General features: G+C 38.8%; 1 protein-coding gene across 1 annotated transcript; it reads right to left on the bottom strand.

Annotated features, from left to right (window-relative positions):
- Positions 1-9880: 9880 nt before the first annotated feature.
- GADL1 (glutamate decarboxylase like 1) lies at positions 9881-176419 on the bottom strand. The gene is made up of 15 exons (XM_033212882.1): positions 175989-176419; positions 142788-142960; positions 138241-138367; positions 135934-136024; positions 132077-132183; positions 131231-131346; positions 125718-125797; positions 125545-125599; positions 121844-121960; positions 116692-116756; positions 116318-116399; positions 84451-84650; positions 68226-68277; positions 60009-60098; positions 9881-10275 (listed from the first exon to the last, which is right to left on the bottom strand). The coding sequence occupies exons 1-15, from the start codon at positions 176023-176025 to the stop codon at positions 10102-10104; spliced, it is 1566 nt and encodes a 521-aa protein (XP_033068773.1). The 5' UTR covers positions 176026-176419; the 3' UTR covers positions 9881-10101.
- Between the last annotated feature and the right edge of the window lie 111939 nt (positions 176420-288358).

Consider the following 288358-nt stretch of genomic DNA (forward strand, 5'->3'; position numbering starts at 1 on the left):
GAATAGTGTGATACACACATCGTGTATATTAAACTGCTGACTTGTGAAGGGGAAGCTTAAACATTGGCTAGTGTTCAGGTCAATGACCTTGGTACCAATTTGATCTCTTTTAGAAGTTAGGTATTTGTAGTTCTACCAGGTTCTGTTAACTCTGCCTTACTCGCCATTTTTGGAAATTGGATTTTATTGTTTAGGCTTGGCCTATGCAGTATTCAATCTGCTCTTTTCCCAAGGTGTAAAGTGTAGTGGTGGTCACTGCATTTCAGTTAAAAATCTTGTACTTCATTTTTGGCTTTAGAGAACCCAGACCTGCTGCCAGCACTTGGCCAACATCCTGACCAAGTCAGCCTCATCCCTAAAAGTACCATACCTTCAACCTATAATCCAGTCTCCAACCTGTAACTACATACACACACCATAGGCCAGGAGTAGAGCTATTGTGTGAAACCTGTATCTATTAAGATGTTTCCATGATATTAAAACTCAGACCAATAGAGATTGGAAGACACTATGCTTCCAATGAGAGCATAAATATGCAGGATTAGTCACGTGACTGTTATTTCAGTGGTTTAGTTAGCTATAGCAGGGGTGGAACAGGCCTAGGTGCCACACAATTAGTTTATTCACAAACTCTAGGATCTGTTCTTCACTCTTGTTTGTTCACATTAGGAGAAGAGATGCAGAAATTCGCACCTATACCTTACTCAGCTACAAGTACATATGGATATCCTGAGCTTGCAGAGAGTAAAGATTTTTAAAAATTCCTCACAATTTGCATACCAGATTAGGGAGATATGTGACTTCTTGACTGGTAAACCAGAAAGTCACTATAACATGAATGTAAAAGCTCCTTAGAAGTCATTCAGGTTGGATTGTATAGCTCTGCCCTCAAAGATGTGAGAAATACCAAAATTGATTCACAGGCTCCAGACAGCAGAGAGTAAACACTTGAGTTGGGGATATTCATCCCAGAGTGAGAAAATTATCTCCTATAGATCCAAATTAGAGGCCTTAGAGGGTTTTTGAACACTTGACCTAGTCATTCAACTAAAAATTCAACACACGTTAACTTAGATATGAGATGAAAGACATTTTTAAGAACCCATGCTAAATATAAAAATTAGTCCTAAAAGAAGGGAGTTGAGGAGGTAATGACATTTGCTCAAGCATCCATTGCTCATCCTCTTCTGTACCCAGCCCATTAGCAGAAAGGAACCACCCCTGCAGAGAGAACAGCTGTGTTTCCATTACGGTTTAACAAACTTCTCATCCCTTCATTTCTGGCAGAGCATGACTTACCCAGAGAAACTTCAAAGCTTTCAAATAACAGAATAAAAATTGTTTAGGACTCACCATCCACATGAACCATAGTTTGAACTATTTGTCTATTACATTGTTATCAGTTAGAATTTCAAATTCCAGAATATTTCAAATGTGAGTCTATATGGTGTCTTGCGAAGTCTTAAGATGGATGAACTCTTGTCATACTCTATCGTGAGGAAATATTTACAACTCAAAATCATGCTTAAGAAGAAAAATTTTCTGAGATAAATCAAGTCTAGCTGGACGCAGTGGCTCACACCTGTAATCCCAGCACTTTGGGAGCCCAAGGTGGGCGGATCATGATGTCAGGGGATCGAGACCATCCCGGCTAACATGGTGAAGCCCCGTCTATACTAATTAAACTACAAAAAAAATTAGCCTGGAGTGATGGCGGGCCTGTAGTCCCAGCTATTCAGGAGGCTGAGGCAGAAGAATGCTGTGAACCCGGGAGGCGAAGCTTGCAGTGAGCCGAGATCATGCCACTGCACTCCAGTCTAGGTGACAGAGCAAGACTCCATCTCAAAAAAAAAAAAAAGAAACATTTTCTGAGATAAGTCTAAATTTATTTTTAAGAAGAAACTTTTCTCTTTTCCTGTAGGGGCACATTTACTGACCAAAACACATTATGTCTCAATTTGTAACATGTGTTTTAAACTTAGAGGTGACTTTAGCACTTTCTCTAAGGCAATTGGTTAGTTGTTTTACATTTATGATATGCCCCTGAAATTAAAAAGTCATCTCCAAATACAAAAGCCCCCATCTGCCAATCTTCCTTACTCCCCTAATTATATATTGAGCAATTAATTACTATATGTGAAGCCCTCTATAAATATTATAGTCTAATTTTTTAAAATGCACAGAGATATGTAATTACAAATAGTTGCACCTATAGTTTAGGGAAAGTACAGCAGCTTATGTTGGTGCAGACGCCACTTGGGTGGGTAGAGAATAGGCAGAGAAGCCATTCTTAAAGAACTGAGAATCAAGCTGAGATCTGAACTGTAAGCACAAATTTAGGTTGGTGTAGAGAGAGAAGAAGGAAATCACACTTGAGAAAAAGGGAGTACATGCAACATTCAAAGGTTTTGACATTCAGGGGAAAGGACAGGGGTGGCTGAAAGAAGACTGAATTTTCTGGAGCCCCGCATGAGAGAGGCTGCAAAACATAAAGCTGAAACTTCATGAAACCTGGAGGCATGCAGAGCTTTGGCAACCACTTGCAGAATTTGATCCTTATGAGAATTCAAATGACTTCCTTCCATATAGCTTAACTATCAGGACTAAGAATGAAGATCACTTACACCAACAAGATTTAATTCTTTATTCTTAACTGTAGATTCTTGCTCAGAAAGTTAAGGTTGTAAATCAATGAACAACTTTGTTTACTTTAGGAAATTCCTGCTACCTGATTTATCCAAATAAACACTTGACTCATCTCTCACATCAGGACAAAAGAATGCTCACTTGCAGAAACAGCTTGCTTATCAAACAGCAGTTTGTTTATCAAGACTCACATCAAGACTTTCACTTTGCTGTGCTCTCACTGGTGCTAAACGATTACATGATAAATTGTATTCGAGTCAGTTTGTCTTCTAAGCCACTTGTGTCCAGAACCAAAGCCTATAAATATCCTCCTCTTCCCCCTTTCTGGGACACCTCTAAAACTTATTCAAGGCCATAGGATAAATGGACTTAGCTTTTCTTCACTTAACAGGTTTTCTGGTAGTCTTTGGCAGGGTTGGTAGTTGTCAATCCTGGGAGCAAACAAAAAGCTATTGAAGATTTTTAAGAAAGTAAAAGATAGGACCAGCATTTTAATTTGGTTGCAGTTTGGTGAGTAGATTGGACAAAGCACAGAATCAATGTATGGATGTGGCGGGGAAAGGTGACAGAAGCTTGGAATTTGAACATGACAATTGAGATAGGATAAATGGATGGATTAGAGATGTGTTTTGAAAGTAGATCCAACAAGGCAGTGGAGGAGAGGGGGAGTTAGAGGTGTTAAGTATTAATTTATGAATTTTTGCTTTGCAAACTAGATAGAAAATGCTGGCAGATATTGAGATGGAAAACAGAAAAGGAACGGGTTTGGAGAGAAATGTGAGGGTTGTGGGTGGGAAATCATGAGTCAGTTTTGGACATGCTGAGTTTGAGGTGTCTTTGAGATACTCAAGTGGCACTGTCAAGTAAGCATTTGGACATGTGATCATGGAGATCAGAAAAGGTCTGAGAAACAAAGCAATGGCCAAATCCTCAGAAAATAACTATTTCATCTCCACTGTGGTTCCCGTTTAAATTTCTTAGTATGTGCACCCAAAGGGCCCTTTATACTGCTATCCTCCAACTTTAGTGGCAAAAAGCAGAAAGGAAAATTCTTGTATTCAGGCTTGAGAAAGATGGCAGGGTGGTATGATGTAATTATTGCCTTCTAAGACCAACTTGGTTCTTAATGGCCTTTCCTTTCCATATAGCTGTGCTAACAAGAAGAAGTTAAGAGTCTGGTCTCTGGGGTGAGGTGGACTTAGATTTGACTCTTGAATCTATAACTTACTAGATCAATAATCTTAAGAAATTTTCTTAAACTGAGCCTCAGGTCCCTCAATTATAAGTTGAGGATAATAACAACTACCATCTCATAGAGGATTATGAGAAGTAATTAAGTCCATGTAGTGTGGCTGGTATAGTACTTGGTGTGTGGTATGGACTCGATAAATGTTACTTGTTGCTATAATCATCCTTGGATTACTGCATTAGAGGATTCTCAAGCTTGTAGAATTTTGGCCATAAGAAGTGCCATGCCTGCAAAATTAGAGAGTTCAGGAAACAGAAAACCTATACTATTTTTCTAATGTATTTCAGGCCCACACCCAAACTCACTGCCAACCCCATGGAACTATAAGGGTCTAAATATGCAGTGCTTCATTTGACTAAACTCATGCCCGTTGAGAAGTGGAAAATAGAATGAAGACTGAGAGCTCTCATTTTTCTCCCCTTGTGACTTACATTTAACTTTGGGTTGTTTTTGTATCATTAGATGAATTTTCCCTTAAAAACTTGTCAAGAGTCCCTTTATTGCAATGTTGCTACTGAACTGTGTTCCCTAAAGCCAAGAGATTCATGAAAAGGAAACTTCTTTCTGAATCCAGTTGGATTGAACAATTTAATCCATATTTTCTTTTCTTTTCTTTTTTTTTTTTTGGTTCATTTTGTTCATGGACTGTCAAAAAGAGAGTAATCCATATTTTCTTGAGTTAAATTGTATAAAATAAATCCTATACAAATTTGAACAAATCATGCAAGTTCTACTTAGTTGAAATAAATTTGCCCAAGATCAAACTAGCTCAAATAGAATGTGATCAAAACAGAGAGACATAAAATTACATCAAACTGCAATCAGGCCAGTTCAAATTATATTAGGCTACTTCAGACCAGTTAAAAGGAATCAAACTGGTCCTGAAGAGCTTAAGTTGAGTCAAATTTTTTTTCCAGTTCAAAATTGGCTCTAATTGAGTCAAGGGGATTAAGACATTTCAAGTTGTATCAATGCATTTCCAGTTGGATTAGATAAGCATGAACCATGCAAGCTGGCTCTGATCAGCTACAATGAGACAAATTGAATGCTAAACAGTTTAATTGGATTCAAGCTTTATCAATCTAGGTTAATTTCTGTGCTGTCTGGAAAAACAAAATATTGCTTTAAGAACTGGTGTCACTCCATGCTTGAGTCATGGTGGCAAAAACGATGAGTTGCTTGTCAGTGTCCATTCTCGTAGTTTTCTTCATTACTAGTGGAACTTATATGGTTGTGATCATCAATGTATCTAGCTAAAACAAAGCAAAAAACAAACAAAAGACTACATCTTCTAGTCTCTCCTGAAGAGAAATATGGCAAATGGAGTGGGCATTGAAAAGTGAGTTCTTTTCTATTTCTTGCGCCTGAATTGTGGAAAATGTCTGGAACCACAGAGTTGCAACCATGGATAAAACATGGTGACTTAATTCATCTCTAAGGATGTCAGAATAAAAATATATAAGGATCCTGGGTCCCTGATAACATGGTGAAGGTACCATCCCCTGTTTCCAAAGTGGTCAATGCTCCTTCCAAATCTCCTAGGCACTCACCAGTCCTGCTGAAGACTTTAGCTTCAAGCATCTGTACTCTGTCTAAAAGATTTCTCGGGCCATGGGAGCATGGTGGGGGACTGTCGGGTTGCTAATGCCCCTGGAATCAGTTACAACTAACTTATCAACCAATAGATTAACAGTTCTTCCCCAGCCCTCAGATGGAACATCTCCAAGGTATATTCTATACCCTTTCCCAGATGTCATGTGTAGGATTAAGCCTCAGTTGCTCAGAGCACTAATTTTCTCACTGATATCACTACTGATTCTCTCCCATTTCCTGTCTCAATGTACCACTCTCTAAACAGTGTTTCCTGGCGTCACCAAATGAATAGGCTACTTGCTCTCAAATCCTTGTCTCATACCTGCCTATGAGGTAACCAAATGTAAGACCATCTCTGGACTGTCTATCTTGGAACTTCTTTTGAATAAAGAAACAAGCCTCTTTAATTAAATCACAATTATTTGAGTATTCTCTTATATGCTGCTAAACCTCATCCGATCCAATTAGCAATGTAATAATTTCTTTTTTTTGTTTTCTTTTTTGAGGCGGAGTCTCTCTATGTCCCCCAGGCTGGAGTGCAGTGGCCGGATCTCAGTTCACTGCAAACTCCGCCTCCCGAGTTTACACCATTCTCCTGCCTCAGCCTCCGGACTAGCTGGGGCTACAGGCATCCGCCACCTCGCCCGGCTGGTTTTTTTGTATTTTTTAGTAGAGACGGGGTTTCAACGTGTTAGCTAGGATGGTCTCGATCTCCTGACCTCATGATCCGCCCATCTCGGCCTCCCAAAGTGCTGGGATTACAGGCTTGAGCCACCGCGCCTGGCCAATAATTTCTTAAGCTTAAATCACTTTATTATTACTAGACCTTTTTCCAATGAAGAACAGCTATTAAAAACCAAATACCAGAAGAAGAATTTAAAAGCCTTTTTATTTAATAAAGTCTGATGCCTACTAAAATATTGAAAATTATATTCTAAATGTTTACTTTTAGCAAATACAATTTCAACAAGTAAATGGCTTCTACATTGCCAACTAGTAAATTTCAGTTTTTACTTGATTCATCCATAGCTTTTGATAGAGTTGGTCCTTTCCTCCTTTCTGAAAAATGTTTCTCTAATTGGTCTGTAGGCAACCACCCTCTCTTGGCTTTCCTTCTGCCTCATTGGCTGCTGCTTTCCAGTCTCCCTTGCTGGTTTCCCCTCATCTCAAGCTGGTATTCCCAGGCTCAATCCTTGGCCAGTCTCTCCTCTTTATCAAAAAGCATGTTCCACATGATATCATTCGATCCCATAATTTGAAATAGTATCCCTAGGTTGATGGATCTTAAATTTACGTCTTCAACCCCAATTTCTCCCCTGAAGTTGAGACTCATAACTAACTACTTATATACCATCTGTGGTTGACTGGCTTTTAGACAGCTCAATTTTCACATGGCTGAAGCCAGGCAAAACCACTCTTCCTGCAATCTTCAACACAGTAAATGGCAACTCCTTTATAATGGTTGCCCAGGCCAAAAGCATATGAAACTAGCCACAATTCCTCATTTCTCTTTCAACACTCCACTCCAGTAGCCAACCCTATCAACTCTACCTTTAAATACTTCTAGAATCTGACCCCTTTTAACCATACCTCCATTAAAATGCTAGTATAAACCACCATAATTTCTTGCTTGAACTCTTTCAATTGCTTCCTATTTTAGTTCTCTGAGTCTACTCTTGCCCCCTCCCCACACCCAGTTCTCTAAGCAGTAATCAGTGTGATCTTGATTCAAATGTAAGTTGAATTACATCAGTACCCTGTTCAAATTTTCCAGTGTATATCCATCTAACTCTAAGTCTTCACCTACAGAACCCAGTGTAGCTGACTCCCAGACACTTTTTTACTTCATCATTTACCACTCACTCTGTCATTCACTTGGTTTCAGCCAGACAAACCTCCATGTTGATCCTTGGACACATACCATGAATGAAACTCCTCAGGCCTCTGACTTATCATACCCTCTATCTAGAAGATCTTCTCACCAGCTATCCTTGTGCCTCTCTCCCTCACTTCCTAGAAGTCTCCACTCAAGAGGCCATGACTAACCAACTTTTCTACCATAGCACGGCCCACCACACTCTCCCTTCCACGTTCTGTCCCTCTACTCTGTTTTTCTTCAGAATATTTATCACCACCTGACTTGTTACATATTTATGTGTCGTCTGTCTCCATTAGGATGAAAATGTTAGAAAGGACTTTCTATTTTATTCACTGAATATCTCTAATACCTAGATAATTGCCTAGAACATAGCAGGCATACTATAAATGTTTTAATGAAAGAATAAATGCATTATAATAATACTTCTCTCAAAAAATTATTTTTGACCACTTAGATACCTGATTGAGTGTGGTATGTTTGAATATTTCAAGAAAAAATAATGAAATTTTCAAAATTTCTGGCAGCAGTTGTTTTTTACATTGATCAAGGAGCTGCCCTCTCATAAAAAGGCACAGCAGGAGTTGAGCTGTGGCTGAGCTACCCATGGCTTACCTAGTAATTGAGAAAGACTAAACAAGAGAGTCCACTCTTTGCTATAACTGCTTTTTTCCATTTTATTCAAGGTGTTAACTAAAATACAGAGAGCTTTCAACCTACTTTTTCAGTCATTAAGCTAAAATGCCAACCAAGTCCAGTTCACTTCTAAAACGTGTTGGTACAATCCAGTAAGGAGGAGATGACAGGAAGAAAAGTCAACAACACTAAGTATAGTAATGTTCCTTTTTGTTTCATGAAACCCGAATTGTTACAAACATCAATTTTAGAAATATTTTATGTAGACATTAAAACAAAAAGGCAACAAGAAATGCAAAATAAATACACACACACACAAATAGGTTTCACCTGAGAATTTGAAGTAATTCAGAGAAAGATTTAATATTCTTTGACCAATAGAGATACCGAGAAACTGCACACTAAAATGAAAATAAGCAATAAAAGCAAATAGTACTCAAAATTTAAATGACATTAGTTAATAATGGAGTGTGAAAAGGTTACTGAATATGCTAAGTCTAATACTTTAACACTCTTCAATCATTCACCTTTTAATGCAGAGCTTTATTATATTCATAATCTTACCTTGTTGAACTCTACACCCACACCTATGAATTCCATCAATTTCTTAAATAAAACTTTCCTAGAAATCTAGGACCACTGTCAGAGATATAGTTAAAATCACCCACTATCAGGGTAAATGGAGGAAGTAATTCCACTGAAAGGCTGCTGATTCCCAGATTCTCTAATATAAACCACTTAATAATCTATGCTGACATTTCAAATCTTAGGAAAGGGAATGTTGTACAACCGTGGACTTCCTTGTGTTTATTCCCTATGAGGCACAGAGCAAGATAAGAAACAAGCCCCTCAAACTAAAAGAGGAACACAGAAACATATATGTATATATATCCACACACATATGTATGTGTATATATATGTATATATATCACAGAAACATATATATATATCCCAAATTTGTTCCCAAATTTTTCTTAAAAAGCACCCCAGTTCAGGTATCTTGAATAAAGAAAATTAGTCATAGATGAAAAAAAAAAAAGAAAACCTTCCAGTTGTCTACTAAGAAAAAACTAATATGAATATTATGTGCATTTCTATTTTGAAGACTAACAGTTTATTTATTAATAGAACCTGTATTTTTCTATCAATTGTGCTTTCAATTATTGTGCTTTGAATATATATATATGAATATATATATAGTCCATCCCTGGCTAATGACACAAATGATTTTGGGAAGTGAGTTAGGACTATTGCTCATTGATTGAAAGGGCCATACTACAAAGTGTTTACCTTTTATTCTAATTTCTAACTGAGAAAAAACAGAATGGATAATTTTAACTTTTGAGATAAACGTTCAGCCTGCATAAAACATACATCTCTATGAAGTAAACATGTTACACAGTTTCTCTCTTTAAAAACAGCTTTGACATGCTTCTGATGTCTTTAAATATTTGTGCTACAGATGCCATAGTTGTATTATTTCAAAGAGTGGCTCAGAGGCTTCTGAAACATTAGCTATCCCTTTGCTGGCAAAACATCAGAGTGAGTATTCGATCATTACAAGGTTTTTCTTAAACCAGTGTTTCTCAGATTTTACTGTGCATCAGAATTCCCTGAAGAGCTTGTTAAAACCCAGAATACTGGGCCTTACCACCAGAGCTTCTGATCCAGTTGGTCTGGGGAAAGCCTGAGAATCTGCATTTTTAACAAGTTCCCAGGTGATGCTTTGATGCTGATAGTCCAGAGACCACACTTTGAGAACCACTGCTTTAAACTGTTAGTTTATAAGTTCTTTAAAGAGCAATGTAAGCTTCGAATCCAGAACCTACATGGTACTTACTATCAGAGCTGTGTTCCAGGGGCATTCCTTGAGAAAATCATTTTTTTTTTTTTAACTTTCTTGTTTTAGCAACAGTAATGCCCAGGCAGCTAGATAGTCCTTAATATTCATTGCTTAGCATTTTGGTTTTGTTGGGCCTGGACTTGGGAGTATTTCCTATTCCTCATCAGAAGGGCTGCAATCTACTATGTATCCCCAAGATGTTCTGAATCTAAACTCTCCCAGGACAGCATTTATGCCTCTGGGGGACCAAAGCCACAGCTACATGTCTTTACCCAGTAAGTCTATCTCATCCAGGAGGAAGTCCATGTCCTCCCGGCTCACTTGAGGGCTGATCACCACCTGGCGGAAGAAGTTGACCTTTCCCCGGTGCGGCTGGTAGCCCAGCATCAAGCTTCCCTTCTTCATCATCCTCTCCTTAATGGCTGGGGCCACCTGTGTGGGGAGAAAAGGGGAGGGATGTGAAAGACTAGAACACCAAGGCATTTCAATGGCATTTTCACCAGCATTTGACATTTACTGGGCATCCACTGGTTTGGATCCCATTCTCATGCACACAAGGTTGACACTAGTAACAATAATAATGTATGGAGGACTGATGACATATGAATACTGATTCAAGTGCTTTAGACATACTAATCTTCACAATAACCATGAGGAAGATGCTACTAATATGCCCATTTGTGTTCGAGAAAACAGGTACATGGAGACTAAATCAGTATCTCAAGGTCCCAGGCATTTTCTCCCTAAGCCCATACTCTTAAGTATAAATCATTATGCAATGCTGCCTCGTTAAAAACAGATCAGGTGTCCACAGGGATTACAGTCTCATTCTCAAATTTGTCTTAACTAATAAACACCCGAGTTCAGGTATCTTGAATAAACAAAAGTAGTCATAGATGCAAAAGAAAGAAAACCTTCCAGTTGTCTACCAAGAAAAAACAAACATGGATGTTATGTGCAGTTCTATTTTGAAGCCTAACAGTTTATTAATTTATTAATAGAACCTGTATTTTTCATTAATTATTGTGCTTTGAAAATGTATGGCTGCCATTCGTAGAAAAAAATGAAAGTTAGATATATTCTCACATAGGAAATATAAACACTCTGTCTCTTATTAAGAGATGTAAATGTGGTAATAAAATTAGGAAGCACATATTTTAAAGATCTATAGCTGGCATGAGAAGTACAGGCCCTGATAATCCAGATACACAGATTTTTCTAAAAGTTTAATGTTTGAAGAAACTATACTAATTTAAGAACCACTTGGGAAAATCACTCCATTTTCTAATCAGTAGTATGGCCACCAAAGAGCTAGGTTGTAAACTTTTAAAATAGTGAAGTTCATTTTTGATACACCGAATTAAAATATTAAGAATACACTTTTACTGTCTTGGAAATCCAAGCGAAGTTTTTCCATTTGAATTTTATTTTAACTTTTTATTGAGTGTGTCCTATGCAAATATGTGGAAAGGGAATATAATGAGTTTCTATCCTTGCCTTCTCAGGAAGATGATACTTACTCCTCCAGAAGGGAAGAATACATATAGAAAGAACACCAGGCAGAGTGTGGTTTTGAACTCCTTAGGGACATGAATCTTGGTTCCCATGAGTCTCTCATAGTGTGACAATCCCATATCACTCCAGTTTTGAACATACCCACATTTTGTCAGCAAGTCAAATGACTTCATCTGACACTCAGCACAATCTTGATCTGTTCCAAAGCTGATGGAAAAATTGGGTGTTTTAGACCTCTGAAGATATTATGTGTTGAACTTAACCACAGAGCCTTCTCAAGGGATGTTCAAGGGTAATTTTAACTCAACAGTTTTTTTCCATATGTGCTAATTTTAGATAAGTCTTGCAAAACATAGACTACACAGTGCTTACAATAACAAAACAAACACCTATTCAGCAAAATCACATTGCCATTCTAGCAAAGGACTGGAAGTTTCTTACATTATAACAAGATACAAAAGGAAAATATACGCATGTAAAAGAAAAAATGTAGAAAAGGTGATGTTAGAGGTCAAGTTAGTGAAAAAAGCATGGGCCATCAGGTTCTACAAATTTCTAAATATATGTGACACATTTTATTCTGAGCTTTCTAGAGATTAGAAAAATGTGATTAAACAACAGCCTCCATTCACTTGAAAAGAGTGACAGATGTCCAGTTGATGCTGGAAGCTGGAAGCTAGGAAGTAACTCTCCACTATGCTTATACGTATCTGCTTGAAACCCATGAATTTGTATGCATTGGTTGAGTTTTCTTCCAAATCCATTTATGCAAGTAGTAATTATAAAATCAAGTAAAATAATATGTAAGACAAAGACAGGTGAGTGCCAAAAAAAGTGATTTTTATAAAAACTAAGTTGAGTCCGTTGGAAAGACTGGATAAAGGGGGATGGCTAAACATCATTGCGATCACACTAGGTAAGAGAACTGTAAAAGCTTATGAGAATCCAGACTGATTGTGCATTGCGATCACTACACAGGTGCCTGAGTATTTCACTTGAAGAAACCGGAGCTGCATAAGACAAGATGATTCTTGAAGAACACGGTTTATACAAGAACCGTGGAGGGCCCTCTCATCATCAGACCTCTACTTAAAAGATTCACTTGTTTTTAAAAAGCATTTGGAAATCTTCACTAGGTGGAAAAAACCTTTCCATCAAAAGATGGTAACATAAATGTACATTGATGTACAAATATAACATTAAAAATTTAAATATAAATATACAAATATTAAATGGGAAAATGTTCACATTATGTATGCATCACATTATTTTCTAAGATTATTTGCTTTATCTGACTAATCCTCCTCACCTTAGGTAGGAGGGCTTCTCATGCATTTGTGGATATAAATGGGTGTGCATGCATAAGCATGTGTGTGCCTGTGTATATGCACATGTGTATGTACACACACAGTGTATTTACACACACACATATAATTTAAACCTCTGACCCACCATATTGTACCGCTGTTTAAAACCTCTCTGGCCACAGGGCAATGGAGAACTATGCTTTGACTTAGGTTCATGATAAAAGTACATTTGTTTTTAATTCAAAGAACGAGTGGCCTTCTGAATGTAAACTGTGAGAAAAAGACAACAGTACTGCCAGTGCTAAATCAAGATTAGGAAGACCTAATTTGGTCCATTACATGGACCAAATGTCTGGCCAGAAGAGCCACAGGCTATCAGTTTTAGAACTTACAGCTTGCGGTTCTGTGGTTCTTGTTTTTGAAATTAAAATTCTCTTCATATTCCTCTCCGTTGTCCTCCAGGTACCCAGGGTATAACTGGCTCTGGCTTGTAGCCAATTTTAAATTTAAAACAGGCATGTTCTTGGCTCAGACCTAATTTGCATAGTCTATTCCTGTTTACTTTTCAATACTTCTATTTTTTCTCCCAAAATGGTATTTTATGCCTTATCTTTGGAGAGTATTAGAATTTTGATTCCAGCATATAATATGTCTGAGGCTCACAGGAGGCAATTATCAAAATGAATCTGTCACATTTGTATTTCTTGTGAGGAAGCCAGAAATACTTTCTAACGTGAACAAGAAAGGTAAAGGAAGAGGGTACCGCGGATGTTTTAATATAAAGATACTTTGGATGTTTAAATTCTTGCTCTCGTGTAAAGCACATGAATGTACTTCCATGGGCAAAACACAGGGAATAAAAGCCAAACTTCTAGGACAAATTTTGTTACTGATTTTCTGAGATTATAAAGACATAACTAAATATATGACTCAGAGAACTAGCTAAGCAAGGGTTTGACAGTACAACACACTTTTATTTATGAGTCTATGAACTGTAAGATTAATACCTAGAGGCAGTTACTAGGTAAAAAAGGAAGGTCTCCCTTGTCTATGAATACTTCAAGGGAAAGAAAGTAATAAACAACATCAAAGCTGATATTCATCAAATCTCTGTCACAACCTATTCTGCTGGTAGTAGTAATTGTTGTTTTTAACACATATTTTACCAGTTCTTTACAATTGACAATGTCCTTTCACTGTCTGATTCCCATAAATTGAAATTAAAGCTTGCTTGAAAGGAATTCATGTTTTGGTAATTTAGGGACCACGCATGTTCTTACTAACAGTCTTTTTTAAAGCTTTTATAAGTGTATCACCTTTGCACTTAAAAAAAAAAATCAACCATTTTTTTATTTGTAAAGCTCCAGTCATAATCCAATGCTAGGTAATTTGGATATTCCTTTTTGTTGATCACAGCAGAGAAACAGTCCTGATCTGACAGGATGGCATGTCACAGGGGAAGGAAAATATGCATGAACTAAATGTAGGCATCCAGATATCACCCCTAAATGGGGTGTGCATAGAGGGAAGCAATTTGGCAGGAGTGAGATTGCTTTCCAGCTCTCAATTATTTTACTGCTGTTTTTCCTTCAAATTGTAAATCAAATTCTTTTCTTGTGCCTCAGTGCACTGGTTCCTGCATCTTAAGAGGAAGAAGATCCTGACATTTCTATCTGGATACACAGTGACTTAATCTACATATTTCTATAGAATTTCTGTCTCTCCCCACCCTTAAGTTATGTTCCATCAGTGAGTTAGTCATTTAAGTAGAGTTTTGTTGTCACATCGCTGTTGCACAAAATAGGATTTGATATTTAAAAGTTGCTTAAATCCAAGGAAAAATAAAATAAAATGACTTTCTTTCTGACCAAGTGGGGCAATTTGATAAAAAGCTACTGACCAGGCATCATTATTGCCTTTGATTAAAATAAAATGATAATTTCCATAAAATGACATTTCTTTTTAAGAATTTGTTACATACTCAGTGTTAACAACAGTCTTTTAAAATGCAAAGTGTTTTTCAGGGTTGGGTGCGGTTGCTCACGCCTGTAATCTCGGCACTTTGGGAGGCCGAGGCGGGAGGATCACTTGAGGCCAGGAGTTTGAGACCAGCCTGAGCAACATGGTGAAACCCTGTCTCTACTAAAAGTACAAAAATTAGCTAGGCGTGGTGCTGTTTGTTTGTAATCCCAACTACTCGTGAGGCTGTGGCACGGGACGCGGTGGTTGCAGTGAGCCAAGATCAGTCCACTGCACTCCAGCCTGGGTGATGGAGTGAGGCTCTGTCTTAAAAAAATGTAATAAAATACAAAGTGTTTTTCAAACTATCTGTGGGGAAGGATCAGTTTTATATTTTTCAATGCATTATAGACTAGCACTTTTGTAAAATACAATAAAAATCAATTACTAGCAAAATGAAATAAAAATACAAGCCCAATTTTGTTTATTTTTAAGTTCAATAGTAAAGTTAATCTGTTAAGGTTGCTATAAAAATTTCTAAATGGAAACTGTGGATTTCCATAAATTTCTTATTGCAGACTGGTAACACAGATGGGTTGGGATTGCTGCTGTGGCTTTCTTCCAGTATAGTTTTTCTGGAACAATCACAAAAACTAATTTGCTTTATACTTTCCTCCCACGTAATCTGGGTTCCCAATGTGTCCCACTTTTCTATGTCAGCTTGAGGAGGGTTCTGCTGAGTGGGATATTGAAATCTAGTTCATGGAAAACGTTGGCATGAAATGTTCATACTTTGTATCTGGCACTCAAAACTATCACTGAGACTTATATATCTCCTTCCCCTGTAAAGTCATTTCTTTTCTCTTTTTCCTTCCTCCCTCCCTCCCTCTTTCCCTCCCTCCCTCCCTCCTTCTCTCCCTCTCTCCCTTGCTTGCTTGCTTTCTCTTCTTTCTTTCTTTTTTGTAGTTTGGGGTCATCTTAGATTTTCTGAAGCCACCATGGATCAAGGCAGGGGCCAGAATTCAGGGTATGAACAGCATCAAGTGTAGAACTTAAGCGGAAGGATTTCAGTTCAAGAGAAGTATTACCATGTCAAGACAATTCAGATTTTGATGGCTTTCCACGTGCCTCCCCCTTCTGAGAGGGTGCACCAATGCAGTGGCAATCTAGAAGGTAGGGTTTTTCCTGCCTCACTGGACTCAGGAGAAAGTAGCCACAGTCCTCAAAAGCTGAAGGCTGATTACCCATCTGAGAAAAGCCAACGTAGAGAATACTGAATGCCAACTTCTGCAGATGTGAAAAGTTAGACATGTGAGAAAGCATGAAATTCTTTTATTTGCTTATTAATTTTTCTGGTATTTATCTCCATAACTAAAGCATTATAGTTGGCAGTGAATTTAAGGTCATCAGAACCATGTTAGATCACAAAGTCTCATATAGATTTACATGTCTGTTTGCCTTTTAGTTTCAATTTTTGTTTAAGTATATTCTTCAGTGGAAAAGTGGATTTCATCTGTTTCTGATGATGAAAGAGCTCAACAATATGTCTCATACAAGTACTTCTTAAAACCTAGTGAACATTCTTATTTCTGAACTACATATCTGACCATAAATATGAACCGAATTATTCTGCCTGTAAATATGAACTGAATTTTCCTTTACACGTGCAACTCACAACATGTAAAGTTGAAATGGGTTTTGGATTCAGCTAAATATATATCCTCTAGTGTGTCACCTCCATGTTAGCCAGGCAGGTTGTTACTAAATGAACATCTGTTGACAGAAAGCATTTCCTTATGGTCTAAACATATGATAGTGTAAAAAAGAAAGTGATTGTTTTAGTCTTATATAAAAAGTTTTTTTGTGTTAATGGTTAGCTTTACATCTTTAAAATGTATTAAATGGAATGTCTCACCAAATACAAAAAAAAAAAAGAAAAAAAAGGCTAACCCACAATATAGACGCTTTTCTATTTCCAAATATGTCTGAGTAATTTGTCTCTTGTCCCAAGTGAGACATCCTACATACCACTACATACCAGACATTTGCCCTCCCAACACAGCTTGCTTTTGTCCATAGCCATAAACTGCAGAAATTTTGATTATCCTTCATCGTATAGTCAATTTCAGTCCTCACTAAGAAAGAAACCAGTATTTGCCAGAACAAGTACTTTATCATCTTCATGTTTCTTAGAGCATCTGACAATTTAAAGAGGGGAAAATAATAGTTTTCTTAGTCTGTGTTCAGGTACCATCTAAATCTCTCTACTTTGTTGTTGTTTTTTCTACCTGATTTAGTCTTAGGTAAAATGATCTTATTTCTCTGTTGTTTCATCAAGTTACACATTTTCCTTTTGGAATAGAAAAATAGCAAGAGCACTGCCCTTTGTTGAAAGCTACTTGATCTATGCAGTAAAGAAAACTAAATCTCCCACTGCATTGTGTAGAAGCGGTCACACTACACAATTTAACCTTCTAGGGCAATTGTTTGTTAATAAAAAATTTAGAACATTTTTCTTAAAAATGCCAAATCAAATGAAATTATTCACCTCATTTTTTTCTTCTTTACGTTGGTGTTTTGGCTGTATAGTCTTAAAAAAAAGAAATGTGAATGTTTACAGTAACTTATTCAAAGCAACACAAATGTACTTCAAGTACAGAATGGATAAACTGTAGGATACCTATACAATGAAATACTACTCAGCAATTAAAGGGAATAAACTACCAACAACACAACATAGATGAATCTCCAATAGACTATGCTAACAGAAAGAAGCCAGACTCAAAGGCTACCTTCTATATGTTTCCATTTATGTGGCATTCTGGAAATGGCAAAATCAAATGGCTAGAGAAGAGATGAATGGTTGCCAGGACTTGGGCTGAGGGGAAGGGTTGACTACAAAGAATCAGTCCTAGGGAATTTTGGTGAGTGATGAACACCGTGGTACTGTCATGGTGGTGGGTATATAAACACCAATGGACAATAAATTCTGTTCAAAGCTGGGCCTTTCACTCTTGGGTGCACAGGAAGAAGGCATTTTGAACACGGTAGAACTTGAAGCTTTTCTTCTTGGTGGGCTGAGTGGAATAATGGGAACTGCATGGCTCAAGGATTTTGGGGGACTCTACCACACATCAGACTGAACATATTTAAATGTACCCAACATACTTATTAAATATAATTCATATGGAATTATAGAAGATTTCAGTTGAATTGTGATTGACTCAGTTAACATAGTCTTGTGTTTGTTTTTTAATTTTCCTTTTACATTTTGGATCCATTTTTAAAACTAGCAAATATTTTAATGTGGCCCTATTGAATTCTATGCTCTTCATGTTTATTTTGCCTGATGATTAAATAAACAAACTCTGTTCACACTAGTGTGATCAAATATCTGGTTTGCTCAGGAGAGACCCATTTTATACATGTTTTCCTATAATTATCAATAACACCCCTTTTCATGGCCGTAACTGTCCCAGTTCAGATGATAAACTTTATGGATTACATTGACCAACAGACTAGCTTAGACTGACTTGTGACCCAATTCCTGAAATTCTCTGTGACTTTGGGCCAATATTTAACTCCTCTGGGAATCATATTTCTCTTCCATTCAGAGCCGATAATCCTTTGCAGGGTCCTTATGTGGACTAAGTGAAATAATGAGAACACAATAAGCATAGTGCTTGGCACGTTAGGCACTCAGTAATGGAACTAATATTATTTATTTCTTAAAATAAATTTGTATTTAATCAATTTACACTTACATTTGGACTTTTATTACGTTATTTCATTATCTCTTGAGACATGAACATTTCCAAGTGCTATGAAAAACATGACATAATTTATTTTCTCCCCAAAGTGTCTAAACTGTATTTAAATATTTATGAGAGAGGCTGCAAGTTTGAAGTTTCAGAAATTAAATATTGCACCCATGTATGCCATTAATCTTCCATTTAAGTTGCAGGATTTTTTCAAACGTTGATAAAGTCAACTTACATTTTTCCTTCACAAAGTAACACAGTCATTGATAATCTTGGCAGATATTTTGGAGGGAAGTTTTCCACTAAAATTTATTGTGGGTAGGGATGAGTTTTTATTCTAGAAATTTCTATCTGTTGCATAAGTTGTTAAAATACAAAAGCATTTTGAAAGTAAAAAAAGTTACTTTTTCTTGGACCCATGAAAAGGCCACGTACTTAAAATTCATAAGCTTGTTTCCAGCATTGTGCAGTCTCCTTGTGCTTTCTTGTCATTTATGTCTTTATCAAAGAAAGGTTGAAGAATACTATTTGGTATGTCCCAAATGTACATGAAAATACAAATCACCTAGATTCAGGCCCCGATCAGTTCAGCTGAATTTGAATTTCATCCGAATAAGCCTAGTGGTCTGTATATTTACCAGGCCACCCAAATGCTTTTTTTCATTATGTTAATTTGGTGAATGATGATCTCTTATTTAGGACTTTGGGAGAGGCAAAGGTGAGGTTGGAGGTAAGAGGAGTTTAGGAAAGGAAAAGCAATTTTGACAGAAGAGGGGAGAGGAAATTGAGAATTTCCTCTTGTTGCATTGCTTATGTCGATTTTGTAATAAAACAAACCAGTGACCTTCAAAGAAGTTGTTAGCCAACTTTTTTGTTAATCATAAAACCTAATAAAGTATTTAAAACACTTAACCATGGCCCAGGAAACAATGAGCCTCTTAGTTTTGATTGCTCAAAGAATCAATTTTTGTCTTCTAATATATTTTCTGCCATTTTTAAACTATCTAATTCTTCTCTTACTCCTTTATAAAACCCTTACTCATTTCCCCCGATACCCCCGCTAATCCATGATTTAGAGGTAAAATGCATTAGTGTAAGTCTCTCAAGTTAAAATTATGTAAAACTGGTGGTCTATAGCCCATGAAATCATATGCATCTAAGGGATCATTTTAGCTTGGCAGAACATGAAGAAAAAAAGCCATACTTTGATTGAACATACGTTTTTCAAATATGAACTTTTACCCTTATTTTCCTCCTGAGTATATCTGAAAATCAGACATGCACAAAATAAAAGAACTGCCTCATTCATGTTCTTTCCAATATAGATGAGCAAAGCCACAGAAACAAAGAGTTTAGAAACCCCCAAAGCCAGAAGAACACAGTGAGCTTCACACTTGGTGTTTACAACGTAGTGACGACGATGACAGCCCTTCCAATAAACCTAATGTCAGTCATATATTCAAGGCAGCTGAAATGAACAGTCATAAAAACAAACCAAACTGAACTGAAAGCTTTAGCTGAAGAATGGACACAATAAACATTTTATACACTCTATAAAGCAAAAGCTTAATACCCAATTGTGTCTCAGCAGCCACCTGAGCTAATGGCTCCTGAGTGACTGTTGTGGGCCAACTCCCAAATTTCTGCCTATGTAGGGACATCCCCGTACTGCTTCCTAAATGCAGTTATTCAGTAGGTCTCTACTAGAGGTGGTACCAACTCCCTTGGGGCATTTGGAATCATGAGAAAGCATTTTGGATGGTTGCAATGACTGTGGAGTGCTACTTGCAGTTAGTGTCCCATGGTTAAGGGTGCCAGACACCTCACAATGCTGAAAATAAATCTGCCCAAGGAAGAATCATGTCATCCAAAATGCCAGTAGTACCTTTGTTGAGAAACACTTTTCAGGAGCCCCATAATCCCCATCGACATCTCTACACTTTTTCTTGACACACCTGAGACCTTTAAGTCTCTCTGAGGAGTCATTAACCTTGCTTTGGCCAAGAGCAAAGTAAATGGGATAATAAGTGCCTAAAGGTATGTTCATGTTGTTTTCCAAAGATTCTTAACATACTCAGTGAGTATCACTCCATCTGAGAGGAGAGAATGAGTACAATCCCAGGTTCCTCTTTAGGTCCTATGGGTAGTGGTCCAATATTTCCGAATATTGTGTCTGACCATTTTAGCAGGGATACAATGCTTTAGTTTCAGCACTACTGCCTGTTACAATAAGTGGGTCATATTCATGAGTTTTTAGCCACACAGATGTCACATTCACACCTTACCCACACACTTGGTGAGATGAGGAGCACCTGAAATACACTCTATAGCAGACGAAAATTATGATTCATTTTCTCACGGGTTTTCTCAGGGCAACTTTCCTTGAGAATCCTATTACTTTTCAATATTTGACATTGGGAAATTAGCAGCTAAAATTTTCTCTTTTGATTTCTTCCACTCTAGCAAGCCACTAACAGCCAACGAGGCTCTTCTGGGCATAAATGCAAAACTCCTACCTAGCGGCACAGGCACAGATGTGGGAAGCGGCCCCAGTGTTGGCACAGCAATAATTTGACATTGTAGAACCTGCATATTAGGCTTGGGAGGCTTAGCTTCCTGAATTACAGAATTGCTGGTTTTTTAGTAGATTCAGGGGCCTGACAAGGCAGGGGGTGAAAAAAGAAGGGAGTCCATGGTGTTACGCTGCTTTGACCTAAGGGACATCTTGTTCTGCACAGGCTGCCAAGACATTCCAATTATGCCTTGGTGCGATTCCTGTATCCACCAGCCCGCACCCTCCTTCCTGTGCCTGTCCTGTCCTCCTGTGTGACTGTCTACCTGCCCCCACCTACCTGTGCCCACCACCTGCACCCATGCACCTGTATCTTATCTTGTTTATAGGTTTTTTCCACTGATTATTTGCTTCAGGAGTAAACTGAAGTCTAAATTGTCTTGTTGACCTTTTTTGTTTGTTTGTTTGAATACAGGTGTTGACTATCCACACAGTTAGCTGCACACACACAGGATGTGTTCTCAGCTCTCCCTATACCTTCTCTTTGCATCTCTATTTATGTCATTTTCATACATTTTACTGCACTTCTTTATTCAGCGATAGTGCATCCTAAAACACCTTGGTGTTTCAACCTCAGAGGCAAAATCTGAACTTTTAAAGTCCCACGTGTTATGTACCTTACTTTACTTCTGTCACTGAATCAAAGAAAGCTACCATGAGGATATTTTAAAATAATTATTCTTCTTGTATTACTCATAAAAATACTGAGAAAATGTTAAGCATGAGGTGTTTGTTCCTCCTTGAAATCTTTATAAATACTAATAAAGAGTCCTTATCATTAATGCTATAAATATTAACCAGCAGTTTTTAAAAGCAATCCAGACCATTTACTTAATGAAATGCTTTTGATTTGCACATCTTGAGAAAATTAATGGAAGCAAGTTACACATTATTTTTTATGGAGCTTGCTCAACACTCCTGGTGTTTAAGTTTGGAAATTACTCTTTCCTCTAAGTCATAATGTTTCTATTGTGTCCAGGGGACTACAGGCTATGGAAGGATAGAAGGCTCCCACAAGGGGCAAGAAGAAAGCAAAGCAGGCAGGACCCAGCTCTGCCTAAACTAAGCTCTGCTTTACCTGCTTCATATGTCAGAGTTCTACTAAGAGTTTGCTTGGCAAAAAGGACTCTGGTATTTAAAAAGACAGAGTTCGAATTCGATTGGTAATGTATTTTTGTTATTATTCAAGATCTTTATTTGGCAATAACTGCAAAATAGCCCTCAAGATGTTACCTAGGGGAATTCCTACATGCCATGTCTAAGGGGAGAAAGTTGCTCTTGGAGTCTGGCATTCTTTCCCAAGTTGGGGAAGTTGTGAGAAAGGTCCTAGAGAAACATGTTGCTCTGCTAAAACCAAGTTTGTTTTGCTTAAGAGTTTAGGGTAGGTGATACACTGTCAAGTTATGTTCAAGTCGAGTAATGATAATAATAAACTACTATTTCACATAATTGAACCTCTAAGTCCGTCCTAAAGCAGTTACATAACAAAGCACTATCACCTTCCCACCAAAGGTCTCTTTTGCTTCTTCCAGGTAATCACTTTTCAACTCCTGCTTTCTTACTCTCCCATATATGCCCCTAGGGTTTCAAGTTATCTACTAGCCATTTGAATGTCTTCTTTTTGTTAAATGCCTATTCATGTTCTTTGCATATTTTTGTTTCGGGTGATGATCATCTTTTTCTTACAAATTTAGAAAAACCCATTGTTATTAAGAACATTAATTCTGACTTTATGTGTTGCAAGTTATCTGCTTTTAACTTTGTTTTTAGCTATTTCCTGAGCAATTTTTATGTTTATACAAACATAAATATATATATATACATATCTCAAATATATAAATGTTTGTATAAATATATAGAGGTGTTTGTATTATATATATATTCCTGTTTTATATATATGTGAGATAGGTGGTTTGTTTGTATAAATATTATATATATTATGTAATTATATGTGTGTGTGTGTGTGTGTATATTCCAAAACGTGGTGTTATACTTAAGCTCTCTCTGCCCACACCAAGAATACAAAAATGTGTGTTATTTTCTGATTTGATTATGACACTTAAACTTTTAATCCATTTAAACATTCAATTTTTTACCTTGCATAGAGATACACTCCTATATCCCCACATTTAACCAGTAGTCTCAACACTGCTGATAGAACAAGCCTGCCTTTCCCCAGTAGGTATTGGAAACATGGTTGATTCCTATAAATACTTGGGCCTAAGCCTTCTATTCTGTAAGACTTACCTGTCTATTCTCAGAATAATCCAAGTTGTTTTATTTATATAATTCTATAATATGTTCAGTTCCTAGAGAAATCCCTTCTCAAAATGTTCTTACCTGTTGCTACCAACTTATTCTTCTGGACGACATCTAGAAGTGTTTTTGATGAGTTTAAAAAATCATTTAAATATTATGATTAGAATTATATTAAGCCCATGTATAAATTAGGGAAAAATTAATCTTCTCAACTAAAATTATGGTGGTGTTTTTCAGTTTCAAAATGAGGTAATTTAAAAAATATGACTGCAATTTTTTTTGACACTTCCCTCAAAGAGATTTCTTGAATGAGAGAGGGCTTGTGGCACACTAATCACCGGTGGGATGCAGTGGAAGAGACCCTGTGTGGCCTCCAAGGCAAGGTCAGCAGAGGTGGATTATTGTCCAACTTATTCTTAGGTACACTGACTCTTCCAAGTTCAACTCTCCTGAGCCCACCATGAGGAATCGCAGGCCACATGGAGAGGCTTTCCTGTAGGTGCTCTGATTGACAGCTCCAAATGAGGTCCTAGCTAAGGGCCAGCATTAACCACCAAACCTGTGAGTAAAGACGCTCCCAGAATAATTCGGCCCAGACAGTAAATCACCTTCAGCTATTTCAGTCTTCCCAGATGAGATCCAGACATCATATTCCCTCTGTGCTGTGTCAGAATTCCTGACCCACAAAATCCATGAGCATAATAAAATACGGCTTAATGCTCCTACATTCAGAGTGATTTGTAAAACAGAAATTGTTACTGGAACATTAAGTGGTTTTTTTTTTTTTTTGCCTTAAACTTTTATAGTTTTCTTCCATAGATATTACACTTTATTTAAGTTAACTCTTACTTAATATACTTTTGCTATTATGGTGATAAAATTATTCTGACTAAAAAGCTACCTTCTGATGTAATTTTTCATTTTCTAGCTCCCAGTTTCTTACCTTTTGTGCAGTTTTTCAACTTTGTACATCTACTATAGTAAATTTCTAGAAGTATTTTATTTAAAATTCTTAGGTTTTATAGATACACAATCACACAATTCAAAATGAACATATTTGGATCTTCGCCATTAAAACAGGTTTTTTTCTGGTCATTATATTGGCTAGTACTCCTAGAACATCGTTAACTCACAGTGGTCCAGCCAGACGTTCCTAATTTGTTACTGAGTTTAAGGGGAAGGCATTTCATGTTTAATATATATAGGTCTAAACATCATACAAGAAAACAATATAATCAGAAGATAACCTCTAAGCCTTACTATTAGTTTTGAAGGTCATATATTTTAGCATATTTCAAGTAATTTTTTTTTTTTTTTTTTTTTTGCTTCATTTAAGTGGGAGAAGTAATTCTGGATTACTTTTTTGATTTACTTATTCAGAGATAGGAAGAAAATTATGAAATTGCTTTTTAAAGTCTGCTTTTGCTTAGCTTTAGAAATAATGACATTCTGCTGAATGGAGCAATAAAAACAGAACCTGCGTGTGATCTTGTACGCTACACTGGCTGACTAATCCATCTCTTCAGATGGTTTTTCAGAGTCCAAAAATGCTACATCAATTTTTTTCAACCTGTGTGAGTGGATTATTGTGTGGCTTCCTGAAATAATCCTCTCATCTTTTAACACAGTTCTGACCCAGTTAGAGTATCTTTAATATCTTGCTCTACTTCACTGACCTCAAGGCAGAATAGCCAGAAATATATACATTTAACAGGCAACTTTCATCTTCAAGCTCACAAAAGGGTTGGCTTTCTTTAAAAAGGAAATTGAAACTTATATCACCAGGCAATTTTTTAGATAATTTTACTTTCTAGTTTATAACTCCAGCAAATAGGAAGCAGAGATGTGGAATGACTGAAGGAGAGATATGGAGTGACTGAGGTGTCTCAGAATAGCGCATAACAATTGATGGAAGCAAACAAAAGCTGTCACAGGGTCTGCTTTTACCTCACCATTGATTATTCATCAGGTCAAAGGCATTCATCCCAGAAAGAAAAACAGAAACACATGTATGGAAGACGAGGAAAGTGGGTTGCTAGAACAAAACACAGAACAATAGCCCATCCAGAGGAGTGGGCTAGTGAGGTACTTACAGAACACAATCACTCTAAGAATTCACAACACACCCTGATTCCCCGAGTGGATGGTTAGGAGCATGGGTGTTTTCTAGTTGGTAAATGGGAGACTATTTGTTCTTCATTATTTAAATGTCCTTCTTACTTTTACCTCATAACCCACACACAGGGCCTGCTGTAGGAGAGGTACATATCTCTGTTCCATTGCTAAGTGACCACTTCTGAGCTGAAACTCTAAGAGTCATTGTATGTTTCTGCCAGGCTTTCTCTTTTCCCTTTGCCACAAGAATAGCATTTCCCAGACAGCGGCTCCTCCTTCAGTCTGGATGCTAGGGGAAGGACCATGGAGCAGAGCACAGCTGTGACTGACCCCCCCCCAGGGCGTGAAGCATGATCAAGAAATACACCTTTGTAATATAAACCATTGAGATTTGGCTGGGAAAGGTGGGTGGGGGTAGGGAGGCTTATTTGTTGCTGCAGTGTAACTAAGTGAAACCTAATTCACATAACTCAAACAAGGTATATTTGGTTAGATCTAGGTGAGTTCTACCTTAGAGGAAATCCTGGTAACTGTTGTTTCTTTGTAAGTTATGGCTCTAATTAATAATCCCTGGATTCAAAGTCCCCAAACCCTGCATTTAGATACTATGCATTTAGACTTCCTTAGGCAAAGTCAAGGCAGCAAGCTGATGATTCCAAGCTATTATTCAAGGAGTATCTGCCATTATAAAAGTGGTTTAGTCATATAGATAATATCAATCTATAATACAGGAGATGGCAAAATTTTTGTAAAGAGCCAGATAGTAGCTGAGTATGGTGGCCCCTAATCTTAGCACTTTGGGAGGCCGAGGGGAGAGGGTTATTTAAGACCAGGAGTTCAAGACCAGCCTGGGCAATATAAAAAAACTCCGTCTCTATAAAAAACTTTAAAAAATTAGCCAAGTGTGGTGACTGATGCCTGTAGTCCCAGCTACTCAGGATACTGAAGTGGGAGGATTGCTTGAACCCACATGTTTGAGGCTGCAGTGAGCCATGATCACACCACTGCACTCCAGCCTATGCAATAGAGTGGGACACTGTCTCCAAAAAGAAAAGAAAAAGCTAGATAGTAAGTATTTTAGACTGTGCAGGTCATACAGTTTCTGTGGCAACCACTCAGGTTGTAAGTGAAAGCAGCCATAAATAAAACAAATGATAGTGGCCATGTTCCAATACAACTTTATTTACAAAAAAATGGCAATGGGATGTATTTTGCCTGTAGGCTGACCCTTGCTGTAGAATAAGAAACATGAACAGCGGTGAACAAACTCTAAATAACAAGCCTAATGAAGAATGTTCTACAACTATGTTTGTATGATTTTAAAATTAAAAGCTACCCAGGAGCCACTGAAGAACATTGTTAAGTTCTTGATTTTCTTATATGTAAAACAGAGACAGTAAAAGCTATTTCACAAGATTTTTGTAGGAATTAATTAAGATGAAATACAAAGTGTGCATGAGTGAGCAAGTGCTCAACGAAATTTCAGCTTCTTTAATCTTTCTGTGTGCTACTATTCAGGACTCAAAGTAGATTATCAGTGAAGGTCTATTTAATTCATGCCAAGTTAATGAATGATGTCAAACAGTAATAAGGTGAAGCAGAGAATCCTTTAAGTCAACATTTGCTGAGCAATTCAAACTTACAGTAATGAAGAATAAACATTAATATATATCATGATTTACATGTCTATTAATTAGATCCCTAATTATATTGATTTGACATGGAAATTCTTTATTTTTATTGCAGGGGTACATTTGGAATGATAGAAAATAATTATCTGTGTTCCACACCCAAATCATGAAATTCTGTCCTGCATGGACAAGGGATAGAAAATAAAACCCTATTGCTATCTGCTATATTAAGAAGCTGCTCAATTAAGCAGAAGTCAATTTTGTTATTCATTAAACCAGACTGAGACATCAGATTTTCTTTCAAAAGCAATGGATCTCAATATGTTGCTCTATGTTCTGTTAAATACCTTCTATCATGAATAATTAGTGTCAAATATGCTCAGAAGCTCATGGCCAATATTCATCATCTTTGGTGCATGGGCCATAATGACAATTGTTGAGATACCTGAACTATCTTTTTCTTTTTGTAAATCTAAATGACACGAGAGAAAAGTTTATTTGTTTTTCCAATACATTCTCTGGCTAACTTAACATTTAAAATTTATTTTCCTAGGCCTCCACTTGGAGTTCATCTTGTTCCAAAATATTAAAATTCTCTTCCCTTATTCTTTCCATTTCTTCTTCTTCTTTGTTTTTTGGTTTTTGGTTTTTGTTTTGTTTTGTTTTGTTTTTCTTTTTTTGTACTCCAGCTCTGATGCCCAGGCTGGAGTGCAGTGGTGGGGTCTTGGCTCACTACAGCCTTCGCTTCCTGGGTTCAAGCAATTCTCCTGTCTCAGCCTCCCGGGTAGCTGGGATTGCAGGCGTGTGCCACCATGCCTGGCTAATTTTTGTAGTTTTAGTAGAGACAGGGTTTCACCATGTTCGCCAGGCTGGTTCGAGACCTCAAGTGACCTCAAGTGATCTGCCGGCCACAGCCTCCCAAAGTGCTGAAATTACAGGCATGAGCCGCTGCACCCGGCCTCCATTTCTTCTAATGGCTATGTAATGACTAATATTTTTAACAACCTCAGGATGTCTGGTCTATCCACAACATGGATAATATGATATACATCAAGATACACAATTACTTCTCAAGACATCAGGCTGGGTGTGAATACTTCCCCTCCTTAACTGGTGTAAAAAAAAAAAAAATAAATATTTTTCTGTAAAACCTGGGCATATGCTTAAGTAGATAGAGTTCCACCTTATTCACAGAGTAGAAGAGATGTTTAAGGTGAGTAAAAGTTCTCTGAGGAGACAGCACTGTTGTGTGCTTGAATAAATGCGGGGAAAGGAGTACGCAACTGGGAAATGACTTAATATCCATTGAATCCAGATGCTAATATAATTGACACATAGCAGCAGGGAAGATAACAGCATCTGTGCCAGTCCTGCATTCATCATGGAAAATTTGCCTTGGCATCACCTGGACATGTTTGTTAAAATTACACACTTTAAGGTAGCACTCATTGCAGACCTACTGAGCCTCCAGTCTCTAAGAAGTTGTTTCTAGAAATACAATGTTTACCAAATTTTCCCATAATTCTAATGTGAAGCCAAGTATGGGGCCCTCCTTATTAAAGGAACATGAAGAACACGAGAGATGCCAATAGTCATCACCATCAGTATTTTCACAGGGGCATAAAAAACAGCACCAGGGCTGTGATAAAGGTAATAAGGTGACAGGTGCACCAGGTGGGACAGGTGATGGTGTGATAAGGTGACAGGTGGGCCAACATTTGTTAGGAGGAGTTTTCTTCTCTTTTTACTTCGTACCTTTCCTTTAGCTGAGAACAGTATCTAATCCCGGGCCATCAGATTTCGTACACACAGAAATGCCAACACATAAAAGTGACATATAAGTTGGAGATGGAAGAAAACAATGGACATTAAGATAATTGACAATAAAAATTTCCATTAAAATAATTGACAAAAGTGAACCAGATCTATCATATCTACAAAATTATTATCTATAAATTCAATGTTGTATTTTGGTGTTCCTGATGGCCAGCAGTGCAGAGGAGTGAAAATGAGATATGTGAGTTTAAGCATTGAAGGGCAGAAGGAGACTGAGAAATCCCTCCGTGAAACAAACCAATTTAGGCCAGGAATTTTCCACTCTTTATCCTCACAGGCCCTTTTTGGTACCTTGTATAATTATAGCAGACATATAGGGATGTCTCTGCAACATGGTGCCTGTCAGGTTCCTGCGTTTTTCTTTTTGCCTCTCAGATGATTTTTACTATCACAGGCCTGGAGTAAGTGATTTGCACATGAAGCATATTAGCAGGCCAATCAATTAGAATCAGCCTTTTTCTGTTTATGTTGATAGCTAAATGATCACAAGAATACCCAGGCCATTGTTCCCTCCCAGGGATTTAGCATCCAGCACCTTGGGTTGTCTGAAAGTTCTTTCCAGGGAGCTGCTTCCAGACCTTAAACACACCATGAAAAAAATGTCTCCCTGGCTACTGACAATAATGAATCAACTGCATAAATATATCTGTCAAAATGATGGTGCATTTGTCTATCTGAGTACTAGAGAAGGAAGGGTAGGAGAGAGTGAGAAAGGGTGGAATTGAGTAGAGTCTGACACCTCACAAACTTAGCAATTCTGGTAAAGGATAAATTCACATCTATCTGTACATTTCTTTGGACATCTGTGCAGAATTCTCAAATCCAATTTCTTTTGAAAAGACAGTGTCTAATATATTTTCTGAATCAAATGGATTTTTAGTTTGTTTTTAAAGTTAATCTATAATTTCCTTTGAAATTAAAACTCTAGACATGGCCATATCTAAGAGAATATGAACCAAACATTTAAATAGGAGCATTCATGGTCAATCCACTTCCTTGGTTTATCCTATTCTGTAAATATTTTCAATCTACTACCCATCTGTCCACTCCATTCTCCTAACCTGATTCCAGCTCTTGTCAGGGTTGTGGCCTGCGGTTTAACTGACTGCCTTTGCCAGAGAGTTCAAATGAGTCTGTTCTGATTCACAGTACCAGCTAGATCACTAGGGCCACTAATGATGAGTTTAGCAAACCTCCCTGCCAAGAACATAAAACCATTCGATGGCTGAAAAATGCTTCCTGTCCGAACTAATCCCCCAATTATTTACAAGTATAGCCCAGAAAAAAATTCAACAGCATGCAAACCTAATTACTTATTAAATAGTGATGAAAAGTCCAGCCATTGCTGAAGCCAGAGAAACGAAGTTAGGTGAGTTAGAAAGGGATGGTTTGGTGTTTTCTCACCTTCCTCCTGGACCAAATCAATGGCATAGACACTATGGATTGATTTGGAACACCATCTAGTGAAGGATGTGAGGAAGTGCATGGACATAGAAAAATCCCACATCAACTCCTGATTCAATTCATTTAACATTTCCTTTCAGGCTATTTTAAATGGTTCTGAAATGAATAATGATGTAATTTTTTTTAAGTTATGAAAAAAGCAAAACAGAACGACCAGTGTGCACTCCAGCACCAACCAGATTCAGCTAATGAGTCCACCTGCCTCTTTCTCTCTTAGCACTTTCCCACTGACTACAGTAAGGATGTAAGAAACCACCCCTATAGAGTTGGTACAATCAATAGTTTCCTTCTGCCAGAATGTCAGCATCTGGAATGGCACCAAAGGATTTGAGAAGAATGATGCCAGGGTACCAGATTTTCCAACAAGCATCTATCAGCCATGGTATTTTTCAGTTAACCAATATATGTGTAAGAGGCTTTAGCTATCAAAAAATTAAAAAATTTTCTGGAACTCAATAGCTTTTATCGCCAGAAAATCGGTACCAACAGCACCTATTTCACACTGTGCCACACACAAAAAGCATTCAATAAATATAATATTGTTCAGTAACTAGAGGTGGCAGCTAGAATTTTTAACTTGGGAAGAAAGCTGAATATAATTCAACCATTACATTTTGAATTCTTCTAGATAAAAGTGTGTCCTCAATTATTTATCTATTTTTTGAACTTCTCAACTCCACATTTCGATGTCTTACCCCTTGGGACATTGATCCATGTGCTGTTAGCCCTGAATAAATATTATATGACTGCCTCTAAACTTCCCACAGAGGGAAAAAAACAAAGCAAAACAACAATACAACTTCCCACATTCAATATTGTGGTTCTTTCACTATAATTATCAATTCCCTAATCAATCTTGCCTTCATTTACCTTACTCTGACTTTCAGGAAACCTCACTGCACCATTCCTGATTGGAATCCTGCTTTGTGTTTTCTAGCTGTTGCTCTGAAGTCACATGGTCAGCCTGCCATTTGGGGTATCATAGTTTCTGAGTAATTGATTCTAGCCAGTCTTAAATGGAAATAAATGCTATGTTTGTGTTGCTCAACATGTTAAACTTTCCTTTTAGGTGAAGCAGAAAAGGTTACATAAGGTCTGAAAGCCTCAAGTATAGGCCACTAGGAAGATAGTGATCTCCCATTACACTCTGGGTCTTCTCTCTATAACAGGAAGAAAAGAAGACTGGCCAGAATGCTGGAATGTCTCTCACTTTCTCCTTTCAACTCTTTTATTGTTTGAACAATGACTAATTAGCTGTCACTATCTTTAATCCAGCAATGTACTGACTAACTCATGCCTATTTTTAGCAACAGGTGAATCTTGGGGCATTTCTTCAAGAAGCCAACACTTTAGACCAATGGGACCTACTTTGATCTTAGAGAATAGAACAGTTTTCAAACATTCCAACTGTGCTTCCCTGATTGTGTGTGTTTGTGGTCCTGGACATAATAGAGAAGGAAGGCTTTTACCTAGCAACACATTTTCAATCTGCTAGGCAACACCTGAGAAGCACCTGCAGGCAGGCAGAAGTCCTCTACTGAGTGGTTTCATTCGCCCCAGCTGAGCACCTGCCACAAGCTCCTGAGGCAGTCTAACGAGGATAATTAGACATAGCATGTCACTACTCAGGGAGCGGCAATAAAACATGAAAACAGCTATGATATAAAGTGAAATGGGTTAGCTGTCATAACTGAAGAATTAACTGTGATGGAGAGTTACATCAGGGTATTCTACAGCCAACAATCAGGGTCAATGGAAAAGAGTGCTTTGGGGAGGAGGTTTTATACTTTAGACAAAGGTCAGGAGATTTTGCTGTCATTCAATCAGTTGTGTGTTGTGTAGGCAACTTATTCAGGTTACAGTACAAGAATTTGTTGTTGTTCTGGTGTGATTATTGATAGTATCCTTTCACTTTCAAAAATGTCCTGAGTTGGGCAATTCATCCTCTGGTCAACAGACACGCACCAACAGTCTATATTACGAGAGCTGTAACAGCACATGGAGTGGCACAAGAGGGCATGATGCATCGTCGACATCCACTGACACCACCGGCACTGTCGGTCTCCCTCTGCTTAGGCTTCCAAAGCACCAGGTCTACCGAGATGCCCAAACAACATTGCAAAGGCAAGGTTATGTGAAATGCCACACTAGTTGTGGAAAGAGTGCCAGTGATGTTTTCAATGGAATGAAATGATGGAAAAGCCCAGTGGATAAAAATTTCTGTATATCCCTTCTCTCCCCTTACAGCCACTATGTTTTTTAACACATCGCTACAGCTAATTGTCAATATTAGCAACATACACACACACAAAATATACACATACGTATATGTAATGTGTGCTGTGGTTTCATATGGATTTAAATTCTTATCTTCAAACTAACTTATTTTCAGCTTGACTAAAAAGTTGCTAATTCATTTGCCTTACCTCATTTTTTTATTTTCAATGAACATTAGGCTCTGGTAGATCCTGTAACAAATAAAGCACTATATATTTTAAATATTTTTGAAAGACACAGGACATTATCTGAACCACAAGGTAATAAATATAAAAGAAGTGTGCTTTGAGAGAAAGAAGTAAAGAACTACTGAGACAGGGGAATAGGAATTAGGGAAGATGGCCGAATAGGAACAGCTCCAGTCTCCAGCTCCCAGCGCGAGTGACACAGAAGACAGGTGATTTCTACATTTTCAACTGAGGAATGCAGCTCATCGCCAGCAGCGGATCAAAGCTGGACGGAGAACGACTTTGACGAGATGAGAGAAGAAGGCTTCAGACCATCAAACTTCTCAGAGCTAAAGGAGGAATTACGTACCCAGTGCAAAGAAACTAAAAATCTTGAAAAAAGAGTGGAAGAATTGATAACCAGAATAATTAATGCAGAGAAGGCCATAAATGAGGAATTAGGGTAACCGGGGTTAAGTCATAAACAAAAGAACAGTAGGTGCAGCCAATTCGCATAAGCAAAAGCACAGCAGGTGCAGCCAGTTCTAGGCAGGATTGGGCAGCCTACGGGCCATAGTCTCGCGCCGTGGTCGCAAGACAGGAGTTTCCAGTTCAGCCTCTGATTAACTGCGTGTCAAGCCTTTACTTCGGCCTCTGATTGGTCGCAGGGAAATCCTTCAAAGGGTGTAACAAATTGGAGGCCTCTAAAGGACACCTGGTGGGTGGTGCCAAGTTCTTTTGGGTTTATAAAACCCTGGGAACTTTTTCGGTAAAGAGGCTCTTGAGTCGCTTGTTGGAGTTTGTTTCTGCTTTGTGTCTACTTTGTGAATTTGTCTTCACTCAATCTGCTTTTTCTTTCCTTATTCTGTTGCTTTGTCTTTCGTTGCTTTGTGCCTTTTGCTCGACACTCCGAGAACCTAGACAGCTAGATCTTTTAACACTTTCATAGGCAAACTGGAAATATCTTTTTTTTTCTAGTCTACTGAGTAGGAAGGTAAAAGCTCTCTCGAGTTTGAGTGGAGGTATGTGTAGTTAGATAAGCTGACGTGAAAACTGAAAGAAAAACGGCTTGAGGAATTATCTCCCCAGAAACCCACCCCTCCATCTAGTCTTAACTACTAACTGTGTCCCATGGACACGAAGATCTATGCACTGAGAAACTGAATTAGATTCCTGCTGCGCTGGTGCCCCCAATGGCTTTACCATTTCACGGCTCACAGTTTTTAGAGGAAAGTCCCTTGGAAAGTTTGCCTTTGTCTCTGGCTAGACGCAGAAGTAGGATTAAATGGTAGGGCTAAATCTAGCTTCCCTCTTCATCCCCAACCAGTTTTGTTCCTCGCTCTCTTCCCGACATCCCACTGAATGGCAAAGGGTAACGAAGCCGAAGATGAAAACAGACTTGCTGATAGCTCTCTGAATAAGATAGGACGAGATTCTGAAATTAAACCCAGCAGGCAGAGTGCTTCCAAAGGCAGCCCAGGCCCATGTGCTGAAACCCATTTCGTTAAAGCGCTGTTGTTTCTTATTCCACACACAAAGTGGCACCTGACTGAGGACTTAACTGAGAACTTTGAGCAGAAGATGCGGCTCGGATGTAGTGCTGTTCATCAGGCTTTCTCGGATAATTTCAGGGCTGTTACCAACAGCTTTTTCTTTGAAACGTAAGGGAGGCCAGATCCACAAACCGAGCACGAGCACAGGCTGGGACGAAACAAAGCTTAACTTTCACTTCAGGCACTGTAGGGCCTGCCTGTGTCTTTCTGCAGTTACGGGTGCAGTTTAAGCACAATCTAAGTGGTGCACTTTGCATGGAGGTGCAGAAATGTATAAGAGGATAGTAACAATGGAGTCTGTGCCGCAGCCAATCTCCACTTTTAGATAATGTCCTGTATCTAATTACTACAAATTTGTGATAGCCCTGGGGATGAGGATGCTGGGGGACGCTGCGTCTTTAAATCACCGTAACCACTCATAAACCTAGTCTCGAAGAGTTAAGTCTTTCTCTGTCGTTTCTCTCAACCTGTTCCCCTTAAATATCTGATAGTTACAAGAAAACGTCCATTGGAGCATACTTGATGTCACCATGACAGCAGCAGAAGGGAGAAAAGTGACTGTTTCGAAAGGAACTTGCCCCAGCTCTTAGTTTCTTTGTGAGTATTTAGAAAGTGTTGGAGTTCAAAGATTTGTTAGCATTTGAGCGATGTTAATGGCAGGTTAAAACAATCCAGGCTGCTGGAAGATTCGAGTGTTTGTTAATAGGATAATTTCTCGAGTTCTCAAATAACTGAAAGTGAATGGAAGTCAAACCAGTATAAGATGGCAAGCTGGTAGTGCTTCTGAATTCAGTTGAGAACACAATCTTCATTTTCACCAACCTAAATTGGTTTTGAACACTTCATCAGCAATACTTAAATACTAAATTTTTAAAATATTCAGATTCCTAAAGGAGAATCATAATGGACAACTTCTTAAACCAGCTTCTCTTTAAAATCAAATGCTGTCACTGCTGATAAACAAATGCAATGTTTTTTCTTATCGGTGAGTCGGTTATTTAGTCTCACTGTAATTTCAATCTAAGTAACTTGGTGAAATATTAACCACGCTCCACAGGCCTCACACCTGACAGCCCCACCCTGACTGCAGGCAAGCAGAAATTCCCTTCAGATTGTGTAAATGGAGACAGTTCCAATCTACATTACATGCTCTTTATACACAATAGTATGTTTTCTGACATTTATTCCTTTGATTCAGACATCCTTCCTCATAAACAATGTATTTTGAATCCTAATTTCAAGTACATCTTTGAAAATGGCAAGTTTTTGCACAACTTGCATTTTGCTTATTTACCTTGGTTAATTGATGAATCAGAAAGAGGGAAGCAATTGCCTAAAATGACATCACTACTGTTAGGAGCACACTAAAAGCCATGGCCACCTGCAGATTTTCCCGAGGACTGAGGTGAGGGCTACTTGGATTACCAATTGTAGTCTATATTTTCCACCTGCAAATAGCAAACTCAATTAGTAACACACAGGCTTTCCTGAAAAAGCATCTGATTGCTAATGTCTCCAGATGAGTAAAAACCCTTTTTTAAAAGACAAGGTTGTGTATTGGCTTACTTTTGAAGTATGGCTTCATCCTTTTTTGCTTTCCCCATGGGTTTACAAGTTCAATGCAATGTTGAGGGGCAGAAAGCCTGACTTTTTTTTTTTTTCCCCCAAGATGTGTAAAGGAGAACCATATGCAAGCCTTTTGGGGAACAAACTAGAATTCTGTTAAGCTTGATGAAATAAGTAATCAAGTAATATCTTTTAGCTTCCTTCAGAAAATATGTTGGGACTACATTTTGAATAGGATATTCAACCGTGATAAGCCTTTAAAAGCATGAATCCTAAAGGGATATGGAAAAAAGCCTCACAGCAATGCCAGTGATGGACGCTTGAATCGTCAGGAGTTCTGGGAGCATCAAGAATATGGAATCCAAATTCTACCGCTGAGCTTGATAGATGACAAAGAGTGTATTACCCCAATGACTAAATATTTAAGCTTCATGGAGTGGAAGATACTAGACTGTAAATGAGCCAAGAATACAGAATTAAAAAACTGCCTGTGAAATTATACTGCAGACATAAAATCTCTCAACTGCCTAAGAGCTCCAGTTCTTTTAAAAACCGTGGCTGACAGAGCAAATTAAGCAGTGAGATGTTTACTATGTTTAACAGATAAACTGGCAAATGTAGAAGATGTAATTACCCAGCATGTTTTCTCTAAGAATGAATTTTAACTGTTCTATGAGGGGGCAACAACTGCAGGGCACTGATTTATTTTTTTTTTTCCTTCCTTTCTGAAAATCTCGTGCTTGGGAGGAATTTTTAAAATTATTCAGTAATTGATAATGGTCAAATATTGAAAAACCAAGAGACTTTCACGGAGAAAGCGGACCAAAAGGGGAGCACTTCAGCATTTCAGCATCTCTGAAAAGGATTCTGGTTGAAGAATACCATTTGATCTAGCAGGATATCCAGAGGATTAGCCAGCCAGGGACAAAGCAGTGCTTCACACAGAAATTTAGTCAGTTAAAGCTGACTTGAGACCCTGTATATGAATGTCATATATACAGATGACCTCCCACAAGAACCAACCTGTACTTTACTGGAAATTATATCAATTATTTGTCTTGCATGCAATAGGAGATAATTACTGGCTTTAAAATATATGCAAAGATGTTTACATGGTGAAACATCAGCTTGATTTACTAAAGAACCTGGACACTTTCTTATTAAATCGCAACAATAAATGAGAGTTCCAAGACAGCTCTTGGAAGAAGATACTATTACTAAAAAATCTAGAATATCTACACAGAAAAACTTTTAATAAGCTAAAAACTTCTCTAAGCCAGCACTGGAATAAATACAAAGGTGATTGCTCACACATTTAAAAATATTACAGTAACCTGAAGGAACTCCTCCCCCTAAGGAATTTCTGGGCCTGTCCTAGGAGGGCTATTTCCTTTGCAATATTGTTATGACAGGATAATCGTCCATTTTTGAGTGACAGTTGTAGAAAAGATACTAGCCTGGTAGTTATAGTGTTAACGTTAAATGTCTGAATCTCCTGTTAGACTAAAAATTCATGCAGGTCTGGGAGTCCTCCTAGAATAGTGCCTGACACATTGGAAATGCTCAGTAAATAGTTAAACGAATGAGTGAAGGAAATAAAAGGCAAATGTCTAAATACCTATGTTGTGATAAAGATTTAAACAAATGCCAAAGGTACTTTTTCCCCTTAAGAGGTCATCATTTGTATACACAACATGCATACAGTTCCAAGTTGGCTTTAAATGGCTGGTTCCTCTGAGCCACTATGTCACTGATGGTAGACTTCCACAAGCCGCCTTCTATATGCAGATTAGAGACCTCAGCTTGTTGATCGTCCATACAGTCACCTCACCCTAGGCCTCACAGGAAAACCTGGGACTTGTACAGGAGGAGTTTCACAAAATGTTTTGGCAGCAGGTGAACCAGCAGCAGCAGAGATGAAATGACTTGCCACTCTTTGGGCACAGGATCTAGCTATGTCAAGCATTTTCACTTCATTTTGATAAAATGTTTTTATGGATCATGACATGAACATGGACCTTGGTAACAAGAGAAGTCCTGAAACTGAGCTACTCAACTGATCTGGCCTCAATTTCCTCATACATACGATGAGAATGAGAAGAAGGAAATGGACCATCTAGGATTCGTAGCCAAGTCAAGTGAGATTGTGGATGTGTAAAGGCTTAGTCAAGCCATAAAACACTCTAATGCATGAAGTGTTAAAGGCGTCTTTGTGGTAGAATGATAGAAATATGGTACCAATTATCCTTTTACCACTTTGCACTGTGCCTTTTGAAGTTCCTCCCATCAACAGGTGAAGTCTATTCCTCCACCTCATCTCTAGTCTGGTCTTGCAATTTGCTCTGGTTCATAGAAAACAGCAGAAGTAATGGTATGCTAATTCTGACCCAAGGCCTCAAGGTACTTTCTTCTGAAAACATCTTTGCTCTCTCAGAACCCTACCACTGGCAGAAGAACAAACCTGGATTAGCCTGATTAGCAAGTAGAGATCATGTAGAGGAGAGTATTTGTCCCAGATGAGGCCATCCTTGTCCACCCTTCAGCAACAAACACAGCCAAGATCAGCAGAGCTGCTCCCTACCTGACTCATAGCTGATGGCAAGTGTGAGACAAGCCATGACCAGTAGATCCATCCAGATCTGTAGATTCATGAGGAAAGATAAAGGCTGATTGTGTTTAAACCACTGTTTGGGGGTAGTTTTTGTAGCAATAACTGAGCATTGTAGCCTCTAACCAGAGTCCCTGGGGACATGTCAAAGGCGGGTTAATGGAGGCAAAATGTGTGGGTCTTGATAATGACAACTGTTTCAGCATTACCCCTCAGCTTCCTCCATTTTCAGGGTGGTGGTAGTCACAGCTTCTGGCTTACCTCAAGACTAAGTCTGAGAACTTCTGATGTCAGCAGAAAGACTGCTCTTAATTCAGAGTGCTATGTGAACCACTATACCTCTGCTTCCAAACTGATTTATAAAAAAAAAAAAAATGGCCTGCTGGACCCTATCAAATTAAGTATGCTGTCTCAATCAAGAGTCAAATACTCAGATCTCCTTTAAAATATAGCCTCTGAAATCAACCTACCCAGCCTGACACTTAAAAATCAGCTGATACAGAAAGGCAGGAAGGGATTAGTTAGCAAAAGTGGGAAAATGAATAGATCCAGAGACTAGATCATCAGAAGCCTATAAACATAAATGCTTAGGACAGAAACGCTTAGGACAGTTCACACGGAAAGTGAAAAGGGAATTAAAAGACATGAAAGGGAAACCAGTTCATCTTTATGAGCAAAGTATATCCTTGCTCAGAGAACTCTGTACAGCCAAAGCTAATGTAATGCCATCAGTAGTAAATATTTGGAGGGTAATTACAGGCCGATAGATTAGTGGATTTCTACTTTAAGGTTGCCTTTTGTTGTTTCCCAGGGCATAACCCCTCCCACAGAGAATGAGTAAACACAGAAGGACCTAGATTTCAATCATCCAAATAGTTATTGTGATTAGATCAGATTCACAAAATTACAAGAATTTGAAGGAGTTCAACTCCTACAAGTGTAGTCCCACCCCTGTTTAAATGGTTCTTTTTACTGTCTTCTGGATCCCAAGACTTCCCTCTTCTCTAATCAGAATACTCCAGTAGCAAAGCTGCTCAGATTATCAGCAGTTCAGCAAAATTCAAAAGGAATATCTGAGCTTAAGATGGAAGGGTCAGGTACCCAGTACCAATAAATGCAGATAACACTTATTGAGCATGTTACTTATGTGCTGAGTAGTACCATGGTGTTTTCTTCGTTATCTCAAATTTGTTTTCTCAATTCCACGAGTTAGGTATTAACCAATTTTATAGATGAAACTTCTCAAGATGCAATAGCTTGCCCCAAAAGTTTCCATAGCTTTGTTTCCTGCACAGCCCAGAGCAAAACCAAATCTGGATGATGCCAAACTCTCCAACCATCCAAACGTCATGTCTTGGCTTTACTGAACGTTCTTTGCCTTTGGTACTACACATTCCTATCTGCCGAGTTACTAGCGCATACACAGTTGCATGAACCAAGTGTGTACTCTTAGTGAACACCTTCCTTTGACAGAGCTTGGTGGAGCACTCCACTCTAAAGGAGCCCCTCCTTAGCTGATGAGTTTTCTCTGGGCTATTCTTTACAGCCTCCCTCCAGCTCTTCCTTCTGTCAGATCTCCATTTTCTCCACTTTGCTCCATATTGCCTTTTTTTTTTTTTTTTTCCTGTCTTCCCCTCTCTGGAAGAACCACAGTGACTGCTTGAGGACTTTAGGATCAGATTGGCTCTGCCAGTAACTGATTGACAAAAAAAGCCTATGAGATGGTAACTAACAATAAGATAACATAAATGCTCAAACGTAAATGTGGGACTTCTATGAATATATCGACTTGGTGGAAGAGAGTAAAAACTATTCCTGGATTCTCACCACTGATAGTCTTTTTCATGGTGACTCCAAGAGGACTCCATTGTATTTCCGTAAAGCAATTATTTTTTATTTGCCTCATAATGAAGTACTTTCATAAACAGAATCCTGTGCCATCCTTGCCATTAAGCAGCACTTTGTAAAAGCTGGTGCAAGTGTCACCCTTTTGATAGTCTTCCCTGAGCTTCCAGTAGAAGATATTAGGGGACTGATTCAACATTTATTCAATCTCCTTCTAAAGTCCCTATATTGCAGAGGCTTACACATTTCCAAAACTCTCTGGCAGTTAGTCTGATGCAATTTAAAGTAAGCCAGCCAGATGTACCTGCACAAAAGCTATAATTTCAAACTCTAGAGTTAAGTGGGAGAGGAGTCATAATGATAAAAATCCATGTTCCCCCCCCCCACCGTCCCCCCATCTAGTGCAGATCACGATGGAGGTGGTTGGATTTAGTGCTGGCGTTTCTTAAGGCAAATTCACAATTCCACAGCCCTCTGCAGATTGGAGCAGAAGCAGGAGCTCCCTGGGCACCCCAGTTTTGGGGTAGAACTTAGACATCTGTCTCTTTAGCTCTCCCAATGATTATATAAATCTTTAATTCTCTATAAATCTTTTTCTTCCAAAATTAGCCAGAATATATTCTACTCTCTGCACTTGATTTCTAAACAATAGCTAAGAGGAGCTCTTGCTCTTTTTCTGTACCTCCAGGACTTGTTCTTGCTCATAATTCTTGTTACACTGGACGTTTTATTACAGTAACTTAGACACATTCATATTTTTCTCAAGTTGAAAGCTTGATGGAAGATGCTATGTCATTTTCACCTTTGATATTTCCCATAGTGCTTGGCACAAAGCATTTGCTCAATTGAGCTGAGACAGGTTCCCACAGTAACACTATGGTAAGCTAAAGCCTAATTTTGAATTGTCACTAGGTTTTATTCCATATTCTGTACATTGCTAAATTATGCCTAAACTTTTAAAAGTGACCTTCTTTATTTGTGGTAGATTAGGTTCTTCAGAAATACTAATGTATCCTCACTACTTCACTTCTTTGAAAGTAATATTTCCCTGCTTCACTGACACTGGATTTGTGCATATGGCTGGATTTGGCTAACTGCAGAGGAGTATCATCTCCAATATCTTTTAAGGTTGGGCTCAGTTACGCGATTCACTATGGCCGAGCTGATGTCAGCGGATATAAGACTCACAAAATGCTCTTATGCAGCTGGGCTTGTGCTGTGTGCCTGTCACTATCATATGAACATTCCTCAGTCCAGTTGTTCAAGAAAGGGTAAGAGATTCATGGAGCACAGTCACCCCCAGCCAAGTTCAGCCTAAATTAGCTACCTAATATATCTCCCTTTTACCTGCAGATGCATGAGCGATAAATGCTTATTGTCTTGTCACTAAAGTTTTGTGATTGTTTCACACGATTGTCAGTCATGTTTCTAGAGAATTTTCAAAGAAAACTGGATGTACCAGAAAGAGAAGGCACACACTGGTATGAAGGTATGAAGTTTAATACTTCCCTCTAGGACACTTCCTTCCTGCACAACCCTCTGCCTCCTTGAGGCTCATCTCCTTCATTTCCATAGCAATACACATTACTCGTGCCCCAGTTACTGACTTGACCTTACATCTCTTTTTGCATTATCAATAGATGGTACTCAAAAATTTTGCTTCTCTTCATTAAGCTTTCGTCTTTTAAATCATTTTCAGGGACTTGTATCTCTCTCTATGGAAAACTAAATTCTGTCCAACCCTGAACTTAAGTCATAGCCACCAAGTTCTAGCTACCAACAGACTCTCTAGCTGGCATTCCTCCTAACATCTTATATAAAACTTCTCCAAACCATATCCAGCAATGTTTCCTTAAAGAGGAAACAGAAGAGTGAGTTTTCTTACCATCTTCCAGGCCATCTATAACAATCTGTTATCGCTACGTTCCTCTCACCATACCAAACGCCAAATTTAATAATTGCCACATATCTTAAGTGTCCTGACAGACATTCCAAAGGAGTTACTTATTAGGTTAGTGGAGCTTCTAATTTGAAGGAATACTATTTGAAATCATTTTTTGTAAAGCAAAGAGCAATTTTGATTATGTGACTTGGCCCTGAATTGGTTCTCTAATTTTGGGACTTCTGCTCCATGTGTTTTTCTTCAGCTGGGGGCAGGGTGATGATGGGCAGCATGTGGAGCATCATATATACTGATAAAGATTTCAGGTAGTCATTTGGCAGAAGGGAAAGGGCATAGGGAAAACTTGATCATTCCTGCTTCAACTAGCAAAATTAAAGGCTGATGTCCTGTGCTGTTCTAAAAAATCAATGGCTAATAAACATAAAAGCAATATTTACCTAGACTGGCAAAACAAGGATTAAAATTTACCATGCAGAACACAACCCACAAAACATTTTGCAACTAGATACCTTTTTTTATTCAAAAAATGTAACACTATCAGGTTTCATACAGGCATTTAATGAAGGATCGCTGAAGAGATCCTGGATGTAAATCTTATAATGTATGCTTTATTAACTTTAATAAAATTCTAGCTTTCCTCTAAATCGGGCTATATTTCTATCACATACATTGCTGTCCATGATAGAACATCTCTCAATGAAAAGCCTGAGTCTCGAGGGTAGAAGATGGCTAGAGCCTTTCAAAACTCAACAAGCTTAAGCTAAAAATGGACTCTATTTATTTGGTGAATTCTAGGCATAAACAACTAAGTTAACCAAATATTGTAAGGTTTATTGACAAATACAAGTAGCCAAGTCTTCCAGGCACCCAGTGTCGGTGGCACACACATTTTCACAGTCAATTAACTGCAGAACCTGAGGATAGATGTTTATTTTTACTGCGTGGTATATTTTAGCTCCTATACTACCCAAGTTTTTAGTGCAAAGGGTTATTGAGTAAGCTTACTTCCCTGACTCTGAAGCTGACATTTGTTTTGCACCTGGAAAGTTTTTGAGTCTAAAACTTGATCCAATTGAAACTGTCAATCCTCAGCATGCTGCAGTAATAATTTAAAAATTTTTAGAAGTATCCATTTGCAAGTGAGGCAAGTGGACAGAGAAAAGTAACATTAGACCAGTAAGGAAAAAATCTGGAACACTTTTTCTACCTTGTAATCACAATAGAGTATCCCCTCCACTCACTACCTCTACCAATTAGATTCAAACCTATGGTCAATATTTTTAATGGCAATCTTGAAAAGAGCACAACACATAAAAATGCTGCACTTCACAGGATACATAATACGAAGTTTATATGCATGTGTATATGTATTATATGTATATAATATCTGGGGCCGTGGGAGGAGTGGGAGTCTAATAGAGTATCTGGAACTAAGGCACAAAAGAGAACCGAGACATTGAGTACTAGACCTTGCAACGTGACCTCAGCAGGTAAGAGGGTTTGGATGCAGGAGACAGTCTACATCACCAAATACCTTGACTACCCTGCTTAGGAACTCATGCTTTATAGAGAAGGCAGCAGGAAAGTCTTCACATAGTGGAATGGAAGGAGTCAATGGCTGTTTATACAAGGCCTCTAACGATGAAGAGAGGAGGAGGGGCTTGGGGTGGTGACAATGCTAGGAGTAAGCGAATTATGTTGAGAAGGTTCATGGTAGTAACAAACTATAGAAATGATCCCTGAAAGTAAGGCGCAGCTACTCGGGAGGCTGAGGCAGGAGAATGGCGTAAACCCGGGAGGCGGAGCTTGCAGCGAGCTGAGATTCGGCCACTGCACTCCAGCCTGGGCGACAGAGCCAGACTCTGTCTCAAAAAAAAAAAAAAAAAAAAAATTCATGGTAGTAATCTAAGTGAGGAAAAAAGCAAGGACATACGCTTTAAAAGGCTTCCTTTTCTACCTGGTAATTCAATATAAGGTCCTTCAGAAGACTAAAGTTTTCATGCGACTTTTCTGAATGGTCACCACATGAAAAAATGCACAAAGCATATCTGAACTCATGTACTTCAACTTCAAAGTCGAATTAGAAACTTATTTTTATAAAACTTAATTTTTGTGGGCACTTAGTAGGTGTATATAATTTTGGGGGTACATGAGATGTTTTGATGCAGGCATGCAATGTCAAATAAGCACATCATGGAAAATTGAGGTATCCATTCCCTCAAGCATTTATCCATTGAGTTGCAAATGTCCCAACTAAAGTTATTTAAAATTGTACAGTTATTGACTAGTCGCTCTTGTGCAATCAAATAGTAGGTTCCCTTCATTCTTTATATTTTGGGCCCATTAACCATGCCTACCTCCCAGACCCCCACTACCCTTCCCATTCTATGGTAACCATCTTTCTAATCTCTTCAATTGTTTTGATTTTTAGATCCCACAAATAACTGAAAACATGATGTTTGTCTTTCTGTACCTTGCTTATTTCACTTCACATTACAATCTCCAGTTCTGTCCATGTTTCAGATAACTGGGTCTCATTCTTTTCTATGGCTGAATAAGACTCCATTGTGTATGTACGGTACTTTATTCATCTGTAGATGGACACTTAGGTTGCTTTCAAACCTTAGCTATTGTAAACAGTGCTACAACAAACATAGGAGTGCAGTTTTCTCTTCCATATACTGATTTCCTTTTAGGTTGACAATTAAAACACTATATAGGACCATAAATAGTTACAATCATGTGTCAATTAAAAGTGAAACTCTGTATAAAGGTACACACATACAAATCACACGTGTGTGTATTTATACATATACATACTCCTCAACTTACAGTGGGGTTATATACCTATGATCCCATCATAAATTGAAAGTATTGGCCAGGTGCGATGGCTCACACCTGTAATCCCAGCACTTTGGGAAGCTGAGGTGGGCAGATCACAAGGTCAGGAGATTGAGACCATCCTGGCTAACACAGTGAAACCCCGTCGCTACCTAAAAATACCAAAAAAAAAAAAAAAAAAAAAAAACTGGGTGTAGTGGCCAGCGCCTATAGTCCCCGGCTACTCGAGGCTGAGGCAGGAGAATGGCGTGAACCTGGAAGGCGGAGCCGAGATCGTACCACTGCACTCCAGCCTGGGCGACAGAGGGAGACTCCGTCTCAGGAAAAAATATATGGTAAGTCAAAACTGTATTTATTACACCTAACCTACCAAATATCACAAGTTAGCCCAATCTACTTTAAATATACTCAGACACTTAATCATCTAACAGGAAGCCTATTTTATAATAGTGTTGCATATCTCATAGACTTTATTGAATACTGTACATTACATCAAAGTTGCAAGTTTCTCACATTGGAAAGGTGAAAAATCCTTAGATCTAAGCATTGTGTTAGTCTTAAAGACCATATCTTTATATATCTGTCTCCATCTATAGAGATACATAGATATACATAATCTTCAAGTCAGCTTTTGACCAGAAAATTCTAAATGAAGAAATGTGAATAGATCAGAAAAGATCACCTTAAAATGATATAACTTGGTTATCTATATTTAAAAAATGACTAAATTCTCTTTAATACAAAGGGAAACAAATCTTTGACTTTTTCCTAACAAAGAAAAAAAAATTATAGAATATTCCTATTAAACTAATATCAAATCTCTAAATGAGGATACAGGATTTAAAATATTCCATAATTTGGTCAGAATAGCATAGAAAGTTTTTAACATTCACAAAAATTCAAATGCATATTTAGATGTATTAAGTATATTAACATTTATCTTGAAGTGATTTTATATTTAAACTTCATACAAAACAAAAATTAAGATTTTTAAGTTTTTCAAAATTTATTTTTCATGTCCTCAGTTATCTAGTTTTAAGAACAGATTTTTAGATCTGAGTCACTGTCCCTACTCAAATTGTAAGAAGATACACAGTATAAATAATTTCTAAGACATGATAGGATAGATTCTGGTGTGTAGACTCGAAGAGAAACCCTGCAAAATTTGTTAGATTACACTTAAAACGTAAAAGAAATATAACTCATAAGAAAAGTAAAACTACAGGACCAGTGCATTAAAGCTGTTTGATTTTCAGTTTACTTCCATTTTTATGGAAAAATAGAGCCAAGTGGAGTTACATTTTCTTTCCGACTTTCATACTACTTGGTCCTTCTTTATAATTTTTCTAAGCCCCTTGCTGAGTATTTAATTAGAGAAATCACTCGAAGGATACGTCCCAAGCATCAAGAACAGTGGAACAAAATAGATGTTCAATAAATATATTGTTTAATAAATAGGTAAGTTCTTATGTGAATTCTATTTCTGATCATCTTCCTACACTTGTTAACTCACGTGATAGACATGATTAGTACCAAACTAAACTGCCACAGTATTCTAGTCTACCTGAGTACACTCCAGTGTGTCAGCTCACCCCAGGTTGTACTGACAATCTCCTTTCAGAATTAGGCAGGTGATACAATTGATTAAAGCAAGCTCTGTTGTGGTATTGCCAGAATTTGAACTATTCCTATCCTTAAAACAGTGAGGCACTACCATTTCTAGAACATCCTGTAAGGCGGGACACTTTCATAAGAAAGCATAATCCAAGGACAGACTGTAGGAAAAGTCTGACAATGGAGGTTTAGCCATCTGTAGTCACAACAGTAAATTGACTTTTATTTCATTCTGAACTGATTTGGCCAGCAGAACCAAAACTAGATAGCAACTTACAACCCTAACTCTGCTAGATTGATGCAAGACAGAGGAGGTAGTTCCCTCAAAGGCAACATTAGGAGAGCCATCAAAATGTTCATCTCCCCTAACATGTCTTCCTTATTAAGCTGTCCTTATCCTGAGAATTCCCCACACAGATCACTCATCAGAAGTGGTGGCTCTCGGCTCTTCCTGCACATCAAAAGCCAGATAAAAAGATCCTAGGTTTTTACTGCAGACCAACTCAATCATACTTTCAGGATGAGTAGTCATATTCTGTAAAACTACAAGTGGGATAATGGACAAAGTATAAGAACAAAGATGTCTTCAGGAAGCCACCATAAGCATATAAGTTGTCCAAATTAAGTTCATGCCTTAATTCATTCAGCAAAATATTATGCATTTACTATGTGATAGCAACATCGTGAAAACATACAAGAACAATCAACCCCATTATTTAACATTCAGTACCAGGGCTTGCTTCATGGGTGTGCAACCTCTGCAGCTGAACAAGGCCCTGCCCTCAGAAGGGGTATGCTTGGTTTAATGCTCAGCTGTCAGCATCTTAAGACTCTAGGTAATTTTGGAACAAGGAGCCCCACATTTTTATTTTGCATGAGTTTTTGTAGTAGCCAGGCTTGGAAGGTTGAAACTCAAATATGACCCTAGTGTGACACATTGTCCCCACCTTCTTCATCTCCCCTGCAATCTACTGTATCATAGGGAAATCGTAATGCATCATCCCTGTGCTAAAATTCATCAGCTATTTTCTCCTATGCATTGTGTAATTTCTCAGTTTCTCTCGCCTCTAGCTTGACATAATCTTTTCCAACCGCCCCCCCTCCTCCACAATATTGCTTTACTATTGTAACTGCCGAGACAGGGGAAGAAAAGGTGTCATAAAAGTATCTGAAAAGGGTACTCATGCTCAAGTGCCAGGAAATAAGTCCTGGGAAAGCTGAGAGGCTGACCTTCTAATTTTAAATTGGAGTCAGACATAAAAATTTGACTGTATTGGTTAGATGATATTGGTTAAAAGCTGTAAATGGCTTACAAAAGATTACATCATTCCCCATTCAGAGGAGGAAACAAAAATATCTGGGGCCTCCAGGAGGAAATTGAACATGGGGCACCAAGAATGAAGAGGTGGTAGAATATAGGCACAAGACACCAGGGACAAAGAAAATACGAGGAGGTGGGAATGCTCAATTCACTCATATTATTAACCTTGAGCACCAGGGATGTCAAGATGTGCAACCAGCACAGTCACACAAGCTCCTGAGCAGACAAGGGCCTCATGCTTGGTAATGCTCCACTGTTGCCATCTTGAAAGTTAGTAGTTTCTGGAAAAGGAACCCCACATTTTTACTTTACACCAGGCTCTGCAGATTATGTAGCCTGTCCTACTTAGCACTATGTAAAGTGGTTAACATGTATTTGTCTAAATACATGTTAATACATGACTAAATATATGTATTTAGTCCCTGAAAATCCACAACATATTACTGCGATTTTTTTTTTTTTTGGCATGAGGAAACGGGCATGGAGTGGTAATGTACTTTGCCAAAAAGCACACCACGAAGAAGTGATGAAGCCGGAACTCGCATCCGGGTTTTTCTGACTGCCAAGCCAGTATGGTTTTTAATGACAGTGATAGGCTGGCTTTCCAAGTAAAGACAGGAGCAGGTGGCTCAGTCGGCTAGACTGCAGGGGACGTAAACAGGATTAGCTAGAGGACAAGGTAAGAAGGTTGAGTAAATGAGATCACTGTAGTCCCTGAATGATTATAGACGCTTTCCTATGGGACAAGGGAGAAACATGAAAGTGACATATTTGAGAGTTGGACTTTAGGAATTCTATTGTGATAGTGTTAAGGTATTTTGTTGAGCAAACAAAGGCATGGAGAAGAATATCTGGGGCTCACGTAGTCCTTCAAAAATATGAGGTAACAGGATGAATAATAATGAAAGCTAATGTTTATCAAGTGTTTACTCAGTGCCGGGCACAATGCTAAGCACTTTACAGTATTTAAGCATTATACCAGTCAATCCCCATCAAAGTTCTGTGAGGTAGGTAGTTTTTAACATATCCTTGTGTCATTGATGGAAAAAATAAAAGGAAAAGCAAGTTTCAGTAATTTGTTCATGGTCATGCAGCCACTGAGTGGCAGAGGCATTATTTACTTCAGAATCAGTCATTTAATCTTCAATAAGAATATTTAAAAGATGCCATTTTTAACTTAAAGCATTCTAAAATATATAAAAACTAAAAATGTTATTAAAGAATGCCATTTTACAAAGGATCCAGGAGGAGAGAGTTCTAGCAGATTTGAGAACCTATTGTAAAGGAAAACCATTTAAATCCTTTGGTTCTTGGCACAAAGAGACGCAGATCAATAGAACAGATTGGAAAACTGAAATAGTTTTTAAAACTGTAACACATAAGTACCCCAAAATAGTATTAGGAGGAATTAATTAGAAAAACTGGATAATACTTTGAGGGAAATGATCAGGTTAGATTCATACTTTGCATGGTGCACTAAAATAACTCCTACATGGATTAAGGAGTTAAATACTAAAAATTGAATGACAGTAAAGCCAGCAGGAGATGGAATTAGAATATCAGATTTGTAAGAAAACAGTAACTTCAGCTTTGAAGCACTGGAATAAATTATGCAGGAAAAGATTGACAGATTTGAATACATAAAATTTAAAACTTCTGTACAGTGAAAAAACAGCAAGACTAAATACAAAGGACATTACACTGAAGGCAATATTTGATTTCCATGTTACAAAGACAGCTTTAAAACCCAAATCATGTTACCCTTATTCAAATTTACAAGGAAAACATCAGATCTCAAATATACTTAAAATATGGAAAAATGGATACACTGATAATCATGAAGAAAAATTGTTCAGCCTACCAACAATTAATAAATACATATATGTGTAAAATAAACTTTAGAAAGGTAAAATATCCTATCTCAATAACTCCCCATACTCTCCTTATCCCTACAACACCCAATGTTGTCAGTTAGATTGAACCTGGTGTATGCATTCCTTACTGCTGGCATTGTAAATGTATGCAGACTTCTTAAAAAATCGTAATACAAAGCTAATCAGGCTCAAAGTCGCATGAGTGTTTTTCATAGTCAGCAATTACATTTTGAGAATTTTATCTCCTGGAAATAATAGCAAAAGTAGATGTGAGCAAAAAAATGATGTTTATCTGTTATTGTTTACAATGGCAAAATCCTGGAAACCTAAATGCCCCAAATTATGGGAATGGTTTTATAAATTATGAGAGGGACTACTTGTTATAGAGGGGCAAGCCATTTGAAGGTTTTTATTTTCAGGAGTTTGGTCCAAAGGGATGAGGAAAGAGACAGTGAAGTTAGCTTGAGGGGAAAACAATATTATGTCATTTTTCATTGACGCCTGGACATGTTTATCAATTGGGAACAAGATATTAGAGGAAATAAGAATGAAATTTTGAGAAGGAGAGAGGGGGAGAGAGAAGAAAGGATGGGAAGGGGGCGGGGAGAAAGAGTGGCGAGACTGCAGGTGCAGTGACCTCTGAGGCACAAGCCTCAAAGGCAAACGTGGAAAAGTTTGCTTTGGAGACAAGGGATGTGACTTCCTATGAGAGAAAGTGGAAGAAAGAAACGTATTTGAAGTGAAGGAACAATTTGATCCTCAGAATTTCTGACTTGAGTCTTTCTTGGTCTGGCAGAATCGGATTCCCTTGGCACCTGTGATGCTGTAATTCTGTAACATTTCACAGTTGTTCACTCAGCATTTAGTGTGTCATTTTCCAGCTATGACCAAAAACGTGAGCAAAAGTGCCACCAGGGGGCAGGCTGGGCACTGGCAAAGGACTTCAAAGAGACCATGGAAAAAAGTCTTTTGCTTTCAGCCCAGGGGTCCATTCTTTATTTTTGCAACAACAAATACTGCATCAAGTCCAGAGCAATTTCCTTAATGGTTGTGTTGTGGATATGGATTTTGCTCCATAAACTCAAGTGTGCAAGAAATGTCACAGTACTATATTTTCTCTAAATTAAATCCAACTGCAAGCCACCATCCTAGGCAAGGCTGCTGAAAGTCACTCAGTCGTTATTACAGCTCCCACGGCCCCAAAGGATTCTGTAGAGGTAATGAGGATCTTATTCAGTGCTCATGTTTGTCATTGGTCCATCCAGTGAAATACTTATGACCTGAACCAACATGATATCTTGGTACACTGTGACAGTGCTGTATCCTTATCTGTTAGGATATGGGCGGAAGTTCCAATGTCTGGAACACACGCAGACACACACACACACCCCCCCAGATAACGCCTTAGGTTACACAAAGCAGGGAAGCTGAGGATGATTCCTATCTGTAGAAATTGTCTCCTGCACCCTCCTCTGGCTTGAGGGAAATTTCTCCTCCTTCCTCCTGTGCCTGCCTCTTTGTTGCCTCTATGGTCTCATCATGGGCCAGCTTAGGCTACCAGAACATCTAGGAAGATGGACATCTTCAGAATGCACAAACCTCAGGAGAGGCATGAAGCCCAGAGGCCCTGTCTAATTCTCGGAATCTGGAAAGGAGAAAACACAAGACTAAAACGCAGCCACACCTATATGTCTAAATTGTGTTGCCACATTGGCCACAAGGTTACAGTCCTTAAAACACCCACTTGACAGTCTGACAGCATGAGACAGTTTTCCGGTCGATGACAGAGCTCAAGCATCCCTCAAAGTCGATAGTGGGCCAACCCCGGAATTGTTGCCATGGAGGAACAAAGATGAAGAGACAAACGCTCATCTCAAGGAGCTGCTAGTAACACACAGGTAATCAAGGACTGATGAACTTAGGTAGGAATTGCAAGCTAAAAGCCTGAAGACCAGATCCCACTGACAAATGTGTATCACACATTTCTAAATTATTTGCCAATATTGGAAACATTGAAAACAGTTCATATAAGCATCTGTATATTATCTACCTTCTCTTAATAAGACTTGGCAACCCCGACCTGCATTCCTGCATGGCAATCATGATGAGGAGCTTGAGTAGAGGTTGTTCCCTGTATTAGCTGGGGCCAATATACTTCAGTGTATCACAGTCCCCATCACTCCCTACTGTGTTATGCTCGGGCTCCTCTCATTTATGCTATTTGTCGAGCTTCTATATGTATTTGGGTTTGCAACTCGACTGAGTAAACCAAATAAAATCATAGAGACACAGCGGTAAGTGGCCCACAAGCGTTAATTAAGCTTCTGCCTTTCCTCGATGTTCACCCTGATATATTTGGAAATTCAGAATTATTTCACTTAGACCTTACATGAACAGACACTAAAAGACTTAAGTGATAAACTTGGCTCATGTGCAAATGTTACATGGAAAGCCATTGGCACTCCAGTACAGAGAATAGTATCCTTTTGCCTCATGTATGTGTGCAGAACAATAGACCTGATGTACAAAAACACGTTCGTGCAATGCAGCTTTAGCTGTTCCTTGGCCTCATTTCCCATGACTGTCATTTGAAGGTACCCAGTGGATCAGTGGGTCACAAGTGAACAAGTGTTTACTGTTGTTAGCTGTGGGTGGCCACTCCCATGAAAATTCCTCTGATAACTGGTCTCATCCTGGCCTTAGGCCCCTGAGGTCGGCCTCAGTCTGCAGTAAATGCCAGCTTCATTCTTCTCTATTTTAATTTTCAAGAGATAGGCCAAACTCAGAACGTATGCCACAATAAATTAGAACAGTCCAACAGAAACAAGGGAGGCTGTTAAACTCAAAGAAATTTATCATGAGGACATCTGTACCTTATCTGGCTTTTCTGGAGAGTTCGAGTTACTATCCATAAAACTTATGAATGTTTAAAGACCACAAAACATATTAATTAGCAAATAAGCAAAGTAATAAATTATTCATTGAAACATGCTATTAAATACAAAGGAAAATTCATCATGAACTTCCCCTTAAACATGCACGTACAACAAGAATTGTATTGGTACTTTTGGTTGAAATTGTATAAATCCAGTGGAGTAAATTTAGAAAGAACAATTAACAACTGGAAAAGAGATGAGCATAAAAGCAAGAAAAGCACTGAGTATTCCCTGCCCTTCAGCTGAAGGAACACTCCAGCTTCAGCTGATTGCTGAAGCTGGCCATAATTATATCAGAAGTACCTAAGTGGCTTCTTGACCCTTAGTTGCAGAAAGGCGTAAGAACAAAACTGATTACCATTGGAATGCATGACATAGTACATAATATCTCTACCTGACAGAATACTTAAAATAACATTTTTATATTAGCTTTTAATAGTTCAGGGAAAGAGCATATGATGTCTATAAAACACAGAATATTCATTAGCTAAGCATTCTTGATATCTACATCCCAGCCACTAACCAAATAAGGGGAGCCTCTTAAGTAATATTTAGAACTATTTTCTTTAAAAGGCACTTTAAAGAGTCTAATATCAAACATAAATTTTAAAGAAACTACAACTTGAAAGTGATACCTACTAGGAAACAGGATTTTTTGAAGGATATACTATAAATTCTGTAGCATAAGGTTTAAAAAAGAATCTAATCTTTGAACATTTTTTAAAGTGCTGCACCTTTGAAGACCCAAGTACTTTTAGTGCACAATCCAAAATTGAGTGATTGAATATACTAATGTCAAAGACTGACAAAAGAATCAGAATTCTGAAAAATACACAAGCTTTCAATTGTTGTGAACTTGTGCACATGTGTATGCATATCTACGAGTCCCTAAGATCAGAAGACATTAGATACAGAATTGCTGTTGGAGTGGCTAGAAATAAGTCCAGATACTAGACATGCAAAAACATTCAGAAAATGGGTAAGAGATGCTAAAACCCTCCCTAAAATCCAAAGCAGCAGCCTGTGTGGATGTCTTCACTGTGAGGTTTCCACAGTGACATTTCCACATCACCCTACCAAGATCATGCAGTCTCATCTTCAAGTGCTATTAATCAGAAACCTGCCAGGGAGAAGACTAAATTCTTAAGATATCTGGGATATCATCAAGTTTTATTACCAAACAATAAAACACATCAAGTAGATTTTTAAGATTTATTTCCCCTCTACGATTGAGAAAGGAGCCTGTTATAAATAACATTAGTCACAAATCTGCAGGTCAGCAAATGAAAAAAAAAAACAAAACAAATAACCATACGTGAATATGAAAAGACAGCTTGTTAATTTTAAGAATGTAAATTTTGTTGGCATAATGTAGATTTATGAAATATTGACAAAAGAAGAAATCTTCTACATCAGAGTACCGAGTAATGACAGGACAAAACAAATGAGTGGATTTTTCAATGACATTCTCTGGGTCTGACATTTCCCATCTTATCTTTGCATTCTATCCTCAACTTCCTCGTTCTCAATATCTGATCACTATCGGGCAGCTTCAGAAGAAGCAAACATACAAACTTATTTCGGGAAGTTACTTTAGAAAGCAAAGTATAGGGCTGGGTGCGGTGGCTCACGCCTGTAATCTCGGCACTTTGGGGAGGCCAAGGTTGGGTGAATCGTGGGGTCAGGAGTTGGAGACCAGCCTGGCCAACAGGGGTAAAACACCATCTCAACTAAAAATATGAAAAATTAGCTGTGTGTAGTGGTGAGCAGCTGTAATCCCAGCAACTCGGGAGGCTGAGGCAGGAGAGTCAGTTGAACCCAGGAGGCGGAGGTTGCAGTGAGCCAAGATTGTGTCACTGCACTCCAGCCTGGGTGACAGAGTGAGACTCCATCTTAAAAAAGCAAAACAAAAAAAAGTATAACTCGACCACAGTGCTGGAAGCTTTCAGGGAAACCTTAGGAAGCCTATTGAAGATCACTATGAACCACCACTAGCAATGCCTCTAAAACTTAAGACCAATGCAGATACTGGGTGTATTTTAGCAAGGAGGGAGAGATGGGAAGGGATGACATATTGAACACAATACCTGGGAACATGTCATAAGAGAAAATAGTTTGCAAACTAATTGATTGAATATTGTATAATGATCCTTAATGGTACAAGAAGATTAAAATATATTTTAATATTTAAAACTTTAAAATTCTTCCTTACAAAAATTTTGTGTTAAATCTACATACTATATTTCTCAAGTAATACATGTGGATAATTTTAAAATGGTGAAAACGTACCCATATTGGGATTAATGCTTAATTTTTCTGGCTCTTGGGAAATACCTGGTTGAAACCTGGATAACTTCTGTCTAGATAAAGCACTCGGGGAAATTTGTGGCTTCACTGGATCAATTACTCCACTAAAGTGTATCATTTTAATATTGTTATTTTCACAAACATACACTAATTATAGAAAATTTTCAAACTGAAGATAAATATAAAATCACCTACAATTTTAAAATATTTTGGCACCTCTTTACCCTTAAAGCATACACAGTATATGTACTTAAGTATGTACATTTAAGCATAAAATTTCGATTAGTATACTAGAGTGGCTGTTTTAAACCCCTTTTTAATATGAATTATTTTGAAACAATTTTGTCTGTACACTACAAATTTGTTTATAAGTTATGTACTAAAATTTAACCAGTTCTCTATAGTTGAATATTTAGTTTCTTCTGAAATATTTGCTATTTTAAAATGCCTATGAATGTCTTAGTAGCTTCCCCCCAATATTTCTATAACTATTTTTAAATAATACATTTTTAGAAAAGGAATTTGCTGAAAGACAAATGAAATTAAGATATTTGATATGTTTTATAAAGTTGCTTTTCAGAAACAATGATACAAAATTTACCCAAGAACAGCTTACAGGAGTCTCCTGACGCTCACCAACAGTAGATATCAACATTGAAAACACAGTGATTTGTCAATCTGATTAGTGAAAGATATCCATTACCCAGTTTCCAGTGTTTCCTAACTCCTCTGGCCCAATTTACTCAGTACAATAAATCACATAGGTTGAGTTAGAAAAGTGCCTTAGGATCAGACATGGAGGGCTTTGGATGTCAAAGAGACAAGATTCAATTGATAAGATATATGCTAAGATTTTATTCTGTGGGACAGTGGTTCTCAAGGAAATGCTATTACATGTCTAGGGAATATCTAGGAAATTTGGGCAAATGCTTTGAATTTTCGTGATCTTAAGGGGGTTGCTTACTGGCATTTAGTAGGTGGAGACCAGAGGTGTCAGCTGCCCTGCACTGTGTAGAGTAATCTTGAGTGACATTGAACTGTCCCATGTTTTACACAACTTTTCAAATGTCCTAGTAGAAATGCATGAGGTCAGAAGCCTGATTATAATTATTCAAGCACAGAACCTAACTGTTTTATGTACCAATGACAAATATTTTGTGGCCATTTTTAATAAAGTTTTCTACCATGTAAAGCAAGGGAAAAATGATTTCTGCAGAGTATTCGCAAAAGTTGTTCATCATTTTTGAAAAGTTATATCACTAATACCATACTGTTGCTGTTATTTTCATCACCATCACCTACTTATAATAGTGTGCATTCATAAATAGCCTACATTCATTGTGTTTCTAAGAGTATAAGTAAGAATCTTATCACTTCCTCGTGTCTTCCAGTACTGTCATGCTTAAGTATTTATATAATAAAATTTTTATTATAAACTTTCACATTGTATTATAAAGTCTTATGTTGCCCTTTACAAAACTGCCTATAGGGAGGTCATGTATTCCATTGGTTTCATCTTAGAAGAGTAAAGGGTATATCCTCCTAAATATTGTATTTTACTATAAATAGTGGTCATTGACTCTGACAGGGTTGAGACCTGTTGCTATATGGGACTAGGGGACGGGAAGCAAGTCAGACTTCCAGCCAGAAGAGTGACATGATGAAGCAGAGATGGAGGTAAAGAGGGGCTGACAGTAAAAAAAAAAAAAACTGGAAAAGGAGATGGCAGGAGGCAAAGAGACCAGAAAATGAGACAAATACAATCTAGGGAAGTAATGAAGACGTAAGATATCATTGAGTGAGTCAGAAAGAGGAGCATCTTATGGAGGGCATCTTGAAAAGAGAAGTCATTGGAACTCAGTGATCCAGTATCACACAGTGTCATTGTATTGTTAGGCCACAGACTAAACTGTGTTCTCAAATATTCTCACGTTTGTGCACATACTTGCAAGCGCACATATACGCTTATACCCTCTAACTCTCCAGGTTCATTACCAAATAATCCCTCTCCCCTTCTGCCGCCAAATGGAAGATTTTATCACACCAGTGATTCTGAAATCTGACGGCTCAAACTGACATTAGTCTGCATCAGAGGGGCAAAGCCTTATTTGTGATTCTTTATTCAAGATAAACCCTAAAATAAATTTCAAGTGTGCTTTAAGTACACTACAGGTTATAAATCATACACTTGCATTCTCATTCTACAGTAAGCATAAAACCACATAAACAACGTGTGTGTATATATATACACACACACACACATGTCTCCCTTCCCCCTTGCCAAATTCATGCAGACACCTCGACTTGCAGGAGGAGAATGATAGGGAAATTAAGAAACTCAGGATCAGTGATAATTTGCAGCAGGCATTTTTTTCTATTCAGTAGCAACTATAACAAATGAAGTTGTTACTAGATCAGGCAATGGTTGTAAATGGCAGAAAAGCATTTCCAAAATTAAGGGATGGAGAGTCCAAGATGGACAGTAAAGAAAATAAACTGGATATTTACTGTATGATCCACTTTGGCAAATATTAGGGATAAAAGAGAATGTCCCAATTCCTGTTCAATTTCCAATTAAGATAAAAAGTGCATTACACGCCGGGTGCAGTAGCTTACGCCTGTAATCCCAGCACTTTGGGAGGCTGAGGCGGGTGGATCACCTGAGGGTCAAAGCCTGGCCAATATGGTGAAACCTCATCTCGACAAAAATACAAAAACTCGGCTAGGCATGATGGCGGGTGCCTGTGATCCCAGCTACTCGGGAGACTCAGGTGGGAATCACTTGAACCTGGGAGGTGGAGGTTGCAGTGAGCAGAGAACGCGCCATTGCACCCCAGCCTGGGTGACAGAGCAAGACTCCATCTTGGGAAAAATGCATTATATTCTGTATTATATCCATACTCAATTTCAATTTTTTAAGAAATTGAAAGTAAACCAAGAGTAAAAAGTCCCCAAACATGAGTATCTTGTTATTCTAATTCCTATCAGTCCAACAGTACTGAGATAGTGAAACACATCACATTCTTCATGGGTTTTCTTAATGAAAAAACAATTTCTAGCTTAGAACAATGGTGACCATATCTTAACTTGTAATTTCTTTCCCTACCCTACCAAAAAATGTCAGCCGCATTCCATCAAAGTGAAAAAATGTTCCTTTAAATTCCCACATTGTCCAGTTCCTGCTTCTCTTTGAGTTACTTAACATCTGATACGTATTAAGCACGTTGCTATTTTGCATGTGACAAAAATTTGTTAAGACAAATCCCAAGGTCTATGCTAACTGCCTGAAATAGGTAAGGGCACAGATAACACCATCCATCTCTCCCCATCTTTGCTACCTGATAATGTTTGATAAGAGGTAGAAGACTTCTGTATTGGTCATCTATTATGTTACAGGTTAGGAGGTTTGAACCATGAATAAACAGACAATGACCTGAAGCTCAAAGGACATGCTGCCAAGTGAGGCAATCAGTGACCATGACTTAAAGGCTCTGCCCTCTTCCTTCTAATTAGACTGGGGCAAAAATCCCAAGCTCTTTGCCATGGGAGACAAGGCTCCATGACCCTCCCTCTGCCTGTTAACTCTTCTCACCTCCCATCACTGCTTCTTTGCACCCCTGTGGTCGTGGAACCACATTCTCCTCTTGAGCCTGAGTCCTCATGCTGTGATTCTTCCTGGAATCCACTTTACAATTGTCCCCTGACTGGCATCTGCTTATTGTTCAAAACTCAGCTCTAGTATCACATTGGGGTAGATGCCCTTTCTACTTTCACTGGCACAGTTAATCTCCATTCAGGCACTTCTTGGTTACTTTGTGATTGTCTCTTGTTGTCTCTGGGAATATTGAGTTTCTCAAGGGTGGAGACTCATCCTTTTGATGTTTGTATTTCCAGTGTAGAGTATAGTGGACATCAGCAAATGTTTGTCGCTATCTGAGCAGGGAGTTTTTTGTTGTTTTGTCTTCTAAAGGCTATGGACCACAAAAATGGCTTAAAAAAAATCCTTTTCCCCTGACGGTAAGGAGGGGTTTGCAAGTCAGAGCTTTTACTAACCAGGGTCATAAAGTCAGCTGTGCTGACTTGATCTCACTCAAGAGGGTAGGGAATTGCCTGATTTTGATGGTGCTAGCCCGTGAGAATTTACACTCCACATGTCAAGACCACGTAATCCCCAGTGGAACTCCCATGGGTTCACTTTCAATATGCATTATGTTCATACATCTGGAAAGTGGGATCAAATAGTGTTACTCGTGAGACTCCATAGTTCTTGGAAATCTGAATTAGAGGCAGGATTATAACTGGCAAGGCCATGCTAGGCGGGGAGTAGATGAGACACAAGCAGTCCCTAGAGCCTGGGGCCTCTTCTTACACTGTATGATCAGCCCCGACAGCTGTGTGTGAAGACACTTCCAAGCACATTTTGTTCGATGTTCAACTGAAACCCATTGCTAGCATCTGTCGTCTCTTCTATGTAATCCCCTTGGGTGTAAGACATAGGGCCTTTGTTGAAGACAGAAGGTCTCACGCTCACAAAAAGTATCAGATTTAGACTTTTAACATTATTTCCAAGTAAGGGGATACAACAGCCCAGATGCAGTAGCAGAGTTGAAATAAGTAGTCATTCATCACACAACTCTAACCTTGTGTCCCATGACCAGATGGCACTTCCTGAAGTACACTGTGAGCCAGAACTTCCAACGAATTCCATAATTATCTTACAAACAACCAATTGTTTTGAGTGTGTGTCAACCATGTGAATTTGTTAAATGTAAACAACGTCTACAACTGTTTGGCCTGTCATTACTTTTTAACGAACTAGAAGACACTTCTCTAGATGAGGGCCTAGCAAGCACAGAATTATTTATAGGATCAACAGATAATGTGTACTGAATCAACTTCATCAAAAAGAAAAATACCGTTTACTTATTACTTACCAAATTAAGTTTTGCCCAGAACTCAGGCCCTTCTTCCATCTCTCTGAGGCTCGGTGGAATGTACCAAAAGCAAATATTGGCATATTCAGGCTGAGAATTAGAAAAAATTTAAAATTGTTATCCTAAGATTTATCTTAGATTGCAATTAAATACTTTGAAAACTGTTTCTTTAAGAGTTACCATGTGTATAAAACTTGAACATATCACAATCTTAGAGTAACAATCCCTTCTGCCTTCTGATAACATCCTATTTAAAAATTTCTTCTCCACAGTGTGCACCTAGCGGGCTCTTTCATCTTAATGTGAAAAGATCAGGAAAAATAAGTTTGAAGCTGACTCAACCCAGGTTTGATTGTCAGTGCCTGCTTACATATATGCTCAGAGATGCCCTGGATCCTTTCTCTCCAACACTGATCCTTAAGTTATTTGCTATATCATCAGAGGCTTCCAATAATTATTTTTCTTAAGGCAGCCAAAGTTGGCCCCTACACCTGACAAATGCAAAAGCTTTGATTACCTGTGAGTTAATAGCACACTATGCTTGGACTTCACTAACCAGCACTACTATGATTCTAGCCAATACTGCTTTTGAAAAAAGAGCATCACCTTGACTCCCGGCTCTCAAATATCAGTAAAAGTGTGAATTAGCTAGGAGACCTATTCAAAATGTAGATTCTGAGTTCCTATGTTCAAAATGTCCATTGTCTAAGTCCATCCCAGAAAAGTTTTATGGCAGTTTATGAAGCATGTCAAGTGATTCTGAAGTGGGCAGTGTATGTTCTATGAGAAACTCTCATCTACGCTAAGTAACCATAACCCAGTCATCTTCCCTGCTGGTCTGTTTTTCTATGACATGATTTGCTTAAATGTGGGACTGTATTCTAACAGGCTTTAGCCCAGCCTTTGTCATGCAGACAAGGCTTTGTCCTCACTGGACAAAAACATAGGAAGTGCCACGACCAAAAGACTTTGTACTCAAGACGAGGAGATTTGGGACATTATGTTGGGGGTTCACAAATTAGACATACAGAATTGTATTCAGGAAAGATTGAGTCATACACATATTCCTCATTGTCAGTTTCACAATGACAATATTTGAACTGATTTTCATTTTCTGCCATAAACAGTTTTGTAATAACCAATGTTATAACAGTTCTCTAACCATCAGAATTATGCTCTAGTATAGAAAGTTTCAAAGCATTTCATAAAGAGGAAAGACCTATCATCTCATATCTCAAACTCAAGACTGGTGAGAGAGAGAAAATATATATTATATATGTAATATAAATATATAATGTATGTATTATATATATAATGTTTTGAGTTTAGTGGATTTTAAATCATAAGTGAATGCCCAGAAACATTCCCAGTTCAACAAGGTAAGTTCTTGATCTTATCCTTTCATTTCTGAAATTGTTCATATTCTTATTGGACTTGACAAGAAAAGAGCTATAAGTCTTCAAAATAGTTAAAAGTGAAACACTGTAATTCAACTCAATTTTTGCAAACATTTATGAGACTACAATCATTCTTACAAATTACACAATTTATACATGGATTTCTGATGTTTTGAAAGGAATGGCAAAAACTGCAATTACTTTTGCAGCACTGTCACTAGATTGTGTTATGTCAGTTATCGATTTATTGCCTTAGCTACAAATCTACCCTTTTTGAGGGTCCTAAAATAATGTAGGTGGACTCTGCAGATATTTCTCCCTTGACATCTGGTCCAATCTTAGACTTTGTCAGCAGAGGGTGCTGGAGAGACACTGGAGAAGGAAGGACGAATGCCTTTCTGGTGTGCTCACTTCATGGGTCTCCTACAGAATCTGTGGTTCTTTTCAGCAGCACTGGTAACCAGAAACCAAAGCACATCCCCACCCATCGACCTCAGCAGCTTCCCCCAGTACACCCCTTTCAGGTGGCATCAGGTGGCATCACAGCTGACAGGCAGCAAGTGAAGGGCCCATAAATGGCTTTTCCTGGCATACTCCCCTTAGGTGGTTTCATGAGATGCCAGCTAGGCACCTTGCCTTGGATGACTTCTTTGGCACTCCTGGGTAGCTCGCAGTGATTTCCAAGTTGTGGCATGGCCCCTGTGGATGGCTTTCCTCAGCTCAGCAATCCAGACTAGATTTCTAGTGAGTACCACCAATGTAACACCTCAGTAAATTTGTTATCCCATGAGCCAAGGTCATACTATCTCTGAAGAGGTCTAGACCTCAGTCCTGCGAAGGGATGGCCTTTCTCTTGGGTGCTCTATCTCAGTTCCAGGAGTGGTGGCTGCTCTCTATATCTGCTACTCCTGTTCATTTTTAGGTTTTTCATTCTCTTAGGAAGCAATCCTCCATTACTCCAATCCCTTGTTAATAATTCTTGATACTACATTTCCCACTTTACCATGGAGTTCTTGTCTTCTGAATGGACTCTAATATGTGTCACCAAATTTGTTATTCCCTTTCATTTGCATAGGAACATTAGAAAACAGTTGACGATGTTTTATCTGCTGTTATAGGTTCTATATTTTACAAGATAGGACTTAGATCTTTTACATTTTTTAGTAAGTTTGTTGAGCGATAGATCTGATTCTTTTGCCCAAACACTTTTAGAACGGAATGGCTTCAGTGCTTACAACATTTGAAAGCTTTATAAAGTCCTTCTGACAGTTCATTTCATTGGAAGACATTGGATGCTTCATTTGGAGTATCTTTGCTTTGGTAATTTCCCAAATTATTGAGTTGAAAAACATACTTTTGAATTTCTGCAAAAATATTTTTTCCTGTCTCTGCCTACCTGTAGCTTGTATTTTACATAATTTTTAAGAGACTTCTAGGCACTGAGGATTTTCAGAGTAAAAACAATTATACACCACTTCATTCTAATTGCTTACATATATGAAAGTCTGACTTCTTGGGTGTCCTGAGAACACATTTAGACTATGTTCTAAAATCCACAAAAGTAAGAAGGTATTACAGGAGTCCACGTGTCTAGTGAAGGGTACAAAAACTCCGTAGCAGCAAGTGCATTATCATAATCTTTAAAAATTCACAACAAAAGAGTAATGTGCCATTAAAGAAGAGTTTGAATACATTTTATACTGGTTTTCAAATAAAAAATATAAACGTTCTTTATCGATTTCAGGAAGAATTATCAAATTTTGAGACCATTTGGGAAAGAAATTAGTGGTCACTAAGAGGTAGCAGCAGCTCACATTCTGAGTCATATCAAAAGAAATTAATCTCCTTCGCTTATGTCATTAGATCAGAATAATAAAAACAAAGCTAGCACTGTTTTGTTTTAATATATATGCAGAATCCAGCACACAGATTCAGACAATCATGCAAATATAGACTGAAGGAAAAGCTGGAATGGTGAATTTTAATTGACTTCAAGCTTATTAGGTGTTAAGGCTTTTTGTGCTATCCAGTGCTGCCTTTGAAATTTTTCAGTAGTCTAATCTTAAGTTTTGGAGTTGGAAGGATGTGGCTTTGAATTTCAACTTCATCAGATCTTTGCTGGAATGAGTATCAAACTTTCTCAGTTTCTGCTTCTTAAACTATAAAATGTAGATGATGATGTCTGCTCCACAGGGTTGGTTTGATGATGAAAGAAAAAATGTTTTCAAAATTTAGTGCCATATCTGGCACACAGCAAGCACTGTAGTCAGTGACTATTATTTGGGGCCATAATGGTAAGAAGAGATGTCTTTTAAAGTGAATGAGTAGCTCCATTAAAATGTATACTAGTGAGGTACATCACTATGTTAATTTCTTGCTAATATATTTGAAGGGAAACATTAATGTCCAACAAGGGATAACCAAGCTGTCCAACTTAATAAGCAAAACTTTCTGTGTTATAGATATTGACTAGGCATCAGGACAAGAAAATGACTAACACTTTCTGAACTTGGAATGAATAGAGAACAGAGTGTACTGAAGAGAGGTGAAGCTAGAACTGAAGATGGGAGTTATGCCATGAAGGACTTCTTATATGATATGCTTGGAAGCTTGGGCTTGATTCTAGAGGAAGATGGAGTCACTGGAGAGTTTCACTACTCTAGGAAATAGATCTCATTTTCAAAAAGCTGCTCTAGCAGCAGTGTGGAGGTGTTAGGCTGGAGGGATCTGAGACTGGAAATGGGACACAAGTTAGGAGATAGTACCAACCTGAAGAGTGATGAGATCTTGAACTAAGGCAGTGGTTTTGGGAGTGGAGAAGACTAAGCATTCAAGATGTATTTAGCGGGGCGGAAAAGGAGATAGTAAGAACAACATCAAGACTTTTGCTTGGGTGGATCATAGCTCTAATGACCAAAAGAAGAAAGTAGAATTTTGGTAAGGAAAATACTACACTAAGGCTTTAGAAATGTTGAATTTGAGGTGTCTGTGGCACCTAGGAGAAAATTTCAGGATATATTCATATACAAAGGCCTAGAGTTTAGGAGCTAAGTTGAGGATGAGGAAGATATAAAGAGGCTATTGATAACAAAGTTCTGGATGTGAAGAAATTTCAGGGAGACTGTGTGGCCAAAGATGACAGAGTGTAGAAGAATATTTAAGGGGGTGCACTGATGAAAAGACCCTTAATGTGGAGACTGAAAACAAGTCACATGGAATGAGAGACTGGGAAAGGAAATCAAAGAAACTAAGACAGGGGAGACTATCCAAGAGATGGAGTAAATGGATAACACGATGCTACAGAATTTCAGCAAGATGAAGATTAAAATATGCATTGGATTTAGCAATTAGGAGGTAGTTGTAATCTAATTAACAAGATAACAATGTAAGAAAAATCACAATTGCTTGATACATATTAGTAGGTTCACTATTAGAACATGAATAATTAGAGCTATCTGGAAGAGGAATGAACTAGTGAATTCTCTGCAAATAGGAAGTATTCAATCAGAGGTTGACCACTTGTTAACAGATACTGTTAAGATAACTTCCTGCACAATGCAGGAAAGCTGACTATATGTCCTCGAAGATCTTCTGTAGCTCAAAGTTGATGAAACATTAATAACTCCTCCTAGTGTAGACCTTGAGAAAAGAAAAAAAATTGAATAATTAGGGCTCTCCCAAGAGATAAAAATAAAATATGTGAATGATAGTATAAGAATGAATATACCTCTAGGAAACGTCTATTAGATCTTAGATCCAACACAGAAAAAGAGATGATTTTCAGAAGCCTATGAATAATTCAGAATTGAAATAATAACTTTCAGTCATCTTCAGGAAATGTATTTTTGTTCTTTACAGGAAAAAAATTCAAGTACTGGGTATTGTCCTGTTATGTTCATCTACAATTTCCAATGTTCCACTTAACTTTCTCCTTGCTGTTAGACAACAGTTGACACATGTACTCTCACTCTCAAATACACATGTACATATACATATAGAAACATACGAATGCATATATAAGCAAAAAGACTATCAACTTAATACTTACATGTGACATTCAAGGTCTAATTCTGCTTTATTTCTTGGGTGTAATGAAAAGTGGCAAATGCAGATCACATACAAAAATTCTCACAGCAGGAATTCTGGAAAACCATTTAGAAAATCACCTTCACTGCTTATAGGCCAGCTGGCTCCCACAGATGAAAAATCCAGGGGCAGAAGGCTGACTAATAATTAAATCCTACCTTAGCTTTCATTGCAAGGACTTGAGTGTTTGCAGTTTCCTTAATGATAATGGTAAGTGGTTCCTCTCTTTACTAAACCTTTAGGAAGAATATATAAACAACTTTTTCATCGGCCCATCTTTATTCTCACTTTCAGCTCTATCAAAAAACTGTACAGTTCTAATGTGTACAGGACTTTTCATAAGCGCTATAGCTCCCATCACCAGAGAAAATAACTCAAATTTGAGAAAATAGGAAACTCAGACCTGAGAAAATATAAAGTAATCAAACTCAATTCAAGTAAAATAACTGCTTTTTCTCCCATACAAGCTTAGGTATGCACCTCTAAAAACTATAGACATTTTCTTACATAGTTATAATGCCATTATGCTTCACAAAATTGACAATTCCTTGACACCATCTAATCTCTCCAATTGTTACAAAAATTACTTTTTACAATTGGCTTGTTCAAACTGGGATTTCAACAAGGTCTATATGCTTTATTTGGTGGTTATGCCTCTTTCATCTCTTTGAACCTAAAGAGATGATCACTACTTCCTCCTTTTTTTCCTCACGTCACTAGCCTATTGAAGAAACCAGGTTGTCTGTTCTGTAGAAGTTTTCATGCTCTAAATTTGTCTTTCTAGTACTACCAGAAAGTTGTTTAACTATTAATTATTTTGGAGTGCATGCAAGATCTTCCGTATCTCTAGCTTTCTGAAACTTTGGAAGCTTAGAACTTTCTAATCTGGTGCTTCCTTTGTAGATAGTAGTGGAATCCATGGTCTAGATTCTCTGGAAAGTATTTCCCAAACTTCCCTGAGGGCTATTGTCATATTGCACTTTGGCTACTAAAAAGTTTCCAAGTTTGTCTTCCTTATTTTTATCTTGTCCTCTCTTCACTATTGCTTTTTCAACATTCCTCTCTTCTCATGACATCAAGCATAATCTTATAAAATGTAAGTTAAACCCCTGTCTTCTTAAAACATCTCCAGTGACTACATTTGGAATACAGGCAAAAGGCCTTACCTTGACCTACCTGACCACCACCTGATCTGGTCTCTACCCACCTCTCCAATTCCATCACCTGCTGCACACTCCCCTTCATTCAATACAACTTTTTTTGGCTGCTCAAAGATAGAACTCTCTTCAGCTTTAAGCCTTGCGTTGTTTACCAATTCTGCCAGAATGTCTTTCCCCCAAATATCTGCATGGTTTGCTGTTTATCTTTATTCAGGTCTCAGCTCAAAGATAACCTTAAAATCCCCTACCTAGATTACCCAAACCAAATAAGCCATCCCCATTTCAGCATTTTACCCTCTTCCCCCCAATACATCTATAACCTTGTCTAATTATATACTAGATTATCTCATGAACATGTTTTATTGTTTTAAGACTCTTACTACCTGATTTCGCGATTAATTAATTTGCTTATTTAGTGCGTTTCACTTTCCAGTCAAATGTAAGCATCATGAAATCGGGGACCCTTTTTTGTTTATCTCCTGTGCCTAGAACCATCCCTGACACATAGTAAATTGTTCAATGCATCTTATTGAATAAATACCAAAAAAACAGCTAGCTTTCTTTTTCTTTTTACTTTACTTTACTTTTTTTTTTTTTTTTTTTTTTCTTCTTTGAGACAGTTTCACTCTTGTTGCTCAGGCTGGAGTGCAGTGGCGCGATCTTAACTCACTGCAACCTCCACCTCCCAGCTTTTAGCAATTCTCCTGCCTCAGCCTCCCAAGTAGCTGGGATTACAAGCATGAGCCACCATGCCTGACTAACTTTTGTATTTTTAGTAGAGACAGGGTTTCGCTATGTTAGGCTGGTCTCAAACTCCTGACCTTGTGATCTGCCTGCTTTGGCCACACAAAGTACTGGGATCATAGGCATGAGCCACCAATGCCCAGCCAGCTAGATTTCTTATATACAGCACAGGCTCCAAGACTAGAATCTCTAGGTTATATTTTTACATTGTTAAAAACTGCTATAATACATATACTATAACAAAATCTAAGATAACCTTGCAATTTATATTTCTTAAAAACCAGAATTACACATTAAATATTTATTTTAAATTTTCTAAACATGTTTTAGAAAAAAATATATTCTCTACCTTTGTAACCACCTCATTTCTTACACACAGCAAACAATACAACATCAACAAAATGACTTTTCCCATTGCTCCAAAACAAATATGCTCCCATTATTTTATAAAGAGTAAACTGTATGTAGTATTGTACATTCACTTAATTGATTTTCACATGCAGGCACCACTACATCACAGATGAATATTTGCAGTACAATCATTATGCAATTTATATATCAAGATAGAGGTTATAATTTATTCAATATTACCCTTGGTAATTGAGCATTTTAATTTTCAATACTTAAAGGCAAGTATATTCTGTGAATCCAACAAAGGAAAAGTACTCACTAATAGAGTAAATTAACATAATAGACTCTATGAATTAAACTAATGACTTGTTTTTAAGTCTGCAACACAAAAACCAATGAAATATATAACAGATTAGAAAATTACCACCTTCATCATTGTTAACTGACAAAATCACAAGCACAATTATGCAATCACTTACTTCCAGCAGTAACTTGAATCCTTCTCTTTTCTTGATTTCGTCTACTAGGTACCTAAAATTAAAAGTCACAATGTTTATAATCTACCATGTAAAAATGTCATGAACATGAATGATGTATGACAAAACTGATTCAGAGACAGGGCTTGGAGATAAGATACAGATAAACGTCAAGGTATAGGCAGAGCTATCGATAGATAAATACTCCAGACCTACTGTTATTTCCTTGACCTGAGTAAAAAGATGCATCTTTTTGATAATGATCTATCTCACATGTTAGCATCAAGCTTTAACCCTGGTGTGAAAAGCTAGATAAAGCAGGTTGGATATGTATCTCTGAACATGTGGGTCTTACTTTCATATCCTAAATCGGGGATTTAACATAGGCACTTATATTAAATGGCTGGCTTGGAGGAAAGAGGTTTTTTTGGTGTGTAATCCTGCTTTGTAAGTTCATTTAAAATCAAGGAAGATCAACATAATCTTAGTCCAGCACAGAGGGAAGGAGGACTGATAATCAGTATCATGTTAAAAGTAAGTGGGCTGATTATCCTTAGCAAACTAACACAGGAACAGAAAACCAGACACTGCATGTTCTCGCTTATAAGTGGGAGCTGAACAACGAGAACACATGGACACAGGGAGGGGAGCAACATAACTAGGGCCTGTCGGGGAGGATGAGGGGAGAATATTAGGGAAAAGAGCTAATGCATGTGGGGCTTAATACCTAGGTGGTGAGTTGATAAGTGCAGCAAACTGTGTGGTTCACGTTTATCTAGGTAACCTGCACACGTACCCCAAAACTTAAGAAAAAATAAATTACCTGAATATGAAGGGGAAAAAAGAGGGCTGTAGCCATTGATAGAATATCTATAAAGTCATTGTAGATGTTGGGGGAAAGAGAATTATCACACCTAAGTAAAAGGCATGGATGAAATATGGAATATGAGTGAGAAAAGACTAAAATAGCATTGAGAACATGGTACTCTATATAATAACATTGACTCCTCTCTTTTAGGCTTGGCTTTTGTCTATACCAAAAGAAAAGTCTGAAATGGCCTTGAAAACTAGCGATTCATGAGCCTTTAAATGTTCACAACACTTGACCCAGTATTTCAAATATAAGAATCAAATCTAAGGAAATAATAGAGACACTGACGGAAATGTTTGTCAGAGCATTTGTTGTGATTTAAAAAAAAAAAATCACACAGAACATAAGGAATGCCTTTGAAAACTAGCTCCCAGTAATGGAATTATGATCTTATGATCCTGTCACTAAATCATAAATATTCAACTAATATTTAAAGACACAATGATTCTCCTCTTGGGCCTCAAGTCTCTTACCTGTAAAACTGGACTAATAAAATCTTTTCAAATTTGAAATGGTTTTTGTAAAAATTAAAATCATAAACATGAAAAAATGCAGACTAAAAACTGGAAAGAAGGGACTATTACATCATTTTAGGAAGGCCATTCTATAATGTGAATATGGAATACAGTAGTTTTTAAGATGAAGTTCCTTTTTCCAAATGTATACAGCTTTTTGTAATAGGTTAAATATTGATGTTTGCATATAGATACTATCTTTGCAATAGACAATATCTTATTTTAAATTGTCAATATTAACTAGTAATATGGGAATCTTTGAGCAATAATGTTAGCACACACACGGGCACACATGCTCACAAAGTACTAGATGTTCTATGTACGCCATTCTCTGAACACTTTTTCAGAAGACGTATGTAGCTATAAAGTTTTTAAACCTTTTATCACACTGACTAGCTTTCATAAACAGCAATTTCATTGCTCAATACATACCAGAAAAGGTATTCAAAATCAGTAATAATCAAAGAAGTACAAATTAAAACAATAATACAGGCATCCCTTGGGGGTATTGTAGGTTTGGTTCCAGAACACTACAATAAAGTGAATGCTGCAGGAAAGGGTCACAACTTTGGAGGTTCCTCAGTGTATATAAAGGTTACATTTACAGTATACTGTAGTCTGAGTATACAATGGCATCATGTCTAAAACACAATGCACATGTTATGATTAAAAATACCTTATTGCTAAAAAGTGGTAAGGATTATCTGAGACTTCAGTGAGTTGTAATCTTTTTGCTCCTGGAGGGTCTTGCCTTGATGTTGATGGTTGCTGATTGATCAAAGGTCTGAAGGTTGGGGGTAACTGTGACAATTTCTTACAATAAGACAACAATGAAGTTTGCCACACTGCCTGACTCTTCTTTCACAAAAGATTTCTCTGTAGTAGGCAATGCTGTTTGAACACATCTTACCCACAACAGAACTTCTTTCAAAATTGAAGTCGGCCCTTTCAAACCTTGCTGCTGCTTTGCCAACTAAGTTTATGTAATATTCTATATCCTTTGTTATCCTTTTAACAAGATTCACAACATGATCACTGAGTAGATTTCTTCTCACAAAACCACTTTCTTTGCTCATCCATAGGAAGAGGCTCCTCATCCATTGAAGTTTTATCATGAGACTGCAGCAATTCAGTCACATCTTCAGGCTTCACTTGTCATTCTAGTTCTCTTGCTGTTTTCACATCTTTAGTGACTTCCTTCCCTGAAGTCTTACACCCCTAAAGGTCAACCACGAGAGTCTGAATTAACTTCTTCCATATCCCCATTATTAGTATTTTGACCTCCTCCTATAAGTCATCAGTGTTTTTAATGGTGTATAAAAGAGTAAACCCGTAAAATTTTCCATTCACTTTGCCCAGATCCATCAGAGGAATCACTTATATATTTTGTAAGGCTATAGCTGTGATATTTCTTAAATAAGACTTGAAAGTCTAATCCTTGATCCATGAGCTGTAAAATGAATGTTGTGTTAGCAAGCATGGAAATATTAATCTCCTTGTACATCTCCATCAGAGTTCTTGGGTGACTAGGTGCATTGTCAATGAGCAGTAATATTTTGAAAAGAATCTTTTTCTGAGCAGTAAGTCTCATGTCTCAACAGTGGGCTTCAAATATTCAGTAAACCATGCTATACAGAGATATGCTGTCACAGGCTTTGTTCCATTTACGGAGTACAGGCAGAGTAAGTTGAGCACAAATCTGAAGAGTCTTCGAATTTTCAGAATGGTAAATGAGCATTGACTTCAACCTAGTCACCAGCTGCATTAGCTCCTAAAAATAGATTCAGCCTGTCTTTGAAGCTTTGAAGACAGGCATTGACTTCCCTCTGGTCATGAAACTTCTAGGTGGCAGCTTATTCCAATATAAGACTGATTTGCCTACATCGAAAGCCTGTTTAATGTAGCCACATTCTTCAATGATCTTAGCTAGATCTTCGGGATAACTTGCTGCAGTTTCTCCATCATTTGCCACTTCACCTTGCACTTTTATGTTACGGAGACAGCTTCTGTGCTCAAACCTCATGAACCAACCTCCGCTAGCTTCTAACTTTCCTTCTGCATCTTCCCCACCCCTCTCAGCCTTCGCAGAATTGGAGAAAGTTAGAGTGTTGCTCCGAATCAGGCTTTGGCTTAAGGCAATGTCATGCCTGGTTTGATCTATTCAGAACTCTAAAACCTTTGTATCAGCAAATAAGGTTGTTTTGCTTTCTTATTCATGTATTCACTGAAGTAGAACCTCTAATTTCCTTCCAGAACTTTTCCTTTGCTTTCATAAATTGGCTATTTGGCACAAGGGGCCTAACTTTGTCTGTCTTGGCTTTTGGCATGCCATCCTCACTAAGCCTAACCATTTCTAGTTTATTTGTGACAGACATATGACTCTTCATTTGAACACTCAGAGGCCATTGTAGCATTATTTGTTGGCCTAGTTTTGATATTGTTGTCTAAGGAAATTGGAAAGCCTGAAGAGAATGAGAGAGATGGGAGGAATGGCCACTTGGACAGTAGTCAGAACACACACAATATTAAGTTTTCTAGCTTCTATGGGTGCATTCTATGGGGAGTCCCAGAATAATTACAACAGTAACATCAAAGAGAACTGATGACTCAAACATTTTTATTATGAGAATTACCAAAACCTAACGGAGACATGAAGTGAGCACATGCTGTTGGGAAGATGGCACTGATGGACTTGCTCAATGCAAGACTACCACAAACCCTCAATTTGTAAAGCAAAACCCCCCAAAACACAATATCTGGAAAATAAGGTTAAGCACGTGAAATGAAGGATTCCTGTATTAACCATATTTCCCAATGGTACCGGAAACTTTAGAGTGGCAACTTCCAGTGGTGGTGAGAATATGATAGAAAGCTGCTACAAACCTTTTAATAATACTCATATCTTCTTATCAAGCAAACCAGTTTTGAAATGCTGGTCTACCAAGAAAAAAGTTATCAATATCAAGGATAGATGGTACATATAAATATGTGCACATATATGCTGTTATATCTAAATCTCTGTACTGTGGGTGTATAAGTATATTCCATACAAAATAACTAGAAACAAGATTAATATTCAGAAATTAATAGTGAATTAAAACGTACTATAACAACATAATGTAATATGCAGCTATTAAAATGAATTATCTACTTCAATTAAAGCACAGGATGATCAGGATAAATTAGTAAAAGATAAAAGTGAGGTTCTGAGAAATGGGGATGATTTGATTCAATTTTTAAACATTTTTTAAAAAAACTTTATCCACATGTATATACAAACAAAATATGGAAGGGATATGTCATAAATTTAGTTTACCTGAGGGAGGGGGAAAGAAGATGCAATGGGGGTGGGGGGTTTTCCATTCGCTTTTTATATCTTTTCAAAGTTTCATACATGTGGTTACTTGTATAGTTTTTGAAAAGAACTTAAAGAAAAAATATAAAACAAATAGGAAGTATATATGTCTACCTATGGGAGAAAAGCTTTGTGAACCATCCTTTTTCTCACCTTTTCAGGCACAAATGTACTGGCAATCTGTTAACTCAAAAGCTTATGCTATGATTTCATCCTGAACTGAGGCTATGAAGAAAGCTTTCTCCAGAAATCTTGGGAATAACTTTATAAGATTCTAATTGTGCAGCTAAATAACTTTGAACCTGGGCAAATTCCTAAGTCTTCCTGAGCCTGCCTCCATTTCCTCGTGCATGTAAAGACATGCAACAAAATTGGTAAAATCCTTCCCTAACAAGTTATGGCTACACAAAACTTACATGTATTAACCATAGTATCATTTTAAAATGCTTCTGTCAAACTGGCTAAAGGTGCTCCTGGGAGAAAGGCATCCTAAAACAGAGCTGAATTATTTCGGTTAAAACTCTTTTTGCTAACCGTGTAGATCTGGGCTTTGCATTGGGGATAATGTGCCTATGGCAGTCACTCTCAGAGCCTGTAAAGCCCAGTGATACGGTTTGGCTGTGCCCTCACCCAAACGTCATCTTGAATTGTAGCTCCCATAATCCCCATGGGTCATGGGAGGGACCTGGTAGGAGGTAACTGAATTATAGGGGTGGGTTTTCTCATGCTGTTTTCATGACAGTGAATAAGTCTCTTACCTGCTGCCATGTAAGACGTGCCTTTTCTCCTCCTTCACCTTCCACCATGATTGTGAGGCCTCCCCAGCCACGTGGAACTGTGAGCCCATTAACCTCTTGTTCTTTATAAATTGCCCAGTCTCAGGTGTGTCTTTATTAGCAGCATGAGAATGGACTGATACACCCAGTGTAACACTCCAGCTGAGTTGAAAATAGAGGTGATTTGGGGCAAGAGGAGATGCAGCTATTACTATAACAAAGGTCTTACACCAGAGTTTTCAAACTATGCTCCATGGTATACCATCTTAATAGGTTTTCCACATAAAAAGTCCTACTATCAAATATGTTTGAACATTGCTAGGCATATCAGTTAGACTGATTTTTGTCTACACTTAGAAGTACACTTGGCAAGGCATGGTGGCTTATGCCTATAATCCTAGCACTTCGGGATGCTGAGGTGGGCAGATTGTTTAAGACCAGCCTGGGCAACATGGTGAAACCCCATCTCTACAAAGAATACAAAAATTAGCCGGGTGTGGAGATATACATCTGTGGTCCCAGCTACGCAGGAGCCTGAGGTGGGAGGATCACTTGAGCCCTGGGAGGTGGAGGTTGCAGTGAGCCATAATTGGACCACTGCACTCCAGTCTAGGTGACAGAATAAGCCCTTCTCAAACAAAAAGGTATACTTGGCTTAATTCATAAGGCCATTTGTCAAGCTGGTTGGATTGTTCAATAATATCAGGAACCAGTTATTTACTATAATTTCAGCTAGCCATGTTCAGTGTTAGGGAGGTTTCCTCTCATGTTCACAAGACAGCTGCTATAACTCCATATGTCCTATCCTTATACAGCAGTGTCCCAAGAGTGGAGGGGGCTATAGCAAAAGCACTTAAGTTCTCTTTATTTAGCTAAGAATATTTTCCACAGAAGTCTTCACAGTATCTTACACAGTGACATCTTCACCATATCTTGTTGATTGAGCCACATACCCTCCCCTAAACTAATAGTTGGGGAAGGTGGTTTGCTAAACCAAGTTCCCAGCTTGAACACTGCTATGTGAACAAAATCAAGTTTCTACAGGCAAGACAGAATGGTCCTTGGTGAGCAATCAACAGGGTCTGCATATTTATTAAAGTTAAAAATACTTCTATAAAATCAATATTGTGAAAATGGTCATACTGCCCAAGGTAATTTATAGATTTGATGCCATCCCCATCAAGCTACCAATGACTTTCTTCACAGAATTGGAAAAAACTACTTTAAAGTTCATATGGAACTGAAAAAGAGCCTGCATTGCGAAGATGATCCTAAGCCAAAAGAACAAAGCTGGAGGCATCATGATACCTGACTTCAAACTATACTACAAGGCTACAGTAACCAAAACAGCATGGTACTGGTACCAAAACAGATATAAACTAATGGAACAGAACAGAGCCCTCGGAAATAACACCACACATTTACAACCATCTGATCTTTGACAAACCTGACAAAAACAAGAAATGGGGAAAGGATTCCCTATTTAATAAATGGTGCTGGGAAAACTGGCTAACCATAGGTAGAAAGCTGAAACTGGATCCCTTCCTTATAGCTTATACAAAACTTAATTCAAGATAGATGCAAGCCTTAAATATTAGACCTAAAACCATAAAAACCCTAGAAGAAAACCTAGGCAATACCATTCAGGCCATAGGCATGGGCAAGGGCTTCATGACTAAAACACCAAAAGCAATGGCAACAAAAGCCAAAATTGGCAAATGGGATCTAATTAAAGAGCTTCTGCACAGCAAAAAGAAACTACCATCAGAGTGAACAGGCAACCTATAGAATGGGAGAAAATTTTTTCAATCTACCCATCTGACAAAGGGCTAATATCCAGAATCTACAAAGAACTTAAACAAATTTACAAGAAAATAATCCCCATCAAAAAGTGGGCAAAGGATATGAACCAGATACTTCTCAAAAGGAGACATGCAGCCAACAGACACATGAAAAAAATGCTCATCATCACTGGTCATCAGATAAATGCAAATCAAAACTACAATGAGATACCATCTCACACCAGTTAGAATGGCAATCATTAAAAAGTCAGGAAACAACAGGTGCTGGAGAGGATGTGGAGAAATAGGAACACTTTTACACTGTTGGTGGGACTATAAACTAGTTCAGCCATTGTGGAAGACAGTGTGGTGATCCTCAAGGATCTAGAACTAGAAATATCATTTGACCCAGCCATCCCATTACTGGGCATATACCCAAAGGATTATAAATCATGCTGCTATAAAGACACATGCACATGTATGTTTATTTGTGGCACTATTCACAATAGCAAAGACTTGGAACCAACCCAAACGTCCACCAATGATAGACTGGATTAAGAAAATGTGGCACATATACACCATGGAATACTATGCAGCCATAAAGTATGAGTTCATGCCCTTTGTAGGGACATGGATGAAGCTGGAAACCATCATTCTGAGCCAAACTATCGCAAGGACAGAAAACCAAACACTGCATGTTCTCACTCATAGGTGGGAATTGAATAATGAGAACACTTGGACACAGGGTACGGAACACCACACACTGGGGCCTGTCGTGGGATAGGGGGAAGGGGTGGGAGGGGAGGGGGAGGGGAGGGGAGGGGGAAGAGGTGGGAGGGGAGGGGGAAGGGGTGGGAGGGGAGGGGAGGGGAGGGGAGGGGGAAGAGGTGGGAGGGGAGGGGGAAGAGGTGGGAGGGGAGGGGGAGGGGAGGGGGAAGAGGTGGGAGGGGAGGGGGAGGGATAGCATTAGGAGATACATCTAATGTAAATGACGAGTTAATGGGTGCAGCACACCAACGTGGCACATGTGTACATATGTAACAAACCTGCACGTTGTGTACATGTACCCTAGAACTTAAAGTATAATTTTTTAAAAAATGCTTCTATATTACAGGCCCTCTCAAAGTTTTAAATGTCCTAATGAGTACTTAGAATTTCTAAGAGAGGAATAATATAGCAGTTAGTATCTCCCAAACTTATTTAACCATGGAACCATTTTTTGAGAGATCATCTATTAAGATCTCTTGGAAGTCTACTGGCCACAGCGTACTTGCATAAATGCTGGTTTAGAAGTGTTTCTACTAAAAAGTACCCTATCCTCTTCTTAAATAAATGCTAAAATGAAATGAGTTGTTGGGAGGAAAGCCAAAATGTTTGAAGTCACTTCTGCCTGTTTCTAGGGACGATTTATTCCTCACAACTCTTGTTTTCAATATATGAAAACCTAAAGACAAAATACATTTAATAAACTAATCTTATATGGTGGAAGCCAGAAAACAAGGTATGTTCAGTTTGGGGACATAATACCGAAACCATAAACTACTATCAAAAGGCATTCAAGTAAGTGGACTCGAAAAGCAATAATAACTTCATAAAACTCTTTGTCCCTTCCACTAACCTTGGCATAGAAGAGAGAAAAAAAAAAATTAGCAAGAGGTTTCACCAATCCTACTGTGTGTGGTAATAACATATTAATATTCTGGCTTGATCTTGGCATATGCATTAATGATAAACTTGCTACAAAACAATTTTCCTCTACTTTACAACTATGCTTCTAACATTAGAGAATCTCAGTTCTCAGATTGGTTATATAAGTCCCCCACTTTTTGTTTTTATTTCTCTTGTCCTTTTGCAAGACATTCTTTTCTCTCTGAAAATAGCCTTTCCAGTCCCTTTCTTTAGCAGCCACTTAGCGCCTCCCTGGACCACTTTGGACCAAGTTTCTCTCCTAGTCTCATCTTCTCATTTGAAATTTCTTCTGATGCACTGAGTCTCACAGAACTCCTGAAATTTTTCCATCTGCTTTCCGTATGCTCTGCATGTATCAGCACATATCACATGGCTTGTGGAATTCATCACAGACACCCACGTGCTCTATTCTACTGTAATTGTAACTTTTAAAAAGATCACCAATATAAAGATTAAAAATAAAAACAAAGACTGTTCCCTAGTTTTCTAGACTCTGTACCTCCCATCACCTAGAGAAATACACTGGCACAAAAGCATCATTGTGTAACTGCTCACCTTTTCCATACTGATAACGATAAACCCCTCGGTATCCATGCAAGTCTATGAAATGATTTCCATCTGAGAGATTGCAGAGATTGTGTGTCAAGGGAATAGATAAATGATACTCTGGAGACCAAACAAAGTAGCAGAGTGGGAGTTCCTGAGCTGTTTGTTGTTGTTGAAAAGACTTAGACATGACTCTTCTAGGCCTGCTTGAAAAATTATCCTTTAGTGGATATCCATTTAACCTGAATGCCATCACAAAGGCCTAGAAGGTACCCTCAGCAACAGGTAAGCTTGTAGAGTAAAACATTTTTTACTTTCCTAGGCAGATATCAGAAATATACAGTCACTGGTTTTGTGCCATAGTGGTGGTTTTAAACCTGAGCCCCCTGAGTTTCAATCATGCTCAATAATCACATGTTGCTTTAGGCTCTCAGTGTCACTGATTTTCAAACCAAAGAACAAAAGCATTTTAGCCATTAATATTTTCTGGGAGAAATGTTCTCTCTTCAATTGGGTTGACATGGTCAAATGGAAATTAGGAAAAGCCTTAGAGGTCTCCTAGGCACTAATTTTTTCATTCTTGTTAAATTTCTGACAACCCATGAAATGGGAATCATTGTCCTCTTGAAAGTGTCTGCTCTTACTTTCCCAGGCGAAGACAAAGAAGGCTATCTTATCAGTTCAAGTGATCACTGGCCTATCAAAATATCGTACTTAAATCTTAGTCAATATAAAAACTTCCAAGTTAAGCTCCATTTAGATTCAGGAATATAGAAACATTAATCTATGGAATTCAAAGGAAAAGAGTTGCACAGCTTTTCCAGTATTTTGGAGACCTGACCTAGGGCCTAGGGAAGTGGATATTTTAGCTATAAGAGCCTGCCAATAAGGTGCTTCTCAAATACTAAACACAATCATCACATGCAGCTTTACTTTGCTAGAGTTATCTACTGAAAGAAGTTACACCTCTTGGAAACAAAACAATGTTACTGTGACTTAGAAATTATTCCAGGTGGAGCCTTCCAACCACAGGTGAAATGCTTTTGACGTGGTAAACTCGGAAGCAAGCTGCCCAGGCATCAGTGAGCTTCATGGGAAATATCTTGACCCTGTGACTTTTTGAATTGATTATGCTACTTCACATTATGCACGTGGTTAGAAGACTGGAAGAGTTAAGATTATGGCTCACAGAACCAGTGGTGTTCTAGAGATAGTGTGTAGCGGTTAGGAGTCCACTGTTAAATATTCAGGAAAGTCATAAACTACAACCATTGGTATCTTGCAATTTGCTATGACAGAAATATTTACACCATGGAAATTGGAAGACACAAATGGGGCTTTCTTTTCCTTCTGAGAGCCAATTTACGGCCACAGCACTGCATATAGGCTTAAGCGCAAACATAAGAGACCCTAGAATTGAGAGAATATTCTGTCTTTCCTAAAAAGCAGAACTTCAAATGAATCAGTAATTTGAAAAGAAATCATGAAAATAAAGCCCTTCTGTTGCTAATTTACTACAAATCTTACTCTAGAGAAATTCTCTCCAAGTTTATAATTTCACATTCATACCAAATTACATGCTTCAAAGTACTCTGCCCTTTTCCTTGGCATTGGAGACAGACTTTTGCCCACCCCAGGAATAGACTGTTGGATATCAAGACTGTGGGAAGTTAAGGCCAAAAAAACTATTGTAAATAACAGCAGGAAAGAGGAGGGATTATTTTTCAAATATTTAAATATAGGTCACAGAGTCTGCAGCAATGCTCACTAAATGTTAATTCAATTCAACTTGACAAACATTTACAAACAATAAGTGTTTGTTGAATTGAAATGTTAACATTTATCCTTCTGTGATATTTCTCTGCAAAAATTAGAAAGTATTCTTAGACTGTAAACTAAATTCCACCCTGAGATGAATGTTGACTTTATAATAAATACAATCATAAAATATTTATATCTAACCTTATTTCAAGACACCTCCCAATGAATTATTTCAAAGCTTAGACAAAATAATGCAGAGATTCTTCCCCATTTAAATAGTGCAAGAAAATCCACAAAAAGGGAACAGAGTTTCCTGGACTTCTAATTTAGTGAGCAGCTATAAATAATTTATGGTAGACCATAGACCGTCTTGTTTTCTCACCACTGGGTTATCTCCCCACTTCTAATAGAAGCACTTTAACCCTATCTCTAACAAAGGTGCCTTCATCATCTAGGCTCAGTACACATTCTATAGAAGGAATCGACACTCTCCCCAGTGCCAAGAGAGAGCAGGTGAGTCATCATTACTACTGAGAGCATCACATTGCCCTGGAAACCATGACTGATTCAGAGATGGATGTTTACCTCACTCTCAAATAATTAAACTTTCCTCGGATTGTTGAGAGAGGAGTACTTTATCTTTTGATCTTGAACCCGGAAGAACATAGATCTGACACTTTTTGCAGCCACCTTCCTCTATAGGAATAAACCCAACCTGAAGGAAAGCAGAACTGAAAGATGCAGAGAGACTGAAGACTGCTGATATTGTTTAAGCACCTAGACCAAGCCTTCCGAAAGTCATCACTACACTAGTCCTAACAGCCTTAAATTACCTTTGTTTATAATACCTTGCAGTTAATGTTTCCATCTCTTACTACCAAGAGTCCTCATATAACATTCACAGGTTTTTCAAACTACTTCATACCCATAGTCACCAGAATTACTGACTTCAAAACGTCTTCTGAAAATGCCAAAGCCATTTCTTTACCTGTCTTTATATCCAAGCCCTTTGCCACGTAACTTCGCTATTCTCCCTGCTAAAAGCCAGAGGGTACTTCCCACCTCTTCACATTGGGCTTAGCCATATGGTTTTCTTTGACCAAGGGAGTATAATGCAATCAGGAGTCTAAAGTGGGCTTACATGATTGGTTTGCCTTCTTGGTCTTCTGTCATGGCCATCTCAAGAATATGTGCTGGCTAGTATGCTGATCAAGGAATATGAAAGACGTGTGGAGAGTAGACTCAAACACCCCAGCCACTATGGTATGCTGTAAAGTCATGCCAACATTTAGACCTCTAGGGGGAAAACAATTGTTTTAAGACATTAGGTTTCAGACAGCTTGTTGCTCAGAATACTCATACCCACTATAGAAAGAAGAAATTGCTCTAAATCTCTAAGAAGGTCCTTCATGATTTTCCAAGTGAAATGTTAACAGGGAGTAAAGAAGGAAAGACTATCCAAACCAGAGTTCAAAGCCTAATGTCTATACTGGCCAAGCAGTTAAGTAATAACTAAGACTTAAATAGCATGTAGGACATCGCAGGCATTGATCTAAGTGTTCTATATGTATCCATTTCTTTAACCTTTACAGTAACTGTTTGAGATATGTGCTATTATCATTTTCTTGGGACAAAACTGAGGTGCAGAGAGATTAAGAAACTTGCCCCAGTCACATAAGACTTAGGTCTTGAATCCAGGTTGTCTGTACCTCTATGCTATTAGGCTAGATTTATGTTGTTGTTGTTAACCATAAGAAGTGATAGGGACTGTTTCTCCAGAGTCGGGCATCATCATATTCAGCTAATTGTTACCATGTGGGATTGAGAACATTCTAAACTTTGAGAAAAACAAAAAATCCAGGTTTTTGAGAAATCTATTTTTTAAAAAAAGCATTTTAAATATTTAAATGTTTGAATGTCTAACATCATGGAAGTTAACCCTAAGCAGTATAAGCCCAACAAAACACGTGTAAAACTAAATTTGGCTATGGCCTGTCCACCACTGATCTAAGTTTAGCAGTTCAGTCCTATTCAAGTAGCAATGTCTGGCACCTATCTCTTGAGCTTTTCTAATGTTCTCACAAGTGTGATAACAGCTTTATTTCTAATGTTACTATGAGGCAAGTAAATATGGTGCTTCCACACTGCCTTTGCCTCTAAGACTTAAGCTGCCACCAAAACTCACAGATCTGCTTTTCAAGTCCTTAATGTCACATCCAGACTTTTGCATCACCTCACATCCAGAGATTTGGGCCTGCTGCTCCTTCCACCCAGGTCATTCTTCTCACTTTCTGTTTTAGTCCGTTTTCATGCTACTGATAGACATACCCGAAATTGGGAAGAAAAAGATTTAATTGAACTTACAGTTCCACATGGCTGGTGAGGCCTCAGAATCATGGTGGGAGGCAAAAGGCACTTCTTACATGGCAGTGGCAAGAGAGAAAAGGGTGATGCAAAAGTGGAAACCCCTGATAAAGAGCTTGTGAGACGTATGTACTACCACGACAGCAGTGTGGGGAAACTGCCTCCATGATTCAAATAATCTCCCACTGGGTCCCTCCCACAACACCTGGGAATTATGGGAGTAGAATTCAGGAAGAGATTTGGGTGGGGACACAGAGCCAAACCATGTCATTCTGCCCCTGGCCCCTCCAAATCTCATGTGCTCACATTTCAAAACCAGTCATGCCTTCCCACCAGTCCCCTAAAGTCTTAACTCATTCCAGCATTAACTCAAAAGTCCACAGTCCAAAGTTTCATCGGAGACATGGCAAGTCCCTTCTGCCTATGAACCTGTAAAGTCAAGCAAGCTAGTAACTTCCCAGATACAATGAGGATACAGGTATCAGGTAAATACAGCCATTCCAAATGGAAGAAATTGGCCAAAACAAAGGGGTTACAGGGCCCATGCAAGTCTCTGAATTCCAGCGGGGCAGTCAAATTCTAAAGTTCCAAAATGATCTTTGACTCCATGTCTCATATCCAGGTCATGCTTATGCAAGAGGTAGGTTCCCATAGTCTTTGGCAGCTCCACACCTGTGGTTTTGCAGGGTATAGCAACCCTCATAGCTGCTTTCACATACTGGCATTGAGTGTTTGTGGCTTTTCCAGGCGCACAGTGTAAGCTGTCAGTGGATCTACCATTCTGGTGTCTAGAGGACAGTGGCCTTTGTCTCACAGTTCCACTGGGCAATACCCCAGTAGGGACTCTGTGTGGGGGCTCGGACCCCACATTTCTAGCAGAGGTTCTCCATGAGGGCCTCCTCCCCTGCAGTAAACTTTTGCCTGGGCATCCAGGCATTTCCATACCTCTTCTGAAATCTAGGTGGAGGTTCCCAGACCTCAATTCTTGACTTCTGTGTGCCCACAGGCTCAACACCACATGGAAGCTGCTAAGGTTTGGTGCTTGCACTCTCTGAAACCATGGGCTGAGCTGTATTTTGGTCCCTTTTAGCAACGGCTGGAGCAGCTGGGATGCAGGGCACCAAGTCTGCAGGCTGCACACAGCATGGGGACCCTGGGCCCAGCCCACGAAACCAGTTATTCTTCCTAGGCTTCTGGGTCTGTGATAGGAGGGGCTGCCATGAAAGAACTATGACATGCCTTGGGGACATTTTCCCCCATTGTCTTGAGGACTATCGTTCAGCTCCTAGTTACTTATGCAAATTTCTGCAGCTAGCTTGAATTTCTCTCAAAAAACGGGTTTTTTTCTTACTGCATCGTCAGGCTGAAAATTTTTTGAACTTTTATGCTGTCTCCTTTTTAAAATGAAATGCTTTTAATAGCACCCAAGTCACCTCTTGAATGCTTTGCTGCTTAAAAATTTCTTCCATCCGATACTGTAAATCATCTCTCAAGTTCAAAGTTCCACAAATCTCTAGGACAGGGGCAAAATGCCACCAGTCTCCTTGCTAAAATGTAACAAAAGTCAATTTTGCTCCAGTTCCCAACAAGTTCCTCATCTCCATCTGAGACCACCTCAGCCTGGACCTTATTATTCATATCACTATCAGCATTTTTGTCAAAGCCATTCAACAAGTCTCTAGGAAGTTCCAAATTTTCCTATCTTCTTCTGAGCCCTCCAAACTGTTCCAACCTCTGCCTGTTACCCAGTTCCAAAGTCACTTCCACATTTTTGGGTATCTTTTCAGCAGCACCCCATTCTACTGGTACTAATTTGCTGTATTAGTCCGTTTTCACGCTGCTGATAAATATGTACCCGAGACTGGGAAGAAAAAGGTTTAATTGGACTTACAGTTCCACATGGCTGGGGAGGCCTCAGAATCATGGTGGAAGCCAAAAGACACTTCTTGCATGGTGGCAGCAAGAGAAAATGAGGAAGAATGCAAAAATAGAAACCCCTGATAAAATCATCAGATATTGTGAGGCCTATTCACTATCACAGTGCAGTATGGGGAAAACAGACCCCATAATTCAAATTATTTCCCACCAGGTCCCTCCCACAACCCCTGGGAATTATGGAAGTACAATTCAAGATGAGATTTGGGTGGGGACACAGAGCCAAACGATATCACCTTCTCTTCATTAGATCTCAGTTGAAAGTCACTTCCTCCAAGGAGCCTCTGCCAGTGCTCCTCAAGAACATACTAGAGAGCCCTCCTGATTGGCATTGGAGACTCTATACCTCACCTTGCTAGAAAGGAAGGGCCATTTGTATCTCTCAGTAGGCTAGGATCTTGGAAAGAGGTGGTAGGACTGCTCTGTTCATAAATCCTAACACGTAGTAGGTACTGAGAAAACGTGTATTGGATGAAATAAAGAATGCACAAATGAAAATATGCACTTGCAACACATTTCAAGTATTACTTTCCTTAGGTCTTTACAGACAGTCACGGATACACACACACACACACACACACACACACACACAGAGAGAGAGAGAGAGAGAGAGAGAGAGAGAGAGAGACTAGTACCTAGATAAAGCAAGAGCACGATTAACTCTTTCTTCAAGGCCTGATGTACCCAGGGCCTTCCAGGTCATCCAGAACTTGAATGCATCTGGTCTTCTGCTACATTGGATAGACTTGTCTCCTGTGTCATAGCTCACATCATAGAATTTATCCTGCTGGAAGAGGTAAGATGCCTTGGCACAGTAGCATTTTTTAAGAAGATCCTTTGAAAAAGAAAGAAAGATTACAAGACCGTTCAACTTTAGAATACAACTTGATTTTGAAAGCAAACACACACATGTACACAATGTGTATATTCTACCTATGCCAAATGTACATCTCACTTTATGATTGCCTTGCGTCAGACACAATCAATGTACATTGACTTTGAGATACACGTTACCCACAGTGTTACCAAACAAAACCTCAGAGTTGACAATGCTAAAATCCATCTTCACAATTTTACTGAGCATTGAGAGGCTGAGAAGACCATGTCATTATAGCTATGACATCAAGGTGGGCCAGTTTTTCAGTATGAATAAAACTGTCTGTAACTCACTTAAAGCTCTCCATTGGCAAACAAAAAAAACATTTACACGTGTTATACAATTTCATAAGCAAAATAAACTAGGTTTAAAGACCTTCTTTATCATATTCATTTGAAAAGGCTAGACCCGACGTAACTCAGGGAAAAAGCCCAGGGATAAAAACCCAGTGAAAGAGCTATGGAAGAGGTAAACAAGAGCCAACAAGTTTTCACTACCACAAAATGTCAGCTATAATTCCACAGGGCCTTTCTTGTTTGTCTCATGCCGGTTTTATTTGCAACCAAATTCCATCTGCATTTACTAACTTGTTATCATTAGGAAGTGGGTGATAATTTACTGTTCATCACCATTATAGGGCCTTTGCCTCAACCTCAAACCATTAAAGTTGAAGCCATGTTGGCTTCAATGTCATCTAGTGTCTGCAAAAGCCAGGATTTCCTAATCAATCATTTACAGCCCTGACAACTCCCCTAAAATATTTTAGATCCATGTGCCTCCTCAGTGGAGCCAATGTACTCAATGTCCCTGAACCACTTCATCATGTTTCTTCTATGTCTTATACCATTTGCTTGCATCTAACTCTCTATTTTATTATGATACTTGACACTTTCAACAGAATATATGCAGTCTATTTATAAGCTGTGAAGTTGACTGACACTAAACATAGCCTGCCTTCTTTCTCAGGCCTGCCCTTCCATCAGGTCCCATCTCAACTTTTTCTTCCCCTTCAGCTTCATCTGCCCATCTCGTTGGACTCAAAGGAATAACTGGTATTTGGCTGCATTTGTTGGCCTTCGTTCTGTACTTTCCCCATGCAGTGAGCAGTCACTACCTATATTCTCTCCTTGTGTGGTCAAGCAGGTTCTTGGGAGCAGGAATCATTTCTTATCCATCGTTACATCCATGTAGCTTAACACTGCTGGGCACAGAGCACTCTCATTAAGCTATCAAGACAATGATTCCTCTCTCAATGCCCTGACATGTAGTATGAGTAGAATAAACACAGATAGATGAACTTCTCATTTGGTGCATTTTCCAAACTTGAACAATTCAAAACTACTAGTGCTGTACCGGAAGCTACAAAAAATCTCAGTAGACATGGGGGTCCTAGAAAATGTTTCCTTCTGATCAGAGAATGTATTAAATGTGCTTCATTTGACTGATCAGCTTGTGCTAATTAGTTGAATGAAAAGGAAATTTTGAGGTATCACATTTCAAATGAAAGCGTAAGTTTGCTGACTTAAGCAACACTGTCTTGTGTACATACTAGTCTGGATCTACATATGTTCCGTTATCAAAAAGTATGATTTTATACTACATAAAAATTATATACCAAACATAACCAAGAATTACAATATGCCCCTCATCCAGTATCCACAATAAACTGAAGATAAAACAATGATAAGTCTGGGCACTGTGACTCACGCCAGTAATCCCAATGCTTTGGGAGGGCCAAGGTAAGAAAATCACTTGAGGCCAGCAGTTTGCTACAAGCCTGGGCAACACAGTGAGCTCCCATCTCTATAAACATAAAAATTAGTTGGGCATAGTGACACATGCCTGTGGTTGTGGCATGTGCCTGAAGTGGGAGGATCACTTGAGCCCATGAGGTCGAGGCTGCAGTGGGCTGTGAGCACACCACGGCTTGCCAGCCTGTACAACAGCGAGACCCTGTCTCTAGAATAATAATAATAATAATAAACATTAGTATGCCTTCAGCCTGGTTCTGATGGGTATTCTTGAGAGATACAGGGAAAGAGTAGATTGCTCTGACCTGAACACTAAAGTAGAAAAATCCCTTAGTCTTAGATTTTATCATCAATATCTCTACTCTGATTACAGTTGCCACTGCTGCATCTCCCTGCCCTCAAAAGTCGGGACACTTGATTATTGTTTCCATAGCAACTACAGTCTGACCATATATTATAACACTAAAAGGCCACTGCATGTATTTTAGAGACAAATCATGCACACACATTCATAACACAGGCACACACACACTTGCATTACGATTATAAATTTACTGTCACCAACCATGAAAGATTAAAAATTCCCAAAGCAAATGAACTTTGGACATTTATTGAGCAAGTTTTAGGGGCCTATGGTAGTGATTGAAAGGGAGAGGAGGCTCATCCATTATCAGAAGACAAATTGTGTAATCATAAGCAAGTGGAGAACAAGAGAGCCAAGAAAGCAAATAGCAGAAGAAACAATTGTCCTGCAGTAGTGACAGTTAATTTCATGGCACTAAAAATTCTGCCTTGGGAAGGTTTCCTAAAGAACACCTGGCAGCTTGGGATTTACTTTATCAAAAATAAACTTTCCTCTCATATTTCACTTTGCATTTTAGTTTATGTCCTTGTATTAAAGTGGATGAGATGTCCTTTAGTTTTAAGACATCAACTAAGAGAAGATGCTCAGATCTTCGGAGAAAACATTTTAGAAATAAGTATAGTAAAATTTAAGATTGTTGAAAATAGTTATTGTGCTATCAAAGAGAAGCACCATATTTATCTTGCTCATCTTCATATACTCTTAATCCTAACAGGACAATAAATACTAGTAATATGGCTTTCAGAGACAAGTATCCAATGAAAATTCAAATTGCTTTATATTGTGATATTCAAACTCTTCTCGGGGATTAGAAGACATTTGTATTACGACTTGTACAGTGGCAAGTGGAAGAAGCTTAAGCAAAAGGGAGTCTTTATAGGCTTGTATATTTAAAAATCTAGTCGTATATATAATCTTCAGGCACAGTTGAATCTGGTACTAAATAATACCGATTATCAGGAATATATCCTTTCGTCTTGTTCTATTGTAGCCTGTATTGGCCTCACTCCCTACATGGAAAGCTGGTAGGAAGACTGAAAATTGAAGCTTCCAAGTGAGATCTGTGAGCATGGAGAAAGGCTCTGTTTGGAGACAGGAAGTGATGAAGAGACAACTTCTGCTGGTGGTGCTACTTAACAAACATTCTCTTTTTGACTAACATTTAGTTAGTCTAAATCCTCTAGGTCTCCACCTTAACATTCATCTTTCTATAAATGCATCACCCTCTTGTAGCAAGAATCTTGCTAGTCAGTTTGGAAAGAATCCCCCATCCCAATATATCCCTTTATCTGACCAAGTTCTTCATCCTTCATACTTGTTATCTGATTATTCTAGCCTGCCTTCAGCAAGAATCTTGTCAGATGTCTAACCTGTATCCTTTTATTCCTAATGTTTTCTCAGTCATTTTCTACCCACTGACTCCCAACCTGCCCCTTGGCTATGAATCCCTACTTGTCCATGCTGTATTCAGAAGTGAGTCGGGTTATACTGTGGTCTCTTTCTCACTGTAGTAGTTCCTGAACAAAGTCTCTTTTTACTACTTTACTGTCTGCTTCTAGTTTTCTTTAACATTACCCATGTAGAGAGAGACTCTTGGCCTCCCAACCTCACTATCTTATATGAACCTCTTTGTGACCAAACCTAGCAGGAAGCCAATTGGCAAAAGAGCCTGGAAAATATGGCTTTTAGGTGTCTGGCCCTTTTGCAGAGCAAAGCAGAGGAAAGTAAAGAATGGATTGGATTATACAGTAAAGAAAAGCCAATGACAAGCACAGAAACCACAACTTTTACTTTCCCTCTTTGCCTTCACAACACTAACCTAGCACATAATAATGACCAGAGCTAACATTTATTGAACTCTTACTATTTTCCAGACAATTCATATATAATAACTCACTTAAATCTCACAACCCAGTGAGATAAATTCTATTTTTGTCAACTCCATTGTACAATTTGCAACACAGCAAGTTAATTACCTAAGCTCATGTAGCTACTAGGTGATAGGGCTAGGTTTCAAACCAAAACTGCTTAGATTCAGGGCCTGAACTCTAACCTATTATACTTTATTGCATCGACAGTGGGCACTTAAATACATGTGGAAGAGGATGCTCCATTTGGAGAGGCTGGTAAAAAGGAAAATGGCAGAAGAGAGAACACTGAGCCAGAGGTCAAAATAACTAAGATCCTGTTTCAAACTCTTATTTTTTTCCTATAAACATGACTTCTGGTCTTACCACCAGTAATATCCTGTTTATGAAGCATTTTGAGATCTTGATGAATACTTGTGAATCTGGAAGTATTATCCAAAATATTCACTCATTATGTGAATGAATGAATCTGTTGTAGGTTGCATATTCTCCTGACCAAGATTAGCCAAGCCATCTTTGATTTCTATAGGCCAGATCAGATTCTGTGGTCTCTTTTTGGTCAGTGATCATGTGGGTCTACTAAGTCGGGATTCTGTACACCAGCAGTCCCAGCTATTTTTTCGGCACCAGGGACCAGTGCTCATGGGAGACAATTTTTCCACAGATGTGGGGTGTGGTGTTGGGGAGATGGTTTCAGGAAGAAACTGTTCTACCTCAAATCAGGCATTAGAGTCTCATAAGCAGCACATGACCTAGATCCCTCTTATGCACAGTTCACAATCGAGTTTGCATTCCTATGAGACTCTAAGGCCAAGGCCGATCTTACGGGAGTCAGAGCTCAGGTGGTAATGCTTGCTCACTTACCACTCACCACTCACCTCCTGATGTGTGGCCCGATTCCTAACAGGCCATCAACTGGTACAGGTCTGTGGCCTGGGTGGGGGGGATCCTTGCTGTACACAACAAAAATCTTTGTATTTCCTCCTTGCAATCATGTTTTTCAGCTCATCACAGAAAAGCTACCAAAAGCTCTTCCCATATGGGCCTTCCTATATTCTGTCCTATGTCACCATAAAAAGGTCTAAACTAAATGACTTAGAAAATAGGAATATTAATCATCTTTTAATAATTCATCTAAAAATTATGTATTGAGGACCTATTACATAACAAGCACTATCATGGCACGAGCCTGGGTACACAAGCCCATGAAGGTGCTAAGTATCTGGGTTAATATTTGTTGGTGTAATGTACAAAATCAAATTTAGGTCGCAAATAGAAGACTTGGTTGTAATCATAAAAGTGAACTTTTAAAATGATTATGCCATCTGATACTGGCTTTATTTAGCAAACATTTGGGTACATTAATATAGGCTGAAAGCTGTGCTAGGCACTGGAGATGTAATAAGAAAGTCACCATCCTTAAGACATTGCAGGTGGGAATAGGAGTAGAGAAAAAATAGGCCACTACTGTCCAGTGATGGAATAGGAAAAAGCACAAGGCGCGACAGAGCACAAAGGAGGGTCATATTCACCACCTTAGAGGTGTGAGAGATGACTTTCCAGAAGAAGCTGAGAGCTGAAAAGTGAGGGGCAGCTGGACCAATGAGAGGACAGAATTAATTGAGTATAACTGGAGCTAATTAAGGAAGTGGGCCATAGCTGGAGAGTTCAGGCTAGAAATCTAGAGTAGCCAAGTCACCAAGCATCTTAAATGCCACAATAAGAATGACTAGTGATGGAATCTTCCCAGGCTCCTGTAGATCTTACAGCTTAAACTTCATTACTAATCTGGCAGAATAAAGTAAGAATCAGCAGATGTGAATTCTGCTTTTGATTTAGTTACTTAGTGTCAGAGCTCAAAGCCTATCACTTAACATCTTGGGCTTCATTTTTCTCATTGGCCTAATGAAAAGGCTGTTATTTGTTTTACCCATCATACATAAGTATTATGGAAATCTAAGGAACTAATGTTAACTGGGAATACTCTTTAGTCTTAAATCAAAAATATTACCCACCACTCCTCCTCTTCTGCACATTCCAGTATCCCCTGACCCCTCCCAGCTGTCACTGCCTGTTCCTCCTTTGGTTTACTTTATTTCCCCCAGGCAAGCTGCAGGACAGAACATCAGCTCTCGACTTCCTCACTGTTTATGAAATGAACATATTACAACCCTCATCCACCTTCCTTTTTAATGGAATGTATTTGCTAGTTATACAGTTATAGGAGTAGGCCGAGCTGACAGAACATATTACAAAAATCTTGAAGCAATAAAGAGTTATCAATGCTCTACATCCTTCAAATGGAGCGGATCCTGACTTAATTAAGCTCCCATACTTGAAGTCCTTTGTAGATGCTGTGGGTCTTTACAAGTCTCAGTGTAGTTTAAATGGAAGACCCTAAAGGCATCACATAAAATTAGAATGACCCGGGGCATACGCCGGGTGGACTGAGCTAAGGGAGCCATCAATTGGCCAGGTGTAACTTGTTGAGTTTTCTCCAGTTTCCTTAAGCAAAGAGGGAAAAATGGTTATGTTAACTTCTGCATAGTTGGTGTGGGGTGGAAGGAAGAGAGTAAGCAGAGGACACTAGAGGATGTGCGGCCGGGCGCAGTGGCTTACGCCTATAATCCCGGCACTTTGGGAGGCTGAGTTGGGCGGATCACTTGAGGTCAGGAGTTTGAGAGCAGCCTGGCCAACATGGCGAAACCCCATCTCTACTAAAAATACAAAACTCAATCAGGTATGGTGGCACATGCCTGTAGTCCCAGCTACTCGGGAGGCTGAGGCAGAAGAATCGTTTGAACCTGGGAGGTGGAGATTGCAGTGAACCGAGATTGTGCCACTACACTCCAGCCTGGGTGACAGAGGGAGACTCTATCGGGGTGGGGGAATAAAACAATGTTTTTCCCAAAAGGAAGCAAATCAGACTGAACCATGTAAAATGTCAGTGTATTAGGTTGGGCCATGAATAGTCTGACAAGGAAGAAAAGAAAGGAGGGAGGGAAAGAGCGAGGGAAGGACAGGGCAGAGAGGTGGAAAAAGGAAGAAACAAAGGATGAACAGGCCAGTCTGGTGGCCCACGCCTGTAATCCCAGCACTTTGGGAGGCCAAGGTGGGCAGATCACTTGAGGTCAGGAGTTGGAGACCAGCCTGACCAACATGGCGAAACCCCATCTCGACTAAAAATACAAAAATTAACTGGGCGTGGTGGCACATGCCTGTAATCCCAGCTACTCGGGAGGCTGAGGCAGGAGAATTGCTTGAACCTGGGAGGCGGAGGTTGCAGTGAGCTGAGATAGCGTTACTGCACTCTGGCCTGGGCGACAGAGCAGGACTCCATCTCAATAACAAAAACAAAACCAAAACAAAATGAACAATATGAGGATATCATTGAAAGGTGAGATTTCAAGTGCTAAAGTATAGGTCAGTACAAGGCACCTGTGTAAATGGATGCATTTTGAGCTTGTGGAAACCAACAGACTATCTGGATGCCATCTAATACACAGATTCTTACATTAGCATACCACTTTTATCAATCTTTTGCCTTTTTTGTCTAAAATGCTGATGTATAAAGTTAGTAAGTGGGAAAATAACCCTCTCTTCATTTCTCTAAATGCAAGTCCACCCACTACTTTTGTCTTTCTCTGTCCTCCCCCCCCCCCCGTTATAAATGTTCCTTCTTTCTGATTTTCAAATGTATATAACACGTTACAAGTCCTGTGGTAAGAATGAGAGCAGGTCATCAGAATCATTTGAAACAATATTTGCACTTAACCTTCACCCTCCTGTGTCCTTCTGTGTAACCTCTGCTTTCCTAGTCTCATGCACAGTGAATGAAGGATGGTGGCGTTCTACTGTAAGAACTATTCACTTATAACTGGGAATTTGCCTTCAACTTTAACCAGCGAGGACTCATTGCCTGAGTCTCTACTCACAATCTTTCTGCATTTTGCTCTATTTATGTTCACCTATAATCCAAAGCAGGTATTCTTTCATTTCTGTCATCTTTAAATAGACATCTTTCATTTTTTTTCCTATGGCATGTCTTTAATTCATTTCTTTACTTGGATTTATTTAGTTCATTTTTCTGCTGTAGATTTTTCATTCTCTGTCAGAATAGAAAATACTTAAAATCATCGGGTGTGCATACAGCTTGGAGAGAGAACTTACTTTTTATAAAGGGGAACAATTATTTTTTGAATTTGCCACCAAATCTGAATTCCTGTTTGCCTTTTCATCTGCAATTTGAGAGACTAATTGCAGACACATTGTGCTCCATTGGATGTTTCAATGTAGGAGGTTCAAATCATGATATAAAGGCTTGCTTCTATTACCAGTTCCGAATCATTTTTTGATATTGACTCAGCTATCTTGCCCATTCCAGTCATGCATTTTCCAGTCACTGGTATCGCCTATAGATCAATCTCTGCTCAAATCCTCAATGAGTTCTCCAATTCTCACTTCCTTCTCACGATCTCTTGTACTTCCTGGAAGATGTTGTGTACAGAAGTTTGCTGATACTTTTTTGTTTGTTTTTTAATAATTCATTTTCAGAGGGATTGTAGAGAACTTTAAGTTTATATTTTTATATTACTTGGATTTACTACAAGTATATATTAAGAAAGAGATTTTTACACACACCTTTTCCTCCAAAAAAATCATTGCATAAAATTCATACTATAAGAAGAATCTCTCTGCATATTCTTTGGGGAGATATACATATTTTTTGTCTTATTCCAATTTAAGGAGCATGAGGCTACAAGGAGACAACAACCTTGCTCTAATATTTTCTCAGAAATATTCTGAAGTGTATCAGATACATAATGAAGTTTGCTGATACATAAGGTGCTTGTGATTGAATTTCTGTTCCGGTGAACAGTCTGCCCTGTATTCTTCTGCCATATAGTGACATATTTGAGCTTGTACTGCCATTTTGACATCTCCTTTCCTCGAGTTTATTTTGATCTCCAGTTTCTCAAAAACTGCTGTCAGCCCTCCTCACACACTGGTTCAATGGTCTGCCTGGTTCAAGCCGTTTCCAGAAAGTTTCTGGGTGCTGTGTGCTAGGTTTCAACAAAATGTGACTTCATCTCTTGTTTCAGTTAATTGACATAATGCTTTTAACTTCACAGCTATCTGTGAAAATATATTCTTTGAGAAAACATCAGCATTTCAATTCATGATACTATGAAAGAAAAGTTTTACATGATATATATATAGACAGACAGGTAAATGCAGAGATATACACAGAGAGATCTGTGTGTATTTTCCACCTTTGACCCTTTGGTTGATATGATCTTGAAAATCATAAGTTGCTTTACAAAGCTGAGGTCAGTTGCTTCTTTCCTTAATACATTTGACATTTTTGTGGTGGTTCAAAATCCTCACTTTCCCACTGTGTATATTGCTTTATGTAATAAGTTATCAAAGAGATCCTACAGCTCTGTCCAGCTCAAGGCAGCAGAGCAGGAAAGGGCGTGTTTGTGCAGTGGGCACTACTCCCCAGGTTCCTCCCGTGAGCCCCCAGTCGTCTTCTGGCCGCACCCTCCTCTGGCTCGCCTTTCTTCTCGTTTGTCATCTTTGCTACTCTCTCTCCCAGTCACCCACAGTAGTCTCACAGCAAAATGGGCAAAGGAAATAGCAGCCTTCCACGCAAAATGAAAGTAGGGAGGGAGAGGGAGGGGGAGGGAGGGGGTAGGGACTTCCCTCCCCATCATGCTACAAGGGCGGGGCTGGAAACAGCAGCCTTCTTGCTAGTGGTTTACACATTACCAGCTATGAACTGCTAAGAGGTCACAGGCACTGGATCAGTTTGACATCATCTGTAAAAACCACTGACTTCTGGAATATTCTGAGCACTTAGTGTTGAGATCAAAACTCCCCTTCCAATTCCAGAAAGCCTCTTGAAAGATTCCAGAAAGCTTTAAGTTTCAGGGCTGCAGACCTGTTAGGGATTTTCAGAGAACTGCTAGCATACTTTAGTGCAAGATCTGAGATATTTTCTCCCAGAGTGTAAATCTTCCTTAAATACCCCTAACTAAGGGTTAGAATGAGCTGCTTAGAAAATGAGGAGACTGAACTAAAAGGTATTTTTAGAAATGCAACTTAATAATTTTAAACCATAACGCTGCCTACAAGAGGGGAAAGTTGGACTCAGTTTCTTAGAGAATGTGTAAGTGCCTCTATAAATAGGTAAGAAACATTTGATAGTGCAGAGATCACTTGGCAATACCTCTGCATGTCCTACAAGCATTTAAAAATAGCACAATCGGGCTTCTCTCTTGGGACAGATGGAGATTTTTTTGATTTTCCCTAGGCAACAATCAACATACCTTCTCTATTAAAGATAATCTAAAACAATGTTTATCAAACTCTGACTACAACTCACAGTAAGAAATTATTTTTAAATAGTGACACAGTATCCACCTTACTACACATGAAACTGAAAGAAAAATTTCATGGAATAGTACACATTACCACATGGAGTGCGTACTGATTTTTTTCTATTTCAGTCTGTTCATTAAAAGGAATAAAAAAAAAAAGCTGGCATGACTTACAATTGACTGTGTAACTCAAGAACAATTAGTACAGTAATTGTTAACCCTGGATAACATTAGAATGATCTGTTGTTGTTTTTTCCCCCCAAAAAATAACATCGCAGGGTTCCTACTCCAGGCCACAGAACCAGAATTTTCTGTGTGAAGTAAGGGCAATGTTACTGTTTAAAATGTTTCCCAGGCGATGCTAAGGTGCAGCCAGGATTGGAAACCACTGCTCTGATGGGTCTTGATCTCACGTTGAAAAATCCTGATCTAGAAGTTTCAGTGAATATTACATTCATGTTGGGACTGGAGAAGTCTGAAGTGTTGAGTTTTTCTGATAACATATAAACTAGGGTGATTATCTAACTTATCTTTTGCTACTAGTGCTCATTATAAGAGTTTTATTTGTGTGTGAATACAAGTGAAGAATGGCTTTATTCCATGTAACCCAAAGAGAATATGGGTTGCGTACCGTCCATGCTGAAGTCTTAATCAGTGGGAGAAAAAAAGAAGCTCCAAACTATAAAACCTATGTCCATGGGCTATATATAGCATGGATGAAATGTGCAAAAAAACCAAGAACCTTAACCTAGTCAACCTTTTGCTTTGCCATGTATATTAGTCTGTTTTCATGCTGCTGATAGATATATCAGAGACTGGACAATTTACAATGGAAGTTTAATGAACTTATAGTTCCACGTGGCTGGGGAGGCCTTACAATCATGGTGGAAGGTGAAAGGCACATCTCACATGGCAACACACGAGAACTTGTGCAGAGAAACTCCCTTTTCTAAAATCATCAGATCTTGAGAGACTATTATGAGAATAGCACGGGAAAGACCTGCCCCCATGATTCAGCTGCTTCCCACTGGGTCCCTCCCACAACAAAAACGAACTGCGGGAGCTACAACTAAAAATGAGATCCGGGTGGGGACACAGGCAAACCATATCACTATGTTATTGTGATATGGAAGAAAAACCATTTATTTTCAGAAGCTAGTATCAACGGATAGGAGAACTTGGCTCACTTGGCTCTGATAGGAAGAACTGCGATCCTTCCTCTTCCTATATTACTGCTAACTCTGAGTTTCTGGGATCCATTTGAGACCCTACTTTGTTGCAAAAGGGATTTAAGGTAGCCTACAATATGGTGGGATTGGGAGAGGACAGGAGGAAGGGAGAGATAAGAGATAGGAGAAGTGAGGGAGGTAGGGTAGATGGGGGAAGAAGAGAAGGAGGGGGAAAATAATAGGGGGAGAATGTGGAACAGGAGAATAAATGAGGTTCAAAGCCAAGAGAAAATGCAATGAGGAAGCCTGGCATGTCTGCGCACACAAGGCACATGAGAAGGGAGACAAAAGACGAGAGATTACAGAATTTGGCAAATGTTTGGCATATCTAGTTAACTGGCGCATAGCGTAGCAAAGGCATTCAGTAGTCATTTGCTGCTTCTGAACTTTGGGTATTTACTGTGTAACTGTCACAACTACATCACCTTGCTTCATCATATAACATTTTCATTTCTCTGCAAATTGAGGATAATATTGCCCTGCAGCCCACCACCTTGGAGATATTTGGATTATTTGTGGAATGATGTGTAAGTAAATGCCTGAAAAAATATATTAACACAGGACGTTTTTCTTCAGTCTAGATGGATTAATTGCATCTCTCTAAAATAGGTAGACAGATGTCTAGTAATGTTCTCTTTCAAGTTGGACAAAACAGTGAGTGTGCTGCTTTGGACTGAGGCTAGAAGAGCAATTCTTCACCAAGAGCATAATACTTAACAAAATCAATCTATGTCCCCAGCTTATTGTGATGCTGTCAACAAAGGCACGGTTCCTTCTCAAATGGAATTTTACATTTGAATTTTACCTTTAGCAGTAAGGCCTGTGGCCTACATTTCTTGGAGTTCGAGCATTCTTGAGAGTTCTGTCCTCTGAGGCCTGAAGTACAGGTAGGAGATTGATATCACAGAAAGGAAATGCTATGCAGGAAGGCGAGTTCTGAAACATAAGTTTCCCGTTCTTTATACAAATCCCATTGAAAATTTGTGGGACATTACTGACATTACCATCACCATGAGCAGTCCTATTTAAAACTATCCTTAAATGCCAGTTAAAAATTTAGGAAGTATTTGGTAGAACCTTTTGGATACAACAAAAGATGTAGTGGACAATAGCATTTTCTTAAAGGACTTATAAACTACAGAAATGTGCTAAAATGACAAATGTTTCCACTATACTAATGGATATTTGTTCATACAGAAGAGCCTGTGCATTTGCATGTGGCTTACTCAACATAGACATAACAAGGAAAAACGAAATTATTTGCTGTGTGCTTACTACCTGGTTAACAATGCATTGCACATGTTTGAACATTATTTAATGTTATAGTAGTTTTTCAAAACAGAAGGTGTCTTCATTATACAGATAAAAGCATCAAGGTTCAGAAAAGTTAAATGACTTCTCAAAGTCACACAAGGCAGTCCCAAGCAGAGGAATAATTTGAATACAAATCTGGCTGGGTATTCAAGGTCCATATGTTACCCACCGAGAAATATTTAATCCCAGAATTTCCCAGTTCAAACTATAGCCTTGGAGACTGGGTAAAGCAAACCCGCATAGCTGGATGTTCTAAAACAAGGATCAGCAAGTTATTCCATCTTACACATCCTATATAGGAATAGATAGAATCTTTTTTTTTTTTTTTTTTTTGAGACGGAGTCTTGCTCTTTCGTCTGGGCTGGAGTGCAGTGGCCGGATCTCAGCTCACTGCAAGCTCCGCCTCCCGGGTTTACGCCATTCTCCTGCCTCAGCCTCCGGAGTAGCTGGGACTACAGGCGCCCACCACCTCGCCCGGCTAGTTTTTTGTATTTTTAGTAGAGACGGGGTTTCATCGTGTTAGCCAGGATGGTCTCAATCTCCTGACCTCGTGATCCGCCCATCTCGGCCTCCCAAAGTGCTGGGATTACAGGCTTGAGCCACCGCGCCCGGCCAGAATCTTATCTGTATAGGGCCAGGTAGTAAATACTTTCAGGTTTGCAAGCCACATGATCTCTATCACAACCACTCAACTCTATGGTAGTAGCATGAAAACAGCCATAGAGAATATTTAAATGAGCATGACTGACTGTACTCTAATAAAACTTCATAAGAACAGGTGACAGGTCAGGTTTAACCCAAGGGCCATAATTTTTAGACCCCTGCTTTAAGATATTCTAGTGAAGAGACACTCCTTAAGTCATTTCCAAATTTGTAGAAGCAGAAAAAGTTAAACATTTACATGAAAGCTGCAAAACCAGAGAAATTTTTCTTGTTTAAAAAAAAGGAATAAGAGTTTGAGACCAGCCTGGCCAACACAGTGAGACCCTGTCTCTACTAAAATTAGCTGGGCATGGTAGCGGGCACCTGTAATCCCAGCTGCTTGGAAGACGGAGGCAGGAGAATCGCTTGAACCTGGGAGACCAAAGGTTGCAGTGAGCCAAGATTGTGCACTCCAACCTGGGCAACAAAGCCAGACTCTCTCTCAAAAAAAAAAAAAAAAAAAAAAAAAAAAAATTTCATTAAGACAAATTTTTAATCCCTTTTACACAGTATTTAGCCACTAAAAGAGATACTTAAACTGGGAAATAAAATGGCCATGGTTTATTTTCCTTTCTGGATTTGAGAAACATTCTACACAATTCCCATAGAGAATGACATTTGAAAATCAAGACCCATACTGGCTTACAATTTCTAATTTTCATTGTTCCCCCAATACCCCAAGAAAAAAAAATACTCTGTGATGAAACAGGTTAAATTTGGGTTCATTTTCAGTTTTACTGCAAATAGTAAGTGGAAGCTACCAGTAAAGGAGCAAAAAAGGAGGCAGAGAGGGAAAGTAGACAGGTCTCTCTGGTCGGTTAAAAGGGATATGTGATGACGTTTACGATTCTCTGGCGCAATCCTAGGTCTCTAGGTATGAGAATTATAGTTTCCAAACCAAACAAGAAAACTGTTGTCTGACAAATTGCACGTGTCCCGAAGGGAAAAAAGAGAACTAGATGTATTTAGAACAACCATGACTGCAAATCCAGGGGAGAGAGTGACTATATCTACACAATTTCTGTACAACCTTGGCTGAAAGAGGGAAAGTGTAATGAGAAAAACCTACAGGCAAGAGTCTGGGGACCGAATTGAGTTAGGTGGAGATTCATAGGTCAGTTTAATCAGACTGGCTGTGGAAATGAGTTAGAATTAGCAAAATCATCAGCATTACTACTTCATTTTGTATAGGTTCCAAAGGGGATTAGACAAGCAGGTTTTGTCTTTCTAGATCAACATTTTCTATTTCTGTACATTAGTATGGCTTTAAAATTCAGTTTTAGGCAGGAAATAGGGTTGATCCATTACCTGCCATCTTGTTTTAGGCACACATAAGCTATGTGGTTAAAAGCATGGATTGTGGACTCAGCGTGACTGACTGAATCCCACTTCCATCCTTGATGAGCTTCATGGAAGGCTGTGAGCATGTTATGCTTTCTGTACTCAGGTTCCTCATCTGTACAGTGGGAGGGGAAATAGTCCCTACCTCATGGGATTGATATGTGGATTTGATGGGTTACTATATTTATCCACTTGTTTTAACTGTTTATAGAACTTGTCAGGCCTGTACTGGACATGAGGAACAGGCAGGGAGCCTCTATTTCAATATAGATGAGAGGCTAATGGGTCCACCATTAGAGGAATTTGCGATATGTACTGAACAAATGCTTGGCTAGAGAGGAGGCCCCTAAAGCATCCTGGAAAGCAGAAAGACCGCCTAGAAGAGTTGAGGCTTGAGCTGTGTTTCATGGGAGAAACAGTAGGACTCAAGTAGGCAAAGAAGAGAGTATCTGGTTTTCCACAGAGGGAACAAATTGCCTGTAGGAAAATAAATGCATTCTAAACATGATGTTTAAATCCCTCCATATGTTATCTGAAATTGCTTCCAAGCCTCATCTCCCAGTCCCAGATACCCACATGTCATTGTCCAGATCTGACTTTGCTCTCCCCAAGACCACAGACAGATTAATCTGTTTTTTTTCCTTCCTTTTCTTGTTTCTTTTTTTTTTTTTTTTTTTTTTTTTTTTTTTTTTTTGAGACAGTCTTACTCTGTCACCCAGGCTGGAGTGCAGTGATGTGATCTTGGCTCAATGCAACCTCCGCCTCCCGCGTTCAAGTGATTCTCCTGCCTCAGCCTCCCGAGTAGCTGGGACTACAGGTACATGCCACCATCCCTGGCTACTTTTTGTATTTTTGGTAGAGACAGGATTTCACCATGTTGGCCAGGCTGGTCTTGAACTCCTGACCTCATGTAATCCGCCCGCCTCAGCCTTTCAAAGTGCTGGGATTATAGGCATGAGCTACCACGCCCGGCCCACATATTCTTAATTTGACAGTTCAGTGCTTGTCAGAAATCGGGGATAACTGTATTTACAGCATCTTAGGGTGAAGGGTACCACACCCTATTCCTATCCCATATCCAATCACTGATGTAGTCCCCACGCCTATTACTGCTCAGCATACCCTCTAAAAAGTCACCATGGGCTGACATACAGTGCCCACACCCCAGTGACCTAAAATGAACCATAGATGCTTTCCTTCTCCCCTGCCTTACAAAATCTGTGAACCCATTACAATGATGAGTGACAGTATATCTTCTCTCTCGTCTCATGTAGCCTGGCATTGCATGTCTGCTTTTGGTTCTAAATAATTATAAATGTCTTGAATGTAAGTGACAACCTTTCTCAAAATTGTCTAAAGCTATAGAGGCATTGAGAAAAATCTCCATCAGGGAGAGTTAAACTCCATGAGTTCATACTAATTTATTGTTGTATTGTAAATCCAATATCAGATTCTAGAATATACTTAAGATTCCAGCTCCGTGAAATTAACCTTGCCACTAATCATGGGTGAGTCATTTCCTCAATCACAAGCTTTTTAAACAAAGACATCTGAAGAACTCTACTTCTCTAGAGATTTTCCTTTTAGATTTCAACTGAACCTTTTACATGAAGGGGCCCTATATCTTTTGAAATTGGGAGATGAAATCTATTAGAGCGGCTAACCCTCTAACGCTTGATGTTGCTACCTCACAGGCAGAAAACAATCTTTTCCTTATTACATGTAAATTTCTGGTTCACACTAGATCTGAAAACAGCTATGTATTTCATCGCATTTCATTCCCCCTCTGGCAAGTTGGATATTGAAATGGCACAAAGATTCTGACAGTGCTCTAAATGAATGCACCAGTATTTCTATAACTGGATGTCAAGGGTTTAATCTACACTTTGGTGCTAAGACTGAAAATAAAACAGAAGAATACTATTTCAAGGTAAGACCAAAAGAACATATAATAGCCACATGTGCTACTCCATGACAAGGGCATAATGAAATGTACTGGGAAGAGAGTAGCCTTATAAAGGAGAAGTGGTAAACTTCTTTCTGATAACTGCTATGGAACTGGAGATGGGGAAGATACAATTCTTGGTTTGGTTTGTTTGTTTGTTTTTTTTTTTAGTTTCTGGACTACTTTTAAAAATCAGCAATCCACTAGTAAATTGTCACAGCAAGGCATAGAAGATGTTCATTGTAGACACAATTTAGCCTCCTTGCCCAGTTCACACTGACCCCTTACTTCCCCTCTCATCTATAGAGATGGGCATAATGAACCCTCGCTCCATCCCGCTGCCCCACCAATTGGACCAGAGGCTAAGAAGACTAGAAATGTGGAGTTAACACTGAGATATTCTAATTTAGCTTTGCTGGTCTCTTGGGCAGAGATGTAAACATTACACTGTGGAGGTGCCATATTTTTCCTGTTATGAGAACTTAAAAGCAAATATAATTGTTAGAAGTTTTAAAATTCTTTTTTTTTTCATTTTGGTATTATATATCTACAATAATAAATTATGTACCTACATTCAAAAAAATTTTTTTAAATTATATCACTTCAGATGTATACAAAGGGAACTTTATTTTTCTTGAAAACATTTCTGATTTGGAGCCACCATTACTTCTAATGCATAATATTTAGTCTGGTTACTTCCAGAAAAACTCAAATTGACCAGTCAGACCATTCAGAAATAAGATATAGTTGATCAAGAATTTTTTTTCTGAGGGTAATTTCTTCCTCCTCTTGTTCTCTATTTCGTGTTGTTGTGAATTTCTCAAATGCTGTTGAGAAGAGTTGCTAGTTAAAATACAAGATACCCCCATTAAATTTGAATTTCAAACACATTATAAATTTACAAAAACCATTAATATAAGTATGTCCTATGTCACATTTGGGATATACTTACACTAAAATATTGTTTAATGAAAATCAAATTTAACTGAGCCTCCTGTGTTTTTATTTACTGAATGTGGCAACCCTATACTGAGGTGTGAAATCTGCTTGTCCAGTTTGGTCACTGCAGTCGTGTGTTGAGCTCCGCCCTTAGCTCATCCCAAGATGGTCTTCCCACCTTCCTGCTTATGTATGCCTGAAGATCTGCCATGGCCTCTGACTGTCAGATCACTTGAGGCCTGCTTCTTGCTTCATGCTCCTATTTCCAGGCATCTTTCTGTCTTGTTCATGTTCAGTCACTTTTGGATGATCCTCCATACCAGCCACTCCGAAGCCTGCAGGAACACAGGGGGCTACCCCAGGCACTCTAATGCCTAGATAAAGGGCCATCTCTAGTTTCTGCTTGACCATATTGACATGGGAGATGGAGGGGGAGGCTTCCCGCATTGAGTTTCATGTAGAATTTGAGCTGACAGGAAAGAACCTATTATCCTTTCATTTACAGGGAGGTTCTATTCTTTCTTGGTGCCCTGGATTTACACTTATACATAAGAATTGCTTTCTCTTCAGAGAGGCGTCTTCCCTCCCCAACTCTGAAGCCTGTTTATCTACTTGGGAAAGAGGGCGTGAATTAAAAATGGTTTTTTGTATAAGATATCCTTCCAAGAATAAGTATGGAGTGTAAAAGGTAAAAATTTGTCACTCTTTATCTCTGGTTTCATTCTGATCATTATCTGAGTACAATAAAAACCAGAATTTCATAACACATCTTAAGCACTTGGGAGATTAAAATCACTATTATAAATCAGTCTTTGCTCAGAGTAAACTAACATGGTTATTATAGATTAATTGGAAAATAATTTAGAGGAGAACACTCCAAAATGGAACTTAAAGAGCTGAGCCAAAACTGCCCTCAAATGTAAAACAGCATTCTTACAGAACAAAAACATAAATCAGGAGAAATGGAATATTAATTACACAAATTTAATAAGGACATGAAAAATGCAAAAAGTGATTCCTCATAGAAAATAAGATAAGTAATCAGGGAAAATTTTTTAATTAAAAATTAAGATTTCAGGCAGGAATACAAGACAAAAATGAGATAAAAATAAAGACATGGCATAAATTATGCTAAGATCTTTGAAAATCTTAGCAAAATATATTTGAGAAAATATTGAACTCAACTACAGCAGAAAATTATTAATAGTTCAATGAAAATTTAAAAACTGAACACACAATTATCCACCCCAAAACTTCTGAGCAAGAGTTTTATTACATTTCCTGAACATTTCTAAAAACCGATGTCTGTTATTGAAATTTTTTTAACAAAAGACATTTTAAAACTGTACTCAAAATACTATCCAACCAAGATAAAACACAAAGAATAGATTGATCACATGTACATGGAGGCAAAAATCATCCACTATATTAAAATAATTTAATGTAATAAAATGAGGTGAAGCAGTAATATAGAAAATCTATTAACATAAATTTAATTTTTAAGGAGTAAATTGATAGAATTGCCTTATTTGATAATAGAAAGATATATGGTAAAACTCAATACTAGATAATTTCTCAATATTAAGCATATATAAGTTAAGGCAACTTCAATAAAATTACAAAGACAAGAATGTCTTCTGTTTACTATTACTGAACATATTTTTGAAAATTCTATCAGTGCATTATAATTGTAACCAATATGAAGCTTAGATATTAGAATAAAAAATGACAATTTATACTGATATTCTTGCATTTCTAAGAATATGATTATAACTTAATCTCTCAATCAATTAGCGATCTGGTAAAGTAGTTAAATATAAGTAAATATTTCAAAAGTTTTTCTTACATCAGCCTTAGTTAGAAGGTTTAAAAAACAAAATATATAATAATATAAAATGTATAAATAATCCTAGCAAAACATATGCAGGGTCCTCTATTAGAAAAGCCATTACAACTGAAATACTTACAGGTAAACTGATAATGTGTGTCTTTTTTTTTCTTTTTATACACAGGCAAGAGGGGGAAGTAGATATGAAACTTCTCATGAATTGATCCTTGCTAAAAACCATGTGATGGGTTCATGGAAGTTCATCTGTACTTTTGTACATATTTGAAATTTATAACAAAATGTTAAAAAGAACCTTTGTGTGAAATAAATGAGGTGTGAATAAATATTACTAGGTTGGAAGGCTAAAATCATACAAAGATGTTAAGTCTTCTGAAATTAACGTGTAGGTTTAATATAAACCTTAGAAAAACTCGCCAGTGGAAGTTTTTTAAACTTAAGTTTTTGAAAACTGTTTGGAAGAATAAATAGATGATGATAAGTCATTTTGTAAAAGAGTGAATATAGACTTACTCTACTAGATGAAATATATTCTGAAGCTATAATGATTACAGCAAGATGGACTTGCAAAATAAACAGCCATTTGATCCAATGAATGGGATTATTTCAGAAATGTAATATCAAGTTATATTCATGCCTTACCCAGTCTTCTGACCCTTAATTAAAATTCCTCTACTTTCCTCCAGTTTATGCACTAATGCTATGTTTTTTACAAATGATTTTCATTTTAGACTATTTCACATTTCCTCTAGTTGATATGCAGGTTTTGTACAATATTGGGTTTCATTTGGTACATATAATGGGATAATTTGCTCATACGAAAATCTGGTATCACTTGGAGACTTTCTCTATAGATGAATAGTTAACGTGTTTCGCAAAAAGATGACAAAATTCCACAAGAAAAATTAGATGGCTGGATGATATTTCCAAATACCAATATCTCCTAATTGAACAAGCCAGGTTTAGCTTCCCATGTTTCTGACAGTCACTGATTACCCCAGTAACTACAGTTGTAAGAAGTATCTGGATGGGGGAGGAGGTGTTGCAAATTTTGTAATAGGAAGAAAGCTTCTAAAAACATATGCGGACTTTCATGTAATGCACACCGCTGAACTTGGCAGAAGGTGCTGAATTAGCTGCTTTCGTGGTAATGATGGCTGTGAATAAAGAAATATTCTCAAGCTTCTTTAAACCCAAGAAGACTTTTTTTAGATCATAAGAAGGGGTAGAAGTGGATAAAGAAAGCAAGATGCTGGTTATATAAGCAAAATATATTAATTTATACTTAGCATAGACATATATTAACATGCATTTCAAGAAAATTTTACATTATTTAATATTGGCTGGTGTTTTACAAGTAATTTTTGTGTTCTTAATTATGCTTGACTCTGTTTGATAGTGTGATCATATATTACTTTTAAAATATGGAAATAAAATACCAATACCTGATATTTTAAGTCACCTCTACTGCAACAGTTTCAGCCTTTTCAGCAGTGTTCTCTTATTTTATCTACATTCTCCAACTCCTTTTTAATCATTACATAACTAAAGAATAGTATATGTTAATTGTTTGCTTAAAATGTTTTTCTTATTAACCCTTGAGTTAACTTAGGGTAGGGAGCATGTCTTATTCACTGAACACATAGTAGTCTCGACATATTTTCAGGTTGAATGAAAGACTGAATAAACAAATGCTTATTTCCAGTGGTAGTACTGAACAGCTGCTAATTACTAAAAATCCAAAATGTGGTACATATCAATTCTAATAAAGGAATAGATGAATTGGAGTCCCTCCCACTGAAGACAGCCAGGAATCCTGGAACAAAATATAAAAACTGCATCTAATGAAAAGCCTAGCAGACCTCCACAAGACAGGGATAAACTGCTGGAGGTACAAAGATGGAAAGGGAACTCAAGGAGGTAAGCTAGAGACGTTCCTACTCCAGGACATTTTCAGAGTTGGGGAGGACAGTCAAGACAAGAACCAGAATGGTGAGAAGGGAGGGAACAAAGATTGAGGTCCTATGTCCACCAAGTTTGGAGACCTGGAGTGTTATCAATTCTCACCACCAGATATCCTAAAGGGTTCAGAAAACAAAATTCAAAAGTGTTCATTGTCATTAAGGCCAAGAAAATCCCTTTTCTTGTTTGGGACCCAAAGATCTCCACCATGAAATGGAGGTGCAGGCTATACCTCAAAGATCCAGAAAAAATGTCAAACATTGGTCCTAAACGGCCAGTTCCCTCAGATGCTCATAAAAATGAAAATAGAGGTTCCATTTTTATAAAGAAAGATCACTTCAGGTCTCAAATTATTCCTAAGGGTAACTTTTCAAATAAAATATTAAGTAAGCCACCAAGGATTATAAGGTAGCTCTCTAGACAATATGAGAGCCAGGAATCACAGACACAAGAAATAATGGTAATAACACCAAAGGGAAACTAGATATTGAAGTTAACAAAAGAGATGGGAAATATGCTTACAGTGTTCAAGCAGATAAAAACTAATCTTAGAAACATCAAGAACCTAGAGAAGATAGTATATAGGTAAAAAACAATCCATTAGAAATTATAAAGCTAGAAAGACAATATCAAAATAACTCAGACAGGCCGGGCGTGGTGGCTCAAGCCTGTAATCCCAGCACTTTGGGAGGTCGAGACGGGCGGATCACGAGGTCAGGAGATCGAGACCATCCTGGCTAACACAGTGAAACCCCGTCTCTACTAAAAAATACAAAAAACTAGCCGGGCGAGATGGCGGGCGCCTGTAGTCCCAGCTACTCGGGAGGCTGAGGCAGGAGAATGGCGTAAACCCGGGAGGCAGAGCTTGCAGTGAGCTGAGATCCGGCCACTGCACTCCAGCCTGGGCGACAGAGCGAGACTCCGTCTCCAAAAAAAAAAAAAAAAAAAAACAAAATAACTCAGACAGCTTTAGTAGCAGATTAGCTAAATTAGAGAATTTCAAGATAGGTCAGAAGAAACTACACAATGAAACATGGAAAGACAATTATGGAACATCTAAAATAGAAAAAAAAAAGGAACAGGCTTAATATATATTTAATTGATGTGCCAGAAAAAGAGAAATGGAAGCAAAATTTGATTCCCTGAAATATTTTGACCATGAAACAACAAAGCTAGAAAGCCTAATTAGAATTATCAGGTATGTTTTAAGATATCTTCCTTGGAAACAACCAATATGACCACTAAAATTGTACAAAGAAAAACAAACAGAATATCTTATCAGAGTTGTGGTAAAAGAGAAGGCCTTAACTAGCACAGGAACAGAAAACCAAACACCACAAGTTTTCACTCATAAGTGGGAGAGAAACAATGAGAATACATGGACACAGGGAGGGGAACATCACACACCAGGGCCTGTCTCTGGGTGGGGTACAAGCGAAGGGAGAGCATTACAACAAATACCTAATGCATGCGAGGCTTAAAACCTAGATGACGGGTTGACAGGTGCAGCAAGCCACCATGGCACATGTGTACCTATTTAACAAACCTGTCCGCTTAGCACACATATCCCAGAACTTAAAAAAAGAAGGCCTTGTTGCCATGAGTTAATAGTAAAATGCAAAAAGGCAGATACTTGCAATCCTTTAAAAATAGTGAAACCAAATTTTAGCCTACCCGAGGCAGGTGTAGCGTCCTTAGTACGGCATGAATTTTTCTTATTACGTTCATTCCAGGCTTCCTTTTATTCCCTTAATCTTATGTTTCTTCCTTTCTTAGATTTTAGTTTATATAATCTTTCTGTGCTGTGGGACCCTAATCAGTTTTGTTTCAAGCTGAGAAGGAAAAAAATTAGCGTGTAAATAGAATCCTCTCTCTGGGATATTTTTCAACTGCTGGTCTTTTATCAAATGAAAAGACACAAAGGCAGAATTTCATATTTTTCTTTCTGGTCATTTTTTAGCAAATCTGAAGTGCTCTGTGATGACTGGCAGAGAAGCAAAGATTGGAGTTCCACACTGAAACAGGCTGACTGCCAAGATGAGTGAATTCGTTACCTGGAAGGGCGTTAGATTCCTACACCCTCAGGGTTCTGCAGAAACAGGCAGAAAATATAAAATCCAATAATGGGCAAAACCCCAACTCATCTAAGCCAAACTGACAAAATAAATGTAGCTTAATCAGTAAGACCAGGTGGCAGTCACCCAAGAGTTTTTGAAGGAACTCAAGGATGAAATTGGGAGACCGTTGGCCAAGATGCTGCATCCAACATTACAGACAGCCATTTGCAGCAAACTGGAAGATTGTGAATGTCATTCTGTTCATTAGAAGGGGTCAAGAGAGGACCCAGGGAGCCTTAGAAAAGCAAGTGTCTCTTCTACTTGTCCAGTCTCCAATAAAAGACAGCATCATTAGATACTAAAACAAAAATAACTTCCTAGGGGAAAGACAATATGGTATCTGAAAAAGGAAACCATGAGTCACTGGTTTATTATTGGTCTCTAAGGCATGTAGGTAAAAGGCCAAATGTTGGCACAACCCAGAGTCAAGATTTTTAAAGTGCCAACATGGGATGGGATGAGAGGGAGGTAGTGGCTACATCAAGCCATGTGGATGAGATAAATGATTTCCATACCCCTTCAAAAATTTCCTATATATTAGCGAGAAAGGGACATGCTTTGAGACTTGAAAGATCAGGATGCATGATAAAGGACATATTACTCCACACTGTGGGTAAAAAACTTAAAACACATTGCCATTTGGTGGTATTGGAAATAGATACAGACTTAGTCACTTCAGGAAACATTTTTTGAGAATTAGCTGAGGCTTGGGTTTTATACTCAGTAGTGGAGCAATAGTGGTGAGTGAGACCCATTCTGTCCTCAAGTAGCTCTCAGTGTACTACACAGATGATTCTAAGAACTGTGGTGCCCCGTTCAAGCCCTGCATTAGGACCGGTACACATTTATGACTACATGGTAACTGATGATTGAGATCAGGTAGTACAATCACAATTACATAATAACATATCTCTTGGGGCCACAGTCAGCAATAGAAGCAATATACTGAGCTGTACGGGTCAAGGATCTAAACAAAATGCAAATTCTCTTGTTAAAACGAACGGCAATGGTAATACCAACAAATAAATCCTAAAAATGTTATTGGTTTGGTGGAGAAATAGATAATGGATTCTTAACACAGGAGGTTCTAACATTATCCCTTCACCTTTTAGAGAAGGAAGCAGAAATGACAGGTGTTTGTGATCACTGATGAAATCATGTTTTTAAATGTGATGCACCTGCAAAACTTCATGGAAAGAAAATTACCTGTTGCTTATTATAAGTTTTAAAATACAGGAATTAAAAAGGGTATTTACCAATCAGGAAATCAATGAGTTCTCTTGTGTTTGATTCTCAACCTTGCCGAAAGGTCTGGGAAGAATTTTCTGAGCTCAAGCAAGAACAGCCCAGACACAGAGAATGATTATGGCAGCAATGAAGCACAAGAGATTGATATCTCCCCTCCAAGTCAAATGTTTCTCTTTTCTAATCAGTTTTAAACACCTACCTTCCCCTTTTACTGCTGCGTTAGCTGGTAGGCTGTCATCCTAAATAAATTTACAATGTACCTGTACAGAAAAAGTGTGAGTGTTCTCTGGCAGGAGAGAAAAAAATTTCTTTGATCAGATTGTTCAGTATTTTCAAACCATCTAATGGCATTTCCATAGGAATTCTGTGAAGAAAAGCAAGAGCTAGGAAAGAAATCCCCACAAAACCAGATTCAGTTTGTTCTAGTTTCTCTGATTTAAAAGAAAAATGTATTTTCTTTCTTTACTTGCACACTTTTGAATGGGCATGTAATAATTGTCATTTGTAATAGCAATCATTCAGAACAGAAATGAAAATGGGGCTAAGTAACCTGCTTCTCAGTTATATTTTCCAGCAAAAATTCTGTCTTTTCCTGGCAACCACACTGGGAAATGACATTAGTCTCCTTTTTTTCTTTACATTGCAGTGTGTGGCTCAGCACATCCTCAATAACTATGTGTTGAATGACTATCCCACTCTTCTTTTTTTTGCTACTCCTTCTCCAAAAATAAAAGTGGGGGGGCGGGGAGGGTCTATATTCTGAGCCTCCTCTAGAATGAAGATGAAAGGAAAGGAAAAGCCTTGCAAGCTTATCTCCAAGGCCTCACATTTAAAACCTAGGTAATTTACAATTGCGTGTCAATACACTGAGCCAAAGAAGATCCCTGAGAAGGAGGTATAAAATGTCAATAGATAAAATTAGAAGGAAAATGTTTGCATCTGTGTCAGTAACTGTACAAATGTCTGCCTATCAAATTGACAAAACTATGCCTGTGATGTCAAAGGTTAGAACAAAAACATGCACACACATGCATATATATATGTGTGTGTGTGTGTATACACACACACACACACACACACACACACACATTCTGGTAATGAGAATGTAAATGCTTTTGAAGAAAGATTAGGAAACCTGTATTTAAAAAGCATTATGAAAGCTAGATACTGCTCTTCCACTTCTAGGGATTTATGCTAAAGTAAGACTAAAGTTTGTGCAAAAATATTTAGTCTCAAAGATGGTAACCAAATTTGTAATAGACAAAAATTGAAATCATCTGATTGGTCAGCAATAAGAGGTTGGCCAAGTTAATTATGATACATCAAAATGATAGGATTTTCTGCAGCTATTAAAATTGTAATAGCATCCACATTGACATGAAACAGTTTTCATAATTTTGTTAAATAGAAAATGTATGCTAAAAGCAAGATATACTGCAAATTTTTTAGATGAAGGATGGTGTGCACACATTTAAATGTAGGTATACATTGGGAAATACATAAAGGCATCTTCACATATCAGTATTCTGTGTTGCTTTTCATTCAACTTTCTTTTTATATGAATTTTCAGACTCATTGGATGATGAACATGAATTACTTCTGAAATAAAAATATTAAAAATGAACATGATTTTTAAAAACCCATACTGTCAACATAGTCTTTCTAAAAAAGTAAAAAATTCGCTTGAGTTTTCTGTAGCAGCTAGGTTCAACAGAAAGGCATTGTGAGTTCAAATGGAATGAAAATGGTAGGTAGAAATAAAGAGGAATCATTTATACTTAAAATGCTATCTGATTAGCATGTTTCATGTTCTCATACCTGCTGGGCTTTTTTTTTTTTTTGAACTAAAAAATCTGTCTCATAAACACTAAAAATCAAAAAGCTGATACTGAGATTTTTCTCCATCTATGTAACTGATTCTTAGAATATATTGCCTTTTATTTTAGATCAAAGCATGAAAACTGTCTTTGATCCAAAACAGCCACGCAAATCCCACATTTACCTCTGAAGTCAACCTATTTATAATCAGATTTTTTAAAAATCCCTGATTTTCTTTTTATCCCCGTGATTCAAAGGGGGTTAGTGATAGTACAACTTTGAGAGCAACAGCTGTGCTTTGTTCCTGACGCAGTCCTATTTACTAACACAGGAAATCAAGAATGCAAAAGCTACCAGTCAACCAGGAAAACAGCATTGTGGTTGTCAGGGCTTTGTAGGTACAAATTAGGGAATTAGTTTTTGCCTGAACAGCAGTATATTTACTAAGTAATTTACTGTCTTTTAAGCTAGAGTTATGCTCTTACATCAACAGAAGAAGTACCAATTAAAATCACTATTCATCAATTATTGTCCTAACACAAGCCTTGTGTTAGGACCTAAGCAATAGAGCTCATCAACTATAATTTTAATCATTGTATCTTGGAGTTTTCAAAAGGAATAATTTGGGGTGAGGGAAAAATTCAAATTCTTAGTTACTGCTGACATGAAGGCAGATATTTCTGAGGATGATTAATGTATTTAATTAACCATTCAGTTTTTAAAGAGATACTAGATTTTTTTCCCTTTTCAGTGAATACTTGCTAGGCACTGACAACAAAGTGGTGAATATGATGATAGTCTTTCTCCTCATGCAGCTTACCTTCTAGTGGGAGAGAATGATATTACATGAGAAGTCATAATTACAAATAGTAATTATACACACTATTATGCATATAGTAACTATAAGCACTTTAAAGGAGGGAAACAGAGTCTGAGAAACAACACTGAGGAGGTGTCAGTTTATCTTGGTAAGTCTGGGGACTCTTCAAAGAAGAGGGTGACAATAAGCTGTCACATGAAGGATGAAAGTCATTCACATGCCTCACATTTTGTATGGCTCAGAACACAGTTATCCAAAACATGGCACCTTGGAGGTCACTCGCTGACTCTCTCACCTCTTCCCTGAAACATGATCATAAATAATTATTTGACCTATCTCCCCTAAAAGGAGGCTGTTAAGACCCTCATTCTGGAGGGGTCCTACCCTATGCCTGGAGGCCAAGAAGCCTGGACAAACAGGCCCTGCAAAGTCCCTCCTGCCAGTATATGACCATACTTCTGTATGATTGTCCAGAAAAATAGTTTTACCTTGGGCCTTTGGATCTTCATCTCTGAAGGTTCTTGTTTCACATTAAATGTTGGTTAAATAAGCTTGTTATGCTTTTCTTTTGTCAATGTCTTTGTTATAGGAAAGTCAGCCATGAACCTCGCAATGGGTAAGGCAAAGAGATGACTTTTTCTCTCGTACATATTCTTCTCTGGTTAGCATTACTCTTTTGTGGTCTTCCCACCATCTCCCTGGCCATTCTGACTCAGCCTTCATGGAGAAACCTTCCTCCTCTATCTAATCTCTAAATACTAAAGTTTTTCAGGGCTAAGTTCTAGACCTTATCTTCTTCTAATTCCAAGGATCCTCCCAAGGCATCTAACCCATTCCTATGACTTCACATGTCATCTATGTGTCAACAATTCTGTAATAGACTTTATCATACAGACTTCTTAGATTTGGGTCCGTATGTCAACCTCCTATGTGACTTCCTCACTTGAATACCTCAGAAGAACTTCACGTTTAGTATGAGCAACACTGAAAGGTGTTTCACTCTCAACTCTTCTCCTCAGTGATCTTCATCTCCCTAAATAGAATCATTCATTCAGTTGCTGTATCCTGGTTCCTGATACAGCAACTGAATGAATGATTCTGTTTGGGGAGATGGACATGACGCCTGTTTCTCTCTCATCTCCCATAATAATTGATGATGAATTGATAATAGTTGATATTTCAGCCCTGTCTAAATTGACAGCTAAAATGTATACTAAATTTCGCATTTTCCCATCTCTCTTGCCATCAACTCTGGCATAGGATATTACAAGCCTTTTTTTTAGTCTTCTATCTATTCTTGTTCCCTCCAATTCATTGTCCTAAATGAAAATCTTTTCCAATAACTTAGTTCTTCTATTGTTCTAAAGATCAAGTCTAAAATCATCACAATAGTCTCTAAGACCCTTCATGATCTACCCACTGCTTGATCCTTTAGTCTCATGTCAATCTTCACATTATTCTCTATGCCTCATCCAAAATAGGCTTTGTCAGTTTTTTAATTTTTTAAAAAAGGACATTCTTAAAGAATTTTTACATGATGTTCCTTCCACCTGGAACATCATAGATCTCCCTACTGTGTATTACTGAAGTAACATACTCTTCTCTTATCAGACAAGGGTGCATTTGGCTGCATCTAACAGATTACCCAATGGAGATGGTTTCAGTAGTAAGAACATTTAATTTTAACCACTGATATCACAAAGTCTGAAAGGAGTCACGTTTTGGGGGTGCAACATTTCAAAATTACCCCAATCCAAGACTTTCCCTTTGTTTCTGTCATTCTGTGCATATTAATTTTTTTAATTTAGGGTAATTGCCTTATGGCAACAAGCCATATATCAAGTCGGATGCAACTGCATTCAAGGTAGAAAAATCTGAGAGGAATGCTTTCGTATACAATTCTTCTCAAGGTCCTCATCACATTTTCCTACTTCACATTAGACATTTCTACGTCATATGGAAACTGCAGGGGAGGCTAGTTAGGTGAATATTGGGAGATGGGCAAGAAGAGGAGGAGGCTGGAATGCCTGTTGATTTTTACAATCAAGAGTCTGACATTTGTTGGTGAACTTATCAAAATAGCAGTTAAAAAATTAAATATCTGCATTTTGTTCATTGTCTTCTCTGTGAGATTATAAGCTCTTTGTCTCTGGGGAATATGTCTGATTCAAGGCTATAAGAGCCTAGAATCGCACAGTGTCTAGCCTACACAAATCATTTATGCTGCTTGATGGAATGAATTAATGATATGGAAGAGAGAATAACAGGCAGAAACCAGGTACAAAAGAGATAGAAAACTACCAACACAAAGCTTAAACTGATTGCCGTATCTCATATCTCATGGTTCAGCTTTCTATTCCATTTAAATTGGAAACAGTCTTTTCATTTAAAAAAAAAAAAATCAGGTAACTTTTTGGAAGTGCTCAGTTCTTTGCACAGTGAATAGAATTCCCCTAACCTCTTAATTCATGCCATGAAAATAGACATGGTTATTATTGTCACTAAGATCCAGGAATGAATTCTTTTTTTAAAAAAAAAAACAAAACCCTGTTAAGGAGTGATATGATCCAGAAAAATTTAAATGGCCTCAAGTACATAAATGTAATTCAGTTGTTGGCTAAATTAATTAAATATTTAACAAGAAAAGTGTATGAAAGCTAGAAAGTTATTTAAGAGTAGTCATAAAATTTTTAGTCTAAGTTCCCCACTCCTTAGTGTATCACACCAACAGATAAGTTTGTCATTCATATTGTCTGATTTAGGTAGAAAGCACATGTAAAATACCTCACTCATTAAGGATGCTTTTGATATATTTTTGTTCTTATACCTAGACCAAAAGAAAACTTGGGTAAATTCCTATCTCTGTACCATCCTAAATGTGTACCTATGGGCAAGTTGATTACGTTCTTTGGTTCACAATCAATATAGTAATCTTAAACTACCTTTCAGTTACAAATACAGTCACACCACAATTTTGGAACTGATTCATATTTCTGGTTTCTATTTCTATAGAAGCAAAACCTGTTCCTAGTTTCTGATGGACATTCTGTTTGATCATGTCAAAATGCACAGGGCACTAGCATATAAATATCACAATTTCTTTACAAAGTTGTAAATAGCTACACATGCAAGACTAGGTTTCAAGTTTTAAAAATAGTTTTCATTTGAAATAAAATTCCTTAAAAACAGAAAATGACTTTACCATTGGCAAAGGGAGTCCCCTAAGAAAAAAATGTAAACAGATGGCTGAGAAAGATCACCCACATGCTGAACACAGATCTTGAGGAGGCATTTCTAAGAATGAAGAAGCACTTCCCAGCCTGGGCCACTTCCCACAAGGATCCTTATTTAACCCATGAAAAACACCGAGTTTCTACCTCCGGCCAACAGGAGCTTCAACTTGTTTGCCACTTGCCTCACAGTTACCCACACAAGTTCCGAACTCTCCCTAGCATTCCAAAAGAAGCTAAGTACCAACTATTTGGGATGAGCAATCCCCTAATAAATCAGTGTTCGATGATCAGCCCTGAACAAATGTCTTCCCATATAAACGGGCTGTTCAGCCCTAGCTAAGCGTATTAAGTATTCAATTTAATGTATGACACACATCTGTTCCACTTTCTCAGCGAGCAGAAGTTTCAAGATAACTTAAATCCCAGACTTAATCAAGGAGAAAAAAATCTTGGCAATGTCAAAAACTGAGTTTTAAAATAGAATCCAAATGCGGGTGAGAGAGACCATTTTGCTGTAACTAATGAGATTATATAATACCTAAATCAAATCCACACAATTACCTGAGCAGAATCACTAAATATTTTATCTAGGCTTCTTTGTCTTTCATTTAGAGACCATCAACAATTCCCAAAGACCTTCAATTTACACCTTGCCCAAGTCACCAAAAGCTGAGCAAAAATGAAGCCCTTGGCAAACAGCGACTTAACCCCCTTGAAGCCCAAAGAACACAAGAGGAAAACTTACAGATTTGTCTTTCACAAGGAGAGCACAGCACTGGATCCCAGCCATCAGCATCTTGTGTGGGTTCCAGGCCACAGAGTCAGCCCTATTTTTTAAACAAAGGGACAGAAGGGAGAGGACTCAATTAGTTTCCACAGGCAATGGAATACTATCATTATCAGTATCTACATTCAGTACTCATACAGTTTACTGTTCTACAGAACCCCTTGTCTGAGTGGTTTAAGGAATTTGTTTTTTTTGTTTTTTTGGGTTTTTTTTTTTTGGTTTATTTAAGGAAAACAATTACTTTGTTTTTTCCTATTTTCAAAATATCACTTAGTCCAAAGAGATCCCTTTGCCTGATAAAAGTTGGCTGTACACCAGGAAACTACATTTACCTGTGGATGCCATGCAGAAGCTTGCGGTGCTTCCTCGACATCAAAGCTGAGCCACCCCAAGAAGCCTGTTGAGATATTTACAGTACCAAAACAATGTTATTTCAATGTTATTTGTTTACCAGTGGATTGTCATAGAAAACCCTCAGTGATGACCTCAATCCACGTTATTCGATATTTCGTTTTATGTCATGTTAACCGATTTGTACCCCAGGAAATTCTGATCACTGGTTCTACTCAGGCAACCAGAACCTCATCACAACAGATGGGCCCTCACTGACCCTTAGAATTATAACTTCACACATCATATATTAGTATATTAACCAACTGAGTTATGTGTGGATGAAGAGGTTCAAAGTCTATGCCCTCTTGTAGCTTAGACTCTAACATAGACAACATCTTCACGATGCTAACATTTTGCCATTCAGTGTTTGATGAGACATGGGCTAAGGACTAGCATTATACATAATGAACAAGGCATATTATTGACACGGTAGATAGAAGACCAACTAGAATGATCTAGGTGGAAATATCTGTTAAAGAAAAATTAGATAATTTTAGCTAAATGGCTTTCAGAAATATCTGCAAATGAAACAAGGACAAATGAGAGAGAGAGCAAGCTTGGGACATAAGGAAGTTATCCGCGGAAGAAATAAATTTTGTGAGCAAAGGAGAGGGGAGCTCAGATAAAATCCCATAGTCAACAGGTCTGGAGCAAAGGGAGAAAAATTGATGTAAGAAATACAAAAGTTAATATGTTTCTTGAAAATGGAGCAGACATAAATTTTAATTTGTAGGACATTAAAGGATAACTCTATTGAAAATTTGAGGGGACTAGCTTGGGCTGTATTGAATGCTTTCCATGTTTATTTAAACCTTACAGCATTCCATTAAGAATGGAGTTATGATCACTTCCACTTCTTATAAAGTTCAGAGGTGTTCAGGTAAATTGTCCAAGGTCTTGCCAATGACAATCAGATCTGAGATTCAAAGCCTATTCTCTTACCATGTTAACATCATTACTTAAGGAAGGTGACAATTTGGCCAAAGTGGGGAGTAGTATAGCATGTGCAATGAGGGTGACAGAGATGCTTCAGGCAATAGGTAAGTTCAGGAGTTGCTTAGGATGTAGCAACTTCTGTTTTTGGCTATGGAATTTAAAGGCATAGATAGACCTTAATATGTAGAAGGAAGTGGCAAGGTTGTATGCACCACAGATATGGAAGATAAAGAAAATGAAGTATCTCCATGATCCTCAGAGTATTACAAAAGCTGGCCGGGCGCGGTGGCTCAAGCCTGTAATCCCAGCACTTTAGGAGGCCGAGACGGGCGGATCACGAGGTCAGGAGATCGAGACCATCCTGGCTAACATGGCGAAATCCCGTCTCTACTAAAAAAAAAATACAAAAAACTAGCCGGGCGAGGTGGCGGCCGCCTGTAGTCCCAGCTACTCGGGAGGCTGAGGCAGGAGAATGGCGTAAACCCCGGAGGCAGAGCTTGCAGTGAGCTGAGATCCGGCCACTGCACTCCAGCCTGGGCGGCAGAGTGAGACTCCGCCTCAGAGGGAAAAAAAAAAAAAAAAAAGCTGGGCCCATTGGTAGCCAATAATGAGAAAGTACAGCACAAGCAACTTTGTGGCCTTAAATCCCACTTAAAAATAACTTTCATTGACAGCTGAGACTAGGGTAAAGTGAATGAGTCAGTAGGGTGCATAATTCAAGGAGGAACTCGATCTCAGAGCTGAACTCTTGCAAGGCCCTAAGAGTGAATCCTTCTTAAAATTTGAGCCCTGCGAATCCCACTGGCCTCATATTAGCACCAGCCTTGATCCCATGGGCTAGAGTCTCCAACAAATCAATGGTGTCCCCAGAGGCCTGTGAGGTCTGATGTGTTTCAAGGATGTTGTGTGTTCAAATCCCAAAGGTTCCCAGGTAAAGGATTGGTAACTTAGTATTGTCAGTCAAGTTCCCTTCCTGTTGCATTTTCTCCCTTACTTGGATTCACAATGGACCATGTACGACTAAGGCTGAGCCACAAAGGCAAATGTCCTCAGCATCTAGGAAAATTTTATCCCAGCCTACACCTGAGGATCTCCAGATCTGGATTTTGAGAACTTGGTCCTTGCAAATATTAAGATGAGTTACATATCACATTTTTCTTGACTTTCATTACATATCCTAAATCCTAAATTACCTACTTTTCTCACTTCTCTTATTGCCCAACCTCTCCGAGAACCTTTCAGTGACAACTACAGGAAGGATTAATTAGTCTACTCAGTTACACCTGTTTACTCGCTAACCCTTTCCACCTGCCTCATACTCTACACTTCTACTCCTTCATGCTCCCTGAGCTAGCCTCTGCCTCCACTCCTTCTCCAGAAAGGTAAATAATCATCTCCCAATTCTAGTGAACTAGATTTAAGTTTTGAAATCACAAGAACTCTTTCAAGGTATTAGTTCACCAGTTTACAAAGTACTTGGCAGGATTAGGAACAGCTCATCCATAAATTTATTTTAAAAATAAATAAATAAAACACCCCTGATGTAAATGTCGTACTTTAATTTGCTTTACTCTAATTCCTAACGCCAGAACCTGTGAAATTATCAAACCAATCACCTAAATGATGAAGGAATTTGGCTTTCCATCTCAATAAAGATTGTCATTTATTAAGCTCTTACTATATGTGAGGCACCACAGTATATCATTTTTTATATATTTGTCTTTAATTGGTTAATAAATTAATAGTAGAACCAATCCTGAAAGGGAAGTGAAGGAAGGAATGGAATTGAGATTTGGCAGCCTCTAAAGCCCAGGATTTTAAATATGTTTGCTGCCTTCTATGGGACTTGGAACGAAGAATGGGTGAAAGAATAGGAAGCTTTGCTGGGAATGAGGGTTCCAGCAGCTACAACCTCTGATTTAAAGAAGAGCTAGACCAGTCCGACATTTTGCTCTCAGACAGAAGCTAGCATAACAATTGCCCTCATGAAGGAAGAACTGTACTGGAGGTGAAAGAGTCTAATAAAACTAGTTTTTCTTATTCGGTTGCTTAAAAATGCATTATATTACTAAATTGAAGACACTATCAAATGTAAGCATCCCCATTTTTTGTGTACTACTAATAAAAATTGACATCAAAATACCAATTTCAGAGATGTTAAAGTTTTTTCAAAGAAGTGCATCTTAGAATTAATAAAACGTGGTATGTATACAGAGCAGCATTGTTTTACCGAAAACCCAGAAGAAAAAGTAAATGTCTTTTCATTTTTAAAAAGAGATAAATGTCCGTTTTTAATATTTTAAAAAAACTTTAAAATGCCATTTAGAAGATTTCCAACAGGTCCAAGCAATTATTGCAATGTGTTAATATTTTCTCTTTAAAATTAATAAAGCACCTATGGCATATGAAGTTTCTTCAGCATAAGCTACATGTTCCTGTAATAACATTTTATTGATTTGACACCCACAATACTAAAGGATGGTTAAACACTATCCTTAATAAGCCAGATAGGCTTGTGTCAAATTTAATCTAATACTATAGGCATTTGTCAGATGAGCATACTATGCACAAATAGGATAATTTGGTGTGGTTTACATTCCCTTATAAAGATATTTTCTTCAAAGACTCAACCTTGAATTTTTAGAAAACCGAAAGAGTTTTTCATTCATACTTATAAATCACAATTTTCTCTAAGCCCCATAAATCTCTTAATGTCACTCCCAATTTAAAAGCTGCTGTGGTTACTGTTTTACATAAACTATTTACTTTTCTCCGTTTTATAAAAACTACATGAACTATATAATCCATATGTGATGTTTCTTTTATGAGAGCATAATATTTAGGTATAACTGCTGATGTATTTGATTTTTTCCCCTTATTTCCACAGTTAAAAAATGCTCACTTCATATTATCTTTTAGGATATAATGTATTGTTATGCTTCTAAGTCTATAAAAATCAATAAGATATAAGTTGAAATATGAACAGATGCAAATGCTAAAATCCCATTAAGAAGTCACAAATCTACCTGAAGTATTACCATTGGCATACTAATAGAAGCAATGACTCGAGTGAACTTTATACTACTGTTGCTCTTACCAAATGTTAGTATATAGTTAATGTAAACTTTGAATCATATCACAGACACTGTACTACATGATATGATTTGATTGAAAAAAACACTTTGAAAGCATAAAATCATCTAAACTACAAAATTATGTGTGGATATATCCCCCAAATGCTGTTTTCTTTTGCTCAGCAAGTCAAAGAATACTGCTTCTGATAAGGAGGATCTGAAACTATCACCGAGGAAAGGTCCCAAAATACCACGTGCATTTGTCTCTTTGGTTAGAATCAAACTAATTAACTCCTGGTTTCACAAAAAAAAAAATTTAATTTTAAAAAAGAAAATTAAAAAGCTCAACAAGTGTTCATAGTTGGCTGAATTCAGCATTCTAACCCTGGAGAAGTAGAATTTTTAAAGTTGCCTTTGATTTAAGGAAATATGTATTTTGAATAACCACAGGACTTAAAAAAATTTTTTAAAAAGCCAATGCTTTGTTAGAAAACAGTGAAGAGTATATTATCTCAACCTCCCTCAAATAATTACTTGATAGATCCAGAGAAAACTTGCTTTAGTTGGAGCTTGCAATTATGTCATGTAGGTAGCATGCAATTGTGTCATGTAGCTTTTTGCATTTTCCAGCTGTTTGGAATCATAATTTTAGAGCAAAAAGATCCTTTACAGCCCACATCCACGATCCCCCCTCTTTACAAATGAAGAAATTGAAATCCAAAAGGCTAAGATCACAATGAAGAAGAGGTAGATGAGAGTCTCAAACCAAAGTCTCTCAGCTCCCTAATCCCAGATGTGTCCCTTACACCAGGCTGCTTCAATGACAGTAGATTTGAGAACCAAAGATGGCTCATGGGAGTGAAAGAAGCAAAATGGAATCCAGAAAACTAAAAAATTTATGAAGCCTTGGAATCTTCTCATTTATACTTCGCTGAAAGCGGCACACTTCTTTTCCCCAATGTGAAACACAAATAAAAGCGTTGGGGACTCCACATCTAGTTTCTGAGACTAAGAAAAATTTCATACCAAGGCTACAAAAAGACAAAAGGTTAAACAGATATGTACACATAGATGAACTTACATCTACATGAAGCCAGAGGCCGTGCCTCTCACAGATGTCTGCTATTTCATCCAGAGGGTCAAAAGCTCCCAACACAGTTGTACCAGAAGTGGCACAGACAAGAAATGGTGCTGCCCCCTGTAAGAAGGATCCAAAACACAGAATTGTCACCGTCATCACTAAGCTTGTCCTTTAATAGCTGGAAAATATAAACGGTTATGCATCCAGAGAGTTACATGGTTTTTTTGGAGATAGTCATTAATTCAGTGGGTGTTTTTAGATATTATCAATATGTGGTCTCTTGGCATTATAAACAGATCAAGTGTGCATCTTCAGTATTCTCAGTATTCAGTATTCTCATGTTCTTTTTGTAATGTTTTGTTCTGTAAATTGTCCAGATAGAAATTTAATAACTTCAGCTGCAACAGCAAACTGACATTTTGTATGACTCCTAATTTCTTCCTGAAAAAATACATTTAGCCTCCATTGTGCCATCACTATCACTTTCTCAAAAAAAAAAAAAAGAATACGAACAGAGGTCCAGGAGTAAACCATGCAGGCCTGTTTGCTTCTCTCCTTGTAAAGTAAGTACAGTTATAAGACAAAGAATGTCGAATTATACTCAGGTACAAATTCAGTATCAGGACATAAGGCAACCTCACTGAGACGCCTTCTCCAAAACAGGTGCTGCAACAGAGAAATCCATTGTCATGTGCTGGAAAAGAAAATCTGTATCACTTCTATCATGGTTATTCCTTCTCACATAGCTGATGACTGCATCTCGTGGAGTGAACAGGTGCTGGTGGGAAATAGAGAAGAAAAGGGAGAATGTGGGTGCACACACACAGTGAATGGTTAACTTGGTCAAGCTAGTCACACGCTTTGTCCCCATTAAAGGACTCGATGCCAACCAGATAGAGGAAGAGTACATGAGGTTGTTTCCAAATGGATTGCTCCAGGATGGTGGCAGAGACGTGTTGCTCGCTGTGTAGGTGCCGTGCAAGAAAACTTGCAGACAAATGTGGGGGTGAGGGGAGCAACTAGAATATTAAGATTTGAGAGCACCTGAGAAATAGTGACAAGAATGTTGACTGCCTCTAAAAGTTGTTTACTGCCTCTAAAAATTATTTTTTTCTCCATTTAGCATGGAGCCACTTTTTCCCCTCAGTTTTATAAAGTGCATGCTCGTTGCAATACATTTTTATGTCCTTTTCTGCCAGGGATTATTGTGTTTGAACCAAACTCTTTCCAATTTAACTGACTTTTGACAGAAAGATGTTATTTCTCAATGGAAAGTGGGGCAGAGCAAGAATATATGGTTTGCATCTCTAAATGGAGACTCATACAGATCAAAGTGATGGTATATAACAAATCCATTTGCAATCTTGGGAGACAGCTGTGGCAAATAGAATCAATTCCATCTACCCAAAACTTGTAGAGCCAAGTCAGTAGGTGACAGAGCCCTGGAGAAACCAAAGGTTTTGAAAATTCTTCCCTGTGTTCAAACTACTGACAACTATGGCTTTATCATACCACTGACCGAAAGGAAATAAGACCAGCTTTACATCAATCATTAAAATAATTAAAAGCAATAGAAACAGTAATTTACTAAAACCATTTAAGGTGTCTTTAATGGTTGGGCTTTTCCTCATAAACTATATGACATCCTGACAGTCATGAGAAAATACCTTTGCAAGCTATTATAGTCTATTAATGAGTTTTCCTCACCTTTTAAAAAAGATCTCACTATAAATACGAGCCCAGAGGTTAAACTTTTGCAATCTGGATTTAACCTTCTAGATTTTCTTCCCCATATCTCATGCTGTTAATGAGAAAATTCAGTAGAAACAGTATTGATTGCATGCTGCCAGTGAGCTGTATTGCCTAAGAAAATTTGTCATTTCTAACACTCATAACTCTAACAAAATGTCTCTAAACATTCAGTGTTCATCCTAGTTTGAGCCTGTCAGCAAGCCCTTTAGAACCTATGATGCTTTGTGGTTTTCACCATCTGTGTAATGACATCAAGACAAGGTCACTGTGCAACGGTTTTTCAATGGATTGTCATAGGCCAGGGAGTTGAATCCCGGCAGAAAAAATAGTTGATGTACTACTATTCCTTATATCTGAAACAACACAAGTTAAAAGCTTGAAACAAAACAACTAGGTTGAAGCTACTGAGAAAAATGAACCAGCCATCATGTATTATCTCAGAATGGATGCAAGGTTTGTCCTTGGTGAATCCAGGCTCAAGTATTAGCTGACTTGAAAGAAAACTGAGGAGACATACCAACTCTAACCCCATTGCCCTACTTTTAAATGTGCCTAAAGCAATTTTTACTTTTCAAAAACTTACTTTTTTGAGTTCTCAACTTTAGTATTATGTCCGTTTCATGTACTTTCACTGTCAAAACAAACAAAAATTTGAGCGACGAAAATGATAATGACTGTGGTGGAATAAAACCCTCTATGCTAAGAAATATGAATTCTTAATGACACGAAAAAAATAAGGATTATCTTTAGGGGATGCTAGGCAACAAACTCACTATTTTAAAAATTGATAAATAAGGGGAAAGAATAAGACGTCTTTCCTGTTTTGCTGTGCAGTGTTTCCTTAGGGAAACAAAAGGAGGAGGAATATTTTTCTTTATAGCAGAATGCCTGTCAATAAGGAAGGAGAGAAGGAATTAGGACATCGCTTAATGAAATAATGGGTCTAGACAATGATCATCAATGGCAGCAAAATCCAAGTGAGAAGCTGATGGGGGGAGGGTATTGTGATGGAGAGACTGACGATACCAGACCCCACCAATCAATGTTATACAAAAAAGAGACACAGGATGTCTCCTGATGGCAGGACCCATGAAGCCTCCCTGGTTTTGAAAAAACAAAAATACAGCTTTTTTTTTTTTTTTTTTTTTTTTAAAGGAGGTGAGCACTTAGGGTCTCAAATTCTTGATGTAATCCACAAAAATCTATAACTTGGAAAGCGCTACAGGACAAAGGACATGACCTTTTCAACAAATCAATGGTAGTGGGGGAAAGTGTTGGAATTACAGGTGTGAGCCACTGCACCCGGCCTAATGACATCCCTTTTTAAAATGCAGGTGTTTAAATTTGGCTGGAGCATAGCAGGTGCACAGAGCCATGCCTTGCTTTCTCCAATATTTCAGTTTTAATATGTTCTAGCAGCTAAGGAAGAAAGGACGTTCTGCCACTGAACTACTAGATACAGACCCAACAGGGAGTGATAGTAATAGATGGGTTTTGGGTTGGAAGCAACCTGGGAGAATAGGTTGGCCAAGAAATCCGGAATCACCCTGAATGCAGCCCAGAGAAAATCGGTTTGTCCTGCAGATTCCTCAGAGGGAGGAGTTATAAGGAGAGGAGATGCTGGGGCCCTGCTGGAGAGACTGGGTTCATCCTTAGAGCTTCTTCTAGCCAAGAATCCTGAATACGGGTGATTTCATTGTTTTAATAGACTCCAGCTACCTGGGAACAAGAATATCCGGGAAACTCCACAGAACATGGAGAGCCAAGCACTTGGAAATAGAACATCTGTAAATGAGTTTTCCTATTTTAATTCCAACATGCTCTCTTCTCTCTCCCACACACAGAAATGGTTTTGGCTGTTTGCATTCTCTCCTTGCTATTCTGTCTCTCTCATAAGCGCGCACGCACACACACACATTATCTCTCCCTCTTGCTTTCTCCCCTCTCACCTCTTTTCTGGCCTGCCAGACTTGCTTCTCCAGTTCCTCCGGTATCATTTTACCTCTAAGGGACAAAGATTTGAGACTTTCGGTTATGTTTTGTAGTTAACAATGATACTGCTTTATAAACCGTATGAATTTTTCCCTCCACCCACCAGGCTTCCGGATCCTGTCCCCATTACCTTCCATCTGTTTCCACAAAGCAAACATTCTCAGTGCCAATCCCAAGAAAAGAGGCTGCCTTCTTCATGGAGTAATGACACTGAATTAAAAGGGACAGTGGGGAACGGAGAGACATGAATACATGGCACAAAAAAAGCATTGCTTATTATCAGAGACAGATGAAAATCAGTATGGCTGAGCATAGTCTTTGGGACATCATTGCATAAAAAAGTAATTTAATTCAGTGCCTTAGCATAGTGGTTGAGAACATTCACTTTGGGGTCAGAGAAACCAAGATTTAATGTCAAGTATTCCAGTTACAGCTATGGAATCTTCAACAGATAATATACACTCCCCAAGCCTCAATTTCCTAATATTTAAAGGGATCATGCCAATAATGCCTACTCCATCTGCTTGTGCTAAAGTGGGTTAATAATATATGTAAAGGGCTTAGCACAGAGCCTGGCACATGGAACAAAGCAGGACACTGGAGGCTGTTGTTTTCCATCCCATTGAGAAAAGTAAAGTTTCTCCCGATGCTACTCCTAAGACTTAGTATTAATGGAAATTTAGAATCTAGTCCACTGTTGACTTGAAACCCTCTAAGGAGAGGGCATGACTCTATCTCAAAGATTGCAATCACAGGCTACAGAGGAATTTAATTATTTCTTAGAGCAAACAATGAGTTATAGGTGCTGATCAGACACTTGACCAATCTGGTTTAATACTGAACACAAAACTGAAATTAAACACACAAGAATGTGGCTAAAATCATAAGAACGAAAGTAATAATAGACAAACCTACTCAGCTATGGCATGAGTGAGGCTAATAGGTGAATATGGAATTAAGTCTAGTCTATTTCATGTTGATAAATAGTGTGTGCTTTACATTACTGGGTCTTCTCTATACTACATGAAGCCCATAAAATAATTAGCATGCAAACAATATGTCACTTTTCATACATTAGTGTTGACAGGTGGTCAATTAATTCTTTTTCATCCCAGAAAAATGAGGGTGCTAAAGGACATAATTGTACCAAAGAAAATCTTAGTAATTTGTAGGTATGAATACATTAAAAGAGTAGTCATGCCTTCACACTTCACTTGATATATTCCCTCAAATGTGGTAATTTTTTTCCTTCTTTTGTCAAGAGAGTTTTCTTGGGAGCTCTTTTTTTAACTCTGTAAAAATAAATGCAGAAGTAACATCAGGAACAATGAAACCGTTCTAAATAATTAATTTCCAAATATCAAATAGGACATGTCCAAAATGCCTATAGGATGCTTTTATTTCAGGTTGTTACAAGACCATATGCCTATTGAAGAGTAATAATGTACATGAAAGTGTAATTAATTCTCTATTTGCTCCACCGGTGGTAACCTGCCTGCCATAGCTAAGGTGACATAGCTCGGGTGAGTTATTTCTCACCAGAGAGTTGGGCTCTGGCAACCAAACAGCTATTGATTTCATAATGATAAATGCTAGCCTACCCCACTGACATCTACCTATAAGGAAAATCACAATGCTCTCCCCCTGAGAAATAGCAAAACATCTCCAACCAATGAATCTGCTGGATAAAAAACTTGTAATCAGAATTAGAATGGTGGAGCTCTCTTTAAGTACCTCAGGGCAAAATACAACCCAATGTCAATCTGAGATAGATCAAAAAACTCTGCAAAACTGAAGTTTAAACATCTGAAAGTTCAGAGAAGGAAGAGTCCTGGAAGGGGAACAAAAGAAGGTGATGCTTCAGACATGCTGAGTAGTTTCAAGGAAAGGAAAAACCTAGAAAGCTGGAATTCAAAAGTAACAACTGCATTTAGAAACAAACAGTGGCTGTTTCTATCACTGGCAAAAGATAAGTCAGTTGTTCTAAGACCAAACCTCCCCATAGGTTTCATAAATCTACAGAAGACGAAAAAACTCTCAGTGGGTGTTCCTTTCTATAAAGATAAAATGGCAAGTGCCTACATGAAAGACAGCATTGAGCTGGAGTTTTACTTTCTGGCTCCCACAAGGATTTTTTTTCTATGACCTTGAGCTGCTCAATGAACTGCTGCTTTCTCCTCAGTATACACTGTGCCCTGGACACCTGGACTCCAGTGCTGACTAACTTGATTCTCAAGTTAGCTGGTAGAGAGAACGGGGTATATAAATGTTACATTTTAGAGAATGAAGAAAGAGTTTCCAGGAGATGTCTCTAAGAACACACAGCTGGTTTAATTCCCAAAGAGGCCAGAACCAGAAGCCAGATAGACTGAACCCAGCCTCATGCTCTGCAAGATGTCCTATGAAGCACCTGCTTGCCCGTGGAGACCTGCAATCACATCCCATCGCAACTCAACCTCAGCTCTCACTCAGCGATCAGGAGGAAGTGAAGGAGGCACCTTAGGGTGCAAAATTTAGAGGCATGACCCTGAGACATACCCTAGATACCTACCTCACTTGCCTCTCCCAGCCCAAGCCCTGCTAGAAAGGAGCTAGGCCATTGATTACTGGCCTGGGAGGTAAGAGTTTCTTTTTCACCCTAGCTTTTTAGTGGCAAATCATGATCACTACTTTATGCTAATTCCAGAAGTGATCTGAAATATACAGGAACTTTACAAACCTGGGATTTCTATACACCCATGGAATTTATATCAAAGTGCAAACCAAGTCATAGATTTATTACTTTTATTTCTCCGAAAGTTCCCTTCTCTTAGATTCCCATTTAGCACTAAAGAGGCAACTTTGGATATACTGACAGTGCAGAGGTTTTTGTCGTGATCTTGCAGGTCTCTATCAATAGTAGAATTACAATAAAAGCCTAACGCATGCAAAAACACCTTCAGTGGTGGGTACATATATTCTGCACTTGACAGTGCAAGATAGAGATGGAGTACTTTGGGGAAGCACAAAAACTGAAAGAGACCATCTAATAGAACAGTGCTGGGCCATAGACCAAACCCCTAAAAGGAAATAAGGCAGATATAGCAAAAAGACTAACGCAGAGTTTAAGACTGTTTAGTAAACACAAACTTCTTTAATTCTTTAATGAAACAGATTGGTTTGTTGTAATAAGTAGTAAAGGTAGTCAATCAAATATGAATTAAAATAGTGCAAATGCTATAACCTGACTCTTCGAGAGAGCAGGGAAAGGAATGAGCTGCAAAGTAGTGTTTCAACCAATGGAGTGAAAATATAAATTAAAGGCTACAGTGTGCTCGAAGTGATGTAATTTTTCTGTGGAATTCACACCTAGTTCTTGGTTTTTCTGGTTCTAACTTCTGCCGGCATGTTAGCCAAGGCATATATTTTGCCTCTATTTGGAAAATTTTTAAAAACCACTTAGTTCTAGTTTCACAACTATGTAACGTTTCACTTTCTTTTCACTCCCAATTCACAAGCCCCCACCTGTTACTGATCTTTCCCAGGCATCCTCTTTATTCTAGGCTTCCATATAATATCTTTCCCTTTTCCATGGTAATTATTCCAGAAGAACTCCAGCAAGTGTTAAACCAAATGAAGAATGAAAAAGGCAAAAGTAAAAAACCTGAGCTGATAACCAGGGTGCTATTTAATCAGCTTTCCCATGCTTGGAAATAGCAGTTTGAATGCAGAAGAGACTCTGCATTTATGATCCACTGAGGTCCCTCACATTGAAATATCCAGGGCTGAAGCATGGAGAAGGAAACTCTGTTCCATAATAATCCCAAATAATCAAGTACTTTTTTCCAGCTGTCCACATTACCAAACATTCTTCTCTTGGTACAGAATGTCTCATGAACAAGAGCCTCGAATTGCTGAGTTAAGAATCTCAGGCTAGATGATTCCTCCCAGTTGCCTCCCATCACTCAACTCCCACTTTGCACTTAGTGCTGAAAGAACCAGAGCAAAAGTCAGGGCAAGAGGAAAACATGAGAGTGGTCATATTTTCTCCTACTGAGGAGAAATTAGTGCACAATTGGTCCTTTTGCAATAATAAACTAACTTTTGTATTTAGAAGAAAATGATAGATACAGGAGAGCCCAGCTGGAAATAACAAACTCTCAGTTTTTTATTTTGCCCACTTGATGTTAGTGGCAGGATACCTGGTGTTATCTCAGAAGGTAAGAAGCTAAACTCATTCTGCCAAGAACCTGGGTGATGAAGCAGTGGTAGAATAGACAGAGGCATCCACTGCAGTCACACAAGAACAAGAAAGGGAAAAAGTCTCTTCCATATAAAGGATGCACTTAAGCTGTGCCATCTACTTCTGCCCACCTTGTTGTAGCTGGATCATTCTCCTAGTAACAATTATATTGAATATTTAAAAAAAATCTATTATGTCCCAGATGCTACTTTACATGCAATTACTCATTTAACATTTGCCAAAACTCGCTAATCAGCAACTGCTGCGTGGTTGCTGGATTGTTCTAATGGTTCCAGTGGTACTCTGTTCCATGTATGCAAATCCTCTGCCTGGTGACTTTACGGCCAGTCTCCCCATGAGGTGGGGTCTTTCTTCCCACATCTTGGATCTGGGCTCACAGACGGGACTTGGCTGAGAAAATTAGCAGAAGTAACAATGGCCAGTTCTGAGGCTAAGACTCAAGAGGCCTGATGTGTTGCCATGCCCTTTATACCTGCACCATTGCCATGAGGACACACCTAGACTGACCTGGAGAATGAGAGACATATGGAGCAGAGAGGCACCACTGGAATCATCCAGGCTGAGCCACTCATAGATGGGCCATCAGCCAGACAACCCCTAGACGTGGAAGGGGGCCCAGCGAAAAGCAGCAAATTTGCCCAGCTATCTTGAGACTTACAAGTGATAATATACAGTTATGGAATGATAACTGTATATTTGGGATGATTTGTTGGTTATAAGAGCTAAACGATAAACTTATTTTTACAAATTTAGGAAACTGAGGCACAGAGAAATTAACTCACTCAAGGTTACTCAGATAGTAAGTGGCAGAGGCAGGGACTGAATCCAGGCAGCCTAACTCAAAGCCAATGCACTTATCCACCATCTGACCTCCTACTTGAGTAGAGAGTAAAATATAAGAGATTGAGAACTGTGGCAAAATCTCTCTCTCTCTCTCCTCTCTCTCTCTCTCTCTCTCTCTCTTTCTTTCTCTCTCTGTTTTCGTTGTTACTGTATATCTTCCTTTTCCCTGGAAAAGTAAGATACACATCCCTTATATTACCCAATCAAAGCAATCATTTTACAAGGAAATGTGAGTAGAAGACATAGCTGAAATCCATAGTGTTCATCTAAATACTGACGAATAAGACACTCAAAAGAGATTGAGATAGCACTTTCAAATTAAATATTCTTAATGTTTTTACAGACTATATACTTTAAATAAAGGTAATTACACAAAATTGGACCAAGCGTTACAACATCAAACTCCTTAGAATTTACTTTCTAATGAAATACTATGTTATACTGTAGCATATCAGTCACATGGGTATAGGACAAAATCACATCAGGAGTCCTCAAACAAGCCCTCTTAAATATACATTCTCAGAAAATCTATATTCAACACAAAAAATAATTTTTACCTCTGCAGATGTGAAAAGGATTAATCTTGGTGAACCAGACAGCCCCTTTTCCTTAATATCAGGACAATATTTGTATCTAGCTAAATTCATTGCATACATATTGGACACTGAGCCACCTGCAAAAACAAAATTAAAATGACATTTGTAGCACGAAGTTGTAGCTCACAAAATGCTGAATACAGTGGAAAGCATGGATGGCCATGGCTGCCCTAGTCTAATGAAAAATCACTGTGAAAAACACATGAGCAGCGACCTCCCTGCTCCCATTACTCTGAAGATTTTATTGCATACCCTAATCTCTAATTCCAGAACTTTCATTCTTAGAAAAAAAGATAAATTTTGGTTTATTCTCATGACAGGGTTTTTTTCAAACCAAAAGTCTCAATCTGTCGGCTCTGGACTTAGGGTCAGTACCTAGGTCTCCATAGTTAATATTCTTTCTGTCACCTAATCAATAAAATTGAAATAATATTTGTTGGTCTCTGGCTCCAAAAACGGACTACAGGATAAACAAATGTAATTCAGAAATCCTCTCAAGTAAAATTTGATTTTAAAATTTAGAGGACTTATAGCCTTTCCAAACTTCCAGAAGTAGATTGATTCGTTTGTGTTAGATATGAATCCTAAATTGTAGGCATTTCATTCATGAAGTATGTATGTCACTTATTTAGCATTAATACAAAATGTGATCACTCTGGAGAAAGGCATAAGCTAGATTCTTAGCAAGTAGAATTATTAATATCCAACTTTTGGTCATGTATAAATCTGCAAGGAGTTGTTCCTCATATAGGTAAATTTTTATGTGTTTGTATTGGAAGATTGATATCAATAACTAATTGTACTCACCTGGGTTAAATATTCCATCCCCTTCTTTCCAGCCAATAAATTCAATCATTTTCTTCAGAACCGCTTCTTCCACTAACAGAAACACTGGGGACACCTCATACGTATAACTAGATGGATATAAAAAACACTTCACTTCTATGACTAGAGTCAAAACATTCCTTTGGTGTCCCAAGAAATGCACACAGAGTTGTATTAAACCAAGTGGCTGCTGAAGTGTAAGCAGTCTTTGGAAATTTATCCATTGAAAATAGAGAATTACTCCCTTAGTGACAGCACTAGTCATGGTTAAATGCCAATAGCTTGTGGCCTTAGGGATCTGCAAGCTGCTGCAGCAGTCTTACTTTCTAGAAAAACCTCAATTCCATGAGGAGAGATAAAGGCAAGGCAATGCATTTGCATCCTATGTATTAGCCATGGGCAGTGGCCATTTCACTCTTTGGATGCTTGGAATACTGCCTTGGATGCTGTTGATAGTCAAAGAAAATTCATGGTCATAGTAACCAGGTTTTATCAGATTACTACCGTGGGTATGCTAACAGTCCCCTCAAGGTATTCTAAGTGGAGACTACTCCACCTGAACCAGGGTTTCCTCTACACTCTCTATCTGTATAAATGAGGAGTGTTCTGTGAGACAGCTCTTATGTGATAATTTTACTGCAAAGCACTACCCAAATCCCTTGTCAGTGAAGGATTTGTTGCTCCGGGCTGGAACGCTGTTGTCTCAGAGCATTGCTGTTTTAGCCCCTTTAGAGATTGCCTCAGCTGCAGGGAGCTACCTCCTCCAGGGTAACACCCCTTCTTGTGATGGTCTACACCTGATGACTGCTGAGATGTAAAGGCCTGGCTGTCTGGGCCCAACTGCAGACCACTCTTGAAGGGCCACTGTAGTTCCAGAGATCTCCGAGCATCAGCCAAGATTGCCATGGAGGCTGCATGGCAACTTGCCTCCTATCCCTGCCCTTTCTTGCATCCTCCTCCTCCTCCCCAGGTCACTCATGTTGATCCCAAGGGTACTCCTTAATAAACATCCCACTCACTAAACACCATCTAGAGCAGCATTCCTGGGAACCCACATTGCAACAGTCACCATGCCTTGTGTGGCAATGTTTGAGTATTTTCTCTCTCCAGACAACTTGAGGGTGACTACATATCTATGATCTCCTTCTCAATTAAAGGATTACATTAAATTGTATCTGAATAAATGTGTACTCTAAATGTGTAAGCAGACACATTTAGATTTATAGTCACATAATTTAATGCAATTATTTTAACATCTGGAAAGGAAAACTTTGGGATTGAGGCATAAAAGTTGGTCATCTATGTATCACCTACTATTTATCACCTACGTATGTGTGAAGAACTCTACAGATATTATGCCATCTTACAAATACAGATTCGGCCAGGTGAGGTGGCTCACACCTGTAATCACAGCACTTTGGGAGTCCGAGGTGGGTGGATCATGAGGTCAGGAGTTCAAGACCAGCCTGGTCAAGATGGTGAAACCCCATCTCTACTAAAACTACAAAAATTAGCCACACATGGTGGCGGGGGCCTGTAATCCCAGCTACTCAGGAGACTGAGGCAGATAATCATTTGAACCTGGGAGGCAGAGGTTGTAGTAAGCCAAGATCGTGCCACTGCACTCCAGTCTGCAACAGAGCAAGACTGTCTCAAAAAAAAAAAAAAAAAAAAATTGTTTTTCAACCATGTTATGAAACCAGTGTACATACACCAAAAGTATGAAAAAATATATTTATGTGAACCTACAAATATATATAAAATAGTTATTCACTTGTTCATAATAAAAGTATTAAGCCTGTCTTTGAAAACTGGCTCAATTATAAACCTAGGAATCAGCCTGGAGGTGGAGGGGAGGACAAGATAGAACACACTTGTGGGCTGGCATATTTTGAGTGGATGGTTTAGCTTAGCAGCAATTTAACACTTCTTTAATCTGAAATATTTAGAGATTTTTGAACTTAGATGAAGAGTTGGAAAACCTGGCATATACAAGAAAAGATTGAGAAAAGTATGTAATTTTACTGTAGTCTTCTGACTTACCCTCACTGTAACTGATTGTAACCTGGTATCTGCTCTCATCACTGCAACAAAACAACCCTAAAGTTGCCAGAGGCGTCCATGTAGCTAATCCGGTGGACGCTGTTTAGGCTCTTAGTTGAATATTCAACAACATGTGACACTAAGTACACTCTCCTCATGGCTGCCACAGCTAGCCTTTTGGTTTTTTGTTTCTATTCTTACCATTATAAGCTGACCCTGTTCTTCCTAACCATTAAATGTTAGATGTCCTCAATGCCCAGTCTTGAGCCCTCTTCTCGCCCCACTCTATACTCTGTCCCCTGGGCAGTGGTTCTTTATCTTGGCTTCTCATTGAAATCATTTGTTGAACTTTGTAAATATATCAACGCATGAGGCACAGCCACAGAAATTCAGATTTAATTGGCCTGGGTTGGCACCCAGGTATCAATACATTTTTATAAAATTCTCAAGTGATTCTCATGAATAGTCAGGGTGTTGAATCACTGACATAGGAAATCTCATCCATGTCCACCATTTCAATTACCATCATTTCACTGATAATTCTTAAATTTATACCTTTCATATCAACATCAGAATTCCAGGCCCATATATTTGTCAGCTTAGTTCCCATGTATTCTTGGGTGTTTTAAAGTCACTGCAAACTCAAATGCCCACAACTGAAAATGGATTGCTTGCTCTTGCCTCCTTCACCATATACTTGAAAACCAGTTCCCTCTCCCAGTGCTTCTTATTTCTTTGAATGATATGACCATGTACTCAGCTACAAAAGTCAGAAACCCAGCTATGAAAGCCAGGCATTGTCCCAGAAACCTTCTCTGTCTTACCATTATTTCCAAGATGTGTCTCCCGTCCTTTCTGTTTTATTTTCTGAACTCATTCTTTCCCGCTCTATTCCTACCTCTTCTCTTCAAGTCCAAGCTACTTCCCTCTCTCACTTAAGTAATGCCCTCCTAACGGGTCCTCTCCAGCCTATTTATACTTTTAGAGATTTTTTTCAATAAGCAAATGGCACCTAGTGATTTAGAAACCCTCAATGGCTTTTTGTTACATTTAGAATGACTCATAAACATGGTCACCTCTGCCCTGTATGTCTGGCTCCTATCTTTCTCTCTCTTTCTCTAGTCTTATTCTCCACTACAGTCCTTGTAACTCTCTCAGCTATACCCACACTGACCTTCCAGTTCATAGAGAATGGCATGCTGTGACCTGCCACAGAGCCTTTATACACGTCATTCTGTCTATTTAGAACTCATCCCTCACCGTATTACCTAATAACACTTATTCTTCAGTGCCGACTGTCACCTCTGCAGAGCACACTTTCCTGAGCTTCCAACCAGGAAGAATTGTCCCATTCGTATTAATACTTAGAACACTTTGTGCTTTTCCTTCAGATGAGAGTTTGGATTTTACATGAATTTTTGTGGACCACTTCGATTAGCATTTTTATACCAGATATTATGCTCCATGAGGGCAGAGTCAAGGTTTATTTGTTCAATATGTCTCTCCATCACTTAGCACAGAAAATGGCTTTTCATGCAGGAACAAATAAAAAATTGCCCAATCAATTTTCTCATCAGTTAAGTGGAGATAAAGGCAGTTATTAGCCTTTTCCATCTCATGGTATCTCTATTTAAATCAAACAGCTATTTGAATCTGATAAGTATCGTAAAACTATTCCATTATTTGCGATGGCACTATGCAAAAGAAACCATTAAATAGAAAATTTTGAAATAAAATTTCATCTAAAAAGTCTCTAATCCACATTTGGTGTGAAATTTCTATAGCATGGCACTTACACACTTGGATTCAATGCTTCAGTCATAAATCGGGCCACCAAGGAGTAGTAATCAAGTCCAGCATACAATTGGTTGAAAAATCTTGGGTGGTCTGCAAATTTAAAATGGAGTATTCATCTATGCAGCAATAAAAACAAAAACTGATACAGCATTAACATAAATGGATCTTTCAGAAAATGAAAGCAAACACACGCAGAAGAATTACATATAACGTAATTCCATTTATATGGCATTCAAAATCAACAAAGCTAAGGAGATGGTGGTTAGAATTCTAGGTACTTTGTGGAAAGAATTATGGATTGGGAGGGGACTTCAGAGAGCCTCTGGAGTGCTAGAATTGGTCTATATCTAGATCCAGGTGATGGCTCCATATGCACAGCTATGTACAAATTCATCATGCCAAGCAATTATGATTCGTGCATTTTACTGAATATAAATTATACCCTATTCTAAAAAAAATCCAAAACAGGATCATGTACAAGGAAGAACATGTTGAAGACTCATCTCAGAGCTCTTTCTCCTGATCAATGTTTCTAAGTAAAATATGAGTAGTCTTTTAAGAGCTTTGATTTACTTGCTCCTCTTTTTTACAACCCAAACCCAAACCAGAACCCTTTAAATAATTATTTGAACACTGTTTGTCCAAGGATCACAGGGTACTGCCTTTTTTCTGAAAATGTCAATATTAACTTCTCACTTCATATACATTTCACTTACAACAGAATTCACCCCAGGCTATGGCACTGAGCAGCCTTTTCATTTTTCAGATTGTACCCATGCGACTGGCAGTATGTAGATGGAGTAAGATGTGACTCACTATGCGGCTTATGTACACTTCTGATTCAATTTGCTTCAAATGCAATTGCCTTTAAGAGACAAACAATGTCTTGTTCCAGTTTTAATTTTTTCCCCTCCTATAAAAGGTCTCATAAAGGTTCTTGGCTTTACACCATGTGAATAATCACACCATACACCCGGCTGACTGGCTTGACATTCTCAATCACAGGAAGCTCAGCATGACAACAAAGAGGGAGGAGGTCTATTTCTACATTTGAGTATTCGGGAATCATTTAATTTGGTGACCTCTCATTATAACTTAGAGCATCTGGCTTTAATTTACTTTAGTATTTTTTTTTTCTCTTTAAACTAGGGGTTCAATAAAAAACAAGTCTCAAAAGAAAATGTCTTTTCAGCTTAAACATGGAAAACTTCCTCTGATCTCGCAAAAAAAAAAAAAAAAAAAAACAGGCACTGCTATAAGTAATTTTAATAGGTTTTAGTTCTGTGTTAATTTATGATTGATTTCCATGGTAACATGGAAAATATCCAGTAAACTGAAAAATCTACTGCATTAAATGTCATTCTACACTTTTGACATGCACTGTAATAATAAGATACATATTTCTGCTTTTGAAATGCTAACTGGGTTTTTGATACATACACTAGACTTTCCCAAGGGAATATACTCCAATTATTTTTAGCCAGAATTTTATTACGTTCTTTCCACTAAATTTAGTCCAGTGTCAGAATTTACAAAGTAATGCCTGTATGGTCTTAAGCACTGGATTACCTTTACATTACACTGAGAAATATTTTGAAAGATTATTCTCCCATTTTTGAAACTTGTTCACTGGGTGAACAGGATATTAACAGGTAAGTTGGAATGGTGCCTCAGTGTAAGACTGACATCCTATCACTGCATGTAGAAAGTTCACAGTTATGACATCACTGTGAAATAATCTCATCACAAACTTGGAATGTATTCATTTGTCTTATATCCATCTAAGAACTTTTATTTTTTATTTTTATTTTTTGATACTGCCAGATTTGATCAAATAGTTTGGCAGTTACCAACTGCCAAGAGTTAATCAGTGTCTTCCCAATCTATTTCTGTTTATATTAAAGATACCTTTTGAACACTTTTTTTTGCATACTCTGGGCCATCAAGACTTAAAATCCCTTAACGAAATACTATTTGCCACTTTGGTCTAATATAAGAAATAAGTAACAGTGATAATATATGATCTCAATTACAAATAGTATGTGGGGGTTGGCAAGGAGAAGAGCATGTTTACATACAAACACTAACGCCAACAGTTTTCCTATCAACTTACCTTTGGCCTTGGCAATGAATCTGGATTAGGGACTAAAGGGACCATTGCAAAAACATCAGAACCACTAATTTTTTAATCCAGATTTCTCATTCCATAAATATCACTATACTCAGCTTTGAGAGGTAAATAAATGTTTTACAAACATAAGAACTTGTCAGAGGTACAGATCAAGGAAGTAAATTAAAGTTCTTACTAGTTTTGACGCTGTAGCGTATGACATCCCGACAGAGTTCCAATAGTCTATGGGGTGGCTCGCCTGAGTCTCTCATCTCCAAATCAAGAAGCTGTTTTAGTTGTTCAGGAGGCCTCCATTCACACACCTGGAGATTCAACCACAACCCAAACTGAGTATCCACCATAGCCAGGTATTGAGAGGATGTTAGAAACATGGACTCTACCATTACAAAACGTCTGGGTACTGGGAGATTTAAACATGCAACTATAGTTCAGACGAAAGGAACTATGACAGTAATGTAGATGTTGATGGTACTGATGAGGGGTACCATCTTAGATTTGCAAGGTTAAGGCTGATTTCTTAGAGACACTGATATCTAACTTGTTACATAGAATAAGAGTAGAGTGAACCAAGTATAAAGTTTAGGGAGGTTCTAGATGGAAGTGACAGAAGTAATAAAGATCAAAAGTAAAATAAAAGATAAAAAATTCGGATCCTATGGCACATCTGAAAAATCAAGTACATTTGGTATGGTTAGAACATGGATTTTTGAGAAACGGAGTGGAAATAAATAAAACGAATGCTGAGGTAGTTTTCTCTCTGCGTGTACCCTTCCCTATACAGTCTGCTATCAACCTTGCAGTCAGAATGATCCTCCTAAACTTAAGCCATGGCCATTCCTCTACTCAAATACATCTGATGTCTCCCTGCTTCTTTCAAAGTAAAACCTGAGGTCCTTACGAAGACATACAATGATCCTTTTTGATCTGCTTCTCCTGGTTTCATTTTCCTCTAGTCTCATCTGGGAGTACTTTCCTTCTGGCCGACTCTGCTCCTGCCACCCTGGCCTCCTTGCTGTTCTTAACTACATGAGGGATGTTCCCATACTGGGGTCTCTGCACTGTCTGTGCCCTCTGCCTAGAACGTTTTTCAAAATATCCTCATAACTGAATCCCTCACTTATTTCAAAGCTTAGATCAGAAGTCACTTTCTCAACAACAGCAATCCTGACTCCCTTACCCAAAATTAAAATCTAACCATTACTTCTATCAATCCCCTTTAACCTTTCCTACTCTTCCTTTTTACAAAGCACTTATCATCCTCTAATATACAGTTATTTACTGTATCCTACATAATCTCCATACAAGTAGATCTGTTTTTTTGCTCACTGATCCCAAGTGACTGCCACAGAGTCTGCATAATACTGCTCAATAAAGATGTGTTGAATAAATGAATGAATATACAGAGATAAGGCTCAGATCATAATGGACTTTATGTGACATATTTACAGAGTTTGGACTTGGCTCTAAGGAAGCCATTTAAATGTGTAGGACAGGGGAATGAAAGAACCATATTTGTGTTTGGGGCAATAGCTTTAGTTGTTATGTAAAGATTCCAAATAAAATTTGAAATAAGAGTTTGCTGTAATAAACCCAGGCAAGAGAAGGTGATGATCTGGATGAGGGTCAATGCTGTATTAAGTATGTAGTTTTTAGAGATATTTAAAACGCAGAATCACTAGCACTTGGAAATCAGTTAGATTTTGAGGGTGAGATGCATGAGCCAAGGATCATTCTGACGTTTCCAGCTTGGACACAAGATTGGATGGCAGCAATGGGGCTAGCAGGAGAAGGATCTGGTTGGGGTGGTGTGGGGATGATGAGGTGTAAGCATGTTTAGGACAAGGCACCTTTTAGAATATCCAAAAGTTGTATAGCAGTTGATCTGAGGCTCTTGCGAAAGATCGAGGACAGAGTTCAGGGATACACTACGATAATATGACAGTAGATGATGTGGCACAGAGAGAACCTACAGCAGAGAAGAGAGGAGCGGAATCTTTCCGGGCATCACCAACACTTAGGAATGGACACAGGAAGAGGAGCTTGCCTGTACTATGGAGGACATGCTAGAGGGGTAGGGAGACTCCTAAGAGTTTAGTGCTACCATAACCAAGAAGAAAGAATGTTTAGGAAGGAGATGTTCACCACTGTCAAACACTGCTAAGAAGCCGAATTAGATAAAGACTGAAGTGCTCATGGAATTTATCAACAAGGAGGTGTTCTTGGCAAGAGCAGCTTGACTTAGAGAGGTGGGGGCGGAGGCCAGATTGCTTTGAAGTGAGGATGTAGGAGGTGAAGAAATAGAAGGGAGGGACAGAGTATAGATAATCTCTAAAAATTTTGGCTGTGAGGGGAGGAGAGAGATAGGGAAGTAGCCAGGGAGTGAAAAGACTGGAAGGTTGGGGGAAGCAGAAGGAAATACCAAGTTGTGCAAGTAGTATGAAATTGAACTCTGATGCTATAACCATGACAGGCCAAAGGTAAATTGGAAATGCCTGAGACAATCAAAAGTAATGACTACTGGTGCATTCAACAACATGGATGAATCTCAAATGCATTTTGTTGAGGGTGAACAGCAAGATTCAAAGACTGCTACAATACAATTCCATCAATATGACATTCTAGAAAAGGCAAGTATCATAGAGAAAATCAGTGGTTTCAGGGGCTAGAGGAAAGCAGAGAATTGATTAAAGAAGGGCACAGAATAGTTACATAACTATTCTAATAAAGATATAGAATAGTTCCATCATATCGTAGTAATAGTTATGACTTCTGAAACTCATAGAACCACACGCCAAAGGGGTAAATTTTACTGAATGTAAATTACAATTCTCTTTTAAAAACTGAAGAATTTTCTACTAATGAAACTAGCAGTGATCATTGCATCAAGCTTGAGTATATGTCTGCAGGCTACTTTTTAATGGTGCTCTGTTGGATCTCAAACAAGATAGGTTAAGTTAGTGGTATCAAAACTTCACCTCCTTCCCTGAACCCTAGCATAGCTTTCAATCCAACTTCCTGTGGTAGCCTGCACATCTATTACATTGTGGTTGACTTGTGGTTCCTTCATTGACAACTTAGGATCTTAAGATCTTCCATTTCTCATCTTATTAGTCCCCTGTGTGAGCCCATTTTTCCAGGCAAAAAAAATGGTCCCCCTTGCTGTGTTAAATACATCTTGTCCTTTGGCAATGCTCTTTCCCTTATTGACCTTCCTGCTTTCTTCCTCTAGAAATGAGTACCCTAAACCCAACCTTTCTTCTTCCCCTGCCACTTCCCCTTCACATTCCACATCTGTGCTCAAAGTACCCACTCCTGAGTGAAATCCCAAAAATCTGCTCCAGTCTCAAAGAATTTCTCACATCCTCACTGGAACTCCCACTGCCTTTTCTAATGAAAACATATCCTTCCAATTAGATTATAAATTCTGTTCAGAGCGGGGCCTTTCTATTGTTTTTCTTTGTATTCTCTAGGGCTGAATATAAAACCTTATTCATAGCTAATATTCGGTTAATATTTAATGACTGAATAAAGGCCAATAAAAAAAAAAAACAACCCTGCCAGAGGAACAGTGTACTCCAAAGTAAAGCAGGTCCAAAGTATTTCACAAGTACAGAGAAGACCAGAAATTATGTAATTATACATATGCTCTCTAGGCAAATACCAAACACCATCAGGATTTTGCCTTGAACATAACTTCCAAATTCATGCATCAATCTATTTTCCTATTAGTTTTCCCAAAGGCATGTGATCAAAAATTCAGAATAAATATCACCTCACATGTAAAATCTTTTAAAAATATTTATTTCTAACTAATATAACTAGAATAAAAATCTCTTCCTTACAACATTTGGTGATAATCTACCTCCAACATGAAAACCAATGTGATAAAGGATAATTCGGTAATTTTAAGAGGCATAGGGAGTAGTTAAGAGTGCAGATTGTAAAGTGAGACTGCCTGGATTTTAGTCCCAGCTCTGATACTTGCGTATAATCTTGGGCAAGGTATTTCTTTTTTTGCCTTTCTTTCCCAGCTCTAAAATGGGGGTAGTAAATAGTATCTGCCTTTTAGTGCTTTTGAAAGGATTAAATACATAAGGAGTAGTCCTTAGAACATAGTAAGTACTCTTAAGAGTAGATGCCATTAGCAGTGGTTCTAGTATCAATTTGAATTGAATTTCAGCCTGAATTTGAAATCTACAATCAATAATTGGTACCAGAAAGGAGTCAGGCTTAACCACCTAAGATTTCTAGGCTAAATTCAGACAAGCTCTTGGTAAGGACCTTAAGATAAATTTAAAATATTTTCACATCCTTTTCCATCTTTTGCTTGATTTTCATGAGCAACATGAAGAGCATGCACTAGAAAATAGGGAGCAAAGAACATTAGAGTTGCATAAGTCAGATTAGCAGGTTACTTATCTATGTTATTATCTAGGGCAGAGAGTTTCGTCTCTGTGCTTCATGGCCTTATGTGATTAAGCTCTAGAGTCTCAGTCAATTTTTCCACGAATGATGACTGGCAGAGGAAGGAGTCAACCCCACAAGGAAAGCAGGAATTGTCTGAAGGACAGCGTACACTTTTATATCTGGACATCCTTTTGAGACAAAGGCATAGAAGAAATAAAAACTTGGCCTTCCCATTTCCCTTATATTCAGCCATACTGATTTGGGGAACATCTATCTTTCCCATTTCTGCAATTTCTTACAGGTTTTAATTTTTACCTTCTCATTGACATCTGTAGCTTTCAAAACCACCTCTTCCATTATTAGCCTACAGGCCTCTTCAACAAATTTTTCTCCAGCTTTTGCATCTGTTGTAGGGCCATTCAGCACAACCCCATCCACAAGAACAGCATTCTTCTTATTTGGAATCATCTCTTGGTGATCAGTAGCTCCTGGAAGCACGCAAACAAATTGTGTTTGAGATATAATCTAATACATCACATAACGAAGCACAGGGGAAAAAATGCATCACTATCCCAGCTTCAAACGGCACATCGTTTAATACATGAAGGCATCATTTGAGGTGTTGAGCTGACGATTTCTTATGACACACAATGGTATGATAGAGTTAAGGAAAATTTTACAAAGAAAGCTCACAATTTATGGATTAAGTAAATCTACCTTATTATATATGTTACTCTGTACTGGGCTGAGTTAGTTATGGAGTATATGACCCCTCATTCAGTATAATTTCAGGTCTGATGAGGAAAGGTACCATTCACATACACCAATTCCCATGCTAGATGGTGTCTGAAGTTGGGGGAAAAAAATGTTTTCCGTAATTAGAGTTGGTTCACAAAGCAACTATACCCCTAAAAAAGAGTAAATATTCATTGGCATTCCTACACATGCATGAATGACTAAGTGATTTCCCTAATCCTTTCCTCAGAGACAGCCATCACTCTACCACAGGAGAGTTTAAGACGGAGGAAGAGGAGTTAAGCATTTGAAGAAAAGGATGAGGAAAAATCACTTCAGATTTTATCTAGAATTAACACCTCCTCTATGCTGTCAGTATCCCCTTAAAATATAAATAATACAATATAATACAATAGTTGTTTTCACTTTCAGAATCTGGTATCCTATAATTAAGGTAGCAAGCTTTTAGCTTCATTTCCTTGTTCAAAGTCCTTTAGAATTTCTGAGCCCTAGAATGAAGCTTTGGGCACAGATAAAGAAAATAGCACCTGTCCTTACACAATTTGTTTTCTTTAAGGAAGAGATAATGCATTTCCAGACTGAAATAACAAATTGAACTTTCTAAAGATCCATCGTGTATTTGATGTATCTGAATTATGGAAGCATCTAAGAGAGATCACCGGGTCACCTTCAGCAAAGTGAATATTGAAATCTTCAAAGGCAAAGAGCTAGCTGCTTTCTTCTTGAACTGGCACACATGAATATGTTTCTCCAAATGTATATTCCCTCTTTAGGTGTATGTAGCTGTTAGCCAATTTCTCTATGAACTAGATTACAAAGTTTACACAGAAAGTTCTATTTTCCATTCTCGCAGCATCTTGTTTAGCATCAGGGAGTGTGGAGGAGCCGAAGAAATGTAAATGCAACTCATTTTACTCATTCTTGCAGTCACCTTTCAAACACATGTACAAAAAGATCTTCGTAAACATAAGCCCACGTCTGTTTCATGCACACAGACACATACACACAGATGCACACACACACTCTTTCTCTTGTAATTTGTTAGGGATACCATATTTTCCCTTTTAAATCATTCCTTAAAAAGCAGCAATATAAACATGTCACTAATCTTAATTGTATGTTTTAATTTTATGTTTAAATATTCCTCTATATTACAGATACTGCTTTGTCCCTGAAAGCCCGTAATTTTTCAGCCATTTTCTACATAGAGAGTGATAGAGGAAAGAAAGCAGCACAATGGTTTGCTAAGCCTGTATTAAATGACTTTAAACTTTTCAACCTTACAGTTTAAGCACAGGCAAAAGGATGAGACGGAACATGTTCAAGACTGTACATGCCGATCATTGACTAAATGTTAAAAGTCAACATGAAAATCTATATCTGAGAAGAAAGGTTACTGCCTACCCAAAATAGCCCTCCACAAAAATAATTCTGGCAACTCAATCCAGATATTCAACCAATTTCTAGCACAAGCTTTGATTTAATCATATTCTCTTTTTCTAATCAGTGTGTTTCTCCACCTTATAATGTATATGTTCATTTAGTTGTTGAAATTTACAGGAACAATTTTACTGCACCTCACACAGTACCTTCTATTTTAAATCCATCTTAAATATTCCAATGGTCTACCAAAATAAAAAATAAAAACCCTTCTAAATATATGTATTTCAAACACTTCTACTCTTAGGGCTCTAACAATATTAACATTTATCATACCTTAGACTCCACCTTCTCCTCAAAGTTAAACGTTCTGATAAAATTCTATGGCTTCACAAACACTTTAATTCTGCTATTGGCAAACACAAATGGTGTCTACAAAAGCACCAGAAAAAAATATTACAGGAAGATCCCCCAATTGGGGAAAGATGGAATCTGCAGCAAAGGATCAATCTTTTGTCCTCTCACTGAAAGAGAAGCCATTCAGAGCTCCATAGATGAATGTCAGTTCCAGCCTTCACTTTCACATGAAAGGAAACATCTAACATGGTTTACAGCCAAATGTTGAAGTCCTAGAATTGAGCTTTTAGATGGAAATGCTCTGCACTTGAAGGTACTTTCCTCTCCTCCCAAATTTTTTAGGCCCTAAAAATAGAGTAAGAAAGAGGGCAATTATTCCAAGAACTCTGGTTATGTGAGTAGGCAGTGCTATTATTAAGCACACAGAAAAAGTTAAGGTTTTTTTTTTTTTTTAACCTCATTAGTAGGATTTCAAGCTTTTATTACCCAGAGAATAGCAGCAGCTCTATAGCCTGCTCAGTCTTTCTCTTTCTCTTTCTCTCACCCTGTTCTGTGTGTGTCACACACACACACACACACACACACGATAAAATAAAAAATGTCAACACCCACTCGTAACCAGAATAGCAGTGAAATTTAAATTATCACTGTCTTCACACCAATGAATTAAAAAAATCCCCATAATTCACACAATTATCTAGGAGAAAATACTATAAAAATCTATACAGAATTGGGTCTAGATTATGTCTTGTCCTTGATAGACACATTTCATTTTTATAGCCAGATGTGAATAATGTGCCTCTTTCTCCCCCAGCCCAGGTCAAAAAAGGCCCTCTGGAGATTCTAGAATAGGTCAAGCTGTGGTCTCCTGAGGGAAGGATATTCAGAATTTTCATTCTAACTGCTAGAGTTTATAGTGGCTCTTAATGAAATCTTTCAATTTGAGGAATCTTCCATGAAGACTATACCTAGGATATGACTGCTTTTCATCACCCCCACTTTTACCACCTTATTTCAAACTGCCATCAAATGCTAGGGTTACTGCAGTAGCCTCCCAACTCACTACCTTCTTTCACCCTTTCCCTTCATTCTCTGTGGACTATTCTCGACACAGTACCTCCTACATTCCCTTGAAAAGGTAAATCTGATCACATGATGACCCCTCTGCTTAAACCATTCAGTGACTCCTCATCAAACTGAAAGCTAACATCCTTCTGATAACCTCTAGGTCCCATTTCCTTATTATCTCATGGATCTCAGACCTCATCTTGTTACTGTCCTCCAAGCTCATAGAGCTCTACCATCTGTGGTCTTTTCACCATTCTGATTCTTAAACATTAGTTTCTCAGGGAGGCCTTCCTTGACCACCTCATACGACGATGCAACCACCTCTCTGCACTACTTTCTCTGCTTTGATTCCAGAGCAGTGACTACGATGGGACATATAATACCTATATAAATTTATACATATATATATTTTAATATCTGTCTCTCCAATAAAGAAAGGTTAAGCTCTGTGAGAGCATGAGTTTGTGTCTGTTGGTTTCACTGTTATTTCCATAGCACCCAGAAAGTGCCTGGCAGTTTGTAGGAGTTTGATGAACATTCTTTGACTATTCAATGAAAGAAGTTCTTCCTGGTTCCTTCAACCAACCAGCGATAATGTCTTCCTCTTCTGAGATGCCATTGCAGGTTGTCTGTATGCCTTTCTGAACTGATAGCACAGCAAGGAGACTGGACCTGATTAAGCAGGAAAAACCTTTGGCTGGGGAAGCAATAGACATAGAACACAGATAATGGGATAGAGAAGAGACAGTGGAGGCTGAAAGAACCCCGTGAACAGTCAGCAAGGCAAACCTGGGTTTCTGTTCTCTGCATTATTAAAGGAAACCCCGTGCACAGTCAGCAAGGCAAACCTGGGTTTCTGTTCTCTGCATTATTAAAGGAAACCCCGCGAACAGTCAGCAAGGCAAACCTGGGTTTCTGTTCTCTGCATTATTAAAGGAAACTGTGGCTGAAAGACCCTCCCTTTCCTCTCTTCTCCATTCTTGCTGCTGCAGCCACTCTTTCTGTGCTCTTATTTTCTTTATGGTAGTCATTTGACTTCTGAAAGTCAGACCACGGACCACAGGCTCACTCCAGAAACCACACTTCTGAATTTGAAAGCCAGTCAATTCCTAAAGACTCCAACTTTTGCGTTTTTACTAATTCCTCCCCTCCATAGCTTCCAAAATTCTATATAGGCTCAACTTTTGCTTTGTTCAGAGAGATATATTGTTCTCCCTTGATGAACAGACAATTCAGCTTCAAATATTGTTTCAGATTTTGAGAGAGAGCCTCTTCCTTTGACATAGAATTAAATGAATTAATACAGATAATGCCTTAAAACAGTGTCTGGTACATAGTGGGAACTAAATAAAAGTTAGCTAACAGTACTAAGTAACAACAGTACTTATTCAATACATAAATGCCACCGGGCACAGTGGTTCATACCTGCAATCTCAGCACTTTGGGAGGCTGAGGCAGGCAGATCACTTGTGGCCCGGAGTTTGAGACCAGTCTGGCCAACATGATGAAACCCTGTCTCTACCAAAAAATAAAAAAAATTAGCCAGGCATAGTGGCACGTGCCTGTAGTCCCAGCTACTTGGGAGGCTAAGGCACAAGAATCACTTGAAACTGGGAGGAGGAGGTTGCAGTGAGCCAAGATCATAGCACTGCACTTCAGCCTGGGCAAAAGAGTGAGACTGTGTCTCAAATAATAGTAATAATAGTACATAAATGCATAAAGGAAACTTGCATGTGACGGTAAGCTGTGATAATGGAAAGAGAGGTCTTCTCAGATTGATCAAATGACCAGGGCGATAAACTCTAGACTAAGTGGCTGGTGAGTTATCACCTCTGGAAGGGGCAGGAAGAGAGGACCACAGTGGTCAGGGGTTTCCCTGTGAGAAGAGCAGAGCTTCCTCCACCATGTTCATGAATGCAAGATGGTAGCCAAGTAGTTCAACCCACACTGGGTAGGCAGCTTGCTAGACCTCCTGCCATGTTGCTTTCCACCTTGCACTGTGGTTACCTGTGTAGAGGTTTTATTTCTTATACCAGATTATAAACCTATAGAAAAAAAGAAGCATGTCTCATTTTACTGACCATTCCAGAAAGAGAGTTCAGCAACTGGCTTTCAATAGCTCTCTGAGGACTGACTGGCTGACTGTATATTTACTTTGGAAGTCATCTTATCTAACTTTTTCATACAATCCAATAATTCCCTCCACAACCTGTGGCCAAGACATGAGGAGAGCTGACTTCTAGTCCCACTTGATCACTCCCAAGTTCTCTGATACTGAAATAATACAACCTCTCTGTGCCTCAGTTTCCTCATCTATAAAAATTGGAGCCCATCTGAGGAAAGTGATCTGCTAGTTTCCAAAAAATTCCTGGGAAAATTAATGAAGATTCAGAATCCTGGATTCCTACCCAAAAGGATTCTACGTGGAGCCTAGAATCTAAAATTTTAGTAAGTATTCCCATTTATATTAATAATACTGAAATATACTCATATGCAGTGGGTGTGGGAATGGCTATTCTGGGTGACCTCTAAAGTCCTTCCAAAACTTCGAATCTTCAGTTGTCTAGTCCCTCTTTCTAATCCTTTAATAATTATGTGTTTATCTTAACAAATATGCATCAATCTCCGAGAAGTTAAGAACTGAAAAATTACAATACTACACACACACACACACACACACACACACATATATGAGAGAGAGTACTTACTATGTGCCAGGCCCTGTTCTAGAAGTTTTACAGATTTATCAAATGTAATTGTAACAAACTCCAGTTACTCAGTTTTTCAGTTCAGAAAACGGAGGCACAGAGAGGGTTTAATTGGGTTAAATTGCCTTGCCCAAGGTCACAGAACTAGTGAGTAGTGAAGCTGAAGGTAAATTTTTACTGAGTACTAAATATTTACTGAAGTTCTGTGAAGGATCAATGAGATTCTGCTTTATGGGTATCAACCATTAGCAAGGCATCATTAGGGAGTTAATGACAGCAAGACAAAGTACTGTACTTGGGTAATTGGGGGGCTCAAAGCACTGAATAGAAGATAATAGGTGTCAAGTAGTGCCACATGGAAGACACTAATAAAATATTCTGAATGTAAACAATGTAGACATTTGAAATTAAGGGTTGTGGTTATAGGAGAAGTTGAGGTGTCAGGAAAGATTTCTGAAACTGGAAGACCTGCCTTCTCTTTGAACATATGCACTAATAAATAATAATAATAATACTTTTAAAACCTCATCACTTCTAAGGTAACAACTTCATTGACAGCTGCTCAGACCTCCCATCTTGTCACTTTCACAATGGTCATACAGCTTTTCCTGAGAGTGACTCCAAATATGCATTTGTGTCATGTCTAGAGACTTTTATAGTAAATGAGTTAAGTGCATGGAATGTTTCTTCCACAGCACTGTGATCCAAATATGTGAAGACTTTGTATCAATTATCTTTTGTCAGTTAAAACTGCTCTCACTTTTTCCAGTGGTTTCTGATAGTCCCTAGTCTGGACCAATTTGCTTTTATCTTATAAAATGAGGCATCTCACAAAATTCCGGGTGTGATCTCACCAACTCTCAACATAGAGAACTCATATTTCCCATCCTCTGGGCACCATGATTTCATTAATAAAGCTTTTATTGACACTATAGTGGATTCCAAAGCCTGAGCTTTAAATCCTGGCCCAAATTCTAACTCCGCTGCTGTGACTTTGCCCATGTTATTTAACCTCTGTGTGATCCATATTTCTTATCTGGCAAATGGGGAAAACAGCTATGAGTCATCGAAAGGGTCAAATGTGGTAATGTGTGCAAGGTACTAAACAAAGGGCCAGGGACAGTGTAAAGAACTCAATAAATGATAACTATTAATGAGGCTCAGTCTAGATGAACTCTCTTTTGGCACTCACATTACACTGTTGGCTCAGGTAGAAGTCATAATTAGCAGTCTTAGGGTTTCGTCAGAAAGTCTGCCAGTAAAAGCCAAGTTTCCCATCCAAGTCTCTTTAATTAAGAGCAAATTAGCAATAGAAAAATAATGTTTGCTTTCAAAGGACAGAAATGAGAAACAATGAATCAAAAGTGAATCCAGACATCTCGTTGGGGAGACCAAGGAGCTCTTCAGAAAGTTAGTGCAAAGACACTGGAAACTGAGTGAGGCAGGAGGGTCAGGACTTAGAGAATCCAGTAGGCCAGTCCAAGAGAGTCGGAGAAGCAAAGTTTGAGAAAAGAGCTGGGATAGTATTAATTAATAAATTAATAAGAGCCTACTAAGTATCAAGCACCCAGCCTGGTACCTGTGGATACAGAAGTAAACAACACAGTCTCGGTTCTCAAGTTGTTAAAAGTCTAGAAAGAGAATATTTAGGAAACCAGAGCAAAGCAAAATTGAGATTTAAAAAACTGAAGATATATTTTCTGTTCTGGAGTTTTCTAAGTCATGTATTTCTTCTAAGCTCAAAACAATGGATGCCTAATTTACTTGATGTACCTGGTACATCAGCCTCATAGATTGTTTGCCACACTTTTGAATTTCACACTGGTTTTAAAGCCATTTTAGTTGTCTTAAAAATGACATGCCAATGACAGAGGGTAACTGTGAACAACCTACAAAGAAGAAGACTATGGGAAATAAATATTAGGAAATAACAATAATACAAAGCAGTGAAAGCTTTGAAACTCTGAAGCTTTGGGTAATGGCAACAAATGTGGCAACTTAGTCCCCGGATCTAGCCCTGTGATTTGACAGAATCATAAAGAATGCTTAGGGATTGAACCATTTCCATATCCAATCCACAAATATGAATTCAAAGGAGTAAACAGAAAACTATGTTTACAACTTTGTCAGCAAGAGATAGGTATCTTTTTTTTTTTTTTTGAAAAGGAAGAGCAAGACAAGATAATTTTAATCATTTCTTTATTCTCCTCTTGGGCTCAAATTCTCCTTAGCTGAAATCCACAGTGAGGAGATACTTCTCTTATTCATACTTTCATGAAATACTCATAAAATATTGGATTGCTACTATGTTCAAGACATTAGGGCAGGCACTAAGAAAACTTTGAGACCAAATAGACACATAGCTGGTGACCCCAAAATCCAATAAGGAAAAGGAGACACGTTTATGAATACTTAAAATTCTATCCAAAAGGCATAAATTATGATATATGAAGTCAGACAAAACACATACTGAAATTACAGAGAAGGGTTATTGCTTCTGAATGTGAGAAGCAGAAAGTCCTTCTGGATGAGGTGGCATTTGAGACAGACCTCCATTCAGCCATTCAGCCAAGACTTATATTTAGTGCCTATTATGTATAGAACTCTGTGTAAGGCATTCGAGGTTGAGCAAAGAACAAGAAAAATTTACATTTAGTTAGGGTGGATAACATATGCAGTTAAGACAAACAGATAAATTATTAAAATAATGCAGGCTCTAATAAATGTTCTAAAGGAAATACCTGAATGACTTCATAGAATAAGGACAAGGAGCTATTGTAGATATGATTAGGAAAAAATGTTTCTGAGCAGAAGATATCTGAATTGAGTTGTAAAAGAGAAGGAGCCAGACACGAAAAGATATGGAAAGAGAATGATCCAGGAAGAAGGAACAGAAAATGCAAACAATAAGTTGGCCTCGTTAAGAAGTGGAAAGAGATGAGTGTGGCCCAAGTGTGAGGGCAAGGGAAAGGAAGGGTGAAGTTAGATTTGGAAATAGGGACGGGGAGCAGATCAGGTCAGGTTGTATTTTACTCTAAAATCAACAGGAAGCCACTTAAGGGTTTTAAGCAGGAGTAACATGTACTGGCTTACATTTATGGAAGATTACTCTGGATGCCATGTAGAGAATCAGCTGTCAAAAGACAGATGTGGAAATAGGGAGAAAGCTTAGGTCACTACTGTAGAAGTCCAGGCAGTAGATAACGGGAACTTTGGTCTGAATGGTAGCAGAGGAGGTGGAGCAAAGTGCTGCAACTTGGGAGATATTTAGGTGATAAAGCTTAAAGAACTTGCTGATAGATTGGATGTGTAGGGGTCGAGAAAGCAAAAGAATTTAAAGTAATTATTAGGTTTGAGACCCGAGTAATGAGATAGATGTGGAACCCCCTGTACTGATCTGGGGAATGCTGGGGAAAAGCAAGTTAGACAAGGGTGTGGCTGGTGCATAGGAAGATCAGCATTTTGACAAATCCATAGGGATTGCTCATGATGATATAGAAACAAGATTCACGTCATGGACTTTCATGACAGAAAAAGTAACATGAACTGAGGCAGAAAAGTGTGTGTGTGTGTGTGTCTGTCCAGGAACCTCAAGTACTTCTGTTTGTGCAAGAGGCAGGGTCTGTAAATGAGGGAAGGAGCTTTTGAGAAGGAGGCAAAGAGATCAACCTTGCAGGGACTTCAGTAGAAACTGAGAGTTCAGTTGTTACTGAGTGGGCAATAGGAGGCCACTGAACGTTGTCGATGGGATAGGAAGACTGCCTTGGAAAGATGAAGTGGGAGTGGTGTAAAGTTTAGGTGGGAAACCAAGAACTGAAGGAAGAAATGACGCCAATAATCCAGGTCAGGGAGAGGGAGGAAATGAAATAAATAGTAGACAGGATGGTAGGTTTACATTTATTTTATACTCTCTCCTACAATACTGTTACTGAATTTGAGCCAGGTATCCCGTATCTTTGTAAAGAGTTCTACAACTGTCCGTGGATAGACAGCTTTTCTCTCCTCCAGTAAGTCTATGTTCTAAAAATGATCATTAGATAAAAAGTGACAGAAGACGGGAGAAAATCACTTTGTGCATCAGCTCCTTTCTTGCAAAACACAGATGAACATGTAATATTTCTGGGAGCGAGCATGTTCCCATCACCCAGAGTTTTATGTTATGAGATTGGTATGTTAGCATCTGATACCAGTCAGATAATTCTGATTCTACTGAAACACCAAGGAACCCCCATGAACCAAAGAGCCAGATCCATAAACACCATCCAGCTTCTGAGAGAACATGCTCCTCAGAAGGGAGTCTCTGAAACAGCCAGAAAAATAGCTGGCAGTGCCCTACCAAGAGCCAATAAATACACAGTACACCATAAACCCTGCTTATTTTAATGTCAATAATGTTTTTCTTTCACTGGGCACAAGGCCAGGAATGAGATAACCTAATCTTTTCAGGAGAGGAGATTTTTCAGAGACATTTACACTCCTATTGCTTGAGTAAACATTACTTAATAAGGGGCATGACGTGCTGCCATTGTATATCTTACATTGTCATATTAAGGCAGCTCTCTAAACCACCTCCACCCACTAACCCATTTTTAAGCCTTTTGAACTTTTTAATGGGTCCAAATTCAGCTTGAAAAAACTTGTGAAATTGGGCTCCATGAAAAAAAAAACTGACGTAGCATACCCATTCAGTGAATTTTATCCCTGTCCTTCAGTCCCAGGTTGGAGAACTTTACTTGACCATATGCTTTAATGTGGCTCGGCAGTAGCTACTGCACCACAGAGCAGTATTTTCCTCAGCAACTGTACTAACTATATCTTCCTTCTTCTCTTCATTAACCACTGTCACTCCCATAGTCACAGTTTCTGTTGGCATTTGGCATTTTCCTCCTCTGACATCTTGGCTGTTGGTCCTTTCTTATTCTTCATCCTTTTCTTGTCTATATACCTTTGTAAAATACCAAGTTTCACTCATTGCTTTAATGGTAACTTCTGTGTTTTCTGAGATTCAGGGACGAGTAAAGAGAAGACCTGTTTTTGGTTTGCTTGTTTACTTGAGGGCATTTTTGGCCTGACTAGCATCTCAACTAGAACCACAGTTCCCCTAGGACATGGTCTTGGTAATACTGTCAGTAAAATAAAGACCCTTTTGCGGGTATCTCCAAGTTCTAAGTTTTCCAGATCTCCAGAGTCACCTTGGTTGCCATCTTATTTAAGACTTAATTATTTATCTTTCTCTAATTCTGTGAGCTTTCTAAGATACTCTCAATAAACTCCCCCTTTTGGTGAGCAAGAGTCCTTCTGCGCTCTGTGAAACTAGAGAGCCATAATGAATACTCTGAGAAGCTTGGATTGTATAGCCGTTTCCAACTGATGAAAATTAAAACCAACTAGACACACCTTACTAAGTATATACTCTCTTGACCTTCAGAGTCTCTCATCTATTTACACTGTTTTCCAAAACTTGGAGGTCAACCAGTAACTGTCAGACAATAAATATGCTGTTTTTTCTCTAACATTCTTCCCATGTATAATTCTGGATGCTTGAGATCAGTGGGTATAGTGCAGTCATAGCAAAAAGAGTCCAGGACAGTGCTGCCAAAAAGAAATATAATGCAAGCCACTGACACAAGCCACCCGAGTAATTCTATCTTCTCTAGTAGCTTTTCTAGTTGTAGTGCGGCATAAACGAAACAAAAATATAACTGCCCTTATAAAATAATAATGGTTAACATTTAACGGATACTTACAATGGACCAGGTATTCAACTATATATTTTATATAGATTATTTCATTTAACCCTCATAACAGCCTTATGATGAAGATATCTTTTTTAACTCTATTTTATAGATAAGAAAACCGAAGTTAGAGAAAGAGAATTGCCCAAGTCTCATATAGCTAGTAAGTGGTGGAGCCAGAATTCAAAGCCAGGCAGCCTGATTCCAGATCCCATGTTAATCATTGCCATATTCTACTTTTTTTCCAAAAAAGACAAGCAAGAAGATATTGCTTGCTGTGTCTTATCAACCACACTAAACTATTTGGACACATTTTTGTACTCCTAAAGCAATAAGCAATTATCTTAGAAGTATGTATTAAATTGCAATGTGTTACAATTTAATATATAGTTTTAAAAACAATTTGCTCAAGTGTTGACTACAGGATTTTAAATGCATTCCATTTAACCAGCAATTTAAATGAAAATTTAAATAAATGCTAGAAATGGGTGCCTCGTTTGCATCATCTGTTGATTAACTCTGATATGGGTATTGTCTTTGCCCAGGGTTCTGCCTCCTGCTTAGGGCTTTGATGAATCATTTTCTAGGTGAACAGGGGGCAATTACTCTCAGCTCTCTTGCTTCTCAATACACATGTTGTGACATTCACATGTGGCCACCTTCAGATACAGAAAACTGTACTCACCAAATTCCTTTACAGAGTTACTAAATGTGATTGGAAAATACATATTGAGATGCTCATTGGAATGGCAATAAAACCTTTCCAAGGGCTACACTTAAATTAAAACAGATGGTCCAAACTGCCTTCTAGGGAGGGAGGATACTGTTACCTGAAAGAAAAATGCATTGCTGAGTAGGGTTTGCAAATATGGGGCCAGAGCTGAATTGCTTAGTGAAGTAGTGAAGAGGCTGAGGCTGAAACTCATCCTTTTATGCCACACAGATTCAGCTTCACCTCTATATAGAATTGGAGCAAATGTCCTGAAAATTGTAGCTTCCTGGGAGTCACCACAGTAACGTAAACTACATTATAGATTGTACCACTGGAGTGGCAAATGCAGGTGCCCTGGGGAATGCCCACACATCTCACTGCTACTGTCATGTTGAGAAATGAAGTACTCGCAGAACACTGCCTAACAGATCATAGTAACGCTGGCCTGGGTTATTCCTCAACTGAAATTCACTGAGATACGGGTTTGAGACCATCTAGGATATGGGCCAAGGATGTTTTTGGCCAATTATGTGTAAGATTTTGGGATCTTAGAGCTTTACAAACACTTACGGATCAGTTAGCAAATGTCCTCATTTTGAATTTGAGAGAACCAAGGTTTGATGACACAGAGATTGCTTGAAGCCCGTGTAACCCCTTCTAAAGATTCACCAGATCCACTAAGTGTTATCTACATTCCACCTCTCGTAAGCATCTAGAACCTATCTCATATAATCATAGCTAGCATTTATTTAGTGCTTACTCAATGCCATATTTTTGTAGGTCCTTTGTAAACAGCAGCATATTTATACAAAACAACAACTCTTTGAAAATACAACTAAATTCACTCTGGTTAAGTAAATCAGAAAAAAATCTACTTAAAGGGTATATCAGCTATCTATAGTTGTACCAAAAAATGAACCCAAAATTTAATAGCTTAAAGCAGCACCAACGTACATAATTGCTTCGGGGTAATTCTGCTGGTCTTGCCTGGGCTCACTCACACAACTGCATCCAACCTGTGCCCTGGCTCAGCTCAGCTCAGCTCAGCCGGGAAGATTGAGATGGCTGGGTCTTTCTATGTAGGCTTTTATTATCAAAGATAAGACTTGTCTTCCTCACAAAGTAATACCAGCTTTGAAGACAGTGAAGGCAAAAGCTACAGCACCTCTTGAGCTCTCAGATGATTTGTCACAAATATCACTTCTGCTGTCTAGTGGTCAAAGCAAATCACAAAAGCAGCCAGACTCAAGGATATAGAGAAGGAAAAAAAAAACCTCACCTCTTGATGACAGAGGGCAGTGTCACATTGCAAAGTAGTAAGCATACTAGGCAGAAAGGCTTCTGAAATCAATTTTGCAATCTATCATAGTCCAGTCTCTGACCAAAATTACTCATATTCCTCTCATCCACAAAATATCCTCATTCCTGTATGAGGACCTCCCAACATCTTATCTCATTATAGAATTAGGCTTGAAGTCTAAAATGCCATGGTCTGTGTGTCTTGCCTACAGGCAGACAAGACTGTTCAGTTATGTTCTTGGTCCCGAGACCCCTAAACTAAAAACACAAGTTATCAGACGTCACACGCAACATACAATAGTGATACAGGCCAGGATAATTTCTGCAGACACTCTCAGGAAAGAATGGGAGGCAGAGGGTAATCACTGGCTTATAGCAGTTCTGAAATCCCACTGGGCACATACTTCACATATCACATAGGATATGATTCTGCCCTCTGGGGTGGTTTCCTAATCCAATATTCTCTGTGACACTTAACTCCACACTCTGGCAGAAGTAAAGCAGTGGCCCAGCCTGAGGTCAAATGCCATGATGGATAGACACAAGCATGCCAGCATATTGCAGTTTATCCTCTCTCTCTTCTCTTCTCATCTAGATGCTTCATTATTGATCCCAGAGATATCATTCACACAGAGGAAAAAGTTTCTCCAGCCCATTTCACTATTGCACTTGGAATATTGGATATGCCTGGATTTCCAGATTTTCCTACAAGCTCCAACTTGGCCATTCTTGCCAGTTCTTCAGGAAGGCTGATCCATGACTTTTCCCTGATTTCCAATTCTCCCTTATGAATGTTTTCTTCTTCAGTTCCTATTACAATTATGTAAAGTCTAATTTCCATAATACATTCCATATTCTATAATATTCTGCACATATGTTACTGTATTTAATCTTCACAACAGCCATGCAAGTTACATACTAACATCCCCATTTTATAGATGAGGATATTAAAACTCAGAAGTTAAGTAACTTGCCCAAGGCTACACAGTTAAAAGGTATCAGAGATCAAAGTCGAATAGGTCTATATGATTCTCAAGCCTATGATTGTAACCCCTATTCTCTATTTATGGAAAGAGATAGGATAAGGACAGTAATGTGTACTGATAAATTGGTTTCTGAAGAAAAGACTGATTGGTAGCATTTGCCTATTTCTATGGTGTAAAGACCCCGATCATGGCTAATTCCAGGGCCAATTTTAAAACTGGCTCACAACATTTCTGAATATTTAACACTTGTGATGAACAAGTATGAGGTGGTTTCAACATGCCTTTTCATGGGGAGCCAAGAAAACAAAAGTTCATCAATTGAAAAAATAACAGAAATGGAGTAGTGTTTCTTCAGGTGTCTCTTCCACGCACAGGCTCTCTAATTTCTCTTTAATGCCCACTTAAGTGCCAAGTGTGAAGCTCTGAAAAATACCCATAGCTCAGCATCCTTCAACCAGTAAGTGGTAGAAACTGATGTATTAATAGCCAACTTTCTTGTTCTTCACATGCAATAACACTAATGTCTGTCTTCTTCATTAACACCCGGAGTTACCCAGCAGGATTAAGCTTCAGTTACCCACAGTGATAGATACCTTACTTTATTATGAATCCTCTATTTGGCTGTCTCCCTGAAATCACCTTACAAAGTAACTACCCACACTCTAATTCTTGATTCAGAGTCTGATTCTGAAAAACCTAACAAATACCTATTATATTTTGAATCCCAATGGACTGGAAAGACACTGTATGAGGCAGTTATATTTCATGTTTTTGGACAAATATTCATAGCACCCTATAAGGCAAGTATACCCAGTTCTACAAATGTGGAAATGAGGATCAGAGAGGTCAGTTAACTCTATGGAGGTCACATAGCTGTTATAGTAAATAGCAAAGCTGATATTCAAATTATGATCAATTGTAACATCTCTTCTCTTTCCACTAAACTATGCAGCCTCTCTTACCAGAAAGACTGGACTAACTATGAAACAATAAAAGAACAATTAAATGCTAAGATGACGTATTGAACAATTTTGGGTAAACTGTCATTAAACTTATGTTCTACAATTACTTTCTGAAATTCTCTTTTTTTGTGCCATCAATTTGAAAAATAAGGCCACTGACTAATATTAGGAAATCCAATCTTTCATAAATTTTCTTTCTCCTCTATCACTGCATCATACAAATTAGGTACTGAAATAAAACTGAGTGTCATGACAGAATATACCATGATGAAAAGGCATATGAAGGAAACATGTTGCTTGGGTATATTTTTCAGCCCATATAGCATCTGAAAAATCAGATATGTCATAAAATGCCAACTATGTCTCTATTGATTTTGTAAGTCAATACAAAGTATTAGAAGATCAAACAACACAGCATACAGAGTGCTGAGATGAGAATAGGCTTACCAGCTAACATCAGCAAAGGAAGGACTTTGATTTGACTTTTGTCTGTTAAAGGGGCAAAAACTGAAGTGTGGAAATTTAAGGTGGTTAATGATGTAGTATTAACCATATAGATTTTAATATTTAACCATAATATATTTTAATATTTAACAGTGACTTGCTGTCATCAAGTAATTTAGATAGTTGCTCTACAATATTTAACATGAAGAAAGTTCTGAATGCTGAAATTATTAAACATTACAACAAAAAATCTCAGATGCTGGTAGAAACACACATGAATTCCCAGTATGATTTGATCAGTATCTTACAGGTTTTGTTTCTTACTTTTAATTACCTGGCCTGGTGATATGCACAAAAGGAACCCTCTGGAGTTTGGGGTGAGAGAGGGTTAGCCCTGACTCTGGCCCCTAAGTAGCTCTGTGGCTTCAAGTACTTTAACCTTTCTGGTTAAATGATACTCTCAGTTAAATAATGCTCTACAAAACACCTTTTCACTCTAACAGTGATTCTATAGCTAAAGCCTATTTTTTAAAGTTAAGTTCTTATTTATGTAACAAAGATCACATGCTACCATTTCTAAAAGTGGTCCTTATTAGTGCTCTTCAGAACCATAAATTTCTAAAATCGTCCAGGACCTTCATGGAAGTAGCTCGGGGAAGGAAGTGATGGAGAACATGAGCAGGTAGTCTTTTAGGCTCATGAGGCCTACTTTAGGTATAGAAATGCAAGTTTATCTCAAGTATCTCTGTAAATTTTTTTCTTTAAACAAAGAGTTTGTAGGCTGGATGAAAACATGAATACTTTGACTTAAATTATAAGAAGACTGATAGACATTTGACACCCATCTCTTTTCCCTCTTTACAAAATACATAACTTATCTACTGAGACTCACTTACCATAGGACATTCCACCCAGAGGCCTGAGACCCAGCTTTGCACATATTTACCTTTGGCGACTGCACTTCTCCCAAGACAGTGCCAGTGGCAGTGGTACTGGCTGAAGCAGTCAATTCCATTTGTTTTAAGCCTGTTGTGGTACTATTATTTTTAGGACACTAGGGTCTATAGAGAAAATATAGTATCCTTATTATGTTATTTAATTAATCTTGTCTTCCACATGAGCCCACATTGCTGAAAAAAAGGTAATAAAATTTATTTTTAGTCCAATCTGATTAAAACATGATATATAATAAGTTAAACAATTTCATTTAGGCAATGTTCTGTTTAACTGTTTGAACATGTTATCTCAGATTTCCACTTCTAATAGTTTTCTTGATGACTTCTAGGTACATGGGGAGAAAAGAATGTCTCACTCAATCTCAGAGTGGAGGAAGAGTGGTGGAGTCCTTGGATCACTGCAGTGTGCACTGACTGGTACCTTTGTCCCTGGGCAATCTCGCTTGTCTACATCTTGACTCCATTCACACCTGGCAGTCATGAGAGACGCATAGTCATGGCCTCTTATCTCTCATGTTAGTCATGGACTAGGGTTCTCTCTGGATAAGGTCTCACTTTAGCTTTTGGTGATGGAATAGACATTTCTGGGCTTATGCCTCATCCTTCCTTGGCTCCCCAGTAAAGCAAATGCATCCCATAGTTTTTGCCTTCATCCTCATCAGAGAAAGCCCATTGGGAGGACCAAGGGTACTCAATTAATCTACCTTCCTCTGAGGATGAAAAAGGCTTTTCTGAATTATCTCCACCCCTTGAAGCGATCAATACAGGCTCTCCCTCTCCATCCTACTTTAGTGAGCCATCACTTTGGCTTTGATAAGTCTGCAAGGTGATCTCCTCCAAGAGAAACTGATAAAGGCCTATGTTGTTACTTACCATATTTCCATAAAACTACCATTAGTTTTAGTAATGGTAATGGTAAACAGGTAGAAGCTACCCAAGTGTCCATCAATGGAAGAATGGATAAACAAAATGCAATGTATATATACAATGGAATATTATTAAAAAGGGAGGAAATTCTGTCAGTGCTATAATATGGATAAACCTTTATGACATGCAGATTGAAGTCAGTCACAAAAAGACAAATACTATATAACTCCATTTATGTGATGTATATAAAGTAGTAAAATACTATTCCACCCCTGCTTCCATCCCAAATAATAAGAAATCAAGAATGTGCATTTCTGCACTCGCCTTTCTTGCTTAATCCTTCTTCCTCCTCTCATTGTCACTTCTTGCCAGAAATGGAGATTTTTCAGTGACTTTGCCTGCATTAAATATTAATTTTTCTTGATGCTAGCCTCATGGATAGCCATTGAAGGTACATAAAAATATCTCTTTTGCACCAGGAAAAAAACTCCATAATTTGGTTCTCTAGGCAAAATTGGTTAAGTTAAAGGGAAAATAAAAGAATGTAGAAAGCCCAAGGCAATAGCTGGAATGATAAAACTATTGCTTTGCTTTGAAACTCCTATTCTGACTGCCTGGATCTAAACAGTAACTGCCTTTCTCTTTGCATTCTACTTACAAAGATCAGAATCTTTCACAGCCAGACACTGCTGGCATAAAGGAAGAGGTATTCATAAAGGCAGCAGAAGAAAAGCACAGTAATTTTTTAAATACATGCATGAAAACACAGTCCTCTGCCTCTGAGTTCTACATCTATGGATTCAATAAATACTTTAAAATATTAAACATTTTTAAAAACCAACAATGACAGTACAATAAAAATACAATTTTTAAAATAAAATATAACTATTTACACGTAATTTACATTGCATTAAGTATTATAAGTAATCTAGAGATGATTTATGTATACAGGAGGATGTGCACAGGTTATATGCTGATATGGTTTGTGTCCCCACCCAAATCTTACCTTGAACTGTAGTTCCCATAATCCCATGTGTCATGGGAGGGAACTGGTGGGAATTTATTGAATCATGGGGGTGGGTTTTTCCCATGCTGTTCTCATGATAGTGAATAAGTCTCATGAGATCTGATGGTTTTATAAAGGACAGTTCCCCTGCCCATGCTCTCTTGCCTGCCGCCATGTAAGATGTGCCTTTGCTCCTTCTTTGCCTCTGCCATGATTGTGAGGCCTCCCCAGTCATGTGGAACTGTGAGTCCATTAAACCTCTTTCTTCTATAAGTGACCCAGTCTCAGGTATGTCCTTATAGCAGTTTGAGAATGGACTAATACATATGCAAATACTATGCCATTTTATATAAGGGAATTGAGCATCTTGTGGATTTTGGTATCGACAAGAAGTCCTGGAACCAATTCCCTGCAGATTCTGAGGGATGACTGTACTCTAAAATTTTATGAACATGAGGATTAAATGACTGTAAATTTCTTAAAAATGGAATTGTACTCTCAAATTGGTGAATTTTGTGGAATATAAATTAGACCTCAAGAAAGCTCTTAAAAAATTACACGCAGTATAAAAAAGAGTGAAAGATAATTGGCCACCCCCTTTAAGCTGTACTATGAACTCTTGGTAGTGTTGCTTATGAGAGCAGTGAAAATGGAGAAAGTAAGGAAAGAAAGCATACGCATTGTCCTTTTCCTAGCTAAGGGTTAGAGATCAATCACATTCCCAGTGCAGGTATAAGTGAGTAGAAAGCTATATAATATTCCTTTCAACTGGGACTTATCTGGCAATTCTGTTTATATGTGTATCTCTTGGGCAATAAAATATTATCAGCTTTTTCAAATCATGGGCATAAGTTGTAATTATGCATGTATACATTTACATAAAAATATTTTCATTTACATACACTTTGTGTGCAAGCTTCTTATCTGATAAAATCATATAACTAGAACATATGCAAGAATACAGAAGAATGCCAAAAATTAGAACAATGTGAAAGTAACAGATACTGAAACTCTTATAGTAGATCCTCAACATTTTCAGAGGCAGCCTCAATTACGCTATATGTAATTCCAACCTTTTGTGGGCTAAAATCTAGAAGATAAAATGATGACCAAGCTTGTTAAATGCAATACACAAAAGCATCAAATGGTGATTAAGGATGCTACTGGAATTCAAGAGAAGGAGGAAAATATCACTGACCTTCATGGGAGATCCCAATGAGGGAGATGGCAACAGTATAAAAAAAGATGTGAGAACTCAAGAACAGCCATCTGAGATTGTTCAATGAAGGGACAAATAAACAACTGGACACATCTCTACTCTTTAGAAATATTACATTATGACCAGTGCTGTCTACAATGTCAAAATACAACAAAAAATGATAAATTTGATCAGGGACTGCTATGATTTGAATGCTTGTCTCCTCCAAAAACTCATGTTGAAATTTAATTGCTATTGTAACAACATTAAAAGGTGGGACCTTGAAATACTATAAAAATAACTAGGTTGTGAGGGCTCCAGCCTCATGGGTGGAGGTTGAAGTTGCTACAAAGGCAAGAGTGTGCCCCCCTGTTGCTCTCTTGCCTCTCTACCTTCCATCATCGAATGACACAGCAAGAAGGCTCGCCAGATGCTGACCCCTCAATCTTGGACTTCTCAGCTCCAGAACAGTAAGCCAATACAATTGTTATAAATTACCCCTTCCGTGGTATTCTGTTATAGCAGCACAAAACAGACTAAGACAGTCTAACAAGGAAAGTTCTAAATAGTTTTACACACTTTTCTATCCTTAAAATATTTTTTTAATTAGGTATTTTTATTGTAAAACATGAATAGTAAAAATTACCATCTTAACCATTTTTAAGTGTTCAGCTCAGTAGTGTTATAAGTCTATTCACATTGTTTATTTGGACATATATAACAATGTTTCACATTGTGAAACAGATGTTCAAGACATTTTCATCTTCCAAAACTGAAACTGTAGAGTCATTGAATAATTCCACTTCCCCCCCTCACAATCTACCGAAAATCACCATCCTGTTTTCTGTTTCTATGAATTTTACTACTTTAAATACCTCACATAAATGGAGTTACATAGTATTTGTCTTTTTGTGACTGACTTCACTCTGCATAATGTCATGAAGGTTTATCCATATTATAGCACTGACAGAATTTCCTCCCTTTTTAATAATATTCCATTGTATGTATATACTACATTTTGTTTATCCATTCTTCCATTGATGGACACTTGGGTAGCTTCTACCTCTTTATTATCGTGAATAGTGCTTCTATGAACATTGGTGTGCCAGTATCTCTTCACCCTGTTTTCAGTTTTTGAGGTAGATACTCAGAAGTAGAATTGCTGGATATGGTAGTTCTATTTCTATTTTTTTGATTTTTCATTTTTAATGCTATTTTACATAGCAGTTACACCATTGTACAATGTCACTAACAGTGTATAAGTGCTCCAGTTTGTCCACATACTCTCCAGCACTTACTTTCAGGTGGTTTTTTTTTTTTTTTTTTTTTATAGTAGCCATCTTAATAGGTGTCAGGTGATAGTGTGGTTTCAGTGTATTTCTCTAATGTTAGTGATAGGGAGCATCTTTGCATACATTTGTTGGTTATTTTTGTATCATCTTTGAAGAAATGTCTTTTCAAGTACTCTGCCCATTTTTAAGTTGAGTAATATAATTATTTTGTTTTGAGTTGTAGGAGTTCTTTGTATATTCACAATATTATCAGATGTATTATTTGAAAATATTTTCTCTCATCCCATAGATTGCCTTTTCACTGTTGATTGTGTCTTTTGGTGAATGAAAGGTTTTACGTTTGATGTAGTCTCATTTGTCTATTTTTGCTTTTGTTGCCTGTGCTGTGGTGTCATCCAAGAAATATTGCCAAATCCAATGTCATAAGGTTTTCCCTTCTTGTTTCCTTATAAAAATTTTATATTTTGGGGTCTTGCACTACATCTTTAATCCATTTTGAGTTGATTTCTATATACAGTATAATAAAAAGATCCAACCTTATTCTTTTTCATGTGGATATTCAGTTTTCCCCTCACCATTTATTGAAAAGCCTGTTCTTTCTTCATAGAGTGGTTTTCTAGCCTTTATCAAAGATCATTTGACTATATATGTGAGAGTTTATTTCTGGTTTCTCTATCCTATTCCATTTATCTATATGTCTGTCTTTATGCTAGTACCACACTCTTGATTCCTATAGCTTTGTAGTGTTTTCAGATCAGAATGTGTGAGTCCTCTAAATTTCTTTTTCTTTTAAAAATCATTTTGGACTTTCAGATTCCTTGAAATGCCATGTGAATTTAAGGGTAAATTTTTATATTTCTGCAAAAATAATGCCATTTGGGTTTTGATAAAGATTGTGTTAAATCTGTACATTGCTCTGGGTAGCATGGATATCTTAATACAATTTTCTTAATCCATGAACACAGTATGTCTCTTCATTTATTTGTGTCTTTAATTTCTTTTAGCAATATTTTGTAGTTTTTAGTGTATAAGTCTTTAATCTCCTTCATTGGATTTGTTACTATTTTTATGCTATTGTAAACATTGTAAGTTTTTAAATAAAAATTTTAATTGGCTTTTTAAGAGATTAGCAGTGAGAGAGGTGTGGAAAGACAACTGGTATCCCACTTGTCTAAGTCCTTCAACTCTAAATATCCTATTTGCTCACCCAACTCCAAATGCTTGCACATCTTAGTCTGCAAAATTTTGCTATTCCACTGCCAATAAGGAACAGGAAGGGAACAGTAGGGATGCATTCCATATTATCTTGGTGGGTCTGAGGACAACACTTTCTGCGGTCCCATCTCCAACTTGAAGAGCCACAGCCACAGTAGTCACAGATCAGACAACATTAAGCAGAGTGTTTGAACCACATCTGGGGACCTGAGATGTAGCCCAGTTGGGGAAGGAAAATGCCTTCCCTGAGACAATCCCATTGCATGAGAACTTCGTGATATACTCTTCAAAAATGAGCATCAGGCAAAAACTCATATTGGTGATCTCTGTGATTCCCTTCCTGTGCAAGTCTGCAGCACCTGTTGAAGGGACAGTCCTTAAAGTGGTGGTGGCAATAGAAGCAGAACCAAATTCAGTTTCCTAAATCCACGAGAGATCGAATCTGAGCACAGGTTCAGGAAGATACCAACTTCAACCACCATAATTTCCTTAGTAGCCAAAAAAACCTAATCCATTTATCTCCCACACTGATTTTTCTATTATATTTTCTATTTGTGCTGTTTCCATTCTGAGCAGAAAGAATCTTTGATACCGCCCTTTTTCAGTTACTCTATTACAAGTGCTAAAAGTCAAAGGTGTCCCTTCCTCATTATACATTGCATTTGTTATTTGGTTTGGAGGACATATTTAAATGAATCCTTATTAAAAATCATACTCCCCAGAGATTTTTGTGCATATGTATACATAGAATTCAATGTGATAAATATTTATTGAGGGAGGAAGGCAGGAAATACTTATTAATGTGCTAGGTACTTAACATATATTCTCTATCAACCCTCAGAAAACCCTAGGAGGTAAGCAGTGTTGTTTCTTATTACCTTTATTGTATGGGGGAGTGAACTGATGGCTCATTGCTATTAGAGTCAGAACCCACACCTCAGTCCATATCAGAATAATGCTCAAACTTGGTTTTTCCCCTTTGCTGTCCTGACAAGCATCTAGTATTCAATACCAACTTAACCAAATACAAATTGGTCAAGATGATCATTTGTAAAAATAAGTATTTCCAGTCACTGATTTCCAGGAATTAGTAGTTCTGGCATGTTCCTTAGCAAATTTCTAACTCCTCATTACGCCTTAAAACATTATTAATCTTTTTCCAGAATTGCAGTGTTCCTCCATTTTTTGCTTCTATATTTTTAAATTTCCATTCAATTATTTTTTTCTTCTGTCTTATCTATGATTTAAAGATGTTACAATAGCTTAAGTATCCAGCAAGAGGGGATTAATTAGAAAACATTTTAGATTCCAATGTAAGAATTTTTTAAACAATAGAATGACATTCATGCCTGTATAAGATGATGATGAAAACCAAACCAGATGGATAACGCTAAAAAGCCTGGCCTAAAGTGAGAAAAGCATTTAAGCAAAATGAAAGCTCCATCCCTACCAAGTTTTTTTTTCTTTTTAACAAAAACAATACAAATTCATTATAGAAAATACAGACAAGCAGATGAATCTAAGAAAAATTCCATTGTCCACCCAATGACACACAACTACTTTTAATTCCTACATGTAAATATTTTCAATTCCAGTTTCATATATATAAATGGATGATTATTTTTCAACAAAACAGACTTCTATATAAACCCTTTCAATCTACTATAATTTAAATAAGTCAGCATTTACATTTTTATTTTAATTTTTATTTTATATATTTTTTATAAAATTACATTTTATGTATTTTAATAGAGATGAAATCTCACCGTGCTGCCCAGGCTGCTTTTGAACTCCTGATCTCAAGAGATCCTCCTACTTTGTCCTCCTGAAGTACTGAGCCTGTCGGCATGAGCCACCGTGCCCAGCCTATGTTTTTAAATTAATATTTCTAAGCATTTAACAAATATGAATATTTTACCATTATTGGCAGAGAAAAGAAATAATTGCCAGAAAATTGAGATCAAAAACAGACTAGCAATAAACTTGAAAAATTCTCAATATACATCAACAAAAGACTTAATATATAAAAGTCTGTAAAACTGCCCCATAATGCATCACAATGAAAATTACCAATATTTGAACTAATTGGTAAATGAGAACATCAGTTTTTACCAATCATTATAATGGTTAATGAAGCTAACACGAGAACTGAAGAGTTGAATATGAAGAGCTCAATAAAACACTCGATCGCCTAATAAGCCCAATAGATGATAAAATGACTTCATGCTTTTTTCTGGAATTTAAGGATTAGATTAAGGAATGTACTATAGTCAAGAGGACTGGATATGTCCAAGAGAAGAAGCAATATGTAGATATTTCTGCACACGAAAAGACAAGGTGTTGATTTCTCACCACTGATTTTTACAGTATCCATGGTTTCTGCAGAAGTAAGCAAGACCCTCCCCCAGGAGTAACTGTGAAGTTTTGCATCATAAAGAACAAACTATGGGCACAACAAGAGCAAACTTGGGCTGGTGAGAAGATGACAGGGCAAGGGCAAGGGATGGGGAGTGGGGTGGGATAGCAATGTCTGACAAAGAGGCTTCACTGAAGGGAGGGGACTCTGACCTAAACAGTGCTGTTGGAGCCTCTTGTAGTAGAACGCAAACTTCTCAGCATGGGCGTTAGCTTTATGCTAATAATTCATGTTGTAGTTCTTTGCTCACCATAACTGCGTTATACAGAAAGGACTAGACAACTCTGATTGATTGCTTTGCAGCATCCAGCCTGAATGGAGCTTCTAGGTCCCAATCTATATTGTTGTGTGCAAGGTCACAGCCTAGAGCTCCTGGCAGGCAGCATAAGACAGTGGACAAAACCAGGGACATGGAGTTGATAGGGTACATTGGAGCTTCAATACAAATGTTGTCTGCCACTTCTTTCTACTTAATGATAATCATAATAACAGCAGCTAACATAGAGAGCACATACAGAATGAGCCAGTGCTAAGTGTTTACAGATATCATCTCATGTCATCTTCACCACTACTCTGTGAGGCAGGCTCTATGACTAGTTACAGATGAGGAAGCTGGACCTCAGAATTTGGGCAGCATACCCAAGGACATAGTTCAGTGCCCCCAGTGCCTAGACTTCAGTAACTGGTAGAGCCTGGACTCCAACATGGTGTGTCACTTCACCATGTTATACCTGTTAGTTAATAGAGTACTTAGCATATGCAGTCAAGGACTGAGAAGGAGGACACTCTGGGGTGGTACAAACTGGAGTTAAAAAGAAGGTGCTATGGTTTGAACGTCCCCTCCAAAACTCATGTTGATAATGAATTCCCAGTGTGGCAGTACTAAGAGGCGGGGCCTTTAAGAGGTGATTGGATCATGAGGCCTCTGGATCTTTGAGAAAGCATTTATAGATTATTGAGTTAGTGAATTCATGGGTTATCATGGGAAGGGAACTGGTGGCTTTATAAGAAGAAGAAAAGAGACCTAAGCTAGTGCATTAGCACTCTCAGCCCCTTTGCCATGTAATGCCCTGCACCACCTTGAGATACCGAAAAGAATCCCCACAAGCAAGAAGTTTCTCTCTAGATGCACCCACTCGACCTTGGACTCCCCAGCCTCCAGAACTGTAAGAAATTCCTATGTTTTGTGAATTATCCAGTTTAGAGAATTTTTTTTATAAGCAACAGAAAAGAGACTAAGAGGCAGTCTTCAGGAAAAATGTTGAACCGTGGCACAAAAGTAGTGAAATCCAGATTGTCAGTTTTATAAGCTGAATGGCCCAGATTCTTCAACAGGTAAGTTTTAAGAATAGAAAAGAATGAGAGAGAATCAATACATTAAAAAGACATCTCATAGTTTTTAAATGGTAAAACTAAATTGTTATAACTGGGAATGCATATATGAATGGTAAAACTATTTTTAAAACGCCAGAAAGTAATGACAGTCAATGCTTGGTGTTCACAAGGGATTGGTTTCAGGTCCCCTGTGGATACCAAAACCCGAGGCTGCTCAAGTCCCTTATGTGAAAAGGTATAATATTTGCATATAACCTAAGCACATCCTCCTGTATATTGTAAATCATCTCAAGATTATTCATAATACCTAGTACAATGTAAATGCTATGTAAGTAGTTGTACTGTATTTTTGTGTTTTTTATTGTGTTTTTATTGATTTTTTAAAAAGAATATTTTCCTTCTGCAGTTTGTTAAATATGCAGATGCAGAAACTGCAGCTATGAAGGGCCAACTGTGCTATCAAAATCAGGATCCTGGTTACTTATAGGGGAGAAAAGAGCTCTGGGAATAAGGCACATAAAAGAGCCTTCTAAGATAATGGCAAAATTATATTTCCTCTTCTGGGTGGTGGTTACAAGTGTACAAAATAATATTTGGGTGTTCTATGTGTGCACCCCTCATAATTCAAAGAAGTTTAATAAACAGAAAACAGAACCACCTTTATGGAGTTGTGGAGACTCTCAGGAATCCTCAGCAGCTCATAGTGAAAACCAAGTGGGAAGGAGAGAGAAGAGGGATGTTCCAAACCCCCTGAGCACCAGCAGTAGGTTTAGCGGGGACAGATTCTATTTTTGAGATTTTTTTTCAGGATTTTTCCCATTCCATACCTATTATAACCAAGTGGGATGCAATAGGGGTATCACCTTCAAATCAAGAGATTAGGACTTCTTACTCCCTTTTTCAAGAGAAGGAGTATAATTAGGGCTGCATAACAACAAGGAGACAGTCTGAAGGGCATGCAAGTTTATCAGAGTGCCTACAAGGGAAAATATTAAAAATGAAGTAGGGCTTTCCCTTAAGACTGAAAAAGAGTTCCCTACATGAAAGGAAAAGTGATGTGGCTGGTGGATCCTGGGAAAAGGGACCCAGAATTCCACTTCTGTCAGAAAACCAAAGAAGCAACCAGATGTTAGAAAGAAAACAATGTCATATGCTCCCAGAAATGGTGTAGAACCAACAGTAAAATTTCTGCAATATATATAAATGTATAATATTAAAAGTTTGCTCATTCATACCCCTATTCCCAAATCTTAATTTAAAAAAAGAGAAAAGCTGTATTAGTCCATTTTCATACTGCTATGAAGAAATACCCAAGACTGGGTAATCTATAAAGAAAAAGAGGATTAATGGACTCACAGTTCCACATGGCTGGGGAGGCCTCACAATCATGGTGGGAGGCAAAGGAAGAGCAAAGGCATGTTTTACATGGTGGGAGGCAAGACAGCATGTGCAGTGGAACTGCTCTTTATAAAATCACCAGGTCCCTCCCATGACATGTGTGGATTATGGGAACTACAAATCAAGATGAGATTTGGGTAGGGACACAGCCAAACCATATCAGAAGCCATCTTACTTTACAAAGTTTCTCGTTCCTGGAACTGCCTTTGCAGACAAAGAAATGATACTCAACAGTGGCCACCTTGCAAACACCTCAAGCACACGTGCGAAACAATTAGGGAACACTTACAAAGGAGGAAGTATTCATGCACTGTCAGAAAATGTATACAAAACAAAGGAAAAGCCAAAAGCAGAAATGAGACCAAAAGTTAACTATGATTTACAGCAAAGCAACGTATTTAACCTGGCAACATGCTGAAAAATTAATATTCTTAGTTACTGGATTCCAGTTAACGTTTTTTTCCCTACTTTGCGTTTCTTTTTAAATCACACATCTCTTTTAACTCAATTATGCAATTTTGGAATGCTGAGAGGTTGGAAACTACTGAAATGTTCAAAAAGGGTTAGAGGAGGGCAAATTTAGAAAATTAGCTGAGAAGACAACCTTAAGTGCCTAGTGACAGGTGGTACAGTATAAGTGATCTATAACATACGTAGTTTATATTTCTTATACTGCATTTCCTCCTTGTAAAACCAATGCAAATTCTTTACATAAGAATCAAATACAGTCAAAGAATTTAAGGAATGTCCACAATCCCATCTACCTAGAGACTACCCCTGTTCTTTTCTCTCTAACCACCTAGAACCTCCTGCAATCTATAGTCACTGTCCAAACATGGAATGCATTCACATAGTATTCTATACTCTACCCTAATTTACTTTAGCCATCCAGCTATTAGATATTTAGATGTTCCAAACAATTCCCCTTTTTTGATGTGTAAATGGTTACTAATTTTTACTATTATAAACAGCTTCAAGGAGGCAAAAGTGAATACGAACTTAAGATTTAAATGCAAAGATGAAAAGGACTTAAGATTTCAGGAATCATGCACTGTCATGATTCTTGTCACTCTCTAAATCAGTCATGTATGAGTTTATTGAACAAACATGTTAAATATATGTACCTACTATGTGTCAGGCACTTTGCTAGATGCTGGGGATGCAGTAAATAGACAGATGTGTTCCATACCCTCATAGACATCAGGCAAGAAATAGATATAGAATTACAAACATTTAAAAAGAATGATATGGGCAATACAACCTTTACCAAATACAGTAGAAAAACCAGTGAACAGAGATAAAAATCTTGAAACATCTGTGGTAGAAATTCCATTACGCCAGTGACCAAATTGCTTTCTGAAAATCACCTCCCTATGAATCACCTGGATTCTTAATTCATTCTCCTGTTTTAATATGTAAATTAACTACTCATTCTTTCCTAAAACTGAAAGCTCAAATTACAAAGACTCAGCAGCAGACCAAATGTATAGAGTATGGGGTAATCATGCAGCTGGTGGACATTCTTCTTCGATAGGTGAGTATGAGATTGTGCTTGGTAGCACTGTGGAGTTGCGTGGACATCACCATGGGCTTCTGTAAAATCACATGGTGCTAACACATTTCAATAACCTCATTAACTTTCACATACAATTTTCTGAACATCATAAGTCTATTTATAACCTACTACCTGCCATGTATTCTGCATATTATTCCTAATCTTCATAATAATCCTAAACAGTAGATATTTTTATCCCTATGTTACAAATTAACAAACTGAGCCTCACAGAGGTTAAATCATGTATCCAGAGACACAGCCTGAACAGGCTGTTGGCTAGAGTATTTACTTTGCATTCTTCTCCTTCCTTCTCCTTCCTTCCTATTTCTTCCTTCCTTCTCTATTTCAAGTGATAGAGAACAGCTATGTTGAGTCTGCCTGCTCCCAGGGTACTGCCTTATAAAATGGATTCATCTGTTATGATCTGAGAGGAAGAATCAGTAAACCTACCCCAAGAGAAAGGGCTGCTACAGAATTCATCCCATGGGGTGCTGCCCTTTTCCCTCAGAGCCAAGCTGCTTTGATTCTTAGCAACCAAACAGCAGAGCACATATATATGCCTCTGAGAGGAGCAGTGAGCTCTGCCTTATCAGGATTGCCACATTCAGTCCTACCACGAGTGCGAACCTCCCAAAATTGACAGTTTTTCTCCCCACGCTTCCCACTCAAAGAGGAAAGAATGCTACTGTCATTTCAAGGAACTTAAAGCCACACACATCTCAGGGTCTTCTCCAGCATTCTTCCTGTGGTCCCAGCACAGGCAGGCAAAGGAGGCTGCCTCCAGGTCACTGGCCCATGTTCTGTAACATAGGCCAGGGTCTGGGATTAGGTGTTAAGAGTGTAAGGGTGTGGGACTCTGGAGTGAGAGCCCTGGGTTTAATGCCCAGAGCTGATCTTTACCCTTTCCAAGCCTTGGTTTCCTTAAGATAAAAAAATAAAAAGCAGACCATAACAGTATCCCCACTGACTTGTTAATGAAGGTTAGATAAGATAGTATTTGTAGCTCAGCACAGCAATAGTAGGGACCAGGCACCCAGCGATGAATTTTGCCTGTTCGGGGTTTCATTTAAATGATAAGAAGTAAATAAAAAGTGAAAAAGTCACAGAGAAAAAGAGAAAAAATCTAGAGGGGGCAAAAAAATACAGAAGTTTTAGTCCCAAATGTCACGATTTCAATTTTATTACAACATGCCAGTCTTACAATGGTATATAAAAGCCAGCATTTCAACAACAAATTTTTGACCCGTCATGAAAATTAGAATTCTACTTCTCTTTAAACATATTTTAACAAGAATCAAAGCTATTCAGGAGGAATGGAAGGTTGTGCTGTTATTTCAAGTGATAGAGAAAAAAACATTATTTGAGTCTGATGAATCATTCATTTTTAATATGAAAATTTGAATCTGATATAACTAATTGCTTAAACCTCTCTTGCATGTACTACAATAAGATCATAAACGATATCAAAGCATAAAGAGAAGAATAAGAATTCTTTATCTGCAACAGGATTCCCTATGGTATTCTTCCATAATGTATAGGTCTGTAACAGATATTCAACAAGAGAATTTAAGACAAGATATCATTTAACATACTAATCCAATGTTACCTTCAGGATCTCATCATACATACTTGGAGGATTACTAAGTCTGACAGATAGTATCTTGTACTCTTTTAAGATGCCATAGCAAGCACTTGGCATAATTAGGTGTGTTGCTGCCTTATCACCTGCTCAAGGATACCAGAGAGCAACCCAAGAATTCTAGTATTTTAAGAAATTCAGATTTAAGGCAAACTTTGAACTTTACTATTTATAAATCATATATTCAGCTACCAAAGTCACCTGAAGCTACAGACATGCTTTGTTACAAGGCACGTGCTTAATTTAGGAAAAGTAGATACCTTGTTATTTTATTTTATTTAAAAAACGTTTCTATCAGATTTCTGAAGACTATGCTATATGGCTTTAAAACAAGAATTAAGGTTAAAAACAATCAAAACACAGAGCAGGGTTAAGGTCAGAAAAAATTATTCTGACCATCCTTCATTCACATAAAGAAGTCTCCTGTATTAGGATTCTTAAATAATCTAATTTATACTTTTCAATCTGTTCTCAAATAGCCAAATATTTATTTATTTATTTATTTATTTAGAGATGGAGTCTTGCTCTGTCACCTAGGCTGGAGTGCAGTGACACAAATCTCAGCTCACTGCAGCCTCCACCTCCCAAGCTCAAGCAATTCTCCTGCCTCAGCCTCCCGAGTACTGTATTACAGGCGCCCACCACCATGCCCGGCTCATTTTTTGTATTTTTAGTAGAGATGGGATTTTCACCATGTTATCCAGGCTGGTCTCAAACTCCTGACCTCAAGTGATCTGCCCACCCTGGCCTCCCAAAGTGCTGGCGTGAGCCATCATGCCCAGCCTCGCCAAATATTTAAATAAGTATGTGCTGACCCTAGGAACATAAGAGCCTGACAAAAAACCTTAGCAGTTTAAAGCGTCAGTTTTTCTTCTTTTTAAGTTTTATTTTGTTTTTAATTGAAGCATAATAATTGTACCTATTTATGGGATACAATGTGATGTTTCAACACACATATACATTGTTTAATGACCAAATCAGGGTAATTACCATATACCTGTCATCTCTTTTGTGATGAGAACATAGAAATCCTCTCTTCTAGCTTTTTTGAAATATACAATACATTATCATTAAATATATTCACCCTACTGTGCAATACAACACTGGAATTTATTCTTCCTGTCTAACTGCAGCTTTATACCCATTGACCTACATTTCTACAGCCATCTCTCCCCTCTCCCCAGCCACTGGTAACCACTGTTCTAACTTTCTACTTCTAAGTGCCAGGTTTTATGCCATATGTAAAAATAATAATGATAGTAACCCAACTTTTAAAGTATTTTTTTTTTTTTTAAAGAGCGTCAGGACAGTTATGCTGGAAACTCTCCTTGGGACAATAAAAGGTGAAGTGTTTCTTTCAGAAAAATGGCTTCTGCTTCACCAACCACTGTGCAAAATTCCCAGCCCTGAAAATGACTGATCCGCAGGGAACCCTAGCTGAGTTACCTGACCTACCTGTTGAGCAGAAGCCCCCAGAGAGATTCAGCCCTGAGACTTCATTAAGCTGTGTTCAGCACAGTTCAAAAAGGTTATTGATACAAAGAGGAGTTATTCCTGGAGGATCACTCCTAAAAGGTCAACAACTAGTTAGTGAGAATACCTGAAGGACAATAATGATAACCTTTCAAAGAAAGGAGTAACTATGATTTTACCGAAGTAGAACTAAGTGACCCCCGAGTTATAAAGACAGTTTGGGGAATCCTGCTGCCCAAGATCCTTAAACGACTAAGGTCCCCTTTCTCAACCCGCAGCTCTGATCCAAAGAACATTAAGGGCATCACGTACTCTGAGATGAGGGTAGCCTCTTTTAACCCTTGTTTATAGAATAACTGGCTGCAGGTGACAGGACTGGGATGATGCTGTCCTTGTTCCCCAAAAAAGAAGCAAAATCATCTTTTTTACATGGCAGGTATTTCCAGACTAACTAGGGAAACGTGTAGCGGTTCGCCAAGCAGTAAAACCTCAATACGTGTTTATTTAACAAAACCCCATTATGTCTTAGGCGCGGTTCTTCGCGCTTTATACAAGTTAACTCATTTGATTCTAAATAATAATAACATTTTAGGTAAGGAAAATGGTGCAAAAAAATCCATGAAAATGGGGACTTTCTACCACCCCAGCCGCTTTACAAGGAAATAACCAAACTTCTAGTCCCCAGGTCAAAAAGTAAGGAGATTAAAATCCAGACAGGGGAGCTTAAGGACAAAAACCGCAGCCGCGCTGAGTCGTTACCGTCTACAGGGCACTGGTGGTCCGAGTCGCTGCTCATCTCTGTTCCCCCACTCCAGGCTGCCCCGGGCGCAGCTCCCGCAGTCTGGGCGGCGACGGTGGTTGCTGAGGCAGCGCCCCGCTAGGGACCCGCAGGTGCACCAGGCAGCCGCGGAGCGCACACCAGTGCAAAGGGAGGGACGAGGACGCGCGCGCTCCGTGCTCCGTGCTCCTTTCACTTTGCTATCCGAGGCTCCGGTGCCAGACTTTTGCAGCCCGCGGCTCTCTTAATATTTGGAGCGCTGCTGGCTGCGTTGCCACAGGCTTGACCCAGGGCCAGGGTCTCTCCGCCTTTGCGGGGAAGGGGTGGGAAAGTGTGTAGGAACGTGGGTAATTTGGGTAGGAAAAGGCGGGGAGCACCCTACCAGCCCTCCTAGGATACAGGCTGGGCAAGGCAGATAAGTGGCTCTTGGCCTGGTGACCTTTAAGCGTCCCGTTCTTTGAAGTAACCACTTCGCAGAGCCTCATCCACCCAGAGGAGCCCCAGGCTAAATATGATGCCTGCGCCAGGTCATCAGCTGAAGGAACCTATTTTAGGGTAGCAGTGGTGAACAGGATCTACTACCCATTCATTCAGCTCTGCCCTGACATTTAGGAGTTCTATAAGTGAATCCCTTTTCCCAGTCCGCTTTCAACTTTCTGTGTGTGTGTACCTCTGCAAAATTTTAAGTGTGGAAAAGGGAAATGGTAGGCGGTGGTAGGCATGTTGTTACCTTATGGTAATGTGCAAAATGAGGTGGTAAAAGGTGAAATATTGTAAAAGGCTCAATATTTGGTCTTTAGAGTAAAATTTTCTCACTCTATTTGCTCCAGCAAGCCCTTGGAATTTTAGTTTCAGTCATGTTCCTGTTGGAAATTTAAATTTAATTAGTGAGTGCAGCTTTTTTTGTCATTCCTCCAACAGGCTTTATGTTGAAAGTTAAATTCCCGTAGGACCTTTTTGCTGAGGCTGTCGATGTGATAGAAACAATCAGTTAACGCCATTTGAAAGCACATTTATGACAACTGCATTTACGGAGCTGCATTTGTAATCCAGATCTCTCAATGGATGAAAAAAAATCGCACTTTACATTTGCAAATGCCTGGTGTCACTTCTTAGCAGGTGAATTTTTCTCCTCTGGTAAGCATAATTGTAGTTCACATCAGTGCAGACCTTTCTTCCAAATAAGGATACATTAGTAACTCTGGTTGTTGGTATATTAGAAATAAAGTCAAGATGCTGAAGATAAATTTCATAAAGACTGTGTAAGCTTCTGAGATCCCCCCATACTCTTTTGTATCCAGTCTCAACAGAAATATCACTGAGATCTAGTGATGAAAACATACATAACTTAGGAGTTAATCTTCTGTAACTCTATTAAAACATACTGAAAGAAGTGCAGTCCTGTGTTGATTAATGATGGGGATATGTTCTGAGAATGCATCTCTAGGCGATCCATCATGCAAACATCCTAGAGTGTATTTACACAAAGCTAGATGGCACATTCTACACACACTTAGGCTACATGGTATAGTCTATTGCTCCCAGACTACAAGCCTGTACAGCACATCACTGTACTGAATAGTGTAGGCAACCGTAAGACAATGGTAAGTAACTATGTATCTAAACATAGAAAAGATACAGCAAAAATATGGCATAAAAGATAAAATAACATGTTACATCTGCATAGGGCACTTACCATGATTGGAGCTTGTAGGATTGGAAGTTGCTCTGAGTAAGGCAGTGAGTGTTAAGTGAGAATGAAAGCCCTAAGAAATTACTGTACACTACTGTAGACTTTATAAACACTGTACCTTTAAGCCATACTAAATGTATTAAAAATATTTTCCTTTATTTAACAAATTAATCCTAGCTTATTGTAACAAACCAAAAACTTATAAAACATTTCTATAGGCCAGGTGTGGTGGCTCACGCCTGTAATCCCAGCACTTTGGGAGGTTGAGGCAGGCGGATCACGAGGTTAGGAGATCGAGACTATCCTGGCTAACACGGTGAAACCCAGTCTCTACTAAAAATACAAAAAATCAGCCGAGTATGGTGGCATGTGCCTGTAATCCCAGCTACTAAAAATACAAAAAATCAGCCGAGTATGGTGGCATGTGCCTGTAATCCCAGCTACTCGGGAGGCTGAGGCAGGAGAATCGCTTGAACCCAGGAGGTGGAGGTTGCAGTGAGCCGAGATCATGCCACTGCACTCCAGCCTGGGCAACAGCGAGATTCTGTCTAAAACAAATGAAGTTTCTATAAGTTTTTTAATTTGGTAAACTCTTTGACTTTGTCATAACACAGCTTAAAATACATAGTCCAGCTGTACAAAACTATTTTTTGTAACCTTATTCTATAAGCTTTATGTTTATTTTTATTTTATAAGCTTTTTGGTTAAAAACTAAGACACAAACATACATATTCACCTAGGCTTATACAGGGTCCAGATCATCAATATCACTGTCTTTCACCTCAACATCTTGTCTCGCTGAAAGGTCTTCAGGGGCAGTAATACACAGAGAGCTGCCATCTCCTATGATAATGACACCTTCTTCTGGAACACCGCCTGAAGGTCCTGCCTGAGGCTGCTTTACTGTTAACTTTTAACATACATATGTATGAGGAGTACACTACAAAATAACTAAGTATATAGTTAGTATAGTATGGTAAATACATAAACCAGTAACATAGTTGTTTATTATTATCAAGTGTTATGTATTATACATAATTGCCTGTGTTATACTTTTATAGGACTGACAGCACAGTAGGTTTGTTTACGCCAGCATCACCACAAACACAGGAGTAATGCACTGCACTACAACATCACAATGACTGCAAAGTCACTACGTGATAGAAACTTTTCAGCTACATTATATTCTTATGGAACCACCATCATATATGTGGCCCATAGTTGACTAAAACATTATTATGCAGCACATGACCGTATACACTCCAGCCAGTTTTTCACTTTTTTCTTAGCATTTTAATAAGAAAATCCTCTCCATTCCAGTTCAGGATAGTGACCCGTGGCAGCTGCTGCTACATTTTGTATTTCTCTGTGTGACAAACCAGGGCCTGAAGGGGCCACAGTCATTTTACAGACCTGGACAAAGACCCCCAAGCAGGGAACATGCCTTTCAAAATTTCTCAGATTGAAAACCAGAAACTGCCCTACAGCGCACCTCTTCATGCCTTATTTCAGCGACCACATTTATTCCTGTGCAAACGTATTGCATTATATTCTTCAATTACTAGACACTTTCCCTGTGCCCGACACTAAGGATTTAAAGAAAAATCCTGCCCTCAGAAGAGTTTCGTTATAATTGAGGGAGAGATGCATCAAACCAGCTAACCTTTCTTAGACGTTTTATTTTCTGTGAAAGATAAAGGGCATTGAGGAGCCGCTGCTGAGAGGATGGTTAATTCTAATAGGGGGATTAAAAAACATCTCCAACCGGAAAAGACCAGTTCGAAATACTTGGAAAAATTCACTAATGACAGTTTCTGTCATGTACTATGAACTAGGTACTCCGCCAAATGCTGTGTATACATTCCCTTTTATAACCTTTGTAAAAATAGGAATTATTGTCCCATTTTGCAAATGGACAAACTGAGGTTCAGATTAAGTAACTTGCCTAAGAACCCAGAGGTGAAGAGTTTTAGAATCATAATCGGAATGCAGTTGTCACTTGTTATAAAGCCTGTTTCCTATCTCTACAGTGGACTGCATTGATTAGCAAAGATACTTTGTAAAATCCTTGTAGTGTAAAACTTTTCACATAAACCTTTCAGAAAGTCTTTTGTGAGTACGAAGATGTGCCACTTGGTGTTACAGGAAACTGGACTGTGCCTAGGCAGTTACATTTCCCTCACCGAGGAATCTCTACTTGTTATGACAAGATAGAACACACAAATGGCTCTCTACAAAGAACTTGGAAGGCTTTGCGCAGTGGCTCATGCCTGAAATCCAGCACTTTGGAAGTTCAAGGCTGGTGGATCATGAGGTCGAGAGATCAAGACCATCCTGGCCAACATGGTGAGATGCCATCTCTACTAAAAATACAAAAATGAGCTGGGTGTGGTGGCTCGCACACCCAGTTCAGGTGACTGAGGCAGGAGACTTGCATGAACCTGGGAGGTGGAGGTTGCAATGAGCTGAGATCACACCCCTCCACCCCAGCCTGGTGACAGAGCGAGACTCTGTCTCCAAAAACACAAAACAAAACAAAAACACTTGAAAATCAATATCCCAGGCAGGACTGCCATGGAGATGCATTTATTAATTTATAAATTTGTTCAACATTTGCTGGGCACCTACTACATTGCACATACCTTTTATGGAAGCTGATGTCATCCCAACAACAGATTTCCATAGGAATGCTCCAAGGAATTAGATATGTACATGAAAAGAGAGAAAGAAGCGTTACTCCATGCAGAGTTGGCCAGTAGGCCATTTTGTTTAAAGTTGAGAAATGTGCCTTTTGTCGAATAGGAAGTGAAAGAGAACAAAGAAGGTCCCAAGCTTCTATTCAGATGAGAAAATCTCTACTAGTCACATCTATCCAAGAGGTCCCCCAGATTGTGTGGGTGTGAAAATCTGGAAGCGCACTCAACAGAGAGGCAGCAAAATGCAGTGATTAACAATTCAGTCTTTGGTGTCAAACACTACATTCAGATGCTGACCAGTCCGATCAATGGTGCTCAATACGAGGTCAGTCCAATACTATCCAATGAATGAGTAACTAGAGCAAGTGATAAAACTAACCTAAGACTTCACATCTGTGTAAAGTGGGATTAATAGTATAAACTTTAAGGAACTTTTGTATGATGTCTCTGTATTGGTAAAGAAGTGCTTTCAGTTGCTAATGGCAGAGATCTAAATTAGCAATGATTTAACTACATTAGGTTGTTTTTTTTCATCATTTAGCACAAAGTGTGGAGGTAGACATAGTCTAGAGTTATTACTGTTCTCTATTTTAATCAAGCATGTTTTAATTTTCTTCTGTAGCATCTTTAATGCAGCCTTCCAGCCTCAGAACTTTCTCATGGTCTTGTAATGGCTGCTAGAACTCCAGAGGACTCCCATTAGTCTTCCAAACAGGAAAGAAAAGGAAAGGGGAAAGGGGAGAAAGTGGCATCTGGCAGTTGATTCAGACCCTTTAGATAACTTTCCCAGTGGCTTTGTTCAACATCTATTTAAAATTCAATAGACACTTCTTCTCAACAGAGGCTAGGAAGTGTGTGTGTGTCTGTGTCTGTGAATGTGGGCACTTTAGGGGTTCTGCTATCAAGGAAAAAGAGAATGGAGATTGGGTAGACAGCCAGCAATATCCACTGTAGTTACAGATTTGACCCAGTGCCACAAAGTAAATACTCAAAAAAAAAAAAAAATCGGTATGTTAGAAAATCAAACAGATTCCTGACAAATGATAATAAAAATAGTCTAAGTGTGTGTGTGTGTCTGTTGAGGCTGAGTGTGAGAAAGAGTTTTGATCAGATAGTCACTTCTCATGAAAGAGGCAGAACACTCATGAATTTTAACAGTTTCAAGCTGAACTCAAAACTGCCAGGAAACATCAGTTAGGTTACAATCTTTTGCATACTTTGGTGCTAAAAGCCTGAAAAGGAACACAGTTCAGTTACTTCACAGAAGAACTCCAGGCCAAGAGAAAGAAAGAGCTCAGCAATTCATAGAAACAAAAGTGGGAAGGTGGAAGAGAAAAACTGAGAAAGGGATCTAATATGTATTGCTTGCAAACAACCTAAATCACATCTGCCTTTCTTAAGACTGGTTTTACAGCAATCAGTTGGGAGGATATTAAGGCCACACAGACTTGACTGAAGGTTGTAAAGATGGAAAATCAGACTTGGCAGTTAAGCAAGAACCAAACTCTGGAAGTTCAAAAGGCAGGAAGCACAACAAGTAATTTTTTACAGGAATGAGTCTGGTCGAGGATACCCTCCTTGTCCCACTGCTGCAAGAAAGCCCCGTTGCTACCATCAGATCCTATCTCAAGTACTCAGAGATAATCCAGTTTATTTTTTAATTTTATTTTTTAAATTTAAGTTCGGGGATACATGTGCAGAATGTGCAGGTTTGTTACATAGGTAAACATGTGCCATGGTGGTTTGCCTGGAGGAAGGGTCAATGTGTGAATCCAGTTTCTTATCTTTGTATCACTTGATCAAATCAATCAGGTGTATGTGCCTGATTACCCACGTCATGCCTGGATCCAAGGATTGAGATAGGATGAATCTTCTTCCTTTGGCTTCCCTGGGTAGTAAATTGGCCCCACCATTATCATCCTCCAAGAGGGACTCTTACACTTGCAGGAAAGAGGGTTAGATGCAGGACAGCCAAATAAACAAAAAAAGAGGGACAAATATCAATCACAGTGTCGTAATGAGCCAAGCTGTGTTGAGCACTAGGCATGTAATATTCACCATGATCCTGGGAAGCAATAATTGTAACTACCATTTTATAAATTAAAAATTACGAATTTATCTAAGGACCCATCCCTAGTAAGCAACAGATCCGGGACTCAAACTTAGGTTCGTGGATTTCAAGAGCTCTTTTGTTTTGCAATATCTGACCCTACTTCCATGTTTTATTTTATCTGGATTTGACATATTTTTTAAAATCTGCTTCACTTTGTCTAAGTCAAGGGATTTGAGGGGATAACAAGGTAATACTCAAGGCCATTTGACATGGAGCATTGTTCTTTTAGCTAGTAGACAATGTGGACACTTGATAGTTATTTTTCCAATGATCAGGCACTCATTCAAATAATTCTTATTGAAGTTTGATGTGAAAGGCACTGAGCTAAATGTGGCACATGAATAAGTCATGGTTCCTTAGAGAATTGGCAGGGGAGATTGATATGTGGACAGTTAAATCACAATATGTTGTGTTAAGTGCAACAATAGAAGTATGCACAGAAAAATGTACAGAAGCAGTGCTGAGCAGGCAGCTACTTGGACCCCTTTAACAAGTCTCTAAAACAACTAAGATTCATTTCCCACTCCTGCTAAATGTCCACTATGCATCTTCTGTACTTCATTTCTACCCCCTCTGCCATGCTGCCCCCTGCCCCACCCTGGCCACCAGGACCCAGGATGCTGAAGTAACCTCTCTCTGGACAGGCTCACTTAAGAGAGATAAGAATAAGCAAACCATGTCCTGGCTCCCACACTGTCTATCCAGGAAGAATACCCATATTTCTGCCTATGGTTCATGGGATAAAGCAAGTCACGTGGCCAACACTGACACCAATAGGACGGGAAATAATAATGTTGATCTTCTCCCAGGGAGGGGCGGCACGTGTTTTTAAACAAGAATAGAGTCCACCACATGAGCCCTCTGGGAGAGGGGAGCAACAAGAAAGGCTTTCCCAGAGAGAAGAAATGTGAAGTTGTCCGGTAGAAGGTGGGATCTGGATTCGTCCTGGGTTTGAATCCGGTTTCTACCACTTACTATTGTATAGCCCTTGGAAAGTTACCTAAATTAGCTAAGCGTCATTTCCATTTCCTCAATAGTTGATGGCCTATTAATGATGAAGTTGTACCTACCTCATGGGGTTCTTGTAGAGAATAAATGAAACAAACATTTAGCGCAGTGCCTGTCATACATAGTACATTCTTAAATGTTAACGATCAGCATAAAACGCTATTATTTTAGGTGAATTTTGAAAAATGAATACAAGTTTTCCATGTAGATGGTGTTAATAAGGTAGAACACTGGTTTTCCAGGCAGAGGGGCAAGTATTGACCTCTGACCCAGCACCAATAATTGAACCAGTACTTTCTGGAGGGGTTAAAGTTGGGAGAAAAGGGTGTTCAGAGATGAGGGTAGGGAAGGGAACAGGTCCCAGGTCCTGAAGGACTTGTAGGCCATATATAGAAGCTTAGATTTTCTCCTTTAGGCAATGGAGACCCAGGGAAGAGTTTTAATCTGGGACAGATGGAGAAAGATAGTATCATTATGGAACATGCCCAGAGCGCAGGGGTGGGGACTATTCTATGCAATAATCCAGGTGAGAGGTGGCAAGTGCTGCCAGCAAGGCAGGGACAGTAAAAACTGAGGAAGGGTCCACAGGAGGTAGCATACAAGGGGCGTGCCAGAGCTGTGAGTGCACCAGGACTTCTTGCCTTTACTGCTGCTGAAGCCCCAAACCCAGAGTGGCATGAGGCAATGCATAAGGGGTTGTTGAATAGATACATCAACAAGACTTGTGAATGGATTCACAATGGTGGGAGAATACCTGATGGGGGTATATTTTCTCTCAGTATTTTCAGACCTTTCTAATTATTGGACTCACCCAGGGTACTTACTAAATACACAGATTCCCAGCAATCCCCCAGCCTAGTTCCTCCATCTTTTGATGAATCTTGAAATCTCTATTTTTAAAAAGAACTATTGATTAGTGGTAAGAAACTAATGGTTCATTAGGTAAATCCTGCTAAACTGACTAAAATATTAGTGGTCAAAAAGGACAAGGGTGCTGGGTATGTCAAAGAGGTGTCATGATTCAATCTGGGAGTGTGCATTCATTCTTCAGTGCTGTTTAGAGATGTTTATGAACACTCCTATTCATATCCTAGAGCACTTATAGTAGGGTTAGTTATATCATTTTAAGAAAATACATGTCTATATTATAAGTTACATGATTTCCATCTGTTTTTATTACCCTTGGGTAATATACAAATTCTTCTGAAATTCCCCCACATTGGGATCTCATCCTTGGGCTAATGAGAAAGGCAGTGGGAAAACTTCTTCTAGAATGTTACTTCTCAGAGTGTGTTCTGCAGACCAGTGCTGATCTGGGACGTGCTCATAACTGGCCCATGAAAAGTAAGAGCAAAAATTGAGGTGAGTCATTTAGACACTACAGTAGAAATATCCTCAGTACTGTTGACCTCTGGAACATGGTAATTGTGGTGGGAGCTGTCCTATGCGTTGAAGGATGTTTAGCAGCATCTCTGATGTCTTCCCACTAGATGCTAGTAGCACTCTCCTCCCAGTTTTGCCAACAAAAATGTCTCTAGACACTGGCAAATGTCCCCATAAGACAAAATGTCCCAGGTGAGAACCACGGCTTTATAACAATTTAATAGAGTAATTTTATGCCTATGAATCAAATAATATGAAAATGAAATTGTATCATTTGAGTCTTTTAATTCCATTTTCTAGTAATTCACTATTATATTTTCTCTTAATTCCTGCAGAGTTTTTAAAATAGCCCTTCTCTATAAGTAGCTTAAAACACACGGAAGTAAAATACAGAAGTGGTTCTTAGAAGAAGAGGTACAACCTTGGACTATCTATCATTCCCCTGCCACAGTCAACATTACAAGATGACTTTGACGAAATTAACTAGACTTTGCTTTTTATGGTTTTATGTCTGTAACCCATCATGAAGTCTTTAACTTTCCCATATCATTAGAAAGGAAGAAGCAGCCAGCACTAGGTTATTCATTCTCTAGTGAGAGTAAGTAGCTATTTTTTTTTCTTTCCCAGGACATGAAAATTTGCTGGAGGAGAAGGTGGGGAAAGAACCTAGAGGTAAACCCTCAAAATGTTTGTATGAGAGAAAGCCCTAGATAAGAGGTCACACACTGCCTAACCACACAGGTTAAATTTAGTCTACAGACAGATTTTATTTGCCTCTCATATTGACTTTTAAAAAATTAATTACAAAACTACTTCTCATAGAAATCTTGACTGCCAGCTTCTCTTGAAAGATCAGAGCCTTTTGGGAACACTGGGCCTATCTCATCTCACAATGTCAACCACTGAAGTGGAAAAGCAGCCGCCATCCTCAGCCCTCTTTTGCTGTCTCCTGACAGCTCACTTCCTGATCCATGTAGCCATGTGAGTTGGCAATTCCTGGACAAAGTCAACAGAGCATTTCATCTAGACATCTGGAGAAATAGAGGTGACAGAGGATTTGGACTTTGAGGATACAACATGGTAGACCCAGGGACTGTCCAAATCCGGGACAGGGTAGGTCAAAGGCTCAAGTGCTTGCAGTTGCTAGGTAATTTAGGTCCTGGGTCTTGGAGGTAGGTCTGCTTCAGATGGGACTAGCAATATGGGCACCTCTACAGGAGTGGATAAAGATTGCCTGAGCCTGATCTTACTGTATTAGTTGGAAGTTGAGCCATGAGACTTGTCTGTCTTGGTATGGGCAGCAATGTCCCTCTCTAGCTGGTGTGCAGAATCTTCTCCCATCACTAATTCTTTGGTCTTGTAAGATTCAAGGGGTCTTCCAAATTTGATTGCTAGAGAATGTTTAACCAATCTGTCAAGTGAGCACTCAAACTAATGGACCTTAGGAAAATGAGTAACAGTGACCTTGATTGCCCTCTGAGTGCCAAGGAAAACACTTAGTGGGTATTTACTATGTGCGGGCTTTGAGGTTCCAAAGACAGATGAGACGAATCAGTGCTCCTCACCCTACGACGCTCTCACAGAGGGATGAATTCAGCTGTGTAAAAAGATAATCAAGATGGGTGAATGCTATTTCAGAGGATGATCCAAACCCTGAAGCAGCTAAAGCATGAGTAACATAATCTCTGCTCAGACAACTTGGGGCTTCCTGGAGGAGATGCCATCTCAGCTGGGCTTTGAAGATTAGGTGGGTTTATTAGATAAAGAAAAAAATATAGCATTGTAGCCAAAGGAATCAGCTTGTGTAAATAAAGAAGACTGGAGGCTGACTGAAATGAGCAGCAGTTTAGTATGGCAAGAAGAGAGTGTGAGTAAACAGAGTGGTAGGGACCCGAGAAAGGGCTGAGCTCAGGTCAGGTCATGTCCTCACATCAAGGTTACTTGAGCTTGTTGGTTGCATGAAAACTCAAAAATTAGGTGATCTTATCAACTTTGTTTCTTTGGAGATGAAATCCGATGGCATATTACAGACTGGGCAAGAAAAACTGGAGGCAGACAGTCCAGCTCTGAAGCTGTTTGCAAACCTGAACTAAGGCAGTGACAGTAGTGAGACATTCTCTAGAAATTTCAAGACTTGCATTAAACGAGGAGGTGGGAGAGAGGAGGGTGCTTTCTGACTTGGGGAGACTAGGTGGTTGACGAAACTCTTAACAGAAATGACAAAAATAAAGAGCAAAGAGCATGTTTGAGGAGATATGGTAGAGAGTGAGTTGTTTAGGACAAGTTTGAAACAACTGTGGGATCTTCAAACAGACTTATCCAAAAGATGCTGAAAAATAGGATACCAGAGTTACAAGAGTAAGAAGATACTAGAGATATCAGTGATTCATGAAACCACATGAGTGGCTGAAAGTTCTAGAAAGAAAAGGAAGATCCAGAACAGAATCTTAGGGAACCTTCAATTAAAGGGACAAACACGAGAAGAGGATACTACAATATGGGAAAGAAAGGAGAGTCAGAATTGGGAACATGAAGACTAGAGTGATAGAAACCAGTGAAGGGAGGTTTCAAGAAGCAGTCAGTCCTCGTGTCCACCTGGGGATGTGCAGAAAAATATCGATAGGATTTTGCAATTAGAAGGCCACTAGAGACTTTAGCTAGAGCCACATCAAAGGAAGGGGAATGGCCAGCAGCTAGAATGTAGTGGACTGAGGCATGTACTCAGGGTTTGTGGAAGTACAGATGGTAATGCTACTGGAAAGGGGTCCTGATACACCAAGAGAGGGTTCTTGGACCTCGCACAAGAAATAATTCAGGGTGAGCTCATAGAGTAAAATGAAAGCAAATGTATTCTGCCTACTCCATAGGCAGAGTAGCCCTGAAGGCTGCTGGTTGGCTATTTGTATTGTCATTTAGTGATCGTATGCTAAACTAGGAATGGATTATTCATGAATTTTCTGGGAAAGGGGTGAACAGTTCCCAGAACTGAGGGTTCATTCCCTTTTTAGACTACAAAAGGTAAATTTCTGATATTGCCATGGCATCTGTAAGCTGTCATGGCACTGGTCGGGGGGGGAGTCTTTAGCATGCTAATCCATTATTATTAGTGTATAATGAGCACTGAGGACAACCAGAGGTCACTTTCATTGCCATCTTGGTTTTGGTGGGTTTTAGGATGCTTGCTTCCTAACCACATCCTATTTTTATCAGCAAGGTTTTTGTGACATGTATCTAGGGGCCTATCTCCTATCTCATCTTGTGACAGAATGCCTGACCTCCTGGGAATGCAGTCCAGTAGGTCTCAGCCTCATTTTGCCCAGCCCCTATTCAAGATGGAGTCACTCTGATTCAAATGCCTCTGACAGTGAGGTGGACTACTAATTCATAAATTTGATGTTAAAGCTAACCCAACAGCCTAGAGGCTGGAAGCAGGCTGCAATTGTGGTATTTCATCGCCATTTGTCAGCCTTCATTGCTGGGGATGTCTTCAGCTTATTTGTAATGAGAGGGAAAGGCCCAGTGAAAAGAGAAAGGCTGAAAATTCCTAGAGACAGAGGGTTTCAGGGCACGTTCCAAGTGAGGACTTTGGGAATGAGGGGAAGACCACAAGTCCTGCTTTTAGGAGTAATGGGAGGGAAATTGACTTGAGGGAATGTCTTATGAAAATCCTAGTATTTCTTAAGGTTTGGCCTTGGGGAGCAGGAAAGTCCTCCCGCAGGAACTTGAGAACCCCCAGCAGACTCATGGGGCCCCTCCCAGGAGCCACCAAATTAGAATCACTGGGAGGAGGGCCCCAGGACCTGCATTTTAAACCAGCACCCCAGAAAGCCACCATGTGAGAAATGATACAGAGTAATTATGCCCCCTCTGAAGCCCAGTTGCCTGGGGTCAACTTTCATCTCTGCCAATAACCAAATATATGATATCGGGAAATTTACTAAATATTTCTGTGCCCCAGTTTCCTCTTCTGAAAAATGGGCATGATGGGACCTACCGCAAAGGGGTGGGTATTGGTGAGGAGTAAATGAATAAGTGTATGGAAAGTACTTAGAGCAGTATCTGGCACATGGTAAATACACCAGAAATGTTGGACACATTGCTTTTCTTTCACATTTTCAGTCATAATGATTCTCAGTTTATAGTATGAGCACGGATCACTTGGGAAAATGCATTAAAACTCCAAATTTCACTGCTGAAATTCTAGAGAACCTAATGAAATTGGTCTGAGATGGGGCTCTAAAATGTGTGTTTTAAACAAGTCCATTTTCCCCAGCCCTCCCCAACCCCCATAATTTTAGTATAAATGGGCAAAGGACCACACTTCCAGAATCATTGTTCTGCAGGACTGTGCCCAATGGGCTGACTGTGCCCAATGGGCTAACTGTGCCCCTGCTCTCAGCTTTGCCTACTTGCAGGAAAGTCAAGATGGCCCTGACGCCTCTCAAGGCCCTCAGGACACTGGATGGTGAGAAGAGAAAGGGCTATCAACTATAACTAATTACGTTTTTTTTTTTTTTTTTTTTTTTTGAGACGGAGTCTCGCTCTTTCGCCCAGGCTGGAGTGGAGTGCAGTGGTGCAATCTCGACTCACTGCAAACTCCGCCTCCCAGGATCACGCCATTCTCCTGCCTCAGCCTCCGGAGTAGCTGGGACTACAGGCGCCTGCCACCGCGCCCGGCTAATTTTTTGTATTTTGGGTAGAGACAGGGTTTCACCTTGTTAGCCAGGATGATCTCGATCTCCTGACCTCGTGATCACCCACCTCGGCCTCCCAAAGTGCTGGGATTACAGGCATGATCCCCCATGCCCAGCCTAATTATGAACATTTTTAAAACAACTTTTGGTTTTAAAAACCTTTGACTCTGAAAGTATTTTCACCCAAATTAGTCATGTGTCAGCCTTAATTGCTACTGCTGTTTTCTTTGGGGGGAAAAGCAATTTGAAAAGAGATACGTGTACATGTAGGAACTAACTTTCAGAGACATGGGGCATTGTTCTGGTGTATTTATAGCACAGCCATTACTATGTGTGCTGGTTTCAAACGTAACATTACAAAACACAAGAACAAGAAAACTTAAAATGTATATGAGCTCAGCAAACCAAATGTTTTCTTCTAGTGGGGTAACGGTTCTAAAATTTTAACTTGAGTATTCAGCACAAGGGATGGTTATTTACATAAATAAAAATAATGGAAGGAATGACTGGAGGTGAAATTAGATTCCTCCTGGCAACTGTATGTAAAGAAGGGTCATTGAAAAGGAGAAGACAGATGTCTGGCCTCCTGTGTGCAATGCAAATGAGCCTCACTGGCTTTTTATTTTTTATCTTTTTTCCCCAATGCTTGAAGTGCTGTGAGGACTGGCTTTCAGTTGAGTACGGCTGTTTGCAGGTGATGTGTAGGTATCCTGGGTCCTCTTGCTGATGAAAAGCAGTGGCCAACACGGTTAACTTCTGTTCTCTAACCCAAAGCAGATTCATAGTAATTTATCGGGGTTATCTGTACTTTTGATTAAAAAAATTAGAGCTTTGCTACTTACAATGCTTTTAGACCCATTAACCCGAGGTTGCAAATGGGCTGTCTGGAGCCATAGTTGGCCTGCACAGGTTTTCTTTTTGGCCTGCATAATGTTTTAAAAATATCTAAATGGTTGCCAGGGTTTTTCTCTTACTTGAGAGAATTCACATTAAATTCAGATTTCAAGCCCTTAAAAAATACAGTGTCGTGACCTATATTCTCGCATGATTGGAATGAGCTGGAGCCGAGTAGCAGCTGCTCCCTTTATATAGGAAATGTATTTTCTGTGTTATCCTCTCTGTGCCTCAGTTTCTTCATCTGAAAAATGGGGATAGTAGTTATGCCTCTTTCGAAGAGGTTTTGTGATAAGCAAGGAAGTTGATGTAGGTAAAACACTTAATGCCCAGCATTTAATAAGTGCCAGAGTCTCCACCCAGCCCAACTGAAATTGATTTAAATTCCTAGCAGGCACATAGTTTACATGCATTTGCATTTGTGACCCTTGCTAAGTCTCGCCAATTTTTAAAAGTAGATACCAAACAAAGTAGATACAGACGTTTCTAACAAGCAGAGGAGTTTGAGGGTCTTTAGCACCTTCCTGCTAAAAAGAGCTGGCCCCAAGGAATTTAAAATCTGAGGAGAACCAAGTGTTCTGAGTCTATAAAGCATTACAGCCTTGTCCCCTGACTTTTCTTCCCCTCAGCTGTAATGCTTTGTAGACTCAAAACACTGTCTTTGTTAAACTTTGTAGGGTAAGTTTGCAGCTTTGGGATTTTTCCTTTCTTTTATTCTCGCTCTTCTCCTGTGGTTTTGAGTAGTAAGAATCCTTAGAAATCCTCAAATAATTTGGCATGTGTTTAAAAGGAAGTATTAATAAATAAAAAGTTCAAGACAAGCTTGTGCTCCTGAAAATACTGAGTAGGAACCATCATGTGGCAGCAGTTGGGTGAGACCCCAGTGGAGTGGCACTCTATTTGTCACCAGGATTGCAGCATCTTACTACACTGGGTATTTTCCACGGGTCTTCCCAGATCCACTCTCTGTCCTTCCACCTGCTTGGGGTCCCCAGAGGCTAGCTTGTGTGGGCTCTCACTGGCTTCCCAGCCCTTGGGTGTTCAGCTAGATTCAGCCAATGAGAGGCTTGGTGAGAGGGAGGAGAAAATGTGAGGTTGTGTGTTTATTGCTCTGCTGGCCTGCGGCAGCCTTGCTGTGTCTCCTTACCGAAGACCCAGGGCCCCTGCCAGGCAGCCTTCTCGAATCAGCTGTGTTCTCTCAGTTCCAGTCATTGCTCTCCACCGTTTTCTCCTTCAGGCAGGTCCAGGGATGGCAAAGGATGCCCACTGTTGCCAGACCAAGGAGACCACAGCATCTTCAGTGGTTTTCCTGAAGCCCACTGGCACCTTCGAGAACAATCCTCTTATTAAACTCTCAATGCTTTCAACCCAGGCATGGGTTTCCTGCCAGACCTCTGATTGATACACTTATCTACCATGTAATATCCTTTACCACTTATACCCTGCTTGTGTTTTATGAACAGGGCCTTCAAAATCTGTGCCATGTCCTTATGAGTAAATTCTTGGGTTTGATCCAATGATATGTTAAGCAATGCTTACTCAACTGTATTAGTAGATTGAGTAATGTGTTAATGAAAATATTTAATGTTATCCAAGGTGAAATTTTGAAAAGGAATAACATTGCTCCACATGAACTTTTGTCTGTCTTACCATGAAGGAATAAGAAAAATGCCTCCAGGCATGTGCTTCCCATACCGCCTTGGGCTAAGAGAGTGCTCCTGGTCCTCCCCTATGCCCCCAACCATGGAGCTCACATATGTGGGTTTTCAAATATAAGCAAACATTCTACGTAATTGAAAGTGAAGGGAAGGTCTATATAGGAAGAGACAACGAATTCGTTAGTGAAGTAGTAGAGTTGTATAGCCCACTATGGTGGCCCTAGGCCACGTGTCCCTACTGAGCAGTTAAAATGTGGCTGGTCCAAATTGAGATGTGCTGAAAGTGTAGAATGCACACTGGATTTCAGGGTATCTATGAAAAATATGCAAAATATATCATTGATAATGTAAATACTGATTACATATTGAATTACATATACGTTTATGCTCTTTTGAATATACTGGGTTAAATATAATATGTTATGAACATCTTTTTGAAACGTAATAGTAAATTAGAACTGTTCTGTGTCTCTCTCCCTCACTTGCAACCCATGGGCTTTACTGAATAAGAGTGAAACGGAGGGTTAGCTTATGCTTGGCACATACCATTTAGCTACCCTCTTTGAGCCATACCCCATGGCATGTCCCACATGTGAACATGATTTAACCCTCTTCCCAGGTAGAAAAGGGATTCTGTGTACCATAGATGTCAGTCAAGGCCACTTGTCCTTTGAGATGTACATAAAATTCTCTCCAACATTAGATCTCCACTAAGAAGGAAGTCGTATGCCTCTCTTCCTCTGGTCACTTCTTTCTCTCTCTCTTCTCACCTTCTATAACTCTTCTGTCCCTTGGGTTTCACACTGACCCAGGGGTGGCCAGTGACTCCTAACTCTTGATTTATGCAAAGTATTTAAAAGTTGCAGCTTTTACTGAAAGTAAAAGATGAAAGAAATTTCTTTCACACCAAGGCAGGGGGGATTTCTGACTGGCCACCTTTGTTGATAAGCTACCTCTTTCCTCACTCCTGGAATCACCTCTTTATTCTCAAATTCCTTCTACTTCTTAGAGTACTGTAACCATCTGTTTGTCCTGCTACAATCTTCCATGCCATATATCTTGGAGTCTCATCTTCTACACTTAAACAATTCTCTGAAGCATCTGTCTTAAACACAGACATTTCTTTCTGAAATGCTCCACTAGAAGTTAAAACTAATGTGACCTCTTTATAGCTCAATAACTTCATGCTTAAAAGCTTGAAAAAGTACCTCTGGGCTGACTGTGAATCTTTAGCAAGGCAATACCCGTGAAGAGCATAGAACATGGTCTCAGATACAGTAAGCCTTTAGTAAGTGCTAACTGACAGTGATGTTTGTTCTTAAAACAGAAGGAACTTCCACCCCATTACATGAGCAACTTTCATTTTACGGTAATGCTTTGCTTCAGGAAATCCTAGGGCAGGTGACTAGCTGCCCAAAGATACCTCTCTTTGCCCTGCTCTAGTATAATGGCTTGGATCAGCGACATTAGAAAACCTACCAAAGGTTTGAGGAGGTTTCCAGTGGCCACATGCTAGACTTATGGCACAAACGTTCCATGGCAACTTCTGTAGTAGTTTCCTATGACTGCTGTAAAAATTGCCACAAATTTGGCAACTTGATACACATTTGTTCTCTCACAGCTTCTGGAGGTCAGAAATGTAAAATGAGTTTCACTGGGTCAAAATCAAGTTATCAGCAGGGCTGTGCTCCCTCCAGAGAAGCTAGAGGAGAATCTATTTCCAACTTCTAAAGCTGCATCTCTGAGTTCCTTGGCTCCAAGCCCCTCCCTCCATCTTCAAAGCCAGCCGCTGAGCACCTTGCTTCAGTCCTCAGATTGCCTTCATCTGTCTCTGCAGTCACATCTCTCACTACCACCTCCTTATAAGGTCACGTGATTACGCTGAGGGTACGTCCAGATGATCTAGGATGATTTTCCCATTTTAAGATTTTAGCATGATCACATCTGCAAAGTCCCTTTTGCCAAATAAGGAAACATTCACAAGTTCCAGGGATTCCAACATGAACATCTGTGGGGGTTATTATCCAGCCTGCCACACCTGACAATTTACCTAAATAGGAGTGAATAAATGGACCAGGATTGTTTAAGGATAAGGAGTATTAATATACACATATGAGCAGTTCTAACATTCTTCACAGTCTCACAGAGCAAGAGTATGCCCCTAATCCCAGCTCTAGAAATACCACTGCAAGTGGTAGCTTTTAAAATCCATTCATGTATTCATTCTTCCAGCCATCTATTCATTCATGTATTCATTCATTTATCAGGCAACAAACAGTTGTTGAGACTGTACTAGGTCCCAGGCACCGTGATAGGAATTAAGTAAAATACATTCCCTGCTCTCAAGGGGATTACAATTCATGGTGATGACGGGCAATGGCAGGAAATGACCAGTTAAGTAAGCTAGAGAAATATTCTGTTTTGAATGCTGCTACAACGGAGGCATGACAAGCAATGGGAGGTGCTGTGTGTCCTTGAAGAAGGGTGATATAAAGTTAAGGTGGTTTCTTGTAGGAAGTGATACTCTGTGCTTTGAAAGATGAGGTGAAATTTGCTAAGCAAATGCAAAAGACAGTAATACTAGATATCTTGGAGTTTTTGGTGAACTATGAATTTTTCTTGATGACTAGAGCTCTGGTTATTCCATTTAACTACACATTTGATTCCCCTGGGACTAGGGAGACTGATTAAATACAGATGACTCAGTTCTACCTCAGATATTCTGATTTAATTGGTCTGGGGTGAGTTTTTTAAAAATTGGGATTTTTGTTTAAAAAAACTTGCAGGTGATTCTTTCTTGTTTTCTGAGCTAGGGTCTCACTCTGTTGCTGAGGCTGGAGCGCGGTGATGTGAACGCAGCTCGCTGCAGCCTTGACCTCCCGGGCTCTCAAGCAATCCTCCTGCCTCAACCTCCTGAGTAGCTGGGACCACAGGCACATGCTACTTTGCCCAGTTAATTTTCTTTTTTTTTTTTTTTCATAAAGACAAGGTCTCATTTTGTTGTCCAGGATAGTCTCAAACTACTAGCCTCAAGTGATCCTCCCACCTCGGCTTCCCAAAGTGCCGAGATCACAGGCGTGAACTACTATGCCCTGCCCCAAGTGATTGGAATGTGCAGCCAGGTTTGAGAATTGCTGGCCTAAAGCAGAACGAAGGGCAAATGTGGAGACAAGAGACAAGCCAAGGGAGGGGTAGAAGCATGGCTCATCACAGACAGTTGTGTGCCTTCCTAAGGGATGCTCAAGGAGAATCATTTGTTTTGTCTTGATTTTTTTTTTTGTTGTTTTTAGTGGGGGTTTCCAACAACCTGCTTTCTTGCTCCAATGGTGGTTTGCTTTATGGCATTTGCCTCCAGGCTGCCTTGGCTTCTCATATGTTTTATACAAAAGCATTAAAGGAGGCTACAATTGAACATGTTTATCTAGGTGCTCTGAATTTAAGCAGCTGGAAAGCGATTATGCTGTGTACCACATATAGGCCTGCCACAGACTACCTACATGTCCTTAGGAAAGATATTTTCTGAGGCTGATTCCTCATCTGAAAAATGGTGATAAATATGGAGAAACTCATATTTATTGGTTATTGTGATGTATAAAATACTTGTGAGAGAGAAAATCCTTAGAGCGGTGCCTGGCACACTGGAAGTCCTCAGGAAAGCTTCACCTTGTTATGATCTGAACTTGCTGCTTAAAGGGAACCTGGGGGGACTGCTGGAAACAAAATAATAAGATAATACGGAACAGTGACACTCTAATTTACGCAGCTTGTCTCCAAACACAGCCCCCAGTGAAGCAGGCCTCCCATATCCATGTCTTCCTGTCATCACCTCCCAGTGACTCTGGGCTGGCCGTGTGATTCACTTTTGACTGTAGATGCGGCAGAAAAATGTTAAGTGAACGAAGGCCGAAACAGACAAATTTTGCATATTCTTCTATGTGGGAGCTGAAAATTAAGCAAATTGAACTCACGCAGGTAGAATAGAATGATGGTTACCGGAGGCTGGGGAGAGTAGGAGGAATAGGAGGATAAAGTGGAGTTCATTAATGGGTACAAAAATAGTCAGATAAAATGAATCAAATCTAGTATTTGGTAGCACATATAGGGTGACTATAATTAATAATCTATTGTTAATTAACGATAATGAATAATAATCTATTATGTTTTAAAATAACAAAAAGGGTAGAATTAGAATGTTCCTAACACAAAGAAATGATAAATGCTTAGGTGATGGAGACACCAATTACCCTGATTTGATCCATTATACATTATTTGTATCAAATCATCACAGGTACTCCGTAAATATATACACCTAGTATGTACCCACTATTCAAAAATAATTTTTTTTGAATGAGGCAAACTTAACACTACATAATTTCTGAGACTAGGTCAAAAGGAGTCCTGCAGCTTCCATGGGGACTCCTGGAACACTCAGTCTTGCTTCCACTCCCCTGAAATGGCCATACTGTGAAGAAGCCCTTACTAGCTACCTGAAGTCAGCATGGAGAGGGAGAGATGCCTGGTCAGTCTCTAGTCCTTTCAGTCATCCTGGCTGAGGTGCCACGCATGCGAGCAAAGAAGCCCTCTTGGATATCTTGTGCAGTGGAGCTTTCAGATGACTCTAGCCTCAGCTTCCATTTGACCGTGACCACATAAGCGTCTCCAAGCAAGATCTGCCCAGCTAAGGCTAGTCAACAAACGGACCCATCAAAGAAAAATACATTGTTTCACAGAGTTTTGAAGTGGCTCATTATCCATCAGCAGATAACCACAATATAACAAAAACAGTTCTCTTCATCCTACCTTTTGTAAACACAATATCTTACAGTCATGTGCATCTACAAGGAGCACTTGAGACAGGTCTTAGATGTTGGCTGGCTTCCCTCAGAGTGAGCATTTCAAGAGATCCAGGTGGAAGCTGCGCCTTGCACCACATCTACAGCCAAAAGTGAATCACAAGGTCAACCCAGATTCACTGGGAAGTGATGACACCAAGACATGGACACGGGAGGCCTGCTTCATTGCAGGGACTCTCTTTGGAGACTAGCTGCCACAAGAGCCGATAAACTAGAGTGCCACTGCCCCACTGTGTAAAGCTGCCTTCTTAATTGGCTGTTGAATTGTTACATCTTGCAGTCAAATTATTTTTCCATCCTATTAATTGAATTCTATACACAGAAAGACATTGAGAACTGCTAAGTGGACTAAAGAACAAACTGAATTAGAAACTTTCCAGGTTGAAGGACCCAACCCACAGACATGCTTTTGTTTGCCTGCACTGCAGCTAATTGTGATCCTGCTGAGGCTCTGATTGATGTTCAGGAAAACTAGGTATTCAATGTGTAGTCCATTGATACTGTTTCTTCTATTGTTAGTGTCTGTAAAGCAAATTTAAGGTCTTGAAGGAGAAAAAAAATCTGCCTCTGTTTTTATATTTTGCCTTATGTTATCGGGAGGCTGTGTATTTTGTAACTGCATTAATGAAGCTATACAAATGTAATGAAATCCACGCATATCAGAGCAGTATGATCTGGTTAAATGCCATTTGGCTGGGTTAGAATTATTCCCATCACGCCTACCACATCCTGACAGGGTGAAAAACATTTTAAGATTTGTGTAATGACTATGTTTCCTTTAGTCTGAGGCTTTTTTTTCTAATTAATTGACTCATAGTTTAAGGGCAGTTTCAGGTTTATAGAAAAGCAGAAAGTATTTTGAACAGTGTCCATATATCCCCTCTCCAAACCCCTCCCCTCATTTTCCCCTATTATAAGTATCTTGAAGACTCGATGTGGTGGCATTAATACTGTAATCCTAGCATTTTGGGAGGCTGAGGCAAGAGGATCACTCGAGACCAGAAGTTCAAGACCAACCTAGGCAACATGGCAAGACCCTGTCTCTACAAAAAGGAAAAAAATTAACAGAATGCAATGGCTCATTGCCTGTAGTCCCAGTTACTCAGAAGTGGCTCAAACCTGCAGTCCCAGCTACTCAGAAAGTTGAGATACGAGAATCACTTGAGCCCAGGAGTTTGAGGTTGCAGTGAGCTATGATCATGCCACTGCACTCTGGCCTGAACAAGACTCTGTCTTAAAAAAAAAAAAAAAAAAGAGAGAAAAGAAAAAGAAAATCTTGCATTTGGTGAGGTATGTTTATTACAATTGATAAGCCAAGACTGACACATTATTATTAACTAAAGTCCATAGTTTACATTAGGATCTACTCTTTTTGTTACACATGCTATAGACTTTGAAAAATTTGTTATGTATTCATCACAAACGTATGTTATGTATTCTTCCCTGACCCCCAAATACCTGGTGTTCCACCTGACCCATATCTTTTTCACATTTTAATGTCTCAGAAATGGGGATATTCAAATACCATTGATGGCTACAATTAGTGTAATGTGCCGTCTCCTTTCCCTTCCTCTCTCTCCACTTTTCTTGCCTCTTTCTCCCCTCCCTTCCTTTCCCTTCCAACTTTCCTTCACCTGAGAGGCTCTTGTTAAACTGCCAGCGTATTTTATAATCCATGGCATCTTAGCACTGAGGAAACATGGTAGTAAAAGAGGCCTTGATATGAAGTCTAGCATATACTCTGTTCTCCTTTATTGCGTAGCACTGAGGATAACTAACAGGACCTGCTCCATTCTCCTTCTGGCTGGAGTTGTGGGGGAGGTTGCCTAATGTAGCAGCCTTTTTCTGCCATGTACACATGTCACTTTCTTCCCTGCTGTCAGAATCTGATTCTGTGTTTGGGTGGTGTGCTGTCTCCTTGAGGTCCCCTCTCTTCCGTCTTTCTCCACCCTGCTCTGCCCCCAGAGGCTGCCCTGCTTGGATTACATCAGTAGGTCCCAAGCCCTTTGGCTTTCAGTTGCTTCATCAGTGAGGAGTCTGGGCAGGAGAATGGAAGGGCTGAGGGGGGTGTTTATTCTCCAGGTTCTCTTATAAAGGCCACCTTAACCTGGCACTCTTCCTTGATAGAAGGTCGCTGCTCCTCTAAAAGTGAATGACTCTACAAGAATCTTTCTCTTTTTGATTCTCATAAGCTCTCTTTCACCTCATTACATTGGCCCACGGATGGTAGCAGCTTGTGTTTTTATACCATCCCTTATAGTTTCCCCAAACCCTGGCCACATCTTTATAATGAGCCCCTTTGTAAATTCACCCTCCTGGAATCATCCTCATTTAAATGGACCATCTGGTTGTCATCAGGTTCTCAACTGATACAGGCTGTAAATGGAGATTACTTTCATCTCAGGGAGAGGAGGCCTTAGTCCCACGGGATGAACCATGATTGGTCTAAGCAATTCTTGGTGGTCTCAATCTTTGTTACTAATGATTGATCTAGGCCCTAAATTCTAGGGGTTCCAATAAATGTAAAAGGAAGTCAGCTGGGGGACTTCTGTTTTTGAAGATAAAGACAGAGCTTCGTGATAGAAAAAGACATTTGTTCTCCCATGGATATTGGTGTGAGTTCATGATGCCTGGAGATACAACTGCCACTTAGTGACCATGAGGTGACCAAAATAAAAAAAATTTCAAAAACCCTGTCATGTACAGAGAGTCAGGATGTCTCTCTCTCTCTCTCTCTCTCTCTCTCTCTCTCTCTCTCTCTCTCTCTCGATGTATATATATTCTCAATGGTGTTTCAGGGCCTTGCATGAAATCTGAAACCACCTATTTTGGATTACTCTTCTTTGGGTGATATGATTACATTCCCTTATTGTTTATGCCACTAAGAGTTCAGCAAAACCCATTGCTACCTGATAGAGTGAGGGTGGGGGCTTGATAATAAAGGTAACACATAATATTCTCCATTTCAGGATGTGATGGAGTAGGGATAGGAAAACACTGAGTCTAAGGTGAAAAAGGGTGCATATTGACTTGCCCTCATTGTTCTGTCTTTAGAAGAGGCAGTATAAGGCTTTTGCCATCTATTAGACCTGTGCTATACTCAATGCAATATCAGAATCCACTACATTGGAAGCTTCTCAGTGTTTAGAATCTGACTTTCATAGCCAGGTAACACTGAGTCCTTACTCAATGTTTCTAAAGCTCCTTTCTGGGTTTTTCTACTAACTGCCTTTGCTGACATTAGACTCTTATCCTTAGCCTGTCCATTTGAGGAATATGCTTTCTGTATGTAGGGGAAAAATAACTAATAATTCCTGACCAGCTGCTCAAACCAGGCAAATACAGTATTTCAAATCCTAACAATCCTGCAAGGTAGAAACTACAATTACCCCCATTTTACAGAGAAGAAAACTGAGGTTTTTAGATATAAAATCATGCAAGTCTGTCTGAAACCTAAGCACTTGTTTCTAGTATGCTTAAAGTAAGCATAAATTCTGAGCACACCTGACTTATTCATAATCTGGACACTGTAACTCCTTGCTGCATTTTCTCTATTCCTGGCTTGTCCCTTTCTCTCCTGCTGTTCATCAGCTTGCTCAATGTACAGCACTGATCATGCATATTCCTCCTTGGGCCCAATTTTGCTCCCACTTTCAGATCCCATCCTGAAGCTTTGGGCTATCAACATCCACAGGGTGACCTCAGAGTCTTTTACAAAAGAAGTAGACTTCACACACTTGAGTGAGCCTGACATTTTCTCTGGATAAAAAGCAATGCCTAATTTACATTTTATATATTCAGAGTTTATTTTAAAATTTGGCTTCTATCTTACTCTATACAGACAGTTCTCAATTTATGCTAAATCAACACATGATTTTTCAACTTTACGATGGTGTGAAAGTGATACGATACTCTCACACGTTGCTGGGCTGTGGCTCCCAGTCAACCACATGATCACCAAAGTAAACAACTGATACTCTACAGTTTACTGTGTTGCCAGATGATTTTGCCCGATTGTAGACTAACGCAAGTGTTCTCAGCACTTTTAAGTTAGGCTGGACTAAGCTATCGTGTTTAGTAGTTTCAGTGTATTAAACGCATTTTTGACCCAATATTTTCAACTTATAATGAGTTTATTGGGATGTAACCCCATTTTGAGTCAAAGAGCATCTGTGTAGAAGAATCAAACAAGATAATAAGACTGCTCTTGAAGAGAGATTACATAATCAGTGTTTACCCACATTGGGAGTAAAGGCAATGGTAAACAAAGGGTTTGTGGGACAAATGATGTTCAGAACCATCAATGGGCACATTGGACACACACACCAGGACTGTCAGAGCAATGATTGGTTTGAGTAGAATTCCACCAGAGAGAAGCCATGAGAAACAAATCAGCAAGTTCCATGTAATCTGAGAGGCTTCCTTCGGATGTCAAAGGATCTGGTAACTTCATTTCTTTGTTTTTCTGGAATACTAGGCCATATTTTCTGGAGACATAGGAAAAAAACTGTTGTTTTGATGATACTGATAACAGGAAGCATAGAAATTCTAGGCAGACAGAGGCAGGTCCCTGGTGAAGCTCTGCCCTCCAGCCAAAAAACCTGAAACCATAGCCCAAAGTGAGAACTCATATCCCTGTTTTCCCACTCGAATGTTGCCTTTTCCTAAACCACCCATGGCCGCACCCCACCCCACCCTGTGCCTATAAACACCCTAGACTCAGCTGGCAGAAAGGAGAAGCAGGCTGGACATTGGAGACTACAGCTGAACATTAGAGAGAAGCAGCTTGATTTCAGAGGGACAGCTTGATGGCATAACTTCGGAGAAGAATCCAGCCAGAGACAGCCAGACTTTGGGAGGAAATTACCTACCTACCCCACCCCTTATCAGTTCCTCTTCCCACTGAGAGCCACTTTCACTGACAACAAAATCCACATTTACCATTTTTCAATTTGCTCGTGTGACCTCATTTTTCCTGGCCACTGGACAACAGCTTGGGAGCCACTAGTATGGATACAAAAGGCTGTCACACTGGCCCTTTACCCTTGCTGGCAGAGGACAGCTGTGGGTCCACTGAGCTGTTAACACTTAAGCTATCTGCTGACAGCAGAGCTAAAAGAGCACTGTAACATGCTCTTTGGGGCTTTGGGAGTCGCAGGCACCCTGCCTGGATCCTGGCATAGGCTTGCATGAAGTTCACTCCTGCCAGCACCCAAAAACACTGGCTCCAGCTGCTGCACCCGCTCACCTGTATGCTCCCTCCCACAAGAGGTAGAACGTAGCAGGTCTGAGTGAGTTGAGTCTCATCCCACCAATGCTGAAATGGCTGGTCGGTTCCAGCCCTCGTGAACTGCAGCTCCTGCCTTGTTCACTCACACACTCTCTCCCTTGAGGAGTTGACAGCAGTGGGCTGAGTAAAGGAGGCACCTCTGTCATGATCCCAAAAAGGGGTCAGGGAAATATCCTGCTTCAATATCATCTGATTCACTCACACTATAATATTTTTCACAATGACGATTCTATTCTATTTTCAAAGTATGACTCTCATAGGTTTTGTTAATTGTGGTGAGCACATATCCTTAGAGGACCGATGCCTTGGTAGACTTTATGCATAGAAGTAGCACATAGCGATATGTTTAGGTGTAATGGATAATACCCAATGAAAACATATGCATTATCATTTATTGAGCATTTCTGTGTGTGTCTCAATATTTTAAGCATTTTGATGTGCTAATTCATGTAATCTTCAAACAATGCCATGAGGTAATACTAAATTTTTTTTGGACTTGTGAAGTCACTGAAACTTAGCAAAGGTATGAAACTTGTTCAAGGTCCACATGTAGATAGTGATAGAGCCCAAGTTCCAACCTAGTTCACCTGATTCCAGAGCCCACACAGTTAAACATGCTAATATACTGTCTTTCACTGGCATCAGAAATTATGACTTGAAACAGTCTATTTACACTTGAAGACATGTCAAGTTATCTACATAGATGTATTTGCCAGGTTTTAGGATTCAGACTCAAGCCAAAAGGAGGGATAGCCCAGAGTCTTTGTGCCTTAGGGAACTCAAGGAGGGGGGAATCTCATTTTATAATAAATATTTCCCCCTATTTAATTATAGGTGATTCATTTTTCTGTCAAATTCTTGACGGCTCTTCACTCTCAGGAAATCATAACTAAATATAACAACAAAAAAGCAGGGAGAGTGGTATTTTAATTATTCTCTAATTTGTTACAGCTAAATGCTGTGCTTTCCTAAACTTCATCCTGAAGATCAAAACATACTCCTTCATTTCTGAAGTTCTAACCAATAAAAAAGATTCTCTTGGGAGTGGAACTTTAGGAAATGGTAACTGTGCTGCCTTATCATTCATAATATAAAAGTTTGCAACACTGAACTAAGTTAAATGTACCTGTGATTTGAAGACAGAGCCTTTCAAATTTTTAGAGAGATGGAGACATGTTATCAGCTATCTTGTGTTGTGTAATAAACCACCCACAATTTTGAGGCTCAACACAATAAAAAATTTATTTAGCTCATGGTTCTGTGAGTTGGCAATTTAGGTTGGCCTCAGCAGATAAGTTCTGCCAGTCTCTGCTGGTCTCACTCATGTGTCTGTCAGTTAGTACATTAGTTGAAGTTGTCTGGGACTGGCTGGGTTTATGATGACCTCAGCATAGGTGGCTGGAATGATTGTTGTCACTCTCCATATAGTTTTTCATCTTTCAGTAGACTAGACTGAACTTGTTCTCATAGTGGTCACAAAGTTGCAGAAAGTCAATCTCCAATGTGAAAGCATATTTCAAGCATGTGCTCTAGTCAAATTTGCTATCGTTCCATTGGCCAAAGCAAGTCACATGGCCAATCCTGTGTGTGTGTGGGGCATAAGGAGGCACGAACAAATTGGAAGTCAAAGCAATAATCTGTTACAAGATATAAATCCCAAGGTACAAATTTCTAAAGATGGATATTTTTTAAAGATCATAAAATAAAATTTTGATTATGCAAAACCAAATAATTTTAGATAATTATAAAGTATCAAATTTTATAAGAAAACCAATGTTTTTCTACAGGGAACCATCTGATAAGTTTGAATTTTAAAAGACAGATACAAATGATAGAATATCATTATCAAGAATAAACTAAACGGGAGACATCTGTGAGAATAAAAATTTTAAAAATAAATTGAGGTTTGAAAAATGTATCAAGACAATAAACAGTGTTGTTTATTATCAGACAATCTTTTTGTGGTGTTTTGTCATTCTTCATGGATGTTCTGAGCAAGGAAGAAGTGATAGGCCAAAGTTTGGAGCAGATAGTGTTATGTTAGCAGATGGTCAGGAAAAGCAGAACTATCGCCTCTCTGTCGTGCTTCCATTTTCTCCATTAAAAAGAAAGATTTAAGCTGGAAAGGTTGGAATAAATGTGATTGAATAAAAAATGAACCCATATTTGCTGAAAAGTTGGTTTAATGCTCAGAGAACTAGATGGGATACTGATAGCAATTGCAGATGTGACCGTAGAATTTTTATTTGAAAACATGTGACAAAAATATATGGAACAAGAATTTCCAAAAGATCAGTGGTGACCATTTATAAAGCTGATATTCAGAAGGTCATGTATTCTACAGTCATTTCAATTTCAGAAATTTTATACTACCAAATTTGTTATCAATTCTTTCTTGATTTTAGGAAAGAGTCGTTTGGTCATTAATTCTCATTAATTTATTTTAATAGCAGGGATATAACAATGAATGTCTGTCTAGGGAAATTCCCATTTACTTAGGGAGATAGAAATGTAAATAAGCCACTATGCTACCCATGAAAGAATGCTGAAAGGAAGACATAGCATCTTGAAGGATGAGAAGGATTTGGCAAGGTGGGAGATTGCTGGGTCAGACGGTGAAGGAAATAGAACTAGAGTGTACACAGAGAAAGCAGCTTGTAAAGAGGTTACAAAAAGATCACTCGGATGCCTCAATGTGGCTAGATATTAGGGAGGGATGGGGGAACTGTAGGAGACAAACCAAAAGCGTATTTTATTTAAAGGCAGCAGGGGCATTTAATAAAAGGCATTATTTGCTAGTTATACATTTATTCCACAGGAAAAGGGAAACTATACAACATATTAATTTCCAGTATAGGTCTATTTCTGAGTTTCTAATGTGTTATATTGATCCATGTGTTCATATCTAAACAGATGGTTAAATAAATCCCCACAAAAGAAAGTGAGACTCACTGGAACCCATCATAGTTCTTGGGACATGTTTATAATTCTTTCTGCTAAAAGTTCAGGTATAAAATTTATAAATATGAGACAAATGGCCACTTGATTTTGGTAATAAATTTGACAAGAACTCTCATACTATCTTAGTAGCCAAGATGAAGGCTAGGTAACCATGCAGTTGGGTAGATGTATTGTGACTGGACAATTTATTAGAATCAGCCTTTTGGGTATCTTTACTTAATCATTTACCTTTAATTTTTTTAATCAATAACTTGGATGAAGACACACTATGATAAATGTTTAAGTCATGCAAACAATAAGATAGTACATTGGAAATTCAGGTTCAAAGGAACGGTGTTATGCTCTAAATAACGAGCTAAAATCTGAGATGAAATTCAAGATTTTGGTTAAAATTTTTGCTATGTCAACTAAATGTAATATGAGGATTCTATTTGGATCCTGATTTGACTAAACTGATTTTGAAAAGAAATATTTCAGACAATACTGGAAAATTAAATATAGACTTGGCATTAGATAATATTAACAAAATATTATGAATTTTTAAAGTATGATAGTGGGCCTTTTGGTTACATTTAAAAATGGTTCTTTCTGGGAACAGTGACCAATGCCTATAATCCTGGCATTTGGGGAGGCCAGCGTGGTTGGATTGCTTGAGACCAGGCGTTTGAGATCAGGCTGGGCAACAAAGTGAGATCTACTAGCTACAAAAATTTTTTTAAAAATTAGCCAGGTATGGTGGCTTGCACCTGTACTCCTAGCTACTGAGAAGGCTGAGGCAGAGGATGCCCTGAGCTCAGGAGTTGGAGATTACAGATGAGCTAGGATCCTACCACTGCACTTCAGCCTGGGTAACAGAGAAAGACCTTGTCTCAAAAAGTGAAATAGTTTTTATCTTCTAGTAATACATGAATATTTACAGGTAAATTATATGACTATGGTATTTGCTGTAAAATAGTACAGGAACAAATAAACAAACATGGGAGGTAGATGGATGAAATACATATACCAAAAAAAAAAAAAAAAAAAGATAATGTTGAATCTGAGTGATGGGGATGGTAGGAGAAATTAAGTTCCTGTTCTGGGGGCTGAATACTACCTACCCTTAGCTCTGTCCTCATGAATGGGATTAGTGTCCTTGTAAAAGAGTTTTGAGGGAGCCCTTTTGGCCTTCCCCTTTTGCCTTTCAGCAAGGAGACACTCACTGTGGGTGGTATCCATCCAGAAAAGTGGCTAGGCTACTTGCTTTCCAACCTCCTCTTCTCTAGAGGTGCAACCAACCTTCTGTTTAGCCTGCCCTGTACAGGCCAGTGGTCTCCAGTTTTAATGATGTGTGTGCGCCCATGGAGGTGTTGAGGGAGACGAGGGTCAGACATCGATTAGAGCAGAGAAGCAGACCAACTTCTCATGCAGACTATCGATTACTTCAGCCATGCAGGACACCTCCTTGTACAGCATGATCTGCTGTCCTATCGAGAAAATTACAAAACAAGCTCCTCCCTCTCAGTATTCTCGTCATGGGAATATTTCATGTGGGCAGTTGCCAGCCTTCTGGGACTACATCTTAGAAGTACTTAAGCTTAATCCAGGTAACCAACTGTCAAGGAGTATACCTATCTGGCTGAATGTCTCTTTATTTTATCATCTGTGATGTTTCTCAGGACTCTTTAGGTAAAAGGAGCTACATGCTCATATTAATGTTTTCAAATGATGAAGTATCTAATTTTATAAACAAGTGGCTCTGCTTCAGAAAAGTCAGCTACAGCTTATACCCTATAAAATAATCATAAAAGGACAAGAACAGTCACAGTATTAAATGAAGAGGCATAAATGTGGGGGAGGCAAGTATAAATGTGCTAAGGTAAGACAGAAAATATGTCGAGGGTAGGGAAACCTAAAGGCAGGGTAGAGAATTTTTCTGAAAATTATGACTGAGAAACAAGCTTGGTAATTAACACTCAGTCAACTTATCTAATTACTGTGACATATAGCCAGACTCAGAATTGTTTTTAAAAATCAAGTTGTACATTTTGTAAATTCTTCTACAAATCAATAGGTAAGATCACACAGCAGAAAGCCCATCTAGTCCAATGAAGGGGAAACTGGGGAATGGGGAGGTGAAGTGATAAAGTCACACAGTTAATTAGAGTAAAGACACAAATTAGGATCCAGATCTGTAAACTATTGATTACATTTTTCCCCAAACAGATTAATACAGACAAATAGCCACCTACAGAACCTCAACGTTCTAGAAAGCCAGTAAGGCTTATCTCTTAGCTAATGGCATTTGGAGTTCCATTTCACTTAGTTTCAGCCTATGGAGGACCCTGGCAGGAGATTGCAACGTGGTTGAAAGAATAAATAAAGATCATTCCACTTTCTCTTTCTTTGCCTTGAGTTGTCTCCTCAGCAGAAGCTGATTGGTTTCCACTCTGGTCAGACAGACCCCATGATGGTTAGAGCTCCTACCAGGGGGCTGCAGCTTCTGTAAGGTGGTCAAGTCCAGTGGCACTGCCCCCTGCCTTTGTCTCACCTCCCCAGACAATGGAAGCATCTTCCTGCAGTTGGTATTCTGAGATGTCTTACCTTCTTCCTTTGTTTTTTCAGTTCTTCTAGCACTCTGATTATCAGATGTTCATAGTAAATTCTTTTCATTAAACTGCTCAGAATAGATTCTATTTTCTGGCTGAACCCTGCCACTCAAACCCTTGGCAACTCCCAAAATGTAAAGAAATTGATCTACCTCATGATCAATTTCATCAGAGTTATACACAAAAGAAACAACATTTCAATTCCAAAATCTAAAAACAGTTGTCTTGACTCAAGTCTCAAAGAGGATGCAAAGAGATGAGAACACATTGCCTAGCATGTAGCAAATTTTTTCTATAGTTTGTGACATTCACTTGCTCCCTCAAAACCTGTGTTGATTATGCTACTATTTTAAAGTGAATGAAAAAGGTTTCCAAATATAATGACAAAACAAACAAAAAATCTATTATTTTATTGAGATTCATTGATGTTAAAGATTACATTTATATTTTTAACTGCAAAATAATTATAATTTGCAGTGAATAACAAACCCTCAATGAATCAATTTCAAATATTTGGTCTCAAAATAAGTAATGACACAATAAAATTATTGACTTTTTATTAATAAAGAAAAATGCTGTGATAAAACATAATAGTAAAGATGGTAGATTTAAATCCCAATATACCAGTAATTACATTAAGAGGCTAAATATTCTATATAATGATTTGTGTTGTTGGACTGTATAAATAAAAACTATTTGCTGCTTTGAAAAGACATAATCATCAGAATAGAATAAATCTTATAAAACATGTAAGGGCTCTACACTAAAATCTAGAAAACTTTATTGAGATAATTACCTAAGACCTACATTAATATAGAGACACACCATATTCAATAATGAAAAATAATCTATATGATAGCGATGTCAATGCCTCCTAATCTGGAGAGTGCTGCATATTCTAATACTGGCAAATAACTAGTGAGATCGCTCTCTGGTCACCTCTGACCTGGTGGCACAGAACTCTAGCTATGGAAGAACCTAAAGTCTTGAAATGCATGGTTTAGAAGTCTTGATAAAGTACCCTTTCTGGGGAAAAAGTAGGCAAGTGAGAACAGAAAAGTGTCTTAGAAGGGGTGGAAAAAAAAAAAACCCAACTGTCAGAATTTGAGACTTAGAGAACAAATGAGTGCAACAGAATCTAAATGTACCTCAACCCTTCTACTCCCCATAAAATGCCACATATTAAAGAAAACACACCTCACTTTCCTGACAGAAGAGGGCGCTCATTTTTTTGGTTTGTTTTTGAGATGGAGTCTCACTCTGTTGCCCAGTCTGGAGTGCAGTGGCGCTATCTCGGCTCACCACAACCTCCACCTCCTGGGTTCAAGTGATTCTTCTGCCTCAGCCTCCCATATAGCTAGGACTATAGGCACATGCCACCACACCTGGCTAATTTTTGTATTTTTAGTAGAGGAGGGGTTTTGCCATGTTGGCCAGGCTGATCTCGAACTCCTAACCTCAAGTGGTACACCCGCCTTAGCCTCCCAAAGTCCTGGGATTACAGATGTGAGCCACCGTGCCCAGCTGAGGGCACTCTTAAACTACGAAACCTATGAGCCATCCAAACCCTTTGCTATTTGTTTTTAATTGATGATCCAGTTAAATCCAGACATTTAAAGACAGGATAGGCGACATCCATATAAAGCAAGCAATTATAACAGGAACAAAGAAAATGGGAACTGTTTTTACCTGATGACCATGATCTAAAAAAAGAAACAGCAGAATAAAACTGTAAAACAACACTGCAACATAATATGCCATGAATAAGTATTTGCAAATAGGAGAACACCTCCAATAAGAAACGTAGACTAGGATAAGCAGAAAATAGGAATGTGAAATCATCAAACTCAGAAAATAACTTGAATTTAGGCTGGGCACGGTGGCTCATGTCTGTAATAGGTCAGGAGTTTGAGACCAGCAGCCTGGCAAACATGGTGAAACGCTATTTCTACTAAAAAAAAAAAAAAAAAAAAAAATTAGCTATGCGCAGCCGTGCATGCCTGTAATCCCAGCTACTTGGGAGGCTGAGGCACAAGAATCACTTGGGCCCAGGAGGCGGAGGCTGCAGTGAGCCAAGATTGTGCCACTGCACTCCAGCCTGGATGACAGAGTGAGACTCCATTTAAAAAAAAAAAAAAAGTATATATATCAGACTAAATTTCAAACTCCCCAAGGGGAAATGAACTTGATTAAAAACAAGGAACTCTGAGGACATGAATGAAAACGGTTATGAGAAAGTGAAACAAAGGATCCAAGAGCCAGTACAAATATTCTTGAAATAAATATAATTGGAATCCATGAAGAAGAAAAAACAATGTGATATAACTAATATTTTAAAACATCATCCAAGAAAACACTCCAGAGGAAAAAAATTCTAGAATAACTATTGAAAAGGCCCACCGTATGCTGAGAATCGTCAATTCCAAGCTATAACCTAGAAAAGCATTAGATCATAAAAATAAAGAAGAAATACCATGGATCTTTCAGTAAAATAGCAAAGTCATTTGCAAAAGACAGAAAAAAATGGTGTGTATCACACTTTTCAATAGCAACATGCACAATTTTAAAAATTGGAACAACATTTTCTCAAGGCTCAAAGATAAAGTCAGCCAAGATTTTTTTTAATCAGACAAACTTCTAGAATCAAAGTTATTGAAGAATAAATTTAAACATTTACATACTGAAGGAATATTGTATTCATATGTTCTTGAAAAATTGGCTAGAGTATGACCAAGAGATGATTGGGAAAATGCTGTCAAAATTTTGAGTATATGTATACTCAATAGACCCCATATTTCCATGTTATCTTTCCATACTCATATTGAAGACATATATCTAAGACAAAAAATGTGGTGGTAATGGGGGGAAAATAGCTTGTAAATGTTGTATGTTTTGATAGAGTTGAAACAATACAACTAAAAAGTGAAAGAAAGGACCATTCAGGACATAGGCACGGGCAAGGCTTCATGACTAAAACACCAAAAGCAATTGTAACAAAAGCTAAAGTTGACAAATGGGATCTAATCAAACTAAAGGGCTTCTGCACAGCAAAAGAAACTATCATCAGAGTGAACAGGCAACCTACAAAATGGGAGAAAATTTTTGCAAGCTACCCATCTGACAAAGGTCTAATATCCAGAATCTACAAGGAACTTAAACAAATTTATAAGAAAAAAAACAAACGACCCCATGAAAAAGTGGGTGAAGGATATGAACAGACACTTCTCGAAAAAAGACATTTATGCAGCCAACAAACATATGAAAAAAAGTTCATCACTGGTCATTAGAAAAATGCAAATCAAAACCACAATGAGATACCAGTTAGAATGGTGATTATTAAAAAGTCAGGAAACAACAGATGCTGGCAAGGCTGCGGAGAAATAAGAATACTTATGCACTGTTGGTGGTAGTGTAAATTAGTTCAACCATCGTGGAAGACAGTGTGGTGATTCCTCAAGGATCTAGAACGAGAAATACCATTTGACCCAGTAATCCATGGGTATATACCATTGCTGGGTATATACCCAAAGGATTATAAATCATTCTACTATAAAGACACATGTAGACACATGTTTATTGCAGCACTATTTACAACAGTAAAGACTTGGAACCAACCCAAATGTCCATCAGTGATAGACTGGATGAAGAAAATGTGACACGTATATGGCATAGAATACTATGCAGCCATAAAAAGAAAGGAGTTCATGTCCTTTGCAGGGACATGGATGAACCTGGAAGCCATTATTCTCAGCAAACTAACACAGAAACAGAAAACCAAACACCACGTGTTCTCACTCATAAGTGAGTGTTGAACAAGAAGAACACATGGACACAGGGAGGGGAATGTCACACATCAGGGCCTGTTGGAAGGTGGGAGGCAAGGGGAGGGAGAGCATTAGGACAAATACCTAATGCATGTGGTGCTTAAAATCTAAATGACGGGTTGGTAGGTGCAGCAAACCACCATGGCACATGTATACCTATGTAACAAATCTGCACGTTCTGCACATGTATCCCAGAAATTAAAGTAAAATTTTAAAAAAGAAACAAAAGAGACCAACTTTCTATTAGAGCAAAAGTGTAGGAGAGTATATTGGCTGAAGCAGGTGAATGCTGGGACAAAGCAGAAATGAACATACTCACGTGTAGGTGACCCACCCTATGGTAGAGTTTGGAAAATTCTCCCTTATTCCCTTCAAAGAAGAACCCCCGTTGCAGCGTTTCAGTGACCCAGTGATTTTGGATGTTCTTAGATACTGAAAATGTGTCTTCCTTCTCCAGCCCACTAAACCCCTGAACTTATCTTCAGGTACCAGAGAAAAAGTCTCCTCATGACTACTATGTTCAATTCAGGAATGGAGATCTAGTGCATTCAAAGAGCTGGACCAATACTTGGGCTGACTATGTAATGCACTTCTCAGATGCTCTTGAAGGATTTGTGCAACATATATTTTCAGGTGGACCTGCCTGGTAGACAAAAAAAAAAAAAAGTGAAGGAAAGGAGAGTGAAAGAAAAAAGTAGAATAAGTGTTTGATTGTCATATATGTCATAAATGGGACTCAAAGAATATCATTTAAAGATGACAAATCAAATAACAGAAGCCTAAGTAAGGAAAAGGGAAAATGAAAACATTATAAAAGACATTAACATATAGGCAAATATTGGGGAAAAAAAATACAAACTTTTTCCTAAATACCAAAAAAGAAAAATTTTAAAGCGAAGACAGGCTACCTAGGGTCAACATCTCACAAAAATGTGTACCAAAATGCACACAGCATTAAGTGGGCAAAACGTAAGTAAGGGTAACCTAAAAAACAACATTAATGTAGAAAATATAGATGTTTATTAAGTTTTAGACTCTAATCATTGGAAATACACTTTCTCAAGTACATATAGTAAAACTGATGTTAGTTTACAAGTAAACAACAATAAATTCCACAAAGCAGAAAAAAATAAGAGCAACATTATCTGATAACATTTCAATAAAGCTAGAAATAACAATATAAAATTAAAGCAGAGATTTCAACCCAAAAAGGAAAAATTTCTATAAACTCTTGCAATAATCAAAATTAAGAATTTCTGAATAAAATAATGATAATTATAAACACTAGTTGAGCAGTGCTAGGTGATGATGATTAAAATGACAGTAATCATAACAAAAATACTAGTTGGTATTGAGTATTTTTTACTTCCTATGTGAAACAGAAATATTTTCATATGTTTAATTATATACATACCTGCACATAAACATCATTATATATAAATGTATAGGTGTGATCACATATCAGTGTGCTAGGACTGCCATAGCAAAGTACCACAGACTGGGTGGTTTAAACAACAGAAATTTCTTTCCTCACAGTTCTGGAGGCTGGGAGCCCAAGTTCAAGATGTTGGCAGGGTTGATGTCTTCTGAGTTCTCTCTCCTTGGCTTGCAGATGGCTGTCTTCTCCCAGTGGTGTCTTCACATGGTCTTTCTTCTGTGTATATCTGTATATTAATTTTCTCTTTTTACAAAGACACTGGTCATATTGGATTAGGGCCTACACCAACAGTCCTATCTCCAAATACAATAACATTCTGAAGCCCTCTGGGGGTTAAGACTTCAACGTTTGGACTTTGGGAGGACACCATTCAGCCCAGAACAGACTATAAGCACTTTTAATGTGGCCTTTTCTTTCTCCTTTCTTCTTAATTCCCTTATGTTTTTCATTACCACATAGTTCTCTCCCCCTCAGGGTAATCCATGGCATGCATATTTCCATGTTATCTTTCCATACTCACAGATCATAAACATACATGCACGTAAATCTGTAGGCACACATACATATTTATATTTATATATAGAAGGACTTTTTAAATGCACAAAAGCGACACGCATTATTCACTTCTTTCTGCATTTCATTTTTCATGTTCAACCATACCTCATAAAATATCTCCATGAAGAATTCTAACTCATTCGTTCTAAGAACTGAACAATATTCAGTGTCCTGTGGTGTAGATGCGCCAATCCACTCATCTGTTTCTCTGATAGTTTTGTAGGCACTAGAAATCATGCTGCATGAACATCCATGTACACACAGCTCTGTGCACTGTGCACTGCTGCTTTTATTACCATGGGATAGATTCCAGAAGTGAGATTTCTAGTTTGAAGGACACACGTATTTCTTTTCTTCTTCTTCTTTTTTTTTTTTTTTTTTTTTGAGATGGAGTCTTGCTCTGTCACCCAGGCTAGAGTGCAGTGGCACAATCTTGGCTCACTGTAACCTTCGCCTCCCGGGTTCAAGCGATTGTCCTGCCTCAGCCTCCCAAGTAACGGGGATTACAAGCGCACACCGCCATGCCCAGCTAATTTTTTGTGTTTTTAGTAGAGACGGGGTTTCACCATGATGGCCAAGCTTGTTTTGAACTCCTGACCTCAAGTGATCTGCCCACCTTGGCTTCCCAAAGTGCTAGGATTACAGGTGTGAGCCACTGCCCCCGACCAGGATACGCATATTTCTAGTTTCAGTAGATGCTGCCAGCTTGGCTTCCAAAGTGGCTATAACACTCCACACTCCCATGAGGCTGGAATTTTATCCCTCTTTTACAGCTCAAGAAGCTGAAAAACAGAGAAGATAATGTGTTCATGCTTATTAGCAGCAAAGGTGAGGTACAAACTACACCTGCCTTGCTTGCAAACCAGTGCTTTTACCACCCCAATACTCAGCCTCCCAAAATGACAGGCACCTGTCCTGCGGCAGCCAGGTGTGTGCATGTCAGGGTGAAGAACTTGTTTCCCCTGACCCTTTTGTCCACTAGGCTGGCTGTACCCTCTCTGTGACCTGCTGAGCCACAGGTGCTGGGCTTGTACTGTTTACAACATAAAATTGCCCCCTCATAAAAGTATAATAATGTACAATTTGTAAGAATAAGGATCCTTCAGGAGCAAAAGTGGGTGCTACAGCTTGATGCCACTAAATGTTATCTGGGAGGTCATAAGAGATAGCTAGTACAGTGAAAAATTGGGGCCCCTTCTACCTGATTAAAGACATTGTCCAAATAATGCATATGAAAATAGAAGAGGAATGAGAAGCAGGTGCTGTGGTCAGTTTTCTTATCTCTCTACTTTTTAGTTATCGTTTTTTTGTAAATAACAAACGTGCCATTCAACTAAGTCTTGCTTAGCACATTTTTGAGAGAGGGAAAGAGATTGAAAGCAGCATTAATTTTAAGAATAAACAAGCTGATGCATCTTTCTGTAGCTGTTGTTGATGAAGTTCGTTTTGAGAATACAATTACGCCTCTGGACATGTACACTGGAAAAGGTTAGCTATAATAATTCAAACAGCGTTGCTGTTACAACATCCTCTCCAAATACATTGGAGAGAAAACAAACAAGTTTCTGTTTTGACCACAGGGAGAAACATCAGCATGGCGTTTGAATGCTTTCACAGCTTCCAGGAGAGATGTTCCATCTATTTGTGAGTTATGGCAAGAGCAACATGAATAACAACATTTTATTTTCTCCTTGGAAAAATATAATGGAGGGCAGGTCGACATGGGAATGGCAAAACCATAAAATTCAACAGGTCTAATTCACACTTGATCACGAGCACACGAGCAATGGGATGGGACTTTCTGGGTCTTTGGCAGAGAGGAAACTCATAGGAAATATAAGAAGCAAGAAAAACCAGAGTGATCCAGTTCTGCACGATGGGGCAATATTGTATAATTCTTCTAACCTTAAACCTTCTTTTAAACAGTTCTTTAAATAACTGAGCTTTCCTTTTTTTCCTTTAGTAGCTATTAAAGTCACTTGAAATGAATGCTCTAGTTTAAACTAAAAAATATCCAGGAATTGACTGTTTAAAAAAAAATCTAACCCTATCATTTTAGTCTATATAGCCTTCTTCAATTAGTTTCATATTTTGTCCATTCTATGCCATGACTTATAGCTTTCTACATGGCTAATGATGCTAATAATAAATTTTGTATAGCATCTTCAACTTTTTCTAAAAGCAGAGTTTTATTTTTTATTTTTACTTTTCAAAGACAAGATCTCACTATGTCACCCAGACTGGAGTGCAGTGGCCTGATCTTACTCACTGCACTTCTAACTCCTGGGTTCAAGGGATCCTCCTGCCTTAGCCTACCAAGTAGTGAGGACTACACCCATCTGCCACCACACTGTGCTAATCAGAGCAGTCTGTTTAAAACTTCCCAGTGAGACTGGAAATCGGGTATAATTATCTTCAATTTACAAGTGTGCAGATCAATTAAACCACCTACTTAAAGTCACATAACTGGGAATAGACTCAGAAAGAACCCAAATCTTCAGATGCCTAGTCCAGGCACTTTCCATTATATTATACTTCATACAAAGAGCAACATAGATTAATAATTAGTGTTTATTACTTTTTGCCTGAAATAACCAACTCTGGGATGACTAGACACCAGTTAGTAGTGGCTAAATGAACTGCTGTTTGAGAAGGATTATAAAGCTGTATTATAAAGCCATCAGAGCCATGATGGATGGGATGATAATATCTGTCACGTGTGAAGAGGGGGTTATGCTAACATACAAGCCACGTATTTCCCGATCCTGAAAATTCCAAGATCCTTATTCTGCATTTTGACCATCATTTTCATTTACTGTCAACCCAATGTCATGGTCACTTCTTGGACCATTTTTCAGACTGAACCATGTCTAAACTCTCCTTTTTTTCCTATCTCTGTCTACAATCTCTTTTTCCATCTTCCTCAGTTCTTGGTCTCACACCTTTGTTATTTAACTTAAACACTCCCCAAAATTCCTCCACCACTTTCTTTTTATTATTATTACTATTGTTGTTGTTGCTATTTCAGTAGTTTTGGGGAACAGGTGGTGTTTGGTTACATGTATAAGTTCTTTAGTGGTGATTTCTGAGATTTCGGTGCACCCATCACCCAAGCAGTGTATACTGCACTTAATGTGTAGTTTTTATCCCTCAGTCCCTCCCACCCATCCCCGCAAGTCCCCAGAGTCCACTATATCATTCTTATGCCTTTGTGTCTTCATAGTTTAGCTCCCACTTATAAATGTGAACATAAGATGTTTAGTTTGTTATTCCTAAGTTACTTCACTTAGAATAATGGTCTCCACTCCATCCAGGTTGCTGTGAATGCCATTATTTCATTCCTTTTTATGGCTGAGTAGTATTCCATGGTACATATATACCGCATATTTTTAATCCACTTGTTGGTTGTTGGGCATTTACGTTGGTTTCACGGTTTTGCAATTGTGAATTGTGTTGCTATAAACATGTATGTGCAAGCATCTTTTTCATATGACTTTTCCTCTGGGTAGATACTCAGTAGTGGGATTGCTGAATCAAATGGTAGACCTGCTTTTAGTTCTTTGAGGAATCCCCATACTGTTTTCCATAGTGGTTGTACTAGTTTACATTCCCACCAGCAGTGTCAAAGTACTCCCTTTTCACCACATCCACGCCAACATCTTTTTGTTTTTGTTTTTGTTTTAAATTATGGCCATTCTTGCAGGAGTAAGGTGGTATCACATTGTGGTTTTGATTTTCCTTTCCCTGATGATTGGTGATGTTGAGCACTTTTTTCATATGTTTTCTGGCCATTTGTATATCTTCTTTTGAGAATTGTCTACTAATGGCCTTACCCCACTTTTTGATGGCATTATTCGCTTTTTCTTGCTGATTTGTTTGAGTTCTTTGTAGATTCTGGATATTAATCCTTTGTCAGACAAATAGTTGGTGAATATTTTCTCCCAATTCTGTGGGTTGTCTGTTTACTCTGCTGATTATTTCTTTTACTAGGCAGAAGCTTTTTAGTTTAATTAAGTTCCATCTATTTATCTTTGTTTTTGTTGCATTTGCTTTTTGGTTCTTGGTCATGAAGTCTTTGCCTAAGCTAATGTCTAGAAGAGTTTGTCTGATGTTATATTCTAGAATTTTTATGGTTTCAGGTGTTAGATGTAAGTCATTAATCCATACTGATTTGATTTTTGTATAAGGTGAGAGATGAGGATCCAGTTTCATTTTTTCTACATGTGGCTTGCCAATTATCACCACCATTTGTTGAATAGGTGTCCTTCCCTCACTTTGTTTTTGTTTGCTTCATTGAAGATCAGTTGGCTGTAAGTGTTTGGCTTTATTTCTGGGTTTTCTATTCTGTTCCATTGGTCTGCATGCCTATTTTTATACCACTTCCATGCTGTTTTGGTAACTATATCCTTATACTATAGCTTAAAGTCAATGTGATGCCTCCAGATTTGTTCTTTTTACTTAGTCGTGCTTTGACTATGTGGGTTATTATATTTTTTTTGTTCCATATGAATTTTAGAATTGGTTTTTCTAGTGCTGTGAAGAATGAAGAATGATGATATTTTGATTGGAATTTCATTGAATTTATAGATGCTTTTAGCAGTATGGTCATTTTTACAATGTTCGTTCTACCTGTCTATGAGCATGGGATGGGTTTCCATTTGTTTGCGTTGTCTATGACATCTTTCAGTAGTGTTTTGTATTTTTCCTTATAGAGATCTACAGGGAAAACTCTTTCAATTTCACCTCTTTGGTTAGGTATATTACTAAGGTTTTTTGTTTTTGTTTTTGATTTTTCAGCTGTTGTAAAAGGGGGTGAGTTCTTGATTTGATTCTTGGCTTGGTCGCTATTGGTGTTTAGCAATGCTACTGATTAGTGCACATTGATTTCAGATCCTGAAACTTTATTGAATTCATTTATCAAATTTAGAAGCTTTTTGGATGAGTCTTTAGAGTTTTCTAGATGACAATCATATTTTCAGTGAATAGCAACAGTTTGACTTCCTCTATACTGATTTGTACACTCTTTATTTCTTTCTCTTGTCTGATGGCTCTGGCTAGAACATCCTGTACTGGGTTGAATAGAAGTGGTGAAAGTGAGCATCTTTGGCCGGGCACGGTGGCTCAAGCCTGTAATCCCAGCACTTTGGGAGGCCGAGGCGGGCGGATCACGAGGTCAGGAGATCGAGACCATCCTGGCTAACACGGTGAAACCCCGTCTCTACTAAAAAAAAAAAAGTACAAAAAACTAGCCGGGTGAGGTGGCGGGTGCCTGTAATCCCAGCTACTCGGGAGGCTGAGGCAGGAGAATGGTGTGAACCCGGGAGGCGGAGATTGCAGTGAGCTGAGATCCGGCCACTGCACTCCAGCTTGGGCGACAGAGCGAGACTCCGTCTCAAAAAAAAAAAAAAAAAAAAAAATGAAAGTGAGCATCTTTGTCTTATTCCTGTTCTCAGGGGAAATGCTTTCAACTTTTTCCTGTTCAGTATAATGTTGGCTGTGGGTTTATAATAGATGGTTTTTATTCCCTTAAATATGTCTTTTCTATTCCCATTTTGCTGGGGGTTTTAATCATAAAGGGATGCTGTATTCCATTACATGTTTTTTTTCTGCATCTATTGAGATGATCATAAGATTTTAGGGAGGATTCCCTCTTTCTCTATATTTTGGAATAGTTTCAGTAGTATTAGTATCAATTCTTTCTTGAATATCTAATAGAATTCAGCTGTGAATTCATCTGGTCCTGGAATTGTTTTGTTGACAATATTTTTTTATTACTGTTTCAATCTCACTGCATATTTTTGGTCTGTTCAGAGTTTCTAGTTCTTCCTTATTCTAGGAAGACTGTCTATTTCCAGCAATTTATCCATCTCCTCTAGGTTTTCTAGTTTTTGCATATAAAGGTGTTCATAGAAGCCTGAAAGATCATTTGTATTTCTGTGGTATTGTAATGTCTCCCATTTCATTTCTAATTGAGCTTATTTGGATCTTCTCTCATTTTTTATTGGTTACTCTTGCTAATTAATGGTCCATCAGTTTTGTTTTCAAAAAACCAGCTTTTTGTTTTATCTTTTGTATTGTCTTTATTTCTTTCAATTTCATTTATTAATAGTTCTCCTCTGATCTTTGTTATTTCTTTTCTTCTGCTGGGTTTGAGTTTGGTTTGTTCTTATTTCTCTAGTTCCTTGAGGTGTGACCTTAGATTGTCTCTTTGTACTCTTTCAGACTTTTTGATGTAGGCATTTAATGCTCTGAACTTTCCCCTTAACATGACTTTTGCTGTATCCTAGAGGTTTGATAGGTTGTGTCACTATTATTGTTCAGTTCAAATAATTTTTTAATTTCCATCTTGATTTCATTGTTGACTCCAATATCATTAGGAGCAGATTATTTAACTTCCATGTGCTTGTATAGTTTTGAGGATTCCTTTTGGAGTTAATTTCCAATTTTATTCCACTGTGGTCTGAGAAGAGTACTTGATATAATTTCAATTCTCTTAAATTTATTGAGACTTGTTTTGTGGCCTATCAGATGGTCTGTCTTGCAGAATAGTCCATGTGCTGATGAAAAGAATGCATACTCTACAGTTGTTGGGTAGAATGTTCTATAAATATCTAAGTACATTTATTCTAGGGTATAGTTTAAGTCCATTGTTTCTTTGTTGTCTTTCTCTCTTGATGACCTGTCTAGTGCTGTCAGTGGAGTAGTGAAGTCCCTCACTATTATTGTGTTGTCATCTATCTCATTTCTTAGGTCTAATCGTAATTGTTTTGTACATTTGGGAGCTCCAGTGTTAGGTGCATATATATTTAGGACTGAGGTATTTTCCTGTTGGACTGATCCTTTTATCATTATATAATGTCCCTCTTTGTCTTTTTTTAGCTAGTGTTGCTTTAAAGTCTGTTTTGTCTGATAAAAGAATACCTACTTCTGCTCACTTTTGTTTCCATTTGCATAGAGTATCTTTTTCCACCTCTTTACCTTAAGTTTATATGAGCCCTTATGAGGTAGGCAAGTCTCTTGAAGACAGCAGATACTTGGTTGGCGGACTTTTATCCATTCTGCCATTCTGTATCTTTTAAGTGGAGCATTTACATTCAACATTAGTATTGAGATGTGAGGTACTGTTTCATTCATCATGCTAATTGTTGCCTAAATACCTTGGTTTTTTTTTTTTTTTTTTTTTTTTTTTTTTTTATTGTGTTACTGTTTTATAGGCCCTGTGAAAATTATGCTTTAAGGAGGTTCTATCTTGGGATATTTTGAGGTTTTGTTTCAATATTTAGAACTTCCTTTAGCATTTCTGGTAGTGGTGGCTTGGTAGTGGTGAATTCTGTCAGCATTTGTTTGTCTGAAAAAGACTTTATCTCTCCTTCATTTATGAAGCTTAGTTTCACTGGATACAAAATTCTTGGCTGATAATTATTTTGTATAAGGAGGCTAAAGATAGGACCCCAATCCCTTCTGTCTTGTAGGGTTTCCGCTGAGTAATCTGCTGTTAATCAGATGGGTTTTCTTTATAGATTACCTGATGCTTTTGTCTCACAGCTCTTAAGATTATTCTATTCATTTTGACTTAGGTAACTGATGACTATGTGCCTAGGTGATGATCTTTTTGCAGTGAATTTTCTGGACTTTCTTTGAATGTCTTGTATTTGGATGTCTAGATCTCTAGCAAGACCAGGGATTTTTTTCTCAATTATTCCCTCAAATAAGTTTTCCAAGCTTTTAGATTTCTCTTCTTTCTGAGGAACACCAATTATTCTTGTGTTTGGTCATTTAACATAATCCCAGATTTCTTGGATTTCATTTTATATTCTTTTTTTCCTTTGTCTTTGTCAAATTGGGTTAATTCAAAAGCCACATTTTCAAACTCTGAAGTTCTTTCTTCTACTTGTTTGATTCTATTTTTGAAACTTTCCAGTTTCAAAAACTTACATTTCTCTAAGTGTATCTTTCATTTTCAGAAGTTGTGACTGTCTTTTCTTTGATATCTATTTCACTGGAGACTTTTTCATCTATGTCCTGTATAGCTTTTTACATTTCCTTAAGTTGACTTCACCTTTTTCTGGTGCCTCCTTGAGTAGCTTAATAATCAATCTTCTAAATTCTTTTTCTGGCAATTTGCAGATTTCTTCTTGGTTTGGATCCCTTGTTGAAGAGCTAGTGTGATCTTTTGGGGATACTATAAAACCTTGTTTTGTTATATTACCAGAATTACTTTTCTGGTTTCTTCTCATTTGGGTAGACTGTTTCATTGGAAAGATCTAGAATTCAAGGGCTGTTATTTAGATACTTTTGTGCCATGGGGTGACCCTTTGATGTGGCACTCTATCCCTTCCCTTAGTGATGGGACTTCCTGAGAACCAAACTCTAGTGACTGTTAATGTCCTTCTGGGTCTAGCCACCTAGTAGGGCTACTGGGCTGTGGGTTGATGCTGGGGAATGTCTGCAAAGAGTCCTGTGGTGTGATCTGTCTTCAGGTCTTCCAGCTATGGATACCAGCACCTGCTCTGGTGGAGGAGGTAGAATAGTGAAGTAGACTCTGAGGATCCTTGGTTGTAGTTTTGTTTAGTGTGGTGGTTTTCTCAAATGTTGGTTATACTAGCAATGAAGTTGTCATGTGAACAGAACTCAGGACCTCTGGTTAGCCAGGATGTTGCAGGCAGTGGAATTAGCTGTTGTTTTCTCCTTCTTTGGAGCAGGGTTGTTCTGTTATGAGTTGCTCTAATGGCTTGAGTTGGTTGGTCTCCAGCCAAAAAATGGTGCTTTCAATAGAGCACCAGCTGCAGTAGTGGATGTGGGATATAATCTTGCCCTGTGTTGGCCAGAGGAAGTACTTGGGTTATTAAGGTAGTGGGTGGGGTCATAGATGTCCCAAAAGTTGATGTCTTTTGTCTTTGGCTACCAGGGTAGGTAGAGAAAATCCATCATGTTGGGGGAGGGTTAGGTAGGTCTGAGCTCAGATTCCCCTTGAGCAGGGCTTGCTGCTGTCACTGTGGGGGTTGGGGGGATGGTTCTGAGGCCAATAGGGTTATATTCCCAGGATGATTCTTGCTGCCTCTGTTGCATCATACAGATTACCAGGGAAGTGGGGGAAAATTGGCAGTGACAGGCCTCACCCAACTCCCACACAGCCAGCAAGGCCAGTCTTATTCCCACCATGCCCCCACAACAGCATTTAGTTTATATCCAGGCAGGCAGTAAGCAGGGCTGAAATCTTGCCCCCGGCTACAAGCTTCCCCCCGATAAAGCAAGCAGAGCTCTTGGACCTTACCCCTCCCTGCCTGCTCTCACCTTTGGCTGTAGCTTCTGTGCTTGTATCTGCACTTCCCATTCACTCCCCCGAATGATGTTTAGGAAAATTTGTGTCCAGTCAATATTATTACATAGCTCAGCTAGGAGCTTCCTTCACCCTGTGGTCCCTCCCCAGTTCCAGTGGCTGCCTTCCCTTCCCCAAGGACCTCTGTAAGAAAAGACCAGGAATGGCTTTCCTGGATTCAAACTGAGGACTGGGAGTGCTGACAGGGCTCTTCCCACACTTCCTCTACTTTTACATTTTGCTTAGCTCCATAAATCCATTTCAATTCTAGGTAAGGTTAAATCTTTCCCCCATGATCTGGGTTTTCAGGTTCCCCAGTGAGGATGTATGTTTGGAGGCAGGCATTTTCCCCTTCTCACACTTTGAGAGCTCAGTTTTTCAGCTGTCTTGAAGGCCCTGCAGTAGCAAGCCACTTTTTTCAAAGGGTCTGTGAATTATTTCGGTTTTCCTAGGATGTTCCTACAGTGGTTCTTGTAGCAAAAGTTCACAATGTAAGTCTCCACATGCTGTTCTGTCCATCCAAGTGGGAGCTGCATGTTAGTCCTGCTCATATCTGCCATTTTCCTCATTCTGTCTTTGTCCCTCCACCACTTTCTTACCAGTCTGCTTGACCCCATAATCCAGTTCTTCTAAAATGCTAAACGTTTTGCTCCTTTGTCTTTTTACTGTACTATACTTGAACATTTTCTATAGTCAATGAATCCAACCAGTCTATTTTTACACCTGAGCTCTGTTGGAGTAAATGTTTCCAAATATAGATCTTAGTGCCACTAAAAACTTTTTTTTTTTTTTTTGAGACAGGGACTTGCCCTGTTGTTCAGGCTAGAGTGTGGTGGTGTAATCATGGCTCATTGCTGCCTCAACCTCCTGGGCTCAAATGATCCTCTTACCTCAGCCTCCAAAGTCGCTAGGACTATAGGCATGCCCCACCAACTCCTGGCTTTTTTTTTTTTTTTTTTTTTGGACAGATGAGGTATCTCTGTGTTACCCAGGCTAGTCTAGAACTTCTGGGCTCAAGGAATTCTCTTGTCTCAGCCTCCCAAAATGCTGGGATTATAGATGTGAGCCACCATGCCCCCAAAAATATACTTTTTAAATTTTTATTTATTTTTTATGTTTTTATTTTTGAGTCTTACTCTGTCACCAAGGCTGTTGTACAATGGCATGATCTCAGCTCACTGCAACCTCCACCTCCTGGGTTCAAGCAATTCTTGTGCCTCAGACTCCCAAGTAGCTGGGATTACAGGCATGTGCCACCACACCACATATTTTTAGCAGAGACGGGGTTTCACCATGTTGACCAGTCTGGTCTCGAACACTTGACCTCAAGTAATGCACCTACCTCAGCCTCCCAAAGTACCAGGATTGCAGACGTGACCCACTGTGCCTGTCCCAAAATACTTCTAATGTTCCGTTTCAACTTGTCTATGTTGCCTTTCAACCCATTTACTCATGACTGATCAAGCAGACTACCATGCTGCACATGTCATTACATGAATTAAAGTTGTACTATGTAGTTGTACTATTGGTCAGCATCTTTTCTCATTCCTCACATTGGTTACTCCAAATTTTTATAACTACCCTCAAGTTACCTTCAAAAATATCCAATTTCCTCACCCATTAAAAAAATCAATTCTACCATGTGTTAATGATTTGAAATCATGACATACAGTAGACCTCAATCTCTTAACCTTTAACCTGTTGTTTACCACGTTTGTACACATTTCCCTGTATTGGACTGAATTTTAAAGTCTTGCATGGTGGTGCGTGCCTGTAGTCCCAGCTACCTGAGAGTCTGAGGTGGGAAAATCACTTAACTCCAGAAGTTAGAGGCTGCAGTGAGACATCACACTACTGCACTCCAGCCTGGGCAACAGAGGAAGAACCCATCTCTTTAAAAACATCCTTATCAAGCCCCTCAGCTCTGAAGGTGGATCTAAGGGAGGAGAATACCCCTCATATTGTCTTATGCCCAATTTCTGCCTCCAAAGAAAGAAAAAGTAAAAACTAAAAGGCAGAAATGAAATCCACAAGCAGACAGCCCGGTGCCACACCCTAGGCCTGGTAGTTAAAGATCGACCCCTGACCTAATCGGTTATGTTATCTATAAATTACAGACATTGTATAGAAAAGCACTGTGAAAATCCCTATCCTGCTTTGTTCTGATCTAATTACCGGTGCATGCAACCCCCTGCTTGCTCAATCGATCACAACCCTGTCACATGCACTCCCTTAGAGTTGTGAGCCCTTAAAAGGGACAGGAATTGCTCACTCGGGGAGCTCGGCTCTTGAGACAGGAGTCTTGCTGATGCCCCCAGCCAAATAAACCCCTTCCTTCTGTAACTCGGTGTCTGAGGAGTTTTGTCTGTGGCTCATCCTGCTACAGATCATTTTACACTATGACTAATTAGGAAGATATGGAGAATAAAAACAAAATAGTGGAGAGGATAACATCACCATTCTGCCCAGATCCCTTCAAATCTCTTCTTAGCACTTATTTGTTGATTATTTCATATGTGTACATTTCCATCCCCACTCTGACACTGATGTGCTTTCATCTCCAACGGTTTTGTTCCTGAGGACTCCTTTCAACCCACTGGAGTCCACTCAGCCTGATTAGAGAGCTGGAAATGCTTAAAAAAAAATTTTAAAAACCACACCTTTTTTAGAAAACCTCCCCCAGTGGCTACAGGAGTATAAAAGCCCCAGATCCCTTGCCTCAGGAAGCAACAACTCTGAGGCGTGGCTTGTAAGCCCCAGCTCCCTGCAGGATCAGGCTACAGCTCCCCTCTGTGGGACTTCACTCTAGATTATCCCTTTCTGCTTGGCTTCCTCCCCTCCCTGTCCTGCTTCCTTACTCCATTATTGGTCTTCACTGAGAGCATTTTCTTAATAAATCACTTGCACACTTCTGGGGAATCAATTTTAAGACAATTAGTTAATAAATATTTGTGGGACTGAAGAAACTGAACTAAACCAAATAAGTTTTTGAAGGTGTGTTGTTCCATTAAAATCACTTTTGCGGTTTTTATATTACCTTTTTAAAAACTTGAATATTGGGGGCCTGGAAAATAATTTTTTTTACAGTTCATAAAGTCTAAAAAATTCAATTGCAATCCTTTTCTGAAATGCATAGTTTTTCTAACATCCATACGCTAGAGATAAAATTGTGTAAATAATACAGTATTGCCCAAGCAATTTGTAGTTGTGCTCTGTACTAGTATTTTTAATTTTATCATTTCAAAAGAATTATTAAGGTTATAGAAATTGTATAAGCAGTTTCTGAGGTATTTCTTTGGAGATATGGGAAGATGTGCATATTATCTTCTATAAAACCATTCTTTTCCAAAGAAGAAAAAAAAAATGGTGCTGAGTTCTCTCTTTCCCCTTCCATCCTCCCATGTGACTGTGCCAGTCATGGATATACCTCTCAGCTCCAAATTCATCCCTTTGCCTGCTCTGTGATAAGGGGAGCAGGCCTCATAAATATTTCTCCTTTGACAGCCAGCACAATAAACTTTTCAGTAGAGGACACTGGAGGGACACGGGAAAAGGAAGGGGATTTCTCCTCCTGGTTCTGGTGTGCTCCTCTTGTGGTCCTAGTTGAGTTCCTACAGAGTGGCTGACGTTTTGTGGCCATGGCCCCACAGCAAGCAGGAAGAGTCACCCTGCTCACGCTGGAGTTTAGTGTACTCCCAAGGGTAGCTAATGAGTTTCCACAGGCACCTGGCTCATTTCCTGGTCATTTTCTGATGACTCAAGAGTCTCCCACCACACACACAGTCAGCTTCCAGGAAACTTTCTAGAAGATCTACCTGTTGGCTTTCCAGGAAGTTAATGACTTCCACATTCTACCCTCCTCAGCAGCTTCCTGGTGAATGTCTTTGGCATCCTAGCAGATAGTTCTCTGCCTACCAGCCCCAGCCTCACCCTACTGTGTTTGGACAGCGACAACACAGTAAATTTCTCTACCATTGAATGGACTTAAACCACACCCTGGCATCCAGCTGTGGAAAGAACATCACCCTCTCAAGTTTGTTTCTTCCTTGGGTACACATTCTCAGCCCTAAGGTGTCTTTATGAGTTCTTTTTTCCCTCCTCTTAGACAATTCCCTGTTACTCCATTCCTGTGTTAATAATTTTTTATACTGGTCTTTCCTTGTTCTGTCTCCTGATGGGGCTCTTATATAATGACTAAGCAGTGCAAAATAATGAAATCTTAAAAAAGTGCTAGTCCTCTCAATGTGTGAGTTCTTTAAAGACAGTTTTTTTTTTTAAAAAAAGTATTTAAATAGGCCATGCCTTTTAAGTCATTTTTTAAAAAAGTTGTTCTTCCACTCTTTAAATGGCTTTCAATTTGAGACAAAAAAGTTGCCAACTCTAAGAGTGACAGCTCTGACTTTTTATATGGTTAATATAAAAAAACCAGAGTTGTCACTCTTGGAGTAACTGCCTAGTGCTTGGCACTTTACAAACAACACATTTAATTCCCAGAAAACTCTGAAGGCCCACACCATCATCCCTGTTGTAAAGATAAGGAAACTGAGGCTTAAAGATGTGAAATGATTTGCCTGATGTTACATTGCTGGTATGTGCTGGCACATGGATCAAAAAAGTCTCTTCACTGTCTTTCATGGTATCTCATGTAGACACAAAATGAAACCTTTCAGATCTTTAGTAATTTGATTAATTAGTTCCTTCCTTTCTTCCTCAACATTAGTTGGATACTTACTATGTTTCATGATAGGTTAAAAAACAAAGCCTCACGGAGTTTTCATGTTAAAAGCACTTTTTTCTTAACTACTTGCCCTTGACCATGCATTGCACTTTGCCCCTTGTTTAAAGGCCTTACGTTCCCAAGGAAGCCTGTGCAGGGTGTGATATTTTTCCCCAGTTACTATGGGCCACTTCCTGCTTGCGTGCTTTGCAGCATTTTGTATTGATTTGCCTCGTTTTTCTGACCCGCTTTAGGTCTCTGTTCCTTGGGACTCAGTCTCGGCCTGTCCCCTTGGATGCTGCTTCATTTGGGGGTTGCTTGTTTCTCTTCTGACCTTTAGCTCTTCCACTTCACCATCTTAGCTTCTTCAACCATTCTCTAGATCTGCTTCTGGTATTCCATGTTTCATGACCCATCACCACCACTGCTTAAGCCTGCCTCCCTAGCCACACAGGTGCGTGGGAATGGGCAGGAGCTTTTTCTAAGTGGAGAATGTCTGTTTCCCCAAGACACAGATTTGGGGGCAGCTCTGATCTACTTTGAGGCACAAGCAAGACAATATCTTTATGGAAGAAGCTCTTCTGGCCTCGTCCTATTGCATCCAGGAAGCCATGATGTTTTGTCTTCCTGGAATGCTCTTCTCCCTTGCCCATCTCTTCTCTTCTTCATAAGGCCTATCTTTCACTCCAGCTATCTGTCCAAAATTCTATTCATCGTTTATGTTCAACTGTAACATTAACTGAAGGAGATGGACCCCCACCGAGCCCTTGTTGCCGTGCTGAACTGTATTGGCTGATTCTTTGCATCTTAGGAATTGGGAGCATCTGGAGCACACGGACTGTGTTGTATTAGTCTGTATACACCAAGGCTTAGGATTGCGTGGCATGGTAGTCCCTTAATAAAGATATAGGGAGAGAAAATGGGAGGGAGAAAGAGGAAAGAAGGCAGAAAGAAGAAATAATTGGGGAAAAGAAGGCAATGTATTCTGTCTCTCTTCGGGCATTTTATAACATTTTACCAACTGAAGTAAATTAAATTTATCATCTGACATTTAGGATATCTCCAGAAACACTGTTTTAGGTGGCTCTTGGCTGAGCTTCTGTTCTAGCCAGTAACTTCACTCAGAGACAGAAAGAATAATTCCACCACCATTGCTATACCACAGTAGAAATAACATCAAACAACAATGACCACGTAGTGAGCCCCTGTTATATACCAGGCTCCATACTAAGCATCTTCTATGCATTATCTCATTAATCACCACAGTCGCCCAATGAGTGGATACTGTTCCTCTTTTCAGATAAAGAAACTGTAGCATAGAGATATGAAAAAACTTGCCAAGGTCACACTGCTTGTCAATAGCAATGTTAGGATATTAAATCAGGCTGTTACCCACCCAAGCCAAACTGATAACCATTACACTATGGTGCTTCTCTAAGGAAGTGATATATATTTTCATGCCCAGAAAGGGCCCACAAGATAGCAGAGTGGGTCCTAAAGAGAGAGAGAGAGACCTAAAACTTTGGTTAATAAAAGGCATTTAATGCAAATTAAAACTACAGTGAGACATCATCTTACAACAGTCAGAATGGCTATTATTAAAAAGTCAAAAAATAACAGATGTTGGCAAGGATGTACAGAAAAGGAAATGCTTATACACTGTTGGTGGGAATGTAAATTAGTACAGCCCCTCTGGAAAAGAGTATGGAGATTTCTACAATAGACCTAAATGTAGAACTACCATCCAATCCAGCAATCCCATGATGGTATTTTCCCAAAATAAATAATTATATTAAAAAGATACTTGTAATTGTAGGTTTATTGCAGCACTACCCACAACCTCAAAGATTTGAAATAAAACTAAGTGATCATCAATGGTTGGATGGATAAAGAAAATGTGTAAATGTACAATGGAATACTATTTGGCCATTAAAAATGAAATCACATCTTTTACAGCAATGTGGATGTAGCTGGAGGGCATTATCTTAAGTGAGACAACTCAGTCAAATACCACATGTCCTCACTTGTAAGTAGAAGCTAAATAATATGCACACGGGACGCGGAGTGTGGAATAATAGACATTGGAGACTCAGAAAGGTGGGAGAGGTGGAAGTGGGGTGAAGACTGAGAAATTACTTAATGGGTACAATGTAAATTATTTGAGTGATGGTTACACTAAAAGCCTGGACTTCACCACTGTGCAATATACCCAGGCAACAAAACTGCACTTATACCCTTAAATTTATACAAATAAAAAAATAAAAGATGTTTGAAAACCTGCAAAACCCAAATGCATTAACATGTGATGACATTTCCTTATACAAGCAAAATGAAAGTCACTCTCAGAATGAAATCTGACTGCTTATTTCAGTGGGCGGGGGGGGGGGGGGGGAAAAGTGGGGAGCAAGAAAAACAAAAGCAGCTGATGGAGTAGTTTGCACAATTTCCCACTAAATTGAAACAATAACAAAATGGCTATTGCACTCAATTGGGAGGCATCAAATAGATTATCATAAAGTAAATATTATAATAGGCTCTTGGGCAGAATCAATTCCCCAACAACCGGGAGAGATTTTGCCTCAGGTCGCAATGCATGTCCTCCACAAAACAAGGCCGCCATATACTAAGTGAGGGAGAAAGCATTAGGTGGAGAAGGCACTTTCAAAGAGAGGGCAATTAAATTTTGAACAGCAATGAAACAAGCTTCACAAGAGTTGGTTTCAACATTAAATAGTTTGTATGATGATCACTTTGACTCCCAGTGCATCAAAACATAAAATATGATTTTACATGCATTTCCACAGCCCGTTTCTCTGTAATACCTCACTGCTTTGACAAGCATGTTACGTTAGAAGGAAATAACACACAAAGGGATATGGGCTGCCTGGGGACCAATCATATGGGAGTCTTTGTGACTTGCTTAAGATTATTCAACGATCAATGCAAAGAAATGTGCCTTACCTCTCTCCCCTAAATCTTGTCTGGAATCTCTTGGAGAGAATTTGCGGCTTTGAGTCCTCAGCTTGGGAAACTCTTCACCTTGGTTTTGCACATACTAAATTTCAAATGTTCTACTCTCAAATTACTTATTCTCAGTGATGGTCACTTGTTGGCTGACAGGTCATTTATTTAGATGTAAGTAGAAGGCAGTAGGACACCACAAAAAGCATCTACCTCCAACTCCCTGTCCTCAGATAAGACTACACATGAAGTATTTATGGTACATTGTTTGCGAAAATGACCACAATCCTTTATCCTTCCCTATATGTGTGTACTCTCTGTACTGTGGCTTGCAGCTTCACCCATCAAGAAACAAAGTTTATTTCATTTGCCTTTGAATCTTAGGTCTTGCTTCAACGAATAGAATGTGGTAGAATTGACACTATGCTGGTTCTGAGCATGGGTCACCAGAAAAATGCACCCTTCCATTCATTTCCTTGGTCCCTGCCTTTGCCATATGAATAAGCTCAAGCTGACTGACTAAAGGGTGAAGGACCATCTGTACTCGACCTAGTTAGTCCAATTGTCTCATTTAAAGCCCCAGAGATATGAAACGCCCAGCCTGCATCAACAAACCTGCCTACTTCACCTTCAGCTAATCACAGGTACATGAAGCAGCCCAGCCAAGACTAGAACTGCCCAGCTAAGTCCCACCTAAATTGTTGACCCCAATCATGAGATAAACAAATGAATGGTGTTCTAAGCCCCTCAGTTTTATGGTTTTTAAATGCACAATAGCTACCTGTATATCATCTCAGTATCAATTCTGTTATTGGGAGGAAGTTCTGATAACCATCCCTTTTCAACACCAACAGCCAAGAGAGGCCAGGTTATATGCTAGTTGAGTAATCAGGGGCTCAATTTCTATGGCTCTGGAGCTAAAATTGGAGCCTGCAAGAGAAAGATAGCTAAGAATACTCTGTAAACCACATCATATTCAGAGGTAAAATATGAGGCGTAAACATGATATGTAAACACCAAATACAAATGGATATTCCAGAGGGCAAGTTGGGGTCACATAGATGAGAAACAGACAAAAGGTAGAAGACAAGGAAAGGTAAATTCTTTAGTAGCTACCTCCTGTGCTGGTTGTGTGCACCATGAGAACAGACACTGTGCAAGGCCTGCTCATCAGGATTTGTACACAGGAGGAGCTCAGGGAATATTTGTTAAGTAAATACATGGCCTGACAACTCAGGAATACTTGTGACTTGTCTTTCTGCATCTGCTGCTAAGTAGATAGGAAGCATGGGTCTTTCTTCCCAGGAATGTCCCTAAATAGTCATAGAAACCCTTAGTTTAAAAGCGTTAACAAATATATATAATATATAAATATTGCATATGTAATATATGTTAATTTTTAAAATTTTTTTAAAATTTAAAATTTTTTAAAGTATATCTATAAAGTCTATATTTAAGTATATATTACATTTTAAGGTATACTTTATAGACTACAGTACATAAGTTTTAAAGTATGTATTATAGATATCTATAAATTATATATCTCATATTTTTTATATAGCTCTTTGTGTTGGCGTCGTTCTGATCATTTAACAAATAATCCATTTCATTCTCTTAGTAGCCTTATGAGGTAGGCATGAACTTTATCCATATTTTCCCCATGAAGCTGAGGCATGGAATATCATCCAGTTTACCCAAGACACAAAGTTGGTAAGTGGTAGAGCCAGCAGTCTTGAACCTGTGTTCTGACATCTCCTTATGCTGCTGCCTTTCTTAAAATCATCTCTATTAACATAGAGGAGAACATTTCAGCCTAGGAAACTTACATGACTTTCTCAATATCATGCAATTAATGAAGAGTCCACATCTCCTGACACAGGTGCTTTTTCCTCTATAGCACACTGATAATATGAAAAGGTTTTTTTATGGGCATCTTTCTTTCATAGGGATTTGAAATTTTGAGACATCTTGCGCTCTGAATTTCAAGCCCAAGAAAGAGTGGTATAGTATAAACTACATAGGTAGAGTGGTAGGGAGGAGAAGAGAAAATTAAAAGCTAAGTGGTAGACTTTCCAGTCCATAGATGATCAAGTTATGCTGCAATAGAACACGGGTCTCACTCACCAAAAAACTACTAGAAATTTTTGATGCCTCAAAACTCAGGTTTCTTGTTTAGCATATGTAGTGAGGGGCCTAGGGTTTCAGTATAAAGCTTCTCAAACATTAGTGTGTCTATTAATTATGTAGGGATCTTATTACAAGGCAGATTCTGATTAAGAAGTTCTGCATGAGGCTGTAGATTCTGCAGTTCTATCGAACTTCTAAGAGATGCTAATGCTGCTGGTCCCTAGACCACAGTTTGAGTAGCAAGGATCTATAGCACTAGCTGGATTCTTCAAATAAGATCTAAAGTCCTGATACAAATTCCACTCAAGGACCTGAGACAACCTGAAAGTAAAGCCCTAAAGTATGATCAGAAGTCATTTAGAAACCTAGGTGCATGAGATATATAAATATACATGGAAAATAAATATATATACATGAAAAATAGTTTCTGCTTCAAAAAGGACAAAAGGCTCCCAAGGATAAGAACAAATTGTAAAAAAAAAAAAAAGTGAGATAATCCAGAAAAATTTGACAACTAGCTGGATATTTGCTATTAAAAAATGATCATGTGGGGTGGTTGGGAAGAAATGGGTGATAAAACAGGGTAGCCAGAGAGGTAAGCTCTGGAGATGGGAGCGGGGGTTTATTATGCTAGTTTTTCTGCTTTTCTGTGTATTTGAAATTTTCCAAATTTAAGGTTGTAAATAGTTATGCAAAAAAGGGAAAGAAGGATAGAGGAAAGGAGAGGGAGATGGAGAAGAGAGGGAGAATAAGATAAAGAGAGATGGAGAACAAGAGAGGGAGAATAAGATAAATATTCAGAGAGGATAGTCTGTCATCCAAGTTTCCTGCAAAAAAATAAGTAGGTTCAGCAAAATAAGTGATGATTCCAACCTCATTGCTAGGTAATATTCTAAGACATATTACTGAGATTGTGGAAGTTCAGTTTTAAAAACAGAAAAAGATGAGATCACTGGGTCCTTCTCAGGACAGATTGCTAAGGACTCTGCCTTTTTTATTATGGCTTTTTTGATAGGCATGTTAGATCCTGTAGATTTAAGGCCTCTGAATTCAGCAGAGCATTTGTCAAAGTCTTCTGTGATCTTTACAAAGAAGGCAAAAATTGTGGCTCAGATGATAGCATGGCAAGGTGGATTTATGACCGGTTGAACATCTACCCCCAAGAGGAATAGATGAGGAGCCAGCATCAGGCTAGAGGCAGCTCTTTAGTGGAAGACTGAAGGAGTCCTGTTCAACATGTTGTAGTTTTTTAAATCAATGACAGGTGAAGATACAAGATATTTTGGCCAAATTGACAGGGGTCATAAGGTCTAAAGGACTATCTTATAATATCTTTGACAGCAGAATTATAATCTAAAGACATATCAACATGCTACAGCTAAGAACCAGTGTTAGCAGGCTCTGAAGTTTAATAGCATTTTTGATCAGTCAGCCAGGAAAATTCAAAATGAGAATGTGGGCCACGTGCACCTAGGGGTACTTGTTAACTACAGATGGCCAGGACTCCTCCCCCTGAATTTTGCCATCATCCTGTACTGGTTTGGGAAGCACTGACTTAAAGATTTTTCTCTCATTGTAAATTCCATAAGAATCAAGAATGTAAATAGCCACTGAAGCCAATTGGATCTTCTAATTTTATTTTAGGGTACCTTAAAACAATTACTTCTCCAGAAGAGAAGAGTGGAATAAAAGCAATAATTGCATCTACAATTTACTAAGCATTTACTATGGTGAGGCATTGCACCAAGTATTTTACATATATTATCTCATTTAATAGCCACATAATTCTTTCCATGTGGGTGTTAAAAACTTCATTTCCTACTTGGGGAAACCTGAGTTCAGAGTGGTTCAATGATGGCTGAAGCCACACAGCTGCTGAGCATCAAAATGGAGATGCGAGTGGAGCTTCTCTGGTGCTGTGGCAGCTCAGGAATGCAATGCGTGCTCTCACATTGTCTGGGCTGGCCCCCTAAAAATCCCAAGCACAGGATTTAGCTCTGGTTACTGTGCTTTAAGAGAGCATTAGAAAATCTTAGTCTGTGTCCAGAAGACAGTCTTACTGATCAAGGCAGTGAGAGAACAAGCACATCTTCCAATTAGAAGAAAGATAGAAGAGGCAACTTAGAATGTTACAGTAGGTGCTTAGTAAATGTTTGCTAAAAGACTAACTTTAGCTAAAAAAAAGGAATTTTATGGTGTCTGCTGTTTTGGTTATCATTACATAAAAAAACCACTCAAAAACATGGCTTAAAACAGTAACCATCGTTTATTTTTATCTCTCATAGTTCTGGGAGCTAACTGGGTTTAGCTGGGCAATTCTCACTTGGTCTCTCAAGTTTTTGCAGTCAGATGGTGATGAGAGCTAGTATGGGGGGAAAGAAACATCTTCTCATCCATCACCAGGTTCATGGTGAGACCTCTGTAACAAAAGACAGATTAACAAGAGAAAAGAATACAGTAAGTCTAACATGACATGGGAGCCTTCGTGAGGATATGAAGACCCAAATAAACAGATTAACTTGTATCTTTTTATGCTACATTTGATAAAGAAGTAAATAGTTGTGGAGAAGTATGATTGGACAAAGGATACGTCATCTAGTGGTAATAAACTGGGGGGGAATTTAGCAAGGCCTGTTTGTTCAGATTCTTCTCTATGTTCCTGTGTCTTCAGTGATAAGGATGTTTCTTTCCTTCATGTAATAGGATGGCACCTCTGGAATGAGGGTCTTATGAACTGCTTCAGGGAAGAAGGACAAGGAGAAAGTGAGAATGACCTTCCTGCTTCTGCTATTTTCTCAAATGCCAAAATGCCATATTTGGGGAATAGCATGTCCAGAACCACCTCACTGGAATAATCTCAAAAGCTGTTGAACTCAACTACTTGGAAGTTACATAATCACTCAGGGTTCGAAAGTATATGTCACAAGCAATCGAGTCCAGCAGTAGCTGTATTGCCTTCTCCTATTTGCCCTAGCAAGCCACATAGTGTGCCTTCCATATTCTTTTTGTCAAGTCAGTCACCAAAGCCTGCCCAGTTTCAAGGGTGAGGTGGGGATGTAGACTCCACCTGTTGACAGGGGAGGGAAAGGTTTGGAGAAAAGGTTTTGAGAAGATTTATGGGACCAGAAATGTTATTGAAGCCATTTTGGAAAATACAAATGCTACATCTGCTTAGGAATATTTAGGGCAGAGGTGGGGGACTAGAAGTATCATATGTGGACAGAGAATGTAGAACTAAGCCAGGTCATGAAAAGAAGTAAAATAGAGACAAATTTGGATTCAAGAAAGGAAAATGTTTTCAAGATGCTGGATTATTTTAAGGGGGAATGAATTTTCTCCATTGAAACGTGGGCTGGCAACACATTTCTAGGGTCTGATATAGTGAGGTATCTGATCCCTGTAGCTCAGTGTGTCCAGGACTAATCTGTTAGGGGTAGCAACCTACGGGTCAGTGGCTAGAGCAAGAAGTCTTCATGAGAACCAGAAAGGCCAGAGGACCAAGTAAAGCTGAAAGTTAAGATGTTTTTAATTTTTAAAACTTTTTAAAGATTGTGAAGTCCAGGCTGCAGGAGTGGGGTTAGAAGTTTTACTGAATGTGGCAGGACCTGGAAGTGGACTTTTAAGTTGGGGATGTGAACAAGAGTTTGAAACCAGAGAGGATCAAATAAATATAATTAAAGTAGATCTAGAACAAAGCTTCGGAGGAGCAGAGCAGGGAAGGACAGCACAGGGGACCTGAGTAGTCAAAAGAACAGCCTCTGGTTGTTAGAGTATACTCCCTGGGCCTGCTGGGGCACTGCCAGAAGAAGGTTAGCTTGGCCTAGTGCAGGACAGAGACAGGAAGACAAGCTCCACATGGAGGCATGGAGAACTTGAATTAGGATGGACAGTGAGGCGCGTTCTGAAGCTAGGACTATTAGATTCTCATAGGACTAGGGGACGTGTAGTAAATGTTTGTCAATCTCTAGGCATTTATGCTTCTCTGGGTGTTATGAGTCTGGACGGTAGATGTTTTCTGCCCTTTGATAACTAATCAATAACAGCCTTGGCATGCCACCCTTGGGTGTAAATGAAGCCCTTACAGGGAATCACAGTTCCATGGCCTTACACATCAGCTATTGCATCGTTTTGAAGGTTTATTTCATAGTTAAAATCCAGGTCTGATGAACAACCTAGCACCACAAAGCCAGATTGTGTCTTCTGCCCTGGTAAGGGCCATTATTCCCATTAGGATTGGTACATAGTTGAGAACTCACAACTGTATGATATTCATTCATCTACCTATGTAGGTTTCAGGGAAAGTTGCATATATTTTGACAAGGTAACACGGGTTCAAGAAGATAAAAATGATGGTGAGGGCCGGGCACGGTGGCTCAAGCCTGTAATCCCAGCATTTTGGGAGGCCAAGACGGGCGGATCACGAGGTCAGGAGATCGAGACCATCCTGGCTAACCCGGTGAAACCCCATCTCTACTAAAAAATACAAAAATCTAGCCGGGCGAGGTGGCAGGCGCCTGTAGTCCCAGCTACTCGGGAAGCTGAGGCAGGAGAATGGCGTAAACCCGGGAGGCGGAGCTTGCAGTGAGCTGAGATCCGGCCACTGCACTCCAGCCTGGGCGATACAGCGAGACTCCGTCTCAAAAAAAAAAAAAAAAAAAAAAATGGTGAGAAAATACAGATCTGTATCAATAAAGAAAACCTTATCCTGGGCCACCAAAAGGACAAAGAACACTAGCTGGCTTTAGTGGCAGGACAACGAGCCAAATGAGCAATTGGCCTCAAATGGGAGTGAATGAATGGGTGGAACAGATGGCACTATAGTGATCTTCCAGCCACCCAGACTGACACACTTTGGCTAATAAGCCAGCAGCCCCATATTGTACTCAAAGAGACATGCCATGCTAAATCCTCAGGCCTGGGGCATCCACCATCGGCAGCTACACTCTGGTCCCTTCCCATACCAAATGGAGTAACCATTAAGCCAGACTTCTCAGTTATGGAATACATCAATCCAGGAGCACATATATTAATTTAAATCTGTATTTAGATACAGTTCAGTAGATATGGAGCATGATTCCTGGCTTCAGCTTAAAACCTCTTGGGAGCAACACAGTCACTAGACTGGAATGTGTTATTCTTTACACCTTTATGTTTTCTTTACTAGAGTAGGGTGTTATGCTGGAGAGTAAGGCAAGCTGAATTAAGTCCCAGCTTGAAACAGTGGCCCAAAGGTTCACAGAGAAAATGTAGATTGAGACCAAAATGCCCACCTCTACTTCGAATCATATAATTTTGTAAGTTGAAAGTGGCCTTAGAAATTACCTAACCCAATCTTTAATCTTACACATGAGAAAACTGATGCTGTAGAGGATAATTCTATACCCTCTGTCCATTTCTCTTTATGATAGAGTATTTATCTGATATGTGTATTGGAAAAGAATGTAAAGAATAGAATTTGGCTTGCAAAGTTTTAATTTCCAAACCATGCCATCTAGAGTGATTGTTATATCACTTTACCACCTTCGCAGCACGACCTGGGGGAAGGAAAGAAACTGGGGTTCAGGAATCCTGTGACCTGGTCTCTACTCCATCCTAACTATTTTCAATCACACAACCTAGCAGAGTGCAGAGAAGCACGTGGTTGATAATAAAGAAATGTTTGATGTCCAGGCACAGTGGCTCATGCCTGTAACCCCAGCACTTTGGGAGACCAAAGCAGGTGGATCACTTGAGGTCAGGAGTTCAAGACCAGATTAACCAACATGGTGAAACCCTGTCTCTACTAAAAATACAAAAATTATCCGAGTGTGCTGGCACTTATCTGTAATCCCAGCTACTTGGAAGGCTGAGGCAGGAGAACTGCTTGAACCTGGGAGGCAGAGGTTTCAGTGAGCCGAGATTGCACCATTGCACTCCAGCCTGGGCGAAGAAGCGAGACTCTGTCAAAAATAAAATAAAACAAATGTTTGATGAATGAATAAATGCACTTAAGCTCTAAAATATGCTTCTCATATAGTAATAAAAGAAATAGAAAACCCTTTTCAATAGGAAGTTTCTTTATCAGAATATGGACATATCCAAATTCCTGGATTTGTGTTAAGATAAATGAACAGTAATTTTGCTAAAAGAAAAAATGCTTTCAGAAGAGTAATTAACTTAAGGGCATCGTGATGCTCCAGAGATGTTCATTTATGTCATTAATTTTAGGAAGATGAGCACTTCATCTTTATTCACTGGAGAGTCAAGACCCTTGGGAAGAGCTTTATAAATTGATCTCCCTTTAATCTTCCTAGATCCTTACTTCTCAAAATGGGGGTCCATGGACCAGCAACATCAGCCTCAGCATCACCTGGGAACTTGATAGAATTGCAGAGGTTCAGTCCCTACCCCAATCCACTGAGTTTGAATCTATATTTTAACAAAGGCATTAGGTAATTTGTGTGCACACTAAAGTCTGCAAAATGCTGCCATAGATCAGTCCAGCAGCCTGAAATCTTTAGCAAGAAGCATCATTCTTCTTTACGGTTTATGGCTTCCTTCACTTCTATCAAAGAACCTGTCATGGACATAATCTATTTGAATACTGAAAGATAAATACCCCCATGAAACAAACTTCACGAAGCCTTCTGAATATTTCCTTAATTATTAGGTTGAACTATATGAAATCACTGCAACTTAATGTTTGCAATGAATAAAATGGCAAATTTTTGTATATTTCAACATAATGTAATATATACCATTTAGTGAGTGCTTATAATGCACCAGGCTTGGTGTTACATACTTTGCGAATGTTTATTCTAATCCCCAAAATACTCTATGAAGTAGATATTATTAAGTCAATTTTATAGTAGAGAAAGTTAGGAACGAGGAAGGTTAAGTTCCCAAGGTTACCCCAGCCAGTTATGAAAAAGCTGGGAAACACATGGAGCCCTAAACCCAAAGCCCACTGTTTCTCAAAATGTGAACTTCAGACCATCACATTAGATCCACGTGGGAAGTGTGTTAAAATGCACATTTCTAGGTGCTATCCCAGATATGTTGAATCTGAATCTCTGGTACTTGGTCCTTGGAATTTACATTTTAGTAGCTCCTCTGTGAATTGGGCATGCTTCCTTTGAGAAAAAATTGAATCCATTATTTTCATGCACTGACTCTTCTCCAACTAGGTGATGGGAGGTCACTGACATAAAAATTCTGACTTACTCAAGGGTAGAGTGACCATATGTCCTACTTTCCCAGGGCAGATCTGGTTTATGAACATTGTCCTGGTACAATTTCTAAGAGCTCCTCTTTTGATTCTCAAAAGTATTCTGGTTTGGATGATAAATTATATGATTGATCTGTGTTAGGGAAGAAACTGAACTGGGTTTCTCCCAGGAGAGCAACAAAAGTTCTGTCTCCCATAGGAGAGCTGTCTTGAATTTCTCAGTGAGCTAAGGAACTCGGAATCTATCTCTGGAAATGTCAAGGGCCCTGAACCTCACTATCTTCCTCCTCCCATCCTGACCTCCCTGGACATGCAGCTCCAGGCAGTGGCAGGCAGGATTCCAGTATGCTGCCTATGCTGGCATTCCCTAGAAATTCTAGTTAGACCTTTTTGTTCAAGTTTGAACTCTACTCAGAGCACCGACTGTTTTCCATTTCTCATTCTCCATGCCTTTGAAGGAGCCTTGCCTGAGACCCCCTCTCCATTCCTGCAGTGTTTGTGTCCCTCTCAGGCAGAGACTCCCAGGGCTGGTAAGTAAGTACTCCTCTCTGTAACCTAGTATGTGATACGAGACCAGGCACTGAGTGAAATGCCAATATGTGCTTGTAGTTGGCCTAATAAGGAAATTAATGCAGTTATCAGATTATTGTACCAGGAGTGGGTTTTGACAAATCAGGGAAAAAAGAAAAACAAGAAAATTGGTGGGCAGAGAATGTAGATCTAGCAAGGCCTTGAGAGAGCTCGGAAAAGAAAAAAGCCTATATGGTGCTACAACATTAGGAAACAAAATTTAAACTTACCTTTAAAGAACACATTAGCCACATCTCAAATTATATGCTCAATATATTTTCCTTTAGCCTCTAGGCACATTTTCAGGTAAAGTGCCCCTGAATTTAAAACAATGGGTCTAATTTTGAATATACTGTACAGCATCCCAAAAGTCAGGAAACAAGAAAATACTGCATTCTTGATACCTCTTTCAGATTAACATTTTGTCCCTTTGCCAGTTTACAAGCATTTTTATCTGAAAACATTTGCAAGTATTTTATTTGAAAATATTTATCAAAATAAATTTATTCTATGTATGATTAATTTTATGTGTCAACTCAATTGGGTCATGGAGATATTTGGTGAAATATTATTCTGTGAGGGTGTCTTTGGATCAGATTAGCATTTGAGTGGGTAGACTGAGGAAAGCAGACTGTCCCCCTTAATGTAGATAGGTCTCATCCAATCAATTGAAGAGCTGAATAAGAAGAAACTTCACCTGCCCGACTGATTGCTCTGGGACATTGGTCTTCTCCTGCTGTGGCACTGGAACTTAACATCATTGGCTTTTCTGATACTCAAGCTTTTTTACTCAGGCTGGAATTTATATCACCATGTCTCCTACATTTTCAGCTTTCTGACTGCAGATTTTCAGACTTCTCAGTCTCTGTAATCACAAGAACCAATTTCTTATAATCTTTCTCTCTTCCTCCCTCCCTTCCTATACACACACACATTCTATTTTTTCTAATTCTCTGGGAACCCTGCCTATTACTATGTTTTCTGTCTTTCATACTTTCATGTATCCTGTACTTGAAAACTTAGTTAAGGGAAAAAAGGCCTTAAGAAAGAACTTTTTTATTAAATAAAAGAACATTATTTTTTCTTTGAATATGTTCCTGCCTCAAATATTGTGGATTGAATCATAAAATGCTACTGTAATCTGTTTCTTGTTTTTCATTATTTATAGAGGCTGGAAAGCTAAAATCTACATTTCCTAGACTCCCTTGCAGCTAGAGTATCCTGGTGTGATCTAGCTTTTGCCAAGCAGGTGCATCAGCTCCAAGCTGAGTGAGCAAAAGTGAACATGGTAACTTGATGGCTGTCTGGAAATGTGGTGTGGAAATGCTTGGGTTTTTTTCATGGCAGCGGTGGTGAAGCTTCTGGTGCCTGAGCAGTCCTGAGCTTCAGTATAGATAACAGCCAGGGTGAATGCTTTCTGAATGGCAGCTTTTCTGTGTGTGGCAGAGGCAGAATGACTCTTGAGTCAGCAGTGGTGGCATCAGCTCCCATGCAGGCCAGTTTTGTAGTGTGCCTCTGGGATTTGCCACTGAAAGCACAACCTACATTTGCATCTCCAGCCCTTAAAACAATCCACATATCCTAAAAAACCATAATAAAAGTCTTTCTACTTAATCTAACTAGAGTAAGATTATGTTTCTTGCAACTGAACTCTGACCAATTCAGCAGCCTAAGGAAAGAAGTCTTAAAGTAAAGTCCAATGGACTAGGAGTCTGATTCTTGGCACACTGGTTGTTCACAATACTTTGATTAGAGGTACACTCCTGCATATCTGCATACTCTGTTTAGAGTTACTGCAATTCAGCTTTTCCCAGTGTATGTTCATCCAATCAATATATTATCTACTGTATTAGTCTGTTTTCATGCTGCTAATAAAGACATCTGAGACTGAGTAATTTATAAAGAGAAGAGGTTTAATTGACTCACATTTCTACAGGTCTGTGGAGGCCTCATGAAACTTACAGTCATGGCAGAATGGGAAGCAAACATGTCCTCCTTCACATGGCAGCAGCAAGTAGAAGAATGAGTGCCCGGCAAAGGGGCACACCCCTTATAAAACCATCAGATCTTGTGAGAACTAATTCACTATCATGAGAACAGAATGGGGGAAACCACCTCCATGATTCAATTATCTCCACCTGGTCCCCCACCATTACATGTGGGATTATGGGAACTACAATTCAAGATGAGATTTAGGTGGAGACATAGCAAAACCATATCACCTACCTATCCTCAAAATGTGTTAGTGATCAAATGACTAAGAGAAGATTAAAGGCAAAAATGTTTTGAATCAGAACCTTTAAGGTGATTTCATGCCTTAAAAGTCTTAAAATGTGCTTCAAAGAGATAAATATAACATATGCAGTTTTTGTTTAGTATTTTCAACCACTAATTCCCCATTCTGCTACCATTCCCTTTTATTTTTGTAAGACTGATATTCAAATAAATATACTGGGGAAAAGCTGTGCTCAATCCATTCAAAGTGACCAGTTCTGACTGTAGAGAAGCCATTGGCAAGTGAGGCTTTTGAGCTGCTTTCTACAGATGGTACCATAGGACCTCTGTATTAGTCTGTTTTCACGCTGCTGATAAAGACATACCTGAGACTGTGTGATTTACAAAAGAAAGAGGTTTAATGGAATTACAGTTCCACGTGGCTGGGGAACCCTCACAATCATAGTAGAAGGCAAGGAGGAGCAAGTCACATCTTACATGGATGGCAGCAGGCAAAAAGAGGGACTGTGCAGAGAAACTCCCCTTTTTAAAACTATCAGATCTCATGAGACTTATTAGCCATGATGAGAACATCACAAGAAAGACCTGCCCCCATGATTCAATTACCTCTCACTGGGTCCCTCCCACAACATGTGGGAATTCAAGATGAGATTTAGGTGGGAACACAGTCAAACCACATCTCCCTGGCCTCTTCCATATCTCATGTCCTCACATTTCAAAATCAATCATGCATTCCCAACAGTCCCCCAAAGTCTTAACTCATTTCAGCATTAACTCAAAAGTCCATAGTCTCATCTGAGACAAAGCAAGTCCCTTCTGCCTATGAGCCTATAAAATCAAAAGTGAGTTAATTACTTCCTAGATACATTGGGGGTACAGGCATTGAGTAAATATACTCATTCCGAATGAGAGAAATTGGCCAAAACAAAGGGGCTACAGGCCCCATGCAAGTCCAAAATCCAATGGGACAGTCAAATCTTTAGAGCTCCAAATAGATCTCCTTTGACTCCATGTCTCACATCCAGGTCACACTGGATGCAAGAGGTGGGTTCCCATGGTCTTGGGCAGCTCCACCTCCGTGGCTTTGCAGGGTACGACCTCTTTCCTGACTGCTTTCACAGGCTGGCATTGAATGTCTGTGACTTTTCCAGGTGCACAGTGTAAGTTGTCAGTGGATCTACCATTCTGGGGTCTGGAGGATAATGGCCCTCTTCTCACAGCTCCACTAGGCAGTGCCCCAGTGGGACTCTGTGTGGGGGTTCCGACAATACATTTCCCTTCCACACTGCCCTAGCAGAGGCTCTTCATGAGGGCCCCACCCCTGCACCAAACTTCTGCCTGGACATCCAGGTGTTTCTATACATCCTCTGAAATCTAGGCAGAGGTTCCTAAATCCCAATTATTGACTTCTGTGCATTTGCAGGCTCAATACCACATGGAAGCTGCCAAGGCTTGGGGCTGGCTATCTCTGAATCTATGGCCTGATTTCTATGTTGGCCCCTTTTAGCCACGGCTGGAGCAGCTGGGACATGGCACCAAGTTTCTAGGCTGCACACAGCATGGGGACTTTAGGCCTGACCCACAAAACCATTTTTCCTTCCTAGGCCTCTGGGCCTGTGATAAGAGGGGCTGCTGTGAAGACCTCTGAAATGTCCTGGAGACACTTTCCCCATTGTCTTGGGGATTAACATTTGGCTCCTCATTACTTAATGCAAATTTCTGCAGCTGACTTGAATTTGTTTCTCAGAAAATGGGATTTTCTTTTCTATCACATTGTCAGGCTGCAAATTTTCCAAACTTCTATGCTCTGTTTCCCTTTTAAAACAGAATGCTTTTAACAGCACCCAGGTCACATTTTGAATGCTTTGCTGCTTAGAAATTTCTTCTGCCAGATATCCTAAATCATCTCTCTTGAGTTCAAAGTTCCACAGATCTCTAGGGCAGGGGCAAAATGCTGCCAGTCTCTTTGCTAAAATATAGCAAGAGTCATCATTGCTCCAATTCCCAACAAGTTCCTCATCTCTATCTGAGACCACATTAGCCTGGATTTCATTGTCCATATCATTATCAGCAATTTGGTCAGAGCCATTCAACAAGTCTCTAGGAAGTTCCAAACTGTCCAGTCTTCTTCTGAGCCCTCCAAACTGTTCCAACCTCTGCCTGTTACCGAGTTCCATAGTCACTTTCACATTTTTGGGGTATCTTTTCAGCAGCACCCCACTCTACCAGTACCAATTTACAGTATTAGTTTTCATGCTGCTGATAAAGACATACCTGATACCAGGCAATTTACAAAAAAAAAAAAAAAAAAAGAGGTTTAATAGATTAACATTTCCACATGGCTGGGGAAGCCTCACAATCATGGTAGAAGGCAAGGAGGAACAAGTTACATCTTACACGGATGGCAGCAGGCAAAAAGGGAGCCTGTGCAGAGAAACTCCCCTTTTTAAAACCATCAGATCTCATAAGCCTTGCTCACCATCATGTGAACAGCATGGGATAGACCTGCCTCCACGATTCAACCACCTCCCACTGGGTCCCTCCCACAATACATGGGAATTCAATATGAGATCTGGATGGGGACACAGCTAAACCACATCAACCTCCATGGCTTTTTTTCATTCAAATTGCAAGAATCTTTTTCCTATCTGTTGGCTTTTTATGTTTCATCATAAAACAAGATTTTGTCTTTCCCTATAGAAGCTGCTTCCTTTGGGACTAAAGATCAGCATATAGCATAATGGCTGTGATTGTCTGGGCTTGATTTCTGACTCTGTGTATTAGTCCATTCTCACATTGCTATAAAACAAAACCTGAGACTGGGTAATTTACAAAGAAAAGAGGTTTAATTGGCTCACAGTTCCACAGGCTATACAGGAAACATGATGCTGGTATCAGCTGAGCTTCTGCAAAGGCCTCTGGAAGCTCACAATCATGATGGAAGGTAAAGGGGGAGCAGGCATGTCACATGGCTGGGACAAGAGCAATAGAGCTGGGGCGAGGTGCTACACACTTTTAAATGACCAGATCTCACACAAACTTACTATCATGAGGACAATATCAAGGAGACGGTACTAAACCATTCAAGAGATATCTACCCCCATGATTCAATCACCTCCTGCCAGGCCCCAACTCTAACCCTGGGGATTATATTTCGATATAATTTGTTCAAAGACATACATTCAAACTATATTACTCTGACACTTGCCAGCTGTGTGAGCTTAGGCAAGTTGCTAAACTCTCTGTGCCTCACCTCTCCATCTGCAAAATGTAGATGACAATAGCCGTTGTATTGAAGAAGTTAATACACATAAATTCTTAATATAGGACTGTGTTGTACAGAAGTGTAGTCATTAGCCATATGTTGCTATTTCCACTAAAATTAGCTAAGTTAAATTAAAATTCACTTCCTTAGTTACACTAGCCACATTTCACGTGCTTGATAGCCAAGTGTGACTAGTGACATCCATTTTGGACAAAACACATATAGATATTTCCATTCCCACAGAAACTTCTAGAGCCTAAGTACTTAGCAAGTTCTGAATAAAAGCTAGTTTTTATGCTCCAAGACCCAAATAAGTTCAATTGCCCTCATAAGATTCTTAATCTTCAGTTAGATCTCCCTCTAGGAAACAATTTAAAAATGTAGAATTGCTGTCACTCTTTGCTCTGTCTTCTCTTTTTCCCCTTTTTCCTTATTTTGTTCCTCCTTTCCTTCCCTCCTTCCTTCTTTCCTTTGTTCCTTCCCTTCTTTATTCCTTTGTTCCTCTTTCCTTCTTTCCTTCCTTTCTTCCTCTTTCTTCCTTCCTTTTGTCCTTTGTTCTTTCATCTTTCCCTCTCTTTTCTTCTCTTCTTTCCCTTTTCTCTCCAACTCTGTGGAGGAAACCAGAGAGTTTCCTGGTTGGGATTTTCTAGTAAACTACCCTGACTCTCCAAGTTTACTATTACAGTATAACTATCACATTGGAGCCCAAAAGCCCATATTACTCATACCAACATCTGAAAAGTTCTCAATTTTGTCAAAGCTGAACCTGTCTTTCCACCAATTTCATCCTTTCTCTCAAAGCACAAGATTTTGACAAGATAGATGTGCTCCTATTAAATTATTTGTAGTCTCACGCTAATGAGTTCATCCTAATATGATTGCCATGGGCCACTGTCTAGGCCTCAAAAAACAGGCCAGAGGAACATTTCTGTTAATGATACTCCTTGAAAAAGATGTGATCACTAGTCCTTTCAAAAGGATCATAACAGATGTTGACTCTTAGTTTGGGAGTTTGCCTCATTAAAATACCAAACAGAATTCTATGGGGAATGGGCTATATTAATTGGTTCATTTTGTTTTATAGCTTTGTTTCCTATGTAACATGTAATTGTATTTTATAGTTGCTATAGTATGCAAGAATTAAAGACTTAATTTGGCTAAACAAGAATTGGCTTATAAATTATGAAACATTCTCTCCCATCAAACTTCTAGATAATTAAACAAAAATTTAGGAAATGTTATCTTTGCTGATTGTTTTGTATTGTGGTAAGAGACAGAAGAGGATAAACTGTTTTTTCTTCTTGTCACTGTTTAATTTTCTTAGCAATTAAGCCACTAGTAATGAGTTTAGGGATTTCAGAGAAGAGTATGTTTTTTTCCTGAGGTCTATTAAACTGTCTTTTTTTAAACATGATTTTACTTCTAAAATTTGAAAATGAGTTGCTGTCAATGGCACGATGGAGGCAGCACGGGTTCTGAAAGTATTCAGACTTAAATTCAAATTCTATTTTTCCTTCCATTTGAACTAAGGCAAGTTAGTGAATGGGATATTTTGAGATTTTGGAAAATTGTTCTTTTGTACACAAGTAGATTTAAAATAATCACTTCTTTCTCCCTCTTTTCAGTAGATAGATTGTACTTCAGGTGCTTTGATTCTGCACTTGGCCATCTGACATGCTTTGGCCAATGGGAGGTTAGCAGACATGGTGTAAGCAACATCTTGAAGAATGCTTGCCTGCTTGGGCTTGCTCTCTTACTATTCTGCCATAGCTGTGAGAACATGTATTAGCCACCTGACTCCAAGAAAAGAAACAGAAACACCTAGAGCAGAGCCACTCACAGCCAACCACAACCTAGATCAGCTGACTCACAGCCAATCGTTATATTTGTGAATTAAATAAGTGATTTTTGCTGTATGGTGCTGGGATTTGTATCACAGTTAACTGATATAGCCTCTCAAGCTTCCTTTAGGCATTACCTTCTCCCATTGTTCATGAGGATGGTTCTCTATAAATATTGCCCTTACAGATGAGAAAACACACAGCCAAGAAAAGAGATCAGTTGATGTGCTGAATGCATATGTATATATCCAGTAGCAAAACAATTCTTTCTATCTGCAAGAGTCAAGTTTGTTGAGATAGGAAATTATGGTTTCCAAGAAGTAGCGCCCTGGAAGACGAAGAACATAGCTTTTATACTATGAAACATATGCTAGGAAATAGTGCTACTAAAATAGAATAGACCACAAGAAAATAAGATGACAGACAGAAGGAGCAAAGATCTGTTGGGAGGTGGCTAGAATTCAGATACACGAGACCTTAAGAGGAGCTGGCTGAGTCTAACAAAAGAAAGATGAGGAAAAAGCCTAAGTAAGATTTATTTGTGGGTTATTTTTCTGTTTCCTTTGTTTAAGCCCAATACTACAACTTTCTTTTGGAACTCAAACATCTAATGTGGCACTATATACTGTATATTCACAGTGGCTGAGGGAGTTATCAAGGTAAATAAGCTTAGAGAAGCCTCATAAAACCTACCTACTTCAGTGATAGGTGGTTAAAATAGGCAATGGGTTTGCATTTCATCCTGGGGAATCTTCGTACATGAGCACAAGGAATTGGTGATGAACTAGAAGAGACCAGAAAAACTGGAAAAGGAGCACACGGAGACAAGGATCTCAGTACAGATGCTAGGGCTGAAAAATGGGAACATGGCTTAAGCAAAGAAAACGGGATATTTTCTGGATTGATTGAAGAGTGTTAGCCATTAAGTTCTCAAGCCCCTGTCTTATTTTACATGATCCAAGAAAGAAGCAGAACACAGGAAAATTTTCACATCTGAGGATAACACTAAGGTTTTCTAATAAATAAGTAATAAATAACAAGTATAAGGAAGCAATAGAAAGATCCCATGAAATCAAGGGCTAAAAAGTGGCAGGTGATACTCAATATTGACAAGGGTCTGATAAAATGTTTCAGGAGAATGGTCCTTTACATGAAACAACATCAAAACTGTCTCTATAGCCAATTGATTATAAATGATTAAAAAGTAAGCCCATGAATACAAAAAATGGGAAAGACAATATTAGAGAAAGACGGAAGATGATAAATGAGTGTTAAGTAACTTGGCAAGAAAGAAAAAGAAGGGTGCCGGTAATGTGAAAGGATATTCAGATTGTGGAGCCCAAAAACACCTGAAAGCAGAGCTGCCAGATGAAGGGTAGGGCAGACAGCAGAAGGACTGGTATAAAGCTTGTATCAGGAGATCCTCTCTCCTGAACCTCAGCTACCAAATGGCCTTCTCCTATCAGAGACCGAGACAGAATATTTTTCTCTGAATAAATTCAATGAGGGTAGGTCCAGTTCCTGTAGGGTGAGGTATCATATTGAAAACAGAGAGCTAAGGAAATAGCTACATAATTAACAGGCATATCCCCATCCTTTTCTACTTGTTTTCAGCATGCTAGCCTACAAGTCTGTAAATACTAGGCAGGTGATTGGAAATATTTTCTGTAGAAATAGATTCAAGAGAAAGACTACAGATTTCCCTACTGTGGGAAATGCCATCCCTGATGCAGTTTCAGTGAAACACAATGGTTTGACCAACCCATATATGCATAGCTTCTAATCAGCTTTTTATACTTTATAAAATATGATTAAATCTCCAAGGATCACCTGATATTTGTGAAAAGTTTTTAACATCAAAGTTTGAGACTGGATTGGCTACATGTAATCACTGACCAGAAATAACAACGCCTTAAATATAAGAGGAATTACTAGAGCTCCAGACATCATATCCAATTCCAAGCAGTAGGGAAGGAAAAAGGGCAGAAGGGTAAAAGGGCGAGACTTTATTTGTGTCAAATCCCTTTAAGGAGGTTCCCCAGAAGCCCTACAAAACACTTTTGTGTACCTTTCATTGGCCAGAACATGCTCATATGAATATATCTAGGTACAAGGAAGGTTGGAAAATATAGACTTTTAACAGGATAAATATCTCTCCTGAATAAAATTGTTTTATAGATGAGGGAGAGAATGAGCTTTTGGTAAACAACCAGCAATTTCAGACACACACACACAGTCTGAATAAAGTAACTTGAAAAAAACAAGATTGATGTACTAGAAGCAGAAAACCCCAAAATATGATATTTTCAGAAAGAAGATATTTACCCATGAATAAAGAACAGATTTCTATTTAAAAGAAAAGAACAAAAAACCAAAGAGCTACTTGAAATAAAAAAAAAAAATACAGTAGTCACCAAAAAAGGGGGAGTGTGGATTAAAATATACAGTTGAAGAAATCTCACAGAAAAGTGAAAGCAAGAATATTAAGGAGAAAAGAACAGAAAACTAGAAAAATCAATCCAGAAATCCAAATATTTTAATAATAAGTGCTTAAGAGAAAGATATCAGGAAAAAAATGAGAGGAGTAAAAGAAATAATTAAAAGTTTTCTCTTTTGTGAAGTAAATGTGTTTCCATTTGAAAGTACACATTGAATGTTCAATAAAATAAGGGAGAAAAATTCACACAAGATAAATTATCATGAAATATCAGAACACCAGAGAGACAAAATGAAATTTCCAGAATGAAAAAAGGTATTCCCAAAGCAATAGTGAAAGATACAATTCAAAATTATCTTACAAAATGTGAAGAAAAACAATATTCCGCCTAGAATTCCCTACTCAGCCATACTAGCAATTGAACAGGATGGAATAATCATTTTCAGACCTAAAGTGACCCAAAATATTTACCTACCATGCACTGTTTCCCAGAAAACTATTGAAAGATGTTGACCATTGAAGTGATGGAATAAAGTAAGAAAGAAGAAGATGTGAGAGCTGGGAAACACAAGATCCAACACTGGAAGAGTAAAAGAAATTCTCAGGATAAGGACAGAGGGAAGTCTCTGGACGTCAACTCTGCAGCAGACCTAGAGCAACCCGTCAAGATTGTCAGAGGAGGATAGAGTGTTCCAGGATAGATGGAATTAAGCCAAGACGTTAGAATTCATGAATAAAATTATCCTGAGAGAGGCTTTAAGTTTCTAGCAAAGACAGTTTAGATCCATTGACTACTTTGCAATTAATGAAATTATAGCAGCTATTTTCTTTAATGAAAAACCTAAAAAATTGAAGGAGAAAGGCTATATAATGCAGGATAATTCAAGGCTACACTATGAACAACATTTGCAAAGCTATAACAATATATAAAAGGTTAATTTAACCAGAAATTGTGATGTAACCATATTAGGAAGATGGGAGAGGGGAGTTTAGGGAATATATAATAACTTTAACAATAAGCATGACTTAGAAATGGAGGTAAATATGAGGAAAAAGAGCTAAAATAATTCAGAACAGTTTCCCCTAGGGAGTGGGACTCCTGAAAGGAGATAGGTGCTGTAAATTCCCATTGTTTTTCATGATAAACATTGTAGTAGTGCCATTTGACTTTTAGAACTATGACACATATTATTACGAGAAAAGAAAAGATTAGGCATGTACGCAGAAGCAAATAAAACAAAATAGTTTTACTTGCCCCCTTATTGAAGACAACTTCTAGCCAGCATTTTCAAAGATATGGGGGGAAAAGGCTGGGTGTGGTGGCTCATGCCTGTAATCTTAGCACTTTGGGAGGCCGAGGCGGGGGAATCACGTGGTCAGGAGTTCAAGACCAGCCTGACCAACATGGTGAAACCCCGTCTCTACTGAAAATACAAAAATTAGCCAGGCATGGTGGCACCTACCTGTAATTCCAGCTACCCAGGAGACTGAGGCAGGAGAATCACTTGAACCTGGGAGGTGGAGGTTGCAGGGAGCTGAGATCATGCCACTGTACTCCAGTCTGGGTGACAGAGCAAGACTCCATCTCAAAAAAAAAAAAAAAAAAAGATTGAGGGGAAGGAAAAGAAGGAAAATAATAAGAAAGTGGCAACCCCTGTTTAATTACAGCTTCCACATTCTTGTACTCAGACTCCACATGCATTTCAGAAAAGCTTTATTGAAGCAGAAAAATACAAGAAGAGGTTCATGTTAATCCAGGATTGAAGCTGCTGCACAATAAGGGAAACACTTTTGCCAACAAGCTGCTCTTCCCATTAGCGTCAAGCAGGGCTAGTTATGAGGTAAGACTTTCTGTCTAGGGTCAGGCACAGTGGCTCACACCTGTAATCCCAACGTTTGGGGAGGCTGAGGTGGGCGGATTACCTGAGGTCAGGAGTTGAAGATGAGACCAACTTGGCAAAACCCCATTTCTACTAAAAACACAAAAATTAGCCAGGTGTGGTTGGTGCATGCCTGTAGTCCCAGCTACTCAGGAGGCAGAGGTGGGAGGATTGCTTGAACCTGGGAGGCTGAGGTTGCAGTGAGCTGAGGTCGAACCTTTGCACTCCAGCCTGGGCAACAGAGGGAGACTCTGTCTCAAAGACTTTCTGTCTGGAAAGATCAAGACTGAAAAGAACATTGTCAAAGTTTAATGTTATGAAAGCTTCATAGAACAGTTGACCATAATGAATAAACGTTGTGTAGAAAGAGGAGTAGAGAAAGGAACAGGCAATGAAGGCATCCCTTAAACCCTTCCCTCATCTTTTCAAATAGAAAAAGTACTTTATAACAGGGAGAAATGTGATAAGGCAGTAAGGAGTACAGTTAATAAGTTCCATCAATTATGAAGCTAGTTCAGTGTAAACATCTGAAATATGTCAAGAAGCACTCCATTGGTGAACCACTGATTCAAACGATATGGATCGATCTCAAAAAATGTGATGTCGAGTGAAAGAAGCCAGCACGTGATGTATTCATTCGTTTTGCCACTCTTCTTTAAACTGTACATGTATGATTAATATACTTTTACAGTATGATATATCTCCCAACTTAAACAATTCTGGAAGTTCACTCCTGCAATATTTCTAGAATATAGTGTTTTTACCTAAAATTACTGGTATCTATGGAGTAGGTCATTAATGTTTGCTGAAAACCTAGTATTGCTGTTGCTACTTTATACATATCATTACACATAATACTGAAAGTAACACTGAATTATTTGTCATTGATATAAATTAAAGATTAGAACATTAAGGCTCAGAGAGATACGCTTGTCCAAAACCTACACATGCACGTAGATCTATTCGACTCCAGGATTTCTTCTCTTTGATACTGCCTGACTGTGAGTAATTCTGTTCTTTTATTTTAAGGGTATTTCTAAGAGGAAACCAAGAGTTATTTGGAGTTGTGTACAAAACAATGTCAGGGAAGGCAGTTAAAGCTCTTCTCTCTCAGGAGATGGTGGTATCCTTTTTGTCACATAACTGTTGTCTCTGCAGAGGGTACCTGAGAGTCTACTTCAACACAGCTCTTCTCCCATCTTTCACCCTTCTGAATAATTATGTGCCCTGATGTTCTGAGAAAGTTCCATCATGGAAATTAACTTCCTCAATGATACAGAAACATTTTTCTTTCCTGGTGGGAAATTAAATGAGAAAACAACTGATCAATGACCAGGAAAAGCCAAAAATTAACAAAACCTGAAAGCAGTGGCAGAAACTGCTGGATGCGTTAGATGAATTATGTAGAATATTCCTAACGAGATGCACTAGGATCTGACTCTTGCCAAAGAAAGTAAACGGAACCTTGGTGATTTATTTAAGAAATTGTTTAAATTCACTTGATCAATGGCTGAGACTCCAGAGGTGACACGACCTCCCCAACATTGCTCTTCTTTCTGGAGTAAAAAGAAATTAATAAAAGGAAAGAGAGATAACTAAAGTTCCATTCTGATTACAAAAAAAAAAAAAGAAAGAAAAAATGCCACACTCTGACTCTTTAGGAAATCTCTTTAAGTTGGATAAAAGGCAGAACGTAGAATGAAACCAGTCAGTTTCATTTTTAAAAGCATCAAAATGAAGCCTCCAGAAGGGAGATAAGTGCTGCTACAGACAGCTGCAAACAATTAATTCTTAAAAACAAAACTGAAAACAGACTAATTAATTTACAAAGTGCAGGGTGTGCCAAGAGTGCAATAAAAATCCATCCCACTTAGTGTCCACCCATATTTCGGTAAAACAGAGCATTTGCAAAGTGCTATATATTAAATTATAAGGCAAAACTATGGTGTCTAATTCTCAGATGCCCAAATATATCTCTCTAATAAGAACAGTTCACCTAAAACCATTATAATGTAATAAATGTCTTAATATTGAATTGGTAAACATCTGCATAGCCCATGCTACTAGGACTGTATCTGTGAAATTCTTAGTAAGCTGGTTGGCTCAAACCAGGATGGTAGCAAAAGTTGTTCTGAGGTTAAAGTCTGGATCCATTTTCAAGACAGAACCAACAGGATTTTCTCACAGATCGAGGGAGGTCATGAGAAAGATAGAGATGACTCAAGGATTTTTGACTTGCGCAAATAGATTATGAAGCTTCAGTAAAGCGAGATGAAGATTATGGGTGCAGCAAATTCATGGGGACGGAGAAGCTCAGTTTCGACATGCTGCTTTTGAAATATCCACCATAGCTCTAAGTGGAGAGCTAGAGTAGACAGTCGAATGTATCAAGAAAGAGTTGGGGAGAAAGACAATAATTATTGTGTGCACACTTGGTTGCAGGGACTTTATATTCATCATCTCATTTAATTCCACAGAAGTCTATGTGTTAGCTATTCTACCTGTTTTGTTCTATATTGTTTAATTAAAAAAAGTATTGAGTATCAAAGAATTTGAATAACTTGGTAAAGGTCCTACAGCTAATAGATGGAGAAGCTGGAACTCAAATTCAGGTTGTCTGATGCCAAACCAAAGTCCATGCTTTTGTTTTTGCTAACCATGCACCCCAGGAAAATGCCCTTTGCATTTCTTTACACTTTGGAGAAATGAATATTTCACCTACTTTTATTAATTAGAATGTAGGTTACATGTTCTAGAGACCCCAAATAACAGTGGTTTAAATAAAACCACTGAAGCAATTGCTTTTTTACATAACAGATTAGAGATAGACAATGATGGGCTGTTGTGGCAGCTCTGCTGCTGGGCTCATCATGGGACCCAGGCTCCTGCTATTTTCTTGCACCACCATATCCATGATAATTCTCTGAACAGATCAGAATAGTTGACTGTCAGGGTCACAATCCAGGCAATAGGATAGAGGAACGGAGAGAGAAGAGCCCACACGTCATTTCCACTCATATCCTATTGGCCACAATTTTGGCCTAGCTTCAAAGCAGTCTGGAAAATATTATCTCTACTTTGAACATCCAAATGTCAAACTAAACATCAGGATTTCTAATACTTTGAAAGAAAAGAGGAACATAGATGTCAGAGAATAGCAAGCATTGTTTACTACTTTAGTCCAAGTTGGGCCACTTAATGTCTTCAGATGAATGCTTATGAAATAAATTCAGTTGATATAGATTTTAATTTGGAAAAAAAGATTAAAATTTCAATTAATGTTTGAACATGAAAAACTACCAATTATTTCATATAAGATATAAGGAAACACAGTATTTCAAAGGATGGAGACAAAGTGAGTGTGTTAACTGTGTTTATACTGTTGCTATATGGAGCCACCACTTGTCATTCTTGGCCAGGATGAGTCTTGAATGAGAAGAGTGTTGAATTATCAGATGTTTCCAGTAGTGCATCTGTCACATAAACTATGACCACCCAATAATTCTAATTTTCCTTTCCATGAACCAATATCCAGACAGCTTTTTTTTTTTTTCCTTAGAACAAAGCAGATCTTGTCAAAATTGCTACTACTCAAAACAGACTGCCAGTTTTAGGAAGATAGGGTCAAAGAAAACAAGATCTCCTCCTCTCCTCTCTGCTTCTATTATTAAGTAGAATAACAATGAGGGTAACGATCATGAGGAATGAGAGAAAATATTTAAATGTAAGTTTCAAATTTGCATTTCTAGCTCATACTTCTAGCCTAAACTGAACTCCAAATTCATATATAAAATTATCTCCACTTTGAAGTCTAGTAGATGCAATTTCAAAATGTCTAAAGCTGAATTCTTAATATATTGACACCATGCACAGACTACCCATCTCAGCTGATGGCAGCTGCATCTTTCCAGTTACACTATCCCTCCGTAGGTCAGCAGTTTAGGTTGATTCTTCTCATTTTCTCGTATCCACATCCAATTTGCTAGAAAAGGCTTTTGGTTCCACCTACATATAATCTGATGCGTCCCTCACTGCATTCGCTACTGCTATCATGGTACCAAGCATCATCTCCTCTCTTGCCTGGATTATTGCAGTATCTCTTGTGCTATCTCTACTCCCTATTGTCTACCCTCAGCAAAGCAGCCAGGATGAAGCTTTTAAACTGTCACTCAGATTATGTTCTTCCTCTGCTTAAAAGTCTGCAGTAGTTTTGCATATGCCTTATAGCAGTGTCCAGAGTCTTCACAGTGAACTTCAAGGCCTGGGTGTCTGCTCTGCTACCACTATCCCCCTCGCTCACTCAGCTGGATTCACACAGGCCTCCCTGCAGTTCCTGGAACAGGCGAGCATTTCTGCTTCAGGGCACTTGCTCTCCTAACCCTGTCTGAAATGCCCTTTCCTCCCATCATCCCCTTAGCTCACTTTCTTACCTCCTTTAAGCCTTTGCCCATCTCTTACCTGAGAAGTGAGGACGCCCTCCGTCCCCTGTTTAATACCTCGACTACTCCCGCAACCCAGTATCTAGATTCCATTTCTCATATTCTTTTTTTCATAGTGCTCATTATCTGTATTAATTTGCCATGTGTGTTCTTTCTCATGTGCATTTAGAATACCAGCCCCACGTGGAAAAGGATCTCTGCCTGGTTCATCACCACACATGCCAGAGCCTGGAACAGCTTACTGATGGCACTCACTCAGCTCCCAACACACATTTGCTGGCTAAATATTTTTTTCAATTTATAAAGAAAAGAGATTTAATTGACTCACGTTTCTGCAGGCTGTACAGGAAGCGTGGCTGGGAAGCCTCAGAAAACTTACAATCATGGCGGAAGGCAAACAGGAGGGAGGCACGTCTGACATTAGCTTATTAAGTCGAACAGACACATTTCACCCTATGGACCCTCTCAGTTTTGAGAACAGCAGTGCTACGCTGCCAATAATTCCTGTTAAAACAAACCATAAACCTGACCTACGTCCCTAGTCTGCTGACTTCTCCCAAAATCTAAGCTCTTGCATTAGACTTTAAGTCCAAATGATATCATCATGGATTTTAGAAGAAAACATATATTTCCTTTGATTTTTATTTTGAAGGTAATAGTAATAAAGACCAGGCAGTACGAAGAACACTGAATGGAGTGAACTTTGCTTGCACTTGCTGGAATACCCTAAACCAGCCTATTGGTTTTCCTATGTAGTTTCTATAATTGTAGAGCAGTTGGAATAGGGTTCCAGCACGTTACTGTCTTACCTATGCCTCAGTAAATCACTGAGCCTTAGTTTCCTGATTTGTAAAACAGGGGACACTCACAGCCTTGTAGGAGGGCTAAATGAGTGTATAAACAAAAATTCCTTAGCGCAGTGCTAGGCACATAGTAAACGTGCTATTTATTACCAGCTTGGATTTTACATCTAGATCACTAAGCATTACAACAGAAATTAAAATCTGAATATCTGGGTTAAGAAAAAAAAGATGATGAAAATGAGGGTAGGAAAATCAAACAGGTTTGAATAAGCCAAGTCAACTTTTATTTTAATGTTTAAGTACGAGATACTTCAAATATAGGAAAGTAATACTTACACTAGCAGTATTACAGCCAGGTATTTTATTTTGAGGAGGAAAGTTCCTTAAGTTCTCCTCGTTCTCATTCTCCTTTCTCTGGTGAATTTAGTGTGCAACCTACCCGTATATGGTTTATACTTGTACTATACAGATACATTATGCCTTTAACACATGCACTACATGCCTATATAAAAATATAGTGATGTTTTGTTATTACATTTGTATGTTTTTGCTGCTATATGCTCTCAAACTCCATATGAAAAGGTATTATAATGTAAATATTAATCTTTTTTCTTAACATCAAATGTTGGTGATACATTCATCCTGGTTGACATAGCTTTAGTTCGGTATGGCAGGAGTCAGCATACTTTTTCTGCAGAAGGCTGAACAGTAAGGGACCAATACCGTAGGCTTTGCAGGCCACATGGTCTCTATTGCATCTCCTTAACTATCTGGTTACGATATAGAACAGCAGCCACAGGTAATGTATAAATGCATGAATGTGGCTGTATTCCAGGAAAACTTTACTTATACTGGGGTGGATCTGATTTGGCCCACAGGACATGTAGCAACCAAATCCTGCTATATGGTACTTCTCTGAAGAAATAAGGCACAATTAATTTTCTATTTCATGATGTGATTATTAATTTTAGCTGTCAACTTGAGTGGGTTAAGGGATATGCAGATAGCAAGTAAAGCATTATTTGTGGATAAATCTGTGAGAATGTTTTTGGAAGAGGCTGGCGTTTCAATTAGTGGACTAAGTAAAGCAGCTCTGCCCTCAATGAGGGTGGGCTCTATCTGATCTGCTGAGGACCTGGATAGGATAAGTAGGTGAATTTGCACTCTCTCTCTTCTGGAGCTGGGCTGCCCTTCTTCTCCTGCCCCGGACATCAGTACTCCAGGTTCCCTGGCTTTTGGACTCCAGGACATGCACCAGCAGCTCCCCCTGGGTTTCCAGGCCATCAGCTTCAGACTGAGAATTACACCACCAGCTCCACTGGTTCTGGGGCCTTCAGTCTTAGACTGGGGCAAGCTGTGGGCTTCCCTGGTTCTCCTGCTTACACTGGGCCTATCATAGGCCTTCTCAGCCTCCATAATCCTGTAAGCCAATTCCCCTAATAAATTCCCTCTCATATACCTGTGTCTGTATCCTATTGGTTCTCTCTCTCTCTGGAAAACCCTGACTAATACACATGATAATGGACACTTAAGTCCTCAACCATTTTTTACTAAATCAGCCAATGTTTCAGTGAAGAACCATATACATGTTCCCTGCGTCCTCGTATAAAAAATCTTCTAGATCAGTTCTTCTTAACCTTTAATGTGCCTGTGACCCACCTAGGGATCTTGTTAAAATATAAAATCAGTAGGATGGGATGAAAGCCTGATATCCTTTTGGTCTAACAAGCTCCCAGGTGATGCAAGATGCTGCCAGTCCATGGACCATATTTTGAAAAGTATGGCTAGACTAGAAAACTAGAGTAAAATTGCTTGAAATTATTAGATGTTGCCAAATTGCTCTTCAAGGTAGACAAACCTGTTTCCATGCCCAGCAGCAGCGTATGCCAGTTTTATTTCTATATATTCTCACCCACAGTCTGAATTTTCATATTTTTTATGTCAGCAATTTAAAGAGTATGAAATTATACCTTAAATTTGTTTTTATCTGATACCTTGAGGTTGACGATCTCTTCTGCTTTTATGTATCTGCTCTTGTTCTGTGTATATCTTGTTCATTTATTTGTGGTTTTTTGTTGTTGCTTTGTATGAATACTTTTAAAATTCTACACATTGATCTGTTGCCTATTATATCCTTTGCAAGTATTTTCTCCCAGTCTGTTTCTCTTTCAATGTTGTTTTTAGTGTACAGAATATCTTAATATTAATATGCTATAATTCAACTATTTCCCCCCTTAATGTTTGCATTTTAGAACTTAAGAATTTTTCCTAACTTTCAAAGCCATAAAAATATTCTATTTTCTTCTATCTATTGGACAGTTTTTCTTTTTCTATTTAGTTTTAAACTGATCAGAGATTGATTTGTATAAATGTGAAGCAAGGAACAAAGTTTTTCCTAATAGAAAACCAGTTCTCCCAACATCATTTATTAAATAGCCCATCCCTTTTCCTTCTGCTGATTGTGATGTTTTGGTAAGTGTCTCGATCACTGGTGATATTTCTGTATATGTATTGGTCTGTTTCAGGACTCTGTTCTGATCTATCACCCATCTGCACGTCACTACTACACTATCTTATTTACTACAACTTTATAAGCATTGATGTCTGATAGGGTACCTTGTTTTTCTTTAAGACTATCTTATTTTAGATGTTCACTTTTTAAAGCTATTTTATTAAGTATATACATATAAGCGCACATAAATACACATAAATGTAGATCCATAAATTTTTAAAGACTAAATATACCTATAAAACCAGAAAGCAGATCAAGAAAAAGAAGTTGGCTACCATCCCCAAAACGTCTGTCATGCTCACCTCCTGTCACTAATGCCTCTCCCCAAAGGGAACCGATATTATGTATCCAATATCGTTGCATCAAGTAGTTTTGTTGTAGTATTTTATATAAATGGAAATATAAAGTATGTATACTTTCGTATATTCAACTCTAATAGACACTCTCAAATTGTTTCCAAAGTGGTTGTACCGATTTACTGTCAACATGAGGGCTCTAGTTACTTCATATCTTCAGCATATTTTGATATTTTCAGACAAATGGGATATGTCTGAATCCCATTTTAGCCAGTTTGGTTGGCATGTAATTTTATCCCATTATAGCTTTAATTTGCATTTTCTTAATAACTAATGAAATTGAGTGCCTCATACATTTATTGGCCATTTAGGTATCCTGGGGCCTGAAGTATCTACATTTTTAGTTCATTTTTCACTGTTCTCCCAAGTATAGTCTTTCCAATCCTGTTTAACACTTTTGCCTGTTGTGGAGTTTTGCTTTGTCTGTTGTTTGTTTGTTTGTTTTGGAGGTTTTTTTGTTTGCTTGTTTGCTCTGTCACCCAGGCTAGAGTGCAGTGGCATGATCTTGGCTCACTGCAACCACATCCCAGTCTCAAGCAATCCTCCCACCTCAGCTTCTGAGTAGCTGGGATCACAGGCACGCACCACCATGCCCAGCTAATTTTTTGTATTTTTAGTAGAGATGGGGTTTCCCCATGTTGCCCAGGCTGGTCTTGAACTTCTGAGCTCACAGGATCTGCCTGCCTCAGTATCCCAAAGTGCTGGGATTGCAGGTATGAGCCACTGCTCCTGGCCACACTTTTGCCTTTTTCTTTTCCCCTGTGTAAACAAAAGTCCATCCTACCCTGCTATATAGAACACATGACTCTTTCTTCAAACTTTCCTTTTCCTTCAACACCCATCATGACTTTCTTGATCTCTCGTGCTTCTGCTAATTCCCCAGTCAAATATTGTATCTACCCCGTTTGATAATTTGTAGTTTTTTTTTAAACTTACTGTTGGTAACACATTCTTCCGTGAACTAGAAGTATCTTTGTACTTGTCACTTGCCCCCTATTTCAAAGTTTTCAAACAGTGAGTAGCAACCTATTAATGGGTCATGAAATCAGTTAGTGTTTCACAACTGATATGGCTTGGATCTGTGTCCCCACCCAAATCTCATGTTGAATTATAATTCCCAGTGTTAGAGGTGGGGTCTGGTGGGAGGTGATTGGACCATGGGGATGGTTTCTGATGGCTTAGTACCATTCCCTTAGTGCTGTCTCATGATAGAGTTCTCACGAGATCTGGTTTTTGGAAAAGTGTACAGCACCTGCCCCTTTGCTCTCTCTCTTCAACCTACTCCAGTCATGTAGGACACGTGCTAGCTTCCCCTTCACCTTCTACCATGTTTATGAGTTTCCTGAGGCCTCACCATCCATGCATCTCACACAGCCTGTGGAACCATGAGCCAATAAACCTCTTTTCTTTATAAAGTACCCAGTCTCAGGTATGCCTTTATAGCAGTGTGAGAACAGACTGATATTAACCACTGTAATTTTTAAAATATGAAAGAGAATAGACTACAAATGGAATATTTAAAAAATACAAATAGATTAGTTAGAAAATATCAAATTAATTCCGTATAATGGTAAATCTTTAATAATATTCTTTTTTTTTTTTTTTTTTTTTTTTTTTTTTTTTTTTTGAGACGGAGTCTCGCTCTGTCACCCAGGCTGGAGTGCAGTGGCCGGATCTCAGCTCACTACAAGCTCCGCCTCCCGGGTTCACGCCATTCTCCTGCCTCAGCCTCCCGAGTAGCTGGGACTACAGGCGCCCGCCACCTCGCCCGGCTAGTTTTTTTGTATTTTTTAGTAGAGACGGGGTTTCACCGTGTTAGCCAGGATGGTCTCGATCTCCTGACCTCGTGATCCGCCCGTCTCGGCCTCCCAAAGTGCTGGGATTACAGGCTTGAGCCACCGCGCCCGGCCAATAATATTCTTATTTCATATATACATATACCCACATGGTGGATTATGTTACAAAATACATTTTTAACACTGAACTTCTGTCAAAAAAGTTTAAAAAACACTGTCTTATTTGACTTTAACCTCCATGAGGGCAAAGAAAGTCTTTCTTCATCTTTTATTCTTTATAGTGCTGTCATATTGCCTTGTACATAGGCCAAGACATATGATTTGAATTGAATAGATCCTCGAACTTAGAAATTTTGCTTTCATTTACAAATCATTTTATATTGCTGCTTTGCTCTAATCACTCATTTAAATAAAACATCCACCCCAAAAATTATGGCATTAGAAGAAATTTCAGATCCCTGCCTTTTACTGAAAGCCCTTGAGTCCTCTACGCCAGTGCTAGCAGTATGGTAGTGAACCAATCCTGGTCTACAAACGTTTTTGCTGGTTATTCACAAAGAAATCATCGAGAGTAAATATTTTGAAACTTCTATAGCAATTTGACACAGTAGTTGTATGTTTGTTAAATCTAATAATTAAAAATAGAGATTATTTTTGTCATTTCATTTTTTAAGTAATTACTTTTTATTATATTTACAAAAATATAAGTTCAAAATGGTTTAAAAATCAAAAAATGATTTTTACAAAAGACAGTTTGAGAAGCACTGTTCCAAAATATAAATGAAAGATGTGCATTTTAAAATTATCAAAAGTATAAGCCAGGTGTGGTGACTCATGCCTCTAATCCTAGCACTTTGGGAGGCTGAGTCAGGAGGATGACTTGAGCCTAAGAGTTCAAGACCAGCCTGAACAATATAGTGAGATCTTGCCTCTACAAAAACTAAAAAATTAGCCAAGTGTGGTAGCATGTACCAGTAATTCCCGCTGCTTGTGAGACTGAGGTGGGAGGATCACTTGATCCCTGGAGGTAGAAGTTGTGAGCTATGATTATGTTACCACACTCTAGCCGGGGTGACAGAATGAGACCCTGTCTCAAATAAACAAATAAGTACAGATTTCTTCCATAAGTTTCCTGATTTTTATTACTAAAACAGAAAGTATCCTGTGTAGCGTGGCGTTTGTTGAAGTCGCAATGTATATTTGCTATCGTTTCATGGGTTGCATTCGTGCATTTTATCTGGAATACCTGCATCTTCTGACTAATGGCCTCCACATCTTTTGACCACGCCCCTTGCGTTAGTAAAATACTTTGAGAATATGCTCCCATATATGTATATTTATTAGCAATAATTTCATATTTACTATACTCAATTATTAGTCATTGTAAAACACATATCAAAAATATAAAGGTTGGGGCAAAAAAACAAATCTTCATGGAAGTTCAAGTTAAACATTTTTCTCCTAAAGGTGCATATATTCCGACTTTGGAGATTCTTACCCTAGATTTGGAGCAGCAAACTTTTTCTGGGAAGATCCAAAGAGTTAATAATTTTAACTTTCAGTCTCTGTTACAAATATTCAAGTCTGACTTTATAGTATGAAACCAGGCATAAGCAATAGGTTTAAAAATGAGCATGACTGTATTTCAGAAAACTTTATAAAAACATGTAGTGAGCCAGACTTGGACCAAGAGCCATTGGTTGCTGATTTCTTCTCTAGATTCTAGGGAAAATTGCGAATGCCATATTCACTCTTCTAGGGAATGTGAATTGCAGCATAGGAAGCCAGAGAAATACAAAAATCCCAATTTGCTATTTTTTGTTGTTGTTGTTGTTGTTGTTTGTTTGAGATGGAGTCCCACAGTGTCACCCAGGCTGGAGTGCAGTGGCCCAATTTCAGCTCACTGCAGCTTCCGCCTCCCAAGTTCAAGGGATTCTCTTGCCTCAGTCACTGAGTATCTGGGATTAGAGGGGCGTACCACCACACCCAGCTAATTTTTGTATTTTTAGTAGACACAGGGTTTCACCATGTTGGCCAGGTTGATCTTGAACTCCTAACTTCAAGTGATCCACCTCGGCCTCCCAAAGTGCTGGGGTTATAGGCGTGAGCCACTGCACCCAGCCCCCACCCTTTTTTTTTTTTTCAGTGGAGTATAAACAAACTTACTTTATGGATTAGGAAACTAAGGCCCAAAGAGATGACCTTCCCCATCATCCCAGCAAAGAAATATTGCTGTATATAATTGCAATTCATGCTTACTAACTAGATCTTATACTTGGTCATAAAACTATCACGTTAAGTAACAACCAATTAAATTATTTTATTAATAAAGAAAATTCTGCCTCAGCAAATGATGATTTCCTATAGTTGTTTTTTCTCGGGTTTTTCATTTCACTAAAAAAAATTGCATTTAGGGCTAAGAAAGCTTAGTAGAATCACTTCTAACTAATTCAGTGAATAAAAAACTTAAAAAGACGAATTTTTTAAAAACACAGTCATTTGTTTCCAGGAAAATCTCAAAAATTGGCAAGAATTCAGATTACAAATGGAAAATATTCTCAAGGGTTTCATTTTAGTAACTGTACCTGGTATTAATGATCCACATAGGTGTTGCTTAAAAATGCACAATCAATACATTATGCAAACAACATGCTTGCCAACAGAAGGCAGAGGACTTTCACACACACTGCTCTTAAGAAATGAAGTCATGGTTAATTCATAGCCAAGGACACAACTAATGTGAGCAGTAAATAACGTCTTGCAGTGCAGGTCAGCAGATCACAAAGGATATTGCTACCCTGAAAGGGCTCAAGGACCTCAGCTAGTGCCTCTTTATTTGTTCTGCTTCTGCACCTAGGACATGGCCTAGCACGGTATGGAGAGTTGATATTTGTGGAATGGATGAAATATAAGGCTGCTAAAGAGGACCGAATTCTCCACAGAGACGTCTTAAAGTTGTTCTTGTTGCTTTTACTTTTTAAATTTCTTCTATTTCATTGAGACGATTGAAGATGAGACTGAGGAAGAATCTTGGGAAATTAATGTTTTGAATAGTGATCTGGTTCCACAGAAAAGGAACTGAAAGAGATACAAAATTATTAGGCCAATACTCTATATCTTCTGGTAAAGAGTTTTCAGATAAACAAAATTTACAAATGTTTTTTCGCATTTCATAGTATTCTTTTAAAAACCCAAACTCATTGTTGTAAGAATCTGTCGAGACGAGAAGATTTCCAAGTTTACTCTATCTTTAAAATAAAAATTGAGACTTTGCTTTGCTACTCTACATAGCAAATTCCACGGGGATGGGAAAATAGAATTCATGAGTGATCCATCTCCAAACAGCTTGTAGACATTCCTATTAAGGTGCCACCTTCCCATCCTTTGTCACCCAAGAAAATTCCCCAGTGAGAACTGATTTTCAGTGGTTGGGAAGAGGAAAGGATTCCTCTTTCCTACCCCAAATCCCTCTACTTACTGGTAGTTTGTTAAAATTCCTTTTAACAAAGGGCCACAATTTTTATTCCATAAAAATCCTTAAAATGCAAATATCTCTGGAAGTGGAGAAAAAAAAAAGAAAAAACAACGCTGTTGACATAGATTCACACTGAGGGGTAAATAGCTTATCTGATCTTTTCCAGAGAGTAGGTTCTGATGGCTACAGGCTCCAGGGAGAGAAAAAGGCACTGGGGAAAAGTAGAACAAATGTTGCCTAATTTACATTTTTGCTTGAGGCTGGCCCTGTTTCTGAATTTAGTGCCTCTACCTGATCAATCCCCAGAGATTTGTTCCTATCACATCTCCAGCCGCCAGTTGCCTTCCTCCATGACCTGTGCCTCCCCTCCTCTTCTACCTGCCTGTTTTTACGCTGCCAGCAGTCATTCAATTAAATGCAATTTCAGTTTTGTTCCTGTCTGTCTCAACAAAGCCACTCCTTATGGGGTCAAATGCTAGATAAGAATCTTTTGAGATAACCATCACCCAGCTGATTAGTAAACGACTAGGTTTTCCCTAAGATGGTGTATCACTGGTCAGCTCCTGAGATAGCAGCAGGAGGTTTATTGGAGAGTATGCTGAGAATCAGCACCCCTGAGAGACAGGGAAGTCATCGAGGGCAGGGAGAGAAGCTGAGCTACAATGTAGTTGCAGCAAAGGTCTCAGCCAATCCAGCCTGGAGATCTAGAGCTGAGAGGGCCCTTCAGAGTTGCTCTGAATTGATGCAGGAGAGCTGCACCTTTATAACCCTGCACTGACCAGCCACTGAATGTAGTCTATGCCTGAAAATGGGTATGATCCTGGGGCAAGGCATATACACTCTTCAGCCAAGCACAAATCCCAAAAAGGACAATCAGCTAAAGGCCATCAGCCATTAGCACTTCCAGCAGCTGGTGAAATAAGTGCCTCTTTCCTAGAGGGGGATCTTAGTGAATTATCATGATATCCACTAAAATCAAATCACTGTTCCTTTTAAGTACAGGCTTCAAATTGGGGCTCAGAGAAAGGAAAAATCACTCATTATTTTGTTAGAAACTTTACCAAGATCCCTTCTTCCCTTCAGAAAAACATGTCACCCATAGTAATGCACCCATGGTTTCCAAGCTGCCAATTCAACACACATGGATCAATCTGCATTTGCAACTGTCACTTTCATAATTCATGCAGGCTTCTGTCCACTTCATTGTAAGTGTAGTCAGACTCGTGCATTAAAATATTTGAAATTTATATTATTATAAATTACTTTTCTATTCTCTTTTACATTGCAGTTAAGAATATGTGTATAAGTAATATTTATACAAATTTTATTTCAGGAAAGTAAGGGGAACACGGTGAAATACTTTGAAAAGAGATCATTAGATCTGAAAATGTAATTTAGGATGGAAGCTTGCCTTAGAGTAATTCTAAACACTGGCTGCCACTTAAAAACACTTAGGAAGCTATAAAATATCCTGATGCCCAGGCCATACGCAAGACCAATTAAATGAGAACTTCTGGAGGCTAAAACCGAGACATTATTATTTTTGAAACTCCTCAAGGAATTGCAATTAATAGATCAGATGAAAAAATCCATGTCCTGGTGCAGTGATTCTCAAACTTAAATGTGCATCACAATCACCTGGTGACTGATCAGGTGCAGATAGCTGGGACCCACCTCCACAGCTTCTGATTCAATAGCTCTGGGATAGAGCTGAGAATTTTTATTTCCAATCATTTCCTGAGTGACGCTGATGCTGCTGGTCCAGGACTTTGAGAGGCAGGGTTCTAGAGGCTTTGCCTGCCTGACCGGAGTCCCTCGCCACATTTAGCCGTTTTTCCTTGTCCCTGGTATCTCCCATCAAACATTTTGGAAAATCTTTCCCTTTGTCAACTTTTGGAAAGACCCTTTCCCCTCTATGCAGCTACTTCCAAATGCCACATTTTTCTACCCTCTAAAGAGCAACCATCAGCCATCAGGAAAGACAACCTCTAACTTCCTCAATAATTTTTTTGTGTCCTTTTGTTTTGGGTTTATTTGTCATTATAGACATGGTTCTACAAATTACAGAACTAAAAACACTCCTTCGAAATAGCAAACTAATTGCTTCTGTTGCACGGTTCAATCCTAACATTTATGCTGTTGAGAACCAAATGCACTCACCAATGTCTTTTCACACTTGCTGCTTTTTATCCTGAGATGGGCCAGATACAGCTGCTCTTCTCTATTATATAGCATTTTGCTGCCAGGTTCTAGAAGTACATTTGTTTTGACTCAAATCAAGCAAAGTCCATAAATAACACAAAGATGGGCAGCAGTAATTTGGCCACAACCCTCAGTTCCTCCTAAAATCAGAGCATTTCACCGGAGGATTTAAGATAGGATTTGTTTATCCCCTACTTCCTGCACTTGCTTCAGTGAGACAGAGAGGTTTCCAAAACTCCTATGAAGACTCATACCTCAACCTCAAGTAGTAAAGCTGATAAGGAAGTTTGGCAATTCAGATAAAAATTAACTTTCCCTTTTAAGAGAGCCTGAGGAAAAAAGGGACAAAAAGTCCTCATTTTCTCTAGCAAAAGAAAAATAGTCACACAATTTTTCAGCTTGGCCAAGATTAATAACTTGTAATCTGAAGATATTGGCTTCTGTTGAAGTGAATATCAAGATTTATTGACCTGTGGAGTAAATATTAACGGAGGTGAAACTGAGGTTAATAACAAACCTCAAGGGATAATACATCTTCATATTTGCTGGGATAAAAAGTCAGCCCATATATTGCTCATACATACATTCAAAAACCTCTTTAACCAAAAAGCTCTGGAAATCTCTTTGCTGTGACAGATTGCTTAAATATATGGCCGCATTTCCATTTGTATTAACATTCTCTGAGTAGTAAGGCAGCCAGAAAAGCAAAACATTAATAGCTTCTTCTGAGGATCATCAGTAGCCAATCAAAAGGCCGTTGTCTATTTGCATATGAGACCTGATTGGAAGAGATTGATCCTAACCAGTATCTCATTCCCCTCAATCTCACTGATGTAGGCAGTGTATTGATCTGATCACACAAATATTCAGCCACCTAATAAGCCCATCTTTTCCCCACATACAAAATAAACTACGATTTTATACACACTGAAATAAATATGCTCATTGTCACCACTGACAAATTTTATAAACGAATGTTAAGATTTTTTTTTTTTTTTTAAGAGTAAGAAGGACAGGCACGGTCGCTCATGCCTGTAATCCTAGCACTTTGGGAGGCCAAGGTGGGCGTATCACGAGGTCAGGAGATCGAGACCATCCTGGCCAACATGGTGAAACCCTGTCTGTATTAAAAATACAAAAAATTAGCTGGGTGTGGTAGCATGCTCCTGTAATCCCAGCTACTCGGGAGGCTGAGGCAGGAGAATCGCTTGAACCCGGGAGGCGGAGATTGCAAGGAGCCCAAATCGTGCCACTGCACTCCATCCTGGCAACAGAGCGGTACTCTGTCTAAAAAAAAAAAAAAAACAAGAAATACGTTTACCTGAACAAAGATATGAAAGGTATGAGATTTCTGGGCATTGGTGCCAGAGGAGCAGTGTTGGAATTCCAATTCTAAGACTTATTTGCTCTGTGACATCAGGCAAGTCACTTCACTGCTCTGTTCCTGAGTTTCCTCAATTGGAAAATGAAGATAACAATAGCACCTACCTCGTAGGGTTGTTGCATAGATTAAAGGAGTTAGGACATTCAAAGTGCCTTAGAGTGTGCTCAGAACATGGTAATGAATATATATTTGTTTGTTTAAGTTATAGAGAAAAGGATGTTTTAAGATCATGTGGCCCCAAAGTCTCAAATCTTTGTGGGCATCTGTCCCATGGTTTTCTGGTGGTTAGCCTTAACCATTGACTGTAAAGTGTTGATACTACTGATGTTTATTTAAATTTAAATTTAGTTGCCAACATTTAAAATTCAAGAGAATTTCATGTAAAATGATAAGAATGCGTGGCTTTTCTCACAAAAACTTCAGAAGACACAATCACAGGTGGACTTGCATTCTCAGTGGCCAAGAAACAAGTGGCACTAAAGGACAGCTGCTTGCTGCAGAGGGCAAGTGACTTGATTTTCACAGGTGTGAGCATGCTCTTTGCCACAGTCTCTACCCTTCTCCATTACTCCCTATGCTGAGGCTGAGGGTCAACAGCCAGGTTTTATCCCATTAACACTGTCACTTTTCTTGTAATAGAACAAAAAATAAAGAGAAATTTATCCTCACACCCATGTCTCTTTCAAAAATGAGAAACCGAAACAAAGACAGAGAGGCCCATGCTTCAAGAAAAATGTCAGCCAGGCATGCTTGTTTAGACCATAAAGCGTGTTTCTGAGTTTAATATACCAACAAAGTGCATCTATAGAGAAAAGAATACAACTTAAGCCTCCATCAAGAAAACAAACTACAAGAAGAACCATGACTGGCATGTGGAAAAGATGCCTGATGAAAAGCTTAATGATCTGTAAAAGAGACTGAAATTTTAACGGTCGATTTTGTGAATGTGAAACAAGTGAGTAGTGGTGCTGTGATATGCAGTGATGTACACTTTTCACATTTATGTTACCTGTTCCATGCATGTAGGTATTTGTATTTCTGATGCCTGATCCAAACTAAATTATCATATAGATGAAGAAACTAAAGCCAGAGAAGTTAAGGGAGTTGACTAATTGTAGCATATTAATTAGAGGCAGAGGTAACAGTGTAACCTGGGTCCCTTGGCTTCATTCCACGTCCTTTCTATTATTCAAATACAAACACAAATAGCTTCCAGTGTGACTTCATGATGATACTCAAAGTGAATACACACCCTTAGGTGAGTTGAATCTCACCCTTCTCATCTTATGAGACCATAGAGAGATTTAAATTCTCTCAGCCTTAACTCTCCAGTTAGAAAACACTAATCCCAGTGCTAGAATTGTAATTGTTCAAAATGTTTTCAAGATGGAATAAAATATTTGATCTACTGGTTCCTGTGTCAGCAGACCACTACAATCGAAGTGTGAACACTTACCTAAGGCCTTTGTTGGCAGAATAAAAATATTAAGAATGGAAATATAAAACAAACACTTAAACAGTAAATATACATTTGGTGATGTGACATCTCATCTGTTGCCAGAGATTTATTCATTTTCTTGTCTCAATACAGAAGAAAATTTTTTCATTTATTTGGGAACCCGGGAGGTGGAGCTCGCAGTGAGCTGAGATCCGGCCACTGCACTCCAGCCTGGGCGACAGAGCAAGACTCCGCCTCAAAAAAAAAAAAAAAAAAAAAAAAAAATTTCATTTATTCTGAAGAAAATGCAGCATTGTTTGATATCTTACTTAATCTTAGCCAACTCTCAGATTCGCTCTGATTTTATTGTATCATCTCATTCTCCCAATCCTATTAGCCCAGTGGTCAGACACCTTTAGAAGGACTGCATGAGTCATGCCTTGAAATAGAAAAGCTGGGAAACATTTTAAAAACCACCATGAAAGTATGCCTTCTCATACAGACTGATATGCAATTTATTCAACAGAAAGGCAACAATATTAATATCTATGATCATTTGCCCAAATGCTTTTGTTTTCTATGCCTTTGTTGCTCCTCCTTCAGCCAATGGCTTTCTTAAAATGCAAACTAAAACTTCTTGTTCTATTGCTTATTTTATTTTTGGTTAGGTGATTTTGTTTTGTTTTGGTTTTAAGATATTAAATGATCTCATTTCTTCAGTATGTTTACACCTCCTCTCCCCTCTTTCTCCTGTTGAAGGTGGTAGGGGCTCTAACAATTGCCTCAAGGGAGGGATCTAATGCCTCAAGGGTGGATACTGCTTAAAAGGTAGAAATCGACTTTCAGACTTTGGTTTACAAAAGCCTAAACTAATCAAGAACTTTGCTGGTCAAATATCAAGAGAAAGAGTGTAGACTGATGGCAGAGATGCAGCTGTCAACTCCAACCGTGCATTCACTCTTGGTCCCTCAGCGCTAAGTATTCTACAGTTTACCACCCTTCATGGCAGTTACAAGCCAGCAAAGGAGAAGGGAAACTCCAAATACATTGGGAGAAAAAGGGGAATGGATGAATCAAAATAAAATTGAAGATGTGGAGTTCTTAAATTAGTTTTTCTGGCACATATGTGTTTGTTATCGTTTAAGGACAAAATTCAAGCATCGGGGTTATTTTGACATAAAGACAGGGTAAATAGCCCCCTATTAGTATTCAGTAGGGGACTCAACCTCCTTTTAAGGGCTCTGTATAAAATTCCCTTAAAATGTTTCCCCACCACTGACATGGGTATAAAAACCAGAAATAACACTTTTATCTTTGCCTCCTGCATTTCCTTTACCCCTCAGTCCACTTATCACTATATTCTCTTTTCCCTTCATCTCTGTGTTTGCAAAGTCCTGCAGATTTTGCCACATCTCAGTGCCATGGCTTATCCCCTCCTCTTTCTCCTTCCCAGCACTGCTTTAATTAAGGCCCTCATCGCCTGTTGACTCACCTATACTCCTAGACTTCTGACTTGTCTCCTAGTTTTCACTCTTGTTCTGCTCCAGTCTATTTTCCATGTAGCCTCCAGAGAAAACCACAATTCACATATGGCCATATCATTCTGGCTTAAAGTCTTACATTACAGCTTCCCAGGTATGGTTTTAGATCAGGCAGAGCTCAGAGGGGTAGGAGCTATCTACAGCTTCAGGTTTTTCTTCTCTTGTCTCCAGCTCGTGGTGCCCTGCCATCACTAGGCTATTTCTTTCTTCAGTGCTTTGCTTTCATGACCCCTCTGTCCCAAATACCCACCCAAACCTGTTCTTCCTCCTCTTTCCCACCCAAACCTGTTCTTCCTCCTCTTTCTCACAGGGCTCACTCTTGCTTATCCGAAAGCCTCAGAAATCCTCACTTCCTCTAAATATTTGATCAGCTGCTGCAACAGATGGATTAGTTGCCCTTCTCTAATGCTTCCTTTCACACCCTTCATACACAGTGAATTGCTTTTTCAGCAACCATTTATGTGTCTGTCTCCTGCAGTAGAATATATGAGTTCTGCCAGGGGAGGGACCATACCTGACTCATTTCTTTATTACTAGAACCTAGAATAGTTTCAGCCTAATGGTGGGTCTTGAATGAATTTTGGTTGAATGCACGATAGATGAAATATACACACATAAACATACACATACAGCTTCTCTCTCTCTCCCCACCCCACCCCCATCCCCCTGCTCCCTCCTTCCCTCCCTACCTCTCTCTGTCTCTCTTGGAGGGATTAAGGGATTATACTGGAAGATGAAAGATGTAACTTCTAGATTGGCTAATGCCCCTGTTGAATTGATATACATGCCTGCCCTGAAAAGAGCAAGGATTAGAGATTTAAAAACTTGGATAAAGGATAAGTAAGTTTGAAAAGCAAAAAGAAATTGGAGCAAAACATAAGTTATTCACAGAAGCAAAACACAAACAAAAGTCATGAAATGTGTAGGTAATGACAGAAAGTGAGAAAGAAAAGGACATTTATTGACCATTTTAATAACCTAGCCAGGTCAATTCTAGATGCTTTAAGTATGTTAACTTATTTTAATACTGTAAAAGTTCTCTTACATAAATAGTATTATCCTCTACAAATGAGAAAACCAAACCCAAGAGAGAACAAATAATATACACTAGTGTAAATAGCTCATAAGAGATTTGATCTGAACCTAGGTCCGAGTGATACCAATATTGATACCCTTTCTGCCACACCATATTGCTTCTAAAGATATACATGAGAAATTTTGCTTTTTCCCCATTTGTTCTTGGAGTAGAGGGAAAGGAATACAAGGGTACGGTCAATATCTCCTGGCATGATAATAATGATAATAATAGTAAACACTTATATAGCAATTAAGATGTACTTGGTACTGTTGTAAGTAGTCTAAATACACTTGTTATTCAATAATGTCACAATCCTATGACTGAAATATTGTTGTGATCCTCCTCATTTTACAGATGAGCAAACTGAGGCACAGAGAGTTCATGAACTTCTCCAAAGTCACACAGATAGTAAGTGACAGATACGGGATTCAAAACCATGAGTGTAGCAGCCAAGTGGATGCCCTTAGTTATTCTGCCTCCAAACATCCCCACATGGGACACAGAAAGAAGATAACCAGAAGAATCCAGAAGAAAAGAAATCCATATTGCACAGAGACTTTTTCTAGTCACTCTGTGGGTTTTCACTGTAACTTTATGCAGATAAATTAAAGGTGTATATTAACACCCCATTACACAGATAACCTTCACAAGACCTTCAACTTGAGGATCAATTAGATCCTGGAAAAAGGGTGCAAGTCTTTATATCATTATATCATTTATATTTATATCATTATAAATTAGACTTTTTTTCTATAGCAAAACATAAATTACGTTTATTTCCCGAAAAGCATTCAAATAAAAAATACCAAAATCACAAAAATATATGAAACAAACACAAATGTAAGCTTTCATAAACATTTCTTATGTTACATGTGTAACATAAGTTTGGTTTCTACATATACTAGACTTGTTGAAGGTTATTAAAATAGGAATCAATGAAGTTTGGATTGAAGATAAATTATTTTTCCTAGCAGGCTTCCCTTTAGCAAGCATAGGCATATGTCACTGCTTTAGGCATCTCAGACTTGAATTCAAAATTAGTGATTTGTCTCAAAACTTTTTATTTTTTTTTTTCTTTTGAGACAGAGTCTGGCTCTGTTGCCCAGGCTGGAGTGCAGTGGCCTGATCTCGGCTCACTGCAAGCTCCGCCTCCCGGGTTCACACCATTCTCCTGCCTCAGTCTCCTAAGTAGCTGGGACTACAGGCGCCCGCCACCATGCCTGACTAATATTTTTGTATTTTTAGTAGAGACAGGGTTTCACCCGTCTTAGCCAGGATAGTCTCCATCTCCTGACCTCGTGATCCTCCCGCCTCAGCCTCCCAAAGTACTGGGATTACAGACGTGAGCCACCGTGCCCGGCCTTCAAAACTTTTTATTCTAATTTGTTGTGAATGAATGGAAAATTTTAGCATAACAAAAGCTGGGAGAAAGCATTTCCACAGTGTCACCTTTTTCAATGATCTCATTCTTTTATTTCAATAAGTCTTTTGACAATGACCTCTACCTGATTTGTCGATATTGCTCATTATTGCAGTCATTATCAACTACCCTCTTGGTTTTGGTATTTTGGGTTCTGATACACACTACTAAAAATTCAAGCATTTTTACGGATGTGACCCATTATTTTACAATATAAATCTGAAATCGGAAAATTATTTGCATATTGATTATATATTTTTAAAGTTCTCTGTTGCACTCAAATTTTGTACTAAACAAAGTGTTCTTGTTTAGAAAACATTCTTTCTAAAACTCCAGATTCCTGAAGAAGTTGAAGAAAATGGCAATTAATATAGTAAAGTTTCATTCATAAGAATCATTCTTATCTACTTCAAAGGCTTTCTGCACAAGTGGTATATAAATCTGACAGTTTTGAAATTGGAAAAGGTAACTGCTTAAAGTATCTAGCGGTAGAAAATAAAACCAAAAAAGATACAAATGAAGCTGAAATACCAAAAATACAATGTGTTCTCTCTCTCTCCATATGTGTTTATATATATATATATATATATATATATATTATATATATATATATATTTCTCTCTCTATATATATATATATAGTATTAGTCCATTCATACATATATGTATATATAGTATTAGTCCATTCTTATGCTGCTAAAAGACATACCAGAGACTGGGTAATTTATAAAGGAAAGAGGTTTAATTGACTCACAGTTCCACATGGCTGGGGAGGCCTCAGGAAACTTACAATCATGGTGGAAGGCACCTCTTCACAGGGTGCCAAACAAAGAGGGAAGCCCCTTATAAACCATCAGATCTCATGATAACTAACTCACTATCACAAGAACAGGATGGGGGAAAAATGCCCTCGTAATTCAATTATCTCCACCTGGTCCCTCCCATGATATGTGGGGTTTATGGGAACTAAAATTCAAGATGAGACTTGGGTGGGGACACAGAGCCAAATCATATAATTTCACCCCTGGATCCTCCCAAATCGCATGTCCTCACAATTCAAAACACAATTATGTCCTTCCAACAGTCTTCCAAAGTCTTAACTAATTCCAGCATTAACTCAAAAGCCCAAGTCCAAAGTCTCATATGAGACAAGGCAAGTCCCTTCCACCTATGAACCTGTAAAGTCAAAAGCAAGTTAGCTACTTCCCGGATACAATGCGGGTACCGGCATTGGGTAAATACACCTGTTCCAAATGGGAGAATTTGGCCAACACAAAAAGGCTACAGACCCCACATAAGTCTGAAGTTCAATAGGGCAGTAATTAAATCTCTTAAAGCTCCAAAATAATCTCCTTTGAGTCCATGTCTCACATCCAGGTCATGCTGATGCAAGAAGTGATCCCATGACCTTGGGCATCTCTGCCCTTGTGGCTTTGTGGGGTACAGCCGCCTTCTCAGCTGCTTTCATGGCTGGTGTTGAGTGTCTGTGGCTGTTCCAGGTGATGGTGCAAGCTATCAGTGGATCTATCATTCTGGGGTCTGGAGGATGGCCCTCCTCTCACAGCTCTACTAGGCAGTGCCCTAGTGGGTACTCTGTGTTGGGCCTCCAACCCCATATTTCCTTTCTGCACTACCCTAGCAGAGGTTCTCCATGAGGACTCTCCCCCTGCAGCACATCCAGGTGTTTCCATACATCCTCTGAAATCTAGGCAGAGCTTCCCAAACCTCAATTATTGTCTTATGTGTACCCATAGGACCAGCACCACATAGGAGCTGCAAAGACTTGGGGCTTGCACCTCTGAAGCTATGGCCCGAGGTGTACCTTGGCCCCTTTGTAGCCATGGCTGGAGCAGCTGGGACACAGGGCACTACATCCCTGGCTGCACACAGCAGAGGCACCCTGAACCTGTCCCAGGAAACCATTTTTTCCTCTTAGGCTTCTGGGCCTATGATGGGAGGGGTTGCTGTGAAGGTCTCTGACATGCCCTGGAGACATTTTCCCCATTGCCCCTGATTAACATTTGGGTCCATGTTACTTATGCAAATTTCTGCAGCCAGCTTGAATTTCTCCCTAGAAAATGGGTTTTTCTTTTCTACCACATCATCAGACTGCAAATTTTCTAAACATTTAGGCTCTACCACTTCCTGAATGCTTTGCTGCTTAGAAATTCCTTCTAGTAGATACCCTAAATCATGTCTCTCAAGTTCAAAGTTCCACAGATCTCTAGGGCGGAAGCAAAATGCTGCTAGTCTCTTTGCTAAAACATAACAAGAGTCACCTTTGCTCCAGTTCCCAAGTTCTTCATCTCCATCTGAGACCACCTCAGCCTGGACTTCATTGTCTATATCACTAGCAGCATTGTGGTCAAAGCCATTCAACAAGTCTCTAGGAAGTTTCAAACTTTCCCTTATCTTTTTTTGCTCCTGAGTCCTCCAAGTCTCTAGGAAGTTCCAAACCTTCCCACATTTTCCTCTCTTCTTCTGAGCCCTCCAAGCTGTTCCAACCTTTGCCTTTTACCCAGTTCAAAATTCGCTTCCACATTTTTGGGTATGTTTACGGTAGTGCCCCACTACCTGGTACCGATTTTCTGTATTAGTTTGTTCTCACACTGCTAATAAATACATACCTGAGACTGTGTCATTTATAAAGGAGAGAGGTATGATTAACTCACAGTTCCATATGGCTGGGGAGGTCTCAGGAAACTTACAATCGTGGTGGAAGACACCTCTTCACAGGGCAGTGGGAGAGAGAATGAGTGCCCAGCAAAGGAGGAAGCCCCTTAAAAACCATCAGATCTTGTGGGAACTATCACAAGAACAGGATGGAGGAAACTGTCCCCATGATTCAATTATCTTCACCTGGTCACTCCCATGACACATGGGGATTATGGGAACTAAAATTCGAGATGAGATTTTGTTGGAGACAAAACCAAACCATGTCATATATATATATACTCACACACATATAAATATATAGAAAGAGTGTATATATATATATATATATAATTTTAGCTCCTGAAAGTTCAAAATCCCCTGAAGCAGGAGAAACAATATATGATTATTTGAAAATAAAGCATCTTCTTTCTCATATTCCCTGATGAGAACACTTAAGAGCCATTTCAGCAGTCAGAAAAATTTATACAAAAATATATTACCCAATTATGTATTAATGCACACATTGCCTTCATTTTGCCTTATTTTCAGATAGAAACTTAAACATTTGAACATGCAAAAAACACCTCCATTAATAATGGGCAACAGACATGAACAGACACTTCTCAAAAGAAGATATGCAAGTGGCCAACAAACGTATGAAAAAATGCACAACAGCACTAATCATCAGATAAATACATATCAAATACATAAGGAAATGGCATCTCATGCAAGTTGTAATGATTATTATTAAAAGTCAAAAAATAACAGATGCTGGTAAGGGTGTAGAGAAAAAGGAGTTCTTATACACTGTTGGTAGGAATGTAAATTAGTTCAGTGGCTGTGGGAAGCAGTTTGTGGATGTCTCAGATAACTTAAAACAGAACTACCATGAACCCAGCAATCCCAATACTGAATATATATGCAAATAAAAACAAATTGTCCTACCAAAAGACACACACACTCATATGTTCATCACAGCACTAGTCATAATAGCAAAGACATGTAATCAACCTAGGTGCCCATCAATGGTAGGCTGCATAAAGAAAATGTGGTACATATACACCATTAAACACTACGCAACCATTAAAAAGAATGAGATCATGTCGTTTGCAGCAACGTGGATGGAGCTGGAGCCCATTATCCTAAGCAAACTAACAGAAACAAAACCAAAAAACAAATATAAGCATGTTCTCATTTACAAGTGGGCGCCAAACAGTGGGTACTCATGAACATAAACATGGCAACAACAGAGATTGGGGACTACTAGACGGGAGGAGGGAAAAGGGGGGAAAGAGTTGGAAAACTACCTATTGGGTATTATACGAAGTACCTGGGTAATAGGATTATTCATATCCCAAACCTCATCATCAAGCAATATACCCAGGTAACAAGCCTGCACATGTAACCCTTGAATCTAAAATAAAAGTTGAAAAACAAATTCAGAAATTAGAAGTAGCACTAACGCTTTGAAAACATTTACTGTGATTCTTCTATTTAGATTATGTCACAATGTATATACAGTTTAAAAGAAAAATAAATGTACATCATATAGTAAAAAGATTTAACATTTTCATCTTTTAAAAAAGAAAAAATTATATTTTTAAATGTTTTATAATTCTCTCTTCTTTCCGATGTAATGTGTTTTAGCATGATACTTTATTAATGTTATCTGTTAACAGATATTTAGCATTTATATTTTCAATGCATTTATAATTTTCCAAACATTTTGTTTATATGTTTTGTGATAGAAATATGTTGATATTTAGTTGCTGATTTTTAAATTATTTTATGAATCCTGAGCAGGCTTTTAAAATTAGCAAGAATGCCAGACCTATGCAAATTAATTTTAAAAATGCTGTAACTTTCACTCAGCAACAGTAAAAAACTTGATAAATATAAGTTTTTGTTATTTTTATTTAAGATAAAAAAATTAAAATGAGGTTATGCTTACAAATAAAGTTACTGTAGGTGACCTGTATGTCATTTAGAATTAAATTATGCTTATATTATCTCTTCAGAATAATTTCTCAAATTTTAATATATGCAAGAATCACCTGAGGATCTTACTGAAATTTAAATTCTGATTCAGTAGGTCTGGACTGGGGTCTGGGATTTTACAAATTTTAACAAACTCCCAGGTGGCATTAATGGTACTGGTCCAGGGACCACTCTTTGAGTGGGAAGGCTTTTCTAGAGTACTTCACATCCCACAGTGTACGTTCAGTCATCCTCCAATTAATGTTAGAGATCACTACCAGGTAGGGCTGTTTTAATGCCTATGATTTAAATGAATGGAACAGGGCATGCTGGGAGCAGTGAGGTAAAGTAAGATAGGTGAAGCGATCTTGGTCTTACAAGTTGGCAGGAGATTGGAATTTATATGGAAAAAAATCTGAATTAAAGAGTCTTACGAAGGGAGATCTGGGAAACATTCTGTTCATGGTGTACACACAAATTGAAGTAGGAGAAACTGGTTGAGAACATTTTCAGGAAATTTCTTCCTTCAATGAATGTTACTGAAAGAACATGAAGGTTGAGTGGAACTTGGTCCTGGGATTCCTGGCTGTTCTTCCACTCCCAGGAAGCAGTGAACCCCTGGCCCAGAAATCCCTATGCGAGCCCTGGGCAGCGGAATCAGCAAAATAGTGGAACAGGACTCCATCATTCACTGCTTGCTTTGTGTCTTATCCTTCAGGATGCTCCCCTTGACTGTGCCAGGCTAGCTTGGTCTGCATGCCTGTGTGCTCTCCATGCCTCTCCATGGCACTGGTCTCATTGTATCGGGACCATCTGTTTGCTCACCTGTATCTCCGCTTTAAACCTGGAATATCCTGAGGGCATGAGCTGCTCATACTGTGTCTGTTGTATATATTGTACCTAGCACGGTGTCCAGTTTTGGGCTGATCCTGATCACTAAATATTTGTTCAGTAAGTGATTGAGACCTTAAAGATCATTTAACCCCTCTGAATCCCTTTTTTCCGTTATTAAATTAAGAAACCATCTGAGATAGAGTGAACCTGTAGCTGTGCTCCTATAGCTGCCCGCCTGGTTTTCCATTTTGCTTTTACCTCTATATTGAAACAGTAGGTTTTAACCCATTTATGCCTGAGGTTGCAATTTTTTGAATTTTTGCAATCAGACCTTTGCTATGACCTTGCGCAGTAGGATATAAATAACTCCCACATGATTAGCATTCCAGTAATGGAACAATAGGCATAAAGGGACTAATGCCAACCCTCTACCCCAAGATTCTATTTAACCTACTGTGACTCACTTTGGGCTTTCTGATTCAGTGTTCCTGATTCTGATTTCTGATTCTTGTTCTTGGATTAGGGAGCAGACTTCACCCACGCAATGACAGCAGAGACTCTTCTATTTTTTTCTGTCTTTATAAAGCTCTTCAGGTAGTGAGAAAAAGATGCATTCAGATTACCTCAGGGAATCAGGCACTTTGTAAGAAAGTAAGGGAGGCAAGAAAGTCAGGAACCTTCCTTGGCAGGGAAAAAGCACTTGGGTCCTTGAGCCTTCCCAGCTGGGACTGCCTACAGGCAATATGGCAATGCCTGTTGACCATGCCTATTGACCAATGCCTATTGACCACTCAGGATGCAGCAAAACTCCAGTGTCCCAGCTCGCTCACCATACTCTCCTAGGCAGGAGCCCATGGCTCCCTGCTGCTTTTGCTGCTTGCTCTGTTAGAAGTAAGGGCAAGAGATTTATGTGGCATGAGGGTCAGACTCTGTATGCGGAACCACCAGGCAGTCAGGGACACTGTCATTACATTGTCAATGTTGTAGTGACATATGGGGCAAAGAGCCCACTCTGTGGCCTTTCAAACTGTTAATGGTTTACCCTCCAGTTCCCTGACCTTCCTGCTGCCATACCCATGTCCCAACCAACAGGAGTCAGAAAGATATTTTCTTTCTTGGGTATTTCAGGTGTCATCACATAGGCAAACTCATCCTACACGTGTTCCTGTTTCATGAGAAAAAGCAGTATCAGAGAATGTTGCAGACATAGTTTCTGAGGTCCCTAAATGCTCGCAAAGTTAGTTTAAAAATGGTAAAATATGATGCTTTCATTTTGGTAAAATTGTATAAGTGCATGATGGGTGATTTACTTACTAAGGATGGCCACAGCATTTAGGTGTCTGTGTTGCATTTTGGTTTATGATCACAACAGTGCCAAGATGTACACTTTTGATTTTTGTGAGCTAATGACAAAAGTAGAAACCATCAGTATGTAAATTTAATAATTCTCTTTCCAAGTAAACAGAGATCCTCATGATCTATACAAATTAGGGTTTTACAAAAGTTCGATTACAGAAGAGTGGTGGAAAGTTAGTCCTTCCCATGACATCGTATAACATAGGCTACATGAGACATGTGAGACTTTCTGTGCAATTTCACAGTTACATATTTACTTTGAGATCAGCAGTTTAGTTCCAGCAAAATAACACCGTGCATCACATTGAATTTATGTTGTCAGTTTGATTTTTTGTGGTCTCATACTTTCAAAGATTTACTTTCTAATTTGTTTTGATTTCACGCCATTTTAAGAAATATAAGCATAGGACATTTCTCAGTACTTTTGGGTTTACATATATTTAAGCAAAGTTAAAATAAAAACAATTTAAGCCAAGGTTGGAAGCTAAGAAAACTTTCCCTTCTTAAGAAACTGTTCACGCATTAGTCAAGCTTCAGAAACAATCCCTTTTAAAGACATTAATCCTTTGGTTTCAAACACATTCTCCATGAAGAAGCAAAAGAGGCCCATAGTTGACATCAAATGAAGGCATTCTTTGTTAGGGGACTCTAGTGAATAGAGTATCTCCCAGATTCCTTTTATTAGGCCAGCACACCGGTCTCCCAGCTTTTGTAAATGATGGCTGCTAATGGCTCATGGCTGCCTCCTCCTCTGAAGAACTGACCTCAGAAAAAAGAGAGACCACATGAGAGATTACACCTTTGCCACCAAACTGAGGACATCTCACAACCATTGACTGGCTGACTTGAGGGTACAAAAGGCTAGACCTCTTGCCTCAAGGTGGGCTCAACTCTGGGGTACAATTCATGCCCCAAAGCAGCCCATGGGATCAGTAAAAGCTGCACTCCAGATGATACCACATCTGCCTAGACTCTTTTCTTCTTATTTTAATTTCCTTATTGTTTCTCTCCAGAGAGCACACCCCAACATGCACCTAAATGCCTGTCTTAGTCTGTGTTTCTAGGGAACCACACCTAGGTCACCCTCCTAATTTACAGAAAGCCTACTTGACATAAAGATAGGGCCTGACATTTGGGTCCAAATGAAGTATCTGTGGAAATGACTTTTTCTTCTCTTTCCATTACCATGAATAAAAGACACATATCTCATTCTCCAGAACATGTTGGAAAATATTTCCAAATGTGACTTAATTACCAAAGACCTCTGGCACATTGAATATGAAGATTTCTGACTTACAGGTTGTGTGAAAATCTAAAACCCTAAATGGTTTATTTTTAAATATTTTTAAATCTCCAAAACCAAATGACTCCTTTTCTTGATCCAATTGTGGAAAACTTTCACTGGATCTGAGAGAGCAATGACATATCTCCCTAGGTATTCATTGCTCTAGCAAAGTGAACAACCTTCGGACCCTGGAACAAATATATCTGCAATCACTTCTCTATCTTCGTCCATAGTGATCATGTCTTTCCATTTCGTAGAAGCAACTATGTCTCCAGCCAAAGAAAATGAAGTCTTGATTGCCAGTCCCCATTATATAAAGTATCATTTCATCATCCTTATAGAAATAGACATTTTAACATTTCTTGCTGTTGCTCTATTGTCTTCCCCACTCCCCCCATCCTAGAAGAAAAAGGAAGAAACACCTGCATGTTAAACTGAGTTAATAATAATAGCCATAGGCACCGGATTTTGAGCACTATGTGTCAATTACTATACAAAGAACTATATAATCATCTAACTCTTGCAACTGCCTTGTAAGGCTAGGTATTGCCTCCATTCCAAGTTAGGGTTAATTTTTCTCATGTTGCAAGAAGTATGGAGGTAAGCAGATTGTGCCTGTATATCAGCTCTATGAAATCATCAGCATCCCAATATCTTTCCTTCTTTCTGTTCACCATCCTAGATATTTGCCTTTCATCCTAATGGTCATGAAGTAGCTGATGTGTCTTCAGGCACCACATCTGTAGTCCAAACAAGAGAAAGAAAAAGGAAGCCATGTCTATTCTCTAGTGTTGATTTATTTAGAAAGGCAAGTCTTTTTCAGGGATTTCTGCCTCTATCTCATGGACTGGAACTGTGAGAGTGAGACTTGACCACCCTAAATGTGAGGGGGGTGGTTGAATATTTCACTTTACAGCTGTTATAATAGCATTTCTAAATACAATGTTATTAGAATGAGTCATGTCTTGTTTTGCATGGGATAGTCCTGGTTAACACTGGTAGTACCTGCATAATCATTAATAAGGTACCCTTTTAGCCTCCAGTGTCCCTGTTTGGATGATAAATTACATGGTTAACCTTTCTGTAATAGAGATGGTAGCTGAAGTGTTGAGCAAACCAACCTCTAGTATCTGTCGTACTCCAGTGACCAAAATAATTGAAAATCAATGTAAATCTTAATTTACAGTCTTTCATGAAAACACCAAAGGAGAGTATATTTCTAACACTCCAGAAACCTCTTTCAAATTTTCTTTCTCATTTCTCTTGCTGTCGATATTTCATACATGCATGGCTGATGCCCTAAAGTGCCTCTCCTTTTCCAGTGTAAGATTCAGAAAATCCTTTTTCTGATTCAGTCTGTATCACCTCCCTTCTCTCCTTTCCCATCTCCTCTCTGGTTCAGGCCTTTGTCATGGCAGTCCACTTAGCCCCTCCGCTTACCTCACTTTTCTCCTCGCCCTACTCCAGAGAACAGTAGAATCTGTTGCTTCTCTGCACTCCTCCAACCCGCATTAAGAGGTCATCTGCCACAGCTGCTATTTACAACCATTTTGTACCAGGGTAAGAGTAAATCTGAAACAATGCAGGGAGGAGCCCAGAGGAACAGCCCGAGCCCTGATTGTCCTACCCAGGGAACTCCAGAAATGTTAGGTAGTAAATCTTGTTCAAGCCCATTTGAATCAGGTTTCTCTTACTTGTAAGCAAAAATATCCTAACAAATACATTGATGTCTCTACAACTAAGGCAGTCCCAGGATAAAATCTTCTGTTATTTGACAGTAGTGAAAGGAGGAAAATGGATTTTAAAATTTGTAAGTTAATATTTTTGAGTCCTGTTAGTTATACCTTAATATATCTTTTGTTCGTTCTTGTTAAAATTGTTTCACAGAAAATCACAATTTAACTGTTTTTTGTGTTGCTTTGTTTTGTTTTTTGAACAATAGCAGGCAGGGATCCTATAAGAAATTTAGTAAAGGAAGTAAATGTGTTTGCTTCCTCTAAAATGGATAGACATCAGCCATTCTATGCTAAACCATTTTAAAATAAAAGCCAGTGCCTCACTGAGCTGGTGCTGATGAGGGAGAATAGTCAAATCTGCTTAGTCATGAGGAAAAATACAAAACATGTTGTGTGTGTACATGACCAAGAGACATCATGGGACCATAGAGACCCATGGGAAAGAGAAAAGCAGAGCAGAATGGTTGAGATGTTAATTTGGCTCCCGAAATAAGTTTGGTAAGAGGCTCCTTTGAAGGCCAAACCCTCTTGCTGTCATTGCATAGCTATTAGAGTTCATAGGATTGCTGACCATCCCTCTGATAAAGCAAAATAATGGAGGGAAGAAATTTGGTGACCGGAAGTGACTGGCAGAGACCAGCAGAAGCATGAACAACAGGGCCATAATGGGAAGCTCTCATGAGGCACAGGTCTCTCTCCTGTGAACAAAGCTTTAGAAGCCAGCAGAGCAGAGAAACACAGAGGCAACCTTACAAAGGGTGTTAGGAAATAGTTACCACAAACTTAGAAAACATAACCAAAGGCAGGTTGGGGAGTATCTCAGTCAGCTTGGGCTGCTATAAAAATACGATACATTGGGTGACTTGATTTATTCCTCATAGTTTTGGAGGATGAGAAGTGCAAGATCAAGGTACTAGATGATTTGATTCCTGGTAAAGTCTCTTTTTCTGTTTTGCAGTCTCCTTGCTGTGTGTTTACATGGCAGAGAAAGACAGCTATCCTATTTTTATAAGGGCAATAATCCCATCACAGGAGCCCACACTCACAACCTAATCTAAACCTAATTCCATCCCAAAGGGCCCACCTCCAAATACCATTAAATTAGAGATTAGGGTTTCAACATCTGAGTTTTGGGATGATACAGACACTCAGTCCATAGCAAGAAGGAATAAATCACAGTGGGTTTTTAGAAAGTCCATGTCAAGGCCAGGCATGGTGGCTCACGCCTGTAATCCCAGCACTTTGGGAAGCCGGGTGGATCACCTGAGGTCAGGAGTTCAAGACCAGCCTGGCCAATATGGAGAAGCCCCATCTCAACTAAAAGTACAAAAAAATGTAGCTGGGTGTGGTGGCAGGCACCTGTAATCTCAGCTACTTTGGGAGGCTGAGGCAGGAGAATCACTTGAACCTGGGAGGTGGAGGTTGCAGTGAGCCAGGATGGTGCCATTGCACTCCAGCCTGGCTGACGAGAGTGAAACTCTGTCTAAAAAAAAAAAAGAAAGAAAGTCCATGTCAATCTGTAATCCATGTACTGCATTTCTTTAAATTTTGTCCTTTATTGTAATGACTTTTGATGCTAAAAAAAAATAGTAATGCGTGTTTAGAATCTTATGTTAATTTTTTTCCAAAACAAGCAATATTGATAGAACCCATTTATTTATTCTCCCTGTATGTCACGTATACATTCCAATGGATAAGTTTACTATCAAAACTATATACCATAAACCAATGCCTGGCTGTACACCATAAACTATATACCATAAACCAGTACCTGGCTATTTCCCTGGTAATCTTCAGCTGGTGCAGGACCTGCCCAGTAAATCAAACCCTATTAAAGAATGATGAAATTAAGTAGAGGAAAACCATGAAAATGAATTGTGGGAAGTGAGGGCTGGAAGGAAGTCAGGAATGGGGAGAAAGAAGCTCAATGGATGAAAGGGGACAGAATCACACTAGAAAGTGGAAGGACTTATTGTAATAACCTAAGGATACAGAGATAAATGGAATGTGCTTTGAACTCTCTGCTCAGGAAGACAGACACCATGTAAACATGATATCCTACTTACTATGTTTCTCACAAGGCATACAAAAAGGGAACTTAGTCATTTCAATAGTTGAACAATGCTATAACATCAAAATGAAACTAGATTTAAACTATTAAATAAATGCATTCACCCAAAGTATTTGTACATATAGCAATGCTATTTAAACCAATGGATATAATTTTGAAAGGAATTGTTATATTATGTCACATTTATTTTAAGTGGCAGTGGAATACTGAATGCAGATAAGACAGCTAACTCTTTGAATTCTAGGGTATAAACCACAGGTACAGAATGAAATATTTTTTAATTTATTGAACACCAGAAATGTGTCAGTATTGGACACAGATTTTGATACCATTTATGACTGCCTTGTAACCTAAACAAGCAGAAACAATCTTTCCTAGAAGAGAAAGACAGGTGCCAATCAACAGAAGACAGGAAAGTACTGTTTTATTTTCATGGTGTTACACAAAGCCCACCAGATAGAGAGAGACGGAGTGAGGGGAGAGGAGGAGATATAAGGATTTGGCTCACACAATTATAGAGGCTGACAAGTCCAAAATTTGAAGGGTATGCTAGGTCAGCAGGCTAGAGACCCAGGGAAGAATTGATGTTGCAGTTTGAGTCCAAAGGCCATCTGCCAGCAGAATTTCCTCTTTCTCAGGAATATCAGTCTTTTCCTTAATGTCTTCAACTGACTGGATGAGGCTTACCTACATGATGAAGGGTAATCAACTTTACTCACAGTCTACTGATTTAAATGTTAATTTCATCTAAAAAAAATACCTTCACAGCAACATCCAGATATGTTTGGTCAAAGTGCCATGGCCTAGCCCAGTTAACACAAAAAATTAGCCATCACAGTTGTCTTACCAATATTTGATACACTCTGACTTTTTCATTCAATTCTGTTCTAATGTGAAAAAATTTTTAAATGATGATCACAAACTAGGGGATTGATTTCATGACTTGCTCCAAGAATGCAGCTTTAAAATCTGAAAATTACTGGTCTAGGAACCTGTCTAAAAGAGGCTCATTAACTTTCTTGTGCAACACTGGAGGCAGGAGCAGCAAAAATGTCCTCTTGCACTCAGGAGGTACAGGGGAGTGGAGGATCTAAAAGCCCAAAATGGAGCGATAGAATGTGTCCATTGAGCCTGAGAGTGGCAAGTATATAGTTCCAAAAGGTAATGACTTGAAGAAGTCTTATATTCGGGAAGAAGGAAAAGACAGAAGTGACACTGTAGACTAATAACTGCAGACTAGACAGAAACAAGGAAACCTCCGTGGACATAGCACGCAGATAACGACATCAAGGACAGCATCACCAGATGTTTCCTTGACAGCATAACATAATGTAACTACTCCCAATTCAGACAATTCCATGAATAGAAGAATAGGATTGCAAAAATGACTGGAATTCATTCCTAGCAAACAGTGGACTAGGAATCTGACATAGAAGTGTTTAGTTATCTATTGTTACATGAATAACCATCCCAAACTACTGGTTTAAAACAACATCAATTATTTTACTTGTACCCTGTACATTTCTGGAGCTTGACTAAACTCAGCAAGATGGTTTTCACTAAGCTCTCTTGTGCAGTTGCAGGCAGACAGTGGCTGGGGCTAAGTTGTCTGATGGCTGGCTTACTCATATGACTGGTGCCTGGCCTGGAAAACACCAACAGCTGGGGCTCCTTGAGCAGCTCTCTGTCTCCATGTGATAGAGAAGCTTCATAGTAACTAGAGTGAGACATCCCGGCAGAAGCTGTTCTGCTCTTAGGACTCTGGCTCAGAAGACACACAGCATCAC

Source organism: Trachypithecus francoisi, unplaced genomic scaffold (genome assembly GCF_009764315.1).
Source record: "Trachypithecus francoisi isolate TF-2019V2 unplaced genomic scaffold, Tfra_2.0 Lachesis_group0, whole genome shotgun sequence".
In the NCBI taxonomy this organism is placed as follows: domain Eukaryota; kingdom Metazoa; phylum Chordata; class Mammalia; order Primates; family Cercopithecidae; genus Trachypithecus; species Trachypithecus francoisi.

Bases quoted from the DNA above. Each gene is read 5' to 3' on its own strand.
- GADL1 (XM_033212882.1), bottom strand. From the start codon at position 176,025: ATGAGCAGCGACTCGGACCACCAGTGCCCTGTAGACG. The intron at 138,368-142,787 runs GTAAAAATTAAA...TTGAATCTCCAG, and splicing joins CTACAGATGTCAATGAGAAG to GTGTGTGAATGGAGGCCTCC. The intron at 60,099-68,225 runs GTAAGTGATTGC...TCTAATTCTCAG, and splicing joins GATTCAAGTTACTGCTGGAA to CCTGAATATGCCAATATTTG.